Source organism: Mauremys reevesii, linkage group 9 (genome assembly GCF_016161935.1).
Source record: "Mauremys reevesii isolate NIE-2019 linkage group 9, ASM1616193v1, whole genome shotgun sequence".
NCBI lineage: Eukaryota > Metazoa > Chordata > Testudines > Geoemydidae > Mauremys > Mauremys reevesii.
Window position 1 is genome coordinate 82,683,586 of NC_052631.1, and position 252,865 is coordinate 82,936,450.

General features: G+C 43.9%; 2 protein-coding genes and 1 long non-coding RNA gene across 4 annotated transcripts; 2 read left to right on the forward strand and 1 right to left on the reverse strand.

Moving 5' to 3' along the window:
* The first annotated feature begins 466 nt into the window (after positions 1 to 466).
* LOC120371389 (vascular endothelial growth factor receptor 3-like) lies at positions 467 to 56,222 on the forward strand. Its single transcript, XM_039487071.1, has 4 exons — positions 467 to 1,383; positions 51,970 to 52,066; positions 56,052 to 56,145; positions 56,202 to 56,222. Exons 1-4 carry the CDS (start codon positions 1,320 to 1,322, stop codon positions 56,220 to 56,222), a joined length of 276 nt encoding a protein of 91 aa, XP_039343005.1. The 5' UTR covers positions 467 to 1,319.
* On the forward strand, positions 56,136 to 178,769 carry LOC120371478 (vascular endothelial growth factor receptor kdr-like). Of its 2 annotated transcripts, none has more exons than XM_039487257.1 (28): positions 56,136 to 56,275; positions 73,133 to 73,260; positions 77,105 to 77,267; positions 79,034 to 79,170; positions 81,024 to 81,204; positions 82,376 to 82,493; positions 85,302 to 85,477; positions 98,083 to 98,260; positions 103,558 to 103,678; positions 115,705 to 115,813; positions 124,237 to 124,530; positions 127,409 to 127,555; positions 129,577 to 129,702; positions 130,499 to 130,605; positions 131,988 to 132,123; positions 133,675 to 133,779; positions 136,263 to 136,379; positions 140,385 to 140,473; positions 142,459 to 142,624; positions 143,306 to 143,403; positions 144,417 to 144,539; positions 144,649 to 144,760; positions 152,901 to 153,000; positions 153,607 to 153,712; positions 156,054 to 156,178; positions 158,416 to 158,494; positions 161,856 to 161,956; positions 173,526 to 178,769. In XM_039487257.1, exons 1-28 carry the CDS (start codon positions 56,248 to 56,250, stop codon positions 173,728 to 173,730), a joined length of 3,675 nt encoding a protein of 1,224 aa, XP_039343191.1. In that variant the 5' UTR covers positions 56,136 to 56,247; the 3' UTR covers positions 173,731 to 178,769. The 2 variants fall into 2 exon arrangements, with proteins under 2 accessions (XP_039343191.1, XP_039343192.1); XM_039487258.1 differs by having other exon boundaries at positions 136,266 to 136,379.
* A 59,793-nt stretch (positions 178,770 to 238,562) lies between these two features.
* LOC120371484 lies at positions 238,563 to 250,191 on the reverse strand. The gene is made up of 6 exons (XR_005584393.1): positions 250,115 to 250,191; positions 246,628 to 246,708; positions 246,165 to 246,364; positions 244,946 to 245,003; positions 239,146 to 239,371; positions 238,563 to 239,031 (listed from the first exon to the last, which is right to left on the reverse strand). It is a non-coding gene; the product is annotated as an uncharacterized LOC120371484 (long non-coding RNA).
* Between the last annotated feature and the right edge of the window lie 2,674 nt (positions 250,192 to 252,865).

The window sequence follows — 252,865 nt, forward strand, 5'->3', positions numbered from 1 at the left end:
AGCTCATGCTGCAAAACGTCTGTTAGTCTATAAGGTGCCACAGGATTCTCAGCACCAAGGCACCTCTTGGGGCCCAGCCCCCCAACCCCAGGTCCAGCACCATTCCGTGGGAAGCAGTCCCGGGGCACATTGCCACCTGAGGAGCTACCTCGACTAGCCTCTGCCTCCCACTCCGCTCGTGCTCCTGCAGCCGGAGCTTGCTGCCACCTGCCTGCCCCGAGCAGCCCTTCCCACCTGTTAGCGAGATAGGCAAGAACCAGCGCGAGGGCTGGCATGTGTGTGGAGGGGGGGGGTTGAAATCCCTGCCGCAGCCCTGGGAGCCTTAGCACTGGAAAAGTGACAGCGAGCGAGCGAGAGAGCGAAGCTCCCCCCTGGCTGGGCTGCTGACGTCTCTCCTTCCTCTTGTTCTTTCCCTATAAAGAATCCCAGGCTCACACCAAACACCCCAGCAAAAGCAGATCAAACTGGGAGGGGTGGGGGAGAGAGAGAGAAATACCTAAACTGTGATCTGCCCAGGCACAAGCCCCACTCCTTGCAAGAAGCCGAAACGGTCGCCTGCTCCTGGGCTTGTGACTCCACCAGCAGCATGTAGCAGAGATCCCGTGGGCTCGTGTCAGCTGCAACAGCTACTGGGACGCAGGAGTTTGGTTTTGGTTTTTTCCCCACTCCTGTCTCGCAAGTCTGAGAGAGTTTAAAGGCTTCTTCCACCAGATCCCTGCAGCACCTGCACCTCCCTGGATAAACAGACCTCAGCGGAGGCTTTTGGTTACAGACACTTTAATCAGAGCCCAGCCCAAGGGAGGAGAGCGACTCAGAAGCAGCCGCTCAGTGACTCGAAAAAACTTTGCACCAAAACTTTTTTGTTGCGGCTACTTTGCTTTGCAAACCCCTTTGGTCAGTTGTGTGACAGCTGCTCTTCTCACTGGTCTCTCTACTTTAATCAGAGTTAGCCAAAGAAAAAGAAAAGAAAGAAAAACCAACCCCAACAAACAACCCCCCCCCCATCATCCCATGAGTTAGGAGCGGGGAAACAAGGAATAAAGTTATTCTGGAAAAAAAACACATTTGGCCGTTGAGAAGAGAGGGAGGCAAACAAAACCCTGTAGCAAAGCGGGGACGCAGTGAATGGAAAGCGCAGTTTCACTGGAATCAACAAGTGAGAACTTCGGGACGCCTCGTTCTTTCCCCACTCCACTCCCCGCCCTTACCCAGCCTGAAGGCTTTGAAACGTGTTGCTGGAAAGAAATTGCCCCTATTGACAGCTCTCCCTTCTTGCACGTTTCTAAAGGATATCCTCATAAGTCACATCTGCACCAGCCATGATCCCAAAGCACTGCCCCGCCCTGGCTGTTGGGCTGCTTCATGGACTGCTTTGGCTCCAAGGTAAGAGCAGTTTACACGTGGTTTTTTCACTCTCTCTCTCACACACTCACTCTCCTTTGATTTCACAGTGTATTTTTGCTCCGACAACTTTCTCTCCTGTGTTGGCTCACGCCGGTGCGGTATCCAGGTTGGAAATGGTTCCCCCCAGCCCACCCCCATCGGCTTCAGGCCACTTCGCAGCAAGCCACCTTGTCTGCCCAAGCGGGTCGTATCAGTTCAAAGCAAGCCACTCCTGGCTGCTGGCTGGCGGGTTTCAATAAAGAAGAATGATAAACCCCTGGGTGGGATGGAGAGGAACGAGTTCCGCCGGGGGGGGGGGTCTTGGTTGGTGCCCCTGTCCCATACGGCTCTAGCTCCTGGTTTTCTAGCCTGGCCCAGAGGGGGCCAAGAGCAACACCAGGGCTGGCTCAACTTTCCGTGTGTTTATTTTTTCTCCCGCTGAACGCAGGCGTGCACCTGAGTACACTAACCTCCTAGCGCCATGGGACACTGCGCGCTGTAAGAACCCTGCGCGAAGCAGCGAAGCCAGGACTCTGTTTCAGGGCTGGGGACTTGTTAGAGGGGGGATTTGCAGTCCGGCTCGGTCCATTTTGCGCGGGGGGGAGCCTGTATTGTCACAGAGTTAAAATTGGTTTCCTCTATGGATGCAACTATTTCAACTCTGTTGTTTTAATTGCCCGGGATGTTCTCTCCTGGATATGGTTTCAATTACTTTCTCCGGGTTTGGGCATCATAAGGAGTCAAGTGCCTTGAGGTAGCAGATCTGGGCAGCTGCCGCTAGATGGCGCTTGCAACTGCAACTAGGCATCCCCGGCCCCGGTGGGGACTTCCCTTGCTGCAGTTGAGAGAAAGGGTGGCTTTGGGGTGGGTTTTCAGGAGAGCTGTGTGAGTGCTATGGGAGAGCTCACCTGGAGAGCAGACACGCTCTTCCTTTGCATTTTAGAGAAGGAAAGCAAGCTTGGGAAGAGAGCACTGCTCTAAAGCCTCCCTGTCCCTGTGCTCTCATCCCCCCACCCCAGGGCTTTGACCCTCAGGTTCCTGTGCTGAAGTGAAGGCTCCATTCTCGGTCCATGACTCACATTTTTCTCCAGTCTCGCACTTACTTAGCACTAGGGTGACCAGCTGTCCCAATTTTATAGGGACAGTCCTGATTTTGGGGTCTTTTTCCTATATAGGCTCCTATTACCCCCCACTCCCCATCCCGATTTTTCACACTTGCTGTCTGGTCACCCTACTTAGCACTAAACTGCTCCCGGGCGCCCATCAGAAGAACCTTTGGGGTTCTTTTCTTTTCAGCCCTAGCTGAACTTTCTCAGAGAGGCCCCTGAATTCATAACACTTTACTTTGAGCAAGTAACAATCTTTGTGGGTTGCTCCCACAAATCACCCCCCTGTCCTTGCCCTGGGCTTTCTTCTGGAAGATCCCCACCCCCATTGCAGATGTGATACAGCCAGTGAAATGCCACACAGTAATGCCTAATTAAATAGGCAGCCAATGGGCCAGTGAGGAATTGGCTCTGGAATTTCCTGTAATAAGTTTACAAGGGCTCTCTCATTAGATATCAGTTCTCTTACCAACAGCAATGGGAGCTCAGGTCTGAATACTTCAAAGGGGTCAGTGTTTCATTAAAATATTTGGAAATAGAGAAAGATGTATCTTGACATGAGATGCATTTGAAGGATTCCCCCCCCACACACACACACGCACACTCCTCTAGCTAACACTTCTGATCCCCAGCCTTAAGGCTTCAACAATTAGCTAAAAATAGCAATTTGTGGGGCTTAGTATCTCTCTCCTATATGGGAACATTTCAAGTTGTATTTGATCATCTGTAATACCCTGAAGAAGATGAGGCTTCAAAAGCCAAGGCTATAGCATATATTTGAACCCTCTGTTGTGCATGGGGCAAGCTGAATCTATGAAATCACTTCCTTCATGGGGAATAAAATAATTCAGGGGCGCACATCAGATTGTATATAGGAGATGGTCCGTTATTTACTGTGAAATTTCTCCTCCCAGTAGTGTTCCATAGTCTTCCTTGAGCCCTGGGTATATTTCAAAACACCAGACTATTGGTTCTTTAGTCTCCTCATGGTCAGTATGAAGTGTGTCTCTAGGCTCTAGGGGTACGGTTAATTTCCACCAACAATAATCAATAACCAACAATATCAGGAAGACAGATCTGCTGAAGGATTCTAGTAGAACCGTAAACTACCAGAGCTTCATTACTAGAATCCACATATTTGGTTTGGTTTATTCAGAGACTTATAAAACGCTCCCTCACTGTGCCTCTTGGTGAACGTACCAACATTTGAAACACTTGCTAGCAAGGGTCAGCCCAGATAAACTCAGAAACAAGCTCCATATATTCCTCACAAACATGCCTGGAGTAAACACGAGCTTTACATCATGCCTTAAAGGGCCAGTTTGAGCTCTGCTGGACCAACAGAGGAAGTGGATTCCATAGGCAAGAGTCATGAATACCCTGCCACCAGCCACCCCTAGTAGAAGTGCCCTAGCTGACCTCAGTTATTGTTCGAGCATGTGGGGAAATAGGTGATTCCATAACTGATTGGCCTTTGTACATCAGTAGCAACATTTTGAATTGCACCTGGAAGCAAATAGGAAGTTTGTGCAGTCCTCAGAGAATTGTTATAATGCACTCCCTCTGGCTGACACTGCAAGTACACGGCCAGCTGTATTCTCCACTAACAGTAACTTTTGAATGGTCTTCAGAGCTTGTCCATATAGGGCATAAGACAGCAGTCCAGCCTGAAGGTTACAAAGGCATGTATTACCATGGCAATTTCTGGATCAGAGAGAATTGGTAACAAGTACCTGGCCAAGCACAGGCAGGAAAAGGCATTTCTGGCCACCAGTTCTTGCTGGGAACCCAGGAGCACACTCACATTGCAACTGTTACTGAAAAGGGTGGGTTTACTCCCACAGAAATGAGCCAGGTACAGATATCACCCACTGCACCCTCTAAGTATACTCCTTACCTGGCAGTCTTCCCCCCACTGTATTCATCCAGCTCACTTTCATCCATGCCCCTTTGGAGCCAGGCACTGAGAAGGGAGAGAGAGAGAATGCCCTATTCATGTCTGACAATAAAGAGGTGTAGAGCTTTGTGTCATAGAATCATAAAACCATAGGGTTAGAAGGAACCATAAGGGTCATCTAGTCTAATCCCTTGCCAAGATGCAGGATTTGTTGTGTCTAAACCATCCAGGGCAAATGGCTATCTAGCCTCCTTTTGAAAACCTCCAGTGAAGGAACTTCCATGACTTCCCACGACAGTTTGTTCCATTGTCCTACTGTTACAGTTAGGAAGTTCTCTTGTCCTGCCCTTTGTGGCAAGACAAAACAACTTTTCTCCATCTTTTTTATGGCAGCATTCAAGTATTTGAAGACTGCTATCATGTCCCCCTTTAATCTCTTTTCCAAACTAAACATACCCAGTTCCTTCAGCCTTTGCTCATATGGCTTGCACTCCATCCCTATGACCATCTTTGTTGCTCGCCTCTCGACCCTTTCCAGTTTCTCTACATCCTTTCTATACAGTGGTGACCAAAATTGGACACAGTACTCCAGCTGAGGCCTAACCAGTGGTACTAACATCTCTGATGACTTGCATGCTATGCCTCTGTTAATGCAACCCTAAATTGCATTTGCTTTTTTTTGCAGCAGTACTGCATTGTTGAGGTTGTGATCCACCATAACTCCCAGATCCTTCTCAGCAGTGCTGCTGCCAAACCAGTTATCCTGTTTGGGACAGACACCAAGGGAAAGGATATTTTCTTAGCTAATACCCCAGCCACAATAGAGGACTTCAAGTACTCACTCTGTTGCAGCTAATTAGTATTGGTTTGAGATGACTGCCACCACCACTCTGCCATCAGCCTCATGTCACAGGTCAGGAGACTACCGCCGTGACCTGTGTAGATGGCACACAGGGAATCTAAGAACATTTAGGAGTCACTGTATTGATGGTTGAGGACAAAAATTATATCTTACTAGACCATTGATAGGTTGTATTTTCCTTGAAACCTAATCATGCCCATGGATCAGCAATGGGTCCTGCACCCTGACCATAGCAAAGCTGAGATTTAATTTCAAATCAGAAGAGCTAACAGGCAGACCATTGCTCATTCCAGCAATCTCCAGCCCCATTCCAAAAAGCTTAGCTCCAAAATATGTAGATGTCCTGAAATCATCTAGAATAGTTCCATGCTTGTCATGGCATTTCTTCTTTGACGTTGTTGCATATTTTAGTTCTGATTCCTCTTAGCACAAGGTTGAAATGGTTCTGTTTGACTCTTATTGCATTTACAGTCTTTATTCTCTAAATACGAGGGCTGGTGGAAATTTTTGGCAAAAAAAGGTGTTGTTATTTTTCCTGGTTGAAAGTGATTTGTTTGGGTGTGTGGTGTTTGTTGTTGTTGTTCCTGGTCAAAAAGGGGTTTTGGTTTGTTTGTTTTCAAAAACTTTTTTTTTCATAAATAGCTGACATTGACAAATTTGTCATTTTGCATGAAAAAGTTAATTTTCTTTTTGTTTTTTAATCCTGACATTTTTTTTTATCAAAAATGGTTTTCAGTGAGTCAAAAATTCCAGTAACCTTTTTCAATAGCATCTTTCAGTGGTTTTGAGAACCATTTTAAAATAAAATCATGACAACTTTCAAAAAAATGAAAAATGGATCTATTTTGAACTTTTTGACATAAAAACAACTTAGATATTTCAAAAAACATTTTGAAAATAGGTTTTCATTTTTCAACCAGACCTACATATATTACTACTATTGAAAACCATCCCAATCATCGTGCTTCAGAGCATAAAATGACCATTGACTGGGGTCAGGAAGAAAGTTAGCTCCATGGGAAAATATTGCAATATTGTGCATGTTTTTGCCTTTCTATGAAGAATCCATCACTGGTCTCTGTTGGGGCTGGGATACTGGACTAAATAGACTATTGCTCACTTTTTATAAAAGCAAGTCTTATGTCCCACTGCTAATGTGATTTTCTAAGTATCTGCTGCACTGTGGAAAAATGTTATAAACAGTACAGAACTCTTTTTAAAAGCGAGTGTTATACTAAATTTCCTGTCTAAAACTGCCACATTCAAAAATAAGCAGAAATAATTTTACCATAATTAATGTATTAAAGGAAGATAAAAAGTATTTTTAAAGTCTCATAATTTCCAGAGAGTAAAATCATACAAAACAGTATACTGAGCGCACAGAACAAATTCACTTGTTCAAGGTTTCTATAGGAATCTCCTTTTTATTTTTTTCAAACACTTTTTTCATTGAAAATGTTACAAGAATAAGCATATACATAATTTCCCTTCTCTTCCCGCCCCCCATATTAACACATCTAAATATATTCATCCACCATTATAAAAGGTTTCCAACTACAATACAAAATTTCACCAGTGCAGTCAGGAATAGGAGACTAATAGTTGGTTTTCCAAGCAGCCAGTGCTGTGTTTGAATGGCAGATGGAGAATCTGTAATGTGCTGTATGCACACATTGAATTGAACTAGAATGTCTTATGCTTCTGTTGCATTTTCATCCAAAATACTTCACAAACTGTACACAACAGGGGTCACTTTCTCCACCACTGAAATGCAGGTGGAATGGGGAAGCTGTTTTCAGCTCACCTTGTAACAGTTTTTAAAACTGCTGGAGGAATTTCAAATAAGTAGATTCTAACTGTCCAGATGAGAGTTTGGGCAGGACATTGAGGCTAACCCCCATGTAGTTGCATAATTAACTTGATATTTTCTACATTTTCCTGGAGTGCTCTACCTTTTATTCCTCCTCTGCACTGGCTAGACTTCCCCGTTTTTGAGACTGAAATGGGAATTGCAAAGGGCAGTAATTAAAAGACATTTTGGCTATCCCAACAGCCTGAGAGCAAAATAGATCGCAGCCCCTAACATTTTCCTTCACAGCTCGTCTCAAATGAGTGGCAGGATATTAAGCCTTCCTAATGCTGATACGGCATTCATGCTCCTCGGTACCTCATAACATGGGAGAGAAATAGGGCAGAGAGCCTAGCTCTGTATTCAGCCACTCTGGCCAGCAAGATAGGTTGTTTAAATAAGTGGAGATCCTGGTGTAAAAGTGTCTACAGTTCACTGGAATAAATGGTCTCTCACCTCACTGGGCTAGACACTTATTTTTTATTTATTTTTTGTAAGGCACACAGAAAACAGCAGAACCTGCCAAAATCGATCAGTACAGATTATTATCTGGAAATGCCATTTAATAGTTTAAAAATTTACCATGAGAGCAATGCTGCACCAGGAGAAAGCTTGGGATCGCAAGCAAACCATATGGAGATGTTTTTGTATGACAGATGGAATCTTAAAAACACATTCAGGCCTATTGTTCCTCAAATGAGGAGAAGGAGGAAGGCTGATGGGATGGAGGCTAGGAGGAGACCATCTGAAGTGAAATGTAAACCGTCTGTATGTTGAAGGTACAAAATGGTCATTGCCCAAGTGTGGTGGAGTATATACAAAAATAACATCCCATCTTTCAGTAGATTGATATGGCAGATAAAGAGCCAGTGACCTTCAGAAAAAAGCTGCCATGGGGGTTTGAAGGGGTCTGAGCTGGAAGGACACTCAAGATGGTTGGAGTCACAGATTCTGTCCCAGGGCAGCAAAGGGGGTTGAGTGGCCCATGATTACATTGGAGAGGAACTTCCCCTTCTACATCTGCCAAAGCACCCACAGCTGCAGAAACTGGCCATGTCATGGAGCTTCTGGGGGCTCCATGCCACAGACGCAGCTAGGGCCAGGACTGGGCCCATTAATTGTACTGGGAATAATTAGTGTGGCTAGGTATATAGGGCTAGACTTAATCTTCAGGCTCAGCCCTGAGTAAGAGGCAGTGCATAGCTGCACCATGCCAGGAGCAATCTGGGAAGCCCCTTAGGGTGTCACAGTTCTGCCCCTGTTGCTATCTTGCTCTGGCTTCTTCAAAGAGCACCATTTAATTTTCCTCTTGCAGTTGGCCAGTGAGGTGTGAGGGGGACCAGAGTCAGTCTTCGTCCTCAACCCACCCCTCTCCAACTTCTCTGTGGTTGGGGGGGGGTTAATCTAGGGCCACCCTCTGCACCAGACCAGATCCAAAGTCCAGGTAGCTGGGGGGAAGGAGGTTGTTACTACCCAGCTTGGCACATGCCAGCCCACAGGCTTTGCATATGGGTAGATAGCTGGTGGCATCTTCTTTTAATCTTATGGAGATTTTTAATTACATTTTCAGCTTGACCCCATGGTAGTGCGAAGAGCACACCTGATTCCCTCTCACTGGTGAGGCTGATCCAGCATCTCTGTGCTGGTGACACAGCTCACTTAGAACCATCAAAGAGAATAAAAGCAGAACTGAATTGTGCACATGATTATCATTGCGCTCATCATATGACCTGATCCACTCTGCTTTATCAGCATTGAAACAAACTTCTATTTGATAGTGATGATGCTTTGCATTCATATGGACTCTTCATGGGTCTGATTCTCCAAAAAAACACCGAGGCCCTTGTTGTGGTTCTATACCATGAAAGCTTCCAGCACTGTGAATGAATTAGTAAATTTAGTGGGCTGATGATGTCAGTAGAGTTACACTGATATAAAGCCACCGTGAGTGAAATCTGAGTCAAGCCCTGTATTTTCAAAGCACTGTGTAAAATTTTACTAACTAATCCACTGATCTAAGCAGGTTGACCTATTGCGCCATGAGAATGTTGCCATCTTTTTAACAGGATAACTCAAAGCTACACACTCTGATTGTTTAGGAGGGAGTGAATAGAAACGGTTTTGAGAGGCACTGCAGTGCCCGCACCTCCAAGTCCTTTGATTAGTCTGCCCTTTAAGTACCTACTTTGTTGTTCTCACTACATCCTGTTCTCCCTTCCCGCTACCAAAGCATCACCCAATCTACCCTCAGTTCTCAGGATTCCTAAAATTGTTACAGTTTGAAAGACCTAGAGGAATTTCTGAGTCCTGCTGCCAGTGGAGGTCTGCACAGTTTCTCTTCCTTGTGCCCAAATTAAATTTGCTTCTTCCCTTTTAAGTTGGGACTAGTGCAGAGGTTTGGCAAGCCAGTGTGGGATTGCCTGTGGTTTACAGTTTAATCTCTTTAGCTTTCTTCAGTCGGATGCAGTAAGTTTTCATACCGTGCTGAACTTTATGAGATGTGACTTCTGCAAGCTTCCCTAATATGTGTAATCACAAAGGGATTCACAACTGGCCGATGATGTGCTCTGAGCCGATGCAGCAGGCCTTTGTTGTGGTTCTAAAGCAGTAGTTTTTAGCACAGTGAAAGAATTCTTGAAGTTACCAGGCAAGAAGAAAACCACATTGTCTAATCTGTTAAGTGATAAAGGACCAAACAAGTCAGTTTCCCATTATGCCCTAGAGGGAATGGCAAAAGCATATGGTCCCAAAGATTTCAAAATTCAGCCAAAAACTGGACTCAGACCAGTATGTAAAGGAAATGTATGGACTTTCCTTCTATTTTCAGATCACATGCCTTCGTCTTTTGCATTTCCACATAGGTTTCCTTAGATCTTCCTGTGTTTTTCTTAACTGTGGGAAAGAGATTGCCAAGGAAGTGCAGAAGGGAGCTTGCAGGCTTTCTGGAATTGTTCTTCATTTGGGGGTCAAGGAAGCTTGATCCTGTTATTATCTGTTCATTTTTTTAACCTTCATGAATCCAAAACACCTCAGTCAAAATGTTTGCTTCCTTGGGGTTGCAGGTTAGGAAATTTCACCCCATTGGTCAAATTCTGCCTCCTGGTTACACTAGTGTAAATTTTGCATAGGAGCCCTGACTCCCATGGACTTACTTTGGATTTACACCAGTATAATTGTAAGCAGAATTTGGCAGCATGTATTTCTCACAGAGGTCTCCCAAAAGAAGACAGTTGCTGTTTAAGGGGCCAACCCTGTATGGTGCTTTAACACCCTCAATTCCCATTGATGGCAACTAATGCTGGGTACACAACTGGAAAATGTTGACAATAAATGGAAAACAGATTTTCTAGCTTTTCCCACCTTGCAGGACCCTAGCCTAACTTATCAAAACTGGTGATGCAACAAACAGATTTCTCCTCCATCCACAGAAGGGTGCAATCAGTAATTGGGGATACACAGCAGAAATAGGCTTGCCCCTACATAGTTCTGATCCAGAGCCCAAATTCCCTCAGTCTTTAAAAACTGAGATTTAGTTTTGGTCCTTTATAGACAGAAGGGTCATCAGTGGCGATACGTCTGAATCTGAACTTCCCAGACATTTGGAAGTGGTGGGATCTGGGGCTGGGATCCAGGCCCGTCTCCAGTTTGCAGAAAAGTACTGTGTTTATTCTCCAGTGATTATAAAAAGATCTTTTTTTCCATGCTTCATCACACGGTGCGCTGCCTGCTTGAAACTGCCTCCTGGTGGGCCAGGAATACGTGCCCATGCTGTAGTATTTGGAATGCTTTCTAGCTGCAGTACTAATTACAGTGCTTCTTCACAGAGGAAATGCTTGTTGCAAGACAGTAGTGTGTGCCTGTGTTTGCAGAGAGGAAAATAAAGTCTTGTGGACAGTAACCACAAGGCCTCTGTCTTTCCTTACAGAAAAATTAATCCCCCATGTGCACAGTATTCTGCAGTGTCCATCCCTATGTCACTAGCTGTCCCTGCCTTGTGTGGCAGTAACCCACTCTCTCCACTGCCACAGTTCTCATTGCACTTCGCCCATGAAGGCTCTCACTCCATTAATCCACCTTATGAAGAAGAGTACAGAGGGCATGTGGTCATCTGAACCAAAAATCCTGCACCACTGTGTGATACAAAAGTTTTCAGATCACCACAAATGCTGTGGGCCAGAGTCCTTTCTCCCTTGCACTCATGGAAGTCCAGTGGGACAGATTCTGCTCTCCATCACCAAGACATAAATCCAGACCTTTGCTTTCAGTGACAGTACTCCAGGTGAGGGGAGAATGGAGCTCTGCATTGCTGCATTGTACTATGTGTCTGTTTCAATTACAATATTCTTGCAGCAGGGACAGTTGGCCAAATTCATCACTGACATAAGTGCAGCACCACTGAACTTGGCCTCGTATCTTTCTGGTTGTTTTCTGAAGTGCCTAACAAACGCTATTGACAATAGTATCTCTCTCCTCTCTCCACCAAAGCATTAGATACAAATAAAAGAAGTTAGTAATAAATACTGTTGGATGTGTAGACTGAAAACCACCGGCCCAGTCTAGCTATCTTGAACACAAGTTCTCCCTCTGAAGCCAATGGGACTACTTGGATGAGCAAAGATAAATAGCTTAAGTAAAGGTTGCAGGAGGAGTCTTACAGTTTGAACAGACCTTCCTAACTCAGGATGGGCAAATTTAGTTTGGGTTAAATAAAAGCTGAGATGAGTGTTCGCTCCAAATTCTAATGAACTGATTCTTAGTTTTTATTTGCATTACTGTAGTGCAATGAAGCACTGAAGTCAGTTAACTACTTTAAAACATCATGAACTGCCTGAAATGCCTTTTTTCAGCCATAAATGGAAGATCCAAAGTAGCACAAGCGATTTCATCAGGAAGCCAGTACCTGAAGTTTCCCTGAGAGACAGCCTGATCTGGCCTGCCAGCTAGAACAAGGAGGATAAAGCGTCCATGCCGAACTTCTGAACCTTGTGCTCAGCTGCTAAGTCTAACATATGGGGAAGGAACATGATTTGAAAAATTGCTCCCTGCGCTTTCCAAAGACTGAGGTTTTCATTTGATTCAGTTTCCTGGATTGTCTGTGTTGAGGGACTGGGATTGCCAAAGAAGCAACTCACTCCATCTTGCAATTGCGCTTTTGTGCAGGTGGAGACAAGATTAGTCCATTTTTAAGCCCCATTGCTCTATCTTGGAGGGTGTATAGGTAGCACTTTTTTCCAATGCCTGTCATGAATAACCAGATGAAATAATAGTATAACGTGTGGGGGGACACTTTATCTAGATCTAGCTATAGATGAACATGAAGCAAGGAAGTTAAAAATGGTTTCAGCTGCACAAGCCCGCAGGAGAGAACAAAACAGCAAATTTGGCCAGTTTAGAAGATTCTTCTGCTATTACAATGAAAAGATGATTCAAGTAAACAATGATGTCACCCGGAGACCCTTTTAAACACAGTTTAAGCTATTACACAGTGAGAGACAGAGAGAACCATCTAACCTTTCCACCTCTGCACATTTTTCCTTTACAAATGGATGGCATCGATGTTGTTTTTATTTCATTGTCATACATTGGGCTAAATTCTGCTCTCAGATATACAGTGGTGTAAAACCACAGTAGCTTGACAGAACACCATGGAGAGACTCTGGATTTGCTCTAATGTAACAAAAGCAGGGTTGTTGGGTTTTTTAAAATTACAATTTATTTTAAGTTTCCTGGCATAATATAGGTAAGATGGAAGGTCATTGAGAACTTCTTTAGTCAAAGCACTGACACTTCTTACTAGGGCTCTAAACTATGGGTTTTATTGATCATGTCTGCAAATCCTGTCTTATGTAATATACTTGTAAAGCGTGTCTTGTCCCCCTCATGTGACTAGTCCACATAGAGGATAACAGCCTGCTACTGTTACTAGCTAATGGAGTTGCTTCTTTAGCTCACATCTGTTTTGGTGCTGAAGAGCCCACACTCAGGTTTTACGCAGTCCTTACTCAGGCAAACTTCCCACTGAGGTCAGGTCTTTGGGATTTGGCCCTGTAAGAATGTCCACAGAGATTCACTAAATTCCCAGAGTCCTACTTCAGCATGAACTGGGACTTGGTATAAAGATTCCTAGGGGCAGTGTCTCCTTTGGCTATCTCAAATTGATTAGCCTATTCTACTTGGAAAGAGTGCCACATTTTCATCACATTTCATCATTGCAGCCTAATGCCAACTTTCCAACGTGTAATGATACCACAGGTGTCTGGGAACTGAGAGGCTAGTTACCAAGAAGTTGCTAATGACTACATTTACAGTTTAATTGCTTGATCCACTGGTATTTCAGGCTCTGATTTTGTCCACTGAAGAGACAAACTAGACCTTAGGTTTTATTTGTTTATGTTTTTGGAATTCCTCTTGGCATTCTGGGCTGCACTGATATGCGGGCTGTTTCCTCATTGTTTTCACACCAAGGCAAATTAATACAGTCAGCATCACGCTCTAGCCCATTGTGGTTTTGTAAGTTTCACACACACATAAAATGCAGCTTACCCCTCCAAAACAACTTTGTGTGTAATGAAAGAGAAGTAGAGGTCAGAGGGATGGACTCACGCTCAGGAACTGCAGAGTCCCCAGCAAGAAGCGTGCAGGAACCAAAGTGTGGAGAGAAGAGGGAGCTCGCAAGAATCTATCAAGTCTTTTTTTTTTTTGCACCTTTTTTGAATCCAGACAGTGTTGTAAACCAACATTCTCATCACCAGTCATTTAGTTAGGGTGACCTATAGGAATAAGATGGCGTACTTAGTGACTCATGTCCTTTGACCTGAAACCAGTAAGATTCTGTTAGGAAGCCTTTGATCAAACAAAACTGTGTGTTTTCAAGCAGCAATAATAAAGTGTGATTTTAATACCCTGGATAAAACATGCTGGGTTGATCTGCCTTAAAAATAACCTTTACACTTAATCTTTCATATTATTGTTCTTTATTTGCTTGAAATGTAGCCACTTTTTTTACTCCACGGTCAGTTACCTATGTTTAATAAATAAGATGAAGAGGGTGGATCGTACTTGTCTCCTGCTGGGGGCTGTAGTTAATTCTTATTGGAGTTGTTTGTGCAAAGTATTTAATATTACTATTACCCATAAGTACAGGCCTCTCTCTTCCCAGTTGTACTATCCAACAAGTCAGAAGAAGCTATTGCCCCACCTAGACTTATAGTCATAGAGGTTTAGGCAAGAAATGACCACTAGATCAACTAGTCTGGCCTCCTGTATATCACAGGTCACCAACCCCACCCAGCAGGCTAACCCTAAACTTCTCTTACACAACACAGCCAGATAGAAAGAGGGGCTGGGACATCCCAACTAGCCTTTCAGTGCAGGGTAACACCCTTTGGAGAGAGAACCTCCCTTTACAGTCCCAAGAAAGTGTGCCGTCTTTTTGTTGTTGTTGTTGTTGTTGTTGTTGCTTTAAACATCCCTCATGCCTGAGTCCAGAAGGCTTGGAACTCTTGGAGAGTTTCTGCTGGGTGGATGCAGCAAGACAAAAGGGGTCTTTTGTCTGGTTATAATCAGGCCTGTCGACAGCAATTCTGGGCCCCAGGGCAGAACAGTCAATGGGTGCTCTTCCGGCACAGCCAGAGCTTCCACATGCCTGCCTGGCTGCCTTTGCCACCATGAGACCACCCCGCACGTGCCTAGGAGCCCTGCAGCCTGCCCGGGTGATTGCCCCGTCCCCCGCCTCCCTCCTCGTCGGTGGGCCTGGCTATAATCCAGAGTTTTCAGTTGCAAAAATGGTTCTGTGCTACTGAGAAAACTTGGGGCAAAAGGCTGGAAATGTCACGCTCTGATTGGGTCTGGTGGAAAAACTCGAAATGAGCTGGTTTGGATTTGCATGTGGAAATGTTTGCATAGCGCCAGCCCAAATCCATGTGTGTTTTCAGCACATTCCTCACCACTGCATCACACTTTCAACATGCTTTAAAAAATCCCCTTCTTTTTGACATTATACATTGATTTGCTGTCTGTTGTTAAGCCATACAGGTTTGCCACTGATGGGAGAGATTATACCTATCTATTATGTTGGTGTCTGAGCTGCGCACTTGAATTGGGAATTCTGGTCCAAAGATGTTCATCTCAAAGCTGTTTACATTCATAAAATAACAGTGTCTTTCAGCAGCAGGCAGCATACTGCTTGGGAAATGATGTACAATGAGGACCAATCATTGTTGGAGAAATGATTGACTAGAATTACCTAAACAAGTCAGAAAAATGAGGAATACAGTTAACAGCATGAAACTCTTATCAATGTAGATCGAATCCATCCATTCATAGAACTGTCTAGGAGAAGTTCATTAATCTGAAAGACGCATCACAGAGATGTGCTGTAGTAACCAGTAACACTGCCAATGCAATTCTGCAACGTGTCCACCAGGTGCTGTTCTGCTCTGTAGAGAAGTATTTTTGCTGCCCAGATACACAGCTCTGAGGGAGAGTGGAGAGAGGAACATATATGTAGATGGAAAGGCCGCTGTCATCTCTGCAGCTCCTAGGCTAGCTGATAGGGGACAAAGCATTGGTCGACCCCTCTCTCTACCAAGTGTCATGAGCTGTGGAGCCAGTCCAAGGAAGTGCACAGCACAGACCCTATCAGAACAGAGTGCCAGCCTTTGTCCTGAGTGAAGGGCCAGATATGATCCTTAGTCCATAGTCCAGTGAGTGATGCTCTGCACTAGGGAAATCCAGAGGGGTCAAAGGTAGGGGAATGTGGTTCGTACCACAGGCTTAGGGAGTCTCTGGAAGCTGCCACTTCCACACACTCTTGGTGAAAGGAGATTAGTGGGCATACTCCTCCCCAAATACTCGAGATGTGACACATGCACACCCATTTGGTGGAATGGGCCAATCCACTGCTGTGCTGTGCTCTCCCAAATGTGCTAGTAATGATCTCTATGTCTGTGACATAGAAATAGTGATAGAATCAGAGAGGGGAGAGGGGAGCGAAATACTCCCACTCTCACCTATAAAGCAAGCCTTGCTCACAAACTAAGCCCACCCACCTGAAATGCCAAAATGAGATAACTCACTCTGGCGCGTGCAGATCTTCATAATATGATTGTCCCTCTCCTTTCTTGCATGCTATGATCTGCAGTGAAATAGTTGACAATGCCATCATTAAAAGCATCAGCATTAGGGTTCAGAGTTAACACTTCATTGTGATGAATAAAGCAGTTATTGCTTTGCAGCGCTGTTGTTTCAGGCTTCCTGTATAAGCAACACCCACTGAGCAAGGCTTTGTTCCCAACCAATGGTGGCTGGGCCACAGGTAGAGGTTGGTGAGCCTGGTACAACATGGTTTACAGCTTTGCCTTTTAGGTGTTTAGATCCAGAGGGCCAAGGTTCAGTCTCAGAAGCTGACGACCCAACAAGGGGCACCATGTAACACCTGCAAGCTTGGGTAGGCACCAGTTTATAGCTGGCTCACACTTCTGAAGTTTTCTGTGCGATAATAAACCCTGGAGACTTTTTTTTTTTTAGATGTAAGCTTAGATTTTGCAACACCAGGTAGCATTTTTCCAGAAAAAAGTATCAGACTGCTGATCATTGTGAGTAAATCCAAAATAATCCCTGTGCACAAACACTGTGCTTTCTAGACTTACTGTAAATATATAGATTTACAAGAACTAACAAACAGTGAACATCAGTAAATTCTAAAACGTCCCTTGTTTACACTGGTTATACGTAATTCCTTGAGTGCAAATGGAAATTATTTGTAGTTCTCAATGAAATGGGAAAGGCAAGTTCAAATATTAATACAAGTATGAATGTTAATTAAATATGAACATAAAATACAACTTTCAAAAGAGATTGAATAGGTTAAGAATGACCATACTGGATCAGACCAACGGCCTATCTATCCCAGTATCCTCTCTTCTGACAGTGGCCAATGCCAGGTGCTTCAAAGGGAATGAACAGAACAGGGTAATTATTAAGGGATATATCCCCTGTCATCCAGTCCAAGCATCTGGCATTCAGAGGCTTAGTAAAACCCAAATCATGGGGTTGCAGTCCTGACCATCTTGACTGGTAGCCATTGATGGACCTATCCTCCATGAACTTATCTAATTCTTTTTTGAACCCAGTTATAGTTTTGTATCAGAGGGGTAACCGTGTTAGTCTGGATCTGTAAAAACAGCAAAGAGTCCTGTGGCACCTTATAGACTAACAGACGTATGGGAGCATGAGCTTTTGTGGATGAATACCCACGTCTGTTAGTCTATAAGGTGCCACAGGACTCTTTGCTGCTTTTACAGTTATAGTTTTGACCTTCAAAAAAAATCCCTAGCAACAAGTTCCACATGTTGACTGTGCATTGTGTGAAGAAGTACTTCCTTCCGTTTGTTTTAAACCTGCTGCCTATTCATTTCATGGAGTGACCCCTGGTTTATGTATTATTTAAATGGGGTAAATAACACTTCTTTATTAACTTTCTCCACACCATTCATGATTTTATAGACCTCTGTCATATTTTCCCTTAGCCGTCTCTTCCAACCTACACAACCCAGTCTTTTTAATCTCTTCTCATGCAGAAGCTGTTCCATACCCTTAATCATTTTTGTTGCCCTTCTCTGTACCTTTTCCAAGTCTAATATATCTTTTTGCAATGGGGTGACCAGAACTGCATGCAGTATTCAAGGTGTGGGCGTACCGTAGCTTTATACCATGGCATTATGATATTTTCTGTCTTTTTATCTATCCCTTTCCTAGTGGTTCCTAACATTCTGTTTGCTTTTTGACTGCTGCTGCACATTGAGCAGATGTTTTCAGAGAACTATCCACGACAACTCCAAGATCTCTTTCTTGAGTGGGAACAGCTAATTGAGACCCCATCATTTTGTATGTGTAGTTAGGATTATGTTTTCCAGTGAGCATTACTTTGCATTTATCGACATTGAACAGCTAGGTTAACAGATGTAAAGTGTAGGTTCAGTGTCACAGACTATTTTTTAAAGTGACAAAAATAGATTTTGTGATTTAAAAAAAAAACTTGCATAGTCTGAAGGAGCTTTTGAAAACAAGATGATCTTGACTGCTGGATTGCAAGCCATGGGGGAATAGCATTCTCAGAAAAGAATGTGCTGAATGTAACTGGTCCCTTATGTGTGCTATGATGCTGCATGCCTGCCCACTCCAAAGCATAACAACAGTTCTGCTTTGCATGTTGTGGATTAAACCTCACAATTTTCCTGTGGGATAGGTTCAGGGTCTCTCATGGCAGAGGAGAGACAGGACTAGGCTGCAATGAACATAAAGAGGGATCTTTATTGAGGTTTCTGGACACAGGCAAACTTTGTGGTTCTCTTTGGTTCTTTAACATAGTCAATGCTGCCTAGTGTCACTACACAGGGAGTCCTTAAATTTGGGCATAGACTGAGAAGCCATGGAAGAGCTGCTGGCTTTACGGCACTAGGTCCATTTTACAGATGAGGAAATGGAGGCACAGAAATGAAGGTCCAAAAGTGGCCTGTGGTTTCTTTTTTGTTTGTTTGTTTGTTTGATGACTCAAATCTTGGGTGCCCTGTTTGAGATATCCTATATCACTAGCCACTTTCAAAAACGTTGTCCTAAGCAACAGACTTGCCCATGGCTAGAAGGGAAGTCACAGAAGAGGTAGGAGTAGAATGCAGAACTTCTTGCCTCCCTAAGGACCATCATCTTGCCTCCCTAAAGACCTTCCTTCCTATCTTAGCATTAACTTCAGGTTCTGCTGGGGACCAGGAGTCACCTTGATGGTGTTGTGCAGGGGTGCGGTAGAGATTATTGAGTGGAGCGCTTCTATCTGCAAAGTATATGACAAGAGAATTGATAGGCAATTCAGTGCCGAGTTCTTGGTGTCTCAGCTGAGGTCAGGTAACCAGGGTTGAACAGATGGCCTTGAGAGTAGGTGGTAATGCTAGCTTTTGAAAGGCTGCCTTTTTCTTTTGGTCAGTATTGTTCTAATTTAAATAGTAGGAAGAGGTAACGCTAAAACCACAGCATTCTCTTGTGAGCCCGAGCGGAAACCGAGCACTCCTTCGACTAATTTTATTATATACAAACTAATTAGTCACTGACCTTCTGGAATTGGATGGCGCAGTTGCTTGAGGCATTAGCTTTACACCTTTGGGAACATGGGTTGAAATCGGGCTTGGTCCTTCACAGCTGAAGCGAGTTTGATGTGCTCAGACTAGCCCCTTGCTGGACATACTGCTTGACAAGGAGGCTCTGTTCAAGAGAGGCCCACCAGGTTGGAGGTGCATTGCAGAACATCATGGTGTGAGTGGGAGAGTCAGGGGCAGAAGAGCAGAGGCTGCTGCATGTCAGGACTGAAGTGCACAGGTGAAACTATATGAGGGAAGTTAGCACAGTGCCTGGCCAGAGCTAGTGCCAGTAAAGAGGAAGGACAGTCCCATGGTTAGGGCATTAGCCAAGATCTTGGGAAACCTGGCTTCCATTCCCTGCTCTGCTGAAGACTCCTTGTGTGATCTTGAACAAGTCCCAGCCTCTCTGTGCCAGATTTCTCCCTCTATAAAACAGGGATGATGGCACCTCAGTAGGGTATTGGGAGGATATACATTAAAGACTGTGAAGTGCTCTGATCTTATGGGGACTGGGGAAATCACAGGACCTTGACTAGTTCCTCACTTCTATCAGCAATTAAAAAAAAAAGTCATTAAGTTTATCCTGATGTGTAAGAAATCACCATCTCTCCAGTCCTCTGAATAGGCTGGAACATGTCTTGGTTTTGACCATTGCTCTTTTGCACCTAGTATGTTGTGCCACAGGCGACTTTGAATAGAAATGAAGCCAAGCAGATGAAAAAGATTTAGGAAAGAACGGATCTGTCATTGTTATCCTATTTTCTGTAAACAGCTCTCTGCAGATTATAAAACGCATGACACCAGCTTATAAAACACCACATAGTCCATCCACCACTCCCATGATCCACTGGCTGGTAAGCCACGGGGCACGCCCTGTGCATCACCTGCTGTGTATATGCTCACAGTTCACACTATCAACACCCCCGGTCACATTCCCAGAAGATTTATTTACATCGATTTTTTACACATAATCCCATCCCTGGTTCTCCAATGCAATTTGCTAATTTCCCTGGGTGGGGACGATGATCATTGTATATTCAACCGGCCCCCAAAATAATAATAAATAAATAAACAAAGGGTGTCACTTCGATTGTGAATTTGCTCCAAAAAGCCTCTTAGTTTTATGTCAAGTGTGTCTGCAAGCACAGGGAAATTCTCAGAGCTAATTTCCTGCTCTCTCTAATGGGTTTCTTTAGTATCTGCTGCAGCTAAAGGACTCCAGTTCGATAGTTGTTCTAATCATCCCCCAGGTATGCCCACATCTGAGATGCTTCTCAAAGAGCTATCAGATGGCGTTGAAGTGCGATCAACCAGTTCTTGCTGTCACTGAAATCAAGTTCCTACGTTGAACTCAGACGATGGCCTGGTCTCTCGCACCTCCACAGCCTGCATGCTTCCTTACCCATTAGTCCCAGCACAAATAACCTTACTGCTGTCAGCCTGTGCAACAAGTTTATAAAGAAATATTTTATTTACCACAGCTGAGGAAGCAAAAAGAGAAATCCAGCTCATCTGGAGCTTGTTTATTGAGGAACGCTCTCTGCGACCTCCTGCGTTTTTGGAAGGGATGAATTGCAATTGGAACATCACTCTATAAGAGAGCTGAGAAACATTGATCTTCATTCGTCTTCGATTGTTAACCTCCCCCTTGCTCTGTGTAATTGCACAGTTTGAGGCTACAGACTAGGAACATGCCTTACCTTGTGCAGGGGCATAGAATGAGCTCAGTCCGACTCACACTGCAATTGAAGGCAGTCTTTCCAAGTTGGATCTTGTGGTTAAGATATAAGATTGGGAGCTAAGTTACCTGGGTCCTAATTCCTGGCTCTGCTGCAGACTTCCTGTATGACCTTGGGTAAGAGACTTCCTTATTTGTGCCTCAGTTTCCTACTGTATATAACAGAGATTACTTAGCAATGCCAGAAACATGTTATGAGGTTAAATCCCTTGGATGTCTGTAAAGCACTTTGCAGCAGATCCTCGGATGGAAGAAGTGACAAGTATTATTATTGTTGTCCTATTAGAGTTATCTTTTCTCAATTTCATGCATTCTCATCTGACAGCAGCCCCTGCCCAAAAATAAATTGAGAGCTGACATATAAGTTTAGGTGTCAGTTTCTACAAAAGACCCTCTGACTTTGAGAACGCGGGATAGTAGAGCACCATTCACATAGTGACCTCAGCATATGTACATAGATACTTCAACAACAATGTCTATCTGGGACGGTCTAGATAGTATTTGGTCCTGCCATGAGGGCAGGGGACTGGACTCAATGACCTCTCAAGGTCCCTTCCAGTCCTAGAATCTATGAATCTATGAAACACAGAAATAGATACATAGCACACATAGATCTACAAACCAAATCAATAAATAAATAAACCCACGCATGTACTGGGAGTCAAACATCTCTGGCTTTTACTATGTCTACACTAGCACTTTTGTCAGTAAAACATATGTCGCTCAGGGGTGTGAAATAACACCCCCACCCCACCCCACCCCCACCCCACCCCCGACCGACATAAGTTGCACCAACAGATGCACTGGTGTGGACCACGCTATGTCGGTGGGAGATGCTCTCCCACCATCATACCTATCGCCACTTGTTGGGGGTGGCTTAATAATGCTGTGGGGAGAGCTCTCTCCCTTTGGCACAGAGCGGCTACACTGGAGATCTTACCGAGGGACAGCTGCATTGCTAGAGCTGTGCCGTTGTAAAGTCTCTAGTGTAGACATAGGACTAGCCAATTTGTGACGCTTCTGTCTATGTGAAGGATTACTCGTGCTTGAAATGCTGGGGCCAGTCAGACACATGCTTATGAGGATGTTAGTCTCCAGAGGGTTACGTAACATAGCAGGTATGTTGGTGTGCCTCATCCCCAGCTGACAGGTGTCCACATCACAGAATTACTACCCTTTATGGCCCGCTCAAAAATGTCTCATCTGAGAGGCTGAGGACTGACTGGATTATGGATGACAAATTCCTCTCTCACCCTTAGAGCAGGTCAGAGGTACGTTGGTGGAGCAAGTTTGGCCCAGGGAACTCTGTACTATGCCAGGTTTTTGGACAAATTTGGCTTTGCTTTCCAGGGCTGATAATCTGGCACCTTTTACAGACTAAAAAAAACAATCAAATTATTTGGAGGTGTAGAAAGTTGCTCTTTGCAGCCAGACGAAGAATTTCATGTACTTAATCCCTTACTGAGTAGCTTCACTCACTTGAAAGGGAGCTAACATAAATGAGTTTTTCCTGGAACAGTCTCGCCTGGCATTTAATTAAGAGGACAGCAGCTACATATTTAAAAATTAGCTGGGCATTATCACTTTCCAGGGCTATCATTCTTCTCCTCAGGCACAGCGATCCATTTGGGTTCAGTATCTTTGTGCTCAGGAGTGCCATATTCCCAAGCTTGTTGTCTTTGGCCCATTCATTATTTTATCTGCCGGAGCCAACGTTAATGAAAAATTCCTGAAAAATTCCACTTTTCAACACAGCGACACTTCTGCTGGGAATAACAGCCTGCTGTGACCCCTTTCAGCATCGGAGAATGGCAGGATAACAAAAAAATTGAAGGTATTTCTGAACCCCCGCTGGCCAGGGCTTTGGTTACTTTGTGATAGGTATTTCTGGTACTTGCCAACCTTTTGAAATAATATGAGCATTGCCAGGTTTAAAACTCTCTTTAGTAGCAGCCTCAGAAATCAGCGTTTCCTGTAATGATCTTGCACACCAGAAAGGTTGACCTGTTCAAATTGTGATGCTTTTCCTGGAAGAACTCTCTTCTAGGTTTAGCAGCACAGCAGAGTCATCACTTTACAATATTCTCAGACATGTATTTCTTTACAGCATCTGTAAAAGTACCCCTGGTGGGTCCGATTTTGTAATGGGCCTTTCTCCTCTCAGAACCAGGCTTCCCAAACTGTTGCAACTTTCATACAGCACAAAGAGTTGGGTTTACCTTGCTTAGAGGGCAGAAGCATATGAGATTCCTTACATCTGGGAGCCTGTATCTTTCTATTATAAATCTGGATTGAATCTACACTGGGCCCTAATTCTGATCTCACACTGGTGTCAATTAGGAGTAACTCCACTGAAATCAATGATGCTACATTTGTGTGAGGAAGAGGGGGATTAGGCCTTTGGTGGTGTGGGGTTTCCTGTGTTTGGGAACAGTGGTGATCCGGGATGTCAGCAAACAAGTAGTGGTGGAGGGAGCTTTACTAGCAGGCCAGGTAAGAGCCAATTCTCCATGTGCGCTGTGACCCCCAAGTTTTCAGAATTGTACCTGCAAAATATGTGTACACGATGTCCATGGCTGTGTGCACAGTCTTGGTAACTGTGTGTGTACATGACCAGTTAAATGTCTAACTGGTCAAGTACAAATGCATTCACTGTAACTGCAAATGCTAATTAGGTGTCCACATTGCACACAGATGTGTCTGAGCCCAGGCATGCTTCTACAAATAAACAACTTTGGGGAGTAAAGTTTCAACCCTAAACAAGACCCCAGCCCTTCACACCCACACACTTCAGGTGTTAAGAAGCTGAACAGTGTTTGAATGTCATGGCTTGTGCCCTTTCTATAATGTAAAAGGCAAAATCTCAAGAAGAACACGCCAGCACTCTGAGGGAATTCTGGTCTGGATTTTAACTTTGTGAATGGGCTGCTTAGGGCCAAACCAAATTCCCAAACCTGAAAATCTCTGCACTTGGAGGAGGGCAGGGGAGTCTGAAATCAGGGTCCAAAAATTGCAGCTCCGACCCATCTCTCTGCAACCCACCTGATAGTGTGCAAAGCTTTCAGTGAAGCTGTTGCATTTGCCAGTTGTAAGTGGTACAGTCCGTGTACCATAAATGGCATATGAGCTTTATTAATATATATTGCCCCAAGGTGAGAGAAATGGCTCAGATAAAATAAGAACCACCCGGCCCTTCCCTATCACTTGAGCCTAACTCACACTGAACTTCCTTTGCGGTTTGAGCAATTCCAGTTCCTTCTTTCAGAATGATGTTTTAATTGTTATCCTGCTCTGACAGGGGGCTGCGCTTGTGGTGGGCATGGGAACATGACTAACAAAGGTTCCTTGGTGCAGGCATACCAGAGTGTGGCAGATATGTGTGTGTGGAGGGGCCCAGCAGGACAGAGAAATGCCATTTTCCAGACCCTTGGGGAGATGCTAGAATTATTCACACGGCTGACGTAGGAGAACTAGCCCTGTGAATGGAGAGTCTCATTGAGTCTCATGGAGCTTATGTGGAGGTGGAAAGAAACACGCACATGCTTCCCTCCCTCCCTCCCTTCCCATCCCCAGCCCCTGCACCATTGACGGCAAGACTCAAACATTTGCTTTATACATGATTCATGGGCCCAACAACTGAGGACTGAGGGGAAACGACGGCTAAGGTGAATTGGTGTCTCTGCTAGACTGTTCAACAGGAAGAGAGGCAAGCCATGTAACTAATCCCTCAACTCTCAGGGTCTGTGGTAGCTGTGCACCCCTTTTCTATCCAGACAGGCCTACGCCTCTTTCATGCATTAAACAGACAGAATGAAAAATGGACCAGTGGGAGAATTTGGTGCCACAGTCCAGCACCCGGACTGATCCATGCAACACCACGTCACTGCTTTGGCCCCAGTGACTAATATGTAATTTCTTGCAATAGAATTCTCTGACTTGGAGGCTTTTTAAATGACGGTGTCTGGGCTCCATGGGCAGTGAGCGCACCCAATGTCCGGCACGTAAGCAAGACTTTGGCATGAGTGCCTCCCGAGCTGTTACCCGTATTTTGGTTTGAAGGGAGCAGGGAGAGGGAGTAGAGCCCTTGTCCAACTCAGACTTGCCTAAATATTTAGTTCTGTGTTTCTGCTGCTAAATACTGCTTGATTCCTGGATTCAGCGCAGGGTTGAGCCTGCTGAGGGACATCAGTGGTGATGTGCATGAATCAGGGGCAGCATATCTGGCTCTGCCTGTGAGCAGCCAGAGGATAAATAAAGGGGCCAGTAAAATCCAGTTGCTGAGCCAGTCCTACTGCAGCAAGGCTCTTATACTTGTGTCGTCACTAGTCAAGGAGAAGAGCCCAGGGTGCCACTGCATCATATGGCAAGAAGAGGTGATTCCTCTAGGACGTGTGTGCTGGCAAACCTGTATTTCTGCACATAAATGCTTGAAAAGTGAAGGATCTTAAACACTTTCTTTAAAATGAGCTGCAAAAAAGTGCTGTTCCTAGTGAACATGGCAACAGGTCTGCCACAGTGTCTGCCAGCATTGCCAATGTTTAGAACATTTCTAAGACATTCTAATCATTTATTTTTGGAAGTATGTGGTACGCCGTTTCTTTTATTAGATGGATTCTTTCTCCCACCCCCCACTCACAGGTTTTAACGGCAGCACTTCTGTTGCAACTTGCTTGCTCCCAATAGTTTCCTAATTTAGATTCCCTCATTTTATATCCCAGATTGCAGCCAAAATGGGGGGGGGAAGGAGCACTTCGGTGTGTTTGTAACACATCAGTTACCTCCTCAAAGTATAATCAAAGGGATTATATAATATAAAATATAATATAAATATAATCAAAGGGATGGTCCTTCTAGCCTGGAAGGAGAGAGGGCCATTTTTCTCTCCCTAATCTCAGGAAAGGTTGATGTTGTGTGATGATTGTCCTCCTGCTTTCTCTTCCCCCTCAGGGCCAGAACACGTTCCAGCACCCCACACCTCAGCTAGCTTAGGAAACAAGAAGCTGCAGCCAACCTAGGAAGCCAGGTGTCCTACAGGACAATGCTGATCAGAAGACCCCCTAACCACTACACTATTGGGAAAGATCAGCAGTGTCACTTCAGGAAAATGTTAGGACTTAGATAGCCAGGTTCTTGCAGGTCAGGACTGTAGGGCATCGACAGCATGCTCCATGTGTGGTGGGATACGCTTGGACAGTGCCCACTTACACTATATGCAGCATCTGACCCTTACCATAAACACTTGTCTCAGAATGGAGCACTGCATGCTGGTCCTTGTAGAGCGGTACACCTCTGATGAAAACGAGAGCCATTGCAACCAGCTCACATACAATCATGGTGCAAATTATGTGCAGTCCCTGGCAAGTGACAAGTACGGCTCTTCAAGAGCCAAAAAATTGGAGTGAAAGCATCTGCAGAAGCCTAAAGGTTTAGAGTAAAACAAAAAAAATCAATGCCCAGATACACATTTCTGAGGCTGATCACTTCAACCAAAATCACTATGAAGAGCAATCAGCGCGCGAGACTCATCAGCGTGTTTCCTTGATTAGTTTAGAAACCCAATTTTAGGTACTTTTTAAAACAGTGGAGGTCAAATTTACTATGAAGGGCAAAGACCAGTGATTCATTTTTCCTTATTCTTCATTGTTACTCTTCACCTTGAACAACAAAAGGGTCTGAAAAGCAGAAAACATTTGTTCTTGAATCCTGCCAAGGCAGGACTTTTTTAAAAAAAGAACCATCATTAAAAGCAGGGACTGTTGCTTTAACAAAAGGGAAAGAATACATTTGTGTACACTTAAGAGACGGGAAAGGGCTTGTGAGCCAACCCTAGTCACAGATAAAGGAATTCCGGACATTATTCCTTGTGCTCCTAAGGGTTGTGACATGGGATTTCCTTTCGAACCGGTAAATAGACTGAAGGTTGTTGTGCAACAGCAGGGCAGGGTGGTAGCTAGCTTCTGAAAAAAGGGAAGAGAAGATGTGAAAGCACAGGATGGAAGTAAGAGAAGCCAACTGAATCTTCAAAATGAGCCATAAAAAGTCAGCATTTTTACTAGAAAAAAAATTAATTAACCGCATCCCTTTGATTATATTTTGAAGAGGTAACTGATGTGTTACAAACACACAAAAGTGCCCACCCCTCAGTTTTGGGGTGGAGGGACTGGGAATGATCCTGAATGTAGGAAGATATGAATATAAAGCCTCATTTATATTTGTGTCCATGTACAGAGCAGTTTCCAATCCTCCCTTCCTGCTGCCATTCTGAAAACACTGCAGATCCCAAACCTTGCTGCTAGAGTAGGGGTCAGGGAGGAGTGAAAAAGAGGCTTGCACATCACTAATCTTCCCCCCCAAGCTCCAGAATCCAGGTTTTCAGAAATGATATATTCATTTGGTACAGCTTAATGGGAAAATTTATACTTACGGTGCCTACATCAGCTTTAACTCTGCCTTCTCCTGCTTTGCTATTGAATATATGAATTACAACACTCTGGTCTTGTACTGTATGTTAAATATAACCCCCTCCCCCCACACACACACACACACACACAGACTACTACCCTTCTGCATCAAATACAGGGAGATGCCAGGTGAAAAAGATGGGATGTACATGGTGTTGGGTGGTACAGGGTGACACATCACACTCTGATCTGGTGTAGGTGCTGCTAGTAGTAGTTGTGGGTTACTGCTACTACAACCAGGTTGGAACTGCTTTGGGGGATCATGCCTCAACCATTGGGGTGAGATGCTCAGAAAAGGCCAGAGAGGTAGCATTGGTACCTGAATTGTAAATGCCGTGTTGGAGCTGCAGCCTTTATAGGCCCTGCCAGAGGGTATTTTAAATGATTAAGGTCTGCGTGAAAATTGCAAACTATCTCCAGAATTAGGGACTCCAAAAAAGAAAAACATAAGCTTTTTCTTCCTTTTCTCCTCCCCACCCCCAGCATTCATTTTCAGTTATTTTTCAGTAAAGCAGAGAAAAATAAGGCCATTTTGTACATGACAGTAATGAAGCAAGGCTAGAAATATTACACGTTCAAGGTACACAGCATGTTGAGCCCTGAGGAGCGGCAAAGAGACAGTTTCAATGAGTCATACAGAGAATTACTAATGCATACAAAATTTGAAATTATCTGCAGGTCAGGATTGCCGATTTTGTGATTTTGTAGACAAGCTAGACATGGAAGGCTTGATTTGCCTCTTGCTTACACCAATGTAAATCAGGAGGAAGTCCACTAATAGCAATGAAACAGACATGAGACCAGAATCAGGCCCATAAGCTGGAGTTAACCATCAGCATGTCTGCTTGTTTTGCTTTTTATGGCAGCTGTAGCATCAATAAAATGCCACTGCACACCAGGGGCGGCTCCAGGCACCAGCGCTCCAAGCGCGCGGCAAGCCGTGAGGGGTGCTCTGCCGGTCGCCGTGAGGGCGGCAGGCAGGGTGCCTTCGGCGGCTTGCCTGCGGAGGGTCCGCTGGTCCCGCAAAGCCCCAGGACCAGCGGAACCTCCGTGCTTGGCGCGGCAAAATGTCTAGAGTCGCCCCTGCTGCACACACATGAATCTGATACCATTTTCTTTAGCTCAACAGCTGGCTTTTGCTAGAGGTATTTTAGATAGATAGATAGATAGATAGATAGATAGATAGATAGATAGATAGATAGATAGATAGATCCTTGTAAAACACTTTTGAAGGCTTTAAGATGAGATGCATTTGAGTAGCCAAAAGAACAACAACTTCTAATGATTTAAACCCCCTAAACCCAGTATTTTTTCCAAGACCCATAATTTGAAAATAGTAACTCTGATTAACCACAAACTCTAAAAAAAAGGGAAAAAAAATACCATGCCCCCCATTTCTCTTGCATTATGTGAGTGCATGTATGTCTGGAAGAGGAGTCAAAATTGGGCTTAAAATAGAAAGTGCTTTATCATTTTAGGGCCAGATCCTGCAATTGGATCTAAATGAGTGGACCCTACATCTATTCTGAGCCTCATTCTGACCAGTGGGGCTTCATGTGAGTTTAAGATTCTACTCACATAGAGTCGGTGGCAAAATCTGGTCCTTAATCATTGAGTCACTGCCATGGCCCTAACAGCATCATCTCCTTTATCTCGGACCATTGGCTCTTTGGCAGGACCAATTATACTAAACACAACTCACTCCTGCTGAGTTGATGCTTTGTTTTCAGTTCTCTGGGGCCTGACCCTGTGAGCCTTTCTCCCACAAGTATTCTCACTGAACTCCTGTTCAGGTCACCACTACTACTTTTGCAGGATCAGATCCTTGACTTACAACTCACTTCTGTTTCAGAGGGAGCTTTTGGGGTCTCCTGGAGGATTCTCTCATCCTGTTGCCTCCTAATAAAACCAAAATGAAATGCCCCAACAGCTCCATAAATCCTTCCTTTATTATTGTTGCTCTGGTACGAGCCACTGCTATGTAGTTAATGCCGTGTAGTTTTTTCTACTGTACGATCCTTTTGTTGGGGGTTACAACTTGGCATTCAAGGCCTCAGCCGGAAAACCAAACTCACCTCCCACCCTAACCAATAATCTGCTTTAAGTTGATATAACCTTCTCCAAAGAGTGCAAGAAAATCATCAAACTCGTCCTCCATTTGGAAAACAAGTATGCCTCTTTGAATCAAAATGTTGCAAATCATTGGTCAGAAGCGTGGGATGGTGGCCAACCACGGCTTGGCATGGTCATGAGAATCTAATCTTCTGCTTGGACACCTAGTAAATCCAGAGCAGAGAAAAAAACAGTCTTGCTTGGAGTGTGGTATACTTGCTCCTCCAATGTATATTTTTCTTTCCCATGGGCACAGCTTTTCCCCCCTCTCATTTTATAGATCCCAGGCATCTATAACCATATTCAGTAGGAGACAACAAGGAACCTGTTTGTTTTTCCTCAGCATATGCAGAAATCCTTGAATAACACAGGCAACTTGTGCCAGGCCAAAACTCCTTTGCTGAATTAAGAATTGTATTGACTAATCAAGATTAAGAGTAAACAGACCTTTGAGAGGATCAGATAAAGGACCCCCAACTAATGCTTGCTCTGGCTTGCTGAGTTTTTTGTTTACTCCACACTATGTTTCAGATCTGTTTTCTGTTATAATGGTTAGTTCTTCAGAATTCTTAGTGATGCAAACACGGATGTGTGTGATTTTGGAGGGTCGGGATCCTTATTAATTATCTCTGTACATTTGCATCATTCTTTGATCTGCCATTCTGGCCCTTGTTTTGGTACATGATCTTGGTACTTCTCTTTTGGTACCTTGCATTGGTATCAGTCTTTTTCTCATTTGATGGTTGTGATTCCTTTTCTTTTAGCCGTGTAACGTACATCGTACCTCTCCCTAATTCTTCGGTCATACCTCAAAGCGTGGCTATAAACAGAAAAGGACTCTGAAAAGTAGAAGCTGCTTCCTCCTTAGTTGTTCTTAACACTGAATTTGCTGACTCTTTTAGCAAACCAAGGTGGGAATGAATCTGGTTTGTGGTGTGGGTCTTGAATCCACGGTGTGGCTGGTTGACCCCTACTGACACACAGGCTCTGTCTATTTATGGGAATTACAGTGAACTCCAGGGCTGAGGACAGGAAACTGTTGGGAAAGCCACATTGTAAAGGGCCTGTTTAATGGTAAAAAGGACTCAGTGACATCAACAGGAGCAATGGTGGGCTAAGGGCACCTGGAAATATTTTCTGTTTCAAGAAAGTTATTACAATAAAACACATTTTAAAAGCAGGATCCTACTGGGCCAATTCTCCCCACTCTTTGGGACTATGGAAGTCACTGACTATGGCAGAACTGGTGCAAATGAGATGTGGAGATGGGGCCAGCACTCTTTCCCTGTCAATTGTGTATTTATACTCCCTGGGAACTTCCTCCTCTCTGCCTGGGGTGTTTCAGAGGAGGAGATGGCCAACTGGATGGACTCCACAGCTAGGCCATCCCTTACAGCATGGCATAACCTCAGACCTGCTCTGGCTCCCACAGTGCAGTGGGAGCTAGTGCAGGTCTGAGGATGTATAGTGAGAACATTAATTTCTTCGCTGACTGGCCTCCCACAAACCCTTTAGGATAACACACATGGGTCAGGATTTAGCTCTAAGGAAGTGGACTTGGATTTAGCCATCACACTCATCCTGTCATCCACCTGAAGCCCCTTTTCTAGGCTTTGTTCGGACCCTAACCTGCCTCTCCTCTGAGTATTTCCCTGGTCTTTAGCCAGTTCGGAGAAGTGGGGGAGTTTGTCAACAGGCAGCCATGTTGCATAAAGACTTGATAAATATGTGGAGTGCTAATGGAAAGCAGATTTATGCCTTGCCACAAGCAGAATTCCTCCAGACCCTGCCATCAAAAACATTATGTCACAGCTGCCGCAAAGCCTAACCAACAAGGGAGACGGTGGGGTCACGTAAGGGTAACGGCATGGCTAAGGCAGCACAGAAATGGTTGAAGCATGACGGAGTGTGTCACTAAGGACATCAGAAATGATTTGCACCCATCTCCAGTATCTGATTGGTGTTTTCCAGTTTAATGTAAACCAGCAAAGAAACCACTTTCCAGATCTCGTGATCCCAATCTACACAAGGAGGTTTCAAACAGTGGATAATACACCCAGCCTGCAGCAGCTCAGGAATTACAACTGAAACTGATTTTGGTGTTGAAGAATATCGTTGGGTTCTTTCCCTCTCTCCCCATTTCAGACAAACAACTTCTTTTGTCTTTCCAAAATAGCAAACCCCCCAAAAAACTTCCCTTGAAAGAGTGACACAGACGAGACAAACACAAATGGAAGAGTTTTGATTGAAAACAGATTTTGGTGTCAGGTCAAAAGGGATATTTTTTAAGCCTTTTCTTCTTAATGGGGATATTTAAAAAAGAAAGAAAAGAATTACCCACAAGGTCAAGTTTTACCCATCACTTAGCATTTTCTCATTCCCAGCAGAAATGAGCCAGGCATTTTGATCAACTACATCAAAGTTTAGTATGGAGAATTAATAGTGCTGATGTCAGGAGGGCTTCGCTCATTTGCTTCTGTTTTTATAACTTGTGGAATGATAACAGCAACAGTGGCCGAAAGCTAATTGTGGGTGTATTTGCATTCTACTTCAGCAGTGCCTGCACGTCCCTCTTCAGAATTTCATTGCCACATCCGTTTAATTCACTCCCCCGTCTGCTACTTTTCCAGGCCAATGAGTAAGATGAGGGAGCGGGGAGGTTCTTTTCAAGAAGTTCTCTACTGAAGCCATATCAACTAATAACTTTGGTGGCTTCCCACCCCCAAGATATAGTGATAGTAAAAACAATCCTAAGTTACTTATCAAAGATAAAGATTTAAGAGATACTGAGTAAGGATGATGGAAACAGAAATGGTTACATAAGAGTCTGCACTTAACTTTAATAGACTCAAATCCTAGTCTAAAGGTGTTTCGCACCTAAAACAATCAATCAACATGGCTGGGATCCACCTGTCATGAATGCGAAAAGTGCCATCCTTTTGCTTCCTCCATGTTGGATACCAAAATGTCCTTTTGCTTTGCTTTGTATTTCCCCAAACTCATTGTTTTGGCCCCAGAGTCAAGATGACCCCACCATGGTTCTTTCCCTGGCGTGGCTCCAGGTTCTCTTCATGTTCCTATGTTAACTCCATACACCAAACGAATTTCCATTGTGTTGGCTTACAATGTCTGATCTCCATCTGAACCTAGGCAGGCAGGTGAATATCCATCCCTTTGTCCAGTCAAACCTGTTTGTCAACCCTGCCTGGGTCACAGACTCTAAAATACCTTTTCAGTACATACACACAACTCCTTAAATATTATCCCTACATACATCTTGCAACATGTATGTGGATCAGCATGACATAAGCTTTTTATAGACACCTCACATGGCCCTTGTTGGAAAATTCTGTGAAAGCATAGTACTAGGTGCAGGGAGTTTGCCAGGCCTGGTAGGAGTTGCTCTTACAGAACAGAGAACGCTTTGCCAATTGGCACTGAAGGGCTCCTAGGGTCACAATACCTTTCATTGCTGGGAAGATCAGAGAGTGAGGAAATCACCCCATGTAGAGAGGGCAGCACAAGAACTATGTATTGCTTAAGTCCCACTTAAGCCTTCAGTATAGGGCTGAAATCTTTGTATTGGTCTCCTGCACAGGAGTCAGTTTCATCCCATGTGATCTTTAAGAAGATCGCAGTAGTTAGAGGAAGGAAACACCATCTGCTGTCACTCATTCGGTCTGATCCCCTGCATCCTTGCAGGGTTTCACCCTACATCATGCCAAACAAACTGTCTTATCTAATCTATTTTTGAATCTTGGTGATGATGATGCCTTAACCACCTAGCCTCAGAGAAGTCATCAATAGGTGACCCAGTAGAGCAAGTCCAGCACTATGGTCCTGTTGGGCCACCAGAGCAGCACAAAAAGGCTTTAAAGCTGCACTAAATGGGGCATCTGATGCACTTGCAGGTCTGGATCATGACCTATAATTCCTCTAGTTTCAGTGGAGGAATGTTCCTTACAGGATACCTTTTAGTGCTTTGGCCAGTCTTATTTTAAATACCCCAGACAAAAGGTCTGGCCCCACTTCATTTAGGAGACAAATGCCATGGTCTGCTATAGTTCAGCCTGAAGAAGATTTACTTTCAGCTCTGCAGAATCATACATCTTGCAACAGTGGAAGCAGATGGACAATCGCTTTCATGATCCGATGTCCAGAATTCTGATTCTGCTCTACAGGCATAAAGATGACAAAATCCACATTCAGAACATTATCATGGTTGTTATGATAGCATGTAAGGATCCCATCATCCTAGGTGTTGTACAAATAACTCAAAGACAGCTCAAGACTTAGAGAAAATCGCAGCGACAGCGGAATAAACAGCAGAGCAGAAGAGGGGATGGGGGACAAAACCATTGTTAGATTTGCTTAACACTTGGGAAACTGACAAAACAATCATAATGGGCTGAATCAAAAACCTTACATGCAAACATCCCTGAAGCTTGAGGTGTTAGAAATGTGGTTTTAGATTTTGCATCCGGAGTCTATCTTTACTATCTATCCTAAAAGTTTTCCTTCCTTAGCTTCAGGCTCTCGATACTTGTCTGAAGATCCCAGCATACAGAGGAATAGAGATACTTTGAAATAATAGTTGGCAACACGCAAGTAAACTTGGAGTTTCCGTTTTGAAGAAAATGTAATAGCATTGGAAGCCTTTAATCCTTTGGCAGGTTTGAACCATAAATAGTGATGTGGGGCTGGTTGTCTTACTCCCTGGCTCGCAAATCACTTGAACTGAAACCTCCACTCTCTGAAATCTGGTGCTATCAAGTTTAAGACCTTGGTGGCCTTGTCAAGATGCAGTTTTCAACAAATGCTTAAAAAAAGAAGGGCTGTGTAAGCCAGAGTCCTTCTTATTCCTCATCCAGCTCCCCTGACTCATCTCCGCAGCAAACAAATCATTGCAGCTTATGAAGATTTCCAGGAAGGAAAGATATGACCTAGAAGGGATCCATGTTGCGTGGTTTTGGTCAGTCCATTGTCCAAGGACCAGGGTGATGATGTCTCTTTCAAGTCTTAAAATGGCCATTATAAGAAATTCCCACTGAGGGCTCAGTTTTGTCTAGTTCATAGGTGTTTGGGGGCTGAGTGTGAGCCAGGAGTCCCCCTCCCATTTTGTGAACCCATACAGGGGCTGAACGCAATAGGAGTCCTTTCACTGCCATGAACACATTGCACATTTGCCAGAATAAAGACAGCAGGACTGGGCTCTTAATTTTCCCCCCATTCGTTTTAAATTCACTCTAGGGTCTCAATCCTGGGTATTTCCAAACCCTTTCACCTCTAGAAAGTACCGAATATTGTCATATTTTATTGTGAAATGGGTACGTTAACATACAGTTCAGTATTTCGGTTTCTTCAGTATGCTGAAATACTGAGTTGTGTATGACTATTACTGGCAAAGTATCTGTGCGAATGCAGCAGGATTGCTGAGAATTTAAACTCACAGAGTTATATGTCCCTCAACAGTGATAACCTGACCCCATTAAACATATAGCTTTTGAATTAAATATTTACCAGCCCTTTAATCTATGCAGTACGGCCAACGAAACTTACCGAAGGCTACGTCTACACTTAGAACTGGGGGGCATGATTCCCAGCTGATTTAGACATCCTGGTGCTAGCTCTCATTAAGCTGGCGCACGAAAAATAGTAGTGTAGCTGCAGCAAGGCGCAGCATGGGCCAGCCGTCCTGATTACATACTCACGGAGATCAGGCTAGTTGTACTCAGAGCGGCTAGCCCATGCCACTGCCCATGCTACCATGGCTACACTACTACTTTCGGTGTGCTCACTCAATGAGAACTAGTGCCAATATGTCTGTGTGAGCCGGGAATCATGCCCCTCACTTCAAGGTAGACATACCCACATTTACCAGCTGTCGGAGTTTTGTGCATTTACATTTTCAATCTTAACAATTTTTGCATGTGTAATTCCCTTGATTTTTTTCAGTCTGGACCAAATGAAATCCCAGCTCTCTTTAAAGACAAATAGATCATGTTTTCTTGTTATTGTATAATTGAAGGTGGTTCCATAATTGTATTTATGGTTCAAAGATGTTAGTTAATGATAGATTTACGTATATAACATACTTCTCTCTCTCTCTTTTTGTGTGTGTGTGTGTGTGTCTATGGTATTTGAAAATAGAAGGCCAGATTCTCACCTGGTGTAAATCAACATCACTTTAATACAGTTGTATCAGTTTACACCAGCTATCCTGTTAACATCCTTTCCGGTTAGCTAGGAGAAAACTTTCCCTAGTATTTATGTTGACAGTATAAAGTCTGACCTCTACTGACAGTAGATGTGAATTATTAACTGGTCCCTTTAAGGGCTATTGTACCATCTCAAATTTTTAAAAGCTGATTCCCTGTTCAGAAAAATTAAATCAATCACATACACATTTTCACCGTGCCTTGTTCGCAGGGCAGCCTGGAGGTAACTTGTGCTGTACCCCCTTAGTGCCCACTCTGGGTTGCACATCACCCTCTGGAAACAATGGATTAATTGTATGTAATGGTGACCCGTTTGTATATTTCTAAGCCTGTTGACAAGTGTGTAATAGGTATTAAGATTGAAACATAAAAATTAACAATTCTACAGCTTCTTTAAAATGTCTGAAATAATAATGGTACTGTATCTACGCAGAGGAGGAAATGGTTGATGTTTTCTGGAAAGTGGTGATTTTTGTTACTTTAGAATTAGAAAAATGTAACCTCTCCTGTGGGCAATTGGAGCAGAACACTGATATCAGAAAGCTCTTCTTTATAATAATGGCCATTCTCTTTGATGAACTAGTTCTGCAGCCCCTTCTGAATTTCAGGCTAAAAGTCAAACATAAATAGGCGTGGGAGGATTAGATTTTTATTGGTAAATGTTGATGTACATCGATTTCACCGTACACATCCAAACTGACTAGAAAAATATTTCCATCAATAATAATTGAAATTTACATATAGGCAAGATAAGAAAAATGCTGCTTGAGAACTTATTCGAGTTTGTATATTTTGACGTGATGTTTTAATGGTCATAAAACATCAGTGTTTTTGAATCCCAGTGACTAACTAGTGGCCGTAAATAACTCTTCTCTGACACCCCACATAATCACCCACCACTGGGAAAATTTAAATCAATAAAAATAGAAAAAAAAGCTTTAAAAACATATTTTTACGCAAGTGTGAAAACTTAAATAGAAAAAAATTCTGTAAAAACTCTTAAAAATAAACATTGATATTATCATCTGAAACTATAAAAAAAAATCAAATTCTGCCAGGCCTAAATATAAATGTTAAAGCAAAGTAGGAACAGGAGAGAAATTATTGCTTGGGCAGATACAGATTTACTACTTGTTTTTTTTACCAGAGGTCCTGGCGCACATCAGAATATATTTCAATAAGGAGTGATTCTTTCTGTACGTACTCAGAGGTTGGGGAATAATTCTTGGAATGGAGTCAGCACAACAATTGCTTTCATTATTTGCAGCTGTACAAAACAAATAAGTTTGAAAGAAATATAGAGAGGTGCCAAATGTAATCCCAGTGATGTGTGAGCGAACACAGTGTTTAGTGCCGCAGTAATGACATACATGAAGTTCACGAGTTACTGCTGTTGACTTTCCTGCCTCGCATGTCACCCTTGATAAATGAGCTAATCTGCTGATAAGTGCTCAAAATAATAAAGTAATTTAATTAAAGGGGTTTTAAAACATTCCTTCTTTAGCATCCAAAACTGTCTACGTCACTATGCGCAACATACAAATGATCCCACATAGAGCAATCCTGATTAGATTAATGGGAAGTGAACAAAGCATTTTTGGAAAACTAGAAACTCTAACATGCAGCCCATTTTGAATATGTCTGCATCTATGAAGAGGTGTCAGGCTGACACACAATAGAAGTGATGATAAATCAGTACACAAACACGCCCTCCAAAACTCATCCCTTATGAGAATTCTGAGCTAACACAGGGACATAGGATTGGCCACATGAGACCAGACTAGAGATGGAGCTATCCGGTCCTCTATCCTGCATTTGTTAGTGGCTAATACTGGTGCTTCGAGGGAAGGAGGAAAAAAACCTGGCAGAGATCCAGTCTTGTCTCTACACAAGACTCTAGAAGAGACTTCCAGTTGTAGATTTCCAGTAAGGTGAGGCTGAGGTGGCAATAAAATCATTGAGGAGGTTTGCTAAATGCCTCCTGTTGTCCAAATGGTAGCTGGAGAGAGGCTGTGGCTGGGCGGATGAGTCTGATCTGCTGTCTCACCCTTAGTGGTATTTCTTCCACACTGTTAGTAAGAAATATTAGGCTTGATCCCAACCCATTGAAATTAAGGGAAAGTTTCCCATTGATGTCAGTGAGCATTAATTGGGTCAAGCCCATTGCTAGGGCAGTGAGATCGTTCATTGCTGCTGCCCATGCTAAGCCCAGTCTTGAACAGTGGCCCTCATTCTCCAGGCCTGTCAATAAGCAACTTCACCAGCACTGAAGTCCTGTCCTGAAAAGAGACACTTCTTTTCCTTACAGTCAGTCCCGTGAGATGAAGAACTGAAGGGCCTGTCTGCAGTTCACATTTAGTAATAGTGTCTGGGAAACAAGATGTGAAACACTTGCATCTGTAACCCTAACAGCTTCTTTTGGGAGGACTAGGTGGGGAAGGCCAATGCAGCCCCTTGCCTTTTTTGGTTTTTCTAAAGAGTCCCTAGTGCATCAAATCAGCATGGATTCCTCTCTCACTCCCACTGGCTCTGCATATTTCTAAATCCTGGAGCTGTGCCAGGTCTTCTCTTTCCCAAAGGAATTGCCATCATTTTGACCATGAAATAACATTCCCAGCCTTTTTTCCATAGCTACGAGATTACTGCATTTCCCAAATACTTCAAACCACGCTTGAGTGCATATCACTTTGCGGCTGATTGCAGATGCTTCTACCCCCTTTCCCAGCTCTCATGTTTATCTTATGCCTGAAGTTCTAAACTGTGGATCTGTCATAAGACTACGAAGAAAGGACATGCCTATGGCCCCTCCATAATTCAACCTGGACACAGAGTGGTGAAGCCTCTGTCTTTATTAAGCTCTCTATGCACCACAGTGTCAGGGAGGAGACAATGGCTCTGATTAATGAGTTGATGCAGTTCAAGACCAAGCAGTCTTGACCTACCACCGCTTTCTGTGGCCCCTTTCCATAAATCTGTAATTGATACGGTGATCGGTATGAGTCAGGAAAGCGTATGGCGTCGGCTGCTCGAGGAGTTTCCTCCAAGCAGGTGTGGTCAGAATGTGACGGCTGCATTTCTAAAGCAGAGAAACAAAGGGTGAAAGGCCCTGGTAATTAACACAGGGCTTCCAAATGTCAACACACAAGGCAATTGAGGGACCCCTCCAAAGGGCTGCTGTTGATTAGAGGAGGAAACCAGCATGAGTGACCCTGTGGTAGTTTGTCAGGAAACGCTGATGTGTCTCTGGGTAAGACAGCGTTGCAGGAACTCAGCAAAGCCCATGAGAACGTATCTTATCTTTAAACACTGGCTCTGCTAAGCATTTGTTTTTACTGCGATACAGTAGATCTCCCCTCCACTTGGGACGGATGATGTTATTTTTGTTGATGCTGGAAACATTCACACCCAAGCTACTGTCTTTAGCTGAGCCGTACCAGGCATCTGTTTGTGCAGCACAGAAAACAAGAGCAGGTGTGGACTACCCTGCTCACGAATAAGCTAAACTAATACCAACTCCCCTGGCTCGGAAAGTCGGCAAAAATAGCGCTTGGATCATTGACACAGCTCTGGGATCAGGGTCTTTATTGACAGCTTTTTAATGCTCTGTAAAGCAGGTCTATAGATTGTTTTCCTCTGCTTTGAATGGATTAGTTAACCTTTTCTAGGAACTGGATCCGTAACTTTGGGTGACATATTGCCAAGGCTCTAACCACACCCCCTCTTTTACACTCACAGAAGTATCCATGAATATGTGGCTCTCTGTGTTCTGTCTTATACATTTCCCCTAAAAACACCCCCAAAACCTAAAGGTTTTAAAATTGTAAATGTGGACCAATTTTTCTGCCAAGTTGTTTAGCTTCAGTGCAGGGAAGAATGGTCTCGTGGACAAGTAATTGGACTCAGGAAACCTGGGTTTGAGTCCTGGCTCTGCCAGAGACTCCCAGCTTGACCTTGAACAATTCAATCAATTAAGGCCTCAATTGCTAATCTGCTGCATGTATGTTGTACCCATTTTTCCCACCTCTTGTCTATTTACATTGTAAGCTGTCCAGAGCAAAGGGCTGTTTGTTTTGTGTACATACAGAATCTAGCTCAATGGGACACAGATGTTGGCTGGGGTCTATGGGCATTCCTGTTATATAAATAATCATATCAACACGGCTTCTTCGGGACAGGCACATTGCTACTATTGGTTTAATGCCTTCCAACTCAAAAAAGTTTCAGAGTGCTCTATAAACTGTGTAGCATTCAGCTGATTTCCCACTGAGCCCTGCCAGCTCCAATTGAATCCCATTGAGTTGTGGGTATTCAGCACCTGTGCACATTCACCACATAGACCAGATGTGTCTTTAAAATCCACAATAGACCTGTGTTCGCAAAATCTTCTTTCTAGTGATTGTAGTGTGAACTCACTGGAAATGTGGCTTCATATTTTATGTGACAAACAGAAACTACTCAGTGCTGGTGGTCTGCCTGCTTGTCACACCTTACACAATCCATCAGGTCCTTTACCTCTTTGTAGCTAGTCTCCAGCTGAACTTGGCGAGCAGCCCTCGTCCATGTAACATACCCCTGAAATCAGCAGGATATTAGCTACCTGAAACATTAAATTCATCTGCCAGCCCACTGTCTCTCTTCATACCTGAACCATTCAGCAGCAGCCTGTCATTTAATCTGTGGTGTGTAGAAAGCTTTAATCACGGGCCTTTTCCAATGTGGCCACAATGACATTCCCTTCTACTGTCAAACTGAGTTCGCAGGGGGGGTTCTCCCAGAAAGAGGCACAGAAACGTACCTACTTGTCAGCACCCAGCTTCAGGATACTGCATCAGCCCTGATTTTCCCAGGGAGCAAGAAAGAGGGCAGGTGGATCAATGGTCAGATGATCATGAGAGCAGAGCTCTACCAGCAGTGTCAGTGGTGCTGACGAGGCAGACGGCAGTGAGGGCGTACAGGTTGACACGTGTGACATCCATTGCTCTGGTTCAGAGGCCCATCTCCACAGAGAAAGGCTCATCAGTGATCTTCCTTAGGAGTTTTCTTTTACAGTCAAGCCCTATTCTTGGAGGCCATTAAGTAGCTGCCGTGCCTCTATATGCTTGGTACTGGGCTTCTGTTTAAAAATGTGACTGTTCCGCGTGCCTGAGGAACACGTGCATTTGAAATTTCTCAGGCCTGCTCTGATGGTTTGGCAGGTTGCTACTGACTGTCTCTCACTTCTTTAAGGAGTTTTGTTTTCCAGGCCAGTATTTTATTTTCACATCACCTTTGAGTGTTTTTCCCAGTATTGAAGAATCAGGTGATTGATGATAAGCACGGTTTAGGCAGCATGCAGAAGGGTATAAGTGCCAGCACCAGGCGTGCAGGGAATTTATTACACTGGTGAAGATATGAGCTAAGTCACTGGCTAACCCATACCTCCTCTAACTCCTATAACATTCCCACTATAATATTGTCTTTATCATAAGCTTTGAATGCTGTGCTGCGAAATCTTTAACAGACAGTGTTGTTCAGCAGGGCAACGTGCACACAAACTAATATTGCTTCTGTTATCTGTATTACAGCAGCACCTAAAGAGTCCCATTGCACTAAGCACTCTGCAAACACAGAGAAAAAGACAGCTTAAAATCTAAATAGACCAGGGAGACTGTAGAAGGGTTCGGCCGGAGCTTGTCCCTCTCCGGGGCGGCGGGGAGCCACACCGCCTCGCTATGTCTGTCTGGTTACTTCGGGGAACTAGTCTGGCTGCGGGGTCTCCCGCTGCAGCAACGGTAGAGGCGAAACAATGGCTACTCACGCCCGGTTGGCGGGCAGTAGCGAGTCCTACGCTCCAGTCCTTGGACAGGGATGGAGTAAACCGTTAAGCAGTAAGCCCAGGCTCTGGGTCTGAGCGAGCGGCAAAGAATCCGTGGTCCGGGCCCTCTGGCAGGGGCTGAGCAACCAGATAAGTTCAGAGGGCCCAGGCCCTGGATCAGGGCAGGGCAATACAGAGTCTGTGACTCAAGCCCTCAGGCAGGGGCTGAGCAACCAAATAAGTTCAGAGGGCCCAGGCCTGGCTCTGAGCAGCCGGGGAGAAGGGGAGACTGCCGCCTGCATGTTGGGTGGCAGGGGGGGATGCAGGCCCTCCCACTCCACCGCGTCCCATTTATTCCTACCCTTTGTTTCCTATCTTTTAACCCACTGGTTTCCTATCTTTCAAAGTGGGGGTCAGGGCCCGGTCACAAGGTTATTACCTGGGGGGTCGCGAGCTGTTAGCCTCCACCCCAAACCCCGCTTTGCCTCCAGCATTTATAATGGTGTTAAATATATAAACAAGTGTTTTTCATTTATAGGGGGGGGTCGCAAACAGAGGCTAGCTATGTGAAAGGGGTCACCAGTACAAAAGTTTGAGAACTGTTTTAACCAATTACCAATCCATAAGAGGATCTTCCCTCTTATCCTATGACAGCTTACTTTGCTTACAAGCCTTTGGTGAGGGATCTTATCAAAGGCTTTCTGAAAAATCTAAGGTTTCAGAGTAGCAGCCGTGTTAGTCTGTATCCGCAAAAAAAACAGGAGTACTTTTGCGGATACAGACTAACACGGCTGCTACTCTGAAACCTGTCATTATGCAAGGCACTGCATTTAGCCGTATGGAGTGGAAATCCATCAACTTCATGAAAAAACTCGTACAGATACAGACAGACATCATCTTCCTTTCCAAATGCAAACAGATGGACATCATACCAAAAGGACTAAAGGTAAAAAATCCATTACAATCTACATACCACACAGACTATGCTGACAGATTGTGCCACACACTCTCAAAGAAACTGCGAAACCACCTGATCAACATCCTATACAGCAAACAGGGGAAGATTAAGACTGAACTCTCTAAACTAGATATTCTGATGAAAAACCAACCTTCTACACAAACTTCCTCATGGACAAACTTTACAAAACTAGACAAGCCATTTACAACAAAAACTTTGCTTCTCTACAAAAGAAAAAGGACACTAAACTGTCTAAACTGCTACAGGGCACAAGGAGCCACAACAATAGCTCCCTTAACCCACCCAACAATATTGTTAATCTTTCCAGCTATTCTCTTAGCCCAGCAGAAGAATCTATCCTATCTCGGGGACTCTCCTTTTGTCCTTCCAGATCCACGAATATGATACAGTTTTGCGGTGACCTAGAATCCTACTTTCGCCGTCTCCGACTCAAAGAATACTTCCAACACACCTCTGAACTACATACGAACCCACAGAATCCTTCCTACCACCGCTATAATAAAAAGGATTCTACATGGACTCCTCCAGAGGGTCGGAACAACAGACTAGACTTCTACATAGATTGCTTCCACACGTGCACGGGCTGAAATTGTGGAAAAGCAACATCACTTGCCCCATAACCTAAGCCGTGCTGAACACAATGCCATCAACAGCCTCAAGAACAACTCTGACATCATAATCAAACAGGCTGACAAAGGAGGTGCTGTCGTCATCATGAATAGGTCGGAATATGAACAAGAGGCTGCCAGACAACTCTCTAACTCCACATTCTACAAGCCATTACCCTCTGATCCCACTGATGATTACCAAAAGAAACTACACCATCTGCTCAAAAAACTCCCTGAGAAAGCACAGGAACAGATCTATACAGACACATGCCTGGAACCCCGACCAGGTGTATTCTATTTGCTACCCAAGATCCATAAACCTGGAAATCCTGGACGCCCCATCATCTCAAGCATTGGTACTTTAACAGCAGGATTGTCTGGCTATGTGGACTCTCTCCTCAGGCCCTATGCTACCAGCACTCCCAGCTATCTTCGAGACACCACTGACTTCCTGAGGAAACTACAATCCATCAATGATCTTCCAGAAAACACCATTCTGGCCACTATGGATGTGGAAGCCCTCTACACTAACATTCCACACGAAGATGGACTACAAGCCATCAGGAACAGTATCCCCGATAATATCACGGCTAACCTGGTGGCTGAACTTTGTGACTTTGTCCTCACCCACAACTATTTCACATTTGGGGACAATATATATCTTCAAGTCAGTGGCACTGCTATGGGTACCCGCATGGCCCCTCAGTATGCCAACATCTTTATGGCTGACTTAGAACAACGCTTCCTTAACTCTCGTTCCCTAACACCCTACTCTAGTTTCGATACTTTGATGACATCTTCATCATCTGGACTCATGGAAAAGAAGCCCTCGAGGAATTCCACCGAGATTTTAACAATTTCCACCCCACCATCAACCTCAGCCTAGACCAATCCACACAAGCAGTCCATTTCCTAGACACTACTGTGCTAATAAACGATGGTCACATAAATACCACCCTATACCGGAAACCCACTGACCGCTATACTTACTTACATGCCTCCAGCTTCCATCCCGGACACACCACACGATCCATTGTCTACAGCCAAGCTCTAAGATACAACCGTATTTGCTCCAATCCCTCGGACAGAGATAAACACCTACAAGATCTCTATCAAGCATTCTTAAACCTACAATACCCACCTGCTGAAGTGAAAAAACAGATTGACAGAGCCAGAAGAGTACCCAGAAGCCACCTACTACAGGACAGGCCTAAAAAAGAAAATAACAGAACACCACTAGCCATCACCTACAGCCCCCAACTAAAACCTCTCCAGCGCATCATCAAAGATTTACAACCTATCCTTAAAGATGATCCTCACTCTCACAGATCTTGGGAGACAGGCCAGTCCTTGCTTATAGACAGCCTCCCAACCTGAAGCAAATACTCACCAGCAACCGCACACCATACAACATAAACACTAACCCAGGAACCTATCCTTGCAATAAAGCCCGATGCCAGCTCTGTCCACATATCCATTCAAGTGACACCATCACAGGACCTAATCACATCAGACACACCATCAGGGGCTCGTACACCTGCACATCTACCAACGTGATATATGCCATCATGTGCCAGCAATGCCCCTCTGCCATGTACATTGGCCAAACCGGACAGTCTCTACGCAAAGAATAAATGGACACAAATCTGACATCAGGAATCATAACATTCAAAAACCAGTGGGAGAACACTTCAACCTTCCTAACCACTCAGTGACAGACTTGAAGGTGGCAATTTTGCAACAAAAAAACTTCAAAAACAGACTCCAAAGAGAGACTGCTGAACTTGAATTAATATGCAAACTAGATACCATTAACTGTGGTCTAAATAAAGACTGGGAATGGTTGGGTCATTACACCAATTGATTCTATTTCCCTATGTTAAGTTCTCCTCACACCTTCTATGGGCCATCTTAATTATCACTTCAAAAAGTTTTTTTTCCTCCTGCTAACGATAGCTCATCTCCAATTGATTAGACTCTGCCTGTTGGTATGCATACTTCCACCTTTTCATGTTCTCTGTATGTATAAATATCCCCTGTCTGTGTGTTCCATTCTATGCATCCGAAGAAGTGAGCTTTAGCTCACGAAAGCTCATGCTACAATAAATTTGTTAGTCTTTAAGGTGCCACAGTACTCCTGTTTTTTTTGAAAAATCTAAGTACACTATATCCATTGGATCCCCCTTGTCCACATGCTTGTCGATCCCCTCAAAGAATTCTAGTATATTGGTGAGGCATGATTTCCCTTTACATAAACCATGTTGACTTTTCCCCAAAGAATTATGTTCATCTATGTGACTGACAATTTTGTTCTTTACTATAGTTTCAACCGATAGTACAACAGCTAGGACTGGAAATTGAATGGCAGCCTACACACCTATTATACCTCACCACCAGAATGGACATATGGATCCATTAATCAGATTTCATCTTGACATTATCTGTCACTATAGATGCACATATTCAATCTTTCCAATCTCATCTACAACAGATGATGCTTAAAATCATAAATTAAAAATTGACTTGACTTGTACAACAAATGATACCTTTGTTTACAAGTGAAAGATTATTACAAGTGAAAGAATTTTGGACATAATTTTCTTCCATTTACAGTTCCTGGATTACCTTTTGCTTTTAACTCAGCTTCATTTCCAGGCATTTGCATAACGTGGTTGTGGTTGTGCTTTCAACATCACAGAGAAATGTTTTTAAAAAACTCCCTGGAAACAGCATAATGCAGTGGCGAGGGTACTGGCTGGGAGCCAGAAGAAAGCTGGGTTCTGTTCCTGGCTCTACCATTGACTTTAGGCACAGTCACATCCCCTATTTGTGCCTGTGTCCCCCCTCCTCACCCTGTGTCTATTTTGCCAATCCCAAGTGATCAAAAACCATTAGATTTAAAAAAATAATTATAAATGTGGAGTTCTTTTTATTCATCTTCCAGTGTTGGCGCCTTTAGGGTTCACATTTTCAAGCTCTTTTCAACCATGAGATCAAGAGGCTCACTTTTTTAATGAGATGTTTACCGAATCACCTGACTCCTGGGGGTGGGGCTTTAGGAAAAACTACCAGATATCCCGAGACTTGTGATAAATCACGAGAGTTGGTGACAATGCCTTGGACTGTAAGCTGTTCGGGGCTGGGGCTGTCTCTTACTCTACGCCTGTACAACACCTAACGTAATGGGACCTGACCACACCCATGTGCTACTTGTAATACAAATAAATCATTATCATGCTAAAATGCTTTTAAGTGCTGAGCCTGGACTAAATTACCCAGGACCCCAATCACCTCCCCTCACATTTGTATGCAGAGGGAATGCTGTACACAGATGTGGCCTTCGCTGTGCAAAAAGGATGGGGGCAGCCAATTCGGCAGTGTTGGCTCCTCCCTCCCATCCCAGACCCCAGGAATCTGTGCAAGGGGGGGGAGTGGGAGGGGACCAGGCCAGCCACCCACTTCCCCACCCAAAACCCTGCAGAACAATGAATACAGGCTGTATTAACTTCATTGCAGTTCCCCCTCTGCACTGTGTACCCACCATTAACTCAGGGAGGAGAAGATGGCAGGAGCAGTCACTGGTGCTGATATGAGTTTCCTGTTGCTTTTATGTATTGTATTGCAAAGTGGAGACAAATTTCCTGCCTCCTCTTCATTGTAGGTTTGCTCTGGTAATGAGGTGGTTGGCACGAACACTTGTTATTAAAGTCATGACCCTTGTACTCCTAGGAGAAGGACAAGAATTATTTACTGGGGGAAAGGAGAATGTTATTCTAGGCCCAGATTCTGCAATCTGAGCTGGGCGGGCAGAGCCCATTGACTTCAGCAAGAGTCTGTCCAAGTCCAGGGACAATCTGCCCAATCAGATTGGGTTGTAGAATTGAGGCCTGTGGGAGTCACAATGGAGCCTTTTAAGGGAGATTCTGTAAGTGTCTGGTTGACATTTTTGATTGAATGTGCGTGGGATTAAAAAAAGCTTTTTGGTAAATGCTGAGAGATTTATTGATAAAGCCATAAAATATAAATAGCTCACCTGAATACAATGAGCAGGGCAACAATAGAATTCACCATGTTTCAATAAATAAATATGCAGTGCGCTGGACAAGCTTCCTAGGACTTCTAAAAGCTTCTTCCTATGAAAGCGAACACTGAATTAACTTTGGCCTGACAGGACTTTCAAGGCTAGATTGCTCAACCCTGACATCAGTGGCCCTGCTCCTGTGAGTAAGTGCTTACCAGGGAGAGTCAGAGCTGCATATCTCACCCCTAAGTTCTGCCACCCATCCTCGAGCTGAGCAGTGCCTTATTGCCACAAGCTCTCTCATTGATGGCATTGTTCACTGTGAATACGGGTGCCAGAATCCAGCCCAAACTAAATAAATATTAGGATGCAGTATTTGGGGAGAGGGGAATCAGGTATGTTTTGTTAAGTATGACTTAGCTTATTTGCCCTGCCACTCTCTGCTGGAAGTTGCTTTCATAATTCCACTGGCTTCTCAACCCCCTGAGCCTCTCCAAATAAATAAATCAAATATTAAAATAGGGCAACTCCCATTCTTGTTTCCCACCATGTCCTGTGGCAGCCCCCAGCCTTGCCTCCAAGAAGAAGGATCTCTTGGCCAGCAGGGCAATGATCTGGAAAGTGGAAGCAAAGTCAGGCCCTGATGGGACTGCAGGAGGGATGTAAATGTCATGAGGGGTCACCTTGCCAGTTTCAGCATCTGGTGATTCTAATTCAATGCGGCTTCAGTTTTCCCACTGGTCCACCCTCTTCATTTCATCTTTGATTTTTTTTTCTGTGCAGTCTCTAATATGGTTTTGGCAAGTAGGAGTGGGCACACGCTGTGTTTATAATACCCCTCCTGTTCCCTGGCTGCAGTCATGAAGTGTGTGTGTGGTAAGGATTTCCCCCCTCTGCATGGGGGAGAAAAGCATTGAAATTACACTTTGTTTATTCTGTTCTTCAGCTTCGTGAAGCCAAAACAAACTCTGTGAAAGAGGTAGCTCAGCCACATAAACACTGTCATTGAAAAACACTTTTGTCTTTTGCAAAAACATTTTCAAGTATTATGAAAACCTCACAACTGCCTTGCTCCCCAGTAACAACAGCAGCTCAGATCTAATCAGCAAGTGCCAGCCAAGAACGTGCTGATTGTATTGCACTACAGAGCCAGTGCAACAATGCTGCATTCACTCATTAAAGGGGAAATTCAGTCCTGTGCACAAAGCCAGCATAATGCACCACTTAAGCCCCACGTTAGCCTTCAGAATCACTGCAGGAACCAGAGGGACCAGGTGAAGAGTTAATTTTTTTTATTAAAGTTAATGTTTAAAGTCAAATTTACACAAGTTAAGGGGAAAGGTACTGTGCATCTGGGGTCAGGCTTGGGTTATGAGCAGGGGCGGCTCTAGGCATTTTGCCGCCCCAAGCACGGCAGGCAGGTTGCCTTTGGCGGCTTGCCTGCGGGAGGTCCCCGGTCCCACGAATTCGGCGGCAGCCTGCGGGAGGTCCTCCGAAGCCGCGGGACCAGCGACCCGCCGCAGGCATGCTGCCGAAGGCGACCGGCAGAGCGGCAGAGCGCCCCCCGTGGCTTGCCGCCCCAAGCACGCATTTGGCGTGCTGGTGCCTGGAGTCGCCCCTGGTTATGAGGGATTACAAGTATTGGTTACAAGGCTCACAAGATACATACATAGCACATAACCAGCATAGACCCAGATTGGGGTGCGGTTTTTAAAATGTCAGTGAATAAGTGATCTCAGGTATGCCACCCATAGAATGTATTTAGAGTCCAAGTCAGTATTGGTGGAGTGAATAAGGAGATAGATGGGGTGCGTCCCTTGGTTCATCAGGGAAGGAAGGAAGTGGGTTATTTCCCTGACCGACGGTCTCGATTACTCAACCTGGTACTGATGGTGTCCTGTGATGTGTTCTATGTATACGTCTCTTGACCACCTGATGGGTCAGACACCATGAGCTGTCTCATGAGCTGGGCATAGCGTCGACCGACTCTGCACGCTCTCAGCACCGTCTCATTGTGAGGGTCCCACGCTCCCAGGGCTCCCACGATCAGGGCGTGGATCTGGACCTTGTAGCCCTGGGCTCTCAGGGTGTCAGCCAGCGTGGTGTATTTCAACACCTTACGAGCTCGGGTCTCGTGGAAGGCCAGTGACCTGTTTTCGAATGGCATCCTGACGTCCACCGCATCAGTCATGATGATTCAAGTTGCAGTCGGCTGGTTACAGACCCAGTATTGCCAACTTGTCAAAGCCAAGTAGCAATTGGCTGAAGCCACCATGTAACTAGCCCGAGTCACATTGGCGACTATATCCTGAGAAAACCAGCTAGATACACACAGGACTCAAATAAAGCTCGGTTGGCTAATTAAATGACAAACTGAAAAATATTTCCAAACCTACTGGCCACTGACAGGTTGTTACTGAACCGGCTGTTATTGAAAAGATAAATGTGTTGTCTTAGAGGAATTGAAGTAGCTGAAAAGTGGATCTGTAACAACAGGTGTCAAGTTACATAGGTGGGTGTGGGTTATGCAAAGGACAAGTTAGAAAGCGGGTGGCTATGCTAATAACTGGGTTAATACTCCGAGCATGCTGAGTTTGAATGAGATATTTCCAGAATACGGAGCAAACTCCAAATTGAGTGCTGGGGCAGTGAGTAAAAAGTGCTGGGACCCATTGCTTCACAAACTTTTTCTCCTGAGCCCCTACTGAACATGGCACTGCACAGCCTGTTATTGCTTAGGAATAACTTTCGCCCTTACTGCAATTCAGCCCCCTCTGGAGTGGCACACAGCAGTTATTGTGCACCCATGACATTACCTGCTGTAACAATTTTCAGACAAAGGAGTGAGCTATAAGTGAAATTGAAGCTACAGGGTAGAATGCAAAATTTGGAATTTGGCCAGGACACTGGATCTTATATAATATCTGTAGTCATACAAAAAGTGCCGTGGGCTGTCTAATGACGACAAGTGGTCAAGACCTTGGTTTAATGTCTCATCTGAGAGGGAGCTTGCAGTTCAGGAAGACAGTTGGTCTCACCCACTGAGGGTTTCTAGCAAAACGGTTTTGAGTGGCGCCGTCTTTAGAAAGCAACATTTTTAGAAGGCTGGAGCTCTGGGGTATTAGCTAGCCTCTGCTGAGTTTCTGATGGGAATTTGAATAGCTCATGAAAGAAGCCAGATTGCTGTAAGTGGGAGTGAGTCACTCTTCACCAAAGGAACATGCAGTGCTGAGACCATTTCACATGAATTTTTTAAAAGAGAAATTTGGGAGTGGCAGGAGGAAACTCACTTTTTCATCCAGCTGAAAGCTTTTTTTCTCTTTGTTCGATATGTTAACATCACTACACTGCTGAGTAAAATGCCTTTGTTATAAGCCAAGCTAAGGATTTCTGGCTTAACAAGTTCAATGTGAGGGAGAAGATGAAGAATTGAAGTGCATACAGGGAAAGAAAACATAAGATTTTAATGTCATAGCTCTGGAAAATGAAAAACAAATCTAAGCATATTTGTGGTTGTGCTGATTACTCTTCCCTCAGTGTGGGCAAGGCAACTGATTTCAGTTTCACTTTTGTTTCTTGTCAGTTTCACTTTCTGCAGCTGTGTTTGGTTTCATAGCATAGGAGGGTGATGTTTACATTTATTGAAATCTACCATGAATACAAACATTTCAATCTAGGCGAGGTCTCATAAAAACCCTTTTAAAACAAAACCTAATCTTTGGACCTTGAAATCAGTTGGCAGGATCACTGTAAGAGTTCAATCGAATGGCAAATTCTGCCAAAGAGAGGCGCAGCAGTGCACAATGAACAGAAGGCGCCATAGTAGGCATCAGCAAACATGGGTTCCTCTCTGTGCTCTGCCAGTGACTCACTGTGTGACCATGGCAAAGTCACTTCGCCTTTCAGTGCCTCCATTTCCCCATCTGTAAAACCGGGATAATAATGTTAACCAATCTATGTAAACTGCTTTGAGATCTACCTTTGAAAAATGTTAAGTGTGATTTACTAATACTGAGGGGGCAAAATAAAACATACTCTTAGCATCCTCACTGCCAGTTATTAGAGAGCCCTAGGGAATTTGATGGTCAGGAGAGCATCCAGTAAAAGCTGATGTCCACCCTATGGAGAGAGCTTTGCACATTAGCCATGTGACAGGACCACAAACACAGCTGTAAATTTGCCTTATGAAACAGTGCTATACTCTGCAACAATAATGCCCCCAAACAAAGCAAGTGTCACTGCCGTATTTGTGCCTATTACTCAGGAATACTGCAGGTTTTGTCGTTGTTGTGTTGTTGCTGTTGTTTTTTAATATACTAGATATTGCAGACTTATAAAGGGAAGGCAGTTGCTCCCCAGAAATTTTCCCCATGTATGTAGTTCATTAAAGGAAAACATACACTTAAAATGTATTGTCTTGTGTGACAACTGGAATTATTCACTGAGGGTCTCATGCACTCCACTTTTATGTCAGTGTAATGGACATGAATAGACTTAATCTAGCCTAAAACGGGAGTAACATGAGTAGGTCCACTTTTAGATGAAATAGGAGTGGGGAAACACATGTTATTTCCAGACATTAGAAAAGATATTGTAAACACTGGAAAGTAAAAGGGCCAAATTCCATTCTCACTTAACCTCATGTAGCCTCTGGCTACAGTGGAGTAACATGAGTTTAATGAAAGAAGAATTTGGCCCCAAAGATATGAACTATAGAAAGCCTCCCTCACATGCGATTGTGTGTGTTCTCATAAATGTATCCCCTGGAAAACATTCCTAACTGTGTATTTTCTCCTTTATTTTGGCTCAGGTCTTGCTCTGGAAGAAGTGCTACTGAAACCAAAGTTGAACATTACAGAAGATCAAATTGTAATCAATGCAGGAGATTTCTTTGCCATAACGTGCAGGTGAGGTTTGCCCCAGCAGTGTCAGATTTCCCTGGTGTTTATTGGCTGCCCTGGCACAAAATAACCCTGGGATCAAAAGGGTACTCCTCAGCCACAGCTGGGGAGCTTTCGCTGTATTTTTCCCTGACATGCATTTTCATGTGGAGTAGGATCTGATTTAGTCTAGTAGAATGGAGGGGAGAGAACTTCTTCAGATCAATGGGACCCTCTCCGTTGCAAATGGGTGCAGTCCAACTCCCACTGAAGTCCATGGAAAGACTTCCATGGTCTCAGTGAGTGATGGATCATATCAGGAGACAAAGCTCATTTTGGGATACTGAGGATTTCCGGATAAGAATCTGTCTAGCTAAGGTTCAGTTCTGCGGTGTACAAATTCTCTCTTTCACTCCATGTGTGTAAATAAGCAACAGACTTGTTGACCACAGTCGGTAATCAGCCCTCTCTGTGTATACAGGCTGACCTCAAATGCTGTCTAGCCTAAAAGATGACCATTAAATAAACAGCAGCCAGCATATGTACATTTAAAGACCCATCCTGTTTGAATATATCATATCCCTTTAAATCAAAGATAGCCAGGCCTCATAAAACACAGACTGGTGGTTTTAAATTATGGAGACTTTTCACCCATTGACACAGTGTGCAAAACCTGCAGGAAAAGTGCCAAATTTGGGATCAAGACTTGCATTCATGGGAAGATAAGCCTTGACAAATCTGGGTTGTAAAGTGTTCACTTGCAGTCGATTGGCAGATGACCGGAGTAGTAAATGCACAGGGAGCTGGGGAATTTTCAGCTTTGTGAAAATACAAGGTTAGCCCCGCTGGATCAGACGAGAGGCCCCGGAGAGGGTGGTATAAATCAGGGTAAGTAATTGTGAATGTGGAGGACAGGCTTGTAGCAAAACTAAATAACCACCAGAAGGGTGTGAGAAGATTTAAAAGCCTTGCACAAGCCTGTGAGAAGGTTGCCGTTAAAAGTAAGTCATGCACAAGTATTTAGCATTTGTATTGCTGTAGCACCTAGGAGCCCAATCACAGGCCAGGACCCCATTGTGCTAAGTGCTGTACAAACACACAACAAAAAGACAATCCTGCTTCCAAACAGTCATTCACAGTCACACACACACACATTATTTTACACCTTACACATCCTGCTGGTTGTTTTGCCAGCCACACTCACTCCTTCAGCATGTAAATGACATCAGCTTAGATTCATTCTACCACTTCATTGATTTACTAACTTGTAGTTTACACTGATATTTATGTCACCTCCGATTTTGTCCCAATCAGTCCATTTAAATCAGTGTTGCCCTTTCTGCCGGCAAATTCCCTTGTCCCCCATCAAACTCACTAATTTGTGCAGTTGTTCTACAGCTCAAGGAGATTCTTTCCTGCTACCTGCAGCTGGCACTGGCTCATGAAGTCAAAACAACCTTATGATAATATTTATAGCTTGGCAAGCTGCGGACACTGGTGATGACTGTAAAGTTTAAACTGTCCTTTAATATACAGCTGCATTATTTCTTTTCATGATGTTAGGGCGTGTGAATTCTACAAGGTGCCCACGTGCTAATTAAAGAGGTTGGTCCTCTGTTTTGTTTTTTTAAATTGGTTGCTCTTTAATTTATTCGAGTATCACCTCATCCATGTATTGTCAGATGAAAGAATGAATAAATAAATAATGTGCTTTGCAATTCTGCAGTGCCTCCACAAGCACAAACTGCCTTAGAGACACTAAGCCATAAGTCCTCATGGCACCCCCGTGTGTGGAAAAGTGTAATTCTCCATATCCGCATGGGGAAAACCAAGGCACAGAGAAGTTGTTACTTGTCTAAGGTAAAGCGTCCAGTCTGTGCCACAGCTAGGAACAAAAGCTGGAACTTCTGCCCATGATTCATGTGCCTTAAATATTGGAACACTTTCATCAGGTCCTCAGCAGGTGTAAATTAGCCTAGTGCCATGTCTTGCACACACACAAAAAACCTTGTTTAACGAACTGGCCTAAAACACGTCATCTGAACTCATTCCTATTTTTAAAGAGAGCTGGGACGGTTTGGATGGCGGCAAAATAGAGACGCATGGTTTGCACAGTAGCTGTCAGAACTGGGATGATTGGGGATTGGTTAGGGTGACCAGATGTCCTGATTGTATAGGGACAGTCCTGATTTTGGGGTCTTTTTCTTATATAGGCTCCTATTACCCCCACCCCCATCCTGATTTTTCACATTTGCTGTCTAGTCACCCTAGGATTGGTCCTGCTTTGAGCAGGGGGTTGGACTAGATGACCTCCTGAGGTCCCTTCCAACCCTGAGATTCTATGATTCTATGAAAGCAACAAAGGACAGACAGAGTTGAGAGCCAAGAGGATATTTGTATTAAGGATCAGCAGGACCTTGCTGGCAGACACACACTCACTTGTGGCACCCACTACACATGTACGAGGCGACTCACCCAGACCTGCAGAGGAAGATTGTAGAGCAACTCACTAACACCAACTCGCAGCAGGATGTAGTAACAATACCCGTGGAGCACATATGCCTTTGCACTGAACAGATATGCCCTGAGTGGAGTTTTCCCTCTATTGCTGCTCACAGTAACGAAAATGCTGAGGTCACTACTCAGTCCTCCCTTAGTTAAATCCCTCTGAAGTCAATGGAAGTCCACAGAGTAAGGACATGCATCCGACAAAGTGGGTATTCACCCACGAAAGCTCATGCTCCAAAACTTCTGTTAGTCTATAAGGTGCCACAGGACTCTTTGCTGCTTTTACAGATCCAGACTAACACGGCTACCCCTCTGATGCCGGAGTAAGGACAGTGTGAACACAGTGTCTTTTTAAAATTAAAGGCCAGACTCTGTCTTGCCTGGTGCAGACATCAAGGAGAGGGGAAAGGCACAAGGAACTCCCCATCCTTGCACCCATGGAGAAAGAGAACTGCTTCAAACTAGCACTAACACTGGCCCTAGCTTCTCCACAGGAGTTTGGGGAAGATTTGGTCCATGACTCCTCCCTCTTCATGATGGTCAAACAGAACTAGTCCCATGCATCCTGTAGCAGGGGCCACTCTGGCCTTTGCTCCTTCACAGCTCCTGGAGTGCCTCCCCAAGACACAAAGCCTCCAGGATCTCTCCATGCAGCCGTGCGCCTCTACACATCCCATGTGTATTACGGACCTGATCCAAAGCTAATTGAAGTCAGTGGAAACACTCCCACTGAAACCCTAATAGCCCTAGGTATTTAGGTTTGTGATTTATGTGGGATGTATCGGGCATCAGAGACAGGACACTACAGTGGATGGATGAGACAGTATATCTGCCAGGCTGTGGTAACTCCTGTGTTCTGAGATCAGTGAAGGGCCAGATAGAAATACTGTACCTTATCCAAGCATATCTCATAACGTCCGAACTCCGACTACTTCCAGACACTCCACAAAATCAAGACACAGTCACCGCTCATTAAAGAAAAAGAGAGATGTGGATTTAAGTAAATGGCCTTTTCTCTCCCTTCCTTACCCCCAGTGTTAGGAACAAAGAGATTTTAACTTAATTGGTAAAATGTGCAGAGATCCCAACTCAGGAGAAGTTTACAAATGTATCTGATGCCTTCTAAAGTTTTTATAGCAATAAATGTAGACACTTTAAATGAGCTCATGTTCACATTGTTCCTTCAAAATGAAAAGTACATTGTCCCTCCAGCCCACAGGAAATGGTCTTGCATTTGCTATTGCTTCTCTCAGGAAATGTCCCATGCCACGGGGAGGCGGGCAGGGTAACTCCATCGTAAGCCTTAGTTCCGTCAAGGTGCTGGAAAAGCTAACAGCTCATAAAATACATCACAAAGAGTTTTATCATTCCTCACCATGTGGCATGTTTATGAAAATTGGAATCACGTAAATTGGCCACAGAGAACCCAGCCCAAGAAATGTAGATTATTCCACTCATTGTGCCTTAGGCCGTGACAGACTCTGTATTTGTGTTGTGTTGACAGGGGAGCAGCCGCCTTGACCTGGCTATGGGGAAATGAGCCACACAACGACATTCCCCGCAGGTGGACCGTATCTGAGCACAAGTGTTCAGACAATGTACAGCAGACCTGCAGCAGGCTCACAATCAACAAAGCTATAGCCAATGACACCAGTTACTTCGCCTGTGTTTATAATCACCACCTTTCTAACAAAGACCTCATGGCCAAGACATATGTGTACGTTTCAGGTAAGAGCTTTATCCTTCTAGATCTTCTCTCCACGTTGCCACGTTGGCAGTGTCAGCTAACATTTAATTGTTGGACACACCCATGCTAATTATAGACGGGCAAACCAATTCAGATGCATTAACAGCTCTCCTGACCCTTCCGCCCACCATCACAGCAAATAGAAACAGAATATTCTAAAGAGGTTTTATTGACTTTTTGTTTTTACTTTCATGCCTCCTGGTTTCATAGGATCAGACGTTAGAAATGGAAGAGACCTATCTAGTCCAATCCCTAGACTGGATTAGTACATTGTCCAGGCTAGTTTGATGTGTCCCAAATGATGTACACCCCTCATTTCACTGCTCCCTTTGAGAGACTATTTCACACTCTGGTAAGCTCACTGGCAGGAAGTTTTTCTTAAGACTCAACCTAAATGTTTCCTTTCTTAATTTCATCCCACTGAAATCCCCCTATGCCACCTTCTTCTCCCTCCTAGGTATTTACCCTCAGGAGCTATTTGTAGACTACTTTGCCCTCCATCCCAGTTAGGCATCACTTGGGTGTGTCTACACTGCAGCTGGGAGTGATCCTCCATGACCCAATAGACAGACACACCTGATGCCCTGGGTCCGAGTTTGGGTGGCTAGCCCAAGTCTCCACCAGTTCAGCAGCATCTACATGGCTATTTTTAGCATGCGAGCTCAAGCCCCACTAGTACAAGTCTATCTACCCATGTTGGGAATCTGACTCCTACCTCCAGTGTAGACATATGCTAAGCAAGGCTATACCAGTGTAGCTATGAAAATCTTTTTCTCAGTATGGAATTTAAGAAGGGGAAGGCTAAAAACAACCAACCAAAAGTGTCCCATTTAAGAGGGTCTCCAAACTGAACCCAGCCGGGTTCCTAGTTCTCTTATTATTCTAGGAGGCAGGCAGGCTTTCTCCCTTTCCCCTTAGGCATCCAGGAAGGATCATAAGGTCTCACAGAAAGCAAACTTACAGTCAGAAAAATCAAAAGTCTCTAGGGCCTGCAACCCATAGCAAAGCCTCTGATCCCCTCCTCTTCCCTGTTGCCTTCAGCTTCTTTCTCCTATTTTTCTAGCACAGCCCCAAGGATGCAGCAAGGTGTTCCTTGATTGCAGCCAGGATGTCTTGGCTGTAAACTCCAGTGTGTTTCTTACAGAGATTGTGCCTCCCACCCCATTCTCAAAAGCCAATCCTTTCAGCCCGCTGCTCATCTTTGGTCTTCTCTGAACTCCCTCCAGTTGGTCAGTATCTTTGTGGATTCAGCTGCAACTGCATGCAGAAGATAACAATGTTCTTCTCTACGGCGAAGTGAATAATTCAGAATGAATAGCATGCTCATTTAATTTAGCCTTTTTCTGCCTGTGGAATATCCACGAGAAGATCATGAGTTCCTCAAACGTATTCCATTCTTCACTTTTTAGTCTACAGATCTCAGATATTCCAAATTCAAATTGAGTTGCTTAGCTCTGATTAGTCACATAAGTTATATGGTATTGTTTTTGTACCTTACTTGGGTGAGAACTGATGAAGATACTTGCACAGACTAATTTATCATTTAGTTCCCACAAAGATTCATGCAGAACACTGTGATTCATTCTCCAAGAACATTTGTGCCAGTAAAACTTGGTTGCCTGAATGTTCATGGGAAATGAAGGTAAAAGGGCATGAACATGGCTGAAGCAAGTTTAATTAAAAATTCAAGTGACCATTCACAGAAAATATTTTGCATTAGCTGCCCGCCTCTATTATTCTCGCATTGTTTCTAACTCTGATGAAACCCAGAAGTCCCAAAATGCATGATTTCCAGTCCAAAGAGGTTACTATATGCATAGACATCAAAACCCAATTGCTCAACCATTTGGTATATAACTGCTTGATTCATCTGGATAATTCTTTCCTCTCTTCTCTGTACTGAAAATAGATATCTTCCACCTTTATTCTTCCTTCCCAGTAAGTCCCTCCTTTTCTTGGAATTTTGCTTCTTAGTGTTACTTGTTAGTTCCCGTATCCATTTTCTTTTTCCCCTTGTATTTCCCTTCCAGCTCAGTCAGGAATTCTATTTCCTCACTAGCCTATGCCCTGGACTTTGTCTGCGCTGATTCATGTGCTGACCTGTTTCCTTTTCTGATTACACATTCTTCATATGCCTGAGTCTGTATTGACCCAACCCAATAGCTGAACTGCAGGAAATACTGTATTGGAAGGTCGATGCCCTGTCCTGACTCAGTGCCCTCACTGGCTTACAGGGATCACATTTAATGTGAAATGCTTTGACAGAAGCACAAGCAGAAAATCTTGTGGGATCTCCTGGGACTGCCTGAGCTCTTTCCTTAAAAAAATATTTAAAGCTATAAAACCGTGCCTACAATGGAAGCAATCAGCACACAGCTAATTTGTAAACACTACAGGATGGCCTCTCGCTCTCCTGAAACTGACTGTCCTGGCACCCCTATGAAATCAATGCTAGTTGACTGTTATACCCAAATCACTGAAAAACATCTCGCTCTCAGATGTAATTCACCTGGGTGGGTCATGGTTCCTCTCCATTCTCATCTGAAATCCACCTGTGCTATGAAAAGTAAATCCAGTAAACAAAGTAGTAAAGTATAGAGAGCATGGGACAATTCATGGCCTATGTTACATAGATGCACTAGTGAGGCAAAGAAAGGGTGTTGAGAGAGTCTCTTCTCCAGACCCTACGGTATCAGTGCGGAGCGGGATTCCCATCTAGTGCAGAAGAGAACTCTAGAAAAGTAGCTCAGCTAAGATACCCACTGGTGCCCTCTAGGGCGTGGCCTGCTAGCTGGTTTTACATACCTCTGCATATGTGCCACCTGAAGACGCACACTTTGTTTCTTCCTGCAATATCTATCTGTCTTGCCCTGCACTAGCAGGATAGCTTTTGAGCCAAGAAAGCTGATTGTCAGTGAGGCCCTCTATGTTGTATAGTTCAGACACCCATCGCATGGATTATTATCATCCTCATCTTTAGTAGAACATATATTTCTTAGGCCCTCATCCCTATGGTATCTACACAACGTTATGTACATTTAGAAGAACGTCACTTACCTCAAAGTAAAGGAATGAGGCTTCCTGTTACTGCCACACAGACAGGGGAACACTGAGTTCAGAAGGATTGGCTCTGGGTAGTTTTCAGTGTGCAGCATGGACGTTTGTGGGGCTGAGCTAGGTAGGGTGAGAAAACTTTCAGACAAACCTTAGAAGCTGAAGGTTCCGCTGAGATTACAAAGCCATTATTACCAAAGAAGAAGGGGAATGGGATTTTCCCCTCATTCCTGGCCTGCTGCTTGACACCAAAATGAGAACATGATTGTCTCGGAAGTCCTGCTCATTGGCTATTATTTCCTGTGCTTGCATCTGTTTTTACAGCCTCCCTGGTGGAGTTTCACATCGCTGTGAGAATCTGGCATTTAGCAGCCCTCCCTCTCCCACTGCAATTGAGCCTTGACCTCTGAACATCAGTCAGATTGTACAGAACCTGGTGGCGGTGGGATCAAACTTGATGCCACTTTGAGAGACCAGGCACTAACTGTCAGCTGGATGGGGTGGACGATTGTTTCTTGACACCTTTTGTGCTTCAAGCTGCAACTGCAAATTAGCAGGAATAATAATAACAAAAGAAAAATCCTGTCACATGCCACAACTTCTGCTGGAACTAAAAGTTAGCGAAGGGTTAGAATGTAAATATTCTGTGTTTTGTGACATCACTATGACAGTAAGAATATTGGGTCTTGTGTCCTGATGGGGTCTCTAAGCACTTTACAAATGTTACACAACCTAGAGGCAAAGGGGCAACTTCTGGCATGGAATATAGCAGCTGTTTTTTAATATGATTCGGCGGCACTGCAGATTCAGAGAGGCACTGAGGATGCAGAGAGGTCAGGGAAGTTAACCAAGGTCACACTATCAGAACCTAGAATAGAATCCAGGAGTCCCATATTCCACTAAGTCAGGGGTAGGTAACCTATGGCACGCGTGCCAAAGGCAGCATGCGAGCTGATTTTCAGTGGCACTCACACTGCCCGGGTCCTGGCCACCAGTCCGGGGGGCTCTGTATTTTAATTTAATTTTAAATGAAGCTTCTTAAACATTTTTAAAACCTTATTTACTTTACATACAACAATAGTTTAGTTATATATTATAGACTTATAGAAAGAGACCTTCTAAAAATGTTAAAATGTATTACTGGCACGTGAAACCTTAAATTAGAGTGAATAAATGAAGACTCGGCACAGCACTTCTGAAAGGTCGCCGACCCCTGCACTAAGTTATGCTGCCCCCAATGAGAAATGTATATGTTTATCCCAAACTTAAGGACACCCTTTGAAATCAGCCTGAAAATAGAGTCTGTTGCCCATCCATTTGGGAACGTTCATTCAAACTCTAAATTGCCGTTTGAGTCTTGTCTACACACAAAAATCACACTGCTTTTAACTAGGCTAATAAAGTGGTTAAAGCAGTAGAACCCACCTAGTGTGGATGTAATATTATGCTGTTTATACCAGTATAGCTTCTTCCAATAAATGCTATTCTAGATATGCACAGCACTGATTTAACTATTTTGGGCGGGGGGGTGGGGAATCACACCCCTAACTGAAATAGTTAAATCAGGACAAAAAGTGTGTGTAGATCAGAGCTTAGACACAACAGGGATGGGTGCCACATAGGGGAACTAGGTAGAACAGAATAGAATAGAAGGTGCGTGGGGTTTTAGACAATGACGGGTCTACATGTGACTACACCAGTTTTCTTGTGGGAACTGGGGCAATTGTGCTGAGCAACAGCTTTCATTATTCATTATTTTCCTAATAAAAAGTTTCAAGCATCCAATCAGGGGGCAAAATCAATATCATGAGTCTAGGAAACAGTGACTCATTGTGAACAGCAACTTACTGCCTCAAACCCATTTGCAAACAACCCCCTGACAGAAAATTGTTCATTCCAATTACTCAGTGACTTCATATGAATAATGAAGACACTCCCAGGGAAAGGGAAGGACTTGGGAGCAGGACAGAGGATGGGGACGAAAGGCACAACAAATATAATTCACAAAATGTCATTTGATCAGCTGCACTGATAACCCATGGGCCAGAATGAGCCCAGCAAGGCTTCTAGACATCAGCACAAGCTTTGCAGTGCTGGCAGGTAGAACAATCAGCCTTTGATTTTTTTAAACTGATCAAAAAGATGGGGAAGTGATGGAGAGAATCTGGATGTGGCCCTGTCATGCCATTTTTACCATCTCCCTTTTCCGTTTGCACTCCCCTTTTAGCACAAATGCCTCTAGTACTCATCCAGATCATTTCACGAGGCACCAGTTGAGTTCTAAGTGGCTTCCTTCTTCCTCCCTCAGTCAGGTACTTCAAAAGCCCAGTGTCCCAGCTGTCCAGCTGGCCTCACGGCTCCAACCTCACTGGACCCATCACAACACCACCCCTGTGATGCAGCTCAGTCCTTTTTGCATAAAGCCTCCTAGAGAACATCTAAAGTTTCCCTTTTCCTCTCCTTCCCCCTGAGCCAGCCAGAAGGGAGGAGGGAAACACCCAGCCAGGACTGCAGACTGCCAAAGCACACATCTCACTGCTGCTGCTGCTCATGAGCTGGAACAGCAAGAAATGCCCAGTCAGTCACAAGAGCAATTCCCTGCTGAGGCAAACATTGGGAGGAGTGGGTGGGTTTATAAACACTGGACCAAGCAACAGATCAAATCCACCTTTGTCTCTTCTTTATATGCCAAATGTAACATGCTTTCAGTTCTGGTACAGGATGCGCCCCCGCCCCATTCCCGCTTCTTCCTCACTGAAAGGTGGCTGGAGAGGATGGGAGAGCATGAAAGCACCGCTCACATTAGCTCATCTTTGGTTCTGACATTCTTTGAAGCCGGTTTCTGCCTCCCTAATTCTCTTGACAGCTTGCAGCGATAATCTGAATGTGAGATGCAGACACACAGGGCGGCGGTGACAGGACTGACTTTGGCTTGCTTTGCGGTGGAAACTACCAATGAGAACAGCGGCTGGAGGCCGGCGGGTTGGGTTTCTTTGGTTTTGTTGTTTTTGTGGAGACAGCTGCACTTTTCTGCCAGACACTCAGCCAGCCGAGATAGGCTAGCGCTCCCTCTTCACTCAGCGCTGAGCCAAGCAGATAAGTAGCTGGTTCTCACAGTGACGGAAGGGCTTGGCAGGCATGTTCTAGGGAGAATTAGACCAGCGCAGAATGGGGATGTAGCTTAGACTGGGCTGCAGGCTGCCAAAATGATCTTCCCGGTCCTGATCCAGGAAGGAGGAGAGCACCTTCATTTCTGAACAGTCTCCCAGATCCTAAGAGGCACTCTCAGGTTGAGTTGGTGCGTAAGCTCTGACAAGCCAGCACAGCATGAGTTACTGCCACTAAGTCAGTGACTACAGTTGATTGAACTGCAGGAGGATGTTATCTAAGTGACACCCAAAACCAGACACATCCCCCCATTTCCTTATCTAACTGTGTCATAATTAGCAATTACTCAGGCCAAAAGTGGTTGGCTGCTGTCAACTTGGGAGACAAATTCTGACTGATGCTATTCCAAGCCAAGTGATACTGTAAAAACACACCTTTCTATATTAGAGGGAGCTTTCACAGATTTCCAGAAGGACTACACGTTTAAGGGTCAGTCTACACTACAAATGATGTCGACCCAAGTTACAGCCACCACGGTAATTAAATCATTTTTGCATATCCACACTACACCCCTTGTGTCGGCGGTGCGCATCCTCACCAGAAGCGCTTGCACCAACTAAACTGTCAGTGTGAGGCATTGTGGGACAGCTTCTGAAAGGCAGAAACAGTCGATGTAAGCAACACAGTGTCGACACTGACACGTTGTCAACCTAACTACATCGACCTACCTCATGGAGGTGGTGTTATCCCCATGCCTTTAAATATGATACAGATCTCACAAAACAAACCGTTCTCATGGTACACACATGATACACATGGACCAGAAAAAAAAATACTGAAAATCTTACAAGAAACCCTGTGTGTGCCTCTCCGAGGAAGTTCTGAAACCACAGGGCCTTCAGTTCTTGACTCGTGGGGATTGTGTGAGACACTGGTTCGCAAGGGACCTGATTCTGCCAGATGCTGAGCTCTTGCTGTGTGATGCTGCCTGCTTTCAAGTCTCACTGGCTTCAGCAACTTGCCAGGAATGGGCTCTGAGCCTTCTGGGAAAAAGGGTTTCCAATTCTGGTTTAGGTGTCCAGTGAAAATAAGTTTACTATAGCCTAGTCCAGTGTTTCCCAAACTTGGGATGCCGCTTGTGGAGGGAAAGCCCCTGGTGGGCCAGGCTGGTTTGTTTACCTGCCGCATCCGCAGGTCCAGCCGATCGTGGCTCCCACTGGCCGCAGTTCGCTGCTCCAGGCCAATGGGGGCTGCTGGAAGCAGTGTGGGCCAAGGGACGTACTGGCTGCCACTTCCAGCAGCTCCCATTGGCCTGGAGCAGTGAACCGCGGCCAGTGGGAGCCGCAATCGGCCGGACCTGCTGACGCAGCAGGTAAACAAACCAGCCTGGACTGCCAGGGGCTTTCCCTCCACAAGCGGCATGCCAAGTTTGGGAACCACTGGACTAGTCCATTAACCCATGCTGCAGATGCCACCCAACAATAGAGACAAGATGGGTGAGGAGATAATATTTTGTATTGGAAGGGAAAAGCTTTCAGGTTTCACAGAGCTCTTCCTCAGGTCTGGGAAAGGTAACCAGAGTGTTCAAGCTAAATAGAAGGTAGGACAGATTGTTATATATAAGGAGTTGACACATGTTGTAGGAAACCACTTAAACTGAAGTGGGCAATTAACACCTTGGCAGTCATAGGATAAAAGAGGGTCGGAGGCTGCAGAATGTGTTACATATTGTTGCAATGAGCCATAAGACGCAGAGAGAACCTACTTCAACATGGAACAAAAACCCCACTGACCACATACCCCTAGCTGTCATCTATCATCCCACGCTGGAACCCACCTGGGGCATCATCAAACAATTACAACTCATACTTGATGGGGACCACCTCCTGAAAGAAATCTTTCCTGAACCCCCTCTTCTGGCCTTTAATGCCCCAGCCTCACCAAGCTCATCATCAGAAGCAAGCTCCCCACAGACCAGGACACACCAACTCAAAGTGGTACCAGACCCTGCCAGAACAACAGATGCAAAACCTGCAGACATGTCTCCACTGCTATGATGATCAACACCCCCTGTAACACACCTTCAAGATCCATGGGTCCTACACCTGCCTATCACAACATCTGGCCCACCTCAACAGTGCTTCAACTGCCCCAACATCAACTATGTGGATGAAACCAGACAATCAGCACGCTCTCAAATGAGCTCACACAGAAACATGTTAAAAGATAAAAACACCCTCTCACCCACGAGTGAACACTTTCCCCAAAGTGATCACTCCATATCCGATCTGTCAGTCCTTAAAGGAAGCCAGCATAACACCTTCAAAAGACAAGCCTGGGACCTTAAACTGATAACTCTGCTGGACACTAAAAGCCATGGACTTAACAGAGACACTAGTTTTATGGATCATTACAACAATTTGTAACACACCCTGCTGCCTACTACCCACTTCATTTTAAGTCCTCTCCTACAACATGTGAACCCCTTATGCTTAAGTCTGTCCCATCTTGTATTAGGTTGAACTCCCGGGTTACCTTCCCCAGACCTGAGGATGAGCTCCATGAAGCTCAAAATCTTGTCTCTTCCACCAACAGAAGTTGGTCCCATAACAGATATTACCTCACTCCCTGGTCCCTCATATCCTGGGACCAAAACGGCTACAACAACACTGAACCAGACAATAGAACAGATGTAACCAATGGGCAGAAGAGCCCCATATCTGGTGTGTGGCCCTGCTGTGTTCACACCCTGCATGCTGTCAGAGTAGAGGCTTGAACTGGGATGGGAACATTGTGGTCCCTGGCTTGGCAGTTACTATTCTACAGCTGAGTCAAAAGGGACCCTCCCTAAGATCATCTCAAATAACAATTAATCTTTTACTGGACATAATAAGAGTTTAAACATTAGGGGCTTTCCTGTCTTAAGTTAAACAAGGGTCTAGCAGGCACCTGATCTTTGAATTTCTTTTGTCTGCAACATACTTGACGCCTATGCCTGGCTCTGTGACTGCAGCTGGACACCAGGCCCTCTTCCTCTGAGCTATCCTGCTGTTACTGCTTCCCCAGCTCTTCTATTTGTGTATGTTCCTGCTTGGAGCTTACGCTGTGTTGGGTAAACAGTAACACCCTGCCCTGACGGCAGCTTCCTGCAAACTTCCACTGACCTGTAGAGCTAGACAGCCAGTCTGCGGGACCAAGAGAAGGGGCCTTTCCCTCGCCTTGGGGCTACAGCGACAGCTGATAAGTCACTAATATTTTGCAGCTCTTGTCTTTCTTCATGTGTAATGAGTTTTACAGCCCACAGTAAATTCTTGTTGTTTTAAGATCCTCCAAGATGGAAGGGTGTTTTTGTAGGATAGAATCCATGGAGAAATTGCCATGCCTGGCTGCAGGGGAAAATGTCACCCCTTTGACATAAAAGACAGCGCATTTATTCTCCAATAGTTTTTCTGTATCAGCTCAGTCTTGGAAGGTGCTGAGTTCATTCCACTCCCATCAATTTCTGCGCGTGCAGCTGCTCACAAGATGTGGGTGTCTCTGTTATTGTTCTGTGAAGGTACCCACAGTACACATGCCCCAAATCCTCAAATGGTGTCAGTGGAGCTACACTGATTTACACCAGCTGGCCGATTGGCTTGGAATATAGACCCTCTTTGAGGACAGAGTGAAGGCAAGTAGCTGCTCATCTTTTACTTAAGGAAGGGCATGTCTACATTCAACTTGTTTTTTACTTGGAGTTAACTGATTGCCGGTTAACTGAGGCCTTGTCTACACTCCCACTTTACAGCACTGCAACTTTCTTGCTCAGGGGTGTGAAACCTCCCTCCCCTCCAAGCACTGCAAATTTCAGCACTGTAAAGTGGCGGCGTAGACAGTGCACCAGCTCTCACCAGCGCTGGTGCCACGACTACACAGCCTTGTTAAACATGGCTAGTGAAGACATACCCTTAGGTGGTTAACATGTTTGTAAAGGGAGTGTCCACACCAGTCTTTACAAACATGTTAACCACCTTAGGGTAATTGGCAATCAGTTAGCTCTGGGTAAAAGAGTCTAATGTAGACAAATCTAAACTGCCGCAGCTTAGTTTATCTGTAAAGTGACGTGTCCAGCTTCCAGCTCTATGCCAGGGGAGGGGTCTCTCTCCTCCAGTACAGATGCAGTCTGCTTGCCATGGGGTTGTGTTTCTTCATAGTCAGAGATTTTCCCCAGAGGAACAGTAGTAAAGGCTCAGAACCATAGGCGCCGACTCTGTAGGTGCTCCGGGGCTGGAGCACCCATGGGGAAAAAATGGTGGGTGCTGAGCACCCTCAGAAGCCCCGCTATCGGCTCCTCACCTGGCCTCCCCCAGCGCCTCCCCATTTCTCCCTGTGCCTTCCGCCCGCTGCAGTCAGCTGTTTCACGGCGTGCAGGAGGCACTGGCGGGGAGGAGCGAGGGTGCAACACGCTCAGGAGAGGGAGTGGAACAGGGCGGGAAGAGGCAGGGCGGGGGTGGAGCGGGGGCAGGAGGAGGCAGGGCGGGGCCTTGGGGAAGGGGTGGTGTGGGGGCAGGGCCTGGGTCAGAGCCGGTGGTCAAGCACCTCATGGCACATTGGAAAGTCGGCACCTGTGCTCAGAACTCAGCACAGAAGACGACAAATGGGCACCAAACAGAATGAAGATTTACTCTGTTGCTCACCATGCAATTACTCTTCAGAGCTTGGGGATCTGATTTCCCTCCCACCCCCCCATACTAAAGAGAGATGTACAATGAGGACCTTTTATGCACAAAGCATTATCTCCCCAGCCTCACTCATCCTACCTCCTAGTATCAGTACCTGAATTTATGGCTGTAATGCCTTTCCTCCTCAATCCCAGCTGCACTTGCCACTGAAAGCCAGACTTAAATCATGACTCTGTGTTTATGGTCTCTTGCCATAAATCTTATGCCATAAATTCAGTATTCTGGGCCAGATCCTGCCAACATAATCCATGCTAGCATCTTCTACCCAGAAGCAGTGCAGTGACTTCAGCATGAGTAAAGATTCCAGGATTGGGCCTTATGACTGTATTGCAGCGTGAGATGAGTAGTGCTGTGATGAAGAGCGGCTCCTGCTTAGACTTCATAAATTGAATGAAGTGCTGTGCTAGGAATTCCAGTAATCTGGCTAATGCACAGGGCAGTAATTCTCCAGAAAAACTCGATGTCCCCTGTGAAAAACAATCACCCATAAAAAAATCAACACCCCGATTTTTTCCCCATTTCTAAATATAGTAAGAATAATGATCCTGATTAAGTGCACACTGGGATTAACAGCCTATCCCATCTCAGGTCATCAACTCCTCTCCCAGCCAAGTCACTAATAACCCAGAAATCGCCTTTGCCAACGTATCTATTGCTCAACCGCACAGACATTTTTAAACACCATCTAGATTTCAAATTGTCATTGCAGGGGAATGGATTAATATTTTGGCTTCCAAGTGAGGCTGCAGCTCATGCTCTGGGATAGTTTAATCCTAGCCACTGGCTAGACCTGTCCATAAAATGGCAATTCAGGTGCAGGCTGCCATTAAAAAACAATTAGAAATCAGATGTAGTTTTACTGTTGATGCAAATATATATGAACTCATTGACTTTTGTTTTTACCATAACTAAATACAAGGACAGGTCATGCCTACAAGCGGAAAAGACTTTCACAACTTGCTCAGGGTGTCCCTGCTTTTAAAGCAGGATGCTCGCTCGTACTGTTTAGCCAGACAGTGACAATGCAGAGGTACAAAGTAGGATTAAAACTCACTGCAGATATTAAGCATAGACACATGCTCCATAACATGACTAAATATAACAGAATGTAACAGATCCACTTTGAAAACCGCACTGGACAAAATGGGACGTTTGCCTTTAAAACTCATTGCTGCAACCTATTGCTGTGCCAAGCCATGGGAGATGAAACTCCCATTAATATGAATACTAGAGTTAGGCTCTAGCCACAGAGTTCTGATCTGGCCTCAGATTTCCAGGGTTCAGGCTAGTGGTTTGGTTCAACCCAGTGTGGAGATAAGGGCCAGACAGAAAATTGAGATGTGTGCTAAAAATTTCCTAAATCCAGGATTTTGGTTCTAATTAACAGCCCGTCCATAATATTTTCTCCAGCTCTCCCCTGCTCCAAAGCATGTATTTCCTTACACACCAACACAAAGGAAGGAGCAATCACTTCCATCATTGACATAGAACAGAAGCTGAAACGAAAGGACATCGTTTGAAATGAGGAATGTCATTCTGGCTTGAATTCTTTGCCTCCTATTTTGATCTCTCACATTAAATTCACTGTTGCTCAGAAAGTGTGCAGACAAGGCTTTGAAGAGCTTGTGATCAGCTGTTTGTAGTAGCTCCCTGGACGTTAATCCTGCGTTATTGGTCTTTGCACAGTGACCCAAGTGCCTTTTGTAAAGCATTGTCCATAGACATCTGACCTTTTTGGGTACACACAAAAGTAGCCACATCGGCACATTCTCTGGTTCTGCGTCTAGGTAACCAAGTTGGACAGTACTCCTGGATCACTAGGCTTGCTACTGCCAGTCCAGCAAGTAAAAAACTTGAACTAAGTAAGCTACCAAAAACAAAAACAAAATCCACTTTCCTACAGAACCCTCAACCCTCCTCTCTCTCATGCACACACACTTGTATTTTTAAGAGCTGAATTTTCTCTGACAGATTAAAGGAATCCTGGCTGCAGAGGAGAGCTGGTTATTATCTGAAGATTAGTTCCATAGATCAGTGGTAGCATTTATGTTTTTCAGTGACATTCTTTAAACAAAGAGCAATCACATGAGCCAAGGACTGAACAGTGATATTCCCAAATGAATTCACAGTCATGGGGTAGAAAACCCAAACCAGGTGAGAAAATACAAGGAAGTTCTGTGTTTTCTTTTGTCACCTGAATTGTGTTTTTGAAAGAAAAGGGAAAGCCCAAATCTCATTCCCTGTACACTCTGAGGGTCATTAATGACCACCACCAAGCACCAGCAGAACTGAGCTTCTGGCTCTGATAAATATGACTAATATGATGACCAGGTTCCCAGCAGTGAAATGATAGACATTCAGGGAACATCTACACCAGAATAAAAGACCCACAGCCTGGCCGCAGCTGGCTCAGGTCAGCTGACTTGGGCTTGCAGGGCTCGGGCCGCGGGGCTAAAAATTGTTGTGTAGATGTTCGAGTTCCAGCTGGAGCCAGGGTCTGAGACTCTCCCTCCTCGTGGGGTCCCAGAACTTGAGATCCAACCTGAGCCCAAATGTCTACAGCAGTGCTTCTCAAAGTCGGACCGCTGCTTGTTCAGGGAAAGCCTCTGGCGGTCCAGGCCAGTTTGTTTACCTGCGGCATCCGCAGGTTTGGCCAATCGTGGCTTCCACTGGCTGCGGTTCGCCGCTCCAGGCCAATGGGGGCTGCGGGAAGCGTTGCAGGCCGAGGGACATGCTGGCCGCCCTTCCTGCAGTCCCCATGGGCCCAGAGCAGTGAACCGCAGCCAGTGGGAGCCGCAATCGGCTGAACCTGTGGATGTGGCAGGTACACCGCCAGGGGCTTTCCCTGAACAAGCGGCGGACTGGCTTTGAGAAGCACTGGTCTACACAGCAATTTTACAGCCCGGCAGCCTGAGATCTATAAGCCCTAATCAGCTGACCTGGGCCAGACGTGTGTGTTTAATTGCTGTGTAGAGATACCTCTTCCGCACCTAAAAATTATCCAAGATTAGAACCATCCATGTGATCAGGTGGCATATTGGAAATTGAAGACCAAATTTGGTGCAAGCACAATAATAAATATATTTATATAGCATCTATCAGCCAGAAAAATTCAACACATATACACATTTTACATATATGAGAAATACTTCACCCACTATTTAATTGCAGCCACTTCTGGGGTGGAGCATGACCACTGTTTAACAGTGCACAGCAACTTTGCTCAGAAGTTGGAGATTTGTTTTAAGTTCATAGAATTATTTCACTTTTCTTTCTGTGACAGGAAAATAAATCCCCAAGAAGAAACACAATTATACTTGCTGGGGAATGGGTGTCTCAGGGGATTAGTAATGGGCTATGCAGCCTTTTACCCTGGCATCACCTGTTCAAACCCTGCTCCATAGTAGCTAGATCTGGTCCCAAGAAATGGAGGACAAAATGTGGAAATTTTTATTCCATTTTTTTCATCCTTTCCCCCTAACTTTTCCCACCAATTAGCTAAAAAATTGAGGGAACAATTTTGCCCATTTTAAACTGAAAACTAAAATTTTTCACAATTTTCCAGCCACCTCCAGCAGCCATCACAAGTTGCCATCACCATCAATGGCTACTGCAGTGACCTATGGAACGAGTTGATGGCTTTGGTCCCTTACCTACTAGCTAGGTGTCTCAATCACAAAACAGCCACCAGGTTCCTGCATTCTAGGCGATTGAATCAGGAAGTATCTCAGGGTGTTGGCGTGGCAGCAACTAGACATGTTCCTGACGAACCCTGGAACATCACACAGTTGATTTCCTTTAAAAAAATAGACCATATTTATGTTGCTTGTTTCTGAGACCAGTCCCGGGAAGAAGCGAGAGAGTATGTGTCTTTGATTTGGATACTGCAACAACATTCTATAGTTTGAGATCAGTACATAGTAAAAAAGAGGGAAAGCACAGAATAAAAGGCAGGGATATTGGTTAATGCCACTTTGGGGAATTCTGGTCCAGGAGACTTGCTGGAGTCCCTTAATATCAACCAAAGCCAACATGGATAGGTTAACCGGGCTGTGATCTCCACATCGGGGAACTGTCCAGCAAAACATCTCCTGAAAAAATACCACAGCCTCAGCACTGAATGTGGCAGGTGGATACAAAGTCAAACAACAACCACACCAAGGACCCTGCTCTCTTTCCTGTTCTATGGAAAACCTCTTTCTGCTGGACGGTGGGAAAAGGCACCAAACTTCTATAAATAATGTTGCCATCTTGATTTGGTAGTTATGCCCAAGGCTCTTTAATGTATTTGCACAGGACCATGGGGCACTGGGATAAGTTGTAGACAAACAGCAGTTGTATCTCTTCAAACTAATTAGTGATCTCTTTTACCTCTCCATAAAAGCATTTCATGTCTTATGTGCATAAGGAGAAGAAAACAGAACCCTAAGATATAAAGGTAAACAAATTCCATGGTTCAGGACAGAAACTGATCACCTGAGCGGCTCAGGAAGGAACATTTTCCCTTTGTATAGTTCATTGACCAACTGAGCACTGTGGGTATTTTTATTGTCATCAGATATTTGGCCACTGCTAAAGGCAGGACACCAGACTAAAGTGACCCATGAGATAGTCCTTACAGATAATATTCATCCTAAATTTAGCCCCATTTTAGGGTAGTTAAGCATTCATTTGAAGACTGATCCTAATTTCCTCTGGGCAAATTCATTATCCACAAATGTTCACAGAATGCTTTGGCAGAATGACTTTCAGGCTGTGGGATGTTCAAACCCTTCACTTGAGTTAGTCACTGTTCATCGTACGTGGTAGTTATTATTTTGTGCTGAAGTAGTCCTTAGAGGCGCCAACCAAGGATAGGGGGCCTCATGTTGCTATACAGAGTACATACACATAACAAAAAGTCCTCGGCCCCAAACAGCTTACAATTCATGTAAAGTGTGGTTGGCAAATAAGTCAGATGATATAGTTTCTACTATCTGATTGGTTCCTGAAACTTTTTAACAGGACAGTAATAGACAGTGGATAAGCAATATCCTAATTTCAACACAAATTTTGGATGAATCACCATTTGTAATAAAATTCAGGAAATTTTAGAGAGTCACAAACATTTTCATGACTCCCTGATGCTCAACGGAATACTCACAAATAATGAATCCCCATGAATAACAGCAAACCAAACAGCAATTTTTTTTGCTAAAACAGTCACACATTTCATTTTTATTTTTACTATTCAATCAGCTCTAGTCTGATCCATTATGACAAACATAAAGGAAGCCCTACAGATCTACAGGTCGACTAACCCATCCTCTTCCTAGTGCAAAACAGATTCTTCTAGTCTGGTTTTAGATGTCTCTGACATCAGGGTTTCCACCACTTTCCTATGGGGAATATTCCACAGTCTTCCAGAGCTGTAGCTGGTAGGGCTTTTCCACTCACAAAGTGAACTTGAAAAGCAGTGTGATACAAATAAATGGTTAGGTCAATACAGGAGTGCAATCCTCAGCATAGCTTTCTGTTTATGATGATGATAATATAAACAGCTTTGAACTTTGGACTAGGAAACACCTTCCATCCAAGGATCTCAAAGCACTTTTCAAACATTAAGTGTCAGTATTCCTGCGAGTTAGGTCAGTATTTTTGCCCTCATTTTGCAGATCCAGAAAACGGAGGTACAGTGACATGCAAAAGTCCCATAGCGAGTCTGTAAGAGACAGAATTAGAAGCTCGGAGCTCTGATTTTTACTCATTGGCTGTAACCTCTAAACTACACTGCTTTCCATGAATAAGTAGTACCGTAACAGGTATAACTCCTCGTGTACCTAAGGAGGGAATGCAGCAATGTGGGCTCATTAGAAGATCCTACCTAAACAGAAGATTACTATGACAATGTTGCAATGCCAATCATACCAAGGAACAATTTTGCAAACCAATACCATTCTGTTCTGTCTCCTGCAGACCACCAGAATCCATTTGTTCAGATTCACACTCAATATCCCGAAGTGATATTTGTATTGAATACTACCGAAGTGGTTGTCATACCCTGCCGGGTCACCTCACCAGATATCAAACCCAAGCTTCGACAGGTAAGTGGAAATTTCAGATTACCCCAACCCCTTAGAGATCTGGAGAGTCAAAGCCGGGTAAAAAACTATAAAAAGGAGCTTGTGAAGATGGGTGAGCTTTAGAGCAAAGATGATGGGACTAGAAGAATGGCAAAGGCCTCCAAAATCCACCTTAATCCTTCTAAATTCTTCACGGTGCTTTATCACTGACCACATGTGGCCTTTGTTAGTGTTAGACTGAGTTTATGCAAATTATTTCCCCCAACTTATTTCTTGATGTTTCTGAATATGTTGGCAAAGACAGAGGAGAAGATGCTCATTTTTTTGGAAAATAAAATATTCTGTGACGAATCTTGCTCTGTCTTTCAGATGGCAAGCTAGCCAGTTCTGTAGCCTGGTACCTGCTGAGCACTCTTACACCTGTCTGTTCTATTTCACATTTTGCAGCAAAGTGCCAAACTCAGGTGTAAATTGGTGTAGCTTCCACTGCCCTCACTAGAGCTTGTACCTGCTTATGCCAGGACTGCTTTTGTTCCAAAGAGCCCAGAGCCAGTTTTGCCTATTAGAGAAGGTGATGAAAGGATTAAAGACCCACTGAACTCAATCAGGGTGTCTTCATTGACTTCAGTAAGTGTTAGCTGAAGGCCATGGAGAGGCAGAGCCAGGAATAGAGCACCGGTCTCCTGGCTCCCAACCTTGTGGGATCATGCTTCTTTCTATTTGCATGTTGGACTGAAGATGGAAACTGTCCTACCATCCCCTGAAGAGACACAGAGTGAGAAGCGGCAGTGCCATTTCCTTCACTCTGCCCTTGCCAATCTGCCTCAGCCTGTTCTGGAGAGTTCTCCTCTTGCCATAGGAAAGGAGCTAATTCTCCCTGCCAATGCAATCTTCTACCTTTCTACTGGAAGTGCTGACAAGGGGGCCAGTAGCTACCAAATGGGCTGGTAGGTTTGGTGGTGCAAATGCCTGATCCCCAAGGAAAGTGCAGCTAAAATCTTTTCGCTGCATTAACTGCATTTTTTTTTACAAGCCAAACATATAAATGTAGGGCCTAATCCTGTGACGCCATGAGCCTCTCCTGGGAGGTGCTGAACATCCTCCCCTCCTCTTGACTGCAGTATGTCTCCCCCTCCCAGGAAGCAACCAGCACCTGAAATGATTGCCTGAGATGCCGCCCCTGCTTCCATTGAAGCCAGTGGCCAAACTCCAACTGACGTCACTGGGAACAGCGCTGGGCCTTATTACATTATCTGATCTCTCTTTTTATGTATAAGGGGCAGGAGATAAAGTGAGGGGGAGCAGGGTTGAGTGCATCTCCTCCTTCTCCACTCTCAGAACCCCACTCCTTCCCCTGGCTGTAATAGTGCTTGCCCTCACCTTCCTCTCATCCTTAGTGGGGGCACTGAGAAAGTCCCCTCTTATTAAACCATTAGAGGCCCAAATTTGTCCCTGGAGTATCTCTGCTGACTTCACCGGACTTACCCCAGGGCTGAACATGGCCCTAAAAGCTTGGACCAAGCCCTGAAGTCCTTGGGTTTTAAGGTTTATCCCTCTGTTCACAAGGTATTATCCTTTCTCCACCTGGTGTTGAATCAGTCTCTCCACCAGCAATTTCTCAGTACAGATGCAAATGTCCTTCATTTTGCTACAAGCTGATGATGGCCGTTTGGTGACGGAGACAAATGAAATCTCAGCACATTTCCCTTGTGAACTGCAAAGGAATCCAACCCAAGAATTTTTCGGCTTTAACAGGCGGATGGGCGTGGGAGTGGAATTTATAGCCCAAAGGGAAGGTGGCTGTGGGTGAGGGAGACGTCGCCGTCAGAGAGGATGCACCCACTTGTATAGGTGTGTGTGTACTAGGGAGTCTCTCATGCCATCCCAAACTTCCTTATATGGAAACCCCGCTCCTTGTTTTCCCTTGCCTGGGAAATTCCTGCTGCTGTGTGGAGCCACCGTGGCTGCTTCCTGTGTAAAGAGGAAGCTTGGAGGGCAGGGGGAATAAAATGACCAGACAAATTTAGAACATCCTTTCCCAGAATTAATCTCCGATAGGCAATACAGAGGAAAAATACTGAACGGAACCTTCATGTGGGGTCAACTCCTTTTTTCCTTTTCTTTTTTGTACAAATATATATTTGATGAAGAAATGTAATATGTGTGCACTGCTGTAAGGCGCCTCTTCAGTGGGGTTATTTTTTTCTTCTCTTCTTCTAACCATCAAGGATACATAGCCCTCAAACCATGAAATTCGGCTTTCTTACACTTTATTATTCTTGTAGCAAATGTACTTTTTCCATCATAAATTAAGTTCCTTAGATTACCATTATACTTTAAAATGATTGCACTCTCTCTCCTTTAAATATTTATGAGAACGGGTGCAGTTTGCTAATACTAAACAGATCCCAGCTAACCACATATCATCTGAGTCACAAGAATCCCAGGGCTGGACTTGCCATTTAAGCTTCTAACGTGTATGTAATGCTGGGTGAAAGAGCTGACAGCACTGAAAGATCTATTTAGCCACTGAACGGGGATCGCACCAGCAGTGGCTTTTTTTTTTCTTTTTTTTTTTGCCACATACTGCTCTGCCCTTGTGCCTCGTTACTGACTTGGAGGAAACCCTCCGAGGGCAATTTCAGCCTCCATAGCCCATCTCAGTCATTGGCCTCGTTGTAGAAACTGCCAAGAAAGGTATCAATTAAGTGCTAGTTTTGAGAGTGCTATTTGTCAGATGGGCACCTGCATACTGAGAAGGCCACTGTGCAACCATATCTAGACTGGATTTGAACAAGATCTGAACCCCTGACCTCTGTGGAAGTCAAGATCTAATCCAAACTTCAAGTTTTAGTTCTAACCCTATAAAAATCCTGAATCCAGACAGCAAATCTTAAACCACTTTAAGGAAGTTCAGATCCAGATCTGAAATCCATAATTCCTAGTGCTCTTGTTCTACGAAGGACAACCTGTCTTATCTCACCTCCGCCTCCTAACTGCTACCATGCAGTAACGACTCATTTGACTTTGTTCTGCTCCATGGTGAATATGAAAAGTAAGTGAACTAACGTGATGTCAGGCCAATCAGTGTCATAATTTCACCTCCAATATTATGAGTTACAGCTCCCAACGTTCAGAGCTGGAATTCATTCCAAGCAGGATCATTTCTCCCAAAATCCTTCCCAACCCTAAATACGGCAATCAATTGAACGCTGAGCATGTGGGCAAGACCCACCAGTCGGACACCTGGAAACAAATTCTCTGTAGTAACTCAGAGCCCTCCCCATCTAATGCCCCGTCTCCAGCCGTTGCTATTAGCAGTCACAGATGGGCCACCCACATGCCATTATAGGCAATCTCATCCCGTCAGACCTTTTCACAGTGTCATTGAAGTGGAACAAAATCTTGATAACATTCAACCTCCAATGGTTGGTATAGGTTCAGTTAGACTCTTCTATACTCATCTCTAAAACTGCCTACTTCCCATCAGGTTTTTATGCTTAGCTCCAAAGTGCCTGAGTCACTTTAGAAAATGTAACCCCAAGTCTCCCTACAAGGTTGGTATTATTATCCTCATTATACAGATGGGGAAAGTGAGGCTCTGACAGATTAACCTGTTATTTGCCCAACGTCACACAAAGTCTGTAGGAGCCTGGAATAGAACCCAGCTCTGCTCCTTAAACACAAGGCTATCATTCCTGCCTTAGGGACTTGCTTGTTTGAACCTCTTGAGATTGCACCATTGATTCTGAATGGGTTATGTATGTTTCTTGTCTCCAAAGAAGAAGAGATATGGCTACCTTTCTCTCTGCTCTCTGAGCAAGGGGGAAATCTCAGCAGTCTCCATCTGCCTCTTCTTTTTCAGTTTTCTTCTTCTTCAGAGTTCAGCTACTGGAGGATGGCGTGGGACCCCAGGAGAGGATTTATCATCCCCTCTCCTCCTTTCCACTTCTTCAAAGGCATACTCATGTGTACAACCAAAGTAAACGGAATTGAGTCCTCATCCTACTACATGCCACAGAAAGTGGGTGAGTGACCCCTGTGTGCTGAGCAGTAACTGCTACTCAATGGAACAGAAATAATTCTAGTGCTGTGCTAAGCTTGTGGTTATTATTCCTTGGTTAGCCTACTTCCAAGCTAACTCTTGGGGTTTTTAGCTGGTATGTATTAAAGATGAGTCAAAACTGGAACATTTTCTGTACACCCACCTTCCCCTTTGAGCTTTGGTGGTTCAGATCAAATAGTACTTGGATCTGATCCACCCCTGGTTTTGAAAAATTGCCCTGTGTAGAGATGGGACAGAACTGGAATATTTTCCTCAAATCCCACCAAAGCTTTGTTGGTTTGGATAAAGTGGAACCTACATTCTAATAACCGCTGCTTTGGGATATGCAAATCCAAGCAGTGGCCTCGTCTGCCCATTTCTGGTATTTGTGGAACTTACAAGATCATGATATAAAATCGCATGTAAATGCTCATTTGCAAACCTCACGGTTTTTGTTTGGTTTCTCTTGGCACTTTACCACATGCTCTCCATTGTGTTTCGAGATGGGCTCCAGCTGCAGAACTCAACTCTGGATTTTGAACACTGAGGTGGTATGGGACTGAGGCTGTATTTGAGCCCATTTCTAATAATGTGCTCCTTGTTTTGTGTCTATTTTCTTCACCTCCTCATAAATTTTAAATTTTCCTAGGCAGGGTTCGCTGTGACTTCATTTCCACTAGGTCATGGCACCCTTCTCAACAATTAGCTTTAGCTTAAAACAAAATTTGTATGGCAGCCAACTGGAGGTTCTGGGTAGCTCTTTTTTCACTGCTTGGAGTAATTATTTGCTACATATGATACAGAATCAAAGACAGGAAGGCCTGTTAGGTCATCGGACCCACCGCTTAAGGGCCAATGTAGGTTCCACCACTATTCCCTCTAATAGGGAAGCACCCTGACCTAGTGGATAGTGCACTAGACTGGACTGAGGAGTTCTATTCCCTGCTCTGCCAGTGGCCAGCTGTGTGACCATGCGCAAGTCACTTGCCATCTCTGTTCCTCAGCCTCCCCAGCTGTAAAATGGGGGTGATAATGGTATTGACCTCCTTTGCCAAGTGCCATGTAAGAACGAGGTAGTAGTCTCACTATCTTACTGTGCTCAGGAGTGTGCTAGATACTTCACACCATAGATAAAAGGACGTGATCCCTACCCCAAGGAGTTTAACAAGCTAACGTCAGACATGATGCACTGAGGGGGTAATAAGAGAGTAGGACCAAGATTTTCAAACTTGTGCAGGGGCTTAGGAGTGCCCGGTGTGAAGGGAAGCTGGTTTTCAGAGGGCGGGCGCTCAGCGCTTTGTGGAAATCAGGCCCTTTTCTAGTATCCCCAAACTGAAGCACCCAGCGGCACTAGTCACTTTTGAAAATTGCAGCCTGGGCAGGGATGAAGAGAAGACGGACAAGGACGATATCAATGTGATTATGTGGCCAATGATCGAGAGCTGGAGCCCCAAATGAAGGAGTAAAGAAGAGTTTAAGTCCAGAAGGGAACATACTACAATCATCCTGTCTGGCCTCCTGCATAACCCAGACAATAGACCAATGAGATTAAGGTTCCTACATAAGTGATCTTATTTTCAAAAGTGCCTGAGTGCCCAGCAGCTCCCACTGAGGTCAGTAGCAGGCTAATTTCCTACAGTCCTCACAGGAGGAGCAAGATCTTGAGGAAGGATTTGGAATTTGGGTTTCCTCTTAAATTCAGTTGAAGCAGATTAGCGTGAAGTTTTACCTTTGTTCTTTTCATTTCAGAAAGCAGAATACAGAACCTGGCTCTGAAAGCAAACCCCAGAAAGCTGCTGGTCGGAGATACCCTCAACCTGGAATGCAGCGCAGAGACCTTTGCCAATGGACGGATTGAATTTGAATGGCAGTATCCTAGTGGGAGAGTGAGTAGCTGACAATTTAAGGCTGCCTCTGGTTGGATTACAGTAGTCAACCGTATGGAAATGAAAGTTCTGTTCTTATGGTTTAGTAAGTCCTAATTTTGCTTTCATTTGTCATTCTTAAAACAAGCAATGGGAGAGCCACAAATGACTGTCTTTTCAGTTCAGATGAGCTGAAAACCCAGGATGCTTATGTGAACTCTCTGAGCCTCTTGGTTTGGCAAAATTGGGCTGCAAATCTCCTAACTGGATTTTTGCAACATCACCAGGAATTTTTGGTTCTGCGGGGAAAGAATAGCCTTTCCCACGTCACTTCAGCCCCCCGTATGATCCTAGCTGACAATGGGGAATCGAGCAGACTGTCTGTCTGACCATCCAGCTATCCATAAATCTAGGCATTTGTGCACTGTGTAAAAATGAATCAAAAACTAAATGGCCTTTCTCAAGACTCACTAAAAATTTGATTCAAGTTCTAAGTGAGGATTCAGGCTCTGCTCGTGGGGTGTAGGGCAGCGGGGTCATTTGGGGTTTGACCCCTCAGAGTGCTGAGCACTTCCTGCGAGATGCTAAGACCCTTCAGCACCCTCTTGGGAATCACAGGGGTGAAGCCCATCTAGTATCAAGTCTTGTTCAGGATTGGTTCATTCATCCCTAATTAAATCTCTGCTCTTGCTAGCTGCTGAGTGCCCTGCATTCTCATTTAAGTCACTGGCAGCAGCATGTGGATTGAGCCCTAAAACTAACAGCTCTTCAAATGAGGGTAAATAAGCAGCAATTCTAAAAGTTCTCCTTGTGGAGAAAGAGCCCAAAGATCGGTGTCCCAATTCAATACAATTTAAAAAATATTCCATTTCTGTCCTGTGCAAACCCCTACATTTGATGATTTCTTGGTTTCTGCAGCCTTGCCCAGAAAACAAGAATGTTCCATGTTATCTAATGACTTGGGACCCCTCAAAAGGTTTCTTGGCAAAACTAGTGAAAGAAATTTTTTTTAAAAGAAAAGAAAAGAAAAATAACAAAAACTACAGCCTGGGTTGGAAATACCTATAGAATTTTATCAGGATGAAACCAGTGCGGTTCTACAGAATTTTCTTTTTGAAATCTATAGAATGAAATAGAAGTTGATCTTTCTATTGTCTTTCCTTGAACTATCCGCTAGAATTCTATGCAGGATGTGTACACATCTCTATTAAATTTTATAGGGTCAAAATTTCTATTGAAATTTACAATTCTGTATTAGGTTCTATAAGGCTTTTCCATTGGGATGTGGTTACTAAATAGATCTTATACTATTTACCGTATTAATTTTTCTTCCCCAGACAGACTGATACTGACCAAGAATTAAATGTGCACTACAGCTGGGATTCCCAAAATAACATGGGTGAAATCCTGGCCCTACAGAAGTCAATGGGAGTTTTGCCATTGATTTCAACATGGTCAGGATTTTAGCCTCTGAGTGGGTCTGTCCACGGATTTACCCACTTGCGTGGTACTAGTGAAGAGCTACTTAATTTCATTAGTTTGTAGGTCTATGGATATTAGAAGCTCTCGGGGCGGCAGTCAGGCAGCCTTTGGCGGCATGCCTGCAGGAAGTCCGCCAGTCCCGCGGCTTCAGTAGCAATTCAGCGCGCAGGACCGGCAGATCACCTGCAGAAATGCTGCCGAATCTGCATGACTACCATGCTTGGGGCTGCAAAAAACATGGATCTGCCCCTGCCTACTCTCTGTGGGGAAAGTGTAAATGTTTCAGCCGACGTCTTTGGAGTTTATATCTCTTAACTGATATAAAGTTAAGAGATATAACAGAATAAGCAAAAAGTTGACCCTTTTCTTTTTCTCTTTCTTCTGTCACCCAGGATCATAAGCCCACACGAATTTTGAACAAAAGTCAGCCGGTGTATAAAGCCTTTAGTAACCTGACCATCCAGAACGTTACCATGGAAGACAGTGGCTTGTATATATGCAGAGCAGTCAACGTAACAGGACTGGAGACCAATGGAATGATACTGAAGGCCAATGTAACAGTCACAGTATACAGTAAGTTCCATATCTAAATCAGAATAGTGTCTGGGAAGCAGGACTGTTAAGGAGATGGACACATTTAATATGTAGGTGTCCATTAGCAATGACACCAGCTAGGATACAGTCACAAGAGTGGCCTATCAGTCCCCATGCTTTAGGACATAAACTAGTGGTGGGCCACCTGAGACCCGTGGGCTGCAAGCGGCCCATCAGAGTAATCCACTGGCAGGCCGCCAGACAGTTTGTTTCCATTTGCACGGCCTCCCGCAGCTCCCAGCGGCCATGGTTCGCTGTTCCCGGCCAATGGGAGCTGCGGGAAGTGGCTGTGCAAATGGAAGCAAACTGCCTGGTGGCCCACCAGCAGATTAACCTGACGGGCCGCAGGTTGCCCATCACTGATATGGGGGTCAGGAAGAAATGTTTTCAACAAAATGTATTATAATGTTATGGGAAGGTTATGTCTTCTGCTTAAACACGCAGTACTGGTCTTTGTTAGCGACAGAATGTGGGACAGTAAAGACTCATTAATTTGTTCTAGTTTAGCTGTTTTTATCCTCTTAAATGTTTTTGAAAAGAGAGTAAGCTTCTGAAAATGGGATGTACTGGAATTCATCTATTTAGTCATGAGTCACTTATATCACAGGGGGTCACATTGGCTCTATGTATGGGTAGGCCAGCATTTTCAAAAGTGTCAGCGTCCCCAGCTGGGACCAGATTTTCAAAAGAGCTCAGCAAATTGGGTGCTGAGCACTTCTGAAAGTCTGGCCCCCCATAGTGGGGGCTCTGCTCTTGAAAATCTGGCCCTTTGAGGTGAAAAAAATCAACCTTTGTCAAGGGAGGCCCCAGTTATTGCAAATATTTCCTGTTCTGTGGAGAATGTGGGTTATCGTCAGATACTACTGTGTAGTAGCTGTTGATGGTGGATGATTTTTTAAATGGCCACCACTGCCGCTAGAACCAAAATGTGCAGCGAGAGCCTGTCTCTAGTTCTGGTACATGTGTACAGAACAGATACAGCTATGGCTGAAGCTTACTGGCAGCTTGTCATTCCATTCAATTGTCTGTAGCTTCTCCTGATGTACCATGCTGCAACCCATTCCAGAGCACATTGTATTTAGGGCTGCAGGTATTCATAGCCTGACAAGAATCTTCCATGGTATGACTTTTTTTAAAATATTTGTTTAAGACAAAGCTTTCCTGAGAGTTTCCTATAAGAAAGGACCCTACTACGAGGCGGTAGCAGGACACAAGCTACTGAAACTAGCTGTGAAGGTGGATGCCTTTCCCCGCCCCAATGTTACCTGGTGAGTATCAGCCTCTTGTGCAGGATCAGGAAAATGTGATCTTCTGAAAGGGATAAGAAAAGATATACCAGCCACTTGCTTCAGACATGGCAGACAACGTAGAGAGGTGGCTAAATTGCTGGTCTAGGAAACAATGAAATCTGGGTTCTGTTATCAGCACTGCCACAGACTCATTCTGTGATATGATCTTGGGCAAGTCACTTCACCCCTCAGTTTCTGCTCTGACAGCCTGGGAACAATGATACATCCCTACCTCATAGCAGAAACACAAGGATCTGCTCAGTCATGTGCCCATAACACACTGAGAACCACAGACGGAAAAGTACAAGGGAGTGTTGTCAGTGTTACCATTAGCAGAGCTGAGCTTAAAAGGAGCCAGTGCCTCCCGGAAAGCTGCGAGAAACATTCTCTGCATGAGAACTTCTGCCTCTTCAGCTCATGTTTTTTTCTCTCTGCTCATTTATGACTAAGGACATTCTCCTGAAAGTGGATCTTTTTACAGAAATGTTTATCTGCTCCTGCCACTGCTTCCCTACCTGAAGTCCTAATCCATGTGGGAATACTTTCTGCAGCTGCCAGCTGCACAGGGTTAGGATTTTGGTTGCAGGTGGGGAGTCAGGACCAGATGATCTCTGAAGATCCTGTTTTTTAGGCAGTAATAAAAAAAAATAATAAAACGAAGCAAGGAGCATGCAGGAAATACTGATACATCCGCAGAATCATCCCAAAATAGAATAGAGCTCAAATGTTTCTAGAATGCCTCATGAAATCATAGATGCGGGAAAGGCAAAAGGCCTGTTAGACCTTCCTCTGTCAATGCAGGAAATTCCTTCATGGCCAGTGCTGCAATAGGTGAACTTAATTACGGCCTTTGTTCCCCCTATGTATTCAATTAAGTGGCTCAAGCAATATCATCTGATGGATCCACAGAACTCCACCATGTCTCCCCTCAATCCACCAATGCCAAAAATGTGGCATCCATCACACCTCTACACACACACACACACACACACACAGAGAAAGCAAAGGGGAATCATGGCAAAATCCTGTGGGCCAATCAAAGGCTACTCCAGTGTGACTATAACACCTCACTATTTAATACAAGATGCAGCACTTCAACAACCATAGGATGCACTAACTTCCGTCATCTCCCCTTTGACTTCTTTCTCCCCTCTCCCTCCCCTTCCTATCTGCCCTTTTGATGGTGAGGGGAAATGTTGGCAAAGACCACCAGCATTCTATCCCCTACTCCATTGCCTAGAAACCAGACAGCTGCTCAAAAGCACACTCAGATCTGTGAAAGCCCTCTGCCATGCTCAGCGTACCTTGCCATGATGCTGTGGTGAGTTGGCACCTCCACAATGCACTTTTGGTTGGCCAACAAGAAGTGCTGAGTCCAAGTGACTCAATGGCAGGATTGGCAGACCGCAGGAGGAGTAGGTACAGTTTGGGGGGTTGTTTTGTTTTTAAATAGTAAAATTGTATGAAATTCCATGAGGTTCAATTCAAATCATAAGAGAAATTAGCCAGCTGTTGCTGGGGGTGTTTTTTGAAAAGCTGGGGATATTTTATGGGATGAAGCGGGGACTTTCCCCTTTTCTTTCTACAGCAATGGTCATACTTCATGCAGAGGTTGAGAAAGGAAATTTCCATATTTGGGAGTAGTCTAAGACCACCAACATTGTCTGCCCTGTGTGTTCTATGCTGCAGCAGTGAGATGTTGATGTTGGAGTCCTCGTTAGTGCAGTTGTTTAAATTACTGTCCAGGAGACTTTCAAAACTCTCAGACTGAGCACAGTCACATTTCTCCAGCTGGAGTCCCTGAGAAGTTCACCAGCCTGACCTGTGGGTTGTAGTGTCTTGCCCCATCAAATATTTGAAGTCTGAAAGCATCCAAACAACATCACCTCTACTTGCAGGTGGTTTTATCTATGAACTAGAGGAACCTTATTCAGATTGTTCTACCCCACTCTTTGTTGGTGAAGGTTCAAGATCACAAATGCTCCCTGGGAGGAAACAGATTTTCAGAATATTTGTCCAAATAGAATAAAAACACATCCCCTGCATGTAAACAGCCAAATTTTCAAAGAGACCTCAGTCACCTTTAAATTGATTGTAAGCTCCTGGGGCACAGACTTTGGCTGTTCCAGTGCTGTAAAGGGCCACGCACACCCACTGCAATAATAACAGTTAATTATAATCTGTTCCCTTAATTTACTTACTCTAAAACTGGTGGCCCAAGTTTTTGGAAATCCACAATTTGCTGTGCACATTGCTACACTTGCAGTGCATATTTGTTATGCTCATCAGAGGGTTAGTTGTCTACCCAATTTGCACATGCAGATGTTGTTCGCATGTGTCCATCTCAGTTTAAAGCACCTAGAAACTCACTTGTGCAATGTTGGACTCACACTTTTGGGTATGTGACCCAGGGTTAGTGTGTTCAAGTGGTGCTCTCCATACAGAGGCCAGTTACTTAACATCACAGAGAGTCCTAGAATGAGCAACTTTCCGATCATCTCTTTTCACTGCTGCTGGCTAAAATATGGGCGGGGGGAAGAAGGCAATGTATTCCCATCAATTTGGTGAGGATTGGTAAGGGGAATGCATGTAAGGTTGGTTTTTTTTTCAGTTCAAGCACTGATGGCAGATTGGGATTCCCTACAGATATTCCCATAGGACAGCAATAACAATTTACCTAGTTAAATCTGAATTTGGAAAATGGCTAGCCCCTCTTCTGTGTGCTAGGGCTTGCCTGCATGCAGTGCTGACAGTCTTTGTTTGAACTTCCCTCGCTCTTCAAAACAGGTATAAAGATGGCAAGCCAATCAAGGAGAACCACACTTGCTATGTAGCAGATCCAATGAAGTACAAGCTGGGCATAAGGGATTTGAGACCAAAGCATGCTGGGAACTACACCATAGTCCTGAGCAACACTAAACATGGCCTGTATGAGAACCTCACCATCCAGCTGGTAGTGACAGGTAAGCACCTGATGTTTCCAAATAATTCTGTTGCTCTCTCTCATTTCACTTACGATGCCATTTTGCTCACCCGGCCAAGCGGGAACATTGATCAGTCTTTGACATTTCTCTCTGTTTAATTAATATGATGTCAGACTCATAGAGCTCCAACATAGGCTGCCCAGGTTTTTCAGAGTTCAGACTGGGGCAAGGCAGTACTGCTGGATAAGGGCAGACGAGAGTTCCTCAGAGGTGGGAAGGTGAGGGTTGCCCTGTTGCAAAAGCAACACTGAATTCCAGGTCTGTGGGTCCCCTCTAAAGATGATTGAGTGCTCCTGAAGGTTTTTCCCGGGGATTACCTGGAAGTATGTGGGAGTGGAGAACACATCCTGCATAAACTTTGTAGTGTTATGAGGTACTGACCCAGTGCATGCATGGACAGTGGCAGTTCATTCAAGAACCAATTCAATCTAAAAGGGAATGCTGATAGGTTCCAGTCCACATTGCCCTAAGACAGTGGGGGGCACTTTTAGAACTGGGCCTGACATTCCGGATTGCTCTGGTCACTGAAGAAAAATGTATATGTAACAAATAATCCACAGTGCCTGGTCATCTTGTATTAAAATGTATCTTGCAACTGCATCATAGGCTGCTATGTAAGACACATCGCAGAGTGTCTGGTAGTGGATGGTCACCATATACCATGGTCTTTGGCTGTGGTTCTTCACCCTACAGAGAATTCACATTGCAGATTGTCTGGCCATGGATGGTCACCCTGTAGTGGACACACTCAAGACATGCTCAATGTCACTCCATGGCTATCTATGCTTAACGCAATTAACATACATGCCAGAATGGCGACATGACAAGCAAGATGTGTCAAGTTGCCAATGAACCATTACACCTAAGGCATAGAGAGCTTAGGATATTTTCCCTCTCTCTGTGATCACTACCATGGCACTGTGTGGAGAAAAGCAATAGTTTGAACGTGAACAAAGGAAAATTTTGGCTTAATATTGGGGGGAGAGAAATTCCTAAAAGGTGAACTCTATTAGTGTGGGAACTAGTTTCCCAAGAGAAGTACTAGAAGTTCCATCCCTTGGTATATTGCAAACTAGCCTAGACAAAGCAGTGAAGAACAGCCTGTAAGAAGAGGAAAAGGCCCACACTGGTGGGAGCAGAGGAGCTCCTATGTCTCAGGTGTCTATTAATCATCCTTCTCTAGAAATTCATTTTCAAGAGAGTCCTGGGAAAGCAGAAGCAAGCTGTGTGCATTGATGGGGGTTTTGAGACAGATGGAGAGATAGATACATGAATGACATTTATTAATCTCCATCTCTTGGGAGGTGGAAAAAGGGGCCATGTTATCCCATTATGCATCCACTGCCTTGCCACCTCACTTCTATGCCATTTAGCTTGGTGGAAGAGAGAGACTGAATCACGAAGGAGAATAAGAGTTTAGTGAAAGTTAGCTTGGCTTTCTTTTGTGCTTCCTGAGTTTCAGTCAGGCTGTAACAAAGAAAAAGTTACTGATGCTGCTTTGTTCTCTTTTCAATAGTGAATGCTTTTCCCCCTTCCCCTTATTATTATTTATTCTCTCTATGCCAAAAAATATTCTACTATTGTGTGGCATGTGCACTGCAACGCCCCACGACTTCCAGCCATTGTGCATTTCTTATTTCACCCTTCACACAGGAGCATTGCCTGATAAGTAGGGAAAGGAATAAAGAGACACTAAGGATAAAATCCTGACCCCATTGGTGTCAATGGCAAAACTCCCTTTGTATTCAGTGGGGCCAGGATTTCACCATAAGTCTTGGTCCCCAAAAATATGTAGCCTACTCTATTCCAACCCTTCACTAAATATATATGGTAGAGAACAATCCTGCACTAGCAAAGGGATGAACTAGATGTCTTGGTAGGTCTTTTCCAGTCTGGTTTCTGTGATTTTTATTCTTCCTCTACTGAACGGTTATTTGGAGCACATCGTTCGTGAGTTGATCCCAATTGCTGCTGTTCTGTTTGTTAGCAGAATAGTGTGAATGGATCGTTTTCAGCTTAGCAGTTTTTCTTGCAGTGTTCATACTGAGTGTGTGCTACATTGGTTACTCTTCATGTATGACTGGTCATCTTGGTCACATGGTATGGTTTCTTCCTTCCTGGCTGGATGATACATTTCGAACTGGAAAAGATTGCATAAAGAACAATGAATAATGAATACTCTTGCCAATGCCTGTCTCCTTGCTTGCATGTGGAAAAGAGTGTTCAGATGAAGAACAGTCATTCCCCCAACATTTATACAAACGTCTGTGTGCACAACTGCTCATGGGTAGCCAAGGAAAAGATGTTACTGCAGGATTCAGCCATCTATGGCTATTAGCTGTTTTACGCATATTTTCATCTTTGTATGTTATGCACAAGTACACTGTACACACACACACACACACAGCCTTATGTGCATTGTTAGCCTTTGTCAGAGATCAACACAACAGAAGGCATTAACCAGGAATAATTATTGCAGTGAAAAAATGCCATTAATCATGATACAGCAAGTCCAAAAGCTCCAGGAATATTGCTGATTGGTAAAGTGCAGACTGATGTTTCATGTACAGGCAAGGGGAAAAAACAGCAGGTGTTTCTTTTTTGGTAACAAAAGATCGTCCCAGAGATGAAGAATGTTCACAGAAAAGTATCTGGCAAAGAGCACAATTGTTTTGAATATGGCAGCTGCAAGTAGTGAGGAAACGAGCCTTGCCATGGATATGACTTACACAAAGCTCCCATCAAATCATCCCTGCCTTTGCCAGTCCCCACTGCCTAGGACTCGTGGGCTCATGAACTTACACAGCACACTTTAGCTCAAGTATTGAATTAAGGGGGAAGATTATTTTGGCCAACCTTACCTGGGCACATGTAGATCAAAAAAGAACATTTTGATTTTGAATTATAACCTGAATCTCATTTTCAGTTAGAGTGTAGGGTACATTCCATTGTCAGGCCTGGGCATTTGTAACTCATTCGCCAAAGAAATTAAATGTGGGGCTTTTATTAGCTTGAATCTTTACTAAGCAGTATTTGAAACTCCTAAATAAATCACCTGACTCCTTATTGCTAATCATTAGCATCAGCATCAAATTATAAGTTCACTACCTTCTAAATAGGGATAAATTGCTGAGAGTTTCAGTAGATAGTTATATGTTGGGTCTTCCATCCAGTAGGACGCCAAAAAACTCTATGGCACTTTATACAGGGAATGGATCCCCTGGCCCAGGATGGACTCACAGCTGCCTTGAGCTGGAAATGGCAATGTTTAGCGAATGGAGATTAACTTCTCCAACTGGAACTGCAGGCGGAATGTCATTACTGGAGCTGGAATTTGAACACAGGGATTAACACACTCTTCATCAGAAATCTCTCTGGATTTGTAGTGAACACAATGATCAGGGCCTCAGTTTTACGTCCCCTCTGAAAGATGGCATCTTCAGCAATGCAGTGTCATGCTGGGGCGCTGATTTCGTACCGTCTCAGTGGGAAGAATGCGTACCTTTTCCTGCAGGCTCTCTTTGGAGGTGTGGTCTTTACACTTATACTTCAGCAATCAGAATAGTTAGGGCATAAAGTGCACACAGAAAGAGGGGCACAATAGTACCAAGAACAACATCACCAGCTATTTTCCCCCCGAGTCTGACGTGGCCATAGAATCCACAACTGGCAAGAGAGAAGCAGAGCTACAGGCCAGGCGTCAGCTCACCACAAGCTGGCACAAGCAGATTGTGCATCGTAGCTCCCACTACATCTGATTCCCCATGACAGGCTTCGATGGGAACCAGGCTGACAGCATGCAGAAACTCCACACCCGAAAACAAGCAATTGTTGTCTGGCCTGTTAATGAATGACCAATAGGATCCCACTACCATTCAAGAAATGCCCCTTTAAAAAGTGAGTCCCTCCTTAGCCTATAACACTGGCCACCCATTTTCCCACCACCCCTGGAGGCAGATGGAATTTAATCTCCCAGGAGCACACACACCCCTTGCCGGGTCTCATTGGCTCAGGGTAGGACTCTTGAGTCTCCAGGAGGTAGCCGATCGCCTTTCCAGAATGTTCCTTCTTTACATATTTACACATCAAACACTGTCCAAGAAGCGGCGGGTTGCTGTGATTTTGTTTTGTTTGATTAAATTCTTATTGCGAGCCAAAGCTTCAAGAGAATAATGTCCTGAAGAATTTGGAGGGGAGGGAGCAAGGGAAAAGGGTGATCCTAGCAAACAGCTGGCGGCTGCACCTCTGAGCCAGCCAAGAATGAAAAATGTGGGCGAAAAAAGGTATTCTAGGCTAGACTACAAAGCAAAGGGGGGGAGAGATCTATTTATGGTCAAGCAGGCTGCATTTCATTCTCACGCTCGCACAAATAATCTGGATTTATCAGGCTTCTTGCTGAGCCCTTTCTGCCACAGGCAGTAGCCTCTTACCATCATATTTTGAGGGCAGATTGTACTGGAGACGTTAGGTTAACTCACAAAATGGGAGAAATAACCCACCATTATCTTGCCTCTCCCCTATCCCGCTCTCATCTGACTCCTTTCCTAAACTCCCTCCAGTGTTTCCTAGCAGATATTGCATTCGCTCAGTGTGGCTCCGTTCAACCGGAATTAGCTTTACTGTACAGTCCTTGGTCCTGCCAGCCCTGGTGTGATGCCTAGCAGGGAAGGGAGATTGAGAGGAGGTTGTGTCTGAGTGCAAGATGAAGCCCTTGGAATAGCTCCTCAACACTGAGTGGTAGTAATTCTCAGGCTCCTTACGCACCCACGCCCTCAGGGTGAGATGAGGACGGGATGGGGGGTGGAGAGTGCACACGTGCACAGACATTGGCTTATGCGTGATCCTTGTTGTGCTAATGAGGTGTTCAGCTATGCACTGCTGTGTTAGACTTTGCTCCTGGCACTAAGCAGGTGCAGCGTGGCGACGGCGCCTAGCATTCTCATTCATGCATGAATTGGTTCCCTGTCCCACTCATCACTTTTATGCCTTATACTTATAAACTTAATCATCTGCATAAAGGCCCATGAACTCAGGCTGGGTTGGACCACGGTGTATAATATCCTCCCAGGCCAGCTATTTGCATAAAATAAATGACATTCCTCAAAGTAAAAAGACAGGACCTCATCCTAACCACAAGTCCCATAGGCAAAAGCCTAGGGAAAGAGATGAGTTTTCATCAGGCCGTGAAGATCAGCCAATTCAAGTTGTATCAGACCACAGGGGAAGAGAAGTCCAGTGTGATAGGCCTCATCCAATGCTCCATTTAGTCAATGGAAAGACTCCCTCTGACTTTAGTTAGCTCTGAATCAGGTCATAGGTGCGTGGAACTCCCATTGAAGTCACTCTAAATTTGACGTTGTTGTACTGCTGTAAGGGGCCCATGGAAAACGCACACTTCCTTGCTATTATTATTACATCCCAAATGAAGAATGAATTAGGAGGACCAAGACAAACATGTGAAAGCAGGGCCCTCTAAAATGAAACAATATCTATCTATCCATCCATCCATCTCTTCATCTGTGTGACTAATGCATCCCTCACCTTAGCATCTGGATTTCCAAAAAAGCCATCTCTTTTCTATCACTTTGGAGGAGCAGCCGTCCAGGCAAAGCTGAAACAGAAGTGATTGTTTTCCATCATCTGGGCCAGCTAAGCAAACTAGAAATGCAAACTACAAAAATAGAGGGGCCCCATTGTTTCTGATGAAATCCTGTCCAAGCCCAGAGCATGTGGATTGGGTTGCATCCCTTTCCTCCTCCGTATTGTCTGTATTGCTTAATTGGGTGTGGGCCACGGTAGAGGGGATGCTTGCTTTAGAATAGTAAAGTAAGTAAAAAAATCGGTATGTTAGATGTCTGCCCGTCTTTTCCCTCAAATGGGGAATTTCTACTGTCAGACGGGGGAGGGCGTGGAGGGGGGTAGATGACAGCTACTGACTTATTTATTGCATCGTGAGAAAGTGAATCAAAAAAGGAGAAAAAAAAGTCGCTAGGCAAACTTCCACTAATTATTAGCAAATTATGAGTAATTTTCTCACTAATATTATGTGATCCCCACATGCTGCCAGCTTCCTACTCTAACCCTCCACTTAGCCCTCTGTGCTCTCCTGGGAGCACATTTTGTTGGAAGTAGCCAAAGCAATTTTAGGAAGGGGGAACTGGGGACTGGTTGAGTTTTGCCAAAATATCCTAAGCATTCCTCTCGGCTTTTTATTGAAGCAGCATCTCTCCAGCTCTAACAGCAGGGAGGTGGGGGCAGTAGCATGTTGTTTACATGCCCCCCCTGCCCCTCCCCAACCCCCCAGGCAACCCGGCCTGCAGGTAGATTAACTTGTGCCTTTTCCCTTAGAAAAGCAGGCTGGCCGGCAGTGCCAATCCTTGAAAAACTGGAGAGCTAAAATTGCATGTTCTGGGAACAATTAAGCGGATCAGCATTGAGCACTTTGCTTTTGAACTCTGCTTAGCAAAAAAAGGAAACAAGAAAAAACTCAATTTCCAGAAAGTTGGCTAAGTCAATCAAAGGCGGAAAGCAGAGCTGTTACGGGGGTGTTATGGGGTGGAGCTGGGGAGAGAGAGAGACATTCTCCTTATTAAAGAATTAAGAGAGAGAAAATTTGTCTAAAAGTCATCTTAAAAGGCAAAAAAAAGCCAAAAAGTTGTCTGTGGTTTTAGCACAGGACTCTCCTTGGAGGGTTAAAACTCCCTACAACTTTTTAAATCTTTGGCTGTGCAGTATAAGAACATTGATGAATTTATTGTCCAATTAGTCCACCCTCCCAGCCCTGCCCTCATGTTCCAAACCTACATGTTCCAAAGGAACACGAGGGAGTGTGCTCTAGACATCAGGGTGGGAGCCTGATAATCAGCACTCCTGGGTTCTATTCATTGTGGCACTTTGGGCAAGTCTCTCCAGCCCTGTTTCCCCAGATGTAGACTGGGGATAATAATATTTATCTACTTCAGAGGTGGCTTGCAAGGCCTCAGTGTTCGTGAAGTGTTTTGAAAACCTTGAATGGAAGGCGGCCTAAAATGTTTTTGAGTTTTCCTCTCTCTCTCTCTGTGTACGCATGTGCAAGTTTCTTCTTCGGAAAGAAAATAAGTATAAATATATAATGAATATGTATCTAGATCACCTGTTCAAACCCAGACTGAAGCATGCGCCTAAGTTCTTTGCTGAATCAGTCCTATGTGATTAATGAGTAAAATCAATCGACAACAGTGCCTAGTGTGTAAGGAGTTTAGATCTCAGTTCAGCCACAAGTGGGGGCAAGTGTTTGAGGATCATTTCAGTCGCAGGTCCTTGAAACTAGAGATCACTGGAGCATTCTGCTATACATGGGAAACGCTCCAATACCTCCTCCTCAAACTTAGCAGGCAGGCAGGTGTGGGTTTCTCAGGAGACAGGAGGAGCGTGTGACCCCATAGGAACACTCTTAGTACATACAATAACTCCTGGCATAAAATAAAGATACAGTCTCTTTCACTGAGTGGGGAATGATTGGGGTCAGTGGCCCAGCCTGTCTACAAATTATTTGCCTCTCTAATGCTTAAGGCCTAAATGCAGCACTGGAAAGGAAGGTGAAATTTACATCAGTCGGATCAATTTGAAATTTACAGTAAGTGCAACTGCTTTTGATTGCTCATCAACAGTGCAGCAGCAGGGAAGTCTTTAGTTATTCAGGTCAGCTCCCACACCGCCAATTACACCCTCAGCAAAGAGGAGCTAGAAATACAGTTTAAACTAGAGAAGAGGAAAACCCATCTCGATGAATTTTAAATCTACTTGAACATTGTGCATTTGAAATGTGGCTACAAAACAGGAAATGTTTAAGGTTTGACTTCTGATTAAATTGAGAAAACTCAGCTCAGGAGGAAGGGCGGCCAACAGAGCAGATGGAGAGGACTGAGGTGCAGTGACAGATCTCTGTGGAGCTGTAGGGTCAAGGTGTAGGACAGCAGGAGGTGCTGCAGGTCAGGAATGAGGTCTAGGTAGAGCTATCCCCCCAAGGGTACAGGACTGGTGTAGGAGCGACTGCTGCACATCAAGACTGAGGTGCATTGGCAGAGTTGTTTGAGGGTGCCCAGGACTGGTACAGCAGAGGCTGCTGCGGGTCAGGAGGGAGGTGCATTGGTTGAACTGTTTGGGAGAGCCCAGAACTGGCATAGCAGAGGCCGTAGTGGATCAGGAACAAGGTTCTTTTGGCACAGCCGGGGGATGAATGGATGGGATTCAGATCCACAACAGCGGAGGGCTATTGCAGATCTAGGCTGAGGTGCATTGCCGAACTCCACGCAGAGGAAGTTTGCAGACTTGATGAGCTCTTCAGTGTTGCTGGTCCATCACTTTCATATGCTCTAAATTCACACCAGGTTTTGATTAATATTTTTTTAAACACCCACAGGCCTGTCTTATTAAATCTGTATTTGAGATGTGTAATTTAAAGTACATATATTTGGACTCTGGCAGTTGTTAAAAATGGATTCCCTTCCCGCACCATACAAATGAACAAAGGTACAAGAAGCTCCCATTCTGGAAGTGTGTCTAGGGGACAGGAATTATCAGAAAGACAAATTGGCTGTGTCTACACGCGGAGGGTTGGTTAAAAAAAATCCCCACCATTGCTAACATTAGGAGTCCTAGGGCAGTTAAGGCTCCTGCAGCCACCAATGTTTTTAATGCTGATTTATTTAACCCTGTTCCGAGCAGAACTAGATGCCAAATGCCAGTGGCTGCAGAAGCCCTATCAGCACTAGGCCTCCCAGGATTGCTGCCACTGATGGAGATTTTTAGCAATGGGAGGAATTTCTGCCAAGAGGATCTGACCCAGTGCCCTTTAAAGTGAATGGAAAAGCTCCTGTTGGTTTCAATGGGAATTATATTAGGTCCATGAACAAAGTGGGTGAGATTCACACTCGCATTCTGGCCCCTTTACACCAGATAAAAGGGCTGGAGCAGCATAAAGATGCTCCAAAAGCTCCAGATCCAGCCGGAGCAGAATCCCTCCAGCACCCATAGACAGCTGGAGACAGTCCTCTGAGGAACCCTTCCAAGCCTTGGGGTCGGGAGCATGCTGGGGCTGGGGCTGAGGTCAGGCCTGCAGCACATAATGCTGTGGAAATTCCAAACACCACTGCAGCCCACTGGGCAGTCTAGCAATATTCAATCTTGTTTGATTCCCCCGATTTCAATGGGAGCCAGACACATCTAAGGACTAGAAGCCAGAAGTTCTGACTCCCAATCCCCTGCTAGAACCACAGACCTCAACCTCTCATTTGAAGACAGAATGTTCAGCTCACTGTGCAAAACAAAACAAAACAAAACAAAACAGGCTTTTTAAAAAACTTGTTTTCATTTTTAAATTGCCATTCCCATAATGAATCCCTATCTCCACTGTAATTGGGTTCTGTGGCACCGTGGGGGGAAAAATGACGAGAGGTTTTTTCAGCAAACCCCTTCAGTTTTAAGTAAATAATTGCTTAAGTCTCATAAATAATTATGGCATTTGATGAATCATTTCAACTCATTTTAGGTTTCAAGTAATATTTAATAGTACCGTGCAGTAAAGTAATTGTGGGATTAGGAATTCATTTGATGCTCCGGTAAATCATTATTTTAATTAGATCAAGTACAAAAATTGCCATTTCTTGTTAGGAAAGATAATTTAAATGACATCCAATATGTTCATCATTTCACCAAGAGTACAGACAATTCTGTTAATATGCCAGGGTATGACCCAACCCCCTACACACACATACACACTCTTTATCTCTGTCCCTCGCACACGCATGCACACGCACAGTCTCTCTCTCTCTCATATACAGATAGTCTGTGTGCAAAACTCAGAGCTCACACCCAAGAAAACAATATTTTTGCACCCTTCCATATTAACCTTAACACTTTTTCTTTGGTGAAAAACGCATGTACACGTTCTTTGCAGATGAGGAGAATGAAAAATTTGAGAATGAACAGAAAAATGTTCTGAGAGCATAGAAAATGGACTCTTGTCCACCAGGGGGTTTTGATGGTGTTTATGATTGGGAATGATTTAGTGGTAGGGAAAGAGACACCAATTAAAAGTAGCCTCTCTCTGCAGAACACAAATCAGTAACAGTCTTCCATTAGGAATAACACCTTACATCCAAGAATCTCAAAGCAGGTTACTAACATTAACAAGACAATCTTTATAATACTAGGTTTTATTCCCTCCATTTTACAGATGGGGAAACTGAGGCACGGAGAACTGAAGTAGCTTGTCCAGCATCACACAGTGGGTCGGAGGCACAGTCAGGAGTAAAACCAAGGCCTGCTGACTCCCAGTTCTGTGCCTTAACCACAAGATAATCCCAGCTTCATCTTTCTACTGAGAGAAAGAGGGGGTGGAAAGTGGATTTGAGGCATGGTGTGTGCTACTGGTATTAGGGCCACTTAAGGGGAGAAAGGGAACAAACTGCAACTTATGCAGTAGATATCTTAATGCCAGAAGGTCAGTCATTTTTAAAGTGAAACACTAATTAAGGTTATTTATTCCAACTAATGGCTCATTATGGCATGGGAGCTAGGATGTTGCTGAGCCCTCTCCAGTCAACAACCCTTCCTCAAAACTTGTTAAGGCTGATAGATTTTTCAGGCAGGGCTGGGGTCAGAAGACCTTTCCTAGTCTGACCTGGCAGCCATGAGAAAGGGAAAATGAGGATCCCACAGAGACATGGGATCAGAGCTGAAAAGCCAAGCTGGTCAGTCCCTAGTCAGAGAAGAGGGCTGGGAGACAAAAACAGAGGGCAGGGGTCCAAGACTGATGAGTTAGGCAATAGCTCATATTTGCATATCTGGGGCCTCCTTGGTAGGAGAAAAAAGAAGTCAACCCAAAAAAGCAAAAATCTAATCTACTGTACACTTCCCAACTTGTCAAAAGCTCTCGGCTTAAAGCAGCCACAGTCAGCTACTCAGAGGTATTCCAAAGAGGGACCCAGACCAATAAATCTTTATGATTTCCTGTTATGAGAAGCAGACAAAGAGATATGACTTGGGATGGGCAGAGCAGTCTGCATAAAGAAAGAGGCCACGTTTTCACGCCCAAACCTTTCTGAGGTCAGGAAAAGGTCACTTTCTGAAGTTAGGAAAGGGGGGGTTATGCCACCATTTTTCAGTTGGCATGTTTCTGCGGGAGCCAGAAATAGAAATAGACACAAAGTATACCTTCTCCATTGGCAACCATAGGTATTGGAAGGGTCACACTGAGCCTGATCTTCTGAGATTTCCAGTCTAAAGTTCTGATTTTGCACCCTTTACACACACAAATAATACTTAGTCATGCAAGCAGTCCTGTTGATTTCATGTGACAATGTCTTGTTTATTCCTCACATACTACAGTGATGAGCACAGTATAAGAACCTCTATTCCATTGATTTCAATGGGGCAGCTCACTTGACTATAGATTATTCACATGGGTCAAGTTTGCAAAAGAGGATCTCAGTTTTGCAGATGCAAGAGTCTTTATTACAGTTCAAATAAGCTGCCAAATTTTTGGATGCTTATCCAAATATTTTAGTGTTCACACCTCACTAAGTATGACCCAAAGTCTTGTTTCCAAGATTCTGGTGAAAATGTTTTGCGTATTGGAACGATCCATTTTTTGCTCTTACTGCTGCTTATATTGTGGAGACTCTGCATGTCTCTGCATGTGGATTGAGAGAAGTTCCTGAGCATTCCAGGAGTCTCAACACTACACCAAAATTTCAAAATCAGGATTTGTTCTCAACTTGGCTCCAAATAGGAATTTATCGTATTTTGAGGGAACACAGTAGCAAAATGGCAATTTTCTGATGACAAAAGAATCCATTTTTTCCTTAGAAAAAGTCCAAGAGAAACTAAGAAATATTTTTCTATTTTTGCACACCCAAATGGCTTTGTTTAATGGTTTTGCCAGTGATGAGAATTTTTTCACACCCCTTTATAGCTCCCTTCTGTCCCCTGAGCACCACGCACTTTGCAATCCCTGCTCTTCTCCCCTCTCCCCTTCATCCTGTGCATGGTACAAGGTAATGAAGGAGGAAGACAAGGTGTCCAAATCAAAAAGACTTTGTTACAAAGACTCTGGGGAGTTCACCAACAATGATAACCCTGTTCCAAACCACCAACTGTTTGATAAGATTCTCTTAAGCCACTAACACTGGAAGGCTGGGCAGCAGGGTGTAAGAATTAAGAGAGATCAGATTTTGCCTATAGGGTAAGGAACCACCCTGTAACATCTTGATCCCATGAAGTCAATGAGAATTTCACTGTGTAGCTTTATCCAGGAGACATCTAACGTTCGTGGCGTTTGAAGGCGGCTGGGATTAATGTGATGGAGTTTACATGTTTTGTAAAACCTCGTGAAACATTCAGGCTAGTGACTATGTGGGAGTCTTTTCGGTATCATTGGTCACCATGCACCCAGCTCGTTTCTTTACCATTCCTCACTGGTTACACCTACATACGCCCCTACGGAAACCAGGCCCGCCCAGCGGATGACACTGTTCCGGCTTTATGGATGGGCAGTATTTGTCACCTCGCTTTATGGAGGTTTGTTTTTGGTTTTTTTTTAGAGAGGCCCAAAATCTATGAAAAGGAGACAGACTTTGACACGGTCGCACAAGTGAACCTAGGAAGCACACAAAGCCTTCAGTGCACTGCGAGCGGGACTCCGGACCCCAAGATCACGTGGGAGTGGGAGCCATGTGAAGACACGCGGCAAGTGCACGCTCCTGGGGCTCTCTTCTCAGGGTGAGCTGGTTACGTATCACTTGTTTCTTTTTCTGAGAAATCCTCTTGCCAATATGCTTGGGCATCTGTGAAAGACTTTAATGCCTGGGGATAGCACCTGTGCCCTTTCTTTATACTTTTCAAAGAGCAAGTCCAGGGCAACAGAGAGCTCTTGGAGATTGAAGTCATCTGTCCACAGCATGGACAACCACAGTGCAGGCTCCCCGCTAGAGCCCCATTCATCTTCTGAACCCTGACCTGGAGAGATCCATTTTATTAGGTCTATTCAATCCTTAGCCCCTCAGCTGAGAGTGCTGACCAGCTATTAAAGCAAATGGGAGCTTAGTCATTCACTCAAATGGCAGCAGGGCCAAGCCTTTACTGCCAGCTGTGGTGCTGGGCTCTGTATCCAGTAGGAACTGTTCTGAGACCAAACAACTCATTTTATGCAGATCCCCAAACAGCAGGTGGTTACTATGAAACCAAACTGGTTTCAGATTAATGATCTGTAAGGGGAAGGCCATATAACCCCCTTACCACCTCCAGGAGAGAGAATATTACAATATGGAGCAAGAATCTTCCATCTTGTTTTCTTTAATTAAGGCAGACATGACTAGTTGCCTTGAAAGGTCACTCACAATTCACATTTTACTCCAAATTTAGGTTTTATACAAATAAACTTCTTCAAATACCTATGACCAACGGAGAAGTTCATAAGTCTTTAAATTCTAATGGAAACAGCTGCTTTAAAAACAAATAACCATTGCAACCCAAAAGCACAAGATTCATAGATTTTAGGGCCAAAAGGGACCATCATGATCATTGGGTCTGATCTCCACCAGATTCTTAGTGCTGCAACAAAAGTGAAACTAATTCTATTGATTTGCATTGTTTCAGCCGAGAAATAGAGGTGCAAAAAATAACAGCACAAAGAGCAAAAAAATCAGTTGGATTTTGAAAATGAATTCGGCTGCAGTAGTCTACTGGGTTATTAGTAACAGAGCTAAGGCCCTGTGCTTGTTTAATAGATGTTTCGGTCTCAGTTACAGTAAGGCAATTTACACTGCTCATGCTGTAAATTACACCCATTTTATGGCCTCTTTTACTGTCAGAACAGCGATAGGTCATCTTAGTGTAACAGATTTGGACCAGATTCTCTTTAACCTGACAATGCCCCTTTGATTTAGCTGGAGTTTTTTTCCTGTGAAACCTTGGATGCAAAATATGTGGTTGGTTGACAAGGGAATGGAAGATTTGTGAGAGTGACCAGCAAGGGCAGATTTGAAGGAAAAGTGTATTCTTTTTAAGTGTAGAAATCCAGCAATCACAGAGAAATGACCTCCTTTCTATCCCTTCAGGGATCATTGATGGACAAATGTTTCAAAGATTTAGGTTCAGTTTCACATAGGAGTTCCATGTGGCTAACCTGAATCTCAGGAGCCATCTTCGGTGCACTTTGAGTCATCATCCACCCACATCAACCTGAATATTACACAATACTGCAAGGTGCAGCAAAAGGTTGAGTGTCTTGCCGTGAACATTTGTTTGATAAAGAACTGGAGACAGCATGAGAGTTTGCAGAAGCAGAAGAAAGCTGGCAGGTCAGAATCCAGCAAACAGAAACTAAGCGAGTTAAACCCGAGACGCTTCATGAGGATTCTTTAGACAAATAGACGTTTCCTTTGTTCCTGTTGAGATATTAGCTAAGTAGTCCACGGGGAGACGCCTGGGCTCAGATCTGAATGGGGAGTGCTTCCCCTGGTGAGCACCAAAGGGAAATACAGGGGCCAAACGTAACAACTCCAGTTGCACTTTAACCCTTTTCTGCAGTGAGAAGGCTGGAGTCAGGTTTTCCACCTTAAAGATAAAGGCAGATGTGGGAATAAGGAGAGAAATGTGCTGCGTGGCTCCTTTTTTCTGCTGTCATTTGAAAAGCAGCAATGGAAAATGTTTATAATGCTGGCTGCGGTTTCAGCTCTTTTTCAAGGACATGTCTGGTGACAGGCCACCGGACATGGATAGTTTGCAAGGAGCATCTCCCAGACAAGGCCATTTTAGTGCAGCTGCTACCAAAGGGAAATTACCTGTGGGATTACATGGGACAGCAGCCATCTGGGTCCCAAGATTCAAGCGTCAGCAGCAGTCCTGTGTTCACCCACATGAGAATGTGAAGGGTAGCCTGGTAATTGGTTTAGCATTTGGCCAGCAGACACACTGTCCCTCCAGGAATAAAACAACAGCTGGGAATTTGCAGACCTTTGTCAGAGCAGATAGGTATTGCACTAGGCTTCCATGGAGGGTATTCAAGGCACCATCACTGAAGGTGTTTAGCAAGGGCTTAGGTAAGACGAGAGGGGGAATACTGCAGGGTCATGTATCACGCATCCTGATGGAAGTCACAGTAGCTCACCGGCAATCTCCGAGCCCTGCATCTAGGATGGGATTGCGAGACTTCACACTGAAAGTACAACATTTCCCTGCGTTTTAGTTTGTTGACATACCACCACCAGCAGGCACTATGTGAGAGTAACTCTGGGGCATTACTGCCAACCTGGTCCAAATTAGAACCAGTAACCTGGAAGCAAAAGGCCGGGCATAACCCCAGTCCCAACTCCCCGAGCTATTCAGTCCCTGATGTTATCAATTTAAATACAATTGCAGAGTGGCGTCTACCTCTGCTGGCCTCGGAGGCAGTCTTATCTCTCCTCAGCAGAAGCTGTAGGAGGATTCCTGTGGGAAATGACACACACCCCACCCTCCCTCATTTCCTGCTGTTGTCTCATTTCCTCTCCTTCTCTCTCTCACCGCTATAGCTGGAGTCCCAATGCGCGGTCATTGTTCACTCCAAGTCTAGCTGTGATTTGACTTGTTTCCTTTAAGCTCCTGCCTTACGCAGCCTTATGAGGGAATTGTTACTTGTAGGAAGCCACACAAGGCACCTTCATATCAGACCGTGCTGGATGGAGACACTGATATTAGTACAGATTTATTGATCCAAAGCGCGTCTTGTGATCTCCTGGCAAAAACACTTCTTCTCCAATGTGCATCATACAGAGGAGGTCTTATGTATTGGGAGCCTGATTGTCACAAGTGCAGCACCCACAACTCCTAAGCAAATCAGTGGGGTTTATGGGTATGGTGCACCTCTGAAAATCAGGTCACATTTATTTTGCACAAGTTTTACCTTCTATAACCCTATTCTGGTGCAATGGCCTCTAAGACTGAGGGCAGAAGTTCAGACTCCCTGGTCATCCAAACCTTGGCATCTCTGCTGAAACTGCTAATAAGGAGGCGGATTTCTGTCATGTGTGTTGACTTTGTGATGTAGACACCTGTCTTTTAGGATCTGAATTCAATTCACTACCCAGCCATCAATCACATGGTAACAATTTCCATTCACTTCCATCCTAAACTGGATTTAAACTGGCAACCATGAAATGAAAAGATCCCTACCCAGCACAGATACCAGTCCCCTGAGCCAGCAAGCCCTCTGAAGAGTGCCATCTGCGATGAAACTTCAGACTAATAAGAAGTACGCCCTACTCTGTATTTGTCTAATATTCAATCATAGCAATATAGAGCTGGAAGAGACCTCAAGAGATCATCTAGTCCAGCTCCCTGTGCTGAGGCAGAACCTAGTAAACCTAAGCTATCCCTGACAGGTGTTTGTCCTGTTCTTAAAAACCTGCAAAGATGAGGCTTCCACAACCTCTCTTGAAAGCCTATTCCAGTGCTTAACTACCCTTGTTAGAAAGATTTTCCTAATATCGAACCTAAATCTTCCTTGCTGCAGATTAAGCCCATTATTTCTTTTCCTACCATCAGTGGGCATGGAGACATTGATTCACTGCCCTCTTTATAACAGTCCTTATCGTATTTGAAGTCTGTAACAGGTCACCCTTAATGTGCTTTTCTCAAGTCTAAACATGTCCAGTTTTTTTAACCTTTCCTCATAGGTCAGGTTTTCCAAAGCTTTTATCACTTTTTGTTGCTCTCCTCTGGACTCTTGACCACATCTTTCCTAAAGCATGTCACCCAGAATTGGATACAGCACTCCAGCTGAGGCCTCACCAGCGTCAAGTAGCATAGGACAATTACCTCCCATGTGTTATATACAACACTCCTGTTTATACACCCCAGAATGACATTAGCCCTTTTGGAATGTATGCAAACATACTGAATTAATTTTCAATATGCATTATTATTATTATGAATGGAACCTCTACTTGTTTTTCCTCTGTTGTCTTAGTATACACCCATTCCAATCCCTTTCCCTGCACTTATTTATCCTACTTGGCTTTTCTAAGCAGGAACATGAAAAGCCATCACTCACTTCCCACTGTTTGAATGAGTGGGGTTCTGAATTTCAGAATATACAGGAAGTGTCTGATATCTTTAATGAGCTATGACAATAATGATCTGCAGGTGTATCTCCTGTTTTGCAAATCACACTTTAGTGATTTGATTTAATTACCCCATACTCTCTGTCTTTAGCTGTTTCATGGGGAGTGCAGTGTAGTTTCTTATGGAGGCTGCACTAGCCGGGGACACGTTGGTTTAGTTCCCTGCTCCACCACAGACTTCTTGTTTGACCTTAGGCCGGTCACTTAGCTTCTTGGTGCCTCAGTTCCCCATCTATAAAATGAGGATTATAGAAATACCGTATCCCACAGCATTGTTGTGGCGATAAACAGGGCTGTATAAATACCTTAGATAGATTGTCACACACAAGTTCCGGAGTGTCCAGTAGTCTGAAGGCCTCCGTTAGCAGAAACATCACTTGCACTTCTTAGAGAACTGGCGGATTTTCACTGGTGGCAGAATGCTGATATTTGTGTCTCCTAACTGTGGAATACTCACTATAAACACTCCTTCTGCCCTGGTCTTTAGATGCAGTTTGAAAACCATGTTGAAGCTAACCTGGTCTCTAACACAGTTTGACCAGCCGTTGTGAATGGGACTAACCCATGTTCTAACCTATGAATGTCGTTCATTGCAAACATATGTTCTTACTGTATTCTAATCTAGGGTTCACAGTTTAGACACATGCTCTGGCTGGTTTAAGCCACATCAGAAAATGATTTAGCTGGATCAAAGTTTAAACCAAATTTAAACATGCCCCCAAAATGAGTTTGAGATGTAGGGATGGTCATTTCCACAAGGAGACAGAAATCTCCATCAGTCTGTTATCATCAGTAGCTTTCAAGAAGTCCGGGGGCACTGTACAGATAGAGACCACCTCTGGTCGAATGCTTCCTATATAGACTATGTAAATACATGTGTAGTTTTCAATTTCATCCTCTCTTTTCCACCTCCAGCTGCAGACACCATGGAAAAAGAACTGTCGTTCAGAAAAACATCAGTGAGGCGGACATGTGGACAGGCAACAAAATCGAGAGCATTGAGGAGAAATACATAATGCATGAAGATAAAAAAAAGGTATGTCCTGGACTAATCCTGGGTTTCTTGCGGGGGCTGCTGCACTCACACAGAGTAGCTCTCCTTGAGTTTCTCAAGCGCTGCTTTCCCGCTAACTGCTAACATGCTTTAAATTCCACAGCCCTGAGATCATTTTCAAATCCCTGCTGTGTAGGAATGTTAGACTCTGGCAGTGATGTCACTTGCCCTGTTTAAAACTCTCCAAAGACATGTGGGTCAAAAACCTTTCAGTCTCGCTCACTCTTGAGAAAGTGTAAGGACTGCTCTGCACAAGAGGGGGCCTGTGACTAGCACTCAGCTCTAAGCTCATCAAAATACTTCTCACTTACAAAGCACTTTGGATCTGGAATGCGCTTCACCAACATGCTCACGGTACACCTGTGAAGGATGGCAGCATTATTATCCCCATAATAATAACCTCAGCATCTACATTTTCCTGAGAGCCCCCTAAGTTTGGATGCACCCATTTTTGGGGTGCCCACTTCAAGATAACTTGGGCCTGGTTTTCAGAGATTCTGAGCACCTGCAGCTCCCACTGACTTCCACTGGAGTTGTGGTTGTTCGCTAACCCCATGGGGCATCAGTGACTCCACAACAAGTGGAAGGAGGCAAGACCATAAACACCTGTCTGTCTTCACTGGCCAGCAAAGCCGGCTGCCCATGAACTGCCTGCTGCACACCTTCAGAGGTGGCATGGTGGGCATGATCCCTGCAGTGTAGACAAGGGCATCAGTCTCCATCTCTCTTCACACCAGTGTAATGCAGGAATAACTCCACTGAAGCAAATGGCGCTGAGAAACCAACGTGAGAGGACAATCAGACCCATCTGTGTCCAGGGGCTTTTACATGTTTGAAAATCAGTTTAAAAGGCCACGGCGCAAATAAGGTGCCTTGCAATTGCTGCAACAGTTGTAAAATCTCCCCTCCACCAGTCTTTCAGCAGCTGCTGCTACTTTGTGCATCAGGCTGGGATTCCTGAAACACTGCAACAAAACATAAACATCACTATTTTATTGTTTTGTTTTCCACACAAAGGGCAAACACCCAGCCCCACCCCACCTCCCATTTTCCCTCCCCCAAACGATTTTCAGGTGCAAACCTGGCAAGTTTTTGCCAAGGGCAAATATCTGACCAATTGTTTCTGGAATTTCAGCCTCAGGCTGCCTTCTCTGCCCAAACCTGCAACATTTACCTTTTCCCCAAACTGTAACCGCTTGTGAACAAAATCACAAAAAATAATCCTCCCGATGACAATGGATGAAGCGAAAGTTGATCGTTTTGCAGAGCTTTAGTGGAGATTAGTCTAGCAGACAAGGGCGAAGAGTACCACAAGCCCAACTCAAAGCAGCTCACACAGGTTTTCTGTCCATGGACTCGCTTCAGGCTTCTGCGCTTGAAAAATTGAGTTCCATGCTAGCCACTCACTGTGCCTGGCTGCACCATGTAGACACTGTCATTGTTATTGAATGTACACAGTGTGTATCACACTGATGTAAACTGTCCCTTGGAACTTTTGGTCAGAGCAGGGATTTGACCCAATTTCCCTGGCCAAAATTTCCCCTTCCCGCCTTCCGGTGTGTGCTCATTGGCTGTTGCTCTCTGTTCTAGGGGTGGCTGCACTGCATTAGTACTGGTACAGTATTGCAGGCTCCAAGCCAGGCAGTTGAACCTCCCACTGTGACTGTGCAGAGCCCCTTTGATGTCAATGGGGCACCAGCCAGGTGTAAGTGTTGCCCCACAGGGAATGGATAGCAGGAGCAGGGCAAGAGTTTTAAGTGTTTGGGTCTGAAAGGCACCAAGGTGAAAAGTGCTTGACTGGCAGCATCAAAGCCTTCCTCAGAACAGGAATAGCATGGGCAGCACAGGGCAAATTTCTTCTCCCAACCCGGACCAGGACAGACCACGTGTCTGTGACTCATTCAGTCCTTGCCTTCCTGAGTCCGTTGACAAAGGTGCCTTCTTTAATGATTACATCTGTCCAGGAGCCATGGGCTGAGACCACTGCCTCAATTCACAGAAGCTGCTGATCAGCCATAGCTCACCATTAAGTAGAATTCAGAACAGTGAACTAGAAGCAGACGGCTCTTTGGCCTTATCTCTTCTCCTGAAACAGTCAGAAGCAGGATGGTCCAGTGGTTAATGAACTAAACTTGGGCAAGTCACTTAGGCCTGGTCTACACTAGGTGGGGATCGATCTAAGATACACAACTTCAGCCGCGGCTCCCCCATTGACTTTACTTCTGCTCTCGCACTGCTGGAGTTCAGCAGTCGACAGGAGAGCGATCGGGGATCAATTTATCGCATCTACACTACACACGATAAATCGATCCCTGATAGATCGATTGCTACCCGCTGATCTGACGGGTAATGTAGACGTACCCTTATTGTCTCTGTGCATCAGTTCCCCATCTGTAAAACTGGGATAACAGCAGTTTCCTCCTGCTGCAAAGCTAAATACATATAGATTGTCTAGTGCTCAGGTACTATTGTATAAGTACCTTCATAAGGCCTTGTCAACACTACGGCTTAAGTCGATATAAGTTTCGCTGCTCAGGGATGGGGAAAAAACCAGCCCTCTGAGCGATGTAACTTACATCGAGTTAATGCGGTGTCTCCATGGTGACACCACGTGACATGGTGACACAGTGAACCGGTGTCGATGGGAGACCATGCTCCTGTTGATGTAGTAAATCTTCACCTGACACACTAAATCGACACCGCTGCATCAATCACAGTGGTGCCGATTTAGCACAGTAGTGAAGACAAGGATACATAGATCCAGCCTCCTCCACCCAAGTTTGTTTTTCTAACTATGACTCTTGTTGTTTTCTCTGTAAGCAATTTCTCTGCAACACAACTGTTTTGTTCCTTTGGGATTATTAAAATAACTTTGCAGCTGTTGTTTGATCCCAGTTTGCAGTAGCCTTTTCTGGCCTTTGTTGCTTTTTCTAGATTGCAGTCTTGCTAAAGGATTCATGTTTTTGTGTGTTCCCAAACCCTCAGTACCCCGCAGCACACACCCTTTGTACGTACACATTTGAATATTTGATTATTAAACTTTCATTAAAAGATACATTTATAAATTATATAATTTTACAATTTATGATTTGTTCATTCATTTTCATCTCCCCCTGGCCTGCTGCTTATAAAGGCATTCTGATGTCTTTCCTAATACCTCTGTGTCTTGATTAAGATTTATTCCTATTAATAAAGCTAGGTTATGTGAATCTCAGATTTCAGCACTATGTCTGCCAGCTTACATTGTGGACAATCCCACCCACCCCCTTTCTGAAGACCAAGGCTATCTGTGTTGAGTTAAGTGGAGCCTTTGGATAATAGAATATAATTTTAAAAAGACACTGATGAAATCTTGTAGCCTTCAGACTTTTCCTTGTTTTTATCAGTGGTTATTCCCACCAGAAATGAAACAGACAGGAAATAGACCAATCCATTCCCACCATGTCCTAGCAAGTAATTCATCTGCATTTGACTAGCCAGATGAAATAATAAAGATGTTGGAGACTGGGTTAACCTGGTTTTTATTGACTGTGTTATGAAGCTGGGATTAGCTGAAATTGGTTATTTTTCCTGTGTGACTTGAGCCTGTCCTGCCATAGCTGAAGTCCTGCAAAGGGGAGGGTGAATTTTCCCCCATCTCCAGCTCTTCACTACACTCCATCTCAGACTCCTTCCATTTCAGGCTCTCAAAGACCTGCAGAGATGCATGTTTGTACAGTGGCACTAATATTTTAGGGCCCTGCCTGCTGAAAATGCAGACACCACCCCTCATAAATTCCTGGGGCGGCTACCTTAAACCCAGAATTTTGCTCTCTATCAAGTACACTGAGTTTTGAACTTTGGTTGAGGCACTACTGCATTTTTTTTTTAATCCTGAGTTTTCCCTGAGTCAGTAGCGAACCAATGACCCAGCAAGGCGCTAGGGGATTCGGTGCTGCTGGAGGTTGAGATCTCATAATAATACCTTGCCAGGATCTCTAAGTGCCTTGCACACAAAAATCAGTGAAGTCTCATGTTAGCCTTGTGGGATGTAGTGCTGTTGTTATTATTCCTTTTCACAGATGGGGAGGGGAATTTCATCGCTTTGCCTCTGTGAAGTTCCCTGCCCAAAGACTGATGGCTCATGAAATGAGTTTCAGCCTTAAGGAATAAAGTGTGGTTATTCTGGACACCTCAGCATATGTCACAAGAACCAGGGCATTAATTCAGAGTTCCTGGCCAAATTCCTCTTTGGCCAATTTATGTTCTGCCACCGAATTTCTCTCTGCAGTTTTGGTTGGATACTGGAGACTTCACTTCCTGTCTTAAACTGTTAAGCAGTTTCCAGAGGTGGCTTCATTTTAGTGCCAGGTGAAGCATCTCCCAGGATGTAAATTGCTTTGAGATTTTCCCTTCAGATTGAAAGATGCTGGGATAATATTCCTTTATTCTCTTTCCCATTATAATACTGATTGTATTGATCTGAAGTTGGGAGAATAGGTCATAATAAAATATATATATATATATATCAGGGTCCATAGATAATGCAATCTTTGTTTCTGTGGGTCTTTTCTCTCCCACACATGTACCCGTGGTTCAGAATCTGATGGGTTAGTTTGCCCTGTTCATGCAGCTGATTGGAGATGTTTTTTGTGGGGACCCTTATGATTTTATCTGGCTGGTGAATTTCAGGAGGACCTAGGGGGGTTAAGCAGCTCCAGCTGAAAACATCAGCGTTATACTGCCGTGGAGGAACAAAGTACAGTGCCCGGAGGTGCACGATACAGGAATTGAGCTGCAGGGGAGTTTGTCAGCTGGAGATATGTGAACAACTAACAAGACATTTTAAAAGTATCACCCCACAGGTGTGCTCATTTCAAATGAGCTTCCAAAAACAGCAGCAGGTGTGTCTGTTTAGCAGGGCCAGGTGAGCAGTCATACCCCTGATTTCTGGATAAGGCAAATCCAAATTCCAGAAAGCAGATTGTGCAGTGTAGGCTCTGGTTTATGCAGCGGGCAGGACACTGTGGCACAACCCCTCTCTGAGCTCTCCAGTGTACAGGACAACATGTGGGCTGCACCATCCCTTTCAATGGCTTAACCTTCTTCCCAGAGTGCCTGGTGAGCTCCAAGGAGCCATGCCAAGGGCCACCCTGCACACTTTGGGCTCATTTATTTGCGAATCCCAGTGTGAGAGGCAAAAGCAGTCTCACCACTCCTGCACAGCACAGGGCCTGCTAGTTTGCTTGAGATGCTCCAGGAGTGCAGGAATGCTCCAGGAACAGTCAGCCCCTTGCCTATCAGCACTAGGGCCAGGCCCACCCTAGGTTACTCACAGCAGAGGTGGGTCTAAAGGTGCAATGATCGTGCCTGTGGTGATCGTTCATGTCTAGAGCAAGCAGCACTGGCTCCCTTGCTCCAAATGGCAGCTGCTAATTAACCTGGTGGGTTTCCCTGAACCACCACGAACCAATAGCCTGCCAGCCCTTTCAAGCAATGATGCACCATTCAGTCATTTTCCAAACAAAGCATGATTGTCGGCCCCTGGTGGGAGTGGCCAGAAGTACAATTTGGCACAGAGTATTTTATAGGAAAGTGCCCTCAGATGTATGCAAAACAATCACATGATGCATAAGTCACCAGCGAGAGGGTTTTTTTAATTCCACATTTATAGACATGATAATAATACTTTGTGCTTATTCAGCACCTTTCACCTGAGGCTCTCATAGCACTTTACAATCAGTAAGCCAACCAACACACCTGTGAGGTAGGTAAGTATTGTCTTCATTTTACAGGGAAACTGAGTCATGGATAGGTTAAATGACTTGCCAAGGGCACCGAGCTAATCATTCATAGAACAGAGCCCAGCAGTCCTCAGTCGACTCCCTGACCCCTTATCTAATTGCTAGTCCTCACACCTTCCTTTATCAGCTTTTAAATGAACATGCTCAGATCTGACTGGGATAGTTAAGGCAGCAGCTTTAACAATGAAATACACGTATGATACCATTGCCCTCCGAATGGCTGAATAAGGAGCTAATTGAATATATTCTTTGCAGGATTTCTAGTGAAATTCCTGTTAATTTCATCTTCCTCTAGCCATCTCCTTCTAGGGTGACCAGACAGCAAGTGTGAAAAATCGGGACAGGGGTGGGGGGTAATAGGAGCCTATATAAGAAAAAGACCCCAAAATCGGGACTGTGCCTCTAAAATCGGGACATCTGGTCACCCTATCTCCTTCCCCACGCTGCCAGTGTTAGACAGCTGATCACTTTTCTACCCTCTTTCTCTCCTCCTTATCTCACCCACATGTAGCTAATGGAGTGAGAGAGAGAAGAATTGTTAACTAGAGCCAGAAGAGGGAGGGATGAGACCAAGGAACTGAAAACAAAGGATAGAAAAAAAATATTTATTTTTCCTGGCTCCAGCTTACTCAAGCTTAAAGAAAAAGCCAAGCTACACTGTGCTCGTCTTAGGACACTCATGTTGTGTGACTGTGGAATGCATCTTGGCTGCCTCCAAAATAGCTTCTTCTTTTTTTTTTAATCAGTGCAGGAACATTACACAGTTAAACATATGGAATGTATTGGAGTATTCCAGTCCATTTTTTTTCCTAGCAGTGTCTTCTCACTACATGCCTTAGAGATCACATTTATCTCGTTTGTGGTTCGGTTTAAACTCAGTTAACTTGCTTTTATTATAACTATTTATTAATCATGTGGCATTTAGAGTAGAGGGACTGGGTGGCCCAGGGATTATGTAAGGGGCAATGAAGGCTTCTATGTTGTGAGTTCAAAGCCAGCCCAAGCAGTCAGAAATTGTTGGTCTCTGGAAGGCATTTGGTGGCCTCTCTGTAGTGATTGATGGGGATTTCAATCCAACTCCCTCTAGAAAAGTATCCAAAGTACAACTGCCATTGCAGTACCTTGTCATTAATCAGCTTATGCACAGTCTCGGCAGAGGAGCAAAGGATTGATTGGACACACAGCTGAATTGCCAGTCACGCTGGTAAGGGGCGATGTGTTGTGGAAACTTGAACTGCATTTCTGCGGGCTGCTACAGAGGGAAAACAGAAGACTACAGTCTCTCAATTTGTCACCTTTCATCAATGATAACATCACTACAAACGTGTCATTTCAAAGTAATTGCAGATTTGACTTCAGAGCAATCCCTATAACTCAGCAGAGAACAGTGTATTCTATCTGAAAAGATCTGTTCAGAGAAAAATAGGGGAAAAGTTTGGATCCAGCACATAACAATGTGGCCTTGGTGCTAAGAAGGCTAATGGCATTTTGGGCCGTATAAGTAGGGGAATTGCCAGCAGATCAAGGGATGTGATCATTCCCTTCTATTCGGCATTGGTGAGGCCTCATCTGGAGTACTGTGTCCAGTTTGGGGCCCCACACTACAAGAAGGATGTGGAAAAATTGGAAAGACTCCAGCCAAGGGCAACTAAAATGATTAGTATCAGAGGGGTAGCCGTGTTAGTCTGGATCTGTAAAAGCAACAAAGAATCCTGTGGCACCTTATAGACTAACAGACGTTTTGCAGCATGAGCTTTCGTGGGTGAATACCCACTTCTTCGGATGCAACATGCAAAATGATTAGGGGGCTGCAGCACATGATTTATGAGGAGAGGCTGAGGGAACTGGGATTATTTAGTCTGTAAAAGAGAAGAAAGAGGGGGGATTTGATAGCTGCTTTCAACTACCTGAAAGGAGGTTCCAGAGTGGATGGATCTAGACTGTTCTCAGTGGTGGCAGATGACAGAACAAGGAGTAATGGTCTCAAGTTGCAGTGGAGGAGGTCTAGGTTGGATCTTAGGAAAAACTTTTTCACTAGGAGAGTGGTGAAGCACTGGAATGGGTTACCTAGGGAGGTGGTGAAATCTTCTTCCTTCGAGTTTTTTTAAGGTCAGGCTTGACAACGCCCTGGCTGGGATGGTTTAGTTGGGGATTGGTCCAGCTTTGAGCAGGGGTTGGACTAGATGACCTCCTGAGGTCCCTCCCAACCCTGATATTCTATGAGCTTTTGGCTAGGATACGTCTACTCCTGGTACAATTTTCCAGGTCTGTCTATGCCTATCAAATACATTAAGCATAGAAATTAAGAGATGGAGGGGACTCACTGGATCATTTAGCTCTTCCCTGCAAGCATTGTAGGATCATTCCATCAGAATATCCTTCAGTGCTTTGTCCCCAGGTCTGTTTTAAATGTCCCAGCTGATAGGTCTTCTCCACCTCACTTGAGAGATGACTCCAATCTAATAGGCCTCACTGTTAGGCCTCTGTTCCCCTATGTTAGCCTTATGTTTTCATTTGCTCAGTTTCATCCCACTCCCTACACTCACCCTCCTTTTGCGCATTTTTCTTGTGCATTACAATTATTTTAATTCAAAAGGGATGGCAACAATCCCCTAATCTCCACCTGTGGTTCATGGCCAAACACAGACATATTTAATGGTTGTGATGTTTGTTCAGCCTGTTTTTTTTAAACTATCTAGAATAACAGCTGATGAGCATCTGTGGAAACATCTGCACTGTGTATGAAATTATTTTTTTTTAACCCTCTGGGTTAATAGGGGTTACTTGTCCATGGAACCTGTTTCCCGAGTTTGTCCATGGCCACTTCAAAAGTGGTTAGGATCCCAGTGCTGGCTTCCTAACCACTCTGTTCAGGTTCAGCCTGGTATATTTTGCCGAGTGAAAGACAAACCTGTCTGATTTTACTATGGGAGGGCTTGAGGGATTTGTGAAAACTGGTTAACCCCCACGGTGGAATATTTGTGTGTTCCAGAGCATCGTTTTATTGGAAATTGAAACAAGATTAGGACAGTCTGGCAACTGAGAACTTTATTTAAGATGCTGCAAAGATAATTGGACTCCTGATCTCAGGGATTTACCCAGAAACATAAAGCCAGAGTGAAAAGCTGGTGCATAATGGTTTCAAGGGATTCATCTTATTAAATAAAATCACTTTGAATCCTTCATTTCCCCACTGAAATCCTATGCATTTCTCTGCTGAATGCTACTGTTGTAAAAGCCACTTTTTGGAGGGCTTCTTGAGGTGCTCATTCTAAGACAAGACACTAAACTGAGGGCTTATCTGCCATCTCTAGATGAGTATACTGCACTTATCACCATGGTACCTGAGTGCATTATATGCAAACAAGGAAATCTGTTACTCCTTCTCTCCTCTCTTCAGTAAGATTTCCCCAAGAAATTCCCCCAAATTGGAAGAACGGGGAATGTTTCCCCCCCTCTCCAATTACCTTCACATCTAAGCACTTCCTTGATAAATGACATCTGCATAACAAGCTTTCTAGTGATCTTCTCTTCTCCTTTCCCTGCTATAGGGCTTTTCCTCAGGATAGACACCCCATTGATCAGCAAGTGGACAGTAAGATCTCCTGTCAGCTTTCAGAAGCATAGTGTTGTTTCTCTTGGTGTTCTTGCCAAATTCCACTATGAGTAATTATGTTCTGCCTACCTGCAACCTCCCCCTTGCCATTTTAACTGGCTACCTAGTATTCTCCTTGACTTGCAGTGCAGAACTGACATGCAGTGAGGCTGTGAGCTGTCGAACAGCTGTCCAATTTCATCCCAGAGACTGCTGACTCGCAGTCCTGACTGCAGCAATTCCTGCATATATCGTTTGGGAGATTAAAAAAACCTATATAAATATATCAGAAGGGTAGCCGTGTTAGTCTGCATCTGTAAAAAGCAACAAAGAGTCCGGTGGCACCTTATAGACTAACAGATGTATTGGAGCATAAGCTTTTGTGGGTGAATGGATTTTCCACCACATGCGTCTGACGAAGTGGGTATTCACCCACGAAAGCTTATGCGCCAATACATCTGTTAGTCTATAAGGTGCCACAGGACTCTTTGTCACTTTATATAAATATAAGCTCTGATAATAATGCAGATAATATTGGTCCCAGTTCAGCAAGTACTTAATGTTAAATCAAAGTGTTCAAGTACTTTGCAGAATCAGGGCCATTATTAAGTGTTATAGTGGGGGGAAGGGAGGACTGGTGGAAAAAAATGTACAAAAAATGTTCCCTCTTTGGTGTGATTTCATTTTTGACACATCAGAAATGAAGTGCAGTGGCCGCATTTAGGGGCTCACTACCCTTCCTGTGTTGGAGGCCCAGGGAACTGAATTTTTCCCCTGGTTTTGCTTAACGACAGCACAGAATGTCCCCATGAGAAACAAAGACACTTTTTCATTTACTTGTTCTTCTGCAGAGGTGAAATGTAAAATTCACATGGGATCAAACCTTTGAATCTCATTTCCCTACAGGATTTAAAGCACCAAAGCTCAGAAAATCTTAAGCACCTCACTGAAAATACATCCCACCCTGCTCCAACCACAGGCAAGGTGAAACTTTATGAGGAGAAAAGGAATGTCTTGTGTGCATTTAGTTTAGGATATTAAAAAAAAAGTCCTGAGATGCTTTTGTACACATCAAAGCACTCTGACATAAGGACAAAAGGCCAGGGGGAGTGCTATAAGTTCTGGCTCTCAAACTCGTTAAAAGGGACTTCAAGGAAAGTGATATTTGTTCCAAATGTGTGTTTTGAGATCCTCAGGTGAAAAATTCCAGGGAAATGCAAAGTAGTCTTGCAGGAGCGTCTCAGTTGTGAGGGGTTCAGCACCTTGCTAGCAGTACCAATGAAATATCCAGAATTAAGATGAGACCAGCTGACTTTTCCTAATGATAGTGTGATGTTGCATCATGATGACCCAGAGCCATGAGGCAATCAGTTTGTTCAGAAGGGCATGTATCAAAGCGGGGCGGTATAGAGAGATCTCCAGAAACACAAGATAATAAGAGTGGACTTGAACTTGGCCCACATCTCCGACTGAACCACTGAAAGAAGTTCTTCCCCCCCCCTCCCCCGATGCTGAAAGAGTCTCCTCCATTTGAAATCAAGCTTACTGTCTTAGCAATGTGTTCTGGGTTTTCTGCTGTTGTCTTCTACATTTCACATTTTCTGATATTCTGGAGTCAGAGGAGAGACCTGTTGTGTTGAGGCAGCCTCTGACCCAAGGAATCCCCACAAGAACAAACTAAACCTCATCAGAGACAGGGCCAAGTACTTTCCTGCTCCAGTGGAACATACCTCTCAACTATCAGAGGGGTAGCCATGTTAGTCTGGATCTGTAAAAGCAGCAAAGAGTCCTGTGGCACCTTATAGACTAACAGACGTATTGGAGCATGAGCTTTCGTGGGTGAATACCCACTTCGTCGGATGCATGTAGTGGAAATTTCCAGAGGCAGGTATATATATGCAAGCAAGAATCAGGCTGGAGATAACGAGGTTAGTTCAATCAGGGAGGATGAGGCCCTCTTCTAGCACCTCATCCTCCCTGATTGAACTAACCTCGTTATCTCGTGATTCTTGCTTGCATATCTGCCTCTGGAAATTTCCACTACATGCATCTGACGAAGTGGGTACTCACCCACTCCAATACATCTGTTAGTCTATAAGGTTCCACAGGACTCTTTGCTGCTTATACCTCTCAATTGTTCCTCATTTCAAGGGACATCGCTCATTTTTAGGTTCAGAGTTACTTACTGTCCACACAAAATTTGGCATCCTCTCCTTGTTGAAAATTATTTACAGCAGAAATAAAGAATCATGAATGTGAGGTTGTGGGGAAAGTTATTGGCACTGAATAAGTGAGGAGCCCTGTATTTTCAGGTTCTTGCATGAATTTTTCTAGTGTGTCCCTCCTTTTGGGTCTATGTCCCACAGGTGTGTTGCAAAGAGAAGCCCTGTTTGTAAGGGGAGGAAGGAAAGGGGAGGAGTTGCTGGGGGGTGAGAAAAGGAAGTGAACTGACGGGCTGAGATAAAGGGAGATGGGAGAGAAACATTTGACCGGTGTTGGGCTTCATTCATTGTGCTTTTTCTACCATAAAATATAACACGTTCATCTACAGCATTTATGGCCCTTTTCCACTGCCCCACTACGGATCCACTAAAAACAAACCCTTTTCTTTTTCTCCCTTTGCTTGGCAGCTCATAAGCAAGCTGACTACAGAACATAGCAATGCATCAGGGATCTATTACTGCGTGGCTTCAAACAAGATTGGCAAAGAGGAGAGAAGCATCAAGTTCTATGTCTCAGGTAAATAACAGGCTGCACAGATGATGGGTGCTTGCTTTATAAAAGCTTGGTTGCACTTTTATCTATCCCAGAGTTTCATACCGTTGCCCATCACCACAAAATCCAAGCAATTTCCATGTAGTATCAATGGCAATAGCAAAGTCCCTAGTAGACTTCCTGGGGTCTCTGGTGCCTCTCTCAGACTAGGTGTCAAATTAGCCCTTTCCTACCATGGTGCAACCGCACTGGAGTCAATGAGGTTTGCAAAGATAAGCAAGGGCAATATCTGGATCTGACCCAATCCCACAGTCTTCCAGCACTAGATTTCTGTGATTCTATATTATTTCTCCAAATAACACAACTCCAGACACGTATCTGTTTAATCCGTTAGTGCAGAATCCCTTAGCAGTGAAATCAGAAGGTTTTACAGCCTGGCATATTTGGCCAAATGTTTAAACAAATTAATCTTAATTGTGCACTCTCCCTTCTGAGTTCCCTTTCTGGGCACACTCTACCAGCAGGAATTTACACTCAAATGGCAAATTTTAAACAAATATTCCAGAAGCCTCATATAAAGTAAATGTCAAATTCTCAGCCATTAGTATTTGCACCGGGAAATGGATTCTAAGAGTGAAGCTCTCCAGTCAGGGAACGCAGACCCACAGTGTGACTTGTTCATTCAAAACAACCCAGCTGCTGAGTGCTGAATACATGCAGCATAGTGCTCGGGAAAAAGCTACAGGCACAGTAGTCATTCATGGAAATCATCCAGGACTAATTCCAAATAACAGATCTCCCTGAAAGCATCACAGTCTGCCCAGGAACACAAGAAAAGGCAAAATTCACTGAATAAACTATCCAGCATGAATCCTTCACCCAGCTCCAGCTACACTGCAGTAGTAGCCCGACACACTGCAGGGACTCTCAAACACTGTGTCATTTAGGACCATGCCTGTAAAGTATGTCAGTAAATTTTGAAATACGGGTAAGAAGGAATGTGTGCATCAAACCTTGCTGCCATTCCTGTTACCTAAAAGTGCTGAGATGAAAAATGTCACCAAACAATGATGAAGTTGGGCAGGTTTGGGGTCACATACCTCCCTCTGGTACAGCTCATTGATGCTGGCCAGGTGGCATGCAGGAGCCATAATAGGATGGCTATGTTCTCCCAGGGGCATTTCACCAATGCAGGAGCAACATAAGGCCAATATATGCAGCCCTACAACCAGGGCCCTCCTTACCTATACGCAAAGTACGCAGCTGCACATTTGGGGCACCAAATTTCCTGGTGCCCTGCGCAGCTGCATGCTGCTCTAGCCCCTGCCCCACCTCTTCCCCATGGCCCTGCCCCTTCTCTGCCCCAGCCCCGCCTCTTCCTGCCCCCACCCCACCCATCCTGCCCCTGCTCTGCACCATCCCCGTCCCCACTCCCCTGGGGACTGAAGCAGGGCTGGGCCTGCACTCACCGGTGGCGAGAAGTGCAGCGGCCCGGCCCCAGCCGTGCTGCCAGTGCGTGCTGGGGGGTGGTTTCCCCCTGTCCCCCAAGCCAGCCCCACCCCTCGCGGAGACCTGCCCCCCCACCCCTGCGAGGGGGGCTGCGTAGGGCCCCAGAATAGATAGGGACAGCCCTGCCTACAACACTCTCCTGCACAGGCCCCAGCACTGGGGGTTGTCAGAGGTGGGAATAGGCGAGAGGTGGTCAGAGTCTAAGTTCCCTCTAAGCTGCGCGGCTGTGCAGCTGCCTATTAAGCACCCCGCAGGTGCTCAGAGCTGCAGCGGGGAGAGATGCCCTGACCCAGCACAGCCCCGACCCTGCCGCAGCTGGGGGACAGGCGCCCCTCCCCCAGGCCCAACCCAGCCCAGCTTGGACCTGTCGCAGCTGGGGGAGAGGCGCCTCTCCCCCCCCAGCCCAGGTGCTGCTGTGGTAAGAGAGGGCTGGGGGGAGTCCTCTCTCCCTACCATAGCCCGGGGGAGCCCCTCTGCACCCTGAACCCCTCATCCCCAGTCCCACCCCAGAGCCCACACCCCCAGCCAGAGCCCTCACCTCCCTGCCCCACCCCTGCCGTCTGCCCCAGCCCTGAGCCCCTTCCCATACACCGAACCCCTCGGCCCCACCCTGCCACATGAATTTTCTTATGTACACCAATATGGAGGTGATGTGTCACACATCACCCCCATATTGGTGCACATAACAAAAACCATTCTGCACATGGATGGGAAAAATTAGAGGGAACACGAGAGTGCTCTGTGTTCCAATAATTTCTGGTCTAGGGAAAAGACTCTCCCTCCTCCTAGGATGCTCTTCAGAGAGAGACAGCAGAAGTCCCTGAAACAGCCCTGGCAGGCTGGAGATCAGTTATTAATTATACACTTTACCACTGCCAGATGTGAACCTTCATGTAGGCTTCATTCTGCTCTGAGCAGTGCCAGATATTATGTTTGGATGGGTTTCTCAGTGATCAAATCAGTCTGTTCCCATTGCTATTCCACCCACAATGCTTTTTAATACCCTCCATCCTCTACTAAAACCAATTTTGTGGCTGCTCACTGTGGGAAATACAAGTGGAACAAGATGAGGTTCAAAGGGTGGCAGCCACCCATGGGCCTGTTAGTGGTAAAAACCTTTCACCCCACTAATGAAGCTGTTTTGTCCACAGAGACGTTTGTTAGACAACTTGGCAGAAAGGCTGTTTTTCTCTGGAGCAGTTGGAAGTTTTATATTTCAAACCTTCTTTTAATTTTCTTTAAGGCCAATATTTTTCCAGACAGGGAGCAAACGTTTAAGGCACCCATTTTTAACAGCAAGGGTAATTAACCATTGGAACAACTTACCAAGGGTTGCGGTGGATTCTCCATCACTGGAAATTGAATGAAGAGTGCATGGTTTTTTTTTTTCCTAAAAGTTATGCACTAGTTCAACCACTGCTATGGGATGTGAAGCAGGAATTAATTCAAGGAAGTCCCATGGCTTGTGTTATGCAGGAGGTGAGATTATATGATCACAATGGTCCTGTTTAGCCTTAAAACCTAAGAAAGCTGAACTTTGACTTCTACACTGAAAGGAGTTTTCACTTGGTAACAAGCTTCTCTAAAGAAAAATGGAAAGAGAGGGAGAACAGCCCAGAAGGCATTTTATATTAACATTCCAGAGACAATGTGACATGAGCCCTCGTTACCCATGTGCTGCTTACATCAAACCATTTAGGGCTATTCCCATCAGAAAATTGTCTTCTTTCCATCTGAAATATACCAGATCATGAACAGGGCTAGGGGAGACATTCTCATCCCTAAAGGGAGGCGTGTGAGTTCCATGCCATCCTGGGAGAATAAGAGACATTAAAAGATAGTGACCGACTCACATAAATCAGATGTTTAAGGAAGAATGACGACATTTATGGATCGCAAGTAAACTGAATCTTGCTAAATGCAGACAGCACAGTCCCTAAAGTGGAATTGTTTAGATTCCATTGGTAAAATATTACCAAGTCTGACCTGCTGCTTTGTCTCTTGGTGGGATGATCCTTTGCTGAGAGGAGCATGTGACTCCATCAAAGAAGCCAGTCCCCTTGCAGATGTCAGAAGAGCAACAACTCTGGGCCTGATTCACATATAGAAAAACTCTTCCCACCTTCCACACTGTGTAAGGCTGACAAAGAAGGAAACGCACAACTTTTCCCATCTTTTGTGGAATAGACATGTCTGGGGTTTTGACCTGCAGGGCCCTAAGACACTGGAGAAATCACATGGAGAGTTGCCTCACCATCTAGTCCCACTGCTGGAGGGAGAGACTGAGATGATTTGTGAGGTGTGCACAGGGCGTCTATAATCACAGGGACCACAGAAGTTGTTTGCATATAAGGCTGGTCCTGGTTATGGAAACTTGATTGCAAGTGGAGACAGAGAGAGTATCTTGTGCATCATGCAGAGCTATGTCTAAATGCTAGATCAATATAACATCATATGAAAGAAGTCATGGCCTGCCTCATACTGCAAGGTTTTAGCTTTCTGACATGTTACAGCACCTGCTATAACACTGCCAGTTTGGGGCCTGCACAACGAGACGTAGGGCAAAAGACAACATCCAATTTTTAGCAGTGAGGCTGCTGAGCGTGATGCAGCCTGAATCTGAGACTTGAGGACACTGGCTGGAATCAGGGTTTGAAAGTACACAGGGATGATGGAAGGACCTTTGTGAAGAAAGCAGAAGATTTAGCAGAATTGATCCTAGCCACCCAAAGTCCAGAGCCTGCTCAGCTTCCATTTGTAGGGCTTGGTGGTTAATCCAACCGCTAGAGAGCACAAAAGTCTTGAACTCTCATTATCTCCTATTGTCCTGTGTGAAATGACTTGATGGGTCTCAAGCCACTTTCAAATGGCCAAGTAACCAAATCACCAAAATCTCCTCCAAGCTGGAGCCAATTGGTTTCCTTGTAGACAATCCTTGCCAAGGAACCAAGTACAGAGTGGGTCATGGAGACCAAACTCCACTCTTGCTCTAGAGAGAGTCCTTTCAGGTCAGGGTTGAAGTGTTTTGGCCACGCAGTGTAATGGGGAATAATGGGGAAACCTGCCTGATCGTTATCCAGACCACACCTGTTCTGGGCAAAAATACAACGCTTCAGACTCCAGGGCTGCCAACCTGGCACTTTCACCAACACTAAATTAATTTCAGAAAGGAAAGAAAACTCTCCCTTTGACCTACTGGAATATCAGCATAATCCATTTGTCCTTCTATGGGGCAGGTGCCTACAGAACCCACAGAGACACTGGAAATAGCACTGAAAGCTACTTTGAATATGTTTCATTGCCAGCAGAACACATTTCATTGCAGGGGGTTGGGCATTACTCTAAAACCAAACCACATAAGGGGGCCATCTAAATGGAAAACGATATAATTAGATGGCAGAGCTATACCCTCTTTAGGCTCTTCCTGCAGGTGTCTCGACTGCTTTGCCCATGTAAAGCACTCACAGTACTTTGTGATCATTAGGACTGTCCTGTCCTAACTCTTCCTCCTCCTTCGTTAAATCCCCTGTACAGTTTCAATAAGATATCAGATTGTCTTCAGTTTATACTGGCTACCCCACTTTTGACATCTAGTTACCCCATAGTCATATTTTTGCAATGGGAAGAGGCTCTATGGTCAATACATCAAACCTTTAGGACTGCCTCATGTCCTCTCTCACCGCCGGTCAAGGACACCCATCAGAAGTAACTACTTTGGAATCTGTTGTAACAAGAGAGGAGCAACTATCAGAAATTCCTGTTCTGAGGAGTCTCCTGCCTTTGGTCTCTGGTCTGCAACTTGGGCAGGTCAGCCACGCACCACCCCGTAAGCACTGAGAACTTACAATCTAGCCCTATGTGTTTGTACAGCACCCAGCAAAATGGGACTTCAACCTGGCTGACATCTCTGGGTGCTACTGCATTCAATAATAATAATAATTAATAATAAATAAACAATAACAACAGCTCCTCCTCCACCCTTATCTGGCTGTAACAAGAATGCAGAAAAATGGAGTGAACGATCTTTACTAGAAAGAAAATAGTCTATTTCAGACATCAGATAAGAATCTGCTGTCAAACACTGTAATGCTTTAAGAATTGGACAATTCTACAAATGTTTGCCACTATCAATTTGCTCATTCCTGACATGTTTACAGGCCACATGAAAAGGTCTGTGTTGCTTCAGATTGTCAGGCTCACCCCCTCTCTTGCTCTTTCTACACTCTCTATGGCTGACAGGAGGCGTCTCCGCTATCCTGACAGGCTCAGACATGGAATTTGGGAAACAGCAGAAGTTTTAAATTATATACATTATTGTGCAAAGCACAGGAAATTAAAACCAATTAATTCCTTGTAAATACAAATGGAACCAGACTTCCCTTTTGATTTATGCTGACATTTTACCATCCCCCAATGGTGCATTCCCTATTGTGTTAGGGAATCCCGCACAACTAGCGTGAGTATCGCTACTACTAGCCGGTAATACAATACAGAAGACAAATGTGCAGAGACTGCTGATAAAAGAGAAAAGGCCACATGGTTGGTTCTTACAGGAGACGTATTAGGTGTCTTATAAAATAGTGTGTCTGTTCAGAGAGAGGACATTAATCACATTTTAGGTTCAGGACTGTGAAAGCATAGTAGTCTAGAGATGAACTAAACTGTAACATTCTTTCAGAGCCTAAATTCCTCCCTAGACAAGGGAGGAGAAGGGGGAGAGAGAGACTTTTTTTTCTTTCCACTGTACCTAAAAATCAATGAATATTCTATCAGAGCAGATAGAGCTTCTTGAAAGGCTAATAAGATGGAAGAAAATAACAGAAGTCCCAGGGAAATATATTCAAAATGCTAAATAAAAAAATGTCAGCAGAAGAAACGGAAAGTAAAACAACCCAATGCTGTGCTCCCAGAATCTTAACTTAGTAGAAAAACATGCATGTGAAAAGTTCATTTGGGAGGCTAAAAAACTGAAAATGACTTTAGCTTGGAAAAGCTTAAGAAGAACTCAAGGCTCACCCAGGAAATGACTCAAATCTCAGTGTGGGTTTCCAGCTGGCACTCCCAGCCCTAGACAGCACATACCCATCCACCAGGCAGGAAAGAAAGATATTTCCCCACAGTCACTCAGTGGAATTCACCCTGTGGAAAAAGTAGAACTTTAAGGTACTAATATTGTAAAGTCTCTCCCCAATCAATGGCCATTTGCTTCATTTCACAAGTGCAAAAGACCTAAGTGCTGAGATGTAAAGCTGGCATCCTGACCACTTGTGACAATGATTCCCCCTTGACAATTACATTTGGAGACTAATCAGCCTGTTTTTAATCCATGTAATGTGGGCCATGTGAATTAAAACATTGGAAATATATATACAGTATGTGTCAGATTAGGTATTTCTCAACTATGGAGCTTGTCACACTGTTAAGTGTCGTAGCTGCTCCTCCTACACAAAGTTCTGTCATTCCTAAAGTGCTGTCTGTTAGGGCTGGTCTACACTAGGGTGGGGGATCAATTTAAGATACGCAACTTCAGCTATGTGAATAGCGTAGCTGAAGTCGAAGTACCTTAGATCGATTTACCTGTCATCCTCACGGCGTGGGATCGACATCTGCGGCTCCCCCTGTCGACTCCGCTACCGCCGTTTGCACTGGTGGTGTTCCAGAGTCGACGGGAGCACTTTCGGGGATCGATATATCGCGTCTAGATGAGACGCGATATATCGATCCCCGAGAAATCGATCGCTACCCGCCGATACAGCAGGTAGTCTGGACATACTCTTTCATCCTAATTATTAGGAGGCCTTTAATGAATAGTTAAAGAGCAGCATTAAAGCAAAGAACAAGCAGCTTTATTGCAAACATTCATCCTTGCTGGAGGACTATATAGAATGGACACTCCCTGATTGTCCTCTCCTAGCATATGCTGGGTCTTAAGACTAAGTCTTCAGAGATTTCCACTTCAGCTGCTCCAAAACCCTGATCTGCCAGATAGAAGGAGATAATTCCAGAACACACGGAGTTTATTATTAACAGGCCCAATTGTGAAAGTCAGGTCCATGGGATGGACGGGTCATTGGAAATAGAAGAAAAGGAAGGCGAGGAGGCCATGTTTCTCACACTCTAGTTCTCTGGTGGCTCACACAGAAGGCAAGAATAATGTCTTGGGGTCAAATCGCTGGGTTCTGACTCAGAAACAACTTCTTTTTGTCTTCAGTGGGATTCACATTGGCACTTATCCAGTGGAAGTTTTGTCTGGAGTAAAAAACAAAAAACAAAAAAGTAAGGAACCAAGGATTCTGTCACAGATGAACTGGCTTCATACCACCTGATATTTCTTTATTTGAATCTATTAAAAGTTAAAGCTGCAAGGATTTTTAAATCATCTGTTCAGTGACCAAATAAAAACCCATTGAGGCAGATGTGATGAAGACAAATATTGGTATAGTAGAAATAAAGGAGGCTTCTAGGGTTGGGGAGATTGTGGAATTGTAGAGAAAGCCAATGTTACCTGTGAATAATAATATGAATGGGTTTCTTTACTCTGATAAAACAATATCTTGTGGCTTTGACTGCAGACAGAGGGAAAGCATCCCATGAGTGCATGGAGAGCAGTCTCACTTGATTACAAGTTAGCTTCATTAGCCTCAGCGCATTAACTAATTCTACACATCATTTTAGTTAATTACTGATTGTGTAGTTCTTAGTACACTCAGGGCCAACCTGCGAAAGGCTCATATAGTTGCAGGCAGTGTTACACACAGTTACCGAATTTGGAAGCACAAATGCTTGTTTGCATATGCAATTGCAGAATTTTGGGGATGCATTTTTCTGGCTCATCCCATTGCTTTGGTCTTTGAAATTTGGCCCTTAAGGTGAAAATAAGCAGCCAAAAATCCTCTCAGTTGTGCTTTCATTCCAGGTGTGTTTTCTCTTTCCCCTAGATGTGCCATCAGGTCTGCAAACGGACCCACAAATCACCACCATCGTGGGGAGTGATGTTCAGCTGACCTGCAGAGCCTCCAGATACATTTATGATCACCTGGCGTGGTACAACGCTTCCTCACCGGTGGTGCCCGCCAACTTCACGCAGAAGCAAATTGACCGATACTCCATTTCCTTGACACTGGCTATTAATAACGTCACAGAGGAACACGCCGGGCAGTACAAGTGCATCGCTCAGAATCGGCACAACAGCACGGACATGCGAGAAGAGGATACCCAGCTCAACGTTAAAGGTAGGCCTGGTTGTCTGAAAACAACAACTCAAGGTACTATGAGCAGGGTGCTGAGCATCTGCCATGCCTACTGATGTCCTTGGGAGTGGGAGGTGCTCAGGATCAGTCTTTATATGTAGGTATTGCCTGTATGTATTTTTCTGTTGTGTTAACAGTTGACTGCAATGACCTCTATATATGCAGTACCTTTTATCAGAAAGGATCCCAAATGGCTTTACAAATCTCTAAGACCTGATTTACAAACTGTGGGCCAAATCCTGAGCTGGTGTAAATCATCATAGCTCCATTGAATTCGATCGAGCTACACTGATTTCCATCAATTACGACATGGCCCTGTACATACAGGAATCACTTAGGCCATCTGCTCCACCCTCGTGACATGCTGCAGCTATTTGACAGTGCACAGCAGTGCCTAAGCACCATAGCTTAGGATAGGTTGGCCACTTGAGACGACAAGGGAGAATTGGTTACGGGTGGTGTCTGTAGTACTGAAAGTGGCGTTTGACCAGAGCACCAGTTCCGTTCCTATGAAAAGTGCTGTGGAATCTTCAGTCACCACATGCAGCAACTCCAGTAGCATCATGTGCTCCTAACACCATGCTGGGGCATTGGTTTAGTGCGGACTCAGAGGAACGAGCACCACCTATTATATTGCCAACCCACCAGCATGTCCCTTGAGTGGCCCATCCAATGTCTGTCATGCTTTGGTAAAACATCCAATGAGATTACATACCATGATGATTACCATGGTTACATGTAACTTTAACAAGCTTTAGACCCATCAAATGTAATTGCAAAGGACATTGGCAGGAACATGGAACCGAAGCGTATTCACTCTTTACATTTAAAGCAATAGCAGGTTTTTCTTTTCTGTATCTGGACTCCAAGAACCCATCTCTTCAAATTTAGGGTCAACAATAAATATTACAGAGCTCAGTGTCCTTGCTACCTGTGGGTATCTAAAGACAACAGGCTGGAATCTTGTCCCAGTTTTATACCAGTGTAAGCCCACTAATTTCAGTGGAGTTTCTCCTGATTTATACTGGTGTGAGTATGGGCAATCAGACCTAAGACTTCTAAGAAGTTGGAGGTACCAGCAGAAGGGTTGTGAGGCCCCGGGTATTCTCAGCTGTCTTCTACTGGAGAACAAAAAGCACTGCACAGAAGTGGAGGATGGGGGAGACCCTAAATACCCATGTAGCAGGGAGCAAAGTCCCTTACAGGAAGTTTGATTGTGATCCCTAAGTTGGGTTCTGCACTTAGATTACTGGGTGAGTAGGCACTAGACAGACAGACAGGGACAGACATGCTGCAGTAAGCCCCTGCCTCTCAGGTTAGGACCAGCCCATACTGTGCTAGCTATAGTCATGTTTAAATAAAGCTGTTACTAGCAATTTCAATGCAGTGTCTTTCATGAGTGCAGACAGAGACATTATCATGAGTTTCACACACACGGACGCACAGAGAGAGAGAGAGAGAGAGAGAGAGAATCCTCACCCACACTATAGCTGTAGCTAGCACTGTTCTGATGCCTGCGTGGGCAGTGCCTTGGTGACTTATTAAAACAATAAATCAATGCATCGCTCTTCTCTTTCCAATGGCCCAAGGGAGGAAAGAGACTCTGACTCCTTCTGCCATTCCCTGTACTGGCCTTGCACCCATAACTAGTGTCCTTACCACCTTTCAGAACAACCAGACATGGAGGCACCGCGTCCTTTTCTGCACATTGCATTCAAGCAATTCACTTTCTTTTCCCCTTGCAGATATTTTTGTTCACTTAGTCAGATTTCCACCTACACAGACACCTACACACAGTGGCAGAGGGGGGCGGGGGGAACAACAGCTTGGCTTTTAGTACACATACAGAAGAGCTGGGATTTTGAACATGCCTTTCTGTGAGTTACCAGTTTCTTCTTCTTTGTCTGTAGTGGCTGGGAGGCAATTCATCCTGAGAGCGTGCTACATGAACACACGTTCCCCAAAACATTTCTCCTGCCACCACATAAAACCAGCCATGAAGCCTTTCAGTATCTCTTTCCGATTCTGCATGTATTGGATCTTCCTCTTTATCCTACGCACACTGGCTGTTCTCCATGTTTCGGGCTGTTTTTTACAGTGTGCTCTGGGCTTTGTTCTCTGGGGCCTTGCACCTTTTGTAGTCATTGACACCAGTGTAAAATGAATACAAAGTGTGGGTAAAACGCCTCCGTTCTGAACTTTGCAGTGGTGTAAATGACCGCACACAAGGCACTAGGCAACAGAGAAGCCTAGCATTTTCCTCTCTTTTCTTTGCTCCTTTCTTTATGCTCCCTTTGTGTGTCTTTGCTCTGCCCCTAACCTGATCCTTTGTTTGTTCACAGGGACTAAGTAACATTCAACTCTGAGTGAAACCTAGTGGGTCTGAAATTAAGCAAAATGAATTTGCTCATTGCTAGTAAAAGACATGCTCTGTTGGTTGGTTTTGCACACCACACACCTTTTCCATTAATAAAGCTTTGCTGCAGCCAACACTTTAGGACAAGGCCTTTATATGCCGATGAAAATGTAAGTCTTTAGAAGATGCCTCCTTAAGGCCCGGTCTACACTATAGCTTTACACTGGTATAACTACATCGCTCAGGGGTGTGAAAAATCCACACCCCTGAGCGATGCAGTTATACCAACCAAACCCCCAGTGTAGACAGTGCTATGTTGACAGGAGGGCTTCTCCCATCAACATAGCTACCACCTCTCCTGGAGGTGGATTAACTATGGCCATAGCAGAAGTTCTCCCGTAGCATCTTCGCTGAAGCACCACCAGTGCACTTATGCCACTGTCGCATTTTAAGTATAGACCTGCCCTCAGACTGGTTGTGTGTTGTTTTCCTTTGTGAATGCAGCAAAGGCAGTGCCATATATTATGCAGAACCTCACGGACCAAGAGGTTAACATCAGTGGCAAGATCATTCTGGAGTGCAAAGTAAATGGAACCCCAACACCTCAGATTGCATGGCGGAAAAATGGCTATCCCATTGCACCTGCTTCAGGTGAGTGTGGAGAAATGCTGCACAACAGGTGCTGAAAGGGAAACAATCGTAACGTGTTTACAGGTTTGCAAGCCGTGTTGGTCCCGGATTCTCCACTGCCTGGCATTTGGTGGAGTTGTTAACAGCAGTGCGTGATGAGTGCCAGATGCTACCAACCCAGGATGCTGTAAATGACTCGGACTGCATTATCTATACCTGACTGCTGACGTGGCTTGCAAATGGGATTACAGAGGCCAAAACGGCCAACTAGCTTCAAACCAATGCTTGATTGCACATGCCCAGTTTTGCACATGCCACTGCTTGTGCCTGCAGAATTGGCCACACATGTGCAGAACTGACACTGATGAGGGAAATCAAGGTGCCGAGCACCTAGCTGCCCACTAGGCATGTCCAAGATGGTTCTTTATGCGTACAAAAAGCAGAGCGCTTCGCCACTTGCTAAGCAGTATCTAAAAATCTGAGCCTGAACTGCTACATGTTCTTAAGGTCTGATCCGGAGCCTGTTGAAGTCAATGGTAGCGTCTCCACTAAGGATCACTTAGCTGGCTGCAGGGCATAATACACTGTGTCTTTATTTCCCTCAGCATAAAACAATGATGAGAAACAGCTGTCAGCTCAGCCAATACAGACATGTGCAGTGCTGCCACAGGCTTGGAATGTTTGCCTGAGCTTGGCATTCTTCCCAGGCCCCTCTATCCTGAGATACCCTTTATGTCATGGAGAAACCAGTGTTAGTAACTGGTCCTCTCACTTTAATTTTGCTTCTTGGGTTAGGAAATCTAGAATCCTCCATAACTCAGATCAGACCGTTCTGAGCAGAAGCTCTTAACAGCTAGTGAAGTTTTATAAATAATTCTAGAGGGACAAGCATGTAACTCATCCAACCGATGGACACATGCATAATATATCTGAAAAAAACACCTCGGGGTAAATAGTTCAGTGCTGTGCATGGCGAGTTATGTGCACAGTTCTTGTTAACAATAACAGAATTCATGGGCAGAACACACTGCAAACTTAAAATCTTTGGACTCAAGGCCCAGTGTATTTCCCCTGCTCGGTTAGTGGCATCTGCTTAGTAAAACAAATGAGCTTGGAATCGTGTGTCACCGAATCGGAGAAATTGAAGCTAGCGAGGGCTCAGTTAGGCCACGTGCAGGCCATCTCCTCCCCCATGAATGCAAGATTGTGCCAAACAGTGGGTTCTTCAGGGCTTTGTCCCCATTTGAAATGTCCCAAGAGATGGGGTTCTCATCATTGCCTTTGGCAGGCAGTGCTGCAGTCTTAGACATTACTGTCTCACTGACATTTGGCCTCAGTTTCCCTTTCCTTCATTGTATCCCGTTATGCCCTGGCCATGCCACCCTGGATCAATCTACATAATTCCTTTCCCTACTGAGCGCTACATTGTGCCAGGTAGGCACAGCCCTGCACAGAGGAGGAGAGGGGTCACTGCTTGGAGAGGCATTGTGCCTTAGTGGGCAATATGGTCCTTCCCAAGCTCCGGGTGTGTGGGAGGGACTCAGCTTGAATTCCTCGCCCAGTGAAGCGCAGCCACTCTGTGCCCCTCTGGCCTGGTCTAAAAAGCATTTTGGGTTAATAAGAGAGTCGTATTTAATATGTTCTAATGACATCTCCCCAAATCCAGTGCAACTCTTGGGCTGGGAAGGGGAAAGGCAAATCCTGACAGCGGTTTTGCAGGTGTAACGGAGCAGTATCCATGGGAGCAGTATCGGGCTGCATGAATAAATTACACCTGTTCTGCCTAGGCTGCAAAGTTGTGACTGTGGAGTTAACATGACAAGTTCATTGAGAGCAGGTGGCCGGGGAGGGGTTTGCAGCATGCCACCGCAAACAAAGGTGAATATAACATACAGCACTAGAAGGTCTCTTGTGGCTGCTACTGGAGGTACCAGAGCAGGGCTGCAGTGGCCAGTGAGGCCATTTTCAACACAGCTCCTTTTGGACATTTTTTCTTGGCAAATATATTCTGCAATCAAATGAAACTATATCCCTCAACACAGGAATTTCCATGGAAAATAACACCCTGGTCATCGAACGAGTGAAAAAAGACGATGAAGGCCTCTATGAATGTAGGGCTTCCAATGAAATGGGCAATGACAGCACATCAGCATTTATTAAAATACAAGGTGAGTTCACAAGCTCATGCTCAAGCTTGGTGAAACGGGATTAGTTTTGGGGGAAGACATTATACAGCCCCCCCACACACACTCCTAACCCACCCACCCCCATCCACACACACAAACACAGGGCAGGTTTGGATAAAGTGGGAACTGACTTAATCCCTTGCTCAAAACTCAAACTGAATCCCCTTTGAGGTTCCAGGAAATTTACATTGTCACATAAAGACGTAGGACCTGAAGCAGGTCAATATGTCTTCATGTCTGAAACACCTGATAACAACTCTATCACAGACACAACATATGCTACACAAAGTGCGATATGGTCAATATAACTTGAATGTTTCATGGGGAATCATATAACACAGAGGTTCTCAGCCTTTTCACAGTGGAATCTCCTGAAGTTCCCCTCCTATTTAGCCAAGAGTTAGCTGGGACCACCTTCCAATTAGCCATAGGAAAAGAACAGAGTGATTGCAACCCCTGACACCTGTTCATGATCCCTAGGTTGAGAACCATAGTGCAATACTTTGATCACTTGGCATTGATAATATAAAGTAATGGCACTTAGTGAATATCCTGCACACCTCTGCCAAACCATTGTGTCTGTGTCTCTTGGTTAGAGATGGTGTGCTACATTACTGCCTATAGCAAGTGAATGAAAAGGTTCCCACCACATATCATGGCATTTCACGCCTACCATTTTTCTGAAATGAAGCATGGTTGATGGAATAACAAGTTTTATTTATTTATTTATAATTTTATTTTTGCACTGACTTTAAAATCTGATGCGTTTAATTTACAGGCTCTGAAGAAAAATCCAATATTGAAGTTATCATTTTGGTCTGCACTGGTCTAGCAGCTACCCTTTTTTGGCTTCTTCTGACTCTTTTCATTCGGAAACTGAGAAAAGTAAGAGAGCTTCCATATTGTACATGGAATTGAAAAGGGCTAGAGCTGAGCTCTGGGCTTGGATCCAGTTAAGACTAAGCTTCAGAGTTCAGGATTGAGGTTGACCTGGGACAGATGGTGACAAAACTGTATGAGCTGTTCTCGTGAAATTTCAGGCCAACATTCCTCTTGATTAATTACTTGACATCTTATGAGATCAGCTGTATTTATGAAATTTCTGCCATCTTGGTCAGCATCCAATCAGATCAGGGAAACAGGCCCCTTTCTCTTGTGGATCTGACATGAATTCAGAAGCATCCAAGAATGTTTGGAGACAGGCATTCAAATCGTAAACCCCCTACAGTGATGTTCTGGTTTCAGCCCATCTCGAATAAGGTTTTCCCTAAAATGTAGTTAGTGAAGAGAGTGCTGGTTTAAATATTGTTGTAGGATGTTAAAATCTGTTGTTTGCTCTAGAGCTGGGCCCAAACCACAAAGGTTCATTATGTTTCCGTGGCTCATTTACTCCTTGACCTCTCTCCTGGGGTGCCAAAGAAGTGGGCCCTAAGTTAGGTCCAAGGAGCATTTGATAAAGTAAATCATATTTAGGTTTGTTCTTTCTTGCTTATACAAACAAAAAATATGGTACAAGATACTAGATCTCTTGTCTGGATGCAGCCCAAACCACAGTCTTAATGTTGATCTTCTGTAATTTGTATGAGTGTTCACCACATTTACAATAGAACTGGGAAGAATCATTCAAGTTTACTCTGTGTCTCTCCAGGACAGCAGAGGTGCTAGACCCAATAAATCTTGTGTCATCATTTACACCTGCATAAAGTGGGCATAAGGGGAGCCCAAATCAGACTTTTCCCCTCAGTGGAACCATTTTTCATCAGCCCATTTTAATCAGAGTAAATGGGAATACAAGGTGCAGCATAACAGAGAATCAAGCCCCATGTTGACATGTACGCCTGGTTCTAAAGCACGATGCCTTGAGCTGTCCAGGAATTGGAGAGCTGTCCAACAAGGCACTCAGAAATGTAGCTTTAATCTCAAGGATTTCCCACAAGTAGGAGCAGTGTTGGATTTCTCTAATGTATGTAGAGACTAATAACGTTAAAGGACTTTACATCTTCAAGGGATTTTAGAAGCATTAATTAGTTAATCCACTCAACACCCACATAAGGCCAACATAGATAAGTATGATTTTCCCCATTTTACTGATGAATAAACTGAGGCATGGTGTTGACGAGACATGTTGAAAAGCCACAGGTGGGAGTGAGTGTCAGAACTAGGACTAGAACTCAGAGAGGCCTGGCACCCAAGCCCGCACAAATTCCACTAGATCACACCGTTCTCTCAAGTTACAGCCTGTGCATTGGTTATTTTCCTGTTTTTAGCCTGATGCCACAGATATTAAAACGGGATACCTGTCAATCATAATGGATCCAGAGGAAATGCCCCTTGATGAGCAGTGTGACCGGCTGCCATATGACAGTAGTAAATGGGAGTTCCCAAGAGACAGGCTGCGGCTTGGTAAGCAATACAGAGGCATTATTAATGTCAAGGATGGTGATATCCTATGGCCCTGAATGTTGGACCACAGCAGATGACAGAGGCTACCCATGTCCCCCCTGGCCAGCGTTCTTCCATCCTTGGAGAAGAACTGACAGTGGTTCCAGAGTCAAAGATTGTTCTCCATGGGAGTGATGCTAAAAGTGCCCTTAGAAAATACAGATGCCATCTTGCAAAATGGCTATCACCTGCCATTGTTCTCAGTGGAAGTGAAACCAAGGTATCCCCAGAGAAGGCAGTGTCCCTTGGCAGTATTGGGAGCCACCCTCTTCCCCCAGGGAAGATGGCAGACATTTTGAAAGAAGGCAGGTCTTCATTAAGTTCTTCTGTAGAACAACGTTATTCACCTTGTTGATGGAAAACAACTTTCAATTAAGAGAAACAATGACAAAAAATGACAACTGATGTTTAAAACTCTTTTCGGAACCTACCATTTGAACAAAATCTACTCAACGGGGGTGGGGAGAATCCTGGGGGCCATCAGGGGAAATTAGAGACTAGGAGTGATGGGAAAACTGGGCTGGGGGCATGTGGTGGCAGAGGGAGGGGGAAATAGTGTGTGTTTAGGGAAGTGTAGGGGTAGGCAAGGGAGTTCAGAGGAATGTGGGCGGCAGGAGCTGGGGAGAACTGGCCAGTTTGCCCTGCCTGCTTAGTGCAGCTCCAGAGTGGGGGAAGCAGCCAGCGTGTCCTGGTGAAAATGGCCCTAACTGTTCAAATCAAATAAAGATTTAAAGGTGCACACTATATATCTTCTAGTCCAGTGGGTCTCAAACTTTTGTACTGGTGACCCCTTTCACATAACAAGCCTCTGAGTGCGACCCCCCCTTTATAAATGAAAAACACTTTTTAAATATATTTAACACCATTATAAATGCTGGAGGCAAAGCGGGGTTTGGGGTGAAGCCTGACAGCTCACGACCCCCCATGTAATAACCTCGTGACCCCCTGAGGGGTCCTGACCCCGAGTTTGAGAACCCTAGTCACTAGAGGGAAAACCCAAATGGGAACATTTTCTTTGTGTTTCTTGTATAGTGTTCATGTCTGACATTTTCAATAATTCAAAACAAGCAGCAAGGACACTTCCAGATAAAAGCTACATTGCAGCCAAGTTAAAGTCGAGTACATGTCAATAACTGCAGGCTGGAAGAGTGGAAGTTCTTTAGGTGCCTTCACGGTGCATTTCCATTCTTAACATATTTGGATTTCTCCTTCAACCTGAACTCTGGGTTGGGAAGGGTGGATTTGGGGATAATTGCACGTAATGTTTTTACCTTTCTGTTATGTCAGCCTCAACTCCAGTTTAAAGCCATTTTTAGCTGGGAAGTATATTACATACTGTATCGCATGCAGATCATATGCATATACATCTGTTATTGACTATTCATCTGTGCTGTGTCTGGGCTCTAGTGTCCTATATTTTTTGCAAAGCTAAGATTAATGCATGTTTCTCTCTTAGCTGATGCAGACTGTCCTCAGTCCCCTATGGCTCATTCTTGACTCTTGCTTCTCTAGGTAAAACACTGGGTCATGGTGCTTTTGGGAAGGTTGTGGAGGCATCTGCTTTTGGTATCGATAAATCTTCAACCTGCAAAACAGTCGCTGTTAAAATGCTTAAAGGTACATTTCTCTGAGAGCTTCTCAGACAGTTCCTCTGGACGTACATGGGTAACGAGGTTTCCAGTGCTCAGTTCTAAACCAGTCCTGAGGGCATTGTGTTTGGAAGGGAGTGGGTTTGCTACATGGGAACAATTAGTCGCCATACAGGGGATGTCAACGTGTGGGAAATGACAAGTGGGCTCCACGCTATGCCGCTGATGTAGCCTTGTATTCCTAGAGGAGGAAAACGGCAGCCTCCATGTCTGTGGGGTTAGGAGGGAAACAAATTACAGAATGTAATTGCATTAGTCTATAATTGTATTGAAACCATCGATCCCAGTCCTTCCAGATGTGGAACAGTTCAAGGGGTTGAAAAGGAGTGCTGCCAAGGGAGTGAATTAGGGACAACTTTCTTGCAGTTATTAAAATGAAGGAATGCTTTTACCATCCAGCCGGGGGGAGGAGGGGAGAGAGCCGGTGAACTTGGAGCGCATGTTGTTTCCAAATGACATTTACATACAAAGCCTCTGCAGACAGTTTGTGAATAAATACATCATCTGGCATGTTGGGTGCATGGGTTTGTGGGTTTTAACTGGTCACTTGGGTTCTTTTCAAATATACAAGTGATTTTCTTTGGGTGGGGCTACACTCGCTGGCCCAAACTGCCGTATAGTGTTGCTGTGTGATAGTGTTAACCTCTTCAGCTCCACAGTGAAGGATCTTCGCTTAGATCACAGCAATGTGGCTTTTGTTGCCAGCTGCCTCTCCTGCTCCTCTACTACCCACCCCTCCCCCAGTGTCAGATCTCCTCTGCTTGCCAGTGCCACCTTTCTGTACCTTCTCTGGACCTGCATTGGGCCAATGGGGTCTTCAGACCCCACCACTCTGCTGTTGTTTGTCCCACTCTACATCCCTCTCCAAGACCTGACCTGAAGTTCCCAAAGGCCCTTGATTGACCCAACTCTCCCCTGGATCCTCCACCCCCCACAATTTCCCCTAGGCTGCCTCCGAGCTAAGTCTTCCGGCAGTGCCTTATACCTGCCTCCTGGCTGCTGCTGCATTCTTCTTGCTTCAACCATGGCCCCCCATCGCCACCCAAAATGCCACCCCCACCGTGAATGCAGCCAGCAATAAACTAGAACCTCTGATGAGAATCTATTCATTCAGAAAAGAGAAGGCCCTAGAGGTGGCAGCATTACAGTGATTCCACCATACATGTAAATTCCATGAAGCTTGTTGGTATCTCCTTCAAAATGGAAGGCAGTATGTAAATGTAATAGAGTGTCATAAAGAATTTCAGATGATGTTCAATTTAAATATTACTGGGCCGGGTTCCCATCTCAAAGCCGTGTAAATCGGGTTGAACTCCACTGAAGTCAATGGAGTTAAAACTGGTGCCTGCTGAAGGAGACTCAGGCTTGGAGTACTTATCTCTTTATGAGGCATAAGAAATGCCAAGATGGTGGGAAATCTGTTCATGGACAATTCTGCAACCAGAAAAAGAGGCATAGTTTGTCAGAATAAATGATTTGTTATAAGTTATTCACTCAGCTCTAAAGCTAACCCCCAACTGTCACACAAACAGACTGTGCACGGTGGCAGAAAACATGCAACATTATCCACCCCCTTTTGTTTTGTTTGTTTTAATCATGAAAATGATACAAAGATGGTAGAAAATCACTAGTTAAAGTCCCAACTATATGGAAAATATATGGTGTTAGCAGTGGGATCAACACTGAGGAAATGTCCATGTAACTCAGACAAGACCTAGTATTCAGGAGTTATGGTCCCACCCTTGACTTTGTGAAGTACAGCAGATTCTTTTAGTCTGTGTTTCACAAAGCCATATACTTTACAATTCACACACAGACATGGCCACTCTTCCCATTTGTTAGGGATGATTTAAGACCAGTGACAGCACTGTAGTGAGGTCTCATATGACTGAGACTTGGTTATTTTATAAAAAGTACTGGAGTACACTGAGTGGCACACTACAGGGCCTGACTTTCAGATGTGTGAGCAACTAGAGCTCCCATTACTTGGAGTGGTGAGAGCTGAGCACCTCTGAAAAGTAGATCCTGTGAAGTATTATTGCAAAGAGTTGCTACTAAACTACAATCACCAACAAGCATGGAAAAAAACATTTTCTCTTGCATTATCTCCTTGCCTTTTTGGATGTGTTTGTTTACTTGCTAAATTTGCAATATTTAGTTCTTTGCAAAGGTTCTCCCAGTATCTAGGTGGCATTAGAGAGGTTCTGCTGCAGGATAATAACCCACTGTGACCCACTGCAGAGAAGGCAAGAGGCACCGAAAGGGCAAAGTGTTAATCCATTGCAGAAGGGTCATGGCAGGCGGATGAGTTCTTATCTGTTTAGGAGTCTGAGAGGCAGAGATAGCACAAGTAACCTGGGTGGGTTTTGTTTTCAAGTGTAAACAGGATTTTCTGCGTCCTGTTACAAATATCCTGTTGTGTAAAGATGGCTTTGTCCTGTTTATCTTAAGCAGAATGTGCAACTACAAATGAGTGCAAGGCTTTAATGTCCGAGCTGAAGATCCTCATCCACATAGGACACCATCTGAACGTGGTCAACCTGCTGGGAGCCTGCACCAAAGCAGGAGGTGAGAAACCTCCTCCCACGAAGCATTCAGCAAATCCATGCTCAGTGATTGTGCTTGGTTGCAATAGCAATTCTGCAGCCATGTCATCTTCACGGTCATCAGCAGGGACAGAACAAAGGATATTCTGCTTCAGAAACATGGGCCCTTACTGCTCAAACAAAAAGGAGAATCTTCGTTAGCTATTAGGGCTCACGTCCTGTGGGAGGGTCTCCGTTACTGGGTGTTATTACCGCACACACATGCATGTCTAACTTTCCAATCAAGAGAGGGCCAGCAGCGGACACACAAGCTGGTGCCCAGTACAATACAATGTAACCTGGCAGCTGCCACTGAAGTTGTATGGGGGCAGAATTTGACAATGATGGCTTTTGAATGTCTTCCTAACATAAACCTTCCCTTCATTTTCTCTACTTTTCTACTATCTAAGGTACTTATATGGCCCAATATCTGAGCACCTCACAACCTTTTATGTATCTAGCCTCACAACACCCCTGTGAGGTTGGGAAGTACTAACATCTCCATTTTACAGAAAGGAATATGAGGCACAGAAAGTCTAAGTGGCTTGCCCAAGGTCACACAAAGCAGGGACTTGACCCCAGGTCTCCAGGATCCTAGCCTACCGCCTAACCACTGGAGCATCCTTCCCCTTCTTAGCCTGCCCTTTAAAACAGTGCTGGCTCTCTTTGCTTTATGCTTTCCATTACAGGGTAACATCTACCATGGATGCCTCTTCAGTGTTTATGATGAACCTTGAAAACAATCTCCAAAGGATGGAGGACAAGGGTTGAGGGCAAAGAAACCAGGGTAAAATAAATGGAGACAAAGAGATGGTGCCCACATTGGTAACTGTCTGAGGCATTAAAGATATCATTTTCCCAAGGGACATCTAGTCGCCAAGCCAAAGGAAAAAAAGCAATGTTACTAAGGTAGTTGGCAGGATGACAGGAGATAAATTATCCCCCAAACCAGACATTTACAGTTCACAGTAGAACAGGCAGGAGACAGCAAGTGGCAGACCCTGTCCTAATCTGGAAGCCACAGATTTGGAATCTGCAGGAGCACTGAGGCAAGAGACCAGTAGCTTTGCAAACCACATCTGACTGGACAGCCACATTGATCTGAAATGTTTCGAGGATTCAAAGGAACTGGCAAGCAATCCCTGACGCTGGGCTGCTGACCTGTGATTAATGAGGGAGGGAAGTTGTGAGCCATGGTGGTAGTGCCTCCTCCCAAATCAAGCCCAGAAAACTGAGAAACAATACTTAGTAAAATGTCAGTGTGGTGGCTTGTCATAATCAGACGCCCAGAACAGTCTCATGCAACTGTAGCCACTAGCCATTAACTTGAACACTAATATAACCCTAATGTTTGCACCTTATTGAGTTCTCATCATAGCAAGGTCCATGTAGGTGAACATGATCCTTTGCCTATTGTGACTATCCATTGCTTGAGTGTACTTGTCCCCAGGGGGTCCTTAGTACCCCTCTTGGAGCATCCAATAGCCTCTTTCCCTACCCTGCATCCTTCTGGGTGAATAGGCCCTTTTAGTGCTACTTTACTAGCTGCCCAAAGAAGTCACTGCTAAAACCTGGGGAAGCAAGAGACTGGATGTGGAAGCCAGGTTTCCCATGTGGCATTACAGAGCGCTAACTGCATAGCCTACAAGCAAGGCTCTAGTTTGTTTGCTTTTGAACAATGCCAGTGGAGACTGAAGAAAAATAGCCTAGGGCTCACAAGATAGACATTGGGATAAGAGTTTCCATTAAAATACCATTTCTAAGTACAGGGCTTTCTCATTCCTTGTTAAGTTTTATATAGCTTGTAATAATACTCTTGATAATTGCACCCATTAAACATGCACAATACATTATTTTAACAATATCTGCCCCTTGCAACGTCGCTTTGAAACACCTTGTCAGAACATCTGATGTTAAGCAGTTAGCACTAATGCATGCTCTAATATGCTTTATAATAAGGAACTAAAATATGAGGATGCTGCGTCTAGGAAACATTTCAGAGGCACGAATAAAGCACTTAGTGGCACTTTAAAGTCATGCCGGAATCTGCATTTCCTCTGAGAATTCACCAGCCAGATCTGACTTTAGTTTTTTGAAACAATGTTCCGGTTGAGCTTTTCTTTGCCCTGTAAGAAGCAGGCACTGGTTTGGGGAAGTAACCTAATGATATGGAGTGCAGTGGTGGAGGCAGCATGGTGACACAGAAGAGACAGTAAAGACCAGTGGCAGGATCAGAGATGAGTTGCATAGCTATAGTCACTTGGATCTCTCCCAGGTTGCAGACTTCAGAGCAGCGGAGTGCTTGCTGCAGTGCGTCAGTTCCTGTTCTGACTGCTTCTCAGTCATAGCCTCCAGCCCAAACCCCCTTTAGACAGGCTGCGGTGGTGACGTTGACATTCACATTACATCAGCTGGCACCTCCACCAGAGAGGTGACTGCATATATTCAAAGAGTGGTGCTGTGTATATATAATACTGTATGAACCTTGGGCTTGATTTTCAAAGGTGCTGAGCACCCACGGCTGCAACTGAAGTCAATGGGAGCGGCAGGTTCTGAGCAGGTCCACGGCGTATAGTGCATACGTAGTAGCACTTTAGGATCCTTACAACTGAAAGGCCCTATTGAAATATACAGTGATATTTATAGTTAAGTAAAAAACCTCGTCTTCTCCCCTTTATCTGGGTTACCCACTCCCAGGTGCTGACTGCAACCCCGGTGCTTCCTCATTTTGAGCCAGTAGAAGTGGGTATTCACCCACGAAAGCTCATGCTCCAATACGTCTGTTAGTCTATAAGGTGCCACAGGACTCTTTGCTGCTTTTTCAAATAAAATGTCTCTCTTCCCTCTTTGCTCCCCATCAGCTCTTTCCCACGGCTCTGTTTTCAATCCCATGTTCTCAGACTTATTTATGTCAAACTGAGCCAAACAGGTACACACAGCACAAGTCTGTGTGCGTGTATTTCTGACACATGCAGATAAGAGCTTATTGCTTAGGGTTTGCATGTTCACTGAATGGCCTGATGCAGCTCTTGGCATTTTTCCTTTGAAGTCTGAACTCAAGAGTCTGAATCTGAAGTTTCCAGATGGAACAAGGTTTACGGAGATGAAAGGCTGACCACTTAGGATGGATAATAATAGGTGTTTACATGCATTCTAATCCCATGACTTCACCTTCCCTTACATTAGAGGCATTTTGTGTGCTGGTTTCTAAAACCCAGCAACCGTACAGTGGAGGCTAATTGCACAGAAATGCAGATTTCATTCTCTCATGGCTTGGGCTGAAACACAAAAGCACTTGCAAAGATGTCTAAAAATATCCGTAGTTGTATAAAATCAACAGATACATCAAACTAAAAAATACTTTGCCCAGGAATAAGAAAGGAAGAAATTGACATGCCCCTTTGTGCTTCCAAAGCCTTTAGATCAAATATCTTTGCAAACTTTTGATTCATCTGGTGTCATAAACAGATCTAAATATGTGTTTGTATTGCCTCCACTGGCATGAAGTCCTGTACAATACAAAAAGATTTACACTGAGATCAGAAAACCCAGAGGGCTCTTCCACGAAATGGATCCCAACAGAAAAAAAAAAGAATTTAGTAATACGGGGGATTGTACGTTCTGGTCTAGCCTCTTTAATGTTCCTGTTTCTAGAAATGAGAAACAATTCCCTAATATTGTTGTCTGACAGGTAAAGAGGGAGGTAGTAGCTAGGACTCCTGGGTTCTGTTCTCAGTTTCCCACCTCAGCCACTGCCTCATGGTGTGAACCTGGAAAACCATTTCACTTCTTTATTCCCCAGTTTCCTCATCTGTATAATGGGGCTGATAATATTTACCTACTTCACAAGGGAAATCATGGGGCTGAATTAACGTTAAAGACATTGTCCTTCTCTAGACCCTTTCCATGGCAGGAATGCAGAAATGCACTATGCATATGTTCCACTTTTACATCTGTGAAGGTCACTTTGCTTTTGTTCTCTTTGCAGGTCCTTTGATGGTTATCGTAGAATATTGCAAATATGGAAATCTGTCTAATTACCTGAGAGGAAAACGAGGGGACTTTGTTGCATATAAGGTAAAACAAACAACTGGCTTTTTATGCAATTGCAAGATGGGCAATTCATGATCACAGAGGCTGGCTGCTTACAATTAGGATTTGTTCTCTACTTGCCATAGAGGGGCCTCAGTTATATCTGAATGCTGGCGCTTCATCAGGCCACCAAATTCCAACTTGTAAGAGGAGAAGGAAGAATGGACTCCTTCCTCTGTAGGATCTCAGTCCCTTCCTCACCCTCACCTCCAGCCCATACTGCATAATCAATTGCCAATGCTCATGGAAACAGCACATTCATCATTATGTGACTTGGAGGAGAAAAGAACTGCTCTGATTCCACTTCCTCACCACCAGCCCCTAGCTACTTGAAAGAGCAGTGGATGGTCTCTGTACATTAGGTATGAAAACACTGGTTCCTCAATCCCATCTCCCTCCTCAGCAGCTCACTGGTCTTGTTGTCCCACAGAGGGCTGAACAGATTAGCCACCAAAACTGTTATGGGAGAGGTGAGGTCAGTCCCCTCTTTCCACAAGAAGACTAAATACAACACTCAGATAGCAGCTTTGGGAGCCTGGTTGTTTCAAATCTCAGCCTGTCTAAAAACAGGGACCACTGATTCAAATCCATGCAGGATCAGTGCAGCCTTTGATCCTTCCCAGGTACGACGCAGGTTATTGTGTGTGAGTTTTCCAGATGTCTCTAATATTTGTGGTCACATCTGCTCTTCACGGACACTAAAGCACATATGGTAACTGTAGCCAATTAGTTCATTTTATTATCCATTTATTGTTGTGCTGCGTGATGTTATGATTAACTCATATGCTATGTTACGTATAATTTATGTGTGCTAAATAGGTTTAGGTTGTAGGATCATAGAAGAATAAGATTATTAAGTATTGAGGAGTGATAAGTATTTATTGTGTATCTAGGTAAAGCAGGGCTGAAACACAGGGCCTCCAGGTAAGGCCTGTAATATTTCAGCTTAGCCATACTAGGCCATAGACTTAAGAATGCTTGACATATGTAAGTGACCAGAGAATGACTCTACGCCAGTAAGATCACAAGACTACTGGAAAGATGTGCCAACAGGTAATGTGGCAGAAAATTGACCACAAGATCACGATACCTTACTGCAACATCTTTTACAACATGTGTCCTGACTGCAGGGTACATGTTGTGTGTAGATGCTAATGAGAATAAGAGGAACTACAGCCAATCTATGAAAAATAGGGCATCCCAATATTCATGGGGTGTGGATATATATATAAGGAAAAAGAAGGTTGACACCTTCATGCACATGCATAGAGTGTTAGGTATAGTCAAAATTACAATATAAAAGAGGATTCCATAGTTGGATAAAAATGGGAAGACCCAAGAGACAACCCCACAGGAACCCCAGCAGGAACTGTCCCTCTAGCGATGATCCTTTGAGAGATCCATTGGACCCTAGAATATCCCTGGAGATTACTATGGTTATAATTATTGCATAGGTTTTTGTAGGATTTCTATATGCAGGGCTAATCATCACCTTGCTTGTGACTTTAATAAAACTTATAGTACAGATAAAACTTTGTACGTGTGATTGCATATGTGGTCATTATCCTTGGACTTTGTGTGTATCCTTGAGAAAAGCACCAGAGGCAATTTCACTCTGTTGAGCTTGAAACTGCAGCAACCGGAGCCAAACCCATGGCAGTGTAATACCACTTCACTAAATTCACTTTAAATAAAATAAATGGCTACAGACCTCATGTAAGAGAAGGGAATTTTCCCTGATGCCACAATTCCTCCTCTGCCCATTACTGTTTGTGTGCTACAGTGATCGGCTGTGGTTCCCTACCCCGTGCAGCTCTCTCTGTATTACTTGAAAAGTGCTTTTGCAAAACACTTATGGGGACGTCGCCATAAGATCCTTTCCCAACCTCTGCCATGTCATTCCTTTAAATACCCTGAACTGCCTGGGCATCGCACTTCACCAAGGTAAATCATTTCTATGGAATTTTTAGTCCCAGGAGAACTCTGACCAAGCAGAGAAAAGTCTGGATGAGTCCAACAGTGATTTAACAGAGCTGATCAAGAGGCGCCTTGAGAGTGTGGCCAGCACAGGAAGCTCGGCCAGTTCAGGATTCATTGAAGATAAGAGTTACAGTGACTCGGAAGAGGAAGAAGAAGGTAAAAGAAACTTATCTACTCCTGAATCCTTTGTCTTAAATGTTTCCCTTGTTTCTGACTAAACCCTGCCCTAAGGGTCACTTGCTTTACAAAGTCTCTTTGGTTGTTGACAAGTCCTGTAGGTCATGGCAGACTCCAGCCAGGTCTACACCACAAATGTTTACTGTCATAGCTATATCAGGTGGGGATAGGATGAGGGGTGATTTGTGACCTACATAACTGGACCAGCAATAGCCCCTAATGTAGGCACAGTTATACCACTAAAACTGCACTTTTGCTGGAATAACTTGTTTTGCTTGTTGGGGCTGGGGCCAGTAGAAGCTGCATCCACAATAGGCACACTTTCACAGCTATACCGGCAAAGCACTGCTAGTGTAAACCTTATGAGTTCTCCCTCATGCTCACTACAGAAGGTCTGCAATAACACACTTACACACACACCATCTGCTTCTTCTACGGAGGAGGGACGGTAGCAAAATTTTAGCAGAATGTTTGTGTTGCCAATCTGCCCTTCCAGAAAACTCTCTTCACCTGATGGAGTTAAAAGGAATGTCCCGTCTTTTCTCCCCAAATGTCCCTCTTTACGTGCTCTCCAGGATTGGTAGGCATGATTAATGCTAGAGGTCTTTCAGCTGTCTAGCCTTCTCCTCTAGGTTCTCATGTTTCTGTGGTCTCTTCTAGATGGTGAGGATCTGCAGAAGCGACCCCTGACCTTGGAGGATCTGATCTGCTATAGCTTCCAGGTGGCAAAAGGCATGGAGTTCCTGGCCTCCAGAAAAGTGAGTTCTATTTCTGCGCCACTCCTCTGCCTTATGTCTTTGTATTTCATTCAATAAACCTCAAGAGATGAGCTTCTTTCATAGAGCCATAGCCATTAGAGATAAAGACTAAGTATATTATTGGGCTTGATCCTCCTGTGACTTGTACTTATTTTACACTATTGTAACTCCACTGAATCTTCTGGTCAAGTAAGGAGTGGCATTGGTAGACTTCCAAAGGGAGTCTCCGCCTGTTGTTGGCTGGAAGCACGGCAGCTATGCCATGGGACCATAGCTGGAAGGCATGGAAAAAAATCGGGCAACGTCATCTGAATTCCATGACAGATATAGAAGAAATCTCTCCTGCCTCCAGGAAGGAAATATCCTTCCACAATGGAGGAAAAGCCCTCTGATAACTTCAGAGGAATGTAGCTCTAATAGTTTTGCGTGCTGGTAATTGTTGGTAACTGTAGCCAAATGAATGCCTCAATGTCATTTCAATCCATAGTCTATAGGTTTTTGAAGACGTTTGAGTCTAAGCCATGTGCAAAAATATGTTCATAATTGTGGATCTGTCAGATGATTACCATGACAGTACCCAGGAATCAGATTGTGTGCACAGTTTTGCATATGTACAATCACTCACTTATGGTAATTGCATATGCAAATATTGTGTATTGATCCATGGGCCTTCTCCTGTAAAATTTGGCCCATAGGGTTTAATATTTAACTGGGGGGGTTGCAAATCCATTCTGATCTTAGCTGTTCAAGTAGGATTTATTTAACATGTAAAGAGTCTGAGAAATGACCAGCCACCATGTTTCTCAATCTACTCCTTGTGCTGAGTTATTTTCTTTCTACCATATGACAGTATATTTTTGGCAGGCTCCCACACACATTTTCCCACTCCACCCAGCTCCAACACAAGCTCGTTTTTCTTTCACTTTTCAAAAGAGTCCCCAGGCTTTTTACTCCATTAGCAGCCTGATGTTCAGGCAAAACCTCTGATTTCACTTGTCCACATTTCCTCACAGTGTATTCATCGGGATTTGGCAGCAAGGAACATCCTTCTGTCGGAAAACAACGTGGTTAAGATCTGTGACTTTGGACTGGCCAGGGATATTTACAAAGATCCTGACTATGTACGGAAAGGAGATGTAAGTGAAAAGGACCTGACCTGCCAATCTTGAATATTACTCCCCCTAGGGACTGGGCAGATTAACAACCACAATAACTGGCCATGTGCCTCATCTTTTTTATTCTTAGGCAAGACTTCCACTTAAATGGATGGCTCCAGAGGCTATTTTTGATAAAATTTATACTACGCAGAGTGACGTGTGGTCTTTTGGCGTGTTACTATGGGAAATATTTTCTCTGGGTAAGATCATTTTTTATTTCATTTCACTTTTTTAACATGATGTTATTGTGCAAAGGGCTTTAACAAAAGAGCAAAGGATACAGAGTCACATTCTGATCTCAGTTGGTCTGGTGTAAATTAACAGTAATTGAATATAAAATAGCAGTTGCTCTAGACTGACAACATTTGGCTCTTAATGCATGTTAAAAAAAATCCCAGATTTTAAATTTGTAACAATCGATACCAGGAGAGTGTGTGACAAACACAAAGCAGGGCTGCTCTGGATTGAAACTTTTTTTTTTTAAAGTGGTGAAAGTTTCCCTGTCAAACCATATTTTCCCATGAGAAGTCTGGCTTCGGATCAGAAACCACACAGCCTATAGGTTGCAGAGAATTACGCTGTTGTTGACATAATGGTCTGACATTGCTAGTGGTAGACAGTGAACCACAAGGGAATTTTTGTGTATGAGCTAACAGCTACAATGGCTGCTCTTGCCCCAGGCTTGATTCTGCTTCCCCTCAAAATGCTGATAAGTAAAATTACACTTTGGCTGCAGCCATCATAATCTTGACAGGAGAACCCATGCCAGCCTCCATTAGTCATTTTGGAAGCAAACAGATAGAATGCATATTTGTACAGTCAATCCTCGCAATAACGCACCCCGCCGTAACGTGAAATCGCATATAACGCGATCATACATTGGCTCCCCTTTAAGGCCTAATACCAGTGGTCCCCAATGCCATGGCGCCTGCCGGGACATTGATGTGCCCCCGCCTAGTGCCCAGCAGAGGAGAGAAGCCGCGGCCCCGCGCCTGCCGGGGACAGAGAACTCCAAGGCTGCAGGCGCCAGTGCTCTCTGTCCCCAGCAGGTGCAGGGCTGCGGCTTCTCTCCGGCTTCAAGAGGAGCCACGGCCCTGCGCCTGCCGGGGACAAAGAACTCCAGGGCTGCAGGCACCGGTGCTCTCTGTCCCCAGCAGGTGCGGGGCCGCAGCTTCTCTCCGGCCTGCCAGGGACAGAGAGCACCGGCGCCTGCAGCCCCGGAGAAGCCAGAGAGAAGCCACGGCCCCGCTCCTGCCGGGGACAGAGAGCACCGACGCCCGCAGCCCTGGAGTTATCTGTCCCCGGCAGGCGTGGGGCCGCAGCTCCTCTCCCCTGCTGGGCACTAGGCACTAGGCGGCGCACATCAATGCACCGCATTGGGGACCACTGACTTAAACTGAGCGGCTTGAAATCCCGCTATACCGCGACCCCGCATTTATCACGATGGAATTTTTTGGCCCCAAACATCGCATTATAGCGGGGTTTCACTGCACGTGTACATCGCTTGCAAAGGCACAGAATGTTTGGAATGAGGACATTGGTGCTCTATGAGCTTTATCCTGCCATTAGACGAGACTTCTTCGAAAGCTCAGTCTGAGATCTGGTCATTACCCAACAGGTAAGGCTCCTAAAACTGAACCACACAATGTCGCTTACAGCCAGTGGGATCCCTCTGTTCCCAAATCCTCCTTGTACAATGTGGCATCTTCTCTTTCCTCAGGGTTGTCCAGTGGTTTTCTAATCAGCATTTCCAAACAAATGAAAACAGTAACTCCATATAGTTAAACTCCCGAGTTCTAAACAGTCCTGGGTGATCCTCCAATGCCTGCAAATTATAGATTGGCTGGGATTAACATTGAGCCCATGATGCCAAGTTCAGAACTGGATGCAGAATTCCCCAAAGTTTGGGACTATTCAGATCCAGGGTTTTGGTTTAGCTCATTATGGAGATTGAGCGCTGGCTGCAATGCTCAGAACCTGATTTGAACTTCCTTGAAGCTCAGGAGTGTTTTGAAACTCCGGCTTTGGTTTGGGTTCATCTGTAGTTTATATTAGCATGCAAAAGAGACACTTCACTGTTTAAAGTCTGGGACCGGGAGTTATTGCTTTCTCCAGAGTCTGGGTATGTCTCTACCCTTGTATCGACTTAGAATTCTGTTGCTGTAGTGTAACACATCTATGGCTTCCTAGGGGCTTCACAGGGGTCATTCTGCTACATACCCTTGGGAGCGTCACAGTAAGAGGAAGGCTAGAACTCAGATCCTTGAACTCTACATGACCCAACTGTGGCAGCCAGCCAGCAGACCGAGGGAAGTATATTAGCATGTAGAGACGCAATTAATGGGGACAGTCACACTATGGGGATATCTGCAAAGACCCAAGTGAACTGGCTGTTGGTGAATGGCAAAAAATGCTTCAGGAAGCCCCAGTGATGCTGAGCTGGAAACACATCCAGCCACTCCCAAGGGTGGTGTTGAAACAGGCGTGAGATTCTCTTCACTGGCCTTTTAATACAGAAGGTGCCAAATAAAAGTCAAGAGTAATAATAACAAAATCCAGTAAGTAGATTTTTATTCTTCTGTTTTTATTCACAATGCTTTTAAAAATAAATGTAAGTTACTTTCAGACTGCTTGGTTTAAGTAGCCCCTTTTCTCAATGAAGTTGCTTAATTGGGGCCACTTAAAACAGTCTGAAAGTAATGTAAATTTAGACAGGCCTTTCTGAAGCCAGAGGAATCCACTAAATTACAGCACAGTTTGACCATCCTTAGGACTTCCTATCCTTCTGTTATGATGTAGATCACAAGCCACTTTCCTCTTTCCATGGCACTGATTCAAAAGCCAGTCGTTTTCCCTAAGAGGGGTTTTCATAAGGATCATCCAGGCATGTCCATAGTCACATCTGCAGCTCACATGATAAATATTTAATTAAGGGCTTCTGTCACTGATTGAACCCTCTTATATAAAAGTTTTACAGATCACTGAGAGCCAGAGTACAGAAAGTTATTTGTCTTTGCTACAGGGAATGTTTTGGCTCCCATCCATGATCGCTGCTTTTACAGGGTCCCACAGATTCAGTACCTTTTAAAAAGAAAGATATTGACCTGAAAAAAATGCAGTTTGGTTTGGACATAGGTCCTGTCAGGGCCAAAAGTTGAATCTGGAAATAAAGCACTACAAATTTCCTCTGAGCTAGGCAGAGTGCATTAGTTCTGTTGATGCGCAGGTAAACCTACACAGGAGGAATTGTTTATCTTGATTTTGTAGCTGGTTTTGCTACTAATTATTTAAATGGGGTCAGCACAGTTGGTGGCAGATAATGCATTTTGAAATCAATTGCCTGGCACATTACAGAATGTCAGTCTCTCCTGGAATTTAAATTTGCGGGGTTTCAAAAAGCAATCAGAAGTAATTATGTAAACAACCAGCATTTGGTAATGCAACATCAGCATCTTATTAGCCCACTAAAATAAAAGTGAGATCAAAAAGAGGGTTATTTAATATCCAGTGCAAGCCACATCTTTGAATGTTCCCCCAAGGGAAATGTCATATCATCTGAACCCACATTTTTCCCAGCCTTTCCTAGCAGCCAAAATCCAAATAATTACACCAATACCAGAGTCCAGATGGACCATAATGAGGTGCAGGAGTGTTTTGCTCCATGCATTTGAGCTCTGAGCTGGCCCCACTTGATAGGAGGTCAACCCTGGCCAATAGGTTGCATATCAAGAATCACTCTTCCCTGCCTTCTTGCCACTCTTTCTCACCAGTGTCCTACAGTGGATGCCCAAGAATGACCAGCTTTCACATACTGAGGGTTCACTTTGCACATTATAACCAGCTCCCCACCTCTCACAAGCCCCAATCAATGTATGTAAATCAAAACAGGGAAATGCCCTGAAATATTCCAGAACTGTTTAGGCTAACAGTGTCCACAGCACTTACTTACCAGGCTATGGCTTTCATCTTGCCCTTTGTGATCCAGCACTTCACCAAGGCCTAGTTCTTTATGATAAACTCTGCTGCAGAGACAATTAGCATGAGGTAGCCAGTGCAGTTTAGCAAAGCAGAGCTGACTTTTGGTCTGTTTGGATTGCTCTTCTGCATGCCGGAATGTACTAAACTTGCAGCGTAAAACAGCTGGGATGACTCATCACTATCTCAGCCATACTCGGCTCCTCCACGTGGAAATCTGCTGGCTGGACAGGTCTCTGCTTACGATAGTGTCGAATCACAGAAATCTGAGTTGGAAAAGGACTTCTAGGTCATGCAGTCCCTCTTTTCACAAATGCAGGGTTGTTGCCTGCAGCACACTCTCCGGTGTATTGTCCACGCTAGTGTTAAATGTCCCAAGCAATGAGATTCTACCCACTTCTCTTGGGAAACTACTCCACAGTCTAAGAGATACTGAAGCCTGGCATTAGTAGTCCTCAGGGTTGTCATGTATGAAATATAAGATGGACTGTGTGAAGATGGACAGTTCAGTTAGCATGACAGCTCTGAGGGTCAAAGTCCAGAAAATGTGCATACCAATGCATGTCTCAGTTTAGGTATATTCATTCTTACCTATTTCAGGTAAGCGAGTCAATTCATACACTAAAGACTTCAAAAGCATTCTGAGATCCTTGGATGAAAGGTGCTGCTGTAACCCCCACACCTCCTGGGTGTGGTGTTTTATCCCATCTAGTGGCACCGAGACCACTTAGAGTGCAATTAATGAGCCTACTCTACAGCCTTAGCTAATAGGCAGTTGGCTTTTATCTCATGTGGTAGAGGCTCATGCACTAAGCTCCAGAGGTCCCAGGTTCAATGACGACTGGGGTCTGTCAGCATTACACTGCCATACATGCAAAACATTATCTTATCATTCTGATTATGACTCTTATTATTCCTGGTGTCGGACAAAACTGGGAAGGGAACTATAGATACACAACAGAAATGAGTCTCACAATATATTTCCAACTCAGCTAAAACCGGGGAAACACAAGATCAGATTGTTTTGTGACACTGCTGATGGGATTTCTGTCCCAGTTCACAGACCAAAGGATTTCAGATAACTGTGGCCAGGTGACTCTAAACTGCCATAGACTAGGGTGACCAGACAGCAAGTGCGAAAAATCGGGATGGGGGTGGGGGTAATAGGAGCCTAGATAAGAAAAAGACCCAAAAATCAGGACTATCCCTATAAAATCGGGACATCTGATCACCCTACCATAGACTGCCTTCCGAGCCTATTCAGTTAGCTCGTTGCTACTTCCACAATCCCAGCCCTGTAGTGCATGATACCAGGGATCAAGTGGCAAGGCTCATGCAGTTAAATTATTTGGGGAATAGTCACTTTTTGGTACTCTCTCAATTTCTAATATTTCTGCATGGCTTGTTCCCGCCCACAAGCGTGCAGTATATGATGACATTCCCAAGCTTGAAGAAAACAGGAGATCAGGCAGGAATGTTATAGAAAGTAAACCGCATACAGATTCCTCAAGAGCTGGGCCCAGATTCGGATTCCATTAAATCCCTGCTGTTCAAAACAGATTAAATGTTCTTCCAAACTCTTCAGCCAGCCTCAGGGATGCCAGACTATGACAAGAAATGGCTGTGTTACAGATTCCAACCTCTGCTGGGGAGGAGGGAACCCAGAGGTGCTAGGAGGAGAAGGGGAATTTCATATTCTTTTTGAGGGAATGGGGTGGGAATATTTTTTTAAAGATAAGCTCAGCCTCTTTCTCACACCCCGTTTCCTTTCCCCCAAATGGATGAAAACCTTACAGAACCCTATAGGGCCTTGGTTGTAGAATCTGTGATGTCCAAAAAGGCTCATAGGCCCAGAATCTCAAAGATATTTAGGTGTCTGACTCCCACTGATTTCTGTACCTTTGCTTCTACTCCACTGTTGTAGTTCCCTTGACTTTGTTCCAACACTGAATTTCACCCAGCTGGCCTGGATCCTTGATAATGAACTAGGGACCTTTTTAGAGCTCTAGGCCCAATTTAAACTCTGGTGTAAGCAGGCGTAACTCAGATTGACTCCAATGGGAGGGACACCCACTAATTTATAGCCCTCTTCAGCCCAGAAAGGTCTCTGAGTCCCTTTGCAATCTGTGTATGTGGTCTTTGGCTGTAATTTCAATCACAAATGCCACACAACAGGCTGTAGCTGGCTGAAGATTCCCACTCTCCAAGTCAGTGAGGGAATAGGATGCATCCCACCATATATAGAGAGAGTCTCCATCCCTATGTCTGTGCATGTAATAGAACAGCACTGAAGATTATTTGTATTGTGTAAAACAGGACAAAATGAGGATTACTCTTTCTGTCGGTTGGCTGCTGGGCAACCCATGTGAAATAAGATGGTGGCGTCAATCCAGTTCCTAGTGCGTTTACATCCAAAAATGCAGTCACAATTGGCACTAAGTGCCTTCCTCCCCTGGCTGAAGGTTAAGGATTGGATGGCCCTGGAGACAGAATTCCCCTAGAAGTGGTTCCTCCGGGTTATGTTTGAGGCACATTAAACAGGGAATGGAAAAGAGGTGGAAAGGGAAGTTTGCCTTGTTGCGGGCTGTGATTTCCCTCTTCTGTGGATAAACAAAGCCCTTCATTTTCCAGGCTGTCAGGCCAGCAAATTGAACTAGTATTACATTCACACTGAGACAGAAAACGGGTGAAAACTGAGGCACTATTGGAAGAAAGTGAACATTTCCCAAAGCAGGAGCGTGTCTCTGCTGTGCTTGCTGTTCTGACATAGAATTCACTTCTACAGGGAAAACATGAGCTATTACAGGGCAGCTCGGCTCACTTACATACTCGCGTTGCCCTGACAGTTGCATTAAGGAGCATGATTTATTTGTGTGCATTGGTTTCCTGGTCACATTAGTACAGATGTCATTATTTGAGGGACAGTCTCACAAGTTTCTAATGAGAACAAGGGGAATGTGGTGAGTTGACACAGACATGCTTCCATGCATTTTCCCTGCAGTGTGTTTGGTTCATCTGCTAACCAATCGGAACTTAATGTAACAAGGGGTTGGGCCTTGCCCAGCAACTTTGCTTGGGCTTTTAGTCCTGAGCTAGTGGGGAGTGAGAGCCTTGCACCGCTACCAATTCCTCCCGCTCCCCAGTAGTGCCGTTGATAGACCCCACAGGGATTTATACCCGGCCCTCTGGCTCTAGAAAGGTTAATCCACTCAGGTCCAATGGGGGGATCTCAAGAGGAGGAAACTGAAGTACTTGAGGGTCTAAGGGGAAGAGTAAACCACTTTCTTTCCACCAGTTCCCAGGGGGACCCTAACCTTCAATTTTCCCCCTTCTGTATTTATAATGGGCCAAAGTCTGAGGGTTCTTGGTCATTACTCAGTGGAAGTTTTGTCTAAGGACTTCAGGATTTCGCCCAACATATGCAACACTAACCTGGCTTGAACAAGAGGAAGAAGAGTTCAGTTGCATGTCTAGGGGGGGATTTAGCTGACCTATGGCTCCCATTGCCTTTGTGTCACATACGGCTAAAAGCCTACAGCACCCCCCAGCCTTATTCACCTGAGCAGCGAGTACCATTGATGTCACAGGGACTGAATGAGTTAGTGAAGATTGCAAGACTCATTATTACTTTACATATATTCAGGTAGAGGAAAATTTGGCCTGGGGCATTACTTTGAAACGAGAGTGTATCTAGATAAACTAGAAGGAACCTTCCTACTTAACCCAGGAGATTATTTAAGGCATGAAACTGACAGGCATTTTGCTTTTTGTTCTGCTGTGTTTCATTTCTGGGTGATTCTGACCCTGGTTTTAGTATGAATGTATTGCTCAGCTTGACCAGAAACCTCTAGCTAGAGGGAGTTCCTGTTCTAATGAAATTTCTAGAACAAAGTCCTTTTGGGTGCTACTGTGAACTGAGCTGAACCTCCATGCCCGTTTGGGTTTCATCACTCATCACTGAAAATATATGTGTATCGTGGTCCTTTAGGAGCAACAGAAAGTGCCAGGCAATGTGCTGCTTTAGTATATCGTGAAGGGCTGATATTTAGAAGGTGGATGCAATTGGCTTTGGACCTAGAATTTTTGTGACGAGCCTAAAAATGACTTTCAGTGGGACTTAGACCCATAAGCTTTTTAAGCAATTTAAATCTTTGTAAATCTGGCCCACAATGTTATTTCTACAGTCAAAGGTCCTTATCCCGAGAGATGCTGTGCACCTGCAACTCCCATTCCATCAGCACCTTTTAGGATCAGGCCCCAGATTTCCAGCTAGGCTGGAATGCTCAGCAATCACCATTGATGTTTTGCATTCAGATGGACAGTGACCAAGCCAGGTGAGGTCACCCTCTCTGTTTGTACCTACAGGTGCCTCACCATACCCGGGTGTGCAAATTGATGAGGACTTTTGCCGCCGCCTCAAAGAAGGAACACGGATGAGATCGCCAGAATATTCCACTCCAGAAATGTAAGAGTTCTACTCCCAGCCCTGGACAACAGATTTTAACCATCGTAACAGGGACTTTGATTTGTGTGTTGAGATGTGGGGAGGGTTTGTCAGATTTTCTTTCTTGTAACCCATTTATTAAATTTTGGGGTTGTGTCTACCCCAGGCTCCCTGATACCATAGACCAATAACAACAAACCACCAAGTCAACTTCAGGGCCAATCTGTCGATGGGCAAAGGGGTTAACAGATCATTTCAGGCTAGTTGTGGTGTATGAAATCTCAGTTCAAGGAACTACCATGTTTGTTTGATTTCCAGTTTTGTGGGAGTGTCTATGTAGCCGTAATTGTAACCTGCTTTCAGCCACATCAGCAGGGCCTGCGACTCAAAGTTAAACTAGCTCAGCGTAAACAACTTAGAGAATTGATTGAAACACAAGCATGGAGTGCAAAGACATGACTGGGGGTGTAATGCAATGCTTCTGAACACAGGGATTTGATTTGTCACCTCCATTGGAGGTATCAGGTGGGAAGCCATCTAGATGAGGATGGAGACAAGCAGCAGCACAAAGAAATGGTTTGGAAACGCAGACTGACGTTCTCTTAAAGTCCATGTGTTTTTCCGTAGCTACCAGACTATGCTGGATTGTTGGCATGGAGTTGCCACAGAGCGGCCCACCTTCACAGAGCTGGTTGAGCGCTTAGGAGACCTCCTCCAGGCAAACGTGCAACAGGTACAGCTGTGTGGCTGGTTTGTCGCATGTGTGCAGAGATGATATCCCAGGGTTAAGCTCCAATATAAGCAGGGCCGGCTCCAGGGTTTTGCCGCCTCAAGCTGCGGGACAAAAAAAAAAAAAAAGGCCGCGATCACGATTGGCAGCAGCTCCACCGTGCCGCTTTCTTCTTCGGGGGCAATTCGGTGGCAGGTCCTTCCCTCCAGTAGGGACCAGCTGCCAAATGGCAGCCAAAGAGCCCGACGTGCCGCCCCTTCCCATTGGCCGCCCCAAGCACCTGCTTGCTGAGCTGGTGCCTGGAGCCGGCCCTGAATATAAGATATGACTTCACATCACCACAAAGAACACAGTGAAAACAGCTATTGGTGTGAGCGTAGGAGTGGAAAATGCTACATATTCAAAGGGCATTTTGGTTAGAAAATGAGATGTTTATCCATCCACAACGAGCAAACACTTACAGTACATTAATTTTAAAAAGGTTCAGTTGCCCCCTAGAGGAACAATAGCTCTTTATCTCACAAAACATTTTAATTAGTTTTCAATATTGCAAACTGCCAGTAGCATAGTTCTCTTCCTACAATTGGTCTGAACTCTCTCTCTCTCTCCCCTCACCCCCTTTTCTCTGTATTTAAGCTCATTGTTACTTTTAGGAACTTCGAAATGAAGCCATTTAAGGCTCAAAGAGTCAATCACATAATTGTCAATTTCATAATAGTTAGATCAACTTTTTTCTCTCCATTTTAAAAAACCCCCAATACCTCAGTTATGTAACTGTCAATTCCATTATAAGAAGAAATCAAGCTCTCTCCCCTGGCCCTTCCCTTTTGGAAACTAATACATCAGTGAAGCTAAATTGAAAGACACTTGTTTTGCAATGTGCAAAAGCCAGGAAGAGTTTGTGAGCCTTATGCTGCAAGCAAAGGAAATTAAAGGGAACTCAGGAATCGTGATAAGGGACCAAGCAGTTAATTACGCCTCAGAATTAAAATCAAGGGAAGAGAATGTTGATAAATGGGTTTAAGACGACACAGAGCCACTTCTACAGATAATTGTAATAATTAGCACTTGCTGCTGAGAATTCATAGCTTCCTTAGGTAGGTGCTGAAGTATATTAAGGATGCAGTGGCAACTGTTGTAATGAAAGCACAGGAAATAAAGTGGTTTAAGGCTGCAATAATAAGGAATGGCTGTCATTAGCTGCAACTGCTCAATTTGAACAGAAGCTCATAGGCTATAAATAGGCATTACTCATTTCAAATTCCCAGCTCTGCTATAGCCTCGCATGCTGGCTGGCTCTGTGTCTCTCCTCTCCCACACATAAACGTGGGCCTTTAACATGGATTTGGGTGTTTTGAGTCCCATTACACTGAGCCCATGGAAATCGCCAAAGATGGCAAAACATTGAAAATGTCATTGAGTGCCTAACTGAGACAGCCCATAAGAACATACGAACGGCCATACTGGGTCAGACCAAAGGTCCATCTAGCCCAGTATCCTGTCTTCCGACAGCGGCCAATGCCAGGTGCCCCAGAGGGAATGAACAGAACAGGTAATCACCAAGTGATCCATCCCCTGTCACCCATTCCCAGCTTCTGGCAAACAGAGGCTAGGGACACCATCCCTGCCAATCCTGGCTAATAGCCATTGATGGACCTCTCCTCTATGAACTTATCTAGTTCTTTTTTGAGTGCCCAACTTAACTGAGGCGCATTGGGGCATGATAATAAATAACACTAGTAGGAAATAATTGGCTGCAAGTTTGTCCAGGATGCAATAGGAGAGCCCTGTAAAGCCAGCTGCTTTCAAATGGATATGAGCATCTTGGTGTCCTCCAAGCCGGAGATCACTCAGTGATGCTGCATGCTCAAAATGTTTAGTTTTCCTAGATGATGCATGAGCACCAGAGGCAGAGCTGTTGTTGCCATGAGAGAAGAAGCTTGAAAAACATGGCCTAGAATGCAGGGGCACCTGAAGGTCTTGCACTTTGCTGCCATGATTGATGAAGCAATGGAGTGCTAGTGCTCAGATGCCTCCAAGGGACTGGAATTTTCATCCATTCTTCTTAGTGGAGCTCCCCAAAATGAAAGATTTGCCTCATGGAAAGACAACAAGATAGTGAATGTTGCGCAAAGCCCTTAACGCTGGATTTAGTGTATTGCAAAGAACTTCATGACTGCCTTAAAGAAATCATCAAAACCAAAACAAATAGCTACATGGCTTTCATAGTGCACAGTCCTGCTTGGAAGATGATTCCAGTAGAGCTTGATAGCCATTAATGTCCAGGCCATCAGGAGGAAGAACTGATCCTTACCGGCTTCTCTTTCTTCTGTTAATTATTTAGGATGGTAAAGACTATATTCCACTGAACATCACATTATGCCTTGATGGAGAATCTAACCCAAAGACCTGCCCAGTGGAAGAAAACTTGAGCAATTGCATTAATCGCTGGAGTGCATTGGGAATAGGGTAAGGAAAATGCTTTCTTATTTTGGTTTCAAGTCAAGAATCTAGACAATTAAGACAGTCAAAGCTGGGAAGTAGTTTAAGCCTGCAGGTAAGGGCATGAATCACAGTAGTTTGGTATACGTGTTGTCTTCTCTGCCTACCAGCATTTATGATGGAGTGGAACAGATCTGTTTATGGTTCCTGGGTTCAGTCAGCACTAGGCTAGGGGCAGGGATTTCCCTGGTTGAAGGCTCTTGGCTATGAAACCCTTTCCCAGGGGTCAGCACCACCATGTTGCATGACAGACACTTGACAAAATTACTGGACTTAGTGACGGACATTGGTGGGGAGTGGGATGGGGCTCCGGGCTGAGGCAGGGGGTTGGAGTGTGGGAGGGGGTACAGACTCTGGGCTGAGGGTGCGGGTTCTGAGGTGGGGCCAGAAATGAGGGGTTCAGGGTGCAGGAGAAGGCTCTGGGTTGGAGCAGGGGGTTGGGATGCAAGGGGGTAAGGGCTCCGGCTGGGGGTGCAGGCTCTGGTGTGGAGCTGGGGATGAGGGATTTGGGGGTGCAGGAGGGGGTGAAGGGTTCAGAGTGTGGGAGGGGGCTCCGGGCTGGGACACGGGGTTGGGGTTTAGGGGCATGTCAGGGCTCCAGCTTGGGGTGCAGGCTCTAGGGTGGAGCTGGGGATGAGGGTTTTGGGGTGCAGGAGGGTGCTCTGGGCTGAGATTGACAGGTTCAGAGGGTGGGAGGGGAATTGGGGTTGGGGCAGAGGGTTGGGGCCCGAGAGGGGGGCTCAGGGGTGCAGGCTCCAGGCAGTGCTTACTTCAAGCAGCTTCCGGAAGCAGCGGTATGTCCCCCCCTCCGGCTTCTACGCGGAGGCATGGCCAGGCGGCTCTGTGCGCTGCTCCGTCCGCAGGCGCTGCCCCCACAGCTCCCATTGACCGTGGTTCCCGGCCAATGGGCCGGGAGCCACAGAGTCAGTGCTTTGGGGTCGGGGGGATGACTGAGGCAACATGCAGAGCCACATCTGCACCAGCAACAGCAGGGATGGAGAGCCGCTTGCGGGGAGCCGCCCAAGGTGAGCACCCCCCATGGACCTCAAATATTTACCATGGACACTTGTGTCTGTATACGGACACATTGCTGACCCCTCCTCCTTCCCCAAAGTGATTTGCCACATTGGCTGCCTTTAGGGCAGGCTATCAATCCCATGTATTTTAGATGGACCATCCTCTTCTGAAGCTCCCACTCCTGTGATTTCGGTTTCAGTCCCCCACATGTTTGTATCAGTTGGCTTTGAACACTTTTCTGGGGAAGAAGGGCTTGCTTTGAGTGTCACTGAGTTTCCCTCTGTGCCTTACGGCTTGGTCCCTTCTAGAGATGGGCCAAGGAAGCTGTGCATTGGGTTGTGCAGAAACAAAGCCTGGGATAGTTGGATCCAGCCTCTCTTTTATCTGACCCACCACCAAGGTTTGGGGGAGTTGTAATAACACTTTGCAAAGCTTCCAGTTCTGGCCCTGCTCTCATTCTGCTTTAATAAATATTAGGGCTGATTGGCTCTTTAATTGGTTTTCAATGTTTTGCATTTAGATGGGTTAAATAAAAATAAAATCTAGGAATTGGATAGCGGCTTTAGAAGCCCCTGTCCTGTTGGATGCAGAATGGCTAGGACTGGCTGCATTCTGTGTGTGGAGGAGACAGACAGCTGGCACACCTTGCTGGGTGCTGTGGAAGTGCACACAGGCGTGGCAACTGCTACAGCACTTAAGGTGGTGCAGCTGGCGCTCCCACCAGCATTGACCATGGTCTGCCATCCGAATAGAAAGGGAAGGATCAGGAAAGGCAGGGGACATGTATACATCCCTGTCCTGTCCTTTGTGATGGCTGCTAATGATGGTGGTGTTTGGCCATATGACTTTCCCCTGGTAGGCCAAGAAAATCCAGAACCTAGCCCTTATCCTGTAATTTAAAATACTATGGGTTGTCCATGTAACTGTCCCTTTTTATCTGAAGCCCTGGTAGTGTGGATTTTGTCAGCAGCTCCAAGGTGGGGGTCTCATTTTATAACTCATATATGGATGCTGCTTGTCAGGGCCCTATTAACTAGTTACAAGATGTAGAAGAAAATCCAATGCACTTTGGGTCAGGGACATTGTTTGAGCTACAGAGCCCGGTCCGCAGCCACTTGGGAAAAAAGGAAAGTTACAAGGTTATCATGAATGGTTGCGCACTGATCTCTCACCCTTCTCCTTTCCAGTAATAACAGTAAGAAGAGACCGCTGAGTGTGAAGACATTTGATGAGGTGCCAGTGGAGAAGCAGAAAGTGATGAATGAGGTAAGCGAGGTGAACATTCCCCTTCAAGCAGGTTTGCAGGCCTGCTGTCGTCAGGGCCAGAAAGAGTTTCTGGAGCATGTGTGTGCTTCATTCTGGGAGAGGAGAGAGAAACCCCAAGGGGGCTTTGGCCCTGGATCCAGGAGAGCAAATGGGATCCTGCACTTTGTTTCATGAAGCAATTCAAATGGAGGCTAAAAGCATGATTATTTCAGCTCTGCTCAGTGCCAGGAACTTCATGTGGCCTCTTCTGGGGTCACAATGATAAGGCATCTAGTTGTCTCTCTTCTCCTTCCGTATAAAATAACTCAGGAGCTTCTTTTGTAGTTCAGCTCCTTGTGAACTTCAGTATCATCTCTTGCCATGCTTCCTGCCTTAAAGCCAGAGCCACTGGCACTGTGGGGCAGCCCCTGGCTGCTCAAAAACTCCACAGCAAGAAGCCCTCAGGAGACCATCTGACTGAGGGAGAGGGTGAACACCCACAGGCTGTGGAGCAAGTAAAGGTCAGGGAGGATGCACACATTTTTGTCTCTCCCTATGGCCCATATGCTCTCCCAGGCGGGGAGTGCTCTCACGCTCGCTCGCTTTCCCCAGCCTGCATGTCCCCTGTGCAGGGAGTTTCTTCTCCAATTGATGAATATCTCTCTGCTAGGAAGGGTGAGGTGTCCAACTACAGTTTAGCCTAGAAAGCAGATCTCTAGTCTATCCTCTTGCCAGTGCAGAACTATTGCCTGTTATTTCCTATTCCTTTGCCATATTCAGTTTCTAGACCTCCATCCCTATTCCACCATCTTAGGGATCTGTAGGGTAAGAATTCCCGCTAACCGCTGTATGCTCCCTCTTCAGGGATAGAGATCTGTCTCCCTGTATAACACAAGTACTTTCACTGGACAGACAGCTATCACAAATAGTGACCAACTGCCTGCATCTGCATCTCTCTTCCAAAGATCTCCTCATGAGGGGCATTTCTAAAATCAGTACATATTTGGTGGTAATATTTTTCCTACAGAGGGTGACATTAAAATAATGGCAGAATTAAAGTGGTATTGCAATGGGTATCTTAGATAAGTATAGCCCTTGTGTCATCCGCTTTACTTCTGAGTGCACAAGGATTAGTGCCAGTATATTAAATGCCAAAGGAATTAATACTGATTAGGTCAGTATTTCAAATAGTTCAAAGTACACAACCACACTTGTCCTGCAATCGTGCTTGTTATTTGTAGTTTTTTTATTAGTTTTCTTGCAGTCATTTAAAGATACTATGAAAGCAGCAATTCAGATAAATATGTGGTTGAGAAATAAATTATGGGGTCACTTATTGTTAAGACATAAACCTGGAGTGAAATCCTTGCACTGATTTCAGTGGGGCTGGGATTTCACCCCATATAGTTTAAAAAAAAAAAAAAAAGCACGTTTTCTGACTTGTGTTACTATTCCCTGAGAACAATCTGTTTTTCTGTTCACTCTTTATGCCACTTGTTCACTTTTCCACTTCACTCAGATTGCATGCTGAAATAAGACTGATCACAGTTTCGTTCCTATTTCTAGTTAGTTTCCCTTTTTGGTCCTGGTGCACAGCACAGCTGCTGTTGATGCCACTTTGAAGGAGAGTATTTAAGTTGTAAAGGATCCCCACCCTCTCCAAAAAAAACCTGTTTTCATTTAAAATTTTTATAGTTATTTGGAACAGGGACCATGTCTACCTGTCAATTTGTGCTGCACCTAGCGCGATGGCAAACTGGCCCTATTCATGGCCTCTGGACATAAGCTTAGTGCTGATAATAAAAACTAATAAAAATTAACAATCATAACTTTTGAATCAGAGCCCCCTCCCTTTTATTTTAACACCACTTTATCTGTTAGACCTAAACTTCACAACTCTGCAGGACAGATGAAAGATTTTTTTTGTCCACTTGAGTACAAAGAAGGAGCCCTGCAAGATATGTTTACCGTGGCGTATTCCTTGCAAGGAGTTTGTGTGGTCTAATCTGGTACCACACTTATGTTTTCTTTAGTTCAGTAAGAAGTGTTTCTAATAGGGAGAGCAATTCTAGAAGATATTTAAGATAGTGTTTAACTCAGGAGACCTATAAATGGATGTGCACTTTATAAACCTTCATTCAGATTTCAGCTCCGCAATCTAGAAGGTACCCCTACATCATGTTTATTAACAGATTTCAAGTTTGAAATGGCAAAAAGCTTCTTGTTGTGATATGTGTATGTAGAATTTCTCTTTAAAATACCAGAAAGCCAAAAGAAGAGAGAAGAATCATCAGTTATGTTTGCTTTCTTTTATTTGACACAGTCTTCCCTCACTATTAATGTCTTTCCGTCTGTATACATTATTTGAGCCCTGTGCATATCACTGCATTTTATGGCCATTTGAAAAATGATCAATAACATTTTTAACTCCATAAAAACAAGGCAAATTTTCAAAGACTAAACAAAAAGTACCAAGGGGCCCAGATGGCTAAGCGGAACGGTAACATAGGCCCCAATTTAGCAAAAGCACACAAACATGGGCTTAACTTCCAAATCAGTGGGCGTTATGGAAGAGCTGAAAGTTGTGTGTGTGTTTTAAGTGCTTTTCTGCATAGAGGTGAGTTTTTAAAGTACGTGTGCCAGTGCTTTGGCTGAATGGGGGCCATAATACAGAGCGTTAGCGCTGTAGGTTGTTGATTTGAGTCCAACCCAAACTTGGCAAATGCTCATCTGAAGACTCTTTGGTGCTGTGTGTGGAATGAGTTGGTAGGTCTCACTCCAGCTCCTGGTACACTACTGTGTACCTAAAAAAAATAATAATAATAATAATCACCACTACGAATGGCTTCCTTGTCGGCAGTCAGTGCCTGAGAGGCCAGTAACTGAACTGGCCTTGGAACCTCAACCCCACCTAGTGGTAGAGTGACCAGATGTCCCAATTTTATAGGGACAGACCCGATTTGGGTCTTTGTCTTATATAGGTGCCTATTACCCCCCACTCCCTGTCCTGATTTTTCACACTTGCTGTCTGGTCACCCTACCTAGTGGCAGCCTCTCCAGGGATGAGGAAACCTTGCACTGCTCCTGCCTGGGCTTTACCTGCTCTGTGGACAAATGAGGGAATTCAGCCTGTAGGACTGAGAGTCTGGCCCCTATCACAACACAAAAAATGCTTCAGAAGAGTAAGTGAGAGAAGGATAGACTCCAGCTGGAACTTGGTGTTTGAACTGGCCCCTTTGCTCTTCCTTCTCCAGTGGCTTTAATTGCTGCCCAGTACAAATTCTCCATCACGCTTTTTCCCCCTTGCTGTCAATCCGAGAGAGCTGCAGCGCTGTCTTTTCAGTTACTATGTTACTGATGTCCTGTTCCTTTTGCTGTACAGGAAAGCGAGTCGGATAGCGGGATGGTGCTGACATCTGATGAGATGAAAAGCCTGAAGAGGCTGGAAATCCGCTCCTGGCCTTATGGGATTATGGCTCTAGCGTGAGTACTTTGGGAACATTTCTTTGGAGTCGGTGTCCTGCCCAGAAAAGATTGTAAAAAAAAATTTAAAAAAAGTTTCTGATTCCAAATGGAACACGGTTAGTCTGCAGCACCAGCAGCTCTGGGCTTCATGATTACAACAGAAAGAGGATGGTTAATACATTTCAAAATGAAGAGGCACAGTTCAGTTTTGGTCACAGCATAGAGAAAAGAGGTACCAGTTTGCATATAAAACACAATCCCAGACTTCTGAAAGGAAGGCTGTTCCTCTAGATGGGTTTCATACATGTGTTTCTCTGCACACAGTGTGAACATTAATTAGTCTGATATAGCACTAAAACCAATTTCGCCAACCTCAGCGCAGGATGCACCACCAATCAAATTAACTCTTTTTCCAAAGGAGAAGCTGCCTCATGCTTTTGAATCATCATATTCAAAGAGGGGTCAGACTTTCAAATAAAGTTGGCTTGTTTCAGGGTCTAATCCCTAAGACCCAGAAATATGGTGCAAGTGGCAAACAGAGAGAATAGTATTTCTGCTACAGAGTTCTTCAAAAGAATCTATGGGAAGGATCTCATTCTCTGTTCAGTTAGTTAGGAATTTACAATAAATTTCAATCAAACTGCTTGGAGTTTTCTGTAAGACCTATCACCGTAGTATCTAAGACATTTAGAACCCTACTGACTGGGCTTCTCCCTGTTAAATTCAACATGGCTTTTCCACAATGGTATTTTCTACAATTCCCCACAGAACACAGTTGACCTTCTTTGTGAGGTGTGGTATATATTGGGAGAAGTTTGCACTGCTTCTGTATAGCATTAGCAGGCTCATTTCGGAGTGTGCACAGTCGGAGCGCAACAGTCAGGACTTGAGAGAGGCTACTGACTTGCTCCTGACAGACAGAGAGGAAGGATGATGGAAGCTTGCCTTGGCTTTTCACACTTGCGCTCCATGAATTCCCCGTTATCGTTTGGGGGAGTAGACTCAGTCTGTGATATGTGATAAAAGTTACAGAGCAGGCTCATGTTATCCTTGCTGAACTGATGTAAGCTTTCAAATTCCACTTGTCCTGCAGGAAAGGAATTCAGTGTGTTCAGCAGAATTCATTCTGCAGGATGGTGGGAGAATTAAGGGCCCAGTATTGTACCTAAAAGGTGACAGCAGGCATCCTCACAAAGTTCTTTGTCTACATGCACACATGCACACTGGGGGTGGGTGCACTGATTCAAATAAAACACCCTCCCTCCCCTGATGATATTTGCCCATTTTTTAGAATCGTCTGAATGAACCTTTTTTGTTTCTGAGATTCAGAAGTGTTCAGATGAGTAGCTGGTGGATTTTTCTTTCCTGTCCCTTCAGGTTTTCAGCAGGCATCAGAAGCACCAAATTCCCACATGCCAGGCTGCTCTCTAATGGCATTGCCATTCCGAAGCAGACACACTAGATACCCCAGGAGCGAGTTTGTTCTTGTGAGATTTCCAGCCCAGCTCTGTAGAGGTTCAAGCCTCAAATAAAACTTCTGAACACGGGACCAGATCCTGAGTTAGTGTCAATTGGTTTAATTCCATTGACTTCATGCTCCAATTAAATATCCCCAGCTGGAAATCTGGTCTCCTAAATCCATATCTTTTGGGGTATTCTATTCATAACAGTACACCAGGTACTTCCTGTGTCAGCCAGTCCACACATGGGCATTTGAACAGAAATCTAATCTAGAGCCAAGGCCTGCAGCAAGCAGCATCCATCCCCACCTCATTCTCAGGACTTCAGCAATCTCATGGCGGACAGAGGAGTGTTTGTCCTTGGCCTGTTTTTCCATTCAGTTCACCCCAGCTGAGAAGACCCTTTTGCCAGACTCTTTTTTGAAACCATCTTGCAGAATCTCTGTGGCCCAAGTGATACATTCATTTAGATATTAATTATGGAAGGTCTTGGCGTCCTTTCATTTCAGGACATGGCATCCCTTGATCTCACATGCCTGTAACTTGAAAAACATCCCTGAGAAGCACTTGTAATATTCTCCAAATGGCTTGGAGAGGTCAGAGAAGAGTGTTAGTTTAGCAGGGGAGATAATGTCACCCTTGTTAATTGTGTATCTCTCTCTATCAAAAACATTTACCCTGGACCCATTTGAAACAGTCATCCTCTTCTTACCCAAAAGCTTTCAAAGGCTTAGCATGTTTTCTAAACCAGGGTGGCTGCGTTTATTATTTTTTGCCGAAATCTCACTGTTTATTTGTCTTGCATTCGCTTGCTCCGTCAAGTTGAAAAGTTGGCAGCACTCCTTGCTGGTGTCAAGAGTTTACTGAGGCTGAATCTGATACCTTGGGCCTGGGAATCCTGTTAGACAAGTAATAACTATTTCTGAAGTCAGAAGCATTTTACGTTGGCTTTATGAGAGCAAAAGAGGGACTGCATCTAAATCAGCATTCGAGGAAGTGTGGGACATCACGATGAGGATAGTGTGTCAGGTTTCATCTTGTAACATTAACGTGCCAGCACCAAGCACTGCTTTAAAATCCTCCTGGAGACTCTTTAATCAAGTTATTATTAAGATCTATAGCAGGCTTGGCTTTTGCTTGGGTGTGGGGTTTGTTTGGGGGTTTTTTTTGTCTGATCTAATTATGCTCGGTTGCTCTGAAACAATTATTCAGGCTAATCTTGGCTGAGCACCCTGACACCAGCCGACTGGGTCTCAGCTGATGTGCTGCAGGCACCAAGAGGCAGCTTCCAGCTCACGTCGCTGAGGGCTGTGCCTTTGCCCGAGCCGGATTGGGTCTAAGGCAATCTCAGTGCACAGGATTCAAACCAAACAATCACACTTGGCAGCATCTAGCGTTCCTGTTCAGATATGATGTGTCTGGGGAAAGACTGTAGGAAAAGGTGACCCTTAGGCCACATCTACACTCCAGGCTAGGGATGTGATTCCCAGCTCGCATAAACATAGTCACGTTAGCTCAATGAGAACTAGCTTGAGTATGAATAGTCGTGTAGCCTTGGTAGCACAGGCGGCAGCAGCACAGCTTAGCTGGGCTGAGGACAAACCCTCCCAAACCCTGTGGGTACATAGTCGGCATGGCTAAGACACTACTGCTGTCGCCCATGCTACCATGGCTACACTACTATATATACTCAGGATAGCTCTCATTGACCTGGGAATCACACCTGTAGCTTGTAGTGTAGACGTAGCCTTAGAGACACAGCAGCACAACTAAGGCTTTCATATACAGCCCTGGGATCTTCCATGCTCTGCGGTCACTACTCACCCAGAGAAAGTGGCTCAGAAGGGTCAGTCAGAATTCCTATTGCTACATCCTGTTTTCAAGTGAATAGAGGTTTGAGATAAGGTTGCTCCAGGCTGATGTATATGATTACAGCTGAAGACTTTTCTTTTTGTTACTAGTACATATGTTCTTGGGGGTAGTGACTATACCTATCTCTATGTTTGTACAGCACCTAGCACAAGGACCCAGACTGGGTCTGTCCAAAATTTGCAGCACTCAGAATCAGTGAAAATTTTGGCTTAAGTAATTTGTCTAAGGTCACACAGTCATGCAGTGGCAAGAGTCCCTAGAACTAAGGTATTCTTGGTTCCTGTGCTCATTATGGTACGCTGCATGGCCTCTCAGCCCTCTATTCCTTGTGTTCAGTGGGAATTGACCATCCTGGGTGTGGGGGAAACTGTGCCAGAGCCTTTCATTTGGGTTGGCTGTATATTTGAGATGATTGGGCCAAATTCATCACTGGCATAATCAGGCACAACTCCACTGACGCCAAAACAGCTGCAATCACTTATTCCAGTGGTGAATTGGTCCTTTTGTGGCTCCCTTTTAGCTTTGTTTTGCATTTGGTTATTGTCCAGCCTATATATAGGTACCTTATGAATGTTTCAAAAGAATGAATTTTTAACCGTAACGCTTCAAGTTCCTCTGCCACTTGACCAGTGAGATATTGATCCTGCCAGAAGGAAAGCAGTATTGGATTTCTAGTGCACAGTACTCACTGCAGATTCATCGAAGCAAATTCTGAATCAGACTCACAACTATTAGAGAAAAAACAACCTTAGTGATTAAAGCCTCTGGTATTTTTTCAATGAAATAATACCTACTATTACTCTGGAAAAGTGTCTCCATACGTCCCTATAAAAGCTATCAGGCGGCTCCACAGTTGACTTCACATTATTATTACAAGAGATAAGCATCAGGCATAAATTGGTAGACTTGCTGCTGCATAGCTCAGTTGCCCGTCTTTCCTTGAACAAGGCCTCTGATCACATCCAGGATTTTTAAGGGCCAGAGAGGCCTACCTGGTTAAGACTAGGTGCTTGGGTAGAGCAATGTGAGCAGCTCCACAGCACTAGGAAGGAGTGTTCTACCTCAAGCCTGGGAAGTCCTCACTTATTTAGAGCTCTGTTGTCTCCTGCCCCTAAGAAATACTCTTACAGTCCTCACTCATGCATTCCTAGCTGAGCTTTAGGCCATTAGAAACCGACTCCCTCTTACAGAAAAATAAACAGCCCCAGTAATGAGCTTCCAGTTCTTGGGGTGTTTTAATAGTTATTTACCTTCAAGCCAGAATCAATGGTTCATAGAAGAGTGAGATGGAAGAGACCTATTAAGTCATCTAGTCCACTTCCCTGTAGCTAATGCAAGACTGTCCCCTATGGTATATTCTGCACAGCCTCCCCGGCCTTCCTGCCCAACCTAATACATTCACTGTTAGGAAACATTTCCTAATATTAAATTTTCCTTTGCTTCGTTTCATCCCACTACTTTCAAGGCCCGTCTTCACCATGACAGGAAGCCCAGGTAGAATATAGTAAAAATCTGTAGTGTGGAGGGACCTAAGCATATTTTAACCATGTCACATTACCAAGCTAAACTGGACTTGTCCACGTCTTTTGTCAAGTCATATGACCTAGTATTAACCCCGTTAAGCTCCCATCCTCGCTACAAATTTTAACTGTATTGTAACTGGGATGGGACACAAGTGTTTTGTAGTATGGTCCTCTGACAAGTTTCTACTAATAGAGTAGACAGGCCTGTGATTATACATACTTGGTCCAAACCTATCAACTCCCTCTGTTGGTATTTACAATTTACAAAGAGGGCTTAGGCACCAGGGTATGGGCACTGTAGAAAGAAAGCCTGAAGGCAAAGACTTGTAGGTGATTAGCATGTCCCCCTGAGTCACTGGTTAGCCAAGCTATATATTCACTTTCTTCTAATCTTCCTTCATAAGTTAGTTCCTCCAGTGTCTTAGTCTTAGTCTTAGTCTTAGTCATTTTTGTTGCTCTACACTTAAACCTCTCCGGTTTGTAGCCATCTTCCTGGTGCAGAGGAGCCCAGAACTGAGTGTGTAATGTGAGCTAGGCACAGTCTCACAAGTGTATCTCATGGATGTGAAGCAGGAGTTTCCCCAACTAGCACTGAATACAAACTTGCACCTGACAGAAGTGGCATTTTCCGTGTGTTTTGAGTGTGGAAATTGCAATGTTCAGATTTCTTCCCCCCAAAATGTTACAAATTCCTGTAGGCACAAATTCAAGGATTTTTGCATTGGTCCCTGTATAAGATGTTACTGTCTTGGGCCAATTTCAAAATGTATTTTAGGTGAAACTCACCCTCCCCACACATATAATCCCCTGGACTTGATTGAGACATTCAGCATTATGAAGGGCATAGTGAAAACTAACCAATCCCTTCTTTCTACTCTCTCCTTTCATATGAGGAGAGGTAATTTAAAAGTAAAGGTTAGTGAAGGCAGAATCAATAAAGGAAAATACTTCTTTAGGCAGCAGAAGGTCAAGCTGTGGAATTCACTGAGGTAAATACTGTGGCTGGATTTTAACAGGATTAGGTCATTGTATGAGCCATTATTAACATTTGTACCTACGTAATACTATGGGTAATTGAATCTCATCATGCATTGGGCCTTAAACTATTCACCTGTGTGGCTCAGGAAGGATTTTTCTCTCCTATGCAACATTGCACAATTGACTAGGAGTGTAATTATAAGAGGGCTTTTGCTTTCCTCTGAAGCGTTAGGTACTGGCCACTGCTGGCGGCAGGATGCCAGACTAGATGGACCAACTGTCTGATCCTATGTGGCAGTTTCTATGTAGCAAATGAGATTTCAAGGACAGTCAGAACAAGGAAGCTGCAGCCTACCACTACGATATATATTCCAAGCATATGTACATTTCCCTGCTGCTGAGCAAGAAAAGACTATATTTACTGACATTTCATTCTAGAGCATTAAAAGGTAAAATGTAAAGACCCCTGGATTGTTTTAATTTAGGACATACATTTTGCATGAAAGGAACATTTTTGAAAGTTAATTGCATTTCAATTTGCCATGGACGGTTAATCACAGAAGTCACTTCGGATCAAACTCATCATCTCTCTGGCTTGGGAGCAAATATTAAATGTCACTGTTTAAGTCTCTCTTCAAACATCAGTGTGATTTAGGTGACAGACAGAGCCATTCCCCTGCCCTAGAGGGGACAGAAACACAAGGAGAACACTTGGTGGAAGCCAACAAGGGTCTGAAAGTTTCTCGTTGTGTGGCCAAACTAAACCCTGATAAAATTTCTTTTATCTGGCACTCCAAGGCACACAGGCCCGGGGCCAAGTTAAACAGATACTTTCGTGCTTCTCCTTGTCTCCATTGACGACTTTAATACCTGGCAAATTAAAAGCCAGAATGTCTGTGGAGTCAGCTGACAAGAGTCAACAGGGCTAGGTAATAAAAGAAAAGTACATAAATAAACAGTAGAGCAGAGAGACAGTTTTGCCGCTTATTCCAGAGGGAGACTCTATCTAACGAGAGGGGATGGAAAAGCTGCCAAGTGTATGGCATTTTGAAGAAATTCCCACTGGTGTTTTCCTCTGGACAATGAGAAAGAAGAGAATTTAGATTTTGATAACAACATTGCTGGTACCCACAGGGTTATAGCTTATTTCAGCCATGAGAGGCAACCTAGTGAGTAGTGATCTGCGTTGCCATGCAAGGAATTTGGGTTCAACTCCTACTCCAGATTTAAGAGGCCAGCACCACGGAGTTTGCCTGCACAGTTTACTTCTCTGTACCCTGGAAGTCTCAGAACTGGAGTTTATTGAAGAGACGCAAGAAGCATCCTAGTGGTTATATTTCTGCATCAACATGCAGGAATCATGTTTTCATTTTCCTGTCTTGGGTTTGAGCAGGAGGTACTGACATTTTGGGGAGGACAACCACATTGGACCAAAATAGGCCCTGCTGTAAAATGGCGCATCTCCCACTGAAGTCATAGGCAGTTGCACCAGTTCATATGATGGCTGAATTTGGCTCAACATCTCAAGTGCTACTGACTTGGAATGACTTCATAGATTGGCATATGCAAAGTACATCCAACACACACACAAAACTCCCCAAACAATGGAGAATTACAAGACTGAATGACTCAAAAGTGACCATTATAAACTGGCTGGTGCACATACACATAAAACGATACATTACCTGAGCCAATACAATAAACCAGACATGCCTGCCTCCACCTCTCCAGAACAATTAACATTTACAATGAAAACACCAATACTAATTCTAATAACCAGGCTGGTGACATCTGCAGCTCGCAGCGAACTTCAATTCCAGGCTCAGGATTCCAAGGCCAGAGACCAGATAGTCTAAGGTTATCGTACCAGAACTTATTGAGCAACATTAGCTCTCTTTCTGGAAAAAAAAGACATTTTCTGTCCTGAAACCAGTGAGGGAAGGCAACAAACGCACAGGAAGAATGAGGACAACAGGAAATAAAAAATAGGAATATTATGAGTCTGCTGTCCCCAGTAGCAACCTCCTTGTTAAGTCTGGGCTGTGTCTAGCTATCTTAGATATTTAAATAGTCTACATTACCATAGTACAAGAACAGACCTTACAAGTTTTAATGAATTCAGCCTGTGAAGCATGGAAGTACAATTATCTCAATTTTTACTAGATGGGGAACTGAACTCAATGTTACACAGAAAATGTTGGGCACAACAGGGACTTAAACCCAGGTCTCCCAAGTCCTCCACTAGTGACCTAATCATTGGACTAACCGAATCTCCTGCTGATCTGGTTTTCAACAAAGTGTTCTAGAGCATAAACACTTAAGTGGGAAAACAGTGGTGAAATCTGCTCAACCGCGGAAAAGATTGAATGTGAGCCAACAAGGTGATGCAGTTGCGAAAAAGGCTAATGTCATACGGGGGTGTACTGGCAGGAAAACCATATGTGAGACAGGCAGTAACTGTTCCACTCTACCTGGCACTGGTGAGGCCTCAACAGGAGCACTCTGTCCTGTTCTGGGTGCCACACTTTAAGAAAGCTGTGGACAAATTGGAACGAGTCCAGAGGAGAGAAACAAAAATTATAAAAGGCTCAGGAAACCTGACCTGTGAGGAAGGTTAAAAAAGTCGGCATGTTGAGTCTTAAGAAAAGAAGACAGACGAGGACCTGAGAACAGTCTCCAAATATGTTAAGGGTTGTTATAAAGAGGATGGTCATCAATTATTCTCCATGTTCACTGAAGGTAGATCAAGAAGTAATGGATTTAATTTGCAGCAAGGGAGATTTAGATTAGATATTAGGAAAAACTTTCTAACTAGAATAGTTAAGTTCTGGAATAGGCTTGCAAGGGAGGTTGTAGAAGCCCCATCACTGGAGGTTTTTAAGAACAGGTTGGACAAACACCTGTCAGGGACGTTCTAAGTTGACTTAATCCTGCCTCAACCTCTTCACGTCCCTTTCAGCCCTACATTTCTATGATTCTATAAAGCAGGGTCACACCTCCACCCTCAATCAGCCATACCCTGTTTAGCAAATGGGAAGGAGTGCTGGGTCTGAGGTAGGCTGACCCATGATGCTGCAGTCAATATTTTCCTCTACCACGATGCCTACAAAAACATGCACCAGTGATTAAACAGCTGGTGTGCAGTGAGCAGAGCTTTTCATACTGACCAGTTTTATCTCATTGTTTCCTTGCAGTCCCTCTGTTTGTTGTGTGTATCTGTTTCCCTGTCTCTTATGCTTGGATTGTAAGATCCTTGGGCCAGGGACTTTCTTCTTGTTCTGTGTTTGTACCGTATCTAGCACTTACGTGGCCCGGGAATATGACTAGGCTCACTATGCATTACTGCAATATAGATAAAATAATAATAAATAGTCAAATCTCCTCTCTGAAGACTGTTTCTGTTTCAAGGCCATTAGAAAGTAACTACCGTAACTCCTCACTTAAAGTCGTCCCAGTTAACGTTGTTTCATTGTTACATTGCTGATCAATTAGGGAACATGCTCGTTTAAAGTTGCGCAGTGCTCTCTTATAACGTTGGTTGGCAGCCGCCTGCTTTGTCCACCGCTTGCAGAAAGAGCAACCCATTGGAGCTAGCTGGTGGGGGCTTGGAACCAGGGTAGAGCAGCAGCCCCCCATCAGCTCCCTGCTCCCCTAAGTTCCCTGTGCAGCAGCCACCCAGCAGGCTATCAATTGCCGGCAGTTCAGCTGTCCCTCCCCCCACTGCCATGTGCTGCTCCTGGCCTCTGCCTTGGAGCTGCTCCCAGGAGCCTCCTGCTTGCTGTGCAGGGCGGGGAGGGGAAGAGCGGTGCTAATGTCAGAATGTCCCCTGCCCCCCCTGCTTACCCCATCTCCATAGAGTGGCGGGGGGGGAGACACACGACAGGGCTCAGGATGGAGGGCACTTGCTGGCAGCAGCTGCTGTCTCAACTTGCTGATCTACTTAAAAAGGCAATGTACTTAGAGTGCAGTCAGCATACTTAAAAGGGCAATGTGCATCTCTCTCTCACACACAGGATGTGTGTCTCTGTCTCTATCTGCCATGCTGTCTCCCCTCCCTCCATTTGTGCTGCCTTGTAGAGTGTGCGGCTACATTAACAACAATGTGTTAACCCTTGAGGGCCCAGCCAAGTGCTAGTTCATCATTTAGCAGTAAGGCATCCCCTGGGAAATATCCCACCCTCTTCCACCATCTAACTTCACCACCTCAACCAAGCTTCACAATCATCATAGCTGTGAACAGTATTAAATTGTTTGTTTAAAACATACACTGTGTTATATATGTTCCAGGGAAATTTTTTTCACCAGACAAAAGACTATATATATATAGTGGACTATATATATATATATATGGAACCTAACCCCCCTGTTTATGTTAATCCTTATGGGGAAATTAGATTCACTTAAAATCATTTTGCTTAAAGTCACATTTTTCAGGAACATAACTACAACATTAAGTGAGGAGTTACTGTATTTACCTGTACACATGATATATATTCTCCTACTGTCTGAGCACTATATAACTGGTTGATTTTATACTCTCCCTAGCATGTTCAGGAGTCATTTTGAAGTGACATACAAGCAATGCCGTGATCAGAGTCAGTTTGTGATTATGAATTATTGCAAAGAGACTCAGATCAGTTAGTTATAGAGTCCTAACAACAGTGGACAAGTTCAGAGAATCACCTCCAGATCTGGATCTTTATCACCACCATTTCTGAATTATCCAAATCTCCTCCACAGAGATGCTTTGAATTCCTCGGGCAGAAGATGTTATAGATGAGCAAAATATTATTTATGAGGTTGCATATAATTACCTTTTTTGGGTTCAAGTGAGCCTCTCTTCAAAGCCACCATGTGATGGCATCTGATGAAGACTGGTCCACACTCCCTTTGGAGTTCTCCTAGTTCTACCAATAGGATTTGCTATTTAGCAACTTAAATTGTTTCTTTCCCCACATCATCACCTAGAGCAATGGTTCTCAACCTGTGGCCCCAGGGCTGCTTGCAGCCCAGTCAGCACAGAACTGTGGCCCATGTGACATCCTCAGGTAGTATTGGATACAGACCACATAACACATTGTGGGGCCACATATGTGGCCCACAATGGTAAATAGGTTGAGAACCACTGCTCTAGAGTAAAAGAAGGCAGCTGGGAATCAAACCGAGGTCTCTTGAATAGCACCAGTTGCAGGACACTAGTTTGGGCATCATGCAAGTTAGTTGAAAGACTGTTCTATAGTTTTAAACGGTTACAAAGTATGTGTGTGAGACAGATTTGCTCTACAGTGAACGTAAAGTGCACTCTTGCTCTCCACGTTGTTATAAATCGAAGTGTGTCATAGATTATTCATTAATCCCAGTTTTTACTGTACTTAAAGAAAAACCATAGATCAGGATTCTGCTTTCAAAATGTCACATTCCCTGAACAATGACAGGAGCATTTATAACCAAGATACATACAGTACATTGGAGGGTGGTTCGTGGTGAGTGAAAGAGACAGGGTATAGGGACTCCTAGGTATTATTCCCAGCCCTGCTATTGAATCTCTGAGCGACCTTGAGCACGTCACAAACTCAGTCCCTCCATCTGTAAAAAGGGGATAATAGTTACCTGTCTGACGGGGTGCTGTGAGGGTCAGTTCAGTAATGCATTTTGAGATCCTGAAAAGACAGATACTAGGCCAATGACAGATAAGAGCAAAGCTTTATAAGGAAAGGGTCTGAATATTGGATTGTTTGTCTTTGTTTTAAACAGGCAGCGAGCTGTCAGCAAGAGCAAAGAATCCATGTTATCAGAGCATGAGATTGTGAAATACCAGCCAGCAATACAGATTGATGAGGACACCATGGACTTCACCCTGGAAGACTCAGTCCTCCTGCCCATGGATCCAAACCTGGAATGCCACAGCCCACCTCCCGACTACAACTCCGTCGTCCACTATTCTGCCCCTCCAGTGTAATCAGCCCAGTTCAATCTCTGCACCTCTTTCAGCAATGCTGGATTCTCACATGCCTCCACCATTTGTACAGGCTGTTTAAAAGGACTAGGGTAAAAAGAGGAGAAGGAAACTGACAGTGTCCCTGCTGTGAATGGAAACCCTTAAAGAGCAGCTACCTTAAAAGGTATATTTCAGCTTATCTAGTTAACATACCAGAATCAAAAATAGGAGCTGCAGCCCAAAATTGTTCCCCACTCCCCACATTGGATTGCTCAGTAGCAATTGCAGATGTGCAAGGTATTTCAATCCCTTTTTGCTGATTCCATACAAGAGTCACGGAGATGGGTGCCACAGTATTGATTCTGATGGCCATACGTAGACCCTGCAAGGATTATATGCTCAGATGCTGTCTGGGGATCAGTTAAGAACTGCAGCCCCAAACACTGATATGTGGATTTTGAAAGCGTACATTATTTTAAAAACATGGGGAATCTCATTGTCCCTCCCAAAATGTATTTGAAATATCCAAATTGTTTTGCTTAGGGTTGGTATTCTAATGGTGTTTGTACATCTTCTGGGATCCGTCCTTAAAACAATACAACATACACAGAGCATGGGTACTTCGAGTACCTGTAGAAAGCCTGGATTTGGTTGCATTCTGGGCACACTACACAGCTCATCTATTTCCCCAGGTTTTTCCTTTGTGGGAACAACAATTTATATTAGTGCATTATTTTATAATGATTGTTCAGCACCCTAGGTCTTTGGATAAGGACTTTATAAATTTAGACAAATACATTTTCCGTTGTGTGTGCACTCAATGCAGGCCATATGCCACTGGGACACCAACAGTTTAACACAATTATTCTGTTTAACTTCTGGACACATCTTTATAGAAAGCACTTCCCCTAGATTCCACTGCTGATGCCAAACACAGTTTGATTTTTTGAATACCAACCTATACCACACTAGGAGCAATCTGACATTTAGGTTTGTACTTCTGGAGTCCATGCAGCCTGACCACCTTGCTACTGTGGTGTGTAATGCCCCAAGCAAGTAAATCAAAGCTTTTTGCAGTCAGGCCTGGCTGGATCATGGATCTACACAGCTGAGAAATTCAAAGTGACCTGCCCCTCACTCCCCACATGCTATGTACAGCAGGGGAATTGTAGGTTTGCCAGCATGCACACCCATCTCCTCCTTGCAGCAACCCCACAAGTAAGCAAGTAATCCTTGTAATTTAATGTACTGTGAAGTAATCTCAGCTGACATTAAAAATTTAGGCAGGAGTAAAGCATCTAGGGTCTCAAGTCTAAAGCAAGGCTGAGAAAGATGCTCATTGACAGTCAAGCCTGTAACTGCCTAAATTATAACCTGGGAAAAGGAGCTTTACATTAATTTTCTCCCTGGTGATTTTTCCAAGGCCTAGGAAACCCCTCCATTCCCTTCCTAGGTCTGGCATTAGCAATGGCCTCTTTCCTTCAGAGGAGAGATCTTTTTAAACGATCACAAACCGAAAGAAGAAAAGCACCTGGCAAACAATGTGTTCGTCTTTCCCTAACTCCTCCAGCATAGTGAAAACAGACCAAACGCTCTCAGAACATTGGAATCATTTTCAAATTACTAGGTAGACCTGATAACATTGAAATAAGCATGAAAGAAGACTCAGGTATTATCACAGGGGAAAACAAAAAACAAAACAAAAATCCCAAGCCCAGCACCCTCTTAACTGTGAATGGTAAAACATTTGAAATGGGGGATCCTCAGATTGTAATCCTGGTTCTCTTTAGTTCCTGAATTAGTCTGGAGAAAGCATGCAGGCTCCCATTTAAAAAAGGGGATCTGCAGTAATTCACAAGGATGAGTCCCCCTTGTTCCTAGCTGACCTGCTGGGAAGTCGTGGTCTGTAATTGCTTTATTGTCATTTTTGCACTTCTTTGTATTGTAATAACTATGTGTTAACGAGAGCTGGTCAAATAATGAGAGAAGCCTATTGGGGAATAATTTATCTAAAGAGTGACAAAAAGCTCTTTTGATCATTTGTTCAGTGACTAATAAATTGACCATCTATAGAGCTGGTCAAATAATTAAGCACTTGGTTTGCAGATAATTTATTCACAAGACAAATGGAAAAAATGTCTCCAATATAGAACTCTGCTGGGTCTAGCATTAACAGTGTCAATGTGAGACAGTTTTTGCTGTTGTACCTTGCTCTTAAGCTTGTGAAAATTACAGTGTGTAAAAAACTTTTGCTTGCAAATCCTAAATATAAGGAGGCCTAGGGAAAAAATAACAGTTGCAAGTATATAAATGTGCTCTCCATTTTTTAAATAAAATTGGAAACACTGCTGTGCTAATTAGCTGCTTCCAAGAAAACTCAGCATCTTTTCCCTTCCCCTTTCTTCAGAACACAATTTGCAGAGGCTTTTATGAAACCAAAGGGATGCAGGGGTTGTGTTCTAAGTGGAACCAAGGGAGTGCCTTTATTTAAGGGGGCACTGCATCTAGAGTCTTATTATGGCTTTTGGCCAACATCCATCACAGTTGTTTTTCTGTCACATGAGAACACAGAAATGCAGGCCTGGGCACTTTCCTTGAGATCTGCAAAATTATACCCATCTTAATCACTGGGTCCATGGATGGGCCTCTAAAAATTGAGGACGTCTCTGTGATTCAAAGATCAGGAGACATCTAGGGCTAACCATGCCAGATGCCAGTTCATCAGAACCAGGACAACAACCCCTTAATCCCTATCTGAGGGTGGGAGGGTTTGGTTCCTTTATGTCAGCCTCAAAGCACTTAAGAAGTGTCCTGAACAAAACTGCAAATGACCAAGGTTTGGACATATGTGTTTCCAACTTTTATTTGAGTGGAAGTTTCTTCTCTTCTTCATGGTAAATGCAACCAGCTGAACTATTACCTGACAAGTATTATTCATGTATGTGTCTTGTATTTTATTTACTAATATTTTGTTTGTACTTTCCTCTCCTCCCTTAATTTAATTATTGTTCTTTCCTTACATTGGTGTATATAGTTTACCCAGTAGAGGCAAATATAGCAATTCCTCTATATGATTATGTTTGTAACATTTTAGTCCAGAGAGAGATGGAGACCCCCTGACGTAACAGAGTTAAGTATCTTTACTAAACATTTCACTAATGCTTGCGGGCCAGGCTTGCTTTACAGTTCCCTCCCATTTCGAGTTTATAGTGACTCTCCTTTTGGCTGTTAGCATCTTTGGCTCTCCTTTATTCCCCTTGTTACGTAGCTTCAGTTAGAAAACAGGGAGCAAGAGGAATCTGGTGGGCTTGTAACATTCCTGCAGGCATCAGCAGTGCAGCTCAAGGTAAAAGGGAGGGATTTTCACAGGTTCGAGTCTAACTCAAGGCTGATCTACTGGCAGGAGGAAGAGAGGAGGCCGAATTGCTAAGTGATGTAATGTTTGATTTTTCAGACTTCTCAGGGATTCCTATTTGACTCCAGAGGGCAGTTGGTCACCTGCCTTTCTAATCTGATTCAGTTTAATGACAACTGTTATTAATCAGTGTAAACCTGTTGGGCTTTTTATGGTGCTTTCCCCTTCTCTTTTTCCCTAGCAAGTATCAGGGAAAGGGACTCTGACCATTCAGGGGCAAGAATCTCCCCTGATGAACCCTGGGGTCAGATAAGAGGCCGAGGATAAGTACCTCATTAGGGTCCACAACCATCTTATTATTCTGGTGTTTCTTGACATCTATATTCCCTGGTTCCCCCTTTTCCTTACTATCCATGTATCTTAACACTTAATTTCATGGAAAGTTCAGCTCATGTCTAGCCTCCCTCCTGGCTTCTCCCAGTAGCTTCTTCTCTGCCTTTTGGCTAAGATCAAGTGTACAACTGGTTTCAGTCTGATATTGCCCAGGTATCCTGTACTTGCTGGGGATTGACTAGATAGCTAAACAGGTCTCTTTTTTTTCACCTTTAACTTTAACCTTTTCCCATCCTAAGACTTCCTACATTGGCTAGAGTTGGGGACTATGGCTTTTTTATCTCTATCAGAAACTGTCCCGGTAGCATGTCCCTGAACAAAATATGTTTCTTCTCTTCTGGGTATTTAAATACCCAGCTTCTCCAGCAAGCTAAAATTTGGTGGATTTATAGCTGAAGTCTATTTGTCTCTCCTGTCTCCTTCAGACACTTTGATCACTCTTTGCCTCTTTCACTTTATCTTAACCAGCTGGAGGGCCCAAACTCAGACACTGGACCCATCTCCCCTCCCCTGGGTGCTAGGGCACCTCCAATCAAAATGAAAATCTCATGGCTCAGGCCTTTCTCTGTAGTAGGCTCAGATGAGGACATTAAATCTAGACCCCCTGTTAAATTTGGATCTGTACTGAGGTCCAAATCTAAATATCTCCAAACACCACAGTTTGGATCTCTCTCTAATGTGAACACTGCTCTTTCTTGTGACTCTGTTGGGCAGTCAAAAGGCCCTGGCACTTTATCACTTCTTCTCTGCTTCCTGTCTATTGTGGAGAGTGTTCGCTGGCACTTTACTCTGTAACCAGGTAGTCAAAAGCTTAAAACATAAATCTTCTCAATAACATTTCATCTTCAGCAGTGGCACTGTTTTGTCACACCCCATCTTACCTGGGAAGTGTCAGCTTTTAATACAATTACAAGGGTGTGGTCTTGATTAAAGGTTTCTAGCTCCCAAGTCCCAACTGGGCAATCTCATGGAATAAAACGCCTCTGATGAAACATCATCAGCAAAATGTCCATAACAAGATAGGATGCTACAAAGCACTGGATCTATAGGAGATTATGCAATTCTGAACTCAAACACAGGGCCTTCTTCTTAAAATTAATTGGAAGAAGAGAACAGGAGAGGAGGTATGAATTTCCCTTGTTCGACCACAGCTCTGGTTTGTTTGTATCAAGTGTTGTTTCCATATTGTGTAGAAGAACAAAAAGTCCCAGTTCCTGGCTGGACTGCAAAAGCTCACTGGCATGCCAACCAAATCTGATGCCTTAAAAGATATGGTTACTCACGAAGACTAGCATGGAATGCAGGAACCAAAGAGTATCTTTGCCTGCCTGATAATCCTGTTTCACAAGAGCCAGCCCAGCCTTATTATTCAATTCATTTTTCCCTAGACCTTGAGTTGTCAAAGCTGTTAATGAAAGCTGGGAAAGCCCAATAACTGTGGAGTTAAGGAAAATAAACTAAGCAAGTGCCATGGTATTACTCAAATCACTATGGAATGTCTGGGTGCCCTGTCCCTGTCTGGCTGAAGAATGTATGCACTGAAAACTCCGCTTTCTTACGTAGTCAAAAATTGTATTGTATCTGTTAACCAAAATAAAATAAAATGATTCTATATTTATACAGCCCGGGACTCCTTTGTGTCATCTGTTGTCTCGTGCAAAGTTGTCCTTGAAGCATAATATACATAAATAAAGCAACAGTGTTTTCAGAGGGTTTACAGAGAGTGGAATTTGCATTAATTGCTTCATGGCCTTCAAAGGTTAGGACATAAACCTGCCACATTGTAACAGCTCAAAGATGTCTAACGGCCATATTTGCTTAAAAGGCTCATGATGCTGGGAAAATGCTTGGCCAAATTCTGATCTTAGTCACACTGATATAAATCCACAGATCTGACATGATCACTCCACAATGTGGTAGAGACACTGGCAGCTGATAACTACAGCTCGTTAGACACGAAGGCTCTGGTCCTACAAACAAATCAATAGGACTATTCAAATGCTTAAACTTAAGTCTTTGTGGGATTGAAGCTATGCCCCTCAATAAGACCCTTAATTCACCAAAGCACTTAAGCACATGTTTAAACCTCACTGACTTCAATGGGACTGAAAGTTAAGCACAGGCTTACGAGTTTTGCTGAACATGGCTGCATGGCTTCTGCTCGTCAAGACTCAAATGTGTGACACTGGGCTGTGTGACGAAGAGCTCATGTCAACTGCAGAACATGGTGGCATTTGGGTTTTCTTTAGACATGGCTTAGCATTTCCCAAAGATGTTTTTCCTGTCATTTAAACAGCTGCTTTGCAAAAGAGATCTAATTCAAATAAATATTTTCTAACAAACATCAAAGCTGCTCAAAAGTTGGCTCCCCAGCTGAACTGAAGTTGGACCGCTGAAATGCTGAGCTCTTTCCTGAATCTGGAACCACCTAGCTTACAGACAGGTTCTAAAATGGACAAAAACAAGATGTGAAATATAGACAAATCTTACCAAATGTCAAGGCAAACAACCTCATGTCATTTGAAGCTTTTTCTTTATATATATATATATAAAAATTCAAGAAAAAGCTTCAAATGACATGAGGTCGTTTGCCTTGACATTTGGTAAGATTCCTCTAATCACAGCTTCTAATGTCTCCTGTCCATTTTCAGTGGTATGGTTAACAATTGTTGGCTGAACTATCTTTGATAGCTTTTCAGCTAAGGAACATCTGCCTGTTTCAGACAGACTGGCCAAAATTCATTTCTGTTTCTTTTTCCACACAAAGGATTTAATTAGAAATCCGTTGTGTTCCAGAGATATTTCTCTATTTGTGCACTTTAAAAGCTGGCATGGTCTTGCACTAGACGGTTGGGTTTGGAAAACTCCAGAGCACTCGGTCACTTGGAACCTTTTAAAGTTTCTCTCCATCCCTTGTTCCAAATAGTCCTGGAACTAAATGTGTCTAAATTATACATGTCATGCGAAATGCAGCAGTCTCCTCTCATTCACATAATGAGCAGGAACACTCTTCCACTGTAAACTATGAAATGCTTTAGTGGCTTATATAATGCATCACTCATGTATAAATTTTGCTAGGCAATATAGAACCTCCTCCTGTATGAAGCTAATGTATCAAACAGCAGAAAGAAAATATAGAAAATTAACTTGGTTTGATTCACTTTTAGCTCATAACATAATTTATTGATTGCCTGGTATTATGCGTGACTGCAGCTAAACTTTTGCAAGGTGCCTGATTTTTGCCTTGCCTTAGGCAGAGCCGGCCCCAGACACCAGCAGAGGAAACACGTGCCTGGGGCTGCACATGCTAAGGGGCGGCACTGGCCTTAGGGAAGAATAGTCTTGTGGGTAAAGCACAAGACAAGAACTAAAGGGATTTGAGCTCTTCTCCCAGTAAACTGTCTTTTGCCTCCATGAAATAGAATACAATGAAAGAGAAGTCCTTGGTCTCTGAACTAGGCTGTACATCTCCTCGGTACGTAGAACTTTCTTCATAAAGTGACACAAAGGAGGTGGCGCCCACATAGACTCAAAAGGATGCATTTATTTTTGTCGGTTCCTAACTAGATTGTAAGTGCCTCAGGGTAGAATCACATCAGATCATCTGTTATGAGAGGCACCTAGCACACTGTAAAAAAAAAAAAATGTACAAAACCCATACTAGGAGAACCTGACTCTTTGGCCTCCTTTAGTGGCTGGCCCACATAAGAGAAAATCAGCCTGCTACTCCTTCCAGCTAGCAGACTTCCTTCTTTAGTTCAAGTGTTAGCATCTCATGGTTTTAGAAAGAGGGGTCTCAGGTTCAAGGCCCAAGTAGGGTCAATTTAAATAATAATAAATAATAAATAAATATAAAATATATTACCCACCTATCTTGTCTTAATAATAAATATGTCATTCAGAGGTTACTGAAAGAAAATACTCCCCACATTTGGAGTATCTGGCTTTATTTAGCCTAGAGCAGTGGTTCCCAAACTTGGTTCACGGCTTGTTCAGGGTAAGCCCCTGGCGAGCCACGAGACGCTTTGTTTACCTGGAGCGTCCACAGGAACGGCCACTCGCAGCTCCCAGTGGCTGCAGTTCGCCGGTCCCAGCCAATGGGAGCAGTGGGAAGCGGTGGCCCGGCCCACGCCACTTTCTGCAGCTCCCATTGGCCAGGAACGGTGAATCACTGCCACTGGGAGCTCCGAGCAGCCATACCTGCGGGCACTCAGGTAAACAAAGTGTCTTACCCTGAACAAGCCATGAACCAAGTTTGGGAACCACTGGCCTAGAGGAAGTTGAGCCAGGGCACCCAATTCTTCAAGGAATTCATTGGAATTTAGTCTGGAATTCTGCTCTATTTATTCTCCCCCCCCCCCTTTTTGTGTACTTTTATTGATTTCACCACATTGATTTTAGTTGAAAGTCCAAAGAAAAATGCAGACTTGTTACAAAACAGAGAGAAACAAAACCAAAGGAAGGTGACTGGAAGAATATGGAGCGATGCTGAAGCCCTGCTAGGACAGGATGGGTAAGAATGGTGTCCCTAGCCTCTGTGTTCAGGAGGATGGAGAGATGGGGCAGGAGAGAGAGATCCGATCATTGCCTGTTAGGTTCACTCTCTCAGGGGGGCTGCATTGGGGGCCACTGTCGGTAGAGAGATACTGGGCTAGATGGACCTTGGTCTGACCCTGACCCGGCTTTCTTGTTCTCTTATTCTTAAGAATAAAATCCTCTAATCAGATGCTGCCAGAAGAGCCATGGCAGCAGGAAGCACTGGACCTACAGCAAGAGAGGATATTTTAGAAAACAGGAATCAATCATTTGCACATAGGGAGGGAATGCAGGCACACAAGGGGTTATCCTGCTCCCATCATGATAATGGTCTCAAGGAGTCAAATTCATCCCTAAGTGGACTTGGAAATTGCTTTATCTTATATCTTCTTTTGGCTGTGTTTTTCTTGCTACTACCCATTCTTCCTTCCCTTGGCACGTAAATTATATCACTTTGCGTTCAGTTACACCATTTACATCACCTACATGATACCACATTTGCTAACTGTGTCACCTGGTCATAATGGCTTTTCCTGTTGCAATATCCTCAAAGGCCAAGTCTTTGTTGTCAGTCTCCATAATCTTTGTGCCAAGCCTAAAGTCAAACATGGAAGCAGTCCCTGCAGGTGACTCTGGGATCCTTACTGCATCACGTCAGTAGTGATGGAGAGCGGGGACAACCCAGCTGTTAAATATGCACAGTCTCTGAGCTAGGCCAGGAATGGGTACACCCCCTGCCTTTTCGAACTGACACGCATATTTTCATCTCTTTTTTTGGTCCCCACCCCCACCCCAGAATATTGCAGGAGAAGACTTTCAAATCTGGCAGCGGATTTAAGATGAACAAAGTCAATAACACAAAGCAGCCCCCATTTCCCCATTGAAATAAATGGAGATTTTTACCTCCGCAGGTCCCAGACCCAGTGCTGTGCCCTCTGCTCCTCTAGGCTGCACCAGATGAGCAATGCCAGCATGACCTTTATAAGCCAGAACTATATATTCTGATCTGCTGAGACAATGACTGGATCAGCAGAAGAATAAATTGGGGCATCTTTGGACACACTGCTTGGAGTAGTGCCTGTTTATTTTTAAGCCGTGCTATTGTCAAAATGAATTCCTCAAGCATCCAAAGGTTAATTTGCTTTTCATAACTATGCATTAAAAGAAATGAGAACTTCATTCTTTCCTGGGAGAGACTTGACCTTTTATTCATGTATATTTTTCAAATCCTGTCCTCCACTGTTTATGCCCCAAGCAAGAATGTCACAAGTTGTCTTAGCAGCAAGCACAGCCAACAAAGACAAGCAGGGGTAAGGCAAGGAGAGCAGGTGTGGAGTGGGAAACATTGATGTTCTACACTGAGGTAACAGTCTTTCTGCAGATGTTCTGTGAGGGACAGGCAGTCACCTCTCCCACCCCCTTTCTCCTAGAGCTACTGAGGCAGGCAGTAATCCACCCGCATGTTGTGAGGGTGAGAGAAAGTGTAATGTGACTTAGCAGCCTCCCATCCTGGGCTGCCGGAACAATGTTTATAGTGGGGGTGCTGAGAGCCATGGAACCAAACTGTAAACCCTAGATATGATGGAAACCACTTCAAGCCAGGGGGTGCGGCAGCTCCCCCTACATCTCTAGTTCTAGCACCTGTGCTCACATCAGGCAGCGAGGAAAGTGGGCTAACCCCAAACCACCACTCCAAACACTGGGATAGTTTGGCTCTGATTCTGATTGTCATGACTGGCTTACAGCTGTTACAATGAGCTAACCCTAACTCATGGGTTGGAATCTACGGTGCATGTTGACAGTTGCTATTGCACTGATGGGGCAGGCCATTATATTGCCACCTATTGACACAGCATCACTCTGGGCTAACAGAGTGTTGCTGAGTGATAATGTTGTCAGTGAAGTTGCAACGCTGTTGTGCCATGATGCTGAGCCATGATTTTGTTCGTTCGGGATTATTTACTTGGCCTGTAATGAATAGGACAGGCCTGAAGATTTCAAGGAACAATGGCAGTCTGACAAGCACTGCCCCTTCCTCTACAGAACACATTGCCTATGCAGTATACCTTGTTCCTGCCAGCCCAGATAGGGGAAGCTAGGGCCTGAGGACAAATCTGTATTTTTCCCATGTGCCACTATGGCTGGCTCTGACTGATTTCAGTCCAGTGAAATTATTAACCATTATTATTAGTACTTGCTGTACTGTGGGTAAGGCAGTTATTGTTTTCTCATACCTGCACCTTCACTGCGGTATCAGATCCCTATAACAGTAACAGGAGCTTGCAGGGGAACACCAATACAAACCAGGAGAGGAATAGACTTTGCATTGTCCACCCCAATACGCCTGTTTTTCTCTGAAACCACAACCAGGAGGCAGAAGAACATCCATGATTGATGTTACCATGGAAGCCTGTTGGTGTAGAAGACATTTAAGAACAGATCATCCCTACGTAAAGAACACCCAGTAGTTTCCCCTGGACTCATGCAAGATATAGCTGCCCAAATACGTCAAACTCTTTGTTCACTAAGGGCCACATTGTGCCACCCTTACTCATGTCGAACAGTCCCTTTCTCCTTACGTCATCCCACTGATTTCAAGGGTGGCACAGTTGGACAGTAATGAATTTCAGAAATTCTCGTTTGCTCTGAAGTTCATGAAGTTTTATTTCAATCAAGGCTAATCCAGCCCTTTTTCCAAGAGTCCTGCACCCTCCCTGCAGGGTGATTTTTTGCATTAGGTTTTCATATTTGCCACTAAGAGAATGCATAGCAGAATTGCTTTGGGGAATTACAAGAGGCCAATGATTTTGGTAGGGAGTTAAGAGCATTTATCTGCATCTGTCTCCTGTTTCAAGATCACTTCCTCTAGTGATGCAAAGTATGAATAATACCAGGTGATTTCTGATGGTGCTTAATGTAGCAGGCAGGGCCGGCTCCAGGTTTTTTGCCTCCCCAAGCGGTGAAGAAAAAGAAAAAAGCCGATGGCATCACTTTGGCGGCAGCTCAATCGCGCCACTTCATTCTTCGGCAGCAATTCGGCAGCGAGTCCTTCGCTCCCTCTCTTCCTCTTCGGCGGCAGCTCAAAGAGGAAGAGAGGGACTGAGGGACCCGCCGCCAAATTGCCGCCAAAGACCCAGACATGCCGCCCCTTTCCATTGGCCGCCCCAAGCACCTGCTTCCTTTGTTGGTGCCTGGAGCTGGCCCTGGTAGCAGGAGTTGCATATTCCTCATACAAAGCGGTAAGGACTCAAGGGGCCAGACAAGCTAGAAGAATTACACTTTGGCCTATAGGGCAGTCACCATTTGCCATCACCTGCAGGGGCTGAAAGTTATAACCCCATCCACCACCCTCCCAGCAGGATTCAAGAAAAAATGTGGATAGTTACATAGATTCCCATGGTACCTTGCAATAAGAACAGACTTGATTGTTTAACACTAGCGATTCTTGCCCACATGCATAGGCATAAACTGATCGCCAGCTTCAGAGGCAGGCATGGGATTTCCCACAGGGTGGATTAATTAGTGACTTCCTCAGGAGGATGGAGGGAGGATCATCTATTAGGGATTAGGTGGCTGCACCTCACACAACTGATTGCTTGAGACTGCAGAGTGGGGCATGCAACACTGGGGAACTGGGACATTCCTGATACCTTCCATGGTTTTCTTCCCCCCGCGCCCAAAGGGAACAGTCTAATCCTGAAGTGTCACATACCTTTAGGTACCTTCAAATGGATTTCGCCTGCCAAATGTGAGTGCAGAGAATGTGAAAACAGTGGGCTTGGTTAGCAAAATGAGGTTGTGGACACATGCCAGAAGGACCACCAAAGAGAACTAGGAAGGGCCTTGAGAGTCAGTGGAGAATATGAAGGCTGTGAGGGCAACGAAGATCTAAAGTAGCATAGAATAGTGGTGAAGAGGCATCGGATCTTCAGTAGCACAGAAAAGGGCCAGCAGCACATTAAAGGGGGCTATAGATGGAGAAGCAGCAGCCAAGAAGCAAAATGACCTCAGCAGGGAAAGAATGGAAGAGGTCTGGGTAAACATCAAAGGGATGGTCAACATGGAAGGAGTCAGGAAGCAAACTGCTAGGTTATGGGAGCATTACAGATTGCTAGGCAACTGTTGAGAAAGGCTGGGAATGCCTAGAAGAGCCAGAGGGCAAGGAAGAGGGCAGAGGGCTGGCAGTGAAAAAGGGAGAGGGAACCCAGTAGAGGTCTTGGGGGAGTTAGCACAATATGATGCATGCAGGGTTCTGATTTTTTAACCAAAGCTAAAACAGGCAGAAGCCAAACAAGCAACATACATGGATCTTATTTAATATTCACTGTGAAGCGACAGGAGAAGATAAAATAATTGGTGACAGTAAGTCCCATTAGAGACACTTGTGAAACTAAATCTGGATACCGAGACCCCGAAGTGACTGGGGCGGGCAGAGCCAGTGCGATTTGGAGTGGAAAGCCTTTTGTGTTCAGCAGTGGAGTATGACGATGATGGATGAGACATACCAAAGGAGCAGCTCTCAACTTTTTAAAAAAACTACTGCCACACGATAACCAGAGGGAAACGCATCCTGACACAATGAGGCAGGAAAACCCTGTTCGCCTTTTTCTATTAGCATCTGTAACCATGGGAATTCCCCTGCAGCCCACTGAAGCTATCTTGGAGAAAAGACCATCTGGGAAAGATCAAAAGGAGAGTGAGGGCATGGCACAGTTTTAATTCAGAGAAACTCTCTCCTGTGCCTCAAGTCATCACATTGTGTTTTACCTAACACTGACTGAACAGAGCAACAGGGCTGAAATGAAAGATGTAGTTTAGAACACTTGCAGCAGCATAGGAAGGGGGTCCAGGAGAAGAGAGATGGTGGAGCTGTTACATTTTGTTAGTTTGCTTGTGTCAAGTATCCTGTTAAATCCTGCTGCCTTCAGACAGATTACAACCCACTCTTCCTCGTGGCACTGCTGCCTGGCATTACTGTGCGGCTAGCCTACTTGCATTTCTATAAGGTATGTTTCAAACTGGACCTCAGGTGAATTCATGCTCCAAGTGTGTCTCCAACCAAAGCTCATGGAACAGCAGTGACACAGATCAAAGGAAGCTGTGTCACCTGAAATGAACAAGCAGAAGTGTCCTTCCCAGTGTTGGCCCTCCTTCCCCAATTTGCTATAACAAGCCCTTTGACTTCAAGTGAAGGCAAAAGGCAAGCGTCCTGAGATACCTCCTCCGAGGGTTTTTTGCTTTAGTATGCATGGGATTGAAATGTACTTAAAGGATGGTACAGAAGAATGTATGCAAATATGCAGGCTGGTACCACACTGCTGCCAGAATGCAGGAAATGAGCAGCCCTCCGTTTTCAATGACAGCAGAGAAAGAAACAAATTAGTGCAACTTCATCCTCACTGCATGGAGTAGAATAGAAGGTTATTCATACACTTATTTTGTTAGTACATTACTGATATATTTCTGTTTGTTTGTTTGTGATTAGTACATTCCTTGCAAAAATCACTTAGGAAAACAAACAACAGGTACCAGCCAAAAGTTTTAAGAATCTGGCATTTTCTACATCCTACAATTTAACAGCATTCTCAAAGCATCTTGGAGTTTGGTTCATCAATAGGCCTTGGTACAAATCTGGCCTGGCAGTCAACACTCGTTAACTTTTACAGACCATCTTGTGGGTAAAGATAGTTGAATGCATAAGTAACTCATACCAAAAGAAATAAAACCACCCATCACAACAACTCAAATGCATAACCGCAAGTGCACCATGGGATGAATATATTATGAGCACGGAACTTCCATCACACCATGTGGTTACACAGCTGGCTACATGTTGTTTACTCTTAGGTCAACAGGGAGTGAAGGGCTAACCTCGGATCTCCTACATTGTCATGCACCATGCAGGCACATCTCTTGGCCATCATATTAACAGGAAGGCAGGGAGTGATAATACTGGCCCAGGCTGGGTCTTAAAAAAAACAAACAAAACAACCTACATTACAAAGAAAATAAAAGGAACTTGGAGGTCATTGCAATAGCTGCTGTCCCTGCTCTCACTGAGTAAGGCATGAAAATATACCTGCCAATTGTAACATCCTGTCCAGGACTTTGGAAAAGCCAAAGAAGAGACTCCCTCCGCAGAGAATTCTTCCCAGATTTCACATTGGTCCAGTGCATGCTTGGACAGGACACTGGACATTTGAACAGTGCTGTGTGCATACCTCTGCAATATAGGCATGACTGAGGGAACCCCTAGACAGCGATAAAAAAAACATGGCTGGCCCAGGTCAGCTGACTCGGGTTCATGGGGCTTGGGCTCCAGGCTGAAAAACTGATGTGTAGACATTTGGGATCTGACTGGAGCCTGAGCTCTAGGACTCTGAGAGGGTGGAGGGTCGCAGAGCTCAGGCTCCCTCCAGCCCAAGCCCAATCATCTACACAGAAATTTTTCAGCCCAGAGCCTGAGCCTCATGAACCTGAGTCAGCTGACCTGGGCCAGCCATGGCCATGCCATGGGTCTTTTATCCCTGTGTAGATGTACCCTAAAAAGCCTCATTGCTTAGGGCTTATGGAGCTCTCGGGAATCTGGGGCACATCAGCTGCAGGAAAGGAACCCTCAGGCAGTGAGTTGTGATCTCCAGGCCAACATGGAAGAGTCAGTAAGAACCCAGAGTGCAACAGATCAGAAAGAACAAGCCAAACCAAACCCTCCAGAAGGCACACTAACAAGAAAAGGGCAGTTTGAGGCTGCAGGACAACAATGGACACTAGCCCCTAGAAAGTCTGCCCACAGTCTCAAACAAACAATGAGATTGCACAGTGCAAAGATCCTGGCAGCCAAGGCCTTCTGACATTCAGTGGTGCACTAGCAGCTGCTAACTTCACCACTTCAGGTTGAGGGAGGAGGCAAAGAGAGAAAGATAGCTGAGAAAAGGATTCTGCATCAGGATGCTGCAATATCCCCACTGGGATATGATGTAGTAAATGCTATGGCTCATTTCAATCCCTCTCTCTGAGGAGCTGCAGTGAATTGATCTCTGTTTACCAAGCACAACAGCCAAGGATGAGGCAATGAGAAAACTGTACTACCAGTGCGGGAACTCACTGACACCATGCCAAAAACCAATACACCAGATGACTGCTCTGAGTGTCTGTGATCTAGAGGGTGGAAAGACGGCTGATCAGAATGCAGAAAAGAGAGACACAGAAGAGAATTCCAGCCCTGCTCCAGGTACCTCACAGCACTTTACAAAGCAATGAATGACACTAGGCCTGTACAAATTTGTAAAGCATCATGTCCACAACACAACACATGGGACAACACAGATAAGACAAACAAATAATAATATAACAGCCATGTAGACAAGCACAGCAGCCATTACCAGCTCAGTCACAGCTCATATACAAGAGTGGACATGAAAACTGATTTACTGAAACAGGTTACTGGTATGACGGGTTCCCCACCCCAGGGTGCCACCTGGAACTGGGGTACCACTGAGCCCTCTGACCCACCAGCCTGGGCTCCCTCTCACACGTGCTGCTGTGACAAGCTGCAAAGACCTCCAAGCTTGTACTTTCACCAGCATTCACACAGGTAGGGACACAACCAGCTGCAGTCACATGCTGGCTCTCTAACCACCAGCCTAGGACCCCAGAGCAGTACTGTCCTGTTCTGGTCAAATCTGGCCAGCGTATGGGTTTAACACCCGGACCTCACTCTCCCTACAACAATACACCTGGAAACACCTGAGGAATAAAGACCGAACAGGGAGGAAGTGATGGTCCCAGGCTAGAGAGATTTCTAGCACGTGTATGAAAACCTGAGAAATCCAAACTGAAAAGCCAAGGCAGCTTGTGCCTTAAGAATCTGCCAGCCTGTTTATCACTCAGGGTGAGAATTTGCTAATTCATATTCTACCTATCTAGTATGTTAAGCTCAGTTTGCGATTTTGTTTATTTACTAGGCAATCTGTGCTTTGATCTGTTTGCTATCACTTATAATCACTTAAAATCTATCCTTTTTAGTTAATAAACTTATTTTATGTTTTAATCCAAATTATAGAAGCTGTTTTGAGGCTAGCTTGGTGGATCAAGTACTTGAATGGCCAAAAGCTTTGGGGATTGTCTGCCACATTCTTTGCAGTTTGCCCTAATTAAGTAACCTCAATGTGGCTCCCCTGGGACCCTGGTCACAATTGGGATATTTTATATGGTTTATTTTAATGTCATTGGATCTTTTAACTCCAACCTACAAAGATATTCATGAAAGGATCCTTGATCTGATTTCTCATTCCAAGGGCAGAGACAAAACCAGCAATGACTCATTCTCTTCCAATGAAGGAATTAGCACATCCCAGTTCACCAATGTTACAGAAGAAGAAAATTCTCTCTGAACTTTCGAGCTCAACCCTGCAGAAATCACTGATGATGTCAGCACACAGTTTTTGTTGGAAAAATCAACATTCTCAGTCACAAGCCTCAGCCAAGTTCTGCCATCAATCAGCTGCAATAACAAAGAAATGTTTTATTCAGAGTTCAAGCTCAGCAACAAGGGCAATAAGCAATCAGCCTGGCCAGGTATTGAGACTAATCTGGAGAGCTGAGATGGGTGCAAAGAGGAAACTGACAAGTGGCTGGATGCATCTCTTAAATGTAACAATGGATGGAAAGTATCAGAGGGGTAGCCGTGTTAGTCTGGTTCTGTAGAAGCAGCAAAGAATCCTGTGGCACCTTATAGACTAACAGACGTTTTGCAGCATGAGCTTTCGTGGGTGAATACCCACTTCTTCGGATGCTTGCTTCAATGGATGGAAAACAACCCCAAATGGAACACTTCACATTTTATAGCATCTTATAGCCAAGGATCTCAAAGCACTTTTCAAACATTAATTTAATCTCAGAACAGTGCTTAGGTGGGGAGGGTGACAATGAAAATACATAGCAGAAGTTCATTACTTATCATTTGTTATTACCCTGCCTTAAAACATGCAGTCACCCATTTGCGTGTCTTAGGGAACCAGCCACACAGCATTTATGTCGAATACTGAATAGCAGAAGCATCTCCTTCACAAACAACTGTCAGGCTCAGAATTCTCTGAAAAGCTGAACAAAGAACATTCACCCCTATGGGACACGTTCTCCAGACTCAGCGTCAGTTCCTGATCAATTCAGACCAGGCCATGAAATGAAGGGAGGACAAAAGTAACTTTGAGCCATCTTTGTACTCTCCATATTCTCAGGCAACTTAGTGATCTGTCTTCTCCCCTTCTTCCCCAGGTAAGCTGCTCTAACTTACATTCTGACTTCAGTGGCCACCTAGGCATCATCCAGCTTCCCAGATTGGCTGGACCAAAGCATGCCATATGCGCACTGTCTCCCTCCCCAGCACACCTTCTATAGTGGCAGCTTTGGGAAGAGCTGATGCTGCAGCCCTGTGCCACTTCGAAACTCCTGATGCTGGGGGTATTCCCCAAGAACCACTTCTGCCTCCTTTCCATAATGGGTCCCCATGCAATTGAGCAACACCCCTATTATTCATAAACTTGAAGGAGGCTGTTATACATTTAGCAGAGATGGGTGTAGTGGACTTCTCTGTTTTTCTCCAGTTCCCCTCTCGGGAGGTTCTAAAGCATGCTGCCCTTATCTGCAGTCATATTTCTAGTATTTATGTCCGGGTGCCCGGAAACCTTTGGACCAGCGACAAGAGCAGCAGCAGCAGCCTGTTATTTTAGTATGAACTCCTGCCCTTGGAAATTATTAAAATCCAGCACGTCCTTTGAATGAGAAATGAAATGTGTTCTGCAGCAAGCCTTACAAGCAGCTCACATCACTGTCAACTAAGTTACACCAAGGATGTGCAAAGAAAATTCCCATTAAAAAAAACTGAATTAGAAATGAATTGCAACAGAATTGGATTTTCCTGCAATTTTATTAGCTGCAGGTTCATAAACTACCATGGAAAAAGGAAGGGAACCCAAATCATTCCTAACATGCTATGAAAAGGCAGCAAAGCAGAGGGGACAAAAAGAGCATTTAAAAAAATATTAAATCTACAAATTATAATTTTATCTCCCTCTGGCAGTAAATAGCTCCTACAGATGTGCTGAGGTTATTAGCTCATAAAATGCCAAGGAAAATGAGTTCTCTATTGAATCCCAAACAACCCTCCCAGCTACACTCCCATCAGAGTCACAACAGGAAACGACATGCTGGATGACATTTGCTCCCACCAAAATCAGTACTGTTTTCAGAACGCTAGTATGGCCGCAGTGAACTTAGCACTGGCTGGGTCCGGGGTGAAAGGAAGGACTTAGTTACAACTTGTCCTCCAATAGCCACTCCACTCCTCTTCACACGTCAGGAGTGACATTCATACATTCCAAAGCCAGAAGAGACCACTGTGACATCTAGTCTGACCTCCTGTATAACGCAGGCCAGAGAACTTGCCCCAAATTATTCCTAGAGCAGATCTTGTAGAAAAAATCCAAGCTTGATTTAAAAATTGTCAGTGATGGAGAATCACTGACATTGGCAAAATTATCTGGGGATATGTCTCAGAAGAATACCTTTCAAAGGCTTACTTGACTATAAAGAGAGATGAAGAGCAAACCCCTAAGTAATCCTTCATTTGATGAGACAAGGAAAACCAGTGCCTTGGACTCTGTGAGGATCCTGACTAAAAGCCAGTTAGCCATTTCTGGAAAGGGAAGATTGGTGAGGAAACTACCTTGAACAACAGACTGTAGCTTGTTAAGTTAGGTCTTAGCCATTAGAAAGTGTATTTTTACTTCTGTTTGTGTGTAACCCTTTCTATCTTTAGCCCTTATACTTGAACTCACTTAAAACCATTCTCTTTTTAATTAAATAAACTTGTTTTTACTTTTTTATCTAAACCAACTCAATGCTATGATTGAAATAAAAGTGTTTGTCAAACTCCAGTTAAATTAAAAAGCTGCAGTGTGTTGACTCTTTAAAGAAGCAATCACCTTAATAACTTTTGTGAGTGTTCCAAGAGCGAGTTGGACACTACAGAGGCAGATGGTTTGAGGAAAATTCGGGATTCAAGTCGTGGTGGTGTCACACAGCAAACAGTAACTAAGCAGCGAAAGCCAGGGTGTAACCTGCATGTTTGTATACTGGTTGTTGGTGTCCAGGCTGTGACACCAACCAAGGGTCGCGGCAAAATCTCTATCAATGACAAATTTTTAAATCAAGCTTGGATGTTTTTCTAAAAGATCTACTCTAGGAATTTCATTTGGGGGAGTTCTGTGGTCTGAATTATACAGGAAATCAGACTAGATGATCACAATGGCTCCTTCTGGCTTTAGAATCTATAAATCTATGAAAGTCAAAGATTAGTTTGGGGGTAAATTTTGGATGCATACTCAGCAAAATCTTATCCTTATGGAATATTGTCTATGGGGGGGATCAGGCATAAGGGCCCCTAATTTCCCTATCCTTCTAGCTGAAGTGATGGCAACTAGAAAGGAAACCTTCATAGATAAACTGGTCAGCAAGCAGGTCACTGGAGGTTCAGACATGAACTCAGTTAACATCAAGAGGACCAACATAATATCTCATATCAGAGCAGGTCTAGCTACTGGAAGGAAGGTTCTAACAAGGCCTTTTAGCAAATATATGATCAATAGATGTGTTTAAATGGGGTGGTTGTCAGTTGGAGGGTGAAAAGCACCAATAGCCACCAAGTATACTCATAGGGATCTAAGGGAAAAATCTGAGGTCTTAAAGGAAAGAAGATGGACAGATTCCCCTGGGGACACTGAGACCAAATGGAAAACCTTTCTCTTAGCCAGTAACACTTTCTGGTGGATTCCTTTCTGCTATTGTTGAGGCTGGCTATGAATGGCTTCCAAACATGTCTGTTCTAGGTTTGATGCCCATCCAAATACCACATCATGAAACAGCGTGAATCTGGATTGGGATGTCTGACCTTGCCTGTTTCCTGGGTCAAGAGGTATGGAAAGGATTGGATATTGACAGCTGTATGACCTGACATCTGGAGAAGGCTGGGAAACAAAAACTGTCTGGCCCATCTGGGAGCGATGAGGATTATCACCACTTCAACCTGCTGGATCTTCCTTAGACTCCAAGGTAAGAGTAGAATGGGGAGGAAGGCATACCTTAAGTGTCCCGACCATGGGATTAGGAGGCATCTCCACTGAAGTTCTCATGTTGAGCCCCGTGAAGCAGTACATCTTGTGTTTTCCATTCTCCTGGGAAGAAAACAGGTCCCAACAGTGAGACTCCCATTGTCAGAATATGCTCCACAAACATGCAATTGTGTAGTTTCCATTTGTGGCCATTAGAGAAGTGCTTGCAGAGGCTGTCCCCAATGTACCATGTACTCCTGGGAGGTGTAGTGTTAGTAGGGTGATCTGGTGACAAACACTCCAATTCCACAGATTACCTCCTCCATGTGTAGGGAAGTCTAATCCACTGCTTAATTTATCCTTATAATTAGAATGTTTTTCCTAATATCTAACCTAAATCTCCCTTCCTGAAGATTAAGCCAATTACTTCTTGTCCTACCTTCCATAGATTCACAGAACAATTGATCACCATCCTCTTTATAACATCCCTTAGCATATTTGAAGGCCATTATCAGATTTCTCCCCAGGCCTCAGTCTTCTTTTCTCAAGATGAAACGTGCTTAATTCTCCTCATAGGTCATGTTTTCTAAACCTTTTATCTTTTTGTTATTGTTGCTCTCCTCTGGACTCTTTCCAGTTTGTCCACATCTTTCTTAAAGTGTGGTGCCCTGAATTGGACTCCACCTGAGAATCTATGAATCTGCGGATAATTAGAATGTGCAGTGTTACGTTGCATAGGATAAAGAATAAAATATAAAGGAATTAAAACCCCTAGAGTTCAGGCTATAAGCCAACTGCAAACTGATAGAGCATAGGAAGAACCTTTCCCTAAAAGCAGATTTTTCCATCACTGTCCACTCTGGCACTTGGGACATCTCCTCATTCCCACAGAATGTGCATAATGCAGATATCCCCTCTTTTTAAAAAGTCATTATAATTGGTTGTTTTTATAGCTATAGTCCCCCCTGGCATATAGAGGGGGCATTGCAAGGAGTCCTAATTTCTCACATCCCCTCACAGCCATTCCTTTGGCCCTGCTATGGTCTTTCCCAGCCTGCATCTTCTTCTGATTCTTCTGTGATTTGGCCCTTTGGCCAAGTCATATAAAAGTTCAGTCCTGTTCCAGGGTACTCCAAGGCCCAAAATAAACTCCACCACCAACCATAGACTCAACCAACTGTGGGCTCAACTCACAGTTCTCTTGCTTATCAGGGCACTTACCCCCTAGGCTTTTCCCTCTGGGAGTCCAAATACGACATAAACCACAATGGTCTTGCCCCTTCTGGCTTCCTTCAGTCCACTTTCCTCTTGCAGAACACTGGTGCCTGGACTGCCTCCCTGGAGCCTGGGCCCTTGTGCCAGCAGCCCACCACAGGGGTTTGCTCCACTCTTGTGCCTCAGCTTTTTAGCCACAACACAACCACTTTTCTCCACATAGCCAGCTCCAACAGAGCTCCCTCAAGCACCTCTCAAGGCCCAGGGACCTCAGGGAGGATTATCTAGATCTGCCCCCTGCAGCAGGAAAGCAATCAGTCAATCACCCCACAGGTGGAGCATGTCTCTGATTACAGTTTTTTCTCTTCTCTTGGGGGAAACTCCATCACCGTCATGCAGTCTTTTTTTTCTCCTTCCCTATGGAGAACACAGACATACCTGCCTTCCTGTTTTTCATGTGAATTCAGTGCTGCTTTGAAGTTCCATGATTGTCAGTCCTTGAAACTGAAGCCATCTTTCTACCCACAGAAAAAAAATATAGCACTGGCAGCAATATCAAAAGCCCTATGCCTCCCTGGCAACATGCCTCCAGTCTGTCCTGGAGGAGCCGCCTGTAGGGAAAGCAGAGTCTCTATGGCCCATTCCAGACAGGACTTTCTCTTCCGACTGACCACAAAGAGGAGAAAGGACAGGTAGTGACAAACAATGATGAGGTCATCTCTCCACTGTGGAAAGGACTCAGGGCCACCAACTCATTTAACCACCATCTTCTTCACTATGCATTTATAACATTTCATTCTTGCTGAGCTTCCTTCCATGCTATATAGCTCAGATTTGCTTTCAAAATATATATGTAGCCTAACATGACTGCCTGTCTTGTTCATTCAACATGAGTACCCCTCCTGCCTAGCATGTGGGGCGTCTTTGTGATGAGTGTTCGGCCCAAAGATGGCAATGAAGAAGATAATAAGAGATATATTATGAGGCAAGTCTATTGGGCAAAGTGGGTAGTGGTCATTTTGCTACCTCTGCTGAGATGTCATGTAAACTTTGGCAGTGTTGCAGGAGCACTGTCTGCAGAAACTTCTGCACCTGTTTGTGCCACGACTTCATTAATTATTTGATAATCATCAGAAATGCTCTCAACCTCATCATCTTGATGTGTTGAAATCAAAATCCCCTGCAGTGGGCAAGGAACAATTAGGGAAATGGCCATGCTACTTATATCCTGTTTATTATCCCTATCTCTTTCCAGTTCTGAATCCCATAAGCATCACTGGACCAGACTCCACACTGTAAATTATATGATATTTCCATTCTAACGTTGTTACAAATGAGAAGCTCAATTTGGAAAAACTAGGGGATCCCAGATGAAAATTATTTTTTTTCCCTCTGGTTGGCCTTCATGAAGCAAAACACCCAATTGCAGCAATGACTTTGATGGTATTTATATAACAACCACAACAACAACAGCCTGATGGGATTATGTAAGGGACATATTTTCACAAGAAAAAGATATATTCCAGCAATTGATTCTAATGCACCTCAAACAGGGTTTTCTTCCACGTAAGACAGGTACAATGTTGCATTCTTTCCATTTATAGTGAGTAATGCAAGAAAGATCTCCACTATCCTCTGATATTTTTTTTAAATCTTCTTAACCATTCCAACTCATTTGAAAGAATTATAAAACTAAGGACCTCATGGTAAGTAAAGATTATATGGTACGCTTTACAAGTGGTCCTAAGTAAAGCACAGGATCTGGTCCAGAAGGTGAATATAGCTGAAATACTTGGTAATAGTGGCCCTAATGTAATTAAATTCAGCATCTCTGATGAGGGAAAAGTGCAAAGAAACCCACCACGGTAGATACAGTGTACCTGGATTTCAGAAAGCTCTTGAAAAGGTCCCACACAAAAGGCTCTTGAGCAAACTAAGCAATCATGGGATAGAAGGAAGGTCCTCTCATGAATCGGTAACTGGTTGAAAGATAGGAAACAAAGAGTTGGAATAAACTGTCAGATCTCACAGATCTATGCTGGGACCTGTGTTATTCAATGTATTAAAAAATTTAATGGAAAAAGGTGTAAACGGTGAGGTGACAAGATTTGCAGATGATATAAAATGTTTGGCCTTAACCTTTTTCAGCCTCAAATATATTCTAAAAATAAATAAAATAAAAATCTTTAAATAAGGTAATAATTCTTATCTATGTGAAAGGATTGATGTGAGGTATCACACATTAAAATAGGGATATAGTTGCAATTTTTAATAAAGGGATATTACTACTTCCGTGCCTCACTGGCATGTATTGCGATTCAATACATTCGTGTTTGGAAAGCACTAGACTTGTAAAAGGATTTTTATTTACCATTCCATTTGGGAAGGTGGCTGCTTTTCAGATGGAGCTCTCTTAGTATATCATATAGAGTAAGATAAATAATTCAGCTTTCATAAATTCTCATCTCCCCTCTAGCAAAGATTGCTTCCCTGGTCTATTTCTCCTTCTTTTAAAAACTAACTTTAAAGTACCATTTAAGAGAAGAAATTTACTCAGATAAAACAGAGTTAAGAATTTGGATTAAACCAGTAAAAGGTCAAGATTTAATTCTCCTCTGATTTACACCAATGTGGATCAGGAGTAGCTCATCTAAAGTCAATGGAGTAACTGTAAATGAGAGGAGATTCACATCCTATGTTTTTATTTACTTAGTCAGTTTCTTAAGTCAATTTTACCTGAGAAAATTAATTACTGGTGTAAGTGAGAAAACAATGTGGCCTTCAGTCTTTAACTCACCCACTGTGCTCACGTATTTTTATTACATGTTCCTCAGATTGGGGGTGTTTCTGAGCTGGATATTGCTTCCTGAAAAATCATACAAGCACAAGTGTGTTTGAAGGAACTTAGATGTACAAGACTTAATTCAGAGTGTCTTGGCTTTCATCAGATATTTTAGCATAGCAATCTGTATGTTTGGGTGGGAAAAGAAAATAGATGGATTGGTCCTAAGGGATTCTAAAGACCAGTGAGACGTACCAAATCTATCATAAATATAAAATATTACCCAATGACACAATCCTATGCAAATCGAGGCAGGTCAGAAAAACAGGGATTAAACATGAGCAGAGAAAGTGGAAATATATAATACTTTTTGTGAAGAACACCTGCTGACTTTACATACAGGATGTTGGCTCAAACAAGAACTTTCTGAAGCAGCAGAGCTTCCAGCAACACTGCAGACTGGGCCACCTGCTCCCTGTAACTACTACATCTTCAGCCACCCACTTCATAACAACTAGAAGAGCTGTGCATGTAGCATCGGATGATGATGAAGGATGTTTTGGTGTAATGTTGTAATGTTTTGGTGGGTTTTTTTCTGAGAGATTTCTTCCTGATAGAATTCCAAGCATTCTTGTCCGCCCGACTTTAATCCTTTCTCCATCCTAGATGTCTTTGAAATGTAGACCCCATTCCTTCTGGTGAAGGAAGATGAAATAGAACTCTGTTTGGAGTCCATCAAAGTGCCTTGATCAGCGGAAGTGATCACTGCCAAGAAACAGGAGGCTATTTCCCCACAGAGGTTGAACACACTGTCTCTTCAGGTAAAGTAGGAATCATACATTGAACCCAGTTATCCTGTCGATCAATTCAGTACAGAGCACCACAATGGGCCAATGATGGGACACCTATTTACAGTCATTCTAAGAGGCCACATCATTGAAAATTTTTATACTCATGCACAAACTGCCTTCAACCCCAGAACATGGAGAGGAACAAAAATAATAAAAGGTTTAGAAAACTTGACCTGTGGGCCTGTCTGAGAAAAGAAGACTGAGGGGGCACCTGATAACAGTCTTCAAATATATTAAGGCCTGTTATAAGGAGGACTGTGATCAATTGTTCTCCATGTCCACTGAAGACAGGGCAAGGAGAGATGGTTTAATTTCTTTCCTAAACAATAGGAAACCTTTATAACTATAAGGACAGTTAAAAGCTTCCAAGGGAGGCTGTGGATTGTAAATTTTTAAAGACAGGTTGGACAAACACCTCTTAGGGATGGTCTCAGCACAGGGGGCTGGAGTAGATGACATCTCAAGGTCTCATCCAGTCCTACATTTCTCTGTTTCTATGTTCTGTTTTCCCTCTAATTTTCAGAGCAGTCATTTCATATGGCTTCCCTGTGGTTAATAGATTCAATCACGCTTGCCTGAAGAGTTTTATAAAAACATGTTATCCATTATTATATCTCCTTCTCCTGCCTATTAGTCTCACCACAATTAAACTGTATGCACATAAAAAACATTATGTCCACTAGGGACCATGGTACAAAAATGCAATAATTGTTTCCTACTTCAGTCTTAGAGAAAACAATTACACCGATGATACAGAGATTATTTTCAGTCAAATAACAAGTGGAGAAAACTATCTGCCTTACAACACAATTTGCCAAACTTAGCTCTGGTGTTAACTGCTAAAATCCTTGGAGTTACACTAGCACTGATTGTTGCTACCTGTGATGAGATGCTGATTCCATCTTGAGTTATTATTTGACAACCACATCACACCAAGGGCCTTTATTTTGCTATGTCCATGTAACCAGGTCTGTACACAAAATATTAAGTAAGATAAACCATCTGTGGCTGTGTTTTGATGTAAATTTGATTCTCCAATAAAGCTACAGGAATTTTAGCTCCTGTGAGATAACATTTATTGAGTTAAGAATAAACTGGCCTAAAGAATAAATTCCTAATAGGCAAAATCTCCATTCATCCTTCACTGACAGTGAAACATGCTCCAAGGATGCAAAACAAATTAATACCTAATGGACCAAATCAATCCTGGATAAAGCATAAACCAGTTGTATAGATGACTGAATAAATCTGCCATGACCCAGAACATAATGCTGATATGTTGTACAGACACTAACATTGCTCTTTAATTCTTTGGATTTTGTGTATATATATATATAAGCCAACCTCTCAAGGAAAACACCAACCTACAAAAAGAAGTATGGGTGATTCAGCAAGAAGTATTGTTCCCTTAGAAACCGCATTCTTTATTAAAAAGATTAGGGCAGGACTACATAGCTTAGAGAGGAGATGAATAAAATGGGTACATGGTAGAAATATATAAAGGAATGAATAGTGCAAAAATTGGCACTCATAAAACCATAAGAACGGCCATATTGGATCAGACCAAAGGTCCATCTAGCTTAGTATCCTGTCTTCCGACAGTGGCCAATGCCAGGTGCCACAGAAGGAATGAACACAACAGGTAATCAAGTGATCCATCCCCTGACGCCCATTCCCAGCTTCTGGCAAACAGAGGCTAGGGACACCATCCTTGCCCATCCTGGCTAATAGCTATAAATGGACCTATCCTCTATGAACTAATCTAGTTCTTTTTTGAACCCTGCTATAGTCTTCACCTTCACAACATCCTCTGGAAAGGAGTTCCACAAGTTGACTGTGCATCGTGTGAAAAAATACTTCCTTTTGTTTGTTTTAAACCTGCTACCTATTCATTTAATTTTGTGGCCCCTAGTTCTTGTGTTATGAGAAGGAGTGATTAACACTTTCTTATTTACTTTCTCCACACCAGTCATGATTTTATAGACCTCTATCATATCCCCTCTTAGTCGTCTCTTTTCCAAGCTGAAAAGTCCCAGTCTTATTAATCACTCTTCATATGGAAGCCATTCCATACCCCTAATCATTTTTGTTGTCCTTTTCCAAACCTTTTCCAGTTCCAATATATCTTTTTAGAGATGGGGCGACCACATCTGCATACAGTATTCAAGATGTGGGCGTACCATGGATTTATATAGAGGCAATATGATATTTTCTGTCTTATTATGTATCCCTTTCTTAATGATTCCCAACATCATCACTCCTATTCACTCTTCTCATACTGCAATGAAACTGCACACAACAAATGTAACACTGGTAAAAGGAAATAGGTTTTCACACAATGCATAAATAACCTGCAGAACTCAGTGTCCCATCATATTCTTGAGGCCCAAACATTAGCAGGATCAAAAAAAGGATATTTATGTGAATAATGAGAATATCTACAGTTATATTAGTAAAAGTTAAAGAAAAAAATATATGGAATATAAACCCTCTCAGGGCATAAACCAGCCACTAACTGCCTGGGAATAATGAAACGATTTCTTCTATGGGTAGTTGACCACATCCTGGTTCATCATGGGGGTTTTTTTGCATGCTTTTCTGAAGAATCTTGTTCCAGTCACTATCAGACATAGGGTACTGGAACGGTGGACCATAGGTCTGATCTGGTATGTTCTTCATGCTAAAGCAAAGTCCAGTATAGTGTTAAGGAGCCCTGTGCTGTGTCATCTTTTGGATAAGACATAAAACCAGCAGTGATCAATTATCATTTAAAATCCCATGGCGATTTTGGGAAGAATAGGGATGTTAAACTCTGTGTCCTAGCCAAATTTCTGATTGAGTAATTATATTTTCCTTCCCCGTGGGTTTTAATTGGAGACAGCATCTTTCTTCACTTCCGAGTCTAAATTGCTGTGTAGTGTCATTGTGCAGTTTTCATTCCTCCCCATAATAATAATAATACACAGCTCTTACACAGCCTTTTCATCTATAGATGCCTCCACTTCAGTGGTGGATGAAATTATTCTTGCAGGTAGAAGCTGTGAAGCTAAAACTCCTTAAGCTTTATTTAAAAATGAAATGTACTAAACCACAGCTGGGTTTTCTACTTGATGTTTGGGTCGTGCAGAATCCAACGGCACTGACACAGCAAACCCAGTGTGGTCTTTTATGAGATTTCTGTGGGATAAAAATAACAACATATTTACGATTTTAATGATCAGACATAGGCCTAACCTGCTAAGTTTGCAGTTATTCCAAATTCAGTTATTCCAAAATCCAAGGTTTTGGTTAGAGCCAACCTCTGATTATTATGAAGCACTCACTTCGCTGGCAATTTGGTAAAGGCCATTTCCCCAGGGCATTTCCCTTCCTCAAGAAGACAGCCTCTTGCAGCTCTAAACATCCTGTACCATACACCCTGGCTGTACATTCCTGGGGGGGGATGGCTGCTGCATCAGATTTAATCTGTCAGAAAAGAAAATGAACTGATGCAGTCTTGGCAGCAAAATAACAATGTATTAGTTTACATCAGTGATTCGGAGTCCACAGAGTAAACACAGGCTTAATAATCTCGTTAGGAACAAATTCCATGGAGTGGCCATTCTGGCAGTGACTTCACTGACAAACCATTTCAACTATTCTGATCCTACTTGGACTGCAATTTACAGAGCAAGACTGGGTAATAAAAAAAAATAGAATGGGATCAAATACAGTGTCCTAAGTTTAAATTCCAACCATCTACTCCATAACTTGTGCTATTTTTATACCACCAAAGTCTTCTATCTTATTTTCTCCAAGGTGAATGGCACAAAGGCATAAGGAATAAAATGAATGTGCCTCTCTTTGAATTATGCTATCATGTTACTGCAGCAGATAAATAATAACAGAGCTCTTATCTTATGCTCAGCAAATCTTATTCACAAATTATTTTACAAGTTGGATATGCATGTGAATATATATACACACATGCTCTTATTTAAATAGCAGTGCTCTAATAAAAATACATGAAAGCAAGAAACTGCAGAGTTATGGAAATATATTCCTAGTTACTGAGGTGCACAGTAGGGTTATAGTAAGGTCAAAATCTACTCGGGCTACTTATGTTAACTATAATGTTGCTGACTTTTATAACTATTTCTCTCCATTTTCTTTTATTTATATGTAATGCTTAATGGGAATTTGTTTTCTATATTTTTAATAGAATAAAAAGCTGCTGTAAAAAGCCATGCTGACTTATATTTTAGCTAGCCCACTGCCGCTGAACAAATTCTACAGCTAATGTCTCACCATGCAAATGAATGCTGATCCCTCGCTAATGTGTTGTCATTGAAGGGTATGTAGTTCTATAGCTAATAGATCACTACTGAAACAAACATAGATCCATAATTTGTGTGTTAGCTATGGAAACGTTTGTTTCATTGATAACATAATAATTACACCTTTCACTTCTATGTACACCCTATGGCACTACTATAAATTAATAATATACTGTAGAGTGTTTTTCATTTTGAAAGATTCTACAGCACTCACAGACTAGTTTGCTGGGGGGGTTGTTTATAAAATACACCCACAAGAATCATGTCATGTGTTGTTGTCTAGTAGTTATACATGATTAGAATAAGGAACTGAGACTCAGGAGTTTGGAGTTCTGTTCCCAACTCTGACATGGGTATTATAAAATCTACCTCATAGGGCTGTCATGGAGCTTAAATAATTTGTATATCTATATTGCTTTGAGATTGTTAGAAAGGAGATGCAGGTATATAAATATTACTATAATGATTAATCACCTGTCATAGAAATGCAGCAATCTAGGGGGTGGGAGGTGGATTCTTATGCAACTTCATGGCTAAAGCGGATATTATACTAAACATTTTCTAAAAGATTTTCTGCATTTATAGTAAGTTAATAGCTTCTTGTAAACTTGACAGCTATCTAGGTCCACCACAAGTTAGACTTCCCCAGCTCATATACACTATGCCTTTTCCCAGGACAGCCAGGGGTCCAACACTCATGAGAATACAGAGACTGCTCCCTCATGCACAGAAGCTGCAAATTTCCTGATAGTGATTATGGGGAAAGTCCTATACCTGCCTCCCATACTGCCACTGCATATAGCAGACCCAGTATCTCTCCTTCCCACCAAGCATGGACTATATCTTTGAGACTAATTCCTCACTGAACTCCCATTAGGACAGGGAGACTCATCATCATCCTATACTCAAGGCAGTCACTAGATGCAATACATCTAGCTCAAATATATTAAATTTGAGAGGTGGATGGACAATGGCTACAGTAATCTTCTTTTTCAGCACTTTACACATTCAAAACACTACACCAAGAGATTCACTCATTAACATAGGCAAATTGCATTTGATCTCCAAAGATCATATTTCAGGAACATTTGGGACTGGAAAACAGTCTCCTGAACCATGCAATGGAGCAGCAGAACATTTCAAAGATCCACTCTACAAGCCTTCTTCTAACCTCTCGGCATTTCTAAAGTGTCTGTCACCACAGGGTTGCATGCTGCTAAAAAAGGAACTCAAACCAATGCAATAACTGTCCCAGCCCTGCTCCCAATGTAAAGTGTAGGGCTGAGTGAAGTGATGATGAGTAACAGTGTGTCACAGAGACATCTAATGGTGAAGCTTGTGAGGTGCAAGGGCTTCTGCGGTTTGCCTGGTAGGACTAGGGCTTAAAGCCAAAGAGATCTGCAGTTCAAACCACAGGAGATCCCCTGTTGCAGGATTCACCACCCTGTTCATAGACAACATGTGGAGTTTTACAGACCCTTGAACACTGTGAGAAGGGCAACAGTGAATGTATATATAATAGATATTAGAGATGAAACAAACCCTATTCGATCACAACTCCACCATGCAGCCAGTGCAGAAGCATTCCTCATGGCAGGTTTTCAAATGTTGTGTCTGGTTCTAAATGCTTCCCTTGAGTTTTCCACAGCTTCCCAAGCCAACTTCACCAGCACCAACATTTCACTGATACTAGGTCTAAATTTGCTTTGCTTCATTTCATTATATCAGTCCCTTTAGACTACCCCAAATAACTGTCCTTTCCTGATGCTTTAACACCCCTTTAATAGTGCTCCCTTACCTCACTTGGTCACTAGCTAGCCAAGCTATACAAAGGTGAGTGTCAAATCTTTCTTCATGAGTCAGTGTGTTTTGAAACAGGGCTGAGTGTTTGACAGTTCAAAGGTGAGAGCTGGGAGCTGAAGCCTTTAGTGATAAAATGGAGCCCCTTAGCTAAAAAATAAAGATGTCTGAGGCATCATAGAAAAGACCTAGAAAGTTCCTCCTCCCCTTCTCCCAGCTGGTACTAATTTGCCTTAGACTATCATTAGCAGGGTTATTTCCACATCAAAACCAAACACAAAGGAAACATAAGACTTTCTTGTCTCTGTTTTCAGCAATCCAGCCTCTAAGCACTTTCTCCCCCTATGCCCTAGCTCATAATGCTGCCACCCCCTTCCTTGAGCAGAAGCTTTATAACCTCCAGCTCCCACAATGCTTTGCAGCACAGGCAAGCAAACTGATTAAATACATCATTCTATTTCAAGATGGGGATTTACTCCTTTCAAAAGTTCCCCATTTTGACTGTTCTCCTCAAAACTCTCAGGCAAATAAATACAAATGGAGGGGTATGGGAGGAAACTCCTGTTTTCCATATTCTGCTGACTCAACAGCAGGGCACTCCCCTGAGTGAGTGTGCTTTAGCTGGATGTCCTTAAAAGGCATATCAGCTGAGGAAGCTGCCTAGGGCTACCTTGGAACAGAACCTGCAAATGGAGTCTCTGACTCTATCCATGAGTCCTCAGGAACGCTTAGTGCTTTACTGAGCATGTAGGTAATTCTGATAATCTCTTCCCTTCTAAGACTGGTCCCTTCTTCTAGTTTTGGGCAGCTTATGTTACTACATAAACTTATAGGAGATCTCAGAAGTTAAATCACAAAACCCCTGCTGGTGTTTGGGGCTCCTTGTGCCATTTACTGTGGAAGGGAAATAGTTTCCTGTAAAAGACTGGAGGGGACATGAAGTTTTATCCCCACCTAAGTTCTTAAAACATTAGCGCTTCTACTGATGCCTGGTTCCCCAGGTACTTAGGCCAAGGTCTTCAGCAGTGACCAGTGATTGAGGGTGCCTATGTTTCTGGGGGTTAAAATTAAGGCACCTCAAAGGGTCCTGATTTTCAGAGGGCGAGTGCTCATTCCTTTCTAAAAATTAAACCCTCTTAAGTTGTCTCAATTTGGGCATCCAAGAACGGAGACATCTGCCCTCACTAATCACTTTTGAAAATCTTGGCATAGAGTAAAATAACTCTTGAAGCTCCTGAAGGAAAGATAATTTTGCAAGCTGGGTCCTGTGCGGCTTCATTTGTTAAATGGGGGTCTGCAATACCTGCACAATTGCTTTGCCCAAGGGGTGGGTTCTGAAAAGTTGTTTGAAGGGATGATTTTTGAAATACTGAGCATTCACCATATTTTCTTATTTATGAAGAAGGCCTGGAAACTTTTAAAATTATTTTTCTGCCTTTTTTTTTTTTAAACCTTAGAAATATCAGATACTTGAATTCCTTTGCCTTTGAGCTCTGTGGCCTTGTCTAAACTAGGATTTAAAGGTCTGATGTCAGACCGTTGCTAGATCTAACTAAAGCCTTCTAAAACTCCAGGGAAGGGAAGGTCTAGTCATTCTTTATCTCCTGCTAAGGTGGTTGAGCTAAAATCTAAGTTTTACACATGTCAAAATCTAACTTGCTTTGACCTGAGTACAGTTATATAGCAAGTGTTGGTTGGAGTGAGCTAGCTAACACAATCTAACACACTTTCATACGACATGAGGAGGTCTCAGGAATATTTTGAGTTCTAATCCCTTAACTGAAGGGATGAATTTTAACTGACCTCCTTTATCTACAATGTTAATTCATCATTAATGTTAAATAGGTGTTAAACCCAAAGAATTAAAGAACTTTAAACAATGTGACTAAAACTCATTTCCCCTCTTTATTGTTCAACATTTACTTTGTCTTTTGTGAAATCACTATTTCACTAGTTTTCCAGTCATCAGTTTTCCAGCCTAGACAACACCTGAATTTGTAAAGTGTAAAACAAAGAAAAGCTACACCTGTTATCTTTAGGGCGGTTTAAACAAAATCTATAGCAATGATCTTTCTTTGAAGTTCTATAGGTATTAAGAAATATTTCAATAGTATAGTTTTATTGGTTTCATCCCTGTAAAATTTGATAGGACTCTTCTTTAAGGGCAGAACTACATCAAATAGATTCCTTCCCTCCTTTTTCCTGGGAAATTGAGTTGCCTGACATGTGGCTCAGGAGGGACTTTGAACTGTTGTGTGCCTCAGCTGCACAGAATGAGCTTCCTTCTCTCCAGAGGGAAGTCTGTAACCTTCCGGTCAGTGTGTTATGTGCCATCCCCTGTGCCCAATCCACAAAGGATGAGTTTCTTAAAGATCTCAGCTAGAGAGCTTGGCTCTTTAGCTCAAGCTGTTGTCTTTGGAAGACCCACTCAGGAAATTGTTTGTCGCTGTGCTGCATCCTGTGGCCTCCCAGAATTTCACATGCTGCTGCTGCCTAGCAATTAAGATAAAGGAGAATCTCCTTTGTCTGCTAGTCAGAAGGCCTATGACACAGAGTTGAGCAATGCGGATTCTATTCAGTAGAGGGCAGTGTGGTGTGCACATGCACACACAAGACAGTTCACTGCAGTATTTTTTTCTTCCATATTTTGAGGATTGATGTCCTGAAAAACTGTAACTAGCCCGTGAACATTAACACACAAAATATTTCTCAAATCTTATTTATTGGTACGTCACATAGAAAAGACTGGGTCATTTAGTATGTCTGCCAGGCTGAGGGCCTGTTCCCTTTAGACACAGGCAGTTTCTTTTATTTGCAGCTGGTGGACATACTAGTCCTGGAGTGTCAACATGCTGTTTTTACCAAAGAATAGGTGCAAAATAGGCAGTGCCCACTACCCCACATTGTCCTGCCAACAGGCCTTTGTCCTGGGCATCCAGTGGGCGAGTCTAGGGATGAGAGGGAGGCTGGGTGTCCATGCTGCTTGTGTCCTTTGTGCCTCTGCTGCAACTACCAATGGGTGCTGATTGTGGTGGTGTATTGTGGCGGCAATGCTTTTCCATCAGGAATTAGCCTCAGGGGAAGGCAGTCCTGGTACTTTATCATTCTGCCTCTCTTGCCAGAAGGAAATGTCTGTTGTACAGGAACTCAGTATAACTCAGTGACATTTCCCTTGTAGGACAGGTGGAATTGGAAGGATCCAGGACTGTATTTCATGTTACAAGATGGCAGATTGTGCACAGGGACATGTGCCCCCATGGGAGGCCCCTCTATTAAAGATGAATAATCATGTGCCTGGCTATAGAGCTCCATGGGCCATTGCTCTAAACTCCCCTTGATCTATATTGTCTCCATATTTCAAACTACTGAACTACACTTTAAATTGGGAACACAGGGATGTTAGATTAAGCCCTGCCACAGAGAAAGCAAACCTCAGTTGGTGGTGGGCACAGTAAGTTTAGTATATTCCTGATTCTATCCACTGCCACGTATGTTATTGTTAATCCAGAAAACTACTATTTAAAGGTTTCAAAGTGGTAGCTGTGTTAGTCCGTATCAGCAAAAAACAATGAGGAGTCCTTGTGGCATCTTAGAGACTAACATTTATTTGGGCATAACCTTTTGTGGGCTAAAATACTCTTCATCAGATGAATGGAGTGAAAAATACAGTAAGCAGAATATATATCATAGCACATGAAAAGATGGGAGTTGCCTTACCAAGTGCGGGGGGGGGGGGGGGTCAGTGCTAACGAGCCAATTAAATTAAGGTGGAAGTGGTCTTTTGTCAACATTTGACAAGGGGTGAATATCAAGAGAGGGAAAATTACTTTTGTAGTACTAACGAGGCCAATGCAATCAAGGTGGCCCATTTCCAATAGTTGACAAGAAGGTGTGTATTAGCAGAGGAAAAATTACTTTTTGTAGTGACCCATCCACTCCCAGGTTTTATTCAGACCCAATTTGATGGTGTCCAGTTTGCAAATTAATTCCATTGTCTACAGCCAAGCTCTAAAATACAAGCTCATGTGCTCCAATCCCTCAGAGAAAGACAAACACCTATAGGATCTCTATCAAGTGTTCTTAAAACTACAATACCCACCTGGTGAAGTAAAGAAACAGATTGACAGAGCCAGAAGAGTACCCAGAAGTCACCTACTACAGGACAGGCCCAACAGAGAAAGTAGCAGAACACCACTAGCCATCACCTACATCCCCCAACTGAAACCTCTCCAGCCTATCATCAAGGATCTACAACCTATCCTGAAGGATGATCTCTCACTCTCACAGACCTTGAGAGACAGGCCAATCCTCGCTTACAGACAGCCCCCCAACTTGAAGCAAATACTCACCAGCAACTGCACACCACACAACAAAAACACTAATCCAGGAACCAATCCTTGCAACAAACCCCATTGCTAACTCTGTCCGCATATCTATTCAGGGGATACCATCATAGGACCTAACCACATCAGCCACACTATCAAGGGCTCATTCACCTGCACATCTACCAATGTGATATATGCCAGCAATGCTCCTCTGCCATGTAAATTGGCCAAACCACAGTCTCTACACAAAAGAATAAATGGACACAAATCAGACATTAAGAATTGTAACATTCAAAAAATGGTAGGAGAACACTTCAATTTCCCTGGACACTCAATAACAGACTTAAAAGTGGCAATTCTTCAACAACAAAAAACTTCAAAAACAGACTCCAATGAGAAACTGCAGAACTGGAATTAATTTGCAAATTGGACACCATCAAATTAGACATGAATAAAGCCTGGGAGTGGATGGGTCATTACAAAAAGTAATTTTCCCTCTGCTGATACTCACACCTTCTTGTCAACTGTTGGAAATGGGCCACCCTGATTGCATTGGCCTCGTTAGTACTACAAAACTAATTTTCCCTCCCTTGGTATTCACCCCTTCTTGTCAACAGTTGAGAATAGGCCACTATTTAAAGGTAAACTTAGCCTAACTATGTAAGTGTTCTCTACCCCAGTGAAATCAAAATAGGTCACCCATGTGGCTGCTGAATGCTCTCAGATCACAGAATCATAGAATATGAGGGTTGGAAGGGACCTCAGGAGGTCATCTAGTCCAACCCCCTGCTCAAAGCAGGACCAATGCCCAACTAAATCATCCCAGCCAGGGCTTTGTCAAGCCTGACCTTAAAAACCTCTAAGGAAGGAGATTCCACCACCTCCCTAGGTAACCCAATCCTGTGCTTCACCACCCTCCTAGTGAAAAAGTTTTTCCTAATATCCAACCTAAACCTCCCCCACTGCAACTTGAGACCATTACTCCTTGTTCTGCAGAGATGAGGTTCAACAAGATCTTCATAAGTATTGTTCCCACAGAACAGCCCAAACTCTGCAATTTGCCTCTGAAGATAAAGGCATTTAGAAGAAAAGGTGCTCACTCTAGCCCAGGGTTTCTTCCACCATTGTTCCCCTTACATACAGAAAATGACCCAGGCAACCTTTTCCAAAAGAGGATATATTTATGAATGTGAAAAGGTGCATATTTTAAACCCAGCAGCAGAAGCAATATGCTACTTGTTCTTCCTTCACTGGTTCATTTCCAATGAGGATTCAGAAAAAGCAGCTACTGACTATTCTGTATAAGAGACTGAACAGTCCTTTTGCTGAGTCCAGAGTGGAAGGATGGTCTTGTAGTTGAGGCACAAGGCTGGGATTCAGGAATACAATTCTTAGCTCTGCCACAGACTTCCTGTGTGACTTTGGGCATGTCAATTAATCTATCTGTGCCTCAACTTCCCCCTTTGTAAAATAGAGATACTGCCTTTCTCTTATCCTTCATCTGTCTTTTTCAGTTTTCCCTGTCCTATGTGTCTTTACGGTGCCTATCACAAGAGGGTCCTGATCTTGGTTGGGGGCTCCACCTGCTATCGTAATAATACCCCCCAAAAATAAGGTAACAATTAAGCAAGATGAAAACAAAAAGTTTCTCTTATTTCCCCTGGGTTTGTTTGAAGTCTCCTTGAGAAGAGTGTGTTGAGCTCATAGGACAAACCCCTTCCTGATATAAGTGGGCCACTGAGTTCTGTAGAGTTTCACCTGTTCACACAATGGCTAGATTTGATCCTATATACTGAACTCTCTAAAATACACTCCAGCCTCAGTGTAATGAGAAAGGAACATATGTGTTCTCTTGTCCCTTGTGCTTACCTAATACCACTAGACACAGCAGGAGTCAGGTACCATGTGTTATACACAGCGGAAAGGCTTGGATCACAAGAGGTATTGATTGTTAGAGGGTGAATAGAACATTTTGGTGGAACTGTGTGAAAGGACTTTGAGAATGAAATAGGCTAATGGCAGACCTGTAACTTTGTCACATTGTGAATAATAAATACAACAAACTGTTCATGACTGGTCTACAGGCCAGAATTTGTATAAATTATTTGGGAAATGGTTTTAAATAATGAATACAGTTGAGAAAATCTTAAACAGCTTGTGGAGGATTCAGTCAGCAGACTGCCCAAAGCAATAGCTCAGAGAAGTGAGAGCTTCCTCTGTTGATCCCCAAGTGATGTTAATTCTGGAGTCAAATGACTAACAGTTTTGCTGTTTGAATTATAACTATTTCACTTATCAGAGGGGTAGCCGTGTTAGTCTGGTTCTGTAGAAGCAGCAAAGAATCCTGTGGCACCTTAAAAGTTTGGTTATTGATGAGAGTCTCTAGGTTGGAGAGCTCTTTTTTGATGTTTTCCTGTTTGCTGTATAGGATGCTGATCAGGTGGTTCCTCAGTTTCTTAGATAGAGTACAACATAATCTCTCACTGTGGTCTGTGTAGTATGTAGATAGCAGTGGATTTGAGAATGAAATAGGCTAATGGCAGACCTGTAACTTTGTCAGCAGAAAAACTTTAGGACCAGACTCCAAAGAGAAACTGCTGAGCTCCAGTTCATCTGCAAATTTAACACCATCAGTTTAGGACTAAACAAAGACTGTGAATGGCTTGCCAACTACAGAACCAGTTTCTCCTCCCTTGGTTTTCACACCTCAGCTGCTGGAACAAGGCCCCATCCTCCCTGATTGATCTAACCTCGTTATCTCTAGCTTGCTTCTTGCTTGTTTATATATACCTGCCCCTGGAAATTTCCACTGCTTGCATCCGAAGAAGTGGGTATTCACCCACGAAAGCTCATGCTGCAAAACGTCTGTTAGTCTATAAGGTGCCACAGGATTCTTTGCTGCTTCAACTATTTCACTGAAGATCAAAGCATGCAAGAAAGGAGTCCGATCAGGTTATGAAGATCTTCACACTCTACTTTGAATGGCATCCCAACCCCACTAATGAGCCCAGACAGGCATCTGCACCTGGGGCACACTCAAGGAACCCAGCAGAACCAGTGGTGCACCTAAGCCCTGCCAAAGGGTAGTGAAGCTTGAGGGGCTTAGCAGAGTCCAGAGGGGTAGCCAATGCTAGGAGGGGAGGCAAGCCAAAGGAGCGCAGCAGAGCATGATTATACTTTGAACATCTGTATAATCTACAATGAGTGACGTCTCCTTTTAGGATCCTTTGGGGTAGAATTTGGAGTGAAACACTACTCTCCCCTTTCCCCCCCCCCCCAGTTCAATCTCACATTCTAGTGCTGGGACTGTAGCAACACACTGGAAGGTCGGAGCCATGCTGTGGGTAGGATGAGTTCTTTCTTCTGTGCTTTGCAAACTCCAATGGCATGGGAAGAGACTTTACCCACTTTCAGCCTTCAGAACTTAATTGGGCTTGGGTTTGGGATTGCAGGAGCCAGTCTCTGAAACTGTGGCAGGCACAAGAAGTGTGACTACACTGATGGTCAGGCTTACTTGGTGAGAAGGAGGGAGACATCTGCTCTTCTGCAAAGAGGGGTCTCACCACTTGTGACTGAGTGGCTCTGTTGCCTTGTCACTTGCTATTGCAGGACTGTCATGAGCAAGTGCATTGTTTCTGGGTTATGTGTTTTTCTTATGTATCTTTTATATTAACCATTTATCTGTCCATGAAACATTTTTCTGGGGTGATCTCCTTCTCCTCCTTGTAGCCAGATATATAGTTAATTTCTTAGAAACAACCTGTTTTTGTCACTGAATTTCCCTTTACCTGCTGGTAGCCAGGTTTCTCAAAGTAAATGGATTCCCACATGCCTGCACCAATTCTGGGATGCTTCCAGGCCCTGCCAGATTGCAGAATGAGCCCATATTGAGAGGTGTACTCAGATTTCCTACATGGCAGCAAATGCTACCAAAGCTGATCTAGCAAAGAACATGGCAAATGTGCCCACTATCTCGCATCAGGGTTTGATTATCCTTGGGCACTTTGGTGGTGCCTGCTGTTCTTGAGCTGGAAACAGTTCTTTACTCTCTCTCTACTTTGGGGACTCTTTTCCCTAAAAATCACCCAAGACAGTGCAAAGGGAAGTGGGGTGGAAGGATAGAATTCTTTTTCAGTGCACAGTCCCAGGTAGGAACTGGCAGAGGTCAGAACAGAGAAGGCCTGGGCAGCCTTTAGCTGCAAAACAGAGATGTTCAGCATCCTGGTTCTTGAGCAGACCTGGCTGAGGTCACTACTATAACATAAATATTATTAATAGAATAAAAAAATCTGTAACAATCCAAGAAGACAGTTCTGTATCAGAAAACCTGTGAAATATGCAGGTGTCTCAATTATAAACTGCCAGATAAATCTCTCAGCCTGCTGAGGCCAATGGAGAACTTCTCACAGGTTAATTGGTCATATTCTGCTTTCAGTTACGTAGATGTAAATATGGAGTTACCCCACTGAAGTCAATTGAGTGCTTTTACATTAGCGTAACTGATTTCAGAATGTGGCTTGATGTCTGCATCCCCTTAAAGCTGAATGGTATTTGGTGCATCCCATGTCTCTGAATTAGAGTGGAAGCTCTCTGGGTGAGGAACCTTGTAGTCTCTATTTAGACAGCTCCATGCTCACTTTGTAGCTTAGTAAACAGAAATGTAATCTTGTCCATGTTTATATGGACATTGGTGGAAACAGATTACTCAAACCATTAAATCAGGAAAATGACAAAGCAGGGACTTAAAACCTGTACATAGAAGTATAATCTTTAAACATAGGAACTGTAAGAGTATATTTCTTCTTCATATCAGCCTTCAGTGAACTACTGACTTATTTGGTTTTGCAAGCAATCAGTAAGTGTTCTCCAGAGTGTACTTTTGTGGGTAGTTTGTACATTCCATTTACCTGCATGATCTCTCCAGCTAGGTAAAGAGGTGGTAGCTCTCATCTGACATGGGTTGTCTGATAGTCTTTGCCATAGGATGTGGATGTATTCATGAATACAGATAATTTTTAAAACATATATAAAGTGCAGTTCTAGTCTGAAAACTGCATAGTGGGATTTCATGTTTATTTACTCTCACTATCTTGAGATCACACCAGGGGCGGCTCTAGAAAAATAGGCTGCCCCAGGCAGCGCGGTGTGCTGCGCCGCCCTTCCTCGGTCCCGTGGTGGGTCCCCTCTTCCCGGCGCCTTGCCGGTTGAGCAGGTGGTCCAGGAGCCCCGGGCGGACCCGCGACCAGCGGCAGGCAGGCATGACTGGGACTCCGGGCTGCGGGGCGGGCGGGCGGCGGGGTCAGTCCGCGGCTCTGCAGCGCTGCGCGCCCCGCCCCCGGAGAGTCCAGCAGCCAGCGGGGACGGCGCGCCCTCCCGGTATGCCTGCGGCCTCGGGCGCGTCCGGCGCCCCTCCCCTCCGGACCGCAGGCATGGCAGGTCCGGCAGTCGCGGCTCGGCGCGGCTCCCGTGGGACTCACGCGAGCAGCACTGCCGGCAGCCCACCCAGCCCCCCCTCCCCCCGCCCCTGGCCGGCCAGGCAACAGCTTGCTGGTGCCTGCTGGTGCCCTGCCTCACCCCCATGTACAAGTAAAATAATGTTCTTAACTACTAGCCTTTCAAACTCAGCCTGGGATCTGAGTGAAGTCTCATGACCAAGTAACAGAGATTCTGCTGGCCAAATTCAGTCATCATGTACAACTGGGCATCCCCATTGTTTTCAAAGGGAAGAAAAAGGTCTCAGGGCAGCATTTGGCCCTGCAATTGGAATTTAATTAACAATTCTGCTGATGTGTGAGCTAGACTAAGAATCCTCTTTCCCATGCCCTAGCTGTGCTAAAAAATAATTTAAAGCACATTCTGTCAGTTAAGTAAGCAGATACCTATACCAATCTGAGTACATACAGGGAGTAGAGTCATAGAACATCAGGGTTGGAAAGGACCTCAGGAGATCATCTGGTCAAACCCCCTGCTCAAAGCAGGACTAATCCCCAAACAAATTTTTGCCCCAGATCCCTAAGTGGCCCCCTCAAGGATTGGGCTCACAACCCTGGGTTTAGCAGGCCAATGCTCAAACCACTGAGCTATCCCTCCTGGTGGCTATAAAGGTGTCATATTTTGCTCATACACTTTTCTGAATGTAAGGACTCTCTCAGGCTGTGACTGTGCTGGTGCCCTGGGTGATTATCACAGAAGAGGTAGCTACACGTACACATACAGTACAAATGGCTACAGGTGACTACGGCTGTGCTCACTTACAAACTGCAATGCAATTAACTAAAACACCTTAAAGGGACAATTATTTCACTAATCTCAGGTGCTATTAGTCACGTAGGTAATGGCAACTGTGTTTTTAAGTATATTTTTTTAACCTCACAGTGTGAAGCACATTGTCAAACAAAACAAAAAAGTGTTTACCTGTGTTACTAACAGGTAAGATTATTAAAACAATTTTTAAAAATGATTGAGTCTTTCCAATGAATGCAGCTGCAGCAAGATAAGAATAATTCAAAAGGTAAAGAAAGGAAAGCAGACAACTTGTCTTCATTCCTGTTTCAACTCAGTTTCCAGTCTGTTTCATTTCCTGGCAGTCCTGCCCTAGCCCAGTGTTGCAATGCTGGGCATTGTTTGCATTGAAACACAACTTTTTTTTTTTTAAATTCTATTATTTCATGGAACTTTAAGATTCTACATTTTGGGCCCAAACTATCAGAGAATGTCCTTTAAAATGTCTTTTTTTTCTTTTATTAAAAAACAAATGTTAGAACTGATAATCAGAAAAAAAAATCCTGGTACCCCAACAGAAAAGGGAGGTAACTTGCTAATCCAGACAACCAGAGCCCTCCTTTCCCAGAATTTTGTATTTTAATGAGTGAATGTAGTCTTCTTATAAGGTGAGATTGACGTTCTCTTTGTATCTGTTTAACTGGCTTGACAGCAATGCAAGCTTCCCACACACAATGCTGCCCCAAGAACCTCCACCTTGACCTATAGGGACTTACCTACTTGGGCGAGAGGAGGGAATTAATTCTCCCCCCCTTCCAGTTCTTAAGAGATCTGCTAAAACCACCAACAAATGGGTGCTAAATAACTTGTTAGGTGGGCTCATAACCGCTAGCAAATGGACTGAGATCCAACTCATTCTACAGCTAGTAGGTGGTAACCACTTAGGCCACTACCTACCTGGGCCAGATTTGAAATAGTGATGTAGGAGTGTAAAGCTTCATGTCCCTTTTTCCAGTCCCTTCAGCTGTACATTACAGAACAGGATAAAGGTCATTTAGGGCTGAGATTTTGTGACACTTCTGAAGGGCATGAGATGACTTAGCAGGAAAATCATGGCTTGCCCCTGCATCATCTAAACACTGAAAGCCAAACAGGATAAGGGAAAGTTATTTAAAGATTTCCTGGTAAATTTCACAGGATTTTCTCTTGAACAGTATCCAGCTGGCACACCTGATCACCTGCTGTACAGCAGCCCGAGAGATGCTAGGTGACGTGCAGTACAGCAGGGTTCTCTGGCTGACCTGCCAAGAAGGGAAGCCAGTGCTGCTCCCATGAATTGCTCCACCCACAGCTCTGCTGCCTCTTGCTAACAGTAACCTCAGAAAACCAAGTGAGGCCAAAATTAGACATAACAATTTAGATCTATCCCTGGGAGACACTGTAGTCCCTTCCTGTGTTCATGCAGCATCACTAGTACAGCGTGGCATTTCTCAAACCCTATAATTAGCACATGTTTACATCTCTTGGTCACACATGTGGATGTACTTACTTGCAAAGTGTATGTTTTGAGAAGGTCAGTCATAAGGATTTTGCCCACAAAACCCTTCTTCTTCCCCTTTTACTTTATATTTTAGAACAGCTGGTTTGTTTCAGCTTTGCTCTTTATTTACTGTCCCAAGAACAATTGTATTTGAAGTTGGACAACTAAAAACAGGTCTAAAAAATGCATGCAACGGTTTTTGCTCTCTAAGGTATATATCCTTCCTTGCCCAGGCATCTTTGTGGCTCCGTCAGTTTCACTATAACCGTTCAGTTGCAAGTTAGCAGTGACATAAAGTCATTAACAGCTGAGGGCTGTTTGTCCTACGTGAAATGAGCTGGTGGGTCTAAGTCTGTCTCCACATCACAGAAGCCATGCTTCTTGGCAGATTCAGTCAAGGGGAAAATAACACCGGGGCGAGGAGATGGCACAAGCAGGTAAGTAGTGGGAGATGAGACGTAGCAAGGACCAGGCCTGCAATCAGCTTTGGGGGAAGGGCAAGGATAGTGAGGAGGGGAGGATGAATTTGTATTGCAGATGGAAGGAGATTGGAAGTCAGTGCAGGAGAGGAGGGAATGTGGTCTGAGCACTGATATGAGAGAGAAATTTTAGTGCAACGTGTTGAAGGCTGTAATGTACAAATCAGAGATAGGAAAGAGTGGGAGGCTGCAGTAATTGAAGTGAGACGTGTGGGTATGGACTAAGCATTTAGCAGTAGGAATGAAGGGGCAGGACTGAATTTTGTAGAGAAAAATGTCCCCAAAGCTTCTTAACCAGTTTGCCCACCTCTAAGACTGCTTCTGCAATTGTAAAGTACTGACTAGTGCAGGGGTCGGCAACCTTTCAGGAGTGGTGTGCCGAGTCTTCATTTAGTCACTCTCATTTAAGGTTTTGCGTGCCAGTAATGCAATTTAACCTTTTTAGAAGGTCTTTCTCTGAGTCTATAATATATAACTAAACTATTGTTGTATGTAAAGTAAATAAGGTTTTTAAAATGTTTAAGAAGCTTAATTTAAAATTAAATTAAAATGCAGAGCCCCCTGCACCATTGGCCAGGACCCGGGCAGTATGAGTGCCACTGAAAATCAGCTCGCGTGCCGCCTTCGGCACTCGTGCCATAGGTTGCCTACCCCTGGACTAGTGTGTATGGTTGCCATGGACTTCCACATGACAGTCAGAACTACTCCAACGTGTTATAAACCCTACACTGCTAACAGCTCAAGGAGATTCTCCTGCAATTCAATGTCATGTGCCTGTGCTTTTGGAGCAGAAGGGTCTGCGTTCCATGCCTGCTCTTTCTGTGGTGTTTCAGGTGGTGACCACTCTGTGCAGCAATGTGACAACTGTGAGTAGGTCCTAGTTAGCCAGGGCTTTGTTACAGTGTCATTTGTATGTGGATCTTTAGTGAAACGTTTAATCAGCAGAAGTACCTCATGCAAACTACTCTGCTTTAGCCAGGATGGCAGGTGGATGCCAAATGAGACTTATCTGAAATATCTGCCTATTACCAAATACAGTGTAATCAGACTAAATGACTATTTCTTCAAAGGCATCGCCCTCTGCTATCTGGGATTTCCAGCTTCCAGAGAACTTGAAGATATTTTGTTCCAGAAGAAATGGCAATATTTCATTCTAAACAGTGCTGATGTCAGTCACTACCAGCTGCAGTCCAAAGGGTGAGGCTGGTAAACCACAGTGTAGGATTGGTAAGCCGCAGAGTTTGCTTCTAGCCTGCAATCATTTAACCAAGAGACTCCATTTTCTGTTAGGCCTACGTCTCCATTTTAGAAGAGGGGGATGGACTCTCTTTTCATTGCCCTTGTTCCATTTCATGCCTCCTGTTTGCATTCCATTGTCAAGCTGAGTACAGTTCCACGGGAAGCATTCAGCTGTAATGTTAGTGCTTTAAGCCACCCGTCTGCCACTGAGGCTGCTCATTTAAAGGGAAGCTAGGCAACTTAACGATTTTAAACATGCATGCGTACAGAGATCTATACATTACTTCAGTGGTAGATATGCAGGTAAATATAAAGGACCGCGTGTCCACTGGTGTCATCAAGGCAAGAAGCTGGCCCAATATGTGGAAGCTCCTGGAAGGGAAATAGGTGTTTTTTAAAAATACTTGCAACTGGGGTTTGACTGGAACTACCTGAAGACAAGCTGGAGATCCATTTCAATTTACTGGTAATCTGATGTCCGAGGACCCTTGGAAAGCAAGTCAGGCCTGTTTTTTGGGCACTTTGCACAGATACAGCTAGCAATCTGAAATGTGCTGATTCATTGTCCCTGGAGCCAGCTATGGTAGACCTGCCATTACCCACATTATGATCAATGCTAACACCTCCAGTGCAGTCAGACTGGAGAGAGGTGTACTGATAATTGCCTGATTAAAAACAAAATAAAAACCTGCCAGTTACCCTAAGAAACATTTTCTGAGAAACATTTGTCCATTGTAGTCCTCTCATCAAAAGCGCATCTGGGGGGCGGTATATGTGGCATAAGCCTGACTGTGCTCACACAGCAGGGGGTAGAGGTGAAATTTTCACTTGTCTTTCAAAATCTGGTTGCTAGACACTTTGAAAAAGTCTCTTTAGAGGTGCAGTCCACAACCAACAGAGCCATCAGTTCCTAGCCACGTGTCCCACAGCCGAGCATGGTTTTTTATTGGCTCAGATAGGTGTTTATTGACCATGTGGAAGAAGTAAGCCTTTAGGAGGAATGTGCATGGAAAGCTCATGTAGACGAGCAGCACAAAAGAAGGCAGGAGTAGGAGACAGAAATGTGCTGGATAGTTGATGGAATAACTGGTGTAAAGGGGAACAACATAAGAACCTAAATCTGAGCTCCATGGTGTCATGCAACCATGAGGGGAACTGAAGGTACCAAAATAAATTTTAAAATAGTGCAATTGTAAAAATACTACAACTATCATGTTGTTGCAGTACTGCAGACCACTGCTGCAGTATTTAGTAATAAAGGAGCAAACCAAAACAGGGGCTAGACAATTATACTTCCCACTTGCTTGTTTCAATCTGTAAAATAGCCAAGGTACTTTGGAGGAGAGAACCAGCCAAAGGTGGGTGTGCTATGATTACAAGTTGCATCCGCCAGGATGTCTGATGTGTGTTATGCTGCCTGCCTGTGCAGTCGTGCCCAAAATATTGAATCATCTGACAAACCATAAAAAAAATTGAAAAAACAAAAGATTATGTAATTCTGAAATCTACAATTTATTTTCTTCCTCCTGCTTAAATATGAGCTAAAACAGAGGAAGTTCACGAACCAAAATACATCTTGAATGAACTTCAATGTTGTCCCACTCACTAATAAAAACAAGGAAGCTCCGAGATAAGTCTGGCTGTCTGACTGCTACTTGCAGGTCTGGAGCTTCCTTACAACCATAGGGACTCTGTCACAGAGCTCATTTGGCATTCAAGATCAGTAACATACTGTGTCATGTGGACTTTAAATGTGGAGCGTTCAAAGGGCGCGTTAATCAAGAGCTCAGTAAAAGAACCTCTCTTGAAGAGGGATTTGGTAATCATTGAATTCAGGCTCCTTCCCTAGCCAGAGTGGATGACAACCCAGCCTTCTATAAGCAGTACCTGAAAAGGGTCTGGCTTAGGCCTAGGTGATTTCATCTGGTCTTGCTTTACCCTAAACCCAGGACTTGGAAGATAAGTGGAGGAGGAACTGTGAGTCAATGATTCCTTTGGCAGAGGCTCTAGCATTTGCCTTCTGCTTTGGAAGGATGAGGCAGCATCCTATCCCTGCGCTGGAAATGCTATAGGTCACTGGCACACTGAGTGTTCCTGAGGGCAAGACATACATTTCTGCAGAATTGACAAAATCCGTGCGTGTGTGTAACTTCTCAGCGAGGACCAATCCTCTAGGCATCCACTGTCCTCCTTTCCTTCCACAGGTATCAAAACTAGTTATACCTCGCTGTCTGAATCAAGGTTTTCCATTACGCACTATGCTGGGAGAGATGAAGCAGCAGGCATTACCCCTGGGCAGCACTGGATGGAGGGAAGGGATTTGGAAGGTCATACTGTATGCGTGCATCTGTATATGTGTGTGTGCACGTGTGTGTAGTTCCGTATAGGTACACCTTGCTTTTCGTATATGCATGCACATATATAAAAACATTTGAACAATTCATCTCTCTAAATTGTCTTGTGCTATCTGTACCAAATTTCCCCCCACAATATCTACCCATGGCTACAATGTGCCAGGTAAAAGATGAGGTAGATCCATTTAATATTAGTGAAATTAGAGAGAAGAGGGGTCAAAATGAGATCTGGAGGGGGAAGCTAGAGTTAATCTTAAGAAGGGAAAGACGACACATCTCTGCATAACACACCTACCCACACCAGACTGTCTACGCTAGCAGTTTTCTTCAAATTTCACATCATTGCATTAGCTTTGGTGCAGCTCCACTGGGGTAGCAAAATCAGGAGCGCCGATACAATCTGTAAACTGGCCTTTTAGCCACCATATTGTCTAGCCGTGCTCATAGTTAATCTATGATATGGGGGTTAAAATGCTGGCAGCCTGTCTGCATTAGGTCTAGCATTGAAGCTGCACCACTTCCAGTGCAATGGAGTTGGAGAAAAAATCCATAGCAAAAGAGAACAAACAACTCATGACCTGAGCAAAATCATCCCTGTAGTGGTGCTGACAGCAATCCAGGCACCTAAGGAAGGTGGCTGTTACCTCTTTCTCTAGCCTGAGGCTGCTTCATTCTCTAATGCAGGTTAGAACAACCCTGAGAGCTGCTTTACTTTGTTCCCTGACTGCACTGACCAGTGCACTACTCGAGAATAAGTGGGGTGTAAGAACTCCTCAAGTTTGCCCTCTTCTGCACATGATGTGCCCTTGGCATGCCTCCTGCAGTAGGAAGACACACAGCTGGCTGTGCCTAGCAGGTGCCCCCACCCCAGGAGCATTCCTCGCGGGAGCCTTACAGCTGCTTTCCCACCCAGATATGTCATCTCCCACAGCGCAGCCATGAATTCCCCTCTTGCACCTTTAAAAACCATTTCTTGGGGTTGTGATTAAATTTCTTGTGAACATGGCAAACGGCTGTGGGAGATCAGCTCTGGGGCTTGGATGCCATGGGAGAGGGAGGAAAGGCTCCTCACTGGGGGAATTCCAAAAGAAGGCATGGGGCTTGTCAAACTGCATAAAAATATAAATCCCAGCCCTTCCAGACACAGCACCCTTAGCACCGGCTTTTTTCCTGAGTGCTGTTATGTTGCTATTACACAGCTGATCTCTCACCAGCAGAGCTCCATGTGACATGGGCCTTTACAGTCCCTGACACCCAAACACCCATTACACAATCAGAGTGCTACCATGACTTTATTTTTACAAGCATTTCCATGAGGCTTTTATAAACATCTGTTCCATGCTTTCAACAAAAGACCCCAGGCGTCACAGGTATGGGGTGTTCTGTGCAGAGAGGGGACCCAGAAGGCATGTGACAATCTAAACCCTTCCCCAAAGTAGCAACAATAGTGGGAGAGTGGCAAGATCCTCATCCCTTTCCTGACCATATCCCTACCCATCCTTTTCCTTCTGTCACTGTGGAGCAGACCATTTCCCCTAGGTCTGCACACAAAGATATGCCCCGCCCTCTGCATGGATACATCCTTTCGTACACAGGATGGAGCTGGGGTCAGGTGTGTGTGGCAGGTGCCTACATTTCCCTGTTTCACCCTCCCCCAGCCAGTGGAGAGCTCTGCATGAGGGAGTAGATCCACATGTAGGCATGTGGATGAATGGGGAGGGATGGTGTAAGTGACTTGCATCATTCCCTTGGCACCCACAGTAATGCCACTCAAAAGGTACCAAGCCCCAGGCCCATTTTCCACAGCCTGTCTTCTTGCCTGGCAACCACTTCGATGCCTGGATCCTCTGCCAGATCCCTTGAAATCAATGCTGAACTTTGGGGATCTGTAGAGCCTGGGGGCTGGACCTGTTGCTTCTACAAGGGAGTTAGGTGTGAGGCACGACCCACCCCTTCATCCCACCCCAATATAAGAATTTAGAGGAAACACCGTGAGTGGAGCCTGAGTTTTCCTCTCCTATGGGCCCTCTGAGGTTTTGCATGATCTGCACCAGAGATCTCTACATCCATCCCCCTATGGAGAGGGTGACTGCAACTGCAACAAAGCTTCCAGATCAGCTGCCAGGTGGGAATAAAGCATAATACACACTGCTCCCCACTTACATTAGCATTCATCTCATCATGCAAAGGCCTGTCTTAGACTTCACCCTCCCATCCACCTCCGAGGCTGTCAAAGTCATGCCAAGGGTCACTACGACCCCCAGAGCAGCCCAGAAGCAGGAGAGCACAGAGGCGGTCTAAAGCCACCCTAGGCGTCTCTCCAGCTAAGCTGAGAGTTCTGTGCTTTGTCTCCAAGAGGCCTAGCACAGACTCTAAAAAGGGGATGAGAATATTAATAATTACCTACATCAGTGATGATAACCTATTCCCAGCTCGGCCACTGACTCTTTCTTCTCTCCCTCCCTTTTCCTGCCTTGTCTGCTTAGACTGTAAACTCTGTGGAGCAATGTGTGTGTGTGTGCAGAGCACCTAGCACACTGGGCCCTGACCCCAGGCACTGCTATAATACGAATAATAAATACCTCCTGAGGGAGGGTTAATCGATATAGAGGCAGGGTATGTACAAGTGCGGAGCACTCTAAGTGAAGGTAGGTCATGTCTGGTAAAACCAGGGAGGAGAAGACACACAAAACAACTTGCACACAAGAGGCTTGGTTAAAGATATTGAAAGCTGTTACATTTAGTAGACACTCTCCATGCTGCAGAGACTGTCAGTGTCATGGAGTTACTAGGTATTTTCTGAATACCCCTAATACAGAACAAGACATTTCACTTTAGAATCATGGGAATGTAGGGCTGGAAGGGACCTTAACAAATTAAGTCCAGCCCCCTCTGCTGAGGCAGGACAACAAATTGCTGCACAGATTCAGATGACTGGCAAACACTTTCATATTTTTGGATGTGTCTCAAACTAACAAGTTATTGTAACAGAATAAAGACTGTCATAATAGAGATTTTTAACTGTCTGATTCTTCTAAGCTCAGGCCACATGGTGCATGGATTATTCCTTAATGATATGCAATTGAAAAAAAGGCAAATACGTGTTTAGAATAATTATAACAGCTGCTCAGAAATATGTCCACATGCTGGATACAAAAACAATCTTCTACAGTTAAGACAAACACTGTGCAAACAGGAGAAAAGAGGGATTGTCTATCACAATCTCACTGCAATGTTAAATGGGTCTTTTCAAAGATGAATGAGCACGAACACTATTGCAACCTAGCTGCATAATGAGGATTTGGGATCTTGTAATCTCAGCAAAGGGCTGGGAGCCAGGAATTCCTATGAAATAACGGATTTTTGATTTGCTGGCAATTCCAAAAAATCAAAAAAGTTTCATTTTTGGTCAAACCAAAAACAAAAGTGTTCAACAAATCAGAGTTGAACGACGTTTTGTTTAGGCATTTTTTAAATCTTTGATTTTTCAGTTTGGTCAAAAATATTTGCTGAAGTCGATGCAAATCTGTGAATGTTTGCTGGTCAGCCAGAATTGTGTTTTCTGGCAAACAAACTGTCCAAAAATATTGCACTTAGTTCCACTCCTGAGTTCTAATCCTGGTTCTAAAACTGTATCGTTATGTGGTTACATGCACAAAACCTCTCTGGACCCCAGTTTCCTTTAGCTGTAAAATGGGATTAATATTTAGCTCACAAGGGAGAGTGCAAATTGTTTAACATAGTAAATTACTATAAAATCTTGCTGGATTAAGACAGAGGTGCGTGCCTAGTGCCCACCTCTTCACGTCAGATAAGCACATCAGAATCTCCCTTTTCATTAATAAAGAAAAGTTTCTAACCCCTTGTGGTTTCAAAAATAACCTTGAAAACATGAACAAAGCATGATGATAGAGTGATGTCTGCCCACGTCAGCAGACAGCCTAAAACAATAGCTCTGACAGAGGAGAACTGCCCCCGGCATCTCACTGGGATGGTAATTCCATGACCTACTGCTCTGGGGAGTGCCTCCCCAGCAGAGGATTGTGTGTGTGGCAGCAGGAGAAAAACTCCACCCATTTACCCAAGCAGATGTACCCGGCTGCTAGGGTAACTATTGGGGGTCACCTGCCTCTCTGGGGAGCAGAGGGAATCCCTGTTCAGAAGGGGAGAGTCTAATGCCACTGCCCCCCAAGTGGGCACAGGGTGAGACTGCAAGGAAGCCCTGTGTTGCAGTATGACAACAGCTATTGATTGTCTTTATCTGCCCTGTCCAACTGCTACTATTGCATCCTATAGAGGAGGTTGCATACTCCAGTGGGACTAAAGAAGCACATAGGTGCTGGAACTAGGATGCTGCCACACCTCCTGGCTTGAAGTGGTTTCCATCATAAACAGGGTTTACAGTTTGGTTCAATGGCTCTCAGCACCCCCATTATACAAATTGTTCCAGCATTCCTGTACACACCCCTGTATTTTCTTTTCTCCTCTGAACAATTGCATTGTCCCTGCCATTAATTGAACTGCCTTGTAGCTGAAACCTTATAGCATTGTTGCTTTGGGTGAAGCACAGTGCCCAATGAGCATGGCAAAGGGAACTATTCCTCAGATGTGTCACACAGTAGAAAGGGAGTCTAAAGGAAGTCCCATGACACATTGCAAGCCCATCCTCCTGCTCCTCCTTTGTTAAAGGATGACTGCAAAGCTAATGAGAACAAGGGTGGTACTGCCAGTGACTCGCTAATTCCAGCAACAAGCAGCTGCCACCCAGTTGTGGAGATAGGAGTGGGCGGATGTGGAGGTGACTCAAAGCTGACGGGGAGAGTGAGCAGCTCAGGCTGAAGCTCCCAACATGGTGAGCTTGGGGGAGTTTGGTTTTTTTTAAAAGGACAGGCCCTGAGGTTTAAATCACAACCTATAAAACTGCTGCCTTGGAAACGTTAAAGCTGAAACGTGTTTGCAAAACAGTCGTCTTTGCCCTTTTAGACACATTGGTCTATGTATTAGTGGTTGTGCCTGAGACAGGGAAATTTGTTTGTACCTAGCTCATGACCACACAGATGCTTGCAATCCTGTTTTGGAAGCTTATAAGGGATGTGCTTGTTGTCCAGTACCTTCAGGAACCTGGATTTCTTTTGCGACTCCTCTGTCTTCATCAGAAATGTGGCTGTAAATAAATGCATGTCCCAGTAATAGTCTCCATGCCTCCTCTAGTTTGTATTTCTCCTTATTATATACATCAGTAATGCTGATTGTTCACACTTACAAAACCCTTGTCATCCAAAGAGCTCAAAGAACTTTTTGGAGGAATGTAATATCATTATCCCCATTTTATAGATGGAAAAATTAAGGCACAGAGAGGTTAAGTGTCTTGCGTAAGGTTGCAGAATGAGCCAGTGCCAGAGTCAGGACTAGAAGAGAGGTCTCCTGGCTCCCAATCTTGTGCTCTAACTACTTAACCACACTGCTGATCCATCCACTGTATCTCAACTAGAAAATACTTCCAATCTCACCCTAATGATCAGGAGATCTGGACACCATTTCTTGTCCTTACCCCCTACACAAAATGAAAATGATTCCATCCCAACCCTTTGGGGAAAACAAAACCAACAACAGGGACCCTGGTTTCATCCCCCTGATCCTAAATACCAACCTTTCTATGACCTACAAAACCACCAAAGGACTATCTCAGACTCTTGCTGCCTGCCAAGTTGTGTCCAGACATTAGAGTGAACTCAGCAGAAATCCTACTCTATGATCCTACTTATATAGTGTATGTTGCTATGTACTAACATCTATAGGGGAGCTATGCCAAGCTAGTCTCCAGCTAGAAGCCAATCTTTCTGTATGTTACAGGTGCTACAGGTGATCTACAAGATCACCCTCTTATGTGCAGAAAGTCAGGTTACTCATGCTATGCATACGATCACCAGAGGGGAGTAAAAATAATACCCATATCTCCCATGATATATTAAGTGTGCAAAGAAATAAACTCTGCCCTATCCCATTCCCACCATTAACATCCTCTCACCACAGAGACATCAGGAAACACTGAGAATCCTTCTTCCTTGCTGATCATCACATGTGTTTACTAAACAAAAACAGACAAGGTAAAAGTATTACAGTTAAAAATAATCTGGTCACATGATGAGGTTTTATTTTCTCCTTCTCACATCCCAAACACCATCTGTATGCGCTAAAATAAAAAAGAAACATGCAGCCTAAAGCAGCTCGTTCTTATTTATATTTAATTTTTTTTAAGGAAACTTGTCAAATTAAAAAATGGTTTAAAAAATATTCTTTGCACAGACTGTACTATTTCAGATACTGAAAAAGAAATACTTTTTAAAAATCTGATTTACAGTTAGCCAGCTGTTGTTTACTTTCTACAACACTTTAATGGTCTAGATTCATTTTTGTTCCTAGTCTGTTTCCATGCACTTGTACAATGCTATTGAGTTTGGGTTGCAAACTTTGCATGCAGGAGGATGTTTGCATTTTAAAAAATACCCTCCTTTGTATTGATTATTATTAATTTCATGATACCATTTCTATTTGTATTACAAAACCTAGGTATAAGGGCTGAATTTGTTCAAAAACCCAGACCAGCAACCTTCTTCAGTGTTTGAACCTCATCTTGGCTAGAAGTCAAGTACCATTGGTCCTTCCCTTAGCTCAGCTGGAGTTGGTGTACAGAGGGGAAGCGCAAAAGGGATACAGCTTTTCCATTGCATGATGCCACCAAGCCATCAGTTGTTTTTCTGTAATTTACAATTAACCCGTAGAACTCTCTGCTGCAAGATATTTATTTATTCAAATTTGTTTATTTATTCAAATTTCCCAGGACGTAAGCACATTCTAAAACATATGAGTCAATGGCATATGAGTCAATGTAATATCCACTAAATTGTATAAAAAGTTAAAGCTCACATAAGCCCTTACAACCACTACCCAGGTTTTGTTATAGAAATGAGCCACTGGATGCAGAAATAGATACACTGTAATGTCTGAGCACAAGGATGCAACATATCTAAAATTCTACATTGTAAACACAGAGGCACCACCAGCAGTTGGTCTCAAAGTTTGGTTAGATCTTCACTTGATCAAACTGGTAATGACAGTAGGAAATATTACACTAACACTTGCTAAACCAGATGACCTAATGAGAGAATATGAAGATACATTTCATGATTGGAGCAGTTTCCTGAGGAGTACAAGAACAAAGTGAGAACTGTGGATCTCATAGTACACATTCCATGGACAATGCCAGTTGCTCTGTGAGACCAAATGATGAAAGATATTTTGAGAATGGAAAAGTTAATGATAATTACTAAGGTATATATTCCTATAGAGTAGATAAACTCCATGATGGTAGTGGTGAAACCATGGCACAGGAGAGTTGTGACTGTGGCTAGATCTATGAGACATGAACAAGAGAATCAAGCAAGAATATTACCGGGTACATCCCTGATACAGTAACAAGTAAATTGGCTAACCTCCAGTGTATACCAGGATCTGAATACTGGAAAATAAATATAGGTAGAAATGTCAGTGCTTACCCAACATGGAACAGCATAAACATATGCCAGGATACATGAAGTTGTAGCCATTGCAGATGATATGCTGGTGTTTGGAGCACTATGGAACAAACTCTCAAGCTGGTATAAAGGCAACACAAATTAGTGCATATGGAGTCTTTACACTTTCCTCTGAAGCATCTAATATTGTCCAGAGTTGGAGACAGGATGCCAGTCTCAAAGAACTATTGATCTCTAGTGACAGAGCAATTCCTGTGACCCAAGGCCAGCTTTTGCACGTCACATATGGGAACTTCAATGGAAGCATTTATAAACAGAGGAACATCTCTTTGTTTCCTGACTTTCAGGTCTTTGCACATAGGGTCCTTTCTCTCAGCACCATGAGTACTGCATGATGACCTGTCCAAATTCCAGGAATTCTGTGCCATGCACAATCCACTTAGTCCCTGGAGGAGATTCCTTTATTCTGCTGCTCAGGAGTATAATTATTTTTCATGGATCCACATCAACAGACAAAGCCAATTCTTCCCATTTCCATGGGCAATGCAATGGAAAATAAATCACAGTAATAAGTCTTTCAACAGGTGCTGTCAGTGCTCGGAGACCTGCTATCACCTTGGGGCATGCCAGCTGGCAATGAGAAAGCCACTTTGCTGAGTTTGGATTGAGTTGTGTGAGTGTGAATAGCTGGGATTCCCTGTTGCCTCGCTCAGTGACAGGATTGTCTGCTGAAAAGGCGGCAGTGGGTGCCAGCTGGAACTTTTTGCTTTTTGTGTCACTTATTCATCAGGCAAATCCAAATGCTTTCAGCAGTCTCAGAAAGGTACTCTGGCATGTCCTGACATCTCATTGCATCTCTTTCCAGCAATGTGTATGCAAATTAGTTAGCGGTTGGTTGTTTATATTAGGCTCAGTATATTCATTGCACTGATCCAGAACCACAAGAAGGTGAACTTTTCCACTAGTATTCCCCAGACTACCTAGGCCTTCCAAGGCATCTTTGCTGCATCCTTCCAATCAGTTACTTGACCCAAGTTATATCTCACCATGATGGAACTTTGTGTTATACCCAACAAACAGAAGTGGTGAGTTTTGCCTAAAACCCAGTTTGGGAGCTACCGCTACCTAAGAGCAGCAAAGGGATTGAATCATAAGGAATGCCATGTTTGTACGAATGCTCCCCACTCCTTTCTCTTTAGAGTCTCCTCACCAAGCAGTCATCCAGCTGATGCTGATGTAAAGCTCCCTGATGTAACTCGAGAACATGAGTGCCTACCTCAGGGCAGACTGTTAGGAAGCAAGGCATAAACCCCAAATTGGTTGTGAGTTCTGTACTTAGATTTCACCAACCAATTATCAAGTGTAGACTCCTCAGGCACCGTAACAGCTTTAACGTGGAGTCACAGACAGTCCTTTCAGGCACTCCGATCTATCTCACCACTCAGGTTAGCACACTTTTGTGATAAATGGTCCCTTACCCCAAGAATTACAGCAATATTCAGGTTACTCCCAGTTCCAATAGCCGACTCACTTACCCCAGGTCCATTGTACTTGAGATTTCACACCAAAAACATTTGTAGCTAATCCTATAATAAACTACATAAAGATTTATTAAATAGGAAAAGAAAACAAGAGAGTTATTTACAAGGTTAAAGCAGGTAAACATATACACAAATGAGTTACAATCTTAAGTTTCAAAAAGTAATAGAAGCTTCCATAATAAGCAAGATCTATATGTCCTTTAGGGCTAACACAGGCTACCGGAGAACTCTTTTTTTTATGCCTAGTAAATCTTGCCCCCAGAGTCCAAACAGCATAGAGATACCCCTTTTTGTTAGGGGTTTTTACACCCCTCTTCACTTTTGCTCTAAGTTGCAAATTCAGCTGAGAACAGGAATCACTTACATGACTCATCTTTGTGGTGGGGAAGGCAGAACAACCAATGTCTACTGTCTTCTTTAATGTCCCACCACCTTTCCTGGTGGACAAGATATAACACCTTCTGCTGGAGATCAACATTTCACATTAGTTAATGTCTCTCTCCTGTCTGGTGATTTGCAGTCACAGAGACTCACAGTACAAGTGCTCATATATTACCTTACAATAAGGGATATAGATGTTATAAGTGAGATTCATGCATGTAATGGCAATAAAGTCTAAACACTGAGCACATTCTTATAATTCTAATACCTATTTTTACAATACTAATGCACAGATGAGCCAGACTGATTCCATCTATGTATTTGTCAGAGTTCCATTGAGACATGGGGTCTTTGGCATGAGCTAGCACCTGGTCTGCTGGTGTCACAGTTGATATTTCCCAAAGGAAGATCCTCCTTCACCCCAAATCCAATTTTCTGCTAAGGACTCCTGCATATTCTGCATGCATGGAAATCTTACCAGGCCATCTCATTTCTTCTAGGGACATGTGCAGTACTACTCTTAATCTGCCTTACGAAGTCCACTGATGTTATTGGGGTTTGTGTGTTGGAGCAGCCAGCGCACATGCACAGAGAGAGAGAGAGAGAGAGATGGCACTTACTACTGTGTTTAATTCCTCTGCTGTTAGTTCCCAGGCACTATGACATGTACTATGACTAGTACTCTAGGCATCCTCCTACTCCATACCCCAACTTTAGGGTCAAATGCTCCACACCCCTCCATTCTTGTGTAAGATCTGAGTAAGTAGGTTTGTGTGGGAGGATCTAAGCAGAGCTAGGGAGGGAAGTATCTTCTGCCCTAACCTGGTGTCTTGCGCATGATTGGGTATGTGCCCTACTGTTGTTATATTGGCTCGTGGCTGTAGTAGTATCAGAGGCTGTAAAGGGATGGTTTAGGCCCAGAGATCTGTTTAGTGGTGGATCCACTTGCTACTTCCTCATCACACTTCCTAACATCACTTTTTCAGAGAATAGGGTGTAATCCTCAGTGGCCTCTCCCTGCGCTCTCCATACTCAAAACTCAGTAGACATGGATGGAGTTATGGATGGGACAGGAAATTAAAAGGGAAAAAGTATCCAGAACAAGACTCCTTTTTTTTGGAGGAAGAGGAGCTAGTGGGAAGGGTCTGGAAAGGGGTCTCAAAAATATTTTACATACAAAAGCCCCCTCCTGAGACGAGACTTGATGTATCAAATGCCAGCTCCAAATTCCACTGATGATCCATGAAGTAGTACGGAATCCAGTCATAATTCCATTGGTGATACTGGAGGCAGAATGGAATCTATATCCCTCTTCAATAACTGTGCAAAGCTGATAGGGACAAAAAAAGTAGTAACTGCTGGCGTACGTCACTAACATGAGCAGATAGCTTTCTTGAGGAAGAGGCTACTATTTTTAGTCAATTGTCAGAGCAGAACCACACTTTAGCATATGCCTGCAACTTGACAGACCTACCAAGAGTTGATATTATGAGCTATAGATGGCTCATTAAACTTTTGCACCAAGACTATAGTAGTTTTGGTTTGGGTTGGGTTTTTTTCATAAGATTTATTTATCTTTCAAAGCAGGAACGGATGCACGGGTTGGTCACTGCGTAATGAAAACTTTGTTCTGTTTGTATTTGTGCATCAGTCAGCAGAGTTAATATCTAAAACAGTGGTTTATAAAAAGAATTGTCCTGATGCTTAGAACTTAGTCTGCATTTGAAGTGCCAATGTTAGTGGATGATAAGATAAATCCTTAGACAAAGGAAAGAAAACAGGTTCCTTTTAACATTTCCTGCTAGGGCTTCCTTTTCTTGCAAACCTTCAAAAGACAAGGTTTTGTTATTTCGGCTTTTGCTAACATTTCAGATCCAGGTTCGGAAATCTCAGTAACAATCTTTATTGCCATCCAGTCCATGACCTGCCCTTCCTGTTTTCCAAAAACAAAATGTTATGTTTATTTTGATAAAAGGGATATCCTGTTTTAAGGCTTTTATAAAAAGAGACACACACAGAGACTGGGGCCTCAAATACTATTTCCTGTGCCCTAAATGAAATAAAGAAACTGTTCTAAACAAAGAAGGAAATATGGCAGGAGAAAAACATCTGAGAATTAAGATCAATGAAGTTCCTGAAGAATGAATATTACATAGATGATTATGTCTATTCTTTTAAAGGGAAGGTTATAAATATTATATATGAGAGCCACTTTTCTGTATTAGACCTGGACTACTACTATTATTTTTATTGCAGTAGCACCTAGCAGCCCCAATCATGGACAGGGACCTCATTGTGCTAGGTGCTGCACAAACACAGAACAAAAACACAGTCCCAGATCCAAACAGCTGATATAATTTAGGACCACCTTAATAAATATTGAAAATGTTCTTGTCCCTAATGGTGATCCTCTTGGATAGGCTTTTTTCTCAATATGGCATCATCAGAAACATTGGAAGTTTTAACAGGTTTACAAATCATTATCACACATTAACACAAATAATCATTACAACAGAGAGCTTTGTTTAAGAGGAACATTCAGTGATAGGCTCGTCAGGCAATTTAACAGGGTGGTACTAAATTACAGTGTGTGCCTCTTTACACTACCCATAACATGCTGTTTCTGGTGATTTTATTAAACGGTGTGAACTCTCTGAATGCACATATATATCAGGTCACATTATATCGAGGGAGAGGTTTATTTAATAAATCAGGCATGTCTACCACATGTTAATATTCAACAAAGTTTGGCAGGTGTGCTGGTTTGGGTTATTTGCTGGTGGTATACTTTGAGTATTGAATAAATGGATTTTTTTGTTGGTAGATTTGTCAGATGTCATTTGATGTTAATAGCCAAAGTAATCTCCACAGTAGCCAAAACCTAACAGCTTTTGAATGAAGGGCTATAATTGACCCTGAGAACAGGACAGAGAGGTTAAAAGAACAGTTCTTCTCTCAAAAGTGATTTGTTAAAAATGGCTTTGTGGGGTGCTAACTTTTGTCTCTGAATGTTTCCTGTATTAATTGTGCTCAGTTCCCCCCCCCCCAAAAAAAATGTTTTTTTCTGACCAAGAGCCCTGCAAACTCAGCTCAGGCCCATAGAGTAAAGCTGGGTCCTTTTCTGTTCACTCCAATATCACCAGCAATAGAGATTCTGCAGGAAAAATAAGGACCTTAGTTGCACCTATGCAATCCCATCATCTTCAGATTAGGTCCTCATTATCACTTCAGAAGCCCCATTGCTTTGTGAACATTTGCACAGGTGTGACTGACTGGAACTTAAAAAACAATTTGGATGGTAATATCCAAGAAGGAACAGACTCTGGCTCCCTCTCCCACAGCTAAATTGGCTCTGCAGGACTAGGACAAAAAATATCAAACCGTAATTTTTATTTTATTTTATTTTATTTTTGGGTGACTAAAATGAGTAGGTATGATCCTGAACTCACATGAGGAGCAGATCTGGTAGAGATTCATTTTTCAGAGTGGAATCGTTATGTATCATTTGTATTACAGTAGCTCCCGAGGCCCCATTCAGAATCAGGCCTCCACTGTCCTGGGAGTTGTTCACGCGTAAAATAAGAGAGTGTGACAAATGGGAGAAGGAGAAACAAAGTATGAGGGCAGGAACACATGGCTGCACATATTAGAGACCTATATGGTATGAGGGCTTCCAATCTTTGTATTCAATAAATAAAGTAAGTGATTAATAATCTCCAAGAACTACATTTTATGGATTCAGTCCAGTTGCTGAGAACAGTAGCTGGCTGCAGTGTTGGGAATCTGCTAAGGCCCATGTCCCTGGTGTTCAAGAAGGAGCCCAGTATGTCAGATGATGGGAAGCTGGACTACAAGAAAGAGCCTTTGGGGTTCACAAAAGAGCTCATTTACTCACCCAAAGGGAATATGTTCTAAATCAAAGCAGGCCTGTTTACTTGGGCATCTGAATTGCAGCATTGAACTGATGCTAAGATATTCATAATCCATTTTTCATAATGTTCAATGATAGATCATTATGGATGGGGCTCCTGTGGGACCGGACCTAGCTCTCCCCTCCCAGAGAGAGAGAGAGAGATGTTAGCATTCTTCTGACACCACACTAGCTCAGGAAATTTCTCATGATAGCTGAAAGCACAGACTACCTACAAAGAGAGGATAAGAGGAGACATTACACGGCAATTCCTCATTAACTGAAACAGTCTAGTCTGAGAAACAACAAAGGTCAAAAAATCCAGTCATTTGTAATGTGTTAGGAATGAAAACTCTACAGACATGACCCTTCATACAGCGTCAATCCATCCAGCCTGTTTAAATCACAAACAGGCATCAAAGAAGCTCTCCAGTCCAGGCTGGTTTGCTGTACGGATTCGGAATGCTGTTACTAGCAAAGGAATGACATTAGAATATGTCACCTCAAAATTAAACTATTCTGGACTGCAATGTGCTAGATTTCCCAGAAATTCCAAATAAGAAGGCCACTAGCTGATGTTCTGAGAAGCCCTGCAGAGAGAAATAGCTAGGGCATCAATCAGCTGGGAATGGGAGAAGCTTGAACAGTTGCTAAACATCTGTTGATCTAGTGTAAAGCATATAATAAATCATATAGCAAGGAGCATTGGCTAGTGGTTAGCAGGAGCAGGGAGTCAGAGCTCACGGGTTCAATTCCTGGCTCTATCACAGATTCACTCTGTGCCCTCAGCCAACTCAGTGGGCCCATCTGCAAAATGACACTAAGCTCTATGTCACAAGGGTGTTGTGAGGTTTAATTTACTCATGACTGAAAAGCACTTTGGATCTAAGACAATATGGAAGTGTAAAAGTATTAATGTTTATTGTGTATTTACTCTTTGGAGACGGAAAATATACGTATACGATCTTCTCCATAGGTTCGCAAAGCACTTTGAGATGCTTGGATTTAAGGTGCTATATGACTGCAATGTATTAGCATTGTCATTCACATAGTTAACTCTTTGGAGACTGCAGACACACACATATATCCTTCCACACAGATATGCGGCTGCCCACCTACAAAGCACCAGCATTCTTATACTATGTAAGCATCATAGCAGAAGAATTACATGGTTGTTTTAACACCCACTGGGCAATTAACTGCATACATGTTCTAGTTTCTATAATTCCCACCAAAGGCTAAAACCCTTAAACCGTCAAGAGCATATCTGGAAAGTTAGCAGTAGGACACCAGAGGTCTCCACTGTGACCTCCAAGCTTGTTTTGGGCTGTGCTGGTTTACGGATAACCAGCTTTTAACACTATACCCATTTTGAGTTGTGATGACTCCTCACTCTCAAACTCAGAATGGAAGTTTTTAATCCCCCTCTGCACTGCACTTTCTCTCTAAGATTTATGACTCACTGCTAAGTGGTGTCACTGAGGGCATCTCATGAACTGCGACAGCCACGTGCCGCAAACGGCCCTTTCAACCCCGGAGGCTGTGTGGAACTAACGGCACCGGTACAATAATTCTGTTTACTTGGCAATATTCATGAGATTTCCTGCATGAAACTGATGGCTATTGAGAAATGCCTGCCATAGCAATATCAAGTGCTGTTTAGTTACACAATGCCTTTGATATCCTGCCACGTTGGCAAGAGCCATATTGTGCTGGTTACAGAGCTGAAATGTATCTCTGTGCTACTTGGCAGGGGACTGAGCCTGATTTGGGGTTATAACATTTAATGTTAAGCCCTTCTGTGGCAAGGAAGCATCAGAGCAGACACACACACCAAGAGAGAAAGAACTTACTGAAAAGCCACTTTGTGCCGTCTAACTGCTGTGATTTATAAACAGCACCTTCTCAAACCTACATTCAGATGCTGAACTACGGGCCACATTTGGAAATTAATTAAAGAGAATGTAAACTGATGGAATTTACTCCTTCATCTAGCATCCTCTCCATGTAAACTATATTGGTTTAGACTCTCTTGCACTAAGACTTGAGCTACACTTGTCAATATAGCTATGTTGGTCAGGGATGTGAAAAAACCACACCCCTGACCGACACAGAGATGCCTACTTAACCCCCAACGTAGGATTAGTTACATTGATGGAACAAGGCTTCCGTTGACATAGCTACCATCATTTGGGGAGATGGTGTGGTGTTCCCATACTGACTGAAAAACCTCTTCCGTAGGTGTAGGCTGTGCCTGCACTATACGGTTATGCCGGCATAGCTATGCTGACATAGCAAGGCCAATACAGTCTCTGTAGCATAGACATGCCTTCAGGTAGAACTTCTCAGACTTCCAGAAACCACATCACCTACAAATTCAGCCCACTGAGTCAAATTGGAGTCTAAACTAGCATATTTTACATACTGAGGGGGAACAGAAGAAGATGTAAGCCACACCATTTAGACTCGCCCATGAATTTCATTCCTACATCTTTAGTGGATATCTCCATTCATGCAATGTCAGGAGCAAAAACTTCTGATCAAAATAGAATTCCCTAGTCCCTATTCTGGAATCTAAACACGTACATCAGGACGGTGGTGTCTGGGTCAAAAGGGTTTGCAGCAAAATGAAGATGGAATACAGTGGAGCAATTCTGACATTTTCTTTTTACTTGCAATGTTGAAACTGCTACTGACTTTTCTCCCACCAGAGCTTCTCTGCCTCTCAGGTATGTAACCCACTAGTGACATAACAAAAAAGTACAATGGGACGAAAGGGGGCAGGAGAGGAGATGAACGAGGAGGAGAGACTTGTGGTGACAGCATTGGACCCGGGCTCTGGAGATTTGGTTGAGTTCCCTGCTCTGCCACTTAATCTCTCTGTGCCCCAACTGCCCCTCCATAAAAAGTGGATAATGCTTTCAGACCTTACATGGGTGTTGTGATGATAAATTAATTAGTGTCTGTGAGGTGCTCATATACTACAGCACGGGTGGCCATATAAGCAGGGCCGGCTCTAGGAATTTGGCCGCCCCAAGCACGGCGGCACGCTGCGGGGGGCGCGCTGGCGGTCGCCGGTCCCGCGGCTCCAGGGGACCTCCTGCAGACGTGCCTGCAGAGGGTCCACCGGAGCCACGGGACCAGCGGACCTTCCGCAGTCATGCCTGCGGGAGGTCCACCGGAGCCGCGGGACCAGTGGACCTCCCGCAGGCATGACTGCGGAAGGTCCGCCGGAGCCGCCTGCCGCCCTCCCGGCAAAATGCCGCCCCAAGCGCGCGGGGGTCTGGAGCCGGCCCTGCATATAAGGAACTAGACAGATTCAGGAAGAGTGGATATGGGATGTTAAGCACAGAAAATGTGCAAAAACACTTTGATAGCCATGATTTTTTTATTCCCAAAATACTCTTGCTGTATATTATTATACCAAGTTATTTATAAACGCTATTTATAGAGGTGTTTATGCAGGTGATTATCTGTTCCCAAAATATCACATGCTCAATTCATCAGCCATGTCAATTCTGGTGTAACCAATTAGGTTTGAGCAAAATACTCATTTAGGTGATGGAAGTGTAAAGATTAAAATTATTTGTAAAGTACTTTGATATCCTGGAATGTCAGGTACTCTAAAAGTCTGAGGTATTATTTTATAGCCTATGACTGTGGACACAAGAATTGCCTTGCGCAGTCAGAATAATGGGCCACTTACTCAAGTATCCCATCCTTCACAGCAGTGAGAATGCAGAACCGAATATTCCAGAGGAATGAGGCGTGTACAATAAAATCACACGACACATAGAGAAAATTTCTGCCTAACCCCAGGCAATTTAAAGACTGAAGCATGAGGATTTAGATCCCTTACACTAGTGTTTAACAACAGTGAATATTATTATTCATACAATTATCAAATCCTTTTCTGAATCCTTCTAAGCTCTTTGGTCTGAAGAATATCATGTGGCAGTGACGCGCTAATTGTACTTATGCAAAAAAAATGTTGCAGCCCCTTCTCTCTGCTCCTCTGAAGCAAAGCAGAGAGCTCTCTGGGACATGTCTTTCCAAAAAAACAAAATGTTTTGCCTCTGTATTTTTTTGCTTGTGTGACACCCCTGATGTTCTGAGGATTAGATCTAGGTTACTGAACATCTGACTCCCAGCTTCCAGAAAATTAGAAAACTTAGGCTGCAACAAATAGAGGCAGTCGTGTGACGGAGAGAGGTATGGTACCTTCCACAAGAGGCAGATTTTTGTTTCACCGCCCACACATTTCTATTTTTAAATCAGGCTTTTGCTTCACTTTGCAGATGCTGTGCAATTTAAGCAACAGCTGTACATTTACAAACCACCTACACAAGACACTTCAGAGTTTCTTCTTTCAGGGTGACACTGGAGGTTTCACGCCAACACTGAACTCACATATGCTTCCAACTTACACTGGGATTTGCTGAAAGACATTGAACAGATCAGAATGAGTGAAGCAAAAGTATTGGATTTATTTTTAATAATCCTATTCCATTCATAGTGAATTTTTAACCATGTTAATTACTAGCCTGCTTACTCTGAATGGCTTCCATCAGCAAAGACACTGTCAAAATAAATGGCTTAAAGGCTTTTGTGGGTTCACTGAACAGTTTTGGCTCCTAACACAGGCTGCTCAGTTAGAAGTCTCTTGACTAGAGCCCTGTGTGAATACAAAATTTGTATCTGCATCTGGTCCGCAATCCACAAAAATGGTCCGCAGATATCCGCGGATTTGCACGGCTCTGCTCTTCACTCAAAAAGGCCTGGAAATTTAAACAGATGACAATAAATTTTCCCCTGTAACTAGAGCTTGTTGAAAGAGATATAATTCAGCTAATTCTTCTTCGATTGTTGTATAGTAGTGTGTGCGGAGTTATCCATCTGGGTACTTAGATGGACCTCATTACAGTAATCTCTGTGCAGTTCATAATGGATTTTATCCTCCCACCACCACTGTGAAGCAGGGGAGTACTATCCCTATGAGACAGATGGGGAACTGATGCAAAGGGTAGATTAAGTGACTAGCCCAAGATTATACAGGAAGTCTGTGGGTTGAACTGGGAATTGAACCCTGCTCTCTTACATTGCTATTTAGTGCCTTAACCACCAGAGCATCCTTCCTGACCTCATTAAGGTCCCTGTGCAAAGAAAGAATTTAAGAGGCTGAACATCACCAGTAAAGTGCTAAGTGACAGAAATGAGGTGGTGTATTTATTGGAACAAGAAAGTGATTTAAGATTACCACTAAATCCACTTCAATGAAACTTGACTCCTGGTCCGAGGTGAAAGGGTAGTGCTTTATCTGTCTCCCAGATTGATCAGTGCCTGTGCTATGGTGGAGACATAGCCTTATTAGGTCCTATCACTACTCTGCTTTTACCCATGTTTGAAAACACAGTTTGTCCTCTGGTTAAGCATGGTTCCAACCAAGCTGGTTTCAAACACGGCTTGGCTGACTAGTGTAGACAAAAGAGGAATCATTCCTTGTCCTCACTGATTTTTCTCGTAAAATTTCCTACTGGTGCAGCTTCAGCAGTGGAGAAAATTATAGAGTTAGAGAACTGGAACTCCTTGGTTCCATGGTGTGTGACTTTGGATGAATTAGTCTCTCTGCTTCTCAGTTCCCCCATGTATAAAATAGGTATCATATATGTCTATTTCATGGGAGTATTTTGTTTGTAAAGTGCTTTGAAACTGGGATGAAACACACCTGGTAAGTTCAAAACACTACTTTCTAAATGGGCTATTATTATTGGGTTTCCTTTTTACTTTCCTCCTTTCAATCTCCCATTTCTCTTTATGTTGTTTCTTCCCTTTCTCCCTTATTTCCTTCTTCACTCTACTCTCTGTTGCTGTCAGTTTTTGGCAGAGGGCAACATTTTATTTCTACCTGCTCTACCTTCCTCCTCTGCTCAGTGGGCAGGAAGAGCTGAGACAGCATGGGAAATGAGCTGGGTTGGGGGTGGGGGAGCGGAGGCATGGGGCGTGTCAGTGAAATATCATGCCAGCTCATGTACCCTCCATCAGCAAAGAATATCAGTGCCCTGGTTTGGTTGCTGCTTGGACACACAGCAGAGAATTTGCTGTTTAAACAACATTACAAACTTTGATTTGTGGAGAAGGAAGGAACCTTTTTTTTATTTTATTTTTCCAATAGCAAGATGATTTCCCCCCTGTTTTTAATGTTTGGGTTAGTTCAACTTTCTGCAACATTGGGTTGGGTATTTAATCCGTGATTCATGTAAAAGATACCAGCAGCTGTGAAAGATGCTTCAGAGCCACAGCAAATTGAACCTTCTTTATTTTGGTCACTTACCAGCTGTAATCTACTTAATTCTAATAGCAGGTGATTTAAGGGCCTAATATGAAGTGCAGTGTTTGCCTCTGCTATGTATTAAAAGTGCCATCTAGTGGAGAACATTATGTTAAGGAGAAGTTATTTCTATGACTGTTCTTTAGTTAAATGAATAACTCTGTAGTATGCAGTGCTGCTGTTGCCATTGGTCCCAGGATATTAGAGATACAAGGTGAGTAAGATAATATTTTATTGAACCAACTTCTGCTGGTGGAAAAGCCAAGCTTTCAAGTTTACACAGAGCTCTTCTTCAGGTCTGGGAAACTTACCCAGGGCAAGTCTACACTTAAAATACTGTATCAGCACAGCTGCATCTGTGCAGCTGTATCGCTGTAGTGCTTTAATGAAGACGCTCTATGCCACCAGGAGAGAGCTCTCCCATTGGTTTAGTTAATCCACATCCCTGAGAGGTGGTAGGTATGCTGGTGAGAGAAGCTCTTCTGTGGACATAGCACTGTCTACATGGGGGATTAGGTCATTTGGGGGAGTGGATCTTTCACACATCTGAGTGCCATAGTTATACCAATATAGGTCTGTAGTGTAGACTGGATCTCAGTGTCACAGGCAAATACAAGGTGGAACAGATTGTTTAGCATAAGCAGTTAACACATATCTCAAGGGACCATTCAAGGTGAAGTGGCTGGGATACACACCTTAACACACTCAGAACCATTTTCACCAAACAAGGCCACTTCATCAGAGAAGTAGATCTCATCATGGAACAGGCCACTCAAATATCCTGAGAGAACCTGCTTCAGTACAGAAATAAAAAAACCCTCCAAACGTACACCCCAGTTGTCACCTACCAACCCACACTAGAACTCATATGAGGTATCAACTACTACAACCCGTACTCAATGGGGAACCCATCCTGAGAGAAATCTTTCCTGAATCCTCTCTTCTGGCCTTCAAACAATCCCACAACCTCACAAAATTAATCATCAGAAGCAAGCTCCCCACAGACCAGGACACACTAAATCAAACTGGCATCAGACCCTGCCAGAATAACAGGTGCAAAACCTGCAGACATATCTCCACACTATAATGATCAACCCCACCCCACCCCAACACACCTTTTCAAGATCCAAGGGTCTTACATCTGTCTATCACAATGTGATATTCACCCCTTCTTCTCAACTGTTGAGAATAGACCATTTCCACCTTAATTGAATTAGCCTCGTTAGCACTGACCCCCTATTTGGTAAGGCAACTCCCATCTTTTCATGTGCTGTAATATTTATACAGCTTTCTGTATTTTTCACTCCATGCATCTGATGAAGTGGGTTCTAGCCCATGAAAGCTTATGCCCAAATAAATTTGTTAGGGCTTGGCTACACTTGAGAGTTACAGCGCTGGTGGTGGCTTTACAGCGCTGTAACTTACTCCCCGTCCACACTGGCAAGGCACATACAGCGCTGTATCTCCCTGGCTACAGCGCTGTTTGTACTCCACCTCAATGAGAGGAATAAAGAGAACAGCGCTGCTGTTGCAGCGCTGGGGTGCCAGTGTAAACAGTGATTAATCTTACTACGCTGTAACTGACCTCCGGAACCTTCCCATAATGCTTTTAAGTAAAGATAACACTCTTTGTTTTGTTGTGATGCCTCTTTTTGTTTTGTTGTGAACTTGGGGCTCCCGGAGCTGCTTATCTAAAAAACAAACACAGCTACTGTTTGCTCAAGCAGAGGCAGGCAGGGGGATCCCTTTGGAATGTCCACAGCTAGTGTTTGCTTGAGGAGAGAAGCAGCATGGCGGGCGATGGGGGGGTCCGTTTCGGAGCAGCTGCTTATCTGGTCTGTGAGGAAAAAACAAAGAAGGCTATTTGCATTTAGTGAATGAGAGAGGGGTGCGGGAAGGGGTCGGAACTTGCAAGGCAGGGAGCTGACACAGTGTCAGCTCCAAAAATCCACTCTCTCTCTCTCCCCCACACTCCCTGTCACACTCCACCCCACCCACCTCTTTTGAAAAGCACGTTGCAGCCACTTGAACCCTGGGAAAGCTGCCCATAATGCACCACTCCCAACACCGCTGCAAATGCTGCAAATGTGGCCACACTGCAGCGCTGGTAGCTGTCAGTGTGGCCACTCCGCAGCGCTTTCCCTACGCAGCTGTATGAAGACAGCTTTAACTCCCAGCACTGTACAGCTGCAAGTGTAGCCAAACCCTTAGGCTATGGCTACACTTAGCGCTGCACAGCGCTGCCGCGGGAGCGCTCCCGCGGCAGCGCTTTGAAGCGTGAGTGTGGTCGGAGCGCCAGCGCTGGGAGAGAGTTCTCCCAGCGCTGTCCATACTCCACCTCCCTATGGGAATTAACGTACAGTGCTGGGAGCCGTGCTCCCAGCACTGGGGCTCTGATCACACTGGCGCTTTGCAGCGCCACAACTTGCAGCGCTGGAGGGAGTGTTTTTTCACACCCTGCTGCAGCGCTGCAAATCTGCAAGTGTAGCCAAGACCGTAGTCTCAAGATGCCACAAGGACTCCTTGTTGTTTTTACTGATACAGACTAACATGGCTACCACTCTGAAACCTGTCACAATGTGTAATGTATCTCACCCAATGCACTGCATGCCCCACTAGCAACTATGCAAACCAGACAGACAATCATTATGTTCTCCAATGAACTCACACAGGAAAATGATAAAAGACAAAACACCATATCACCTCTGGGTGAACACTTTTCACAAAACCATCATTCTATATCTGACCTATCTGTCCTCATCCTCAAAGGAAACCTGCACAGCACTTTCAAAAGACGAGCCTGGGAGCTTAAATTCAGCACTTTGCTAAACACTAAAAATCATAGAATGAATAGAAACACTGGATTTATGGCTTATTACAACAATCTATAACCCACTAACAACACCCCTTCCCACTGCTTCCCTCTCCCCTTTCCTTTCCTCCCTATTACTGGACAGGTGTTAATGGACCACTTCACCTTGAATGGCCCTTGAAGTATGTGTTAACTACTTACATTAAACAATCTGTTCCACCTTGTATTTAGCTATGATACTCTGAAGTTTCCCAGACCTGAAGATGAGCTCTGTGTAAGCTCGAAATCTTGTCTCTCTCTCTCTCTAACAGAAGTTGGTCTAATAATAGATATTACCTCACCCACCTTGTAACTCTGTAGTGGCCGTGATAGGGAATGTTTATCATAGTGGGTCACCTAACTGCAGTCTACCATGTTCTAGAACATTATTCCCTTTAACAAAAAAATTTACTATCTCATTGTCCTCCATGTGCCAGAACACTGCATTTAGGAACTAGGTTCTAGCGATCCACATTTGGACCTCAAGGCCAATATCTAACTGCAAACTGGTACATGTGCCTCAGATGACATAATTCATGGTCTAAGGATACCCCTGTTCCTGGAGAACGCCAACCCATTACTTTGGGCATGAAGTACTTCACCCAGCAGATGGGATTTAAAAGTCAAGGTGTCACTTTCTCATATGTGAAAAATAATGTGGCTTTTATCCCAATTGGATAAATACGGATGGAGATCTGAGACATTCCCTCTACTCAACAGTAGTGCTACACACATATACACAGGTATATAAATATGTCAGTCCAACACAATGTTAGGTCACATTTTTCCTAGCTCCACTGGTCACAGAATTCATCCATTAGCCCACCCCAGTGAATGTAGATTCTTCACAGGGAGGAAAAGCCTTCCTTCATGCCTCAGGCTTGTTGGCATTTTAGATACAAAGTCACCTGCATGGAACTCTTGCCTGTGGGATGGATTTTTCCACCCCTTCCTCTGGGCATCAGATTGATTGGGGGAGGGCTGGCATGACTTCAGAGACACAAACTGACAAGGCCTCAGACACTGGTCACGAATCCTTCTGTACTTTGTTCTGGAAAGTTTACCAGGCAGAGCCCAATGTTTTCATGTCACACTGGGTAGTGGTTTATCATGTTCAAATGCATGAGTTCCATCACTTTCAATCAAATCACATAAGTAAGTGGCATGACTCACACAGCCTGAGGAGATCCAGCCCAGTGTGAGGTGTTAAAAATTCAAAGCACAGCATGTCCTGAAAATAACAGTTAAGGAAAGAGATGGCAACATTATGAGGATTGTTATGTGGTTATTTCTTCCCATTTGCATCCTACCTGCTACATCAGTAAACATTTGTTATATAATTATTACCCATTATCTCATGCATCAAAAAAGAGAATTGCTTACAATAAAATTTCTATGCCAGCTTTCATCAGAACACTTTATAAACATTTATCAAACTAGACCAACACCCATCTGAAGTGATAAGTATTACTGCCATTTTACAGATGAATACTTTGAAGAACAACAATTAAATGACAGCCCCAATATCACAAAACAAGTCAGTGGCAAAGGTAGGAAATAGAACCCAGAAATCCTGATGCTCATTCTTGTCTTACAAACCAGTACACCACACTGACCATCCATTCAGAGATTTCAGAGATTTCAGCTCTTTACAAAACAGAGAGAGGCAATGGACTCCTGAAGTGTCAATCATTTACACAGCAACAGTAGAGCCTTTTTGAACTGTTTGAATATCTATTAACAGAAGAAAAATGCTTAAAAACCAAAACTTCTTGTTAACAGAATACAGCACTGGTGCAACAGGATTGTGGGTCTCACACACCAGTACTCTGCACCTTGTGTAGCCATTTCCAGCACAGCACAGTGGCTGTATTAGCATTCTCATTTAATAGCACTTTATACCCATTTTGTACTGTTGTAAATGACTGCATAAGGTGCAGGATAAGAGAGAGTCAGTCCTTACTGCATCACACAGGGCAGCTGTCTGGAGCTCAAACAGCTTGACATTATGGATCAGAGAATCTGTCTCGGTACATTTCACACCTGATGACACCTAGTGGAAGAGAAAGGCACTTATAGAGACAAACTTGAAAAAGCCTTGCATGTTCTCTGAATGCGCTACTTCAGATTTTCAGCACATACGTGTTCAACTTAGCTGAAGTAGCATGGCAAAAATCACCACAATCAAAAAAAAAACCCAAAACAAAACACTACTGCATATAGTTCTCCCCGTAGGGAGAGGATGAGAGAACAAACAAGTGACAGATGTTAATCACATTACTTAATGCTCTACTTCGAGGTGCTCAGACACTACAATACTGAGCACTTCAGTATAAGAACCTATTGAACAGAACGGAACAGATTAGAACAGAATAGAATGCAGTGACCATACCAAGAATTTTGAAATGTAGAATAAGGGATGTGTCCACTGAGACTTTCATGGGAAGTATTTCCCTGTGATTCAGCCAGTTGTCCACTAGCTGTCCCCATTGCTTCACACAAGTCAAAGGACCAATGTCTTGCAGTTAAAAGAAACCCTGACTTTGTTTTCCAGTGCAACATCTGTCTTCAAAATCCATCTTGCTGCTGCTCCTGGGGAAAGTGAACAGCTCATACGAAAATAAAAGGAGATGCCATGGTTGTATTTTCCCCTCTACAGCACACCCTGTAACTATTTTTCTCCCTCTTATTAGTCTTAAAAATAAAATGACAGTCACTGCTGCTTTTCCAGGACTACTATAAAATGTTTTATGGAACATAAAGGCCAAATTCACAGAGCCATCCCAGCTGCATTTATTTATGCTGCTGTTAAATTTGGCCCCAATGTTTCCAAAATGAAACAGAAGCGAGCTCACCATCTGATGTTAGCCTTATTGTATTGGAACTGCATCAAAGCTCTTCCTTCTTTTACACAGGACAAGGAGACAGGAGAAAATCTAAATATAAACATTACCAGAAAGAGGGAAAAGTTACACAAATAAATATTTACACCTTAAACCCCAGAATGCTCCCAGTTTCTAGCTAACAAAGTGGATCCCCAGGAGAACATGTGTGGGTCTGCATTCTCCAGGGGCATTTGTGTGGTTAGAAATTTGGAAGAGATCAACTTCAGAGGTTCAGAAAGTCACTTCTTCAGATCTATTACACTGTGGAATAGCTAAAGAAAGCAGTGGAAGCCCGGTTATTTAGGATCAGAGGAACTGCCAGACCCGGATCAGATCAATGCAATGATCTTGTCTGGTATCCTGTCTCTGATAGAGGTCAGTACCAGATGCTGCAAGGAAAATGTAAAACCTGAATAGTGGAAATTTTTTTCAATAAATGCTTCTGGGGAAAGTTTCTTCCTAACCCCAGACTGTTAAAACTATTAGAACTAAGCAGTTGAGAATGTTTTGTAGAGAAACCATTGCTTTGGTCAGAGAAGGGGAAGGAATGACAATGAGAGAGGTGATCAAACGCCAAAATACGGATTTAAGACTTTCCATATTGGGAAGAGTATGGATTTGTGGGTTGTTTGGGATTCATCTCTATGCTTAATATTCCTTTCTTTCTAGTTTCTATGACTATCTGTCATTTCCACCTGCACTTTGGCTTCTTCTCGGCATGACTCCAAAACCCAGAGCTGTTACCCACTTTACTAGAGCTATGAGGCTTCAGTTTTCTCAGAGAAATACAGTCTGTCCTTGATACGCTTGGGGATTACATCCACAGATGGAAGAGGAAATATGTCCTTTTATGCTATAATGCTTAAGAATGCCTTAACAACTCACAAAAAAAGGTCAAACGTTGTTCACTAAATGCAATAACTGGTTAATTCTGAGATTTATTTTTTTCCCATGCTTTTGTGGATCATAACAATCCAGTCCTATTATTGGCTAATCTATCTAGTGATCAAAATTAGTCAACAACTCTCACAGCCAAACACAAAGGTTTTGGGTGTCAGACCCAGTCACCCAAATATTATAACTCAGGGGGAGGATACATGCATTCTGAGTGAAAGATGAGCATTTGATCCAATCACACAATATAATTCTGGAAGCTTTGCAAATACTAAAATGTCAAAGACATTCAGATCAGACATTCAAATTCTCCTCCCTTGTGCTGTTCACACACACGGCCTTGTCTACTATAGTAAAATTAGGACCCATAATTCACAACCAGGGTGGCTACAACGTGGTGGCAGCATAGTGAAAGCTGTGTTGTAGAGAGGGCTCATGTTTTTTTCCCACTGTGTCACTTGAGGCTCTGAGTAGGGAAAAAGTGAAACCACTACTCACTACAGTACACATATAAAAGGTAGATGTGATAAAGGCTTCCTGTCTGGGTCACTGAAGCGCATGAAATTATTTAGATCAGAGTATGCCCCTTTGCTAGCAGAGCCAATCAAAGACAACAAACCAAGGGAATACTAGGGTTATATTTTCCCTCAAAACATATTCACGGGGAGTGGAGTGGAGGAAGGGCCTGATCTTGCAAAGGGTTGAGTTTCTTCAGCTTCCATTCAGGAAGGAACTTTCTCCACTCAGCAACTCTCACTCATATACCTCGAATGATCAAACCCCTGGAAGGTTTCTTGTAAGGAACATCTATTTGGTCTGGTAATGAAAAATATACCAATAAAGCATCTAGTATACCAAGAAGGATTCCCAGACACCCCTCCGCCAGCAAGTAACACACATCTCCTCCTCTGCTCTCACATTTCAGATCAATATCTTCCCCCATACAAAGTATCAGAACAAATACTGCCCACACATCATCTATGGGAGTTTTTCACAATGATGGAGGATAAAATATGTCCCTAAAAGGTTTAAGCCTGAGTTCCTGATCCACCAGCTGTGGAAGTAGCATGGTTCAATGCAAAAACCTCATTCATATCTTACGCTGCAGGCACCTCAGAAGCCAAACCCAGCTCTGATAGGAATTGTGGATAAATCATCATCTGGTTGGAAAGAGGCTGCACTATATCTGCTTCCCTTAAAGATCCCTCCACAACTGGACAGATAACAGAAATTGCACAATGCATCAGGTTTGGATTTTCATCTGTTTTTTTTGGTTGTTTAATCAAGGTTTTCAGGTGGGAAACTATAGGGGAAAGGTGCTCTGTTTTCAAGATGAGATACTGAAGCAATCTTCGTTACTGCATACAGTAACGTGGTGACTTACTGCTTGATTAACCGGTCTATTTTGGGTTGAGTGGTATGTGTAGGGGGCAGGAAGCTAGTGCCCTAGGAACAGATGCAATGAAAGCATGATCACCCACCAACACAGAGCACAACAGAGGGACTCCCAGATGGTGTCAGAACAGACGCTCATCAGGAGAAGCCTCAGGAGTCAAATATATCTGAATCAATGCCATTCAGCACCCCAAAACAATATAAAAATCACTGGAACAAAGAATACTTGAAGCAAAGCCCCACATCTAAATGGTCTCAAATTTGGAGGGGAGGAGTTCAGAATCCACACATGGATCTGAAATTTGCAAGTGGCCTGAACTAAAACCCTGGATCCAAAATTCCCCAAACTTTCAACTGTTCAATTTCCAGATCCCAGTTAGGAGCCTTTCTCTAAATAGCATCAAGTCTCAGGCCTCAGAAACTTTGGCTAACTCAAGTGGGCTAAAAAACCATTATCTGTTGACTCTCTGTGTGAAGTGAATTGTGATTCTTGTTGTTATCAATGTTTAGATGTATTGTATTGGTACAACATAACTAAATAGATTCACATACTGTTTCATACAGAAACTATGTAGTGGCAGGGAACTCCTTCAGGCTGACTATTTCCTGCATTATCTTTTGTTTTTCTGATTTCCCTTTGATGTTAAGTATTTTTAGTTTTAAAAATTCTTAGCTTAAACCAAAACTATTTTTCTCAGCATGACAGATTTTCAAGAAGTGTTATACTACGTCTGAGCAATTTTTGGTAAGATAAAAATACACAGATATGTCTACATATCTCTACATAAACTAAAATCCAACAGAAAATAAAAATATAGGTGTGTGACACAACAAAGACACAGAAAAATGCAGGAATAAACAATAGGAATGTATTTGTCTAGACACAGGCTGCTCTTTGCTCCTGATTCTGGGAGTCATGTTGCAAAACCAGAACAGAAAGTGGAAAGACTCATTATTCCCAGTTTATAAAACAGGGAGTTATTATCATAACAGATAAAGTGATTGATTAAAAAAAAACATTATATACAAGTCAATGATCTTTATACTACACCATGTAGGAACTCCACATTTAAGAGTGACCGCAACAGACTGATGGGAAACCTCATTTTTCCTTAACTCTTTTGCTTTGAAAGATTGGCATTGGCTAAAGAATTGTATATTTCCTTACTCATAAAAATATAGAAAGATGATAACAAATGGGACAACAAATAAGCCAGCCATCCTATCACCAGTATGATCCAAAACAACTCTCTCTTACAACATTACGACAGTAGTGTAGAGAACTGTAACATTGCTATAGTCTAGGAAACCAAATATTCCAGAACACTGGGGAAGAGGAGATCACAATCCAAAGTATGCTGCTGAGGCCAATCTGCCCTGCAGTGTTTTTGGGCCATTACTTTATTATATTCCTAAGGGTTACAGGGCTATAATGCTGAATACACATACTGAAAGCAACTGGAGGGCTGGGACTAATGCTACAGTAAATGAGCTCCACTCCAGCTGCTGCTCCTTCCTCTGGCTGATTTATTGTTACCCCTGCATTTGAGGGGGTTATGTTGTGTGTGTGTTTTTAAGGGGAGGGGTACAAAAATCGGTGGGTTTTTTTTTAAGAGGAAAGGAAACTTAAATGACGTTCCGGCAAAGAACAAGCAATCTTTCTGTTGAGCCATTTCCCTAAGGGCCCTATCCTAACAGCTATTAAGTGCCCACAACTCTCATTGACTAGGTCCTAAAATTCTTTCCAAGGTGCTGGAAGGGGGAGTCAAACACACTAGAGAAATCCATGAAGGAAGTTAACAGAATCGGGTCCTAATCACGTTTTGGGCTTAAAATATGTTGCTACTATAATGATTGGCACCCTAGAAACACCAGAAAGGTAATTAGAGAGATAAATTAATATGGCTTGATCTTGCTGTTAAAGATAAAACCAAACTATATTATAAACATTTTCTCTCCCAAGAGGAGCCGATTTCTCTTATGGTATAAATTGGCATAGCTCCACTGACTTTATGGAGCTGTGCCAGTCTACAACAGCAGAGAAGTATGCCCCAGGACTGTAACATGGTTCCACAACACAGCTTGAACCCATCTATACAAGTAACTCTATGGCCTTAATCCATACAGATGGATTTTATACCAGTGCGCGGAGTCCCGCTGACGTGCCTGCCATCCACATGGATGGATCAATAAGCCATCATTTATTTAACAAGTTTGACCTCTTTTTGTGTTTGTGGATTATCCAGATCCATTTCCTCAAATGTATTCATTATTCATTTCTCTCCGTTTTCCTTTAACTCTGTGGATTGACCAAGAACAGTTCTGTGCAACTATTTGATACCTATTGGTTAAATTTGATTGGCCAAATAAGTCACATGGGTACCTGGGCTAATTGGATGAGTTTAAGAGCCATTTTGTTCTGTGATTGTACAGCACCTAGCACAATGGGATCTGATGTATCACTGGGGCTCCTAGGTGTGATGATAATACAATAAATAAATACGCATGTGAACAAATGCAAAATTTAATTTCTGCTAACATTTGCCCCCAGGATTTTATAAATTCCTTTTCAACAAACAGTGATGCACACACTAACTGGAAGCAAACTGCAAAGGGGCACATGGCTGCCAAAGTGAATGAATTTAACATTTTTAACAAATATTCATAGGAAATAGTTTGCACCACTCACCCAGCACTACTAACATTTTCTAAAAAGATTCCCACAAACACAGATCCAGGACCTAATGTGGCCTGGGCCTGAGGCTATTGATCTCTCATAAGAGGAACTGCAGAGGTGTTGTCAGGTGTGTGATGAGATTCTTTCCTTCTGGGAACCAGAAGGAGGGACCTGTAAGTTTAAACAGTGTCAAAGTGCAAAAGACCCTTAAAGAAAAAATACACCTCTGAACAAAGGAAGAAGTCATTATACTTTGCACCTGTTTAACAGACATATCCCTTTAACATGTCAGCTCATTAATAACGGTGCAATTAAGTATCACATCATTAAAAGGGACACTGCTTTCCCAAAAACTAAAATACAATGCATTTTCATAAGGGACAGTGCAAAGGTGTTTCCCTCATTTATAAAAATCTATCCCCTCTCCCCTCACTGTTGACTATAAACAATCCCTTAGAAGCTTAAAAGTGGGAATTTTTTTTAATTGCATTGTTTTGCTCTATTAATACCATATAGGTTTGTTATTGTATGGTTGCTCATGAAAGTGGAGCTGTTCATACAGGTTTTTTTCCTCAAAGATAAAGGGCCAGATTCTGCTACACTTATTGATGCTTGTGGGGTAAGGTGCTACTCATTGTGAGTAATGGTATCAGAATATGGCCCAAAGAGCACTAAAACAGGGTTTATTTAGGGAAATTACAGATAAGCAATCGCAACTTATGTGGAGGTGATGGTAAATTTGGGGCTCCTCTGAATTTTAACAGAGTATCTTTCTGTTAAACTTCTGGGTGCGATTACATGATCTTTATTCACAACAGCTAAGCACTTATACCTAGGAATAGACTCACTGACATCAAGGGGACTAGTCATGTGAGTAAACACTATGTCTTCTTGTGTATGTCCTTAACAATGTGATACGGGTTAGAACGAATAGAACTGCTGTTGTTTGTGAGTACTCACTAACCTGAGTAAGGATTGAAGTCAATGAGACAGCTTGTGTGAGCCAACTAAGTATAGTTGTATAGTATTGCCCTTAGATTTCAATATAAAAGAGAATTTTTGGCATTGAACATTCTGGCTCTTTACCAGAGAAGGAACTACTGAACTGACAGATATCTGGTTTTAGACAAGTGTAACTTAGGCCATCTCTACACTACCACTTATGTCAGCACTACCACTTATAGGGTGTGAAAAAACACCCACACCCCTGAGTGATATAAGTTTCATTGGCATAAGTGGCAG

Bases quoted from the DNA above. Each gene is read 5' to 3' on its own strand.
- LOC120371478 (XM_039487257.1), top strand. From the start codon at position 56,248: ATGGCCAAGACATATGTGTACGTTTCAG. The intron at 136,380-140,384 runs GTGAGAAACCTC...TTCTCTTTGCAG, and splicing joins AGCCTGCACCAAAGCAGGAG to GTCCTTTGATGGTTATCGTA. The intron at 144,761-152,900 runs GTAAGATCATTT...TTGTACCTACAG, and splicing joins ATGGGAAATATTTTCTCTGG to GTGCCTCACCATACCCGGGT.
- LOC120371389 (XM_039487071.1), top strand. From the start codon at position 1,320: ATGATCCCAAAGCACTGCCCCGCCCTGGCTGTTGGGCTGCTTCATGGA. The intron at 52,067-56,051 runs GTGAGGTTTGCC...TTGTGTTGACAG, and splicing joins TTCTTTGCCATAACGTGCAG to GGGAGCAGCCGCCTTGACCT. The intron at 56,146-56,201 runs GTACAGCAGACC...CAATGACACCAG, and splicing joins AGCACAAGTGTTCAGACAAT to TTACTTCGCCTGTGTTTATA.